This window comes from Notechis scutatus, chromosome 3 (assembly GCF_049901735.1).
Source record: "Notechis scutatus isolate UNSWTSFEM ecotype Mainland chromosome 3, rNotScu1.2, whole genome shotgun sequence".
In the NCBI taxonomy this organism is placed as follows: domain Eukaryota; kingdom Metazoa; phylum Chordata; class Lepidosauria; order Squamata; family Elapidae; genus Notechis; species Notechis scutatus.
Window position 1 is genome coordinate 82,456,350 of NC_142011.1, and position 288,358 is coordinate 82,744,707.

Consider the following 288,358-nt stretch of genomic DNA (forward strand, 5'->3'; position numbering starts at 1 on the left):
GCATCCATAACTATCTTGAAAGTGCTACATTGGGAGTTTATACTCCCTTCAATAACAATACAACTGTAATATACAGTATATACTTGTGTGCCTGGCATATGTTGCTATTTAGGGAAGAGTGCAGTTATTTTTACTTAGCAAAGTTCCTCATTGCTAATCTAGAGGTGACATTCTATGGCCTTATCTGGAAGACTATAATTATAGTTCACTCTTTTTTATTTCCCAGATTCTAAAGGTGAGTGCTGATGCTTACTTCACTAAAAACACCTTCCATAAAGGTAGCGTCACCAGAGTTTTCTAACATACTTAATGCAGAATATGCTTCCTTGAACAGAATTGAGCTTACTTAAGAGTTAGTGCATTTAGAATCAACATCTGCTTAAAAACTTGCAATGCATTATACCAGAATTGATACTAACCTTGAGGATGGCCCTCAGTAAAGTTGAGATTGGAAAGTAGAGTCCCAAAGGGCAACATAAAATGCCTTTAGTTAATGAATAATAAAATCATGGACTTCTTTGTCAGAAGAATTCAGCAAGACAAACTGTGCTAGTGGAAACCAGCCATGAAGATTAGGAAAATGAGCAGAATATAGTCCCATCTAACTGCTGTTAGAATTAGTAGCTAAATTAAACCTTCAGGTTTAGGAAAATATCTTTCTAAAGTGGAGACAAGTTAAAAGAGACATTGGGGCAAAGAATAATGGACCTCAAGATTCACTCAGGTGTTCTGAAGACACCCTTGTCACTAATGTTGACAGCTGGATGTTAGGTGAGATGGACATTTGTCTATAGAGACCTTATAAAATAGCGGTTCTTGTTTTGTTATGTTGGTTATTCTTGCCATGATCGCGAGACTTCAGGATTATGGCAAGAAAAGAGGCAGCCAATAACCAAGCACATATACAATAAATACATTTTGAGGAATATTCAAGTATATTTCCTACCACTAGCCTTTCCTTCAGAAATGCCAGGTTCCTTGAGAACTATTCTCTTCTTTTCCCCCCCTTGATCTACTTCCTGCCTAATATAGCCATCCACCCAAATGGAGTACTGGCCCCAAGGTCCTTATTTTTGCGTTGTCTTTTTATATCTCCAGTGTCTTGAGCTACTTTCTTTCCATTAAATGACCTCTGACCTCAACTTTGGTGTTGCTCTCAAGAAAAAAGGTTTGAGAAGCCCTAATCTTAATGAGCTGACAAACTGTTCAATTTTCTATTTTGCACAAAGCAGATTTAATTGTGTTATTGTAATAAAAACTCTAAGGCAAAATTAGAGGTATCACTGTTCCCAAGTGTCTTTTGTATCTCCTAAGTGACTGCTTAATAAAAGAGTCATTTTTGTGGATTCTTAAACTTAATTCGTAGTCCTTTAAATATTAACCTTCAATTGAATGCAATTGAAGGATTATAATTCACTAGATTATGAGGAAAGCACAAATTAAACATATATGGTTTATAAGTGTTCCCTAAGATCAAAAGTTTCTTAAGATTCCTTAAGTACAGGGGTGGAATTCTACCAGTTCGCACCTATTCAGTAGAACCGGTTGTTAACATTCTAAGCAGTTCGGAGAACCGATTGTTAGAAGAAATTACTGGCCTAATCCTGTAAGGAAGGCAGGAAGGAAACATTCTGGTGTTGCTTACAGAAACTGCCTCTCTGTTAACCCTTATTACATTCTTAGCAGGACTAGACTTCCTGTCTCAGGAACTTCTCTGGATTATTTTTCCCTCCTTTGCTGGTACTTTGCTTGTGTGGAGTGACCAGTCAAAGTTACAATGGCACTGAAAAAAGTGACTTATGACCGTTTTTCATACTTATGACTGTTGCAGCATCCCCACAGTCATGAAAGGCCAGGCGAGGAGATGCGTGCCTCGATGTGAGTGATATTGAGTTGGCCATGCCCAGCCAAAAACATGACCACCAAGCCACGCCTACCCAGTAACATGACCACCAAGCCACGCTCACCACCTAACCGGTTGTTAAAAAAAATTGAATCCCACCCCTGCTTAAGTAGTCTTTTTTTTTTAATTAATCTCATTGAGCTGTCCCTATCTGCTAAAACACTAAATTGAAAAGTCTTTATCTAAGAGCATCTAATGTTTGTTCTTGATTCTGGGGAGATGACAAAATGAAAGAGGATTTGGTGTGAAGAATCAAAATTTAAGCGTTTCTGAATAGAAACAGAACTGTTAAAAAAACTTTTTTCCTTGTCTTCTGGCTTTGATTCTCATGGAAAAATAGGATTCAGATATCTTGGATGTGAAAATTCAGAAATGCAAAACATATTTCTACTTACCATTGGCAGAAAGAAAAGCCAATTAGAAACCCAATTTTAAAAATGAATGTTTACACCTACAAACTACTACTTTTGCTCATTAAGGCATATATAAATTGTAGACTGGTGATTCTTACTATATCTGGAGAGTTTGAAATCAAGGAGTTATCAAAAAGTGTTTGTTCCTGAAGGGCATCTCTCAAAGTTTTATGAAGTCTTCCAAAGGAAAGAACCAAAAGAGAATTTTGCAGGCATAAAGAAACAATTGAGAGACCTATACTGATTAAAGGACAGCATTTTTTTTTTTAAAAAAAAATATTATTGATCTGTTGACATATTAGATTTGGTTGCTTAGTATGCATTAGCATATCATCCATCTTAATGTGATTTTATTCAAGGAGTTTGTATAAAAATTATTGAGTTCCACCACACTTTGTAAATAAACTTATCTGGCTAGTGCATATTTTTTGCTCTAGCTGCCTTGAATACATAAAGACAACAAATAGTTCTGCAGCCATTTCTTGTTGTTTTTCATAGTTCCAAATCTCCATTTCTAAAAACTGAAATACGAAGCCAAAAGAACCTCTCCCTTCTTGTGCATCTTCTTTGTACTTTTTAAGTTCCATTTTCAGTTCTTCTAAAAGTGGAGCCATTTTAAACAGTTTTAAACAACCGCCCCATTGATTTTAGTAATTCAAATGCAATAACCAAGAATCCAGATAGTCCCAAGCTGTTTCTTCTTATTTCTTTTTTCACTTTCTCTTCCTCGAGTTTTACTATTTTGTTGCAATGTTTCAGTTAAGATGTATCTTTTGGAAGTCTTGTTGAGATTTTGCTGTAAATTCTTTTTAATCCCAGGCCATCTCCTCCCTTCCAGATCCTGCCCTTTTATTCTTTTCCTCTCCTTTCCTGTTTTCAAAAGCTTTTAATTATCCAGAAATCTTTATTATCCCTTTGACTTTTTATTTTCAGCATTAAATGCCTATTAATGTCAAAGTGGATTTTTTTCCCCAATTTCTTGCTTAAGTCTCTTAGCTGCCAGTAAAGGAAGAGGAGAAAAAAAACCCAAATCCTTTCCCTTTTCTCTCTCCTTCGCAGCTTAGAAATCTTCTTAGGGAACAATGTTATTGTTTTTTTTTAATAGTTTCAATTCCAGGGTACCTTATTTGTTGCTTTTGCTGTTTGACCCGGTCAACCAAAACTTTATCTTCTTATCTTCCTCCTGCACATTCTTTTCCGGTTGAGTTCTTCTCTGTGGTGGCCATTTCTGACCACTGCTACAACCGCCTTTGGGAAAGGGAGTAACGGCCAGCTGGGGAGGAGAGATGCGGCTCTCCTCAACCCTGAAGGCAGTCTCCCCCTTCTTCACCACCTCTACGGGTTGGCTTAGCCCCAAAACCAGCCGGCTCGGGGCGCTCCAGCGGTGAGCACGGATCGAAACCACGCAAAGATGCGGTTTCGGTCTGTCGCTGACGAAGCTCAAACTGGAAGTTCTTAACTGGTTGTAATTATTATTTTGCTGCTAAAAATATCAAAATAAATCAGCAAAGGATTTTGTCTATATAGTTTGATATGCTCATTTCACCACCACCCCCAAATAAGGTCTCAATGGTAGTATGCTAATCTCTGCAGGCCCAGAGGAAGAGAGGCTAACCAATCAGCAAGCACAAGATTAAGTAAGATGCCCTATATCTCCGATAGTCCCATTCAAATGTTATAAATATGGGCTTATATTCCTTCTGCTTCTGCCTGTCAACCTGCATCTTTGGGCAATGATTTTAACCGGGGAAATGCTTTATTGGCCATTGCTTAATCCACCTCTGTCACCCAGGAGAAGGTTTTCAATTGCACAATAGGACTTCCTGATTCATAGACGGTTCCAAAGACTTAAGTCTTCTCAGTGTTGCCTTACCGTTTCCTCCATTTTTGTTTCTCCCCCCAGAAACGTGATTTAAGAAAGAATGTATGTAATTGGTCCACCGTATGTGTTGACTGGCGGCATTAGGAGCTCTCCTTCCCATTGGTTTAAAGTGGTTGAATGAGGGAAACTCACCTTTTCTCATTAACAGGACACTTTCCACACCATGAGTGACCACTCTTGTAGTCATTCCAATGAGAGAGAAAACAGAATAAGAGATTCAGTGATGGGATTGAAATTATTTTTCTACCGGTTCTGTGGGCGTGGCTTGGTGGGCATGGCAGGGGAAAGATACATTCCCACCCCACTCCAGGTAAAGAATACTGTAAAATCTCCATTCCCTCCCCACTCCAGGGGGAAGGTTACTGCAAAATCCCATTCCCTCCCCACCCCACTAACCTGCTTTCCAGCTCCGTTCTCCTGTTCAGGGCAACAAAAGAAGACCCAGCCAATCGGCTGGGACTTGGGAAGCAGAGAATAGATGGGGGTGGGGCCAGTCAGAGGTGATATTTACTGGTTCTCTGAACTACTCAAAATTTCTGCTACTGGTTCTCCAGAACTGGTCAGAACCTGCTGAATATCACCTCTGAAGAGATTACATTTTTGGATTTCTTGGTATTTTCCATCTTTTTTTTTTTTAAAAAAAATCTCAATTGACATTACTTACCCCTCATAATTGTCTGAGTCAGACGTTAGGTCCACTGCCTATTGCTGTCTTATGGATGAAAGTTCCCCAACTTTTACCTGTCATGATTATCTCTTTGTAGTACTTGTAGCTGCACTCAAAATATTATCGGAATGGTTGCTAGGAGGCAAATATTAAAAATTGATCCACAGTTACTATCAAGGAAGCTCATAACATATTAAAAAGACTAGTATGCCAAGAAATATTCCTTATAATATATTGCTACTTAATTGGATTTCTGTCACTTTGAAATACAACACACAGAGAGAGTTAAATATAGCTGTATACATTTCTAGTATATATTTTGTTTTTAAGCAGGTCTGTTGAGAATGCAGAGCAACAGAAATAGGATTTATAAAAAAGAATCTCTTAAAGGGGGAAAAAAATCAAGAAAACATATTTCAACATGTTTCAGATTCAAATAATCTTTCATCAGGGATATCTAAAAATGAATATACAAGCATTGTATGCTCTATAAATAATTTACATTGTTATCTTTGGCATAGAAACACTATATGGCATTGGAAATTACATTCTGTAAACTGAACCTTGTAAAGCAGGCACTGAGTTTTGACTGAAACCTAGATTTATATTTGATTCCTAGGTATTTAGTTTTAAATTTTCTGGCAATGTGAGTGGCTCAAATGTTACGTGCTGCTGATTTTTAAAAAGATATACACTCAGAACAGTATCTTTTTAACAACCAGTCATGAATAAATATTTGCCTAGTACCAGTAGTGAACAAAGTGGAATAAGCAAAACAGCAGATGCTGTCCCCCAAAGTTCAGCCAAATTTGAGTTTTCAAATTTTAGCTTATCAGAATTGTTGTTCTTGTTGTTCATCACTGAATTCTATAATTCAGTGATGCCTAGTTACAGAATGGGACAACTCACCATGGTCCCTCAGCAGGACCGGCTCACCTCCGCCAGCTTGGCACTGCAGAATTACTTCTGCTGACTCCCCACCATCAAATTGCTACAGGACAACTCCATACAGCCAACTCACCACAGATGGTATTCAGCAGGTTCTGACCACTTCTGGAGAACAGGTAGTAGAAATTTTGAGTAGTTCTGAGAACCAGCAAATACCACCTCTGACTGGTCCCGCCCCCATCCATTCTCTGCCTCCCGAGTCACAGCTGATTGGCTGGGTCTTCTTTTGTTGCCCTGCACAGAAGAACGGAGCTGGAGAGCAGGTTAGTAGGGTGAGGAGGGAATGGGAGTTTGCAGTAACCTTCTCCCAGGAGTGGGGTGGGAATGGAGATTTTACAGTATCCTTCCCCTGCCACACCCACCAAGCCACGCCCACAGAGCCAGTAGTAAAAAATTTGAATCCCACCACTGTAATTCACCACAGGGACCACTTGCTGTGGGCAGCTGGAGAAAGAGCCAGGTGGGTGGGCAAGCAAGCAGGTGGGCAGAGTGCAGAGTGGCAGAGATGATTGGGAGCTTCCCATTTTCATACCCCCACCATCACCACACCCGCTCCCACTTCACCGACGCCCAGGTCGAAGAGGCTGGGAACAGTGGCAGCATCAGTGGGTGGAGTGGGCAGCAGAGAGGCGATGGCAGCCGGGAGTGTGTTCTCTTGTTATGGTTGAAGCTGAAGTATGGTGGTAGCGGTGGCAGCAGAGTGTGAAAATGGGAAAACCTTGGCTGCTGCCACTACTCTATACTTTCCTCACCAGCTCACTTGCCCACTCACATGGCTCTTCCTCTGGCTGCCCACAACGAGTTGTCCCCGTGATGATTTGGCCATGTGTTCTACAGTAACTTGGTGGCAATGAGTTGGCAGAGGTGATGTGGCAATGGTAAGCTGGCAGTGGTGAGCTGACAACACCAAACTGGCCTTGTTCAGTTGTCCTAGACCCACCTAATTATTTGATATTAAACTCTTAAATTTAAATGGATCTATTTGTATGTAGATACAGTAGGTATATACACGATAGGGCAACACAGGAATGAAATCTCCTGGGAATTAATCTCAGGGCTATAATTCAGTGTTTCTCGACCTTGGCAGCTTTAAGATAGGTGAATCAACCTTTTGAATTCCCCAACCAGTATGCTTCCCCAACCCACCTTCTTTAAGCAATCTCTCCTTTGGGATGCGGAAGGGAGGAGTGGGTGAACAAGCAATCTCTGTAGACCATTTCTCTTGTGTCTGGTCTATTTCCCTCCCACCCCCCCATTGCAGAGTAGAAAGACTGGAGAGAAAGGGATTACAAGAAAGTAAGCAGATACACATTAGGGAATACAATGGGCTGCTTGCATACCATGCTTGTGGCTCCCAACTGCTGGCATCATCACATTCATTTGCTGTGTATTCTCCATATTATGCCTGTATACTCTTTTATAATCCCTTCCTCTTCAATCTCTGCAGTCTGTGAGGGGGTAAAAAAGAAAAAAAAACAGTCCAGGATAATATGTGACTGTGGGATAAAAGCAGATATTGTTTGTTAGTTTTTTTCAGCACTGCTGTAACTTTAAATGGTCGCTAAATCATACAATCACTAAGTGAGGTTTAGCTGAGTAATACCTGATTTCTAAATATTTTTCTTCTTGTTTTAGTAATGACTCACCTGATTCTTAATAATATATATATGTACGTACATACATACATACATACATATATAGTTTCTGTCTCCTTTCAAAAGTATTCTGAATCTTATTAGTCAATTCTATCAATGGATTACTGCAGAAGCATTAATTTGTTTGGAGAAGGCTCAAATATTGGGAAAGCTGGAAAAAAAGAGAATGATCATCAGCAAGGTGAGTGGACTCAATTACAGTGGCAATGAGTGCACCGTTGGAAGAACTTCAGACCAGGTCAGGGACAGATCATCATAAAGAAAAATCTTATGTAGCTACCAAGAGTCAACAACAATCTGCTGGTACATAATCAATCAATCAATGACAACTTACTGTACTGGTGCGATTCTATCAAATTCCAGAAAAGCTTTTTAAAAAGCAGACAAGAAAATATCCTTTCTTGATGGCTGCAGATGCAGAAAAGATGAAATGCTGCCTGGGCAGGTCTTGTCTTACTTGTGATATAAAAGGAAGCTTAGCAATAGTACAGTTTTATAAGGACAAAAACAAGAACTCACCCCCCCCTCTCCCCCACAAATTAGCATGCAATGTAAAACCTTTGATTTCATACCAAGCAAGAGGAAGTGAGTGACAAGAAGCACGTGGAGATGGATGTAGGCTGTGGATTGCTTGCTGAAAAATATCTGGTAGCAAACAGCTATCAAATAACTGACAATCATTCTAAAGGTGACTGCACAGAATAATCCTTGTTATAATACATTACCTCAAACAATAACAAACAGCTGCTTTTATGCCAGAAATGTATTGTCAGGTTGAATATGCAAAACACGGTCTCATTTTACTGGAGAAATAACATCCCACACTCCCCAAATCTTGTTTAAAGCTCTTCAGAATATTTTCTTCAGAGCCTGATGGACAAACACATTTGACTGACACCATGCCTAGATATTTGTGAGACAGAACGCTTGACAATATCTGTCTCCTACCATTTAAACTTGAAGTAGATATATCCACTGTGTATTTATTTCTGGCGTGTTGAAGAACAGTTTACTTGGCTTCTTCTTAAATCATTTATAAAATAACATCTCTTCTCCCACCAGATTTCGGTTGCAAACATTCAGATCAGCGGTTGCAAACATTCAGATCAGCAGTGGGATTCATTTATTTTTTTTTACTACCGGTTCTGTGGGCGTGGCTTGGTGGGTGTGGCAGGGGAAGGATACTGTAAAATCTCCAGTCAGAAGTGGTCTTTGCAGGTTCTCCAGACTACTCAAAATTTTCCACTACCAGTTCTCCAGAACTGGTCAGAACCTGCTGAATACCACCTCTGATTCAGATATGCACCAGATAACAATAAAGCAACAATAAAGCAACAATAAAGCAATGGTAGCTTCCCAAAGTTTCAGGTAGAATTTTTTCCCAGCCTTACTTAGGAATATCATTTAAAAAAAAATCTATGGGACCGTCTACATTCTAAGGAAATGTTCTACAAAGGTGCTACAATTAAGCTTAAAATATCACAGAGTCAGAGGTGGCATTCAGCAGGTTCTGACCAATTCTGGAGAACCGGTAGCAGAAATTTTGGGTAGTTCAGAGAATTGGCAAATTCCACCTCTGACTGGTGATTTTACGGTACCCTTCCCCTGCCACGCCCACCAAGCCATGCCCACAGAACCGATAGTAAAAAAAAAATTGAATCCCACCACTGCATGGAGACCTCTACCAATAAGAATGATCCCGTAGCAATTCTGGATTTATTGCTCAGAATTGTTTGGAATAATGGAAATCCTTAAAATAGTTTATCCCCCCCCCTCAAAATGAATATAGTTTCAGGCTGCAAACTGGTATAAATTTTTAAATTATGTATTTTCCTTCTTTTTGCTAGTTCAAACTTCTAAATTGAGTCAGGCTAAGGAACAAGGCCAACTTTTTGCTTATGAATGAATAACTTATTATAGATATGATACTCATGAAACAGATTCTCTCCCCCCCCCACCCCCTCTCTGCTCTAACAAATATTGTAGGATGAGAAACATGTAAGTCTACGATGGCAAAACAGAATAAAACAAAAAACAGAAGGAATCTGGCAGCACTTTTCCTGAGCAAGAATTGTGATAAAAGGCATACATTTTTGTGAGTTTTGCTGATGAACTGAGTTGCAACTCATGACAGCTTTAAAAATAAAATAAAATAAAATTTGTTAATTTAAAAAGGTGCCACCAGATTCTTCTTAATTTTCTGGTCCAACAGGCTTGTGACAATTCTATGGAAAACTCAGGTGTACCACTGAACAACCTAAAGAAAGGACAGTAACCGTTCAACCATAGCTGAAAACCCAAAATATTAAATCTGCTGCATTCACACTTATTTGACAAAGATGTGAATTTATGGCAAAAGAAGATCATAGGTATTTCAAGAATAACTGGGCAATTTCTTGTGGAAACTATTCCCTTCCCTTCCAACTTAGCACCTTGCTGATGGTTACAAATTTAATAGTTTTCCCCGGGGTTGCGGCAACTAACTGTTTAACATTTACCATCAGAAAGCCTGTCAGGCATGCAATCAATGCAAATAGAAGAATATTTCAACTGTTTACTTTTATGAAGGATCACTGATAAAACCTCTGATCCCATTAAGGATGCAAACTCTTCACATTCAGTCCATGACAAGTATGAAGAGCGAGCGAAACTGCAAATGTTCAGCTGCAGAAGGGATGAAACCGACTCAATGGTTGTAGGATTCTGCAAAAATTACCACTGTGAGGTGACCCAGTTTCTTTTAATGATTCTTATGATTAGTGTCAGAAGAAGACAGATCTTACGGGAAAGTAAACAAGCTAATGTCACCCATGTGCATAAGTTTCTCTTGCCATTACATGTATTTACTTCCAAATTGGTTTGTCGTTTTTATCAGAAACGGTATCACTTAACTTTCATCTGCAAAAATCAAAGAAAGGCAGAAAAAGATATCCCTGACTTTGGCAACTACTGTATCACCGGCAGTAAAAGCAGGAAGGATACTTCAGGGATATCTCTGGTATGATATTTCCCCGTTACTTCCCCGAGACAACATTGCAGTTTGATTTGAATCCCATCCAAGCTTTGAAATTAAAGAACACCTATTTGTTTTGAGCGCTACAATCAGTTTTCGAAATGGCTATTTGTTATTTACAGCCAGTGAAGGATGGCAAGAGGATAATGACCGATTATTTCATATATGATCTCGAGGAGCGTGCAAGCAGTAAAACCGCATCCTGAAGCCTTTAAAGCCCCTGAAAAAGTTCCCATTAAATTTCTATGCTTTATTAAATATGTGGGAATTAAATACATTTAATGTATTGATAAACATTTTAATCGAAATTTAATTTATCCTGATCCTATCTACTTTTTTCACTTGGTCAGATTTCTCTTTGGAATATGCCCCTCTGTCCTTCCAAAGTTGCCCAATCGTGGGTCATTTTGAAGGGGAGCGTGATCAGTTCTGATTTTACTACATGTTTGATTCACAGTGTGAAACTTGAGAAGAGTCTGAAAAGAAAACGCGTGTTTGGATAAATTAACTATGTAAGAGACTAGATGGGGTTTCGCCCCCCTTACCCGCCTTTGCCTTCAGTTTCCTATCCACTCTTTTTTTCTTCCCAATAACTTGTCTTGATCTTTTATTAATCTTTTATTAACTAATCCCCCCACTTCCTGTTGCACATAAAAAGGTAAAGGTTCCCCTCACACATACATGCTGGTCATTTCCAGCTCTAGCGGGCAGTGCTCATCTCTGTTACAAAGCCAAAGAGCCAGCGCTGTCCTAAGATGTCTCTATGGTTATGTGGCTGGCATGACTAAACACCAAAGGTGCATGGAACCTTCCCAGCAAAGTGGTCCCTATTTTTCTACTTGCATTTTTACATGCTTTCAAACTGCTAGGTTGGCAGAAGCTGGGACAAGTAATGGGAGCTCACTCCATTACGTAGTGCTAGGGATTTGAACCGCCGAACTGCTGACTTTTCTGATTGACAAGCTCAGCGTCTTAGCCACCGAGCCAATTACATATTTTTATGTTGGCATTGATGAACTCATAGAAGTTTTGGAATGGATCGATTCATTTTATTTTAAGCCGTACAATTATATATTTAATGCTGTTTTCTACCAGCAGATGCATAACGTAACAAGTGGTATACAAATGCTCTAATAATTTGGATATAACTAAAATGATTAAGTACGAAAATTTATTAGACCCACAAGGAAAACTGAAAACCCGACAAGAATTACAAGAGCGAGGATTTAAAATTGATCAGTGGGTGTACCTTCAAATTCATAGTAGATATAAACAAGATATTAAGGAATTTGGAATCTACAATAAATTACAGACTTTAGACAAAATTCTATTAGGACCGAGCAAAAAAAATATATCTAAATTTTACAAATATTTATTAGAAACTGAACTAGAACAAGAAATTGTCAAAGGAAATATGATTGCGTGGAGCAGAAACGTGGGACGGAGCATTACTCTAGCAGAATGGGAAAGGATCTGGAACAGGAACATTAAGATCACGAAATCAGCAGCTTATAAAGAAAACGCATATAAAATGTTTTATAGATGGCACCTGCCCCCTTCAAGATTGGCGAAGATGCACCCCAACACGAGCCCCAATTGTTGGAAATGCCAAAGCATAGAAGGTACCTTCTTCCATTTGTGGTGGTCATGCAAGGAAACCCAGAAGTACTGGCAAAAAATTAGGCGCTGGCTAGAGGAAATAACCAAGGAACAAATAGAGTACAAACCAGAGTCCTTCCTTCTAGGAATTTTCGATAAACAAATACCCCAAAAATCAAAGTATATTGTAATTCATATCTTAACCGCAGCCAGACTGGCATTCGCCCAGTGCTGGAAATTACCTTCCATTCCCACTGAACATATGGTTATTCAGAAAATTTTACAATGCGCCGAAATGGACAAACTAACCCAAGCACTAAAAAATAAAGAATCCTCATCCTATTACAACAATTGGAATCCTTTGTATAATTGGCTAAACCAAAGATAGATCACTTCTAGGAAAATTATGGCCGAGGGCCTCCGAAGCAGAGATAAAGAAAAGCACCGCCGATGATACTTTTGAAGAAGAAAGGATCTTACAGACAGTCACAAAATATGGTTTTATTTTAACTGTTTTCCCTACTCTACCCTTCCCCTCCCTTACTCTTCCCTTTCCCCTCTCTTAGGCTTTCCTCTCTCTCCCTCTTGGCCTATGCTAAGGCCTGTTTGTCTTTTTGTTGTACATAACTTGTAGTTGTGTTGTTCTTTTAAAGGTAAAACTAATAAAGTATTTTTCCAAAAAAAAAAAAAAGAAATCTCATTAAACATTAAATTTGTGCATTCTAAAATTATAATATTCAAATTTCTAATATCTATTTTATATCATGTAAATCTCATCATTCAGATGGTACTTGGTACTTCCCCTTGAAAATGTAAAAAGAAAAATTCTAAAAACATAGCAAAAACAATATATATATATATATATATATATATATATATATATATATATATATATATATATATATATATATATATATATATATATGTTTTCTTAAGTTTTTGGTACTTACATGTATGGTGTTCGGCTTGGTTCGGGTATTTTCCCACGTCATTGTAGTTCTTTTAAAGTTGTAGCAACGTTTCAGCAGAATCTCATCTGCCATCATCAGGCTTCTTAATCTATTAATATATATAAACATTAGTAAACAAAATAGTTTTTCAAATTCATTCTAGTACTGGTATGAGCCTTGTAAATCTTTCACATTTCTTTTCAATATTTATCAATCTCTGAGAACAATTGAAATGTTTGCCTCCCTTCTTCATTATTACGTTAATTGTTAATAAGCATACCATTGGATAGCCATACAGTTTTATCTTATAAATTGTTTACTATTAATAAGCAAAATAATTATTCAAATTCATTCTAGTAATTGGTATAAATTTCCTTATAAATCTTTTCAATATTTTATCAATCTTTAGAAACAATTACAATGTTTCCCTCCCTTCTTTATTATTGCATTAATTATAAATAAACATACCATTACATAACAATACAGTTTTATCTCATAGATTATTTACTTATTTTATTTCTAACTCATTACAGTATTCTACTGTCACAACACTATCTTTTGTACCTTTGCAGAATCCTCACTTTTAACTTAATTTAGCCATTGTCTCTGTGTTTTCTAGCTGAGCAAATACCTTTAATCCTAGTACGTTTCCCCTTTTTCTTTATTTCCTGTTTTTGTCCCTCATAAGTTCTTTCCCTTTCTATCTTCCCCCCTTTTTCTCATCCCTTTTTTTAATACCCTTCTCTCTCTAATTTTCCCTTCTGTAGTTTTCTTTTCTGCTTCTCCTTGCTGTTATACTTATTTTTCAAACTATTTCTCTTTATTGGCTGTTCCCTTTGATCTCAAACTTTTAACTCCTTTCCCCCTTTTCCCCATTTTTACCACACTTTGCATTATTTGATCATTGAAAATGGCTTCTTCTTTGTCCTGCCCTTATTCTTGCTCTTGAAGCTTTTCCTTTTGCTTTTCATAGTTCAAGATCTCCATTTCAAAAAATTCAAATATGGAGCCAAAGGATCTTCCTTCCCTTTCTGCAACTTCTTTCTGTTTTTTAAGACTCATCTTCAATTCCTCCAAGAGTGATGCCATTTTAAACACTTTTGAACAACCATCTGATTGACTTTAAGTAAAAACAGAAAAAAAAACCAACCAATGCCAAAAACTTTTTTTTTAAATCACCAAATGAACCCAGACTGTTCCTTCTTGTTTCTTTACTTTTCCTTTCTGTGGGTTACTGTATCTTTAAAAAAGATTTCAGTTACAATGTATCCTCGGGAGTCTTTTCAAAGTTTCACTGTTAATCCTCTTTATTTTTCCAAGTGGCACTCCTTTTTTTCATTATTCCAAGTTCCACCCTTTTGCCTCCACTCTTCTCCTTTTTAAGGGCTTTAAAGTTATATATATATATATATATATATATATATAATATATATATATATATATATATATATATATATATATGTATGTGTGTGTATATATATATATATATATATATATATATATATATATATTCTCCTTTTGACACACTTAGATTTCAGTTTAAAGTTGCCTATTAGTGTCAAAATAGATTAACACAATTTTTTTCCATACCATTTGTGATTGTCATTATAAAGGTAAAAAAAGGGTTTTAAACCTCCTTTTCTCTCTCCTTTGCCGCTTAAAAATCTTCTTTCAGAAGTATCCCTCTAAGTACTTTTAGATTCAGGGTACCTTGCTTAAATGTTCTCTGTTGTTTAGCCTGGTCTGTCCTGCTTTCCTCTTTGTCTTCCTCCTGCACAATCTTATCCAGTCAGGTTCTTCTTTGAGGTGGCCATTTCTGACCACCGGTGCAACTGCCTTTGGGAAAGGGAGTTTAGACCAGCCAAGGAGGAGAGATGCAGCTCCCCTCCACTCGGCTAGCAATCTCCCCCCTCTTCACCACCTCTACGGGGTGGCTTCAGCCCTGAATCCAAAAGATCGGGGTGCTCCAGCAGCGAGCACGGATCGAAACCGCGCATGATCACAGATTTCGGTCTGTCGCTGAAGAAACCCAAACCGGAAATCCATTTACTGGTGTTTTTATTGTCTCTGGATCCTCAAGAACCAATTGCCTGAGCACCTGATCACTGTCCTGACGCTTGTTCATGTTTTCACCCCTTCCCTAGCTCTCCACCTGAAGAATTTGTTGAGACACATTTTGTAGCACCTTTTCTCTGCTGTTTACACTCCATGGATATATAGTTTAAAAACCCAGATGAGCCCTATGTTAACAACCACAAACTATTTCAGTGTTCAAGTGTGGAATTGCTATCTGTTTCCTCGTGCGCGTGCAAGGACAACGGGCCTTCTGGTAGTTGTTTGTAACACGAGGCGAGGGACAAGGTCGAAATGTTGCCACTTCTTACCCAGAATTGTAGCAAACTTAAACTTTACAGCTTTGTATTCTCATATGGTATTTTGTGTGATGTAATGAGTTTGTAACAACACACTAACAAAAAATTGCGAACGTTAACAAAGATTGCTTCTAATAAAAGAGGGTGTCAGAGCTTGCCCTGGGCTCTCATCCCGATTTGGCTTCAAGACGACTGCCTCAGTGTCTTTTATTCATGAGAGACCACCATAACTGGTGACCCCGACGTGATCATCTGCGAGGTGGTACGCCTTTGGACCATCCATACTCATCGGCTGGCATAGCCTTGGTATACCTCATCCCTGATTCGATCGCAGGCGATCGCCGTGGATCCCTCGTGAGTATGGGTGGAGGATTCTCTCAGGACCAGAAATTGCACATTGAGGAACTAAGAGAATCAACCAAACGAAATTTTTTCCTTTTTAAAAGAGGGGCTCTCTTGAAAAACCCCTCAGTAAAGCCTCTTTAGACACTTCCGAAATGATGGTTGCAGCTATCACCAGAGGTAATAAACCATCTGGTAATTGTTACAATTGTGGGAAGCCTGGTCATTTTAAATCACAATGTCAAGTCCCGGCGGGGGGGCAGCAAAGCCCTCCGCCAGCAGAGATGCTCGACAGTAGAGGGGCCGGCAGCTAGCCCCTCTCCCAAGGCTGCCCATATACCATCCACTATGTATGAATTATCAATGGCAGAAGATGTGTTCATATCCTTTCCCATCTCTGTCAGCACACAGCTTCCTCCTTCTGCCTCCTTCTTCTCCGATAAAACTGCTCTTACAATCTCACCCTCATGCCCTTCTCAAAGGAATCTCTGTGGTTCCGATCTGCTCTATCCTTCCTCAAAACTCTCAGCCTCTCTCTCTTTTTTTTAACAAACTTTGTTAATTTTTAAAGACATGCAGAACATGGATACACAGAAACACAAAACATAAAAGCATAAAAATCTCTTTTCTGAAAGTTGCTTAGTCCCAGGTCAAAACTCTTGGTACAGACACAGATTCAGATTCGTGTTCATTTTGCATACCATTGGCATTTTGCATACCATTGGCATTTTGCATACCATTGGCATTTTGCATACCATTGGCATTTTGCATACCATTGGCATCTTATTGGCATTTTCAATTTTCTACATAGCTTCTTCTCTCTTTTGAATTTTCTCGGTTTTATTTTGTTTATCTCCTCTCAATTCAAATCATAGTTTGTTATTCTTTGTTCTATTTCCAGCTATCCATTTATCTTTCTTCTTTGAAGAAAAACTTCTCCTGTGCACTGAATGGAGTGTGATGCCTTTAACTCTTTCCCCTATATTTGTAATACTTAATATAGAACACATAATTTGCACTGGGATTCTATCTGGTGCATTCTGAAATTGTGCAGTATTGTTATTCATTAGTGTTGATGTTCATTTGTGTCTTGAACATTTGGTGCATTGCTTTTCAGTTAAACCACATCACATATTATAGATCATCATTTCATTGCAGTGTTCCCCTTCTCCTACTTCAGATCTCTCATTTCACAAAAAGTTTCGCTGGGATAACATAGTCTAATCATTGATGTTGACAATCATTTATGTCTTAAACATTTTACCCCTTTCGGTTAGATATCATGCCTTTGTGGGAACACTTATGCTTTCCGGGATTGTCCCCCCCCACATCCCATGTCTTAAATCATTGTTTCATTACAGTACTCCTTTTCTTGGCAAAGGTTTCACTAGATTATACTGAGTGTTTTGTCACATTTTGAATTGCATGTTGTTTCCAGTTTTCTATGGTTATTTCTGGATGCAGGTGTAGAAATGCGGTCTTGTGTGCCTTTCTGAAATCCCTTTTTCAGTAGAATTTGTCTATTATCTCTGGAGAACTTTTGCTTAAGGCCTCTCATCTCTTCCTTTCTCCCTTGCTTCTTCTTCTCCTTGTAAAATATTGGAAAAGAGTGCCTAGGACACCTTTCCCTTCTTGCTTTTCTTTTTTAAATTTTGATATACAAGTTTCAGTCCATCCACACGTGATGCCATTGTGTAGACATCCTCGTACAATTACAACAATATTTAGGGGCTATTAATTGGACCCGTCCCTATTTTGGCATTACTACACACATACTACTGTTTGAGGTGTTAAAGGGAGGAACCACTCCAGGAGATAAAATTACCATTACAGATCATCAATTAAAAATCACCCAGGACATATAGCACATTATGCAGAAAAGGTGGGTCAACCGATGTCACAACAATGCTCCTATTTCCTTAATCTTGCTCAATACGCCCCTCCTTACCTACTGCTGTATTAACCCAAAAGTCTCAGCACACTAGCAACCTCCTTATCTTAGAATGGATACATCTTCCTCAACACTCCTAAAAATCTCTTAGTCTGTTAAAACTGGTTGTTGAAAATGCAAATGAGGATTGCAAGAGGATTCTGCAGCCTCTATCTGCCCGAGGGGGCTTCCCTCTCGGACTATCTAAAGGCTTGCAGAATCGTGGGAACTGAGGACCATGATTGTTTGTTGCAAGTAGGTGGATGGGTCAAGCAGGGTTGAGGAAGGAAAGAGGAAATCAGATTTGCAGTCATGATAGGAGCAGGGGAGGTCATAAAAGGGCTCCCTCCCTTCCTTCATGGTCTGCGCAGAAATGTGAGTTGTTAGGATTGGAAACCTGAGGAAAAAGAGAAAGATGAGTTGGGAAACTGAGAAGGGGTGAAGATGCAAAGTATGTTTGAAAGTAAACAAGAAAGTAGCAAGGAAAAAGAAATGGGAGGGCAACCCCTGATGGGCTGGCCTTTCCAGAGAACACAGATTGATTTCATCAAGTACTAACTCCATACACATAAAATGCTTTCAACTACTGCCTATCCTTCACTTCAGTCTCTGTCTCTAAAAATCTTCTCTCTTTTTGTTACATTGCAACACCTTGTTGCACAGCACCAGCACCCGCTCTTTGTAGCACACATTTGCAGCCACCAACCCTTCCCAGGAATTCTCCAGGAAGGCAATGATATGGCTGATGCGGCAGCTGCAACCGCAGACAGCGCCATCTCTTGCATGATTCTTTCACAACAAACACCCTGGGACAGTCATAGTTATTTTCATCAAAACAAAAAGCCTTGGCCAGACAGTTTAAATTCAAATTTAAAATGTCACAGGGTTGCCAGGACTCCAGAATGCATTGAATGTTTGCTTGTTTACTCTTAACTTCCTCAATGAGTCCGGATCCCCCATGCACAGCAGCATCACGTCATTTCGCTTCTTCGCCTCATCTTGAACCCAGACCAACGGTATCAGCTTCCAGATCCTCAGTGGAAAGGTCCTGCTGAACTTATAACCTGGGGACGAGGGTACGCTGACAACAACAACACCATCTGGGTCCCTGGAGGACAAGTAAGGCCTTTTCTACCCAAACCAGCCTTGCCTACATCAGCATCATGAAGCTGCCCACTGCATTCATCATTTGCTTCCTGGGTTTCCACATCGCTCCTGCTGATACGACAACCACCCCATCCTCCTGTGATGCCTGCATCAAAACTACTCCCAGCGGAACAAAGACCCAGTCCACCCTGATCTATCATACTTTGAAACCTGAATGCAACTCCATGACAATCTCCCCTTGTCTGCATAACAACACTCAATATGCACGATGCTACACCAAACAAGGTATCCAATGCTACGAACCAAAGGCTGTGGGGCCCATCACCGCCTCACTGTATGTCTATGCCTACAAAGGAGGATCCAGCTCTGACCTTGCCTCAATGTTCTCAACCAGTCAAGCAAAAATGGGTACATTACCCATAATGTCACTCGGGGGTTACCAACACTTCTGTGTGTTTTGATGCTTGCTTTGCCATCAACAAAGGCCAAGGTCCAACGACGCTGCAGGAGTCACCTGCGGCTCACACAGCTGGCAAAGATCTTATCTACAGGAAAAGAAATATCTCTTCCAAAAGGTGTCCGGGACTAATGTGGGGGCCACCACTGTTTACAACTACTGATACACCCCACCTATTGACTCTGCTCAAGTAAGAGGCCCTCAAAATATTAATGTCACTGTTAAATCAAGCTCTACTTCATGTACCACTAACAAATGTAATCCTATTTGCTTGTACACTCACTTACCTGAAACAAGAGGGTACCATACCCCCACATATATATGCTCAATAGAATTATAAGGTTGCAAGCTGTATTAGAAATTATAACCAATGAAACTGCTCTTGCTTTGAAAACATTAGCTAAAGAAAGTGCATTGTCTAGAACATATATCATGCAAAATCGCTTACGTTAGATTATCTTCTTGCCAAAGAAGGAAGAGTGTGTGGAAAATTTAATCTTAATAATTGTTGTATTGAAATAGATGATAGTGGAAAAGTTATCCAACAAATTACTGATAGAATGATCAAGATTGCGCATGTACCTGTACAAACATGGAATGGTCTTGATTTTAGAGACATGTTTGGATCCTGGTTCCCAAAATTACCTGGTTTGCAAGCTATTGTAGCGCTTTATTGGTATGATTGCTGCGGGATGTATTATATTGCCTTGTGTATTACCTATCTTTGTACGCACTATTTCTAACAGTTTATCCCTCTTGGCTGAGAAAAAGCCACTGCACAGGTAATGGCTCTCTGGAATCAACAAATAACTAACACATATGAACCACTGCCATCCGAAGAAGAGATGGGAGAGCCAACCTGTGATGACCCAGACGAGGACAAGATGTTTGTGATGGTCGAAGAAGTCACGAACGCCATGGATAACATCAGCATACACAGCACTTCTGCCTCACGCGCCTAACAAAGGCTGCTGTTGGAACTAAAACACTCCCTGTCTTTAAAAAAAAAAAAAACAGAGGAGATGTGGGAATTGCTATCTGTTTCCTCGTGCGCTGCAAGGACAACGGGCCTTCTGGTAGTTGTTTGTAACACGAGGCGAGGACAAGGCTCAAATGTTGCCACTTCTTACCCAGAATTGTAGCAAACTTAAACTTTACAGCTTTGTATTCTCATATGGTATTTTGTGTGATGTAATGAGTTTGTAACAACACACTAACAAAAATTGCGAACGTTAACAAAGATTGCTTCTAATAAAAGAGGGTGTCAGAGCTTGCCCTGGGCTCTCATCCCGATTTGGCTTCAAGACGACTGCCTCAGTGTCTTCATTCATGAGAGACCACCATATTCAAGGGACGGCAAAAGGGACTGAAAGAAGACTCTAAAGGAAATGAAAAGCCCATTCATAATTAAAACCTTGAACACAAAGGAACTGTTCACCAGTGGTGTCAAATATCTCCATAGGCTAGACAGCATACATATTTTTAGAAGTAAATAGTGAAATAATCAAGGGTGGGGGGAGGAGAGGAGAATCCTTTCATTTCTTTAAAACACATCCAAATCTTTCACAGAGTTTCTTAGAAATTTCCATTTTCTGTTCCCTGCAGTGGATCTTACTCACTCGCTATGGACTAATAAACATTTAGAAAACTTAAACAACTTAAAGAGAGTCAAGCATTTTACAAATATGGGCATAGCGTCAAAATACTTTTCCCTGCATAAAGAATATTTCACAAAAAATATGTTGTCTCCCTGGCTACCCTCCTGCTTCCTAATTTCTTCCCTCCCCACTTTTTCTTTCAACATTTCAAGTTCCAGATGGAACATCAGCTGCCTCAAATCAAAAGAAGAAAAAGGAATTGCCTAAGACCAAAATGGTTTAATAAAAGTGAATATCATGCATCTCAAGTGGGTCTTCCATGACATGCCTTTAAACACATTATTATTTTATGAACTTATCTGCCTTCTCAAAGGCTTAAAGACTTTTAGTCGATTAGCTACCTAACTTTCATCCCATCAATCAGCTAACTGTCCAATTAAAATACATGATGCAAAGAAGGCAAAGTATCTGTAAAGTCTCATTAATTTATTGCGGCACAGACTTTTGCAAACCAGGGTCTAGATCTTCAGATGTTTCAGTATTTAGGTCTTCCTCAGAGAAAAATTCAGTCAGGTGAACCCCTAATCTGCCAGCCATCTAATGTAAGTACAGTGATTCCAAGTAATGTTTGTTGTTAGAGTTTATGCACATTTAGTAGAGATATTTGTTAAGTTTTCTTATGTATTTTTAAAAAAAGAAAAAAAAACTACATAAGAAAAACAGCAACAGAAACTGAAAAAGCTTTTTCTTTTTGTTTGATTTTTTTGATCATTGGCATAACCTTGAATATGCTAAATCTTCTACTAGTGCATTAACAAACTGATTTCAAAGGAGCAAAACTTTTTCCCTCAATTTCTTCCCTCAAGATGATGCTATAGGGCATTTCCCCCCCATCATTTTGCTAAACAACAAATTCTCACAACACTGTCTTATGTCCCTGAGATGTCAAACCACCTATTAGGGCTACTGTATATTACTATTATCCTTCTCATCTTTCTTATTACTTATTTCCTCATTTCTTATGACTATAACTTAGTTGTTTGTATATTACGATTTATGTTGATTGTTCTATGTTGATTGCTTATTTGGTATCCTATTGACTATCCCTGAGGGTTGTAGCTTATGATTTGTGATTATTGTATTTTATGATTATGATCATGACTTGTTGCTTGTACACTGAGAGCTTATACATCGGAGAAAAATTTCTTGTGCATCCAATCACACTTGGTCAATAAACTATGCCATCCCATCCCATCCCAACCCATCCCATCCCATCCCATCCCAACCCAACCCAACCCAACCCAAACCATCCCATCCCATCCCATCCCATTTCTTCCCTTCCCTTCCTTTCCCAACCCATTCTATTCTATTCTATTCTATTCTATTCTATTCTATTCTATTCTATTCTATTCTATTCTATTCTATTCTATTCTATTCTATTCTATTCTATTCTATTCTAAACATAGGAGCAAAAGGATTTAAGGCATCATAGAGCATTCCCATCAAACCTATTCCCAATAAACCTCCTTCAGCTAACGTTGCCTGGCTCAGACAAAGAGAAGGATCCGGTTCTGGAGCTGTCTGAGGGGGTGAAGAGCCAGGAAATTGGGAGCAATTCAGGAGAGCCAAGGCCTGGAATGTTGGCAATGGGGGAGCAGGGAGAAGTGGCACAGGAGGCGCCTGTGCGTCAGTGTCGTTGGACGAACAGCGACCCACAGTGATGGAGATGCAGCTGCAGCTGATCAGTGCAGATGAGGAGTTGCCACCCTCAGGCCCAATCCAAGGGCCTGTGAACACGCTGTGAAACTGTGGGAAATGCTGGGGGTTGGTTCCGCCAAATAAATAAAACAGTTAACCCCCTTCCTGTGTGTGTGTGTGTGTGTGTGTGTGCGCTCGTGGCCTGGAACAGGACGGGTAGGCCTCAGCTTGTGATCAAAACTGGGACCGGGTTTTCTGTGGCTAAGCAAGGTGATTGTTAAGGGAGTCATGTTGTTTGTATATGTTATAACCCTTTTTATTATGGTTATTAAGTGAACCACTGTAGTTGTTAAGTGAATATGGTTTCCCCCATTGCTTTTGCTTGTTGGAAGTCAGCTGGGAAGGTGGCAAAGAGCAATCACATGATGGTGTTACGCTGCAACCATGCCAGTTGCCAAGCACCCAAATTTTGACCATGTGTCTGTAAGGATGCTATGACAGTCGTATAAGTGCAAGGACCTACTAGGATTTGAGAGGGATCTTGGAGTCTTAGTGGACAACCAGCTAAATATGAGCCAGCAGTGTGCAGCAGCAGCCAAAAAAGCTAATGCAATCCTAAATTGCATTAACAGGGATATAATTGTGATCAAGTGAGGTACTAATACCACTCTATAAAGCCTTAGTAAGACCACACCTAGAGTATTGCATCCAGTTTTGTTCACCACACTATAAAAAAGATGTTGAGACTCTAGTAAAAGTGCAGAGAAGAGCAACCAGGATGATTAGGGGACTGGAGACTAAAACATTTGAAGAATGGTTGCAGGAACTGGGCTTGGCTAGTCTAGTGAAGAGAAGGACCAGGGGAGACATGATAGCAGTCTTCCTATATTTGAGGGGCTGCCACAGAGAGGAAGAGGTCAAGCTATTTTCTAAAGCGCCCGAAGGCAGACAAGGAATAATGGATGGAAACTGAACAAGGAGAGATTTAACCTGGAAACAAGGAGAAACTTTCTGACAGTGAGAACAATCAATCGCTTGCCCTCGGAAGTTGTGGGAGCGCCATCACTTGAGACTTTCAAGAAGAAATGGTGTAGGGTCTCCTGCTTAAACTAGATGACCTACAAGGTCCCTTCCAACTCTGATTATCTGTTAATGTGTTAATGGGATTTCTTCCTTCCCTTATCTCAAGTAACAATATGTTGTCGAACTGCAAATTCACTCGGACATCTCATGGTAGAAGAAATGCATTGATCGGGAATTAAGGTAAATGTTCCTATGAAAAAGTAAGAGAAACGGTATTTACTTCCCCAGGATCTTACAATTTCACAACCATTCGTTGCTCTCAGCAATCTCTATGTACAGTATTTTGGACTGGTTTTTTTTTTTAAAAAAAAAAATCACCATCAAAGTAGTTTCTGACTGTCAGGCTAAGATATAGTAAGCAATGGAATGACATGTTTGATTCTCCTTCGTATTCTCTTGAAATAGTAGGTGACCCACATCATTAAAAAGTAGGGATGAACTGCAAGTCACTGAGGTACCTCTCTAAAAATGTAATGGACTGTACGGAAAGCCTAACTTTGTCTGATATGAGGCTTGGGACTTTATCCAGGTAAGAATTCATGCAGCAATGAGCATATATAAGGCAGATGACCCAGAGGAGGGCCAAACTGTTTACCAGTAGATGTGGGTTGTTTTTTTTTTTTTTTTTTTTTTAAAAAAAGTCTTCTTTAACTGGTCATGGCAGTGGAAAATACCCTGCTGTTAAATACATCTGCAATCTACAGTTCTCCCAATCCACGTACAAAAATCCTGACCTTTAAAACAATGATGGAGAAACTCCCCCCACCCCCTTTCTCCAATATATGGCATTGAAGCTAAGTCTATTTCAGGCTGCAAGGCAATTGTAGCCCTTTTTGCTCCCAATTTCGCATCACTTTTAAGTCTTATTCTGGCCACTGTGAACCCTTCAGCACTTCTCCTTGTGCAATCATTCGAGTCAAGATCTATGATTTGTGATTTTCAGATGCTTGGCTGAAGGCTGCTCAGGCAGTTTGCAAACCTAAGGCAATCAACAGCAAGGATGAAGCCGAAAGACGTTCCATAAGTTGCACCTTCAATGAACTATTCCCATGCAAATGAGTGGGTGTTTTCTTATTACATTGAGGGAAAGGATTGGATGCACATTGACAAGATTCTGCACTAGTTTAAGTAAAGATGCCCCTTTATTTTTTCCTTTGTATCCCAATCCTAGAACAAAACTCCTTGAAGGAAATAGCACTGGTTTTAACAGAATGTAATTCTGGTAATTGTGCTTGGGATTTCTTCCCTGTGTCATCTCATAGAGTGCAAGTCTCGGGTTAGGACAGAGTTCCCCAGCATTTTGGGTTTTGCAGACTGGTGGGGGGAAACGGTTCTGTGGGCTTGGCAGGCGAGCGCATGCAAGCAGCACACTCACCTGCCACTCACACAATGGAGCGCCCGCGCACAACTCGCCCACTGCTTTCAGAAATAGGGTGCATGCATGCTCTCCCACCACTTCCACGACCCGGTTTTGAAAGCTCCAAGGCCCAGAAGTGGGTTGAGGCCCAGGGGGATTGGGGACCCCTGTGGTTAAGGACATGCCTCACTAGCAACTTGAGATCTTCTAGAATGATCAAACATTGCTATACCAATGACAAGAGATTGGTACGACGATGCTGTAAGTTATTGGTGGGGAAATGGCCTAGGGCTTTACCCTGTAGAAACGTAATTTATATTGCCGTTGACTTTAGTTAGAGTCACTTAGAGTCATACAGGCAATGCATATAGGAGCCTCTGTGGTGCAGTGGTTAGAAGTGCAGTACTGCAAGCTACTTCTGCAGCCAGCTACCTACAATTTGGCAGTTCAAATCCCACCAGGCTTCCATCCTTCTGAGGTGGGTAAAATGAGGATCCAGATTGTTGGGGGCAATATGCTTGCTGCTCTGTAAATCACTCAGAGAGGGCTGTATAAAGCACTATAAAGTGCTATATAAGTCTAAGTGCTATTGCTAATCCTCTACCTATGACCACAATTGGGACTAAAATTTCCACTGTAAGTTGTTGTGATTATAAAACAAGTTCGACCTGATTTTATGACAATTTTTATGAGGGGGTTGTTAAACAAATCACACATTCATTTAATAAATCCAGCTTCCCCAATAGGGGTTTTTTTTGCGGGGGGGCATAAATTGCCAAATTGGCAAAAAAAAGTTGCAATCACATGACCACAGGGTTGCAATGGTTGTAAGTGCGAGCACAAGTCATAAATCACTTTTTCCAAGGCCGTTGTGACTTTGAACCATTGTTAAATGAATGGCCATAAGTCAAGGACTACCTGTGCTTAGAACTGCTTTTTTAAAAAATCTAACTGCTGAAAAGAATCCAAACAATTTATTAGATATGCTAATACGCATTGAAGGGAAATCTCATGCAAATACAGACATAGCAATTCAGTGATTCACGGGCCCTGTGCAGATGCTTCTTCTGCTGAGCTGAATAAAAAAAAAGTTCTACTATTAGAGCAGGGGTGTTAAATTCAAGGCCCGGGAGCTGAATCTGGGCCACGGGGTGCTTAAATCTGGCCCGTGGACTGGCCTGGAAATAGCAAAGGACCGGTGCCTCTGCCAGCCAAAACAGGGCACTGGGGCACGTGCCCCCTGCACCTCATTTTGGCCTCTCAGCACTCTGCCAGCCAAACAGGGCACAGGGGGCCATGCGCCCCCTCCCTTGCCTCATTTTGGCCAGCAGAGTGCTGCAGAAGGCATCCGTCCCATCTCCCCCTCCAAGCTGGCCCACGGAGAACTACAATGTTGATCCGGCCCACAAAGAAATCCAGTTTGACACCCATGTATTAGAGGGTCTCCCTGATTGTTGGTGACCATTAAAAGATTCTGTGGCCAAAGCACGTTTGTCAAAGTGGGTTCCTCTCTCTCTCTCTCCCCCTCCTTCTTTCTTTTTCTTTCTCCCTCCCTTTCTCTCCCTGTCCCTCCCTCCCTCCCACCTCCTCTCTGTCTCTCCATCTTCATCTCCCTCTCCCTCCCTCCCTCTCGCTTTCTTTTCCCTCCCTCTCCCTCCCTCTCCCTCCCCCTTCTCTCTGTCTCTCTCCTCCTCCTCTCCCTCTCTCTCCCTCTTTCTTTCTCCCTCCCTCTCCCTCCCCTGCTCTCTCTCTCTCTCCCTCCCTCCCTCCCTCCCTCTCCCTCTCTCATTCCCTCTCCCTCTTTCTCCCCCCCTCTCTCTCCCCCCCCTTCTCTCTGTCTCTCTCTCCCTCCCTCTCTCCCACCCTTCACACACAGAGAGATATTTTTGGATATCAAAACTTACCATCTGTTGGCCTCTTAAATGAAAATAGTTCCAAAAGAAGAAATAAGTGGCTGAGATGCTTTCTGTATCTAGTTCCCTCATGTGTATTTGGTATAGAATAACATTACACAAAAACACACAGAGGCTGCATCTCGTAGCAGTAAGGATAGGACATGGGGAATGTAGTTGCCTTTATGCAGAAATGTCACGGTTTTACAAAAGGCAAAGCAGAATTCACATCCCCTCATTTCTTTACAGAGAAAGCGGCTTTGAACACTCTGCAAAACAGAAGAAGGAAGAAACAACATTCAGTTCCTTTCTTCTTTGTGTTTGTTTTTAAATTGCTTCTCACTGCATGCAATAACATTGGAATAAATTTAGGGTTTTTTTTGTCTCTCCCCCTCTCCATTTTACCCTCCACTCTTTCTGAAGCTCCCCAAAGCCATCCTTGGAAAGCCTCAGTCCTAAAGGTTAGCAGGAGTTGGGAAAGATGATCTAGTATCAAATTCCTTGTTCCGATCTTTTTGGTTTTAAACAATGAACTGAAATGTTATGGCTGGCTAGAATACTGTATTGAGGAACAAAAGGATTAATTATTCCCTAAGTGTAAATTCTTTCATTGCATCCCAGTGGAAATCTTTTACAGATGCATCAATTCATAGTGCATTAAACATAATTATTTGTGTATTTTCTGCCAAAATATTTATTAAAAATATAGAGACAAAATTAAATATTTTGGAAGCAATAGTCAATATTGGAATACTGACTTTATTTCTTAATAAACCTTGCTGCATAGCTCTTTTTTTTTTTTACTGTAGCATCATAAATATACAAAGCTAATCTTCAACTAACATGATCACCATAAGTAGGATTACTGTGATTTAGATTTCAGAGCAGCAGAAACACGAATGAGAGATATTTCTAATAATGTGTTAAGTTTGAGGGAGGGGGAAAGTACCAAATGAAGCTTCTCGATTTTATGGTACACTTCTAAGCGGATGTATCCTCGGAATGCCAATTCTAACCTTGACAAAATGGAAGTCTCACGATTAAGGGAATGTATAATAAATGTTCCTCTGTCATTACATGTCAAAATAGCATTGTTAAATCAAGTGTATCTTTCACAAATCCCGACTTAGGGAGATATGTGCTTTATGTTGCTGTAGAAAAATGTATGATTGACTAAAATACATTCTCCATTTCTCTGATTTAAATTGGATTTCCTGATCTCATATATATATATATATATATATATATATGTGTGTGTGTGTGTGTGTGTGTGTGTGTGTGTGTTATTCAGCTTTGTTCGGGTATTTTCCCACATCATTGTAGTTGTGCTTTTAAAGTTGTAGCAATGTTTCAGCAGAATCTCATCTGCCATCATCAGGCTTCTGTATTGTGTTCGTCTGTGAGTCAGACTTTTACAGTGGTTTCAGTTTTAAATTTAGGGCTAGCCTACTGCTGTGCCAGAATGTTTTTTTCTTCATCCTAATTGGTTGGGAGTCTTGGTCTGTGTTTATTGGTCTTGGAGTTTGCTGTGTTCTGCTTGATTGGTGTTTCTAATATTTTCTGTCTGTTTTGTGGCTTTTTTTGTGCCTTGATTGGCTGGCAACATTGTGTTCCTGTATTGGAGGCTTTTAGTCCAGCTTGGCTCCGAGTAAATGGATGGCTATCATTTATTAGGAAGCTAGGTTTCATCTGGGTGCCTGGTTGGGGTGTGTTTGAGCTGGAGGTATCAGGGGGGATCTGTTTGTGCCCAGGTGTTTGCCTGGCTTGTGGTGTGGAGATTTTTTTTGTTTGTGAGTGCAGGCTTCCAAATATTTGACAGTCTGGTGGAATCATCTCTTCTATTCATGCTTTCAGGTCTTTTTTCAATCTCTATGGCTTCTCTGATAATTCTGTGGCTGGGGTTTTCTATAGTGGCTAGGGTTTTGGTGCCATTGAAGTTGATGCTATGACCTGTGGCTTTCATGTGTTGGACTAGTGAGGAAGTGTGTTCCAGCTTTTTTACTGCATTTTTGTGTTCATCCAGGCGGGTACTTATTCTTCTATTGGTCTGTCCAATGTATGTGGCAGGGCAAGATGCACAGGGGACTTCATATATGCCTTGTATATGTATATATATATGATTATATATATATATATATATATATATATATATATATATATATATATATATATATATGTATATATATATGATTAAGATTAAAGATTAAGATTATATAATTATATATAGGATATATAATTATATAATCTTAATATTTACAATAAATATTGTGTGTGTGTGTGTATTCATTCTTAATATTTATTGGGATTTCATGTCCATTTAATTATTAATACCAGTTGTGTTACAGAATTTCTACAAGGTTGCTATGGTTGACCCTTTGCCGGTTGTTGTTTTTCCCACAAACTATTTTCCTTGCAAGCATGAAAGCCCACACTTCCCTTTTATTTTGTGTGACAGAGTGTTGAAAAGACTTGTGGTTTAGCTATCTGCTATAAGGACTCTGATGAGCTTCTTTTTCAAATGGACAGTTGTAGGCCTACCAGTTGTTCATACCCGTGCCAGAATTTTGTTGTGCTTAAGGAAGCGCTTAAGTGATGGAAAGGGGCAAAGAAAAGCCATGGGCTTCGCAGTTAGATTTAAAGATGGAGTTGAAGATGACAACTTAGGATCTCCTACCAAAATCTATTTTTAAGTTTCCTGGAAGTTTATGGTTGTCTTCTGAGGAGACTTCTGTGTTTTTATTTTTCTCAGGGTATTTGTTTCCCTCCTTCCTTTTCCTTCCATTTCTTTTAGTGCTGTATATTTAAAACCCTCCCTTTATTATCTATACATATAAAAGCGAAATACCACTCACACATCATCACAAAATCTCCAGAACTGTAAGGCCTACAAACTTGAAATTTGACATGTATGTTCCTCTTGGCTTCTAGGTGCTCACTAAGAAAGGATTTTTCGAAATCACCATCAGAGCATTAGTATTTCATATATTATTATTAAACATGATGCTAAGGAGTTCTACTCCCCCTCCTCACCTGAAAAGAAATCTGTTCCAAATGCAAAACTCAAGCAGAGGAGAGGAGTTTCAATTTCAGAACACCAAGCAGCTTTAGTACAGAACAGTTTAGCTAAGCCACGCCCAGACTCCTTGCTCGCACAGCAAATACTGTTTCACTTTCCAAACAGCCCTCAACTCTCTCACACACTGACAGGATGCTAGCCAGATGAATACCAATGGATGCTGGTAGACAAAGGCAGAATTTTTCCCCTTATTTTTCTCCCCCAAAACTAATCCTGACCACATAGTTTCACAGCAAAGCACAGGTATCGAGCTAGTTATTTTTATATGTATGACTCAAAGCGGCAAACATACCTAAAACTCCTTCCTCTTCCTTCCTCTTGTTCCCACAAGAACTACCCTGGGCAATGAATTGAACAGAGAGAGAGAGAGAGAGAGAAACCAAAGTCACTCAGCTTGCTTTTTGACCAAGGTTGAACTAGAATTCACCATCTACTGGTTTCTAGACCAGTACCTCAACCACTGCATCATACTGGCTCTTTTGTTTTTCTGTTTTCTGAATTCATTTTATGGTAGTCAAGCATGGTGGCATCACTACTTTGTAAACATTCTCCATGGTTCTTAATTGCTCCTGCATTGTGATGTAGAAAAGCCCCATGGAAGTTTCTTCATTACATTATCTCTTCATGGGAAGTCAACAAACATGAGTGAGATAGATTATGCAATAGAGGACAGGGCATTTTGTATCCATAGCCTTTGATCAGCAAGATCCAAGATCACATCCATAACCATTAGAGGAAACTTTTCTTCTGCTTAAAAAATATTCAAGTCAATTTCTTTTCTACCATGCTACATACAAAAGCTTGTATGGGTGGATAGGTAGGTGGGAATGCAGAAGAAATGCTCAGCATAGAGGATGTCTTTCTCTCTGTGGCTAAAATCTTCCTTTAAGATGCCCAGAGAAGTCCCTCAGAAAAGCAACTTCTTACTTAACATGAAAACAAATAAACTTCCAACAGCAAATACTGTTTCACTTTCCAAACAGCCCTCAAAAAGATTAATATTTTCTCCAGCAGTTGTTTGACTTTCATAGTTGCAGTAGAAGATCAAGCACTCCTTTAGTTCTTCTAAAAAATGTGTGATTTATCTACCTACATGTTGTTATGCATAGCTGTTCTTGCATTCCCTCTTGGCTGTTGTGGAGATATGTCCTTAATTTTCCAGAGTGTTAACCTGCTCCCACCTTTATGTAGAAATGCAAAACCTAGTCCTTGGGAACAGTAATTTGGATGCTTTGCTTCCCAGATGAGTTGAGTGGACATTGACATCATTCCCATTGAAGCTGTAAAGCATTTAAACTAGCAGAGATTTGGTATAATTGAAACTATCTTAAAAACAACAACACCTTACTGAGTAGGTCTACTCCCACCTTACCAGACACATATACTAACCTAATTTGCTCGAGATACTGACTGAATGTAGCCGAACATCATATATTTCAGTAGGAACTAGCAAATCCTACCCCATTTTTCTAATTAAAAAAACAACAACAATTTGTGTGCCTGTGTTCTCGTGCCTGTGTGAGTGAAACAAGGTGCAGTTTGTTTTGTGTTACTCGAGGGCCATCGCTGCTGCTTGCCTTCTTCGGATGGGGTCTATTTAATCTCCTGTAGTGTGAGAAATTATGTTCAAAGTCTCTGTGATCCTGTGTCCGCAGTAACTTATGCAAGTAGCGACAAGTACATGCCATAAGGTCTTGAGATTGTATCTGCAATGTGTTATTGCAAGCAGCTGATCAAGAGAATATGAAAGAGAAACATTATTTTCAGGTGTGAAAAACTATCACCTTTATCAAATCATTTATTTTGCATTTCTCCTTGGACAAGCCTTTTTTTTTAATGATAAAGTTCAGAATTTAAAATTTTAGTATTCAATGAGCACATATGTGTGGGGTCTGATATACCATTATTATTAGTGCAATTATATTTTGCATTAACCTTGGATTTTTAACATTTTTGGTTACATTGGCTATAAGCTTCCAAGAGTTATTTTGATAACAGCAGGGTAGGAGTGTGGTACATAAATAAATATTTAGATCATGCAAACCATGTTCCTTAGCAAGTGCATAGAAAATAGTGACGCTATAGGAGTCCTTTGTAAATTTGTAAATTTAATATGCTATATTTGATTCTTTTCTTTAAAAAATCTATTTTTTCATATAAACACTAGCATTGCCAGCTTTCAATTTGTTATGGGATTGTTATTATTATTCAAAATAGTTTAAAGTAATTCAATAGAATATTAGTGATCATGGATCATATGAATAATACTACAAGCAGAATTGTACCATCACTTTTGGCCTTGTAGTTATACTGGACACAATTGTATATAAGCATGGCAAGCTGTATTTTTTTCTAGCTTATATCTCAGTTTATTAAACATATTAATGGCAACTTGTAACTAAAATAATGTCAACGATTATGAAACAACACAAATAATTACCAAACATTTAAAAATGCTTAAAAATCAGTGAATTTATCAGAACAACAGCATAAAAAATAGAATAGAATGATATCAGAGAAAGTGTCTGGGCACATTGAATGTTCCATCAATATTTAGGACTATTTTAATATACCGTATATGGAGATGCCTCACAGAAATTATGCACATCCAATATTGTGGTTTTACAATCCAATTATATGGCTTTCTTTGGATCCTCATGAATGTACTCCCATTCTTTAAGATTTTCAGCCAAACGTCTTTAGGATTTTCTTTCTGGTTTTCATTCAGCATTTGTCACAACTCAGAATCAACTAATCCAATTTAATACAGAATCCATTCTCTCCCCCATTTTGAATTAGCCCTTTAAAATTCTTGGATCAGTTAAATAAAAAATAATCTGTTTTCTAATTATAACTCAAATATAGTAGCAACAGCACTTATACAGTATACTGCTTTACAATGCTTTACAGCCCTCTCTAAGCAATTTATAGAGTCAGCACATTGCCCCAACAATTTTGGATCCTCATTTTACCCACCTTGGAAGGAGAGAAGGCTGAGTCAACTTTGAGCCTGGTGAGATTCGATTTGCCAAATTGCAGGCAGCTGGCAGGCAGCAGAAGTAGCCTGCAGTATTGCACTCTAATTACTGCGCCAACGAGGCTCCTTAGCTCCTTAATAGTAGTTAACATTTTTAGAATACTTTTTAATGTTTTCTATTTTTTGCTTATAGTATAGCACTACATGGGACATTTACACCTTAATAGGGACCCTGATTGTTGGGGGTAATATGGTGACTCTGTAAACTACTTAGAGAGGGCTGTAAAGCACTGTGAAGTGGTATATAAGTCTTAAGTGTTATTGCTATTGCTAATGGGTTTCATACAGTATATTTCTCAGAAAGAATATTCACTGTTCTATTAATCTAGACGTCAACAGGAAATAAGGTGACAATGGGCCAAATTACACAAGAATTGTGTATCACTGTGAAATCTAAGTCAAGAAACATGAAACATACTGTTAAAATGATATCATTTCCCCCACAATACTTTTTAATGATTTTTTAAAAAGCAGATTTTGGTTTCTATACACCAAAGAATAAAGTTGATATGGCTCTATCTGAAGGAAATGGCTTCAGAGTCTACCATGATTGATGGAAGAAGGAGCCTGTTCCGAACTAAACAAACGCGTTAGCTAAAATTCTAATAGTTTTCCTTCCACGACAGGCTTGTAAACCTGCACTTCTGATTGGCCTGCTGAAAGCGGATCGTGATTGGTCGTCTCTGGCTGATCTAATTGGCTGACAGCGGGTCGCCGCTGATTGGACGCTTCCAGCGCGGCAAACTCAAACCATTGGGTGTTGTGACAGCAGCCAGCTCTATAAAAGGAGCTGCTGCTGCCCAAGTATGGCGCTCTGTTCTGAAGTCACTAATAAAGAGTTGGAGTCACTATTCGATGCCTCGTCTCCGTTCCTTGCGCCCACGCTCCAGATCTAACACTGGCGATGAGGATGGGATGCAGAGACGATAGAGCTGACTGAACACTCACCGAACGCTACAGAGCACGTGGCTGAGAGCGCACCAAAAAAGCGGCAGAATGACCAGCAGCGCCATACCACCCGCTCCATTTGATCCGGCTAACGAAGACTGGGACTCGTATATGGACAGGTTTCAGATGTTCCTGGAGACCAACAATCTGAAGGATGCTACGCCTGGCAAGAAACGAGCTGTATTCCTGACCCATTGCGGGCCCGCCGTTTTTAAGATGGCAAAGGCACTTGCAAAACCAGCCAAAGTCAAGACAATGGACTGGGACAACCTCGCCCCAATCCTCTGGGCCCATTATGCCCCAGCGGTGCCAACACTCATCAGGAGACACAAGTTTTACCAGAGGGACCAACAGGAAAGCGAAAGTGTTGGAGACTTCATCGCGGACCTCAGAAACCTGGGGGGACTCTGTGGCTTCGCAAATCTCGAAGAAGCCAAGAGAGATCGAATCGTCCTGGGTCTAAAAGACCCCACAACCCAGAGCAAGATTATGGTGAAAGGAGACATCGGCCTCGCAGATGTCATCGCCGATGCTACTGCAGCAGAAGCAACCAGGAAGTCAGCAGCTCGAACGCGCCGAGAGAACGCACCACACCGCCAACTCGCCAGTGACACTACGCCCTTTTCCGAGAAGCACACAACGACCACCCACCATGAAGACCTCGAATCCTCATCAGAAAGTGAGGAAGAGGAGGTCAACAGACTCAGGTCAGAACGCGATCAGCGAGACCAGCGGAATCGTAAGCCCTCGTATCAATGTGCTGGATGCGGGGGAAATCACCCGCGATCAGACTGCAAATTCCTAGACGCCCTCTGCCATTCCTGTGGAAAGAGGGACCACATTGCAAAGGCCTGCAGAAGCAAGCAAGGGTCCAGCCCAAACCGAAGAGAAAATAATTTCCGGCAGACGTCAGGCACCCCACCAGTGAATCGGGACCACCCAAGCAACCCATGGCACCACTACTACAGAAACCGAGCACCAGTCACTTCTACTAGATGAGAAGAGGCGCACCAAACCATCACCATCGGCCACGCTTCATCCCTTGATGCAAGGAAAATCCGAGTGAAGGTAACCATTGAGAAGCGACCATGCATTATGGAAGTCGACTCCGGATCGTCCCTATCAATGGTCTCCTGGAAAACCCTCAGACAGCTGATCCCTGACATCCGTCGCCAGGACCTCAGCGCTCAGAAAATTATATTAAAAGACTACCAAGGAAACAGAATTCCAGTTGCCGGTTCCAGCCACGTCCAAGTCTCCTTCAAAGACCACACCGCAACCCTACCTCTCACCGTTGTCAATAGAGATCGGCCCAGCTTGTTAGGCTTGCAGTGGTTCGCGCCACTAGGAATTGAACTAGCGGGCATCAACCAGACCGAAAGCGATGACTGGGAAGCTGCCCTCGTCCAGGAATTCCAGGACGTGTTTACCGAGAAGCTAGGCAAGTACAAGGGATCCCCCATATCGTTTAATCTCAGCCCCGATATTGCGCCCATTCGCCTTAAGCCTCGTCGAGTGCCCTTTGCACTCAAACCAAAGATTGATGAACAATTGGACAAATTAATAGCCCAGGGCGTGTTGGAACCGATTGACCACGCCCGATGGGAGACCCCAATTGTAACCCCCATAAAACCTGACGGATCTTTGAGAATTTGTGGGGATTACTGGGCCACCCTAAATCACGCGCTTCAGCAGAGCACTTACCCTGTGCCTGTGGTCCAACACCTTCTTCACTCCCTTGGGGGCGGAAAAATATTCGCAAAATTGGACCTAGCCCAGGCGTACCAGCAGTTGCCCGTAGACGCAGAGACTGCAGAAGCCCAAACTATAGTCACGCACAGAGGTGCATTCAAGTGTAATAGACTCCAGTTTGGAGTGAGCGTAGCACCTGGCATCTTCCAAAGTCTGATGGAAAGATTGCTACAAGGCATAAAAGGGGTCGTACCCTACTTTGATGATGTATTGATAGTCGCCCCCACTAGAAGTCTACTAGAAAAACGACTAAGAATGGTCCTCCAAAAATTTAAAGACGCTGGCCTGAAGGTCAAGAAGGACAAGTGTCAACTATGTACTGAGAGGGTTGAATTCCTTGGGTACCTTCTTGACAAACAGGGAATTCACCCTACTGAGAAAAAATTGGCTGCGATAAAAAACGCCCCGAGACCTAGAAACAAAACAGATCTCCAAGCCTTCCTGGGACTCATTAACTTTTATAACATCTTCCTACCCCAGAAGGCGACTGTTGCTGAACCCCTGCATAGGCTCCTCGACAAGAAGGCTTCTTGGGTCTGGGGACATTGAGAAGAGCGAGCTTTTCAGCAAGTAAAAGACCTTTTAACATCAGATGCTGTGTTAATACAATATAACGAGACTTTACCCTTAGCTGTCACCTGTGACGCCTCACCGTTTGGAGTAGGAGCCATCCTGAGCCACGTCCTGCCAAACGGAACTGAGGCACCTATTGCATTTTTTTCAAGAACTTTATCTAAAACTGAGAGAAACTATAGCCAACTTGATAAGGAGGCTCTCGCTATTGTGTCTGCGATCAAACGATTCCATGAGTATGTATATGGAAGATCCTTTTCTATAATCACCGATCACAAACCATTACTTGGCATCTTAGCGGGGGATAAACCAACTCCCCACATCTTATCGCCAAGAATGACAGAGTTTCTAGCCGCATAAGATTACCAACTACTACAACGCCCGGGGAAAGCCATTCCCCATGCTGACGCTTTGAGCCGTTCTCCACTACCAGAAGTCCTAGACGACCCAGCTCCAACCCTAGCTACACTACAAATCGAGACACTTCCTTCACCACCGTTGACCGCACAAGACATCACCTCTGAAACAAGAAAGGACCCTTGTTTAGCACGAGTCCTCAGCTGGGTGGAAAGAGGTTGGCCTGACAACGAACCCAACGACACCCTTAAGCCCTTCAAACACAGGCAGACTGAACTTTTCTCCCAAAAGGGATGTGTTTTGTGGGGAGACAGAGTTATCATCCTGGGAAGACTACAGCATAAGGTCCTAAAACTATTGCATGATGGACACCCGGGCATCGTGCGAATGAAGGCACTGGCAAGGAGCTACGCTTGGTGGCCAGGTATAGATAAGCAAATAGAAACCTGGGTGGCCACCTGCAACAAGTGCCAGGAAACACGCTCAGCTCCACCAAAAGCACCACCAACTGAATGGGAAGCCCCCCGGGGTCCCTGGTCCCGTATCCACATCGATTTTGCGGGACCCACCAAGGGGCATACATTTCTCATAACAGTGGATGCCTATTCCAACTGGCTAGAGGTCCACAAAATGAAGAGCACCACCACAGAGGCAGTCGTTAAAAAACTAAACAGACTATTCGCTACACACGGCTTGCCAGATGTCTTGGTTTCAGACAATGGCCCCCAATTCACTGCGTTGGCATTTGAACAGTACCTAGCAGACCGGGGAATACGCCATGCTTTAACATCGCCGGCTCACCCTGCGGCCAACAGCAGGGCTGAATGAATGGTCCAATTCATAAAGAAAACCTTACACAAGATGGAGCAAGGGAACATCCACAACAAGGTGACCAGGATGCTTCTCCTCCAACATATTACTCCAAACAGCACTACAAACAAAACCCCAGCCGAACTCCTGATGGGCAGGAAACTTCGCTCACATCTTGACCGCCTACACCCTGCCTACACGCCGGAAAAGCCCCTGGGTTCCAGCAGCAAGTATCGCACGTTCAAGGTAGGCAACCCGGTTTTTGCAAAAAACTTTTCCAGTGACCCATTGTGGGTCCCCGCTACCATAACTCAACTTACGGGCCCCCGCTCCTACCGTTTACAAACTGCTGATGGGAAACCGTGGAAGCGCCACATCGACCAACTACGCTCCAGGCTGGCACCTATCCCCTTCACAAGCTCTGAACTTCAAACCTGGGGGGGAAGGGAAATCGAGGGGGGCGGAAAAGAGCTAGTATCCGACCTAGTACTCGAAACCCAGCAATCAGCACAACCAACCCTAGGATATTCACCTTCTGAAGAAGAGCCGGGGCAGATGGTCGTCTCTCCACGAAGCAGCACTGCGGCATCGGCAAACCCAGAGAATCCGGATGACAGCCTTGACGGAAGTGGAGATGACAACCCCAAGTCACCCACCGGAGAGGTCAGATCATCATTGCCGCTGAGCTCAGCGAACAGCCCACCGGAACCAGAGTCCGGGCAAAGACTGGTAGAGCAACGCAGATCAGGTAGACAGGTGAAACGACCTGCCTACCTGCGAGAATACATCACCCCACCCCTGAGACGGAACCTAGGGGGGAGGGGTGTTCCGAACTAAACAAACATGTTAGCTAAAATTCTAATAGTTTTCCTTCCACGACAGGCTTGTAAACCTGCACTTCTGATTGGCCTGCTGAAAGCGGTTCGTTATTGGTCGTCTCTGGCTGATCTGATTGGCTGACAGCGGGTTGCCGCTGATTGGACGCTTCCAGCGCGGCAAACTCAAACCATTGGGTGTTGTGACAGCAGCCAGCTCTATAAAAGGAGCTGCTGCTGTCCAAGTATTTGCGCTCTGTTCTGAAGTCACTAATAAAGAGTTGGAGTCACTATTCGATGCCTCGTCTCCGTTCCTTGCACCCACGCTCCGGATCTAACAGAGCCGAGTCCATCTGTCTCCTTCACAAGTGGGGCTGGGACAGTCACATCTCTTATCCTAAAAGCACAGGAAGCTTTGGGCAAAAAGCTGCCCAAAGAAGGCAAAAGTAAATAAAAAGTGAAGCAAAGAAATTCTTCACTTATGCAATTGGTGTCAATGTAAAATGTTGCTAAAATATGTGCTGTGCTCTGGAGGAAAATTATTTGGAAGTGTATTATTGTGAAGAAGAGGTACAGTTGTAAATACCTGCACGATTAATTTGAAATCTTGATTTTGCTCATTCACAATGAGTGGTCCTATAATTCTCCTAACAATTACAAGTCTAGAGTTCCTCTTCCTCTTTTAAAGACAGTAGCTGCTCAGCGCAACTGATCAGTTGCATTTTGAAAAGATACCTCCACTACAGCGCTTCACAGACAAAAGTGGCTCCAGAATGGCAAATGCAGCTCATGGCAAGGAGATTGGGGTGAAATTTCCCACATTCTGCTTGGTGCAAACGAACCTTTTCTCATTACCTATTTGGAGTATGTAGTATTGCATTTGTTGGATGTTTGTTGGATGTTTGTGATGATCAAGAAGTGAAACACTCCTGGTTGAAGCTGAGTGGAATCCACTGGCTCAAATGCTTCAGTAGAGCAGAGACACACATTCTTAAGTCTTTTCTAAATGCCTTGTAGTCAAAAGATAATGAATTATTGAAGCAAACTTTGAATACCTCTGCATGAGAATTCTATACCGATTTGAAGGAACTTGACCTCTAGATCCCGACTGTATAAGAGTTCAGCTGATTTATTTCTGGCTCAGGCAGGGTGTGCTTGAAACTGTACGAGTTAAAAACTGTGTTTGCATTTGTGGGGTTTTTTTTCCTGGCCCTGGGACATTATTCCCCATAGAGGGCATTCTTGCCTCTTCTCTTTCTACACTTGAACTCTGAAAGGGGTTTCTTGAATCCCTTTCACTGCTCCAGGCAAAGCAAATAAGTTGCCTCTTCTTGCAATGGGATTGTGATTTTCATTCCTTCCTGCACTGTGGATTTCTCCCCCCACCCCCAAATGGCTTGTAAGAATTTGGGAACTGAAAATGGTGGAAGATGGAAGTATTCCATCTTCCACCATTTATTCCCTAGAGATTTGTATGCATCATAAGAGTAAGTAAGAGGTGAGATCTCCAGCCCCCAGTCTAACTATACAATCCATTGAAAACGACAACAGCAACAACAACTCATGCAAACCAGGTGTAGGTTCTGCACTCCTGAAAGCAACGAGGAAGATGCAATAAAAACAGTAGTGAGATTCAAATTTTTTTACTACTGGTTCTGTGGGCATGGCTTGGTGGGTATGGTGTTGCTTGGTGGGCATGGCAGGGGAAGGATACTGTAAAATCCCATTCCCTCCCCACCCCACTAACCTGCTTTCCAGCTTTGTTCTCCTGTGCAGGGCAACCAAAGAAGCTGATCAGCTGGGACTCGGGAGGCAGAGAATAGATGGTGGCAGGGCCAGTCAGAGGTGGTATTTGCTGGTTCTTCAAACTACTCAAAATTTCCGCTATCGGTTCTCCAGAACTGGTCAGAACCTGCTGAATACCCCCTCTGAAGAAAAGGGTGTTCTCATTTGTCTCATCAGAGCTATGTGATCAAAGCTTTAGTTGCAGCACCTAAAATACTGCTTGGTGAGTGCAGGGACCTGTAGTTTTAAGGGTTACTCCAAACATTTTATAAGACATTTCCTAGACTTTTGGAAGTGTAGCAGAAACAATTATTCCTTGACAATCGAGGTATCTTCTTTGACCTAATTTGTTGAACAATCAATCTGCTACCTCGGTGTGCAGTGACCACATGGGAAATGAATACACATTACTATGTTGAAGGAAGTGTGATGGGATCATTATATTGCGTGCTCAGTCTGCAATTCAGAGTGCACCAAACTGAGTAGACAAATGTACTCCCCCTTTCATATCTGCACCATTACCTGAACAACTGACAGAATTATGAAAGCATTGTTTCCTCTGACAGCCAGCAGTGATTTGTGATCGCTCTGCAATGCCAGCTATTACAATTCACCTTGACTGCAAACCACAGTCCAATTTCCTAGGAATAAATAGCCATATTCAATGGCATGTCTTCTGCGCAGCATTGCACAGCGAGCTTTCTAACTTTCAACGGACAATAATTTGAGTGGATATCGCTTTCCTAGTTCATTAAGAAAATTAGAGAAAAAAGTGAATCTAGTTTTCCTCCTTGGTTTTTTGCTTGTTGGAAGCCAGCTGGGAAGGTTAGAAATGATGATTGTATGAGCCTGGTGGGACAGTGCAACTGCCATAAATACATGTCAGTTGTCAAGTGCCCAACTTTTGATCACATGACCATAGGGATGCTGCAACAATTGTAAGTTCATTTTTTTACCGTGTCGTAACTGTGAAAAGTCACTAAATGAATGGTTCTTAGTCAAGGACTACCTGTAAACGTAGACAAAGCAAAACAAAGCCCTGGTCTTGAGAAGTTAAAAAAAACATTGACCTAATCAGATTATAATTTATATAGTATAGTATATAATATAATTTTAGCAAAGTCATCCATGGATTATCTTCATGATCAATTCTTAATGAATGACTGAAATCAATTTATAAGGAATTATATGTCACAAAGAGCTGCTAAGAGATTGATTTTCGAATCCTAAGTCATCATCCTAGAGTGTTTCAAGAGACCCAGCTTTGCTTAATATAAGATTTTTATAAAGTAACACTGAGGAAATTGCTCATTTCTAAATGGATGTGCGCTGTTCTTCAAATCCCATTAATGATCCTTAATGTGGAAAGTTAGATAGTTATGAAGAAATGATGGAGCTTGATTCATGTGAAACTTTTGACCAATCATTTTACTGCTTATTTTTGAGGAAACACTGCATTGGTGTCTATGAGTTTGGGGTGATGCATCTATTGGAAAGAATAAAGAAAATATGAAGTGAAGATTATAAAGGATATAGGAATACATAGAACTTTACTATGAACACAATCCCTGTGGCAACATTTTGGGGAGCAGAGATAAACCTGTGTTTCCACCTGTCCTGCAGATAGCTTGCAAATGTGAAAAATGTGTCCCTTACTTTACAATTTAATTCTAGGATCCAGTGAATTAAGGCTTCCAGTACATACGATGACTTAACAGAAATTATTTTAAATCGCCTCCCCCCAATATATATATATATATTGATAGTTCTAAGTTGTCAATGAACCTTCTGTTCTTGTTAGCCGGTAATTGATGAGTGAAAAGGAAGAAGTCAGAATGATTTAGTCAGACATAACAGCCAAGAAAGTGAAAGGGATTGAAATATGGCAATGGTGCCTTACCATTTACTGCCAACAAGAGGAAGCTACAAGAAAGGAATCTCAAAGAGTTTCTGCAGTGCTCACGAAATGCATAAAGTCTCACAATGTCCAATTTATTATTTTTACCCTGTTCTGTGACATGGAAAAGTTCATTGGGGAACCACCTGCCTCATTTCTGTATACAGCTTGGCTGCAACGAAAATAATTGAGCTGGCTAGAATTTACAGCACAGGTTGGATTCTTTTTTTTCCTTTTTTTCCTTTTCTTTTGATATAACACGAGACTATTCAATCTTTCTCACTCCTTTTTTAAAAATGTATTTAATTTTCTTGCTCGGATCTTAGCAATTTATAATTTAATCTGCATTAATTTTTGTCATCTAATCCAGTGGAACGGTATCCTGAAAAGTAAGAAATACAGTTCAAGTTCATTCTTCCTTGTTTTTTTTTTTCATCCAAGTTATTCCTTTATTTCCTCCAAAGTAAAGTGTTTTTTTCAACTCAGCCTGTCTTGTGGCACTTTCCTTTCCTTAATTATTTATTCATATATTATTTAAATTAGTGGCACTTGATTAGATAAGAAAAAGTTGCCGTGTTGAGTGGTCCTCTCTTAAAAGCCATTCCTCGTTGGGTATACGGAACACTATTTGGATTTGAAAAAAAATTAATTTACACATTGATGTTCTGACCTAGGCTTCCTTAGAAAGTATAAAACACAATATTAGTCCCGGAAAAGCCTCTTTTATTTCCACGGCTGTGAATTACGTTCATTCACAGCCTTCAAGGCTTCACAAACAGTCTTTCAGGGGAATGTTTATAGACACCCACCTTATCATACTTGGAATGCTGCCAAATTGCCAAACACAGGGCAAGGCCAAACTTGACACAGAATCAAACATAATTTTTCAAAGCTTGAATCTGACCAAATGAACTAATTGCTTCCTGCAAAAGCTCATGATCCGTTCGCTCCTCTTTTATGTCCTATGGGAGGGACCAATCAACTCTGAGGTGTGGCCTTACTCCTGAGTTGACCCTGCTTTCTCAATTGTTCTTGTCTTCTGGTAGCCCTGCACATGCGCAGGCTGGGAACTGGTTCCAGAAATTCCCCCGCCTCACTGCTGTCTGAGTCTGAAGGCAGCTGATGACTCCCAGCCTGCCTTGGCCCCACCCCTACCTCCAATGCAGAGCCCTCCTCAGCCTCCAAAAGTGGCCCAGGTTCCTCCCCAATCTTCTCGCTACTGTACAACTCTGCTGCCAGCTCCGTCAGCCACTGGCGGGCCACAAAAGTTACTGATTCATCGACTTATGAACATTGACTTCAGTTCAACTAAGCCTGGTTATCCCTGGATTTTTTCAGGGTTTCAGTTTTTCTCTAGATTTTAGATCCTGACCATTGACAATGATGTCTCTGTTGGTCAGTGTGGCCTTCAGTGGTAATTTTCTGCATGCTTATTTTTGCACAATCCGCATATCAGAAAGGTTGACCTCCTAGATATACTCCTTCTCAGATATCACATGGCGGACAATATTTAACCCCATCCCCAAATCATCCTTCAGGGTAACTAAATGATTAAAGCCTCACATTCTTACTGACACACTTGTTTAATGTATATAGAATCATTCTTATAACTGGAGTTTGATTTGAACAGTGATAGCTAACCTTTTTGGGCTCTTGTGCCAAAAATTGTGCGCGCACTTGCACGCTTGTGCTCGTGTGCCAGCACACTGAAGGCAATGTGTGCCCCCCATGCCCCCTACACATGCATGTGCAATCCCCGCCCCCCCATGCCCCCTGCCACCTCCTTACCTGCACTGTGCCTCAGAGCTGATTTTCGGCTGGTTTGAGCCCTTTTTCAGCCTCCCAGAGGCTTCAGGAAGGCCTCTGCAGGCTTCTGCAGGCTTTTCAGGACGAAAACTAGGTCCGTTTCATCACTTCCGGTATTTCTGGAAAAGCAGGAAGTGATGAAATGGGCCTAATTTTCATCCTGAAAAGCCTGCAGAAGCCTGCAGAAGTCTTTCTGAAGCCTCTGGGAGGCCGAAAAAGTCCTCAAACCAGCCGAAAATCAGCTGTGAGGTGCACACATGCGCAGTGAGGTAAGTTTGCTACAGTTCGTGTGCCAACACAAATGGCTCTGCATGCCACCTGTGGCATGCATGTCATAGGTTCGCCATCATGGGTCTAGAAGTATGATTTTCTGGTTCTTCTCACATATGGCATAATCTAGAAAGAACTGGAACATGTTTTTTTTACCTGATAATGAGAACTTACTCTCATCTTTACTACTTATTTTTAAAAATATTTTCTTGAACTCCAAAATGCAGTAGCCTATACTCTGACCTAAAAGCATACCTTACTTTTGGAAAGGGACTTTATTTCACTGACAATTCCTTCCACTACCCCAGCTTATTTGATTGGTATTTGCCAAAATGACAGAACAGACATGTTGCAGCCCAGATGCTGGTTAAATATTTCAATATTCACTGATGGGCAAAGTAGCATGAAGAAATTTAATATATCTTCAAATGTAAGAGCATGAAGGGCTTTGTAAAAGGTAAATGCATTCTTAATTAACTTAAGTCGATGCACACAGTAGTGGTTCTTTTTAAAGGAAACACATCTTGTCTATAATGAGCCTATAATAAGCTATAAACTAATAGGTGAAGGTAGATTTTCTTTCCTTTCCTTGCTGGGACATCATTATATTTTTCTTAATCTAGTACAGTCCTTTCTTTGTATACCCAAAATAGGTATTGTCAGACCTAGGATCTTATGGGTTTCATTCATTTAATGCTATTAACCTGGTTCATAATTTAATGCCTTTTTGGGGTTCACTCACACAATTCCAAGATTGATGTTGGACTTGTGAGGTGAACCAGATAGGAATCAAAACCAGATAAATCTACTTTACTGTAAAAGTACATTAGCAGAATATTGCAAGTCTGAAAGCATAATTATCTCCCCCCACATCACTGTTACAGCCTGAGAAACTAGGGAGGGTTTCTTCTGAGCCTCTTGCACCACCCACTTTCCAACTGAGGGCTATGCTGTTTCTCCTCTGACTGTTCCCAGGCAGCATATCTTTGCTCAGATTCCCAAGGTCTTTCTCACATGCTATTACACACATCCAAATACAACTACCTATATGTTTATATTTATTTATTTATTTATTTTATTTGTCAAGCAGGTATTAGATAACAGGTATAAGTATAAGCATGGTTATGAATACATGAAATGGATACGAATAAAAAAGAAACAATAGGACAGGGACGGTAGGCACGTTGGTGCACTTATGCACGTCCTCTAAAGACCTCTTAGGAAAGGGGTGAGGTCAATAGTAGACAGTCTAAGGTTAAAGTTTGTGGGGTTTGGGGAAGAAACCACAGAGTCAGGTAGAATATTCCAGACATTGACCACTCTGTTGCTAAAGTCGTATTTCCTGCAATCAAGTTTGGTGCGGTTTACCTTGAGTTTGTCTCTGTTGTGTGCTCTTGTATTATTGTGGTTGAAGCTGAAGTATTCATTAGCAGGTAGGACAGTGCAGTAGATAATTTTATGCACTATACTTAGATTGGACCGAAGGCGGCGTAGTTCTAGGTCGTCTAGATCTAAAATTTCAAGTCTGGTGGCATAAGGTATTCTGCTACGAGTAGAGGAGTGGAGAACTCTTCTCGTGAAATATTTCTGAACTTTCTCGACTGTATTAATATCTGTTATGTAATGTGGATTCCAGACTGATAAGCTGTATTCAAGTATTGGTCTAGCAAATGTTTTGTATGCTCTAGTTAGTAATGTGATATTACCGGAGAAAAAGCTACGCGGGATTAGGTTAACAATTCTTAATGCCTTTTTGGCTATGTAGTTACAGTGGTAACTATATGTAGCCGTAAATGTCAAGATGAAGAGAGAATTGTTTCCAGCAAATATAGTTTTTGTGTTACGTGTATGCATCTTTTGTAGAGATTTTTAGAAAGTTGTAATAGGGATAGCATCTCATTTGAGTCATGTAACTTCATGGACATACCCCCCCCCCACCATAGCTTTCTTAGAAAAGATATAGAATTGGTTTGCTAAACTTTTTTCTCTGGAATTTTAAGAATTGCATAGTCCTGCCTACTTTCCTGGTATTGTCAGGAGGTCTGGTCTCCCATCTAAGTCCTAACCAAACCTACTTCAGTATAATCTGGAAGCTCAAAGTCAGCCAGGCTTTGCTGCCATCTGCTGAGATCCGCAACAAGTAGCCTTTAGAAACACTAGAGAGCAGCAATCTAGCCTTTCTTGGGTAACATATGGTGGAACAGCATCTCAAACGGGAAGGAATAGAGGAGGCTCAGAATAACAGAAAGAGAAAAGTATCGCTGACGTGCACCTGAGAAAAGAAGAAATGACAAGTACAGTTTTGGTGCTGAAGGAAAAAAAATCTGAAATAGATACACTGACGTGCAGTGATATTTTTTGATACTGCTTTATAAATTAATCCTTAGACTTGTATTTCTGTACCACAGCTGTGGCATCCATCTTTATGCCTCCCCCCCCCCACTTTGTTTGACAAATAACAGTATAGTTAAGTTAGTAGACGTATTTCCTAAACTCTTCTGTATGGGTGCTATTAAGTTGTCAGTGGGAGTATTACATTCCTTAAGTCACAGAATTGAGTTCTTTACATTATCTTGGTTCCCTGGAATCATTCAACCAATTTCGCATTTGCAAAACAGGATGCAACTTGACATATGTGGATATTTTAGGCAACATAACTCCACCTAACTGATTCCAAATTATTTATTAGGTAAAGTCTAGACTAGTAAAGATTGAACGAAAATGATTTCCTTATCTGTGGTTTGTAACAGCAACTTAATAGGGAATGAGAAGGAATTAACATGGACTATGTTCCACTATATAGGCCGGAAAGCTGTTGTCCTCCAGTTACTTTTGATTTCGTGTTTCCTGATTATTGGCCAGCTATGGCTACCAACACTCTCCCTAGGAGTTGTGGTAAAGCAGAGAAGCAACATGCTTTTCTCACTGTTATTTTCTCACTGGTACCCAATAAGTTTTCAAGCTCCTCTCTTACCATCCGAAACTCGCTGTCATCACTCATCAGCCTCTCTTAATGGATGGAATGCAGTGATGAAGAGTTGAGACAATAATTACAAAAGCAACCCAAAATTCTAAATACAGAGCAGGTAGGGGACCCAAGCCTAGTTGAAAATTACAGGCCAATCTCCTTATGCTGCGTCACCTGTAAAGTCATGGAATCAATTATTAACCAATCCATCATCCTCCACTTAGAGACAAATAACCTACTCTCCAATAAACAATTTGGTTTCAAAAAAACTATCCTGTAATCTGCAACTCTTACACTGCAAAAACATATGGACGACACAACTCGACCAGGGCAAAGCAATAGACGCAATCTACATAGACTTCTGTAAAGTCTTTGATTCAGTGGTACACGACAAACTACTCCTAAAAATAAAATCCTATGGTATCTCTGGACAACTGAATAACTGGATAGAAGCATTCCTGTCAAACAGACAACAAATGGTCAAAATTGGGAGCGTCCTATCAAATCCAGTACCTGTCAATAGTGGTGTTCCCCAAGGCAGTGTCCTAGGACCAACTCTCTTCATACTCTACATAAACGACCTCTGTCATCATATTAAGAGCAATTGTGTTCTCTTCGCTAATGATGTAAAGCTGTTCAATACCACAGACAATACTGCTACCCTACAAAAAGATCTTGACTATGTATCAGAATGGTCAAACAAATGGCAACTTCAAATCTCAACAAATAAATGCTCTGTCTTACATATTGGCAAAAAAATCAGAAAATAAAATACAAGCTGAATAGTCAAGATCTTGTTGATGACCCATGCTCTGTAAAGGACCTTGGAATACTCACCTCTAATGATCTAAGTGCTAGAGCCCACTGCAACTACATAGCCAAAAAGGCATTAAGAGTTGTTAACCTAATCCTACGTAGCTTTTTCTCTGGTAATATCACACTACTAACCAGAGCATACAAAACATTTGCTAGACCAATACTTGAATACAGTTCATCAGTCTGGAACCCACATTATGTATCTGATATTAGCACAATTGAGAAAGTCCAGAAATATTTCACAAGAAGAGTTCTCCACTCCTCTACTCGTTGTAGAATACCTTATGCCACCAGACTTGAAATTCTAGAACTAGAAAACCTTGAATTACGCCGCCTTCGGTCTGACTTAAGCATGGTATATAAAATCATACATTGCAATGTCCTACCTGTCAATGAATACTTCAGCTTCAACCATAACAACACAAGAGCACACAATAGATACAAACTCAAAGTAAACCGCACCAAACTTGATTGCAGGAAATACGACTTCAGCAATAGAGTGGTCAATGTCTGGAATACTCTACCCGACTCTGTAGTTTCTTCCCCAAACCCCAAAAACTTTAACCTTAGACTGTCTACTATTGACCTCACCCCTTTCCTAAGAGGCCTGTAGGGGCGTGCATAAGCGCACCAACGTGCCTACCGTCCCTGTCCTATTGTTTCTCTTATTCTTTTATTTTTCTTATATGTACCCATTTCATGTATTCACAACTATGTATACATTTATACTTATTATCTTGTAAACAATTGGCAAATCAAATAAATAAAAATAAAAATAAATAAATAAGGGGCGTGCATAAGTGCACCATCGTGCCTCCCATCCCTGTCCTATTGCCCCCATTTATTTGTACCTATTTCCTGTATTCTTACTCATGTTTATACTTATACCTATTATCCTGTAAGCGATTGACAAATCAAATCAAATCAAATAAATAAATAAAAAAGCATGGTAAGAATGTAGGATATATTGATTCCACTTACCAATTGAATCTTGCTGAGATCTACTTTAGTCATTGAAGTTTGATATAATTCTATTCAAAGCAGAATGTAGAGGTATCACTTTGCTAGATGCATCTACTTTTGCTATCATGTATTTGGGGGCATTCCAAATTCTTTGTACAAGTTAAATACAGACCTGGCCAAATTCTCTTTAGCTCTTCTATGGTACATCTTGAACTGAGACTTTTCTTTTTCCAGTTTAAGAGGAGTCTTCTGACTTTTTCCTCATTTCTCCTTTGGGTGCTTTAGGAAACAACTCTCACTATATTTACCAAGGCATGAAATTATATATGAATTTAAAATGAAAAACAGAGCTTCCAAAAGTTATTATTCAACCTTGAGAGAATAAATCACATCTGATTGGCAATATTGTGAATACTTTTTTTTTTTTTTTTACAAAGCATCAAGAACAAAATCTTTCCATTAATCTGGTCATATTTTCTAAACTTACTTCATTTGTGAACTTTCAAAACTGTTTCTTGACAACATAAACATATAAACTGTTTGTACTGTAGGTTTTTTTTTTACTAGAACATGTATGTATGTATGTATGTATGTATGTATGTATGTATGTATGTATGTATGTATGTATGTATGTATTCCTTGGCTATACAGTAATATTTCAACTTACTTTCCTCTGGTAGTTGCTTTGAAATAAAAACATTTCAGAAGACATAAAAATTTAGGGTTTGATCTTAACTCTATAAGTTTTTGGAGCAGTCTCTCCAACTGTGATGCTTGCCTGGAATGCTATAACTGAAAGCAAATATTCAGGCTATTAATGTCATGATTTAAATGCAGTGATAATTATGTAAGACAGGGGTGTCAAACTTGCATCATCATGGTGTTGTCACGTGATATATTGTGACTCCCCCCCTCTGCTAAACTGGGCATGGGCGTCACTAGCACATGATGTATCCGACCTGTGGGCTGTGAGTTTGACACACCTGATGTAAGATATGCATGCCACAACCCCAATACCCATATTTCCTGGCCTTGACAGATTGAATGCCTGATTCTGAGGAGAAGTTCTACTCTCCTTCAGTTGTATAGACCTCTCCATACGAACAGAAACTCTGTACCAAGATGTTAGGAGTGGGACATAATGCACCATAGTTGTCCAAGCATCTTGTCACATTTGTAAGAAAGTTGAACATGATTTCGTTCACTTAATGGTTGGAATCAGAACAGAGCTACTCATGTATGAAAGATAGTTCTCACTTTGCACTGTAGAGTAGAAGGTTATAGCTGACTGCTAATTCTGCAAATCTTTTAATATTCTTCATAAATTTGTGATCCACGCAGTAATCTTGTGCTTTCATTCCAAGGTCAATAGAAGAGTTGTTGCAGGATTCCTAACAAATCATCAAGCAGGATAGGATGGAAGTAGAAATTGATAGTTCAGTGTTAAAAAAAAAAAAGTGGGGATGTACAAATGTCGACAATCACTGGAGAATGTACGGATGTGGATGAATAAATTTCCACTATTGATACTGCAAAATTTCTCTTGAGCTGGCTGGGAAATCATCCTACTGTAATTCTCAAGAGATATTAAACACTTCCAAGTCCTCTCTTGAAGTTTCCTCTGACTAAGTATAAAATATAAGCTGGACAAGGTCCTGGAATCAGGGATACAATAGCTGATTTCTGAAATAGAAGAAATAAATGCAGATAAAAGAGAGAAGAAGCATTTCTCCACCTTTATTTGATTGATTTCGAATGGTGGCTTTTAAGAATATAAGGCCAAATAAGCTGTGGAAAAGAATTGGTCACTGCCCAGATAGAGAAGATATACAGAAGAGAAAAATAACTCAAAGCTAAGTTGTTTCTTTGATATTAGAGACCACAGAAAGCATAAATAATTAGAAATGAGAGCGTTTCTAACAGCTTCTTTTAAAGTGTTGAAAAACATTATATGGAAGTTACAACATAATGAGTTGAAAAAGAGATTTCCTCATTAGATGATTACCAAAGTTGTCTATTTGGACTATAATTTTTAAGCACTTTTTAAAAATTTATATATCTTCTTAAATCACATATTTCCTCCTTATATATTCAGGCATACAGTGCGATCTGTACTTTTAATTTCTGTTATAAGGAGAGAAAATTTATATGCAATAAACCATACAGAATCATTATCCTCTAATTATTTGGAAGCAACATAAAATTGCTTCTTTAAAGGTTTTACAACTAGTGGCATCGTATTAATAACTATACCAACAACCTTAAAATAAGATTTTGATTGTTATTTAAATTTGCCACCAGAAATCTTGAATTGTTGTTTTGAGCAAATCTGTAAGGGTGCGTTAGCAATAGAAATTAACATTGCGGTAAAATTCGGTCTGTTGATTTGACTTCATGCTGGACTCTGTACAGACTGTATCATTTCCACTTCACTTCACTGCTGGTGGAAAAAGCTTTTTTCATGGTTTATTTAGCAGAAAGTCATTTTGACTAGCAAGATGAAAAATACTTTACAGCTGTTTGCAAGTATTGCCTCTGTTCTGTTGGTGGATTCAGTGTTGCAACAACAGGCATGCAAAAACTGAATGGAAATTGAGTGGAGAGGATACCTGAATAATCTTCAGAGACCTTGTCATGACAAGAGAAAGCAATATCATGCTATTTTAAAATCTGTGGTGTGTTCTCCAAATGTACAAATGAATGCTTTCATTTAATCTCGTCTACCATATCTTTATGAGGAGATTTTCTTAAAAGTGGGAAAGCTGTAGGCTAGACAAGATGGGGTGGGGGGAGATAATGCACAGGAGCAACATAGAGGCTGGATTAGGGAGAGGAGGAACAGCTGACAGGAGTGGAAGTGTGACTCCAGAGGTTGTGGAGGAGGCTGGGGAAGGGCAGAGGCCGGCTGGGCAGACAGAGGAGGACCCAGGCCCATCCCCTCTCCATCCCAGGGCACGCAGGGAGGAGAGGATAAAGGAGAGATGTGGTCTACGCAGGAGGAGAGGACTTTGATCTTCTTCATGGGCTGCAGCTGTGACAACTGAATAAGAGGACGGACATGCATACAGGCGAACGCTGGAAACAAAGCATGGAAATATCTCTAGTTTATGGTTCCCCTCTGAGTTTGGCATCCTTCCCAGTGTGTTTTCTATTATCTGTGGACGTCCTCCAGCCCTTATCTTGCCTGGTTTGTGTTGTTTCCCCTCCGCTTCTTGTAACTGCTAGTGTGGGAGTTTTTTTGTTTTCTGTCAAGGATATTTGGAGCTTGGAAGCAAAATGAAGGAATAAAAGGGGCTTCACCAGATTTTTTGTGTGTGTGTGTTTTGTGTTTATTTTGTTATCCCCACCCTGGGTCATCACATATTGTATGGCATTTGAAACAGACAGGGGAGTCCTGTGGATGGTGTTTGGTGTTTCTGTATTTCTTGTAAATTTGTTCTTTCTAGCTGGCCAATAAAGTTTCAGCTACCGCTAGGGATGGAAGACAAATTAATGTAGCTCTCTTTTTAATACTAGCCAGACTACTTTGCCTTTCCCAAAAGGATATACCTAGCAGAGCTTGATAATCTTTCAGTTTTGTGCTTTTCACAAATTTTGTGATGCAGTTCCCCAGTCAAAGAACACATATTTGATACGAAGTGTATACACAAAAAACGGATTGCTCCCCAGAAAGCGCCTGCCAAAGTGTGTATGCTATGGTTTATTGAATTTCTTTTTTTCTTTTTTAAAAAGAAGCGTAAATATAATTTCCGTAGGAATATAAAAAACTATTATTAACATACTGCTGAGGAAGTCGGACGAAATAGACTTGTGCTCCCCCCCCCAAAAAAAAGAGCGAAAAAGAAACCATTATAGAAAGCAAAACTGAAAAATGCAGGCAGTCCTTGACTTACAATGGTTCATTTAGTGACCATTTGAAGTTACAATGGTACCAAAAAAAGTGACATGAGCATTTTTCATATTTACTGCCAACTAAAAAGATATTCCTTTGACCTTTTTAGCTGCCAGAAGAAGTGGGGAAAACAAGGCATTCTTGAAATGCCTAGATAATCACCCCGGCAGCCCAAAGTTGTCCGAGTGTAAGAAGGTTATTGGAGAGCATGATGGATGACTCTTGGAGATGGATTTGTCCCATTGGAGAAGTCACATTCAGGAGGTGGGGGGAAGACCAGGGTCAGGGGGGAAATGTGTGATGTGATTTAGTATCGGCTGCACCCAGCCACACGCCAACACGGCAACCTCTAATAAATCATTTTTCTTTTCTCTGAGTTGTGGCTAGAGACTTTTGATTTGAATGGGGGTGGATTTGTTGGAGCTCTGACACTTACAACCATTGCAACATCCCCATGGTCATGTGATTTACATTCAGATGCTTGGTAACTGGTTCATATTTATAATGGTCACAGTGTCCCAGAGTCACATGATCCCTTTTTGCGGCCTTCTGACAAGCAAAGTCAATGGGGAAGCCAGATTCACTTAACAACCATGTGCCTAATTTAAGAACTGCACTGATTCGCTTAACAGATGTGGTGAGAAAAGTCGTAAAGTGGGGCAAAACTCACTTAACAAATTTCTCACTTAGCAATATAAACTTTGGGCTCAGCTGTGGTCATAAGTTGAGGACTACCTGTATATCAACCTTTCCTTGGTCTTCGTTACCAAGTTTCCCAACATGAGAATGTCTGTGGACATGCGGCAGATGCCTCCTTCATTTGCTTATGTTTTCTAGCTATTCTCTAACAACGCTTATCAGGCTCAGATAGTCCTCAACTTGCAACCACAATTGGTTCCAGAATTTCCATGGTGAAGCAAGGCAGTTGTTAAGTGAGTTGCATCCAATTTTGTAACCATTTTTTTTTGCCACGGTTGTTAAGCAAATCACTGCCATTGTTAAGTGAATCACACAGTTGTTAAGCAAATCTAGTTTCCTCACTGGCTTTTCTTGCTGGGAGGTGATTGGAAGGTCACAAATGGAGAGCGCATCAGCTTGGAATACATCAACCATCATAAATATATGCCGGTTACAGGGGTGGGATTCAAATTTTGTAAAAACCAGTTCTGTGGGCGTGGCTAGGTTGGCGTGGCTAGGTGGGTGTGGCTATGTGACTGGGTGGCCCCTTTTTTGCCTCCTGGGCCTCAGGGAAGCTTTGGGGAGGGGCTTTTTGCTCCTAGAAGGGGCCCAAGAAGGCAAAAAACGGAGCCTGGGGGGGTTCCACAGCACCCCCACTCCATTTTTGGGCCTTCTGGGCCTCAGGAAAGCCTCCTGGGGGGCATTTTTACTCCCAGGAAACTTCCCTGGGGCCCAGGAAGGCAAAAAACAGAGCACTCTTCCTGCCCCCTGCCCCCCGCTCCTTTTTACCTCCTAGGCCTCAGGGAAGCCTCCTGGACGAAGTAGTAAGACAGCGAGGGGGATCCCGGCACAACTGATCATCAGAACAGCTGGTCGTTTGGGAGGGAAAATAAATAAGAAATATCTTAAGGAGTGACTGGGCGGGGGAGAATGCATTCAGCAATGTCGAGCATACATGATAAGGACTGACTGGGCGGGGGAGGGGAGCAGCGGGTGGAGAGGGGCGGGGCCATCCAGGGCCCCGATTTGTTTCTTCTCTGCAGAATCATAACAACCGGTCCAAACTGCTAGAATCCCACCCCTGGCTGGTTGCCATGTGACCATGGGGATGCCGAACAGCCAGAATTTGAAGGACCAGTCATAAGTCACTTTTTTCAGTACTGATGTAATTTTGAATGGTCACTAAATGAATGGTTGAAAATGAATGTTGAGGATGACTTGTATGGATAAAGATTCTGGGTAGTGTTCTTTTAAAATGGTATAAAAATAGTTATTTATTAAACTTACAGTCCCATTAATCACCTAGCTTGGTTGTGTGCACGTATGGGTTGTTCTTTCCCTTGTAGTAAAACTAACCATAAACCCTCTAATTTTAACAGTTGTATGGAAAAGGGACATTTCGCCTTTTCACTACAGAGTTGTGATCACACAAAAAAAATAATATCGTTCCCATTGTGGTGAGAGAGTGGCATGAAAAGATACACCACTGCCAACGAACACTTTGTTGTCATCTGTTAATACAAACAGTGAAAGATGTATACATGGCCACCCCTAAAAAGTTCTTGGATTTTTAAATTTTATCCTTTCCCTTTTTTCTCATAATATTTAACAACAAGCTTGATGAATACAATGATCTTATTCTTTTTATTAAGTTGCTATTCGTAGGTATCTGACAAAGATGTCAGCAAACTGATGAACTGTGTCATGGCATCGCAACCCACCCTTTGATAGTTGCCCGACAGTGTAAAGCAGGGGTGTCAAACTCATGTCGTCATGGCGACATCACATGACATATTGGGACTTTTTCTCCCTTTGCTAAATCGGGCGTGGGAGTGGCCAGCATGTGACGTCCATCTTCCAGTTATATGGGTGGTGGATTAGATCATGCCCAGATGCCATGTATTTTTACTTTTTTTATAATATGTACTTTGTCTTTTTAGTTTAATTGTAAGTGCCTAGAAACCTGAAAAAGTGGCTATGTAAATTGAGTAAACAAACAAATAAATAGTAAGTAAAGTTGATTCTCAAAGTGAGTAAAACCATGTGAGTCTTTCCCACCTCAAAAGAGTCAAGAGTCACCTCAAACTGTCTTTGGTTTTCCTTTCCTTTCCTTTCCTTTCCTTTCCTTTCCTTTCCCCTTCCCCTTCCTTTTTATGATTAGAAATAGTTTTGATCATAAAAGGAACTTTTGGGTTACAACCACCTGAAAACCATAGTTTTCTCTCCATTATTTTGATGATTTGAAGCTCAACAAAGTGAAAATATACCCATGGTGATAGGACTGAACTGGAAAGACTACTTTTTTGAGAGGGTAAAATGAATAAATAGCAAAATCAGGGACAACATTATTGATCCTATTTTCAGAGACCGGGATGAGCACACCACAATGGGACTTTTGGAATACATATCAGAATGTTTCTGGACTGAGTCAAGCATAAGCTAGAAACAGTGATTTCCAAGTCCTCCCACAGAAAAAGGCCTTCACTTTACAGCATACTGTTAAAATCGTTATTTCAGCTCAGCTTGCTGGACAAGTTGATGCAAGTTGGCCTAAGAAAACATAATTTACTTTCACCAGTGGCAGCATTTTCAACACTTACATGAAATAGCTGATAATCTGACACAAGAGACTTAAAGGATCATTGGATGGTATTTTGTTTAGCTAACAAGACAAATGGTTTTAAAATGATATTGGAATCATGCTTAATATGTATTGATAGGGCCCCACCTTAATCTATTATACACCATCTATTCTGTAACAATTTGTTTCCTCTTTTATATGCTGCCTATAATCACTATGATATGAAACAAAGGGCTATTTAGAAATAATGTATATTCTGGTTCCATTGATGAAGGTGAGACTATATCTCCTAAATTTGGGGACTGATTAATGAAGAAGTTCAGTTTGGAGCTCAGTACATAATTCTTAAAAAGCTGAAATTTTAATAATCTTTGAAAAATAGTTATTTATCTAGTGGAGTAGTGTCACTATGGTAAGTAACTGTAGTCAAATTTTCTGATATTAAGGTTAAAAGAGTTTCACATTATTTAGACAAATTGGGATATCAAATTCCTTATCCCGTTCAGTTTTTAAAATGTGCATGTCAAGTTGCTTTATTGCTAACAGACAAAGACTAATTGTGAGCTTTTTGATTTTACAGAATTTTGTAAAATCACATTTAATAAATTTATGTCTCAGAAAATAAAAGGCTTCAAACTTTCTATTTTAAAATAAGATTCCTAGTTTGACTAAACATGTGAGTAGAATTTAAAACCTTAAAAGTTTATGTCTTCAGAGGAATCCACAATTGGTCTTCCTAATTTTTAGTAGCTGCAAGAATTTTTTAAAATCTTTTTTTCTTTAAATGATTTGTCAAGATCTAAGCTTTTCACTCTTTTTCCAATACATTTGGCACAAACAGGTTAAACTAATGTCAGATATTTGTGATAAAATATTATGTAGCTTAAATGTACTTTGTTGTTATTTATTTAGAAATTGCTAACAGAAATTGTGTCTCTAGTCTACTACGGCCAAATAGTTTTACATTTATTCTTCCTCTTGCTCACATGTATTTTTTTCAAAAAAAAATTCTTATGTGATATAAATGTGATGTGACCACAATCTAGATCATGTCCTTTCCATTCAATAATTAAATAACTACCACATCTGCATTCATGATATCTCAGAATTAATGTTATGAAGTCCCTCATTCAACAAAGATTGAATATATTGAAATAGTGCTGAAGAGAATAGAGGAATAATCTAATCTGTTATAACTACTGACTCCTAGGAAGAATTATTATGCAAGCAGTTTTGCTGTTGCCAGAAATAGTCCACTCAATGAGGTCCTATATATTATAAATAAAGGAACTCTACAGATGCTGAATTTGTCAAATATTTAAAATTTAAAATTTTGAGGGGATGAACTGTTGTTTAAAATTGTTCAAAGTATAACAATTGCTAAGCATCAATAAAAGTTTAACTGTAATTGTAGTTGATTACTACTTTTTATGTGTATTCAGTATCTAAAATCTCATTAAAGTCTTCTCTGACAACAACATTGTATTTCATTACTACTAAGTAATGAAAATGTTAATGAAACATAGCAGAGTAGTCCAAATTTGGCTATATTTTAATTATAATAATAACATCATATATCTTAAGATCCAAACTATTATTCTTTTGATATCAGTTTTGAGGTATTGAATCTGGCAGGTGAAATGGTTATGAATCAAAATAACAATGTCTTTTCATCTGATCAAAATGTTAGTCAGATTTTCCAGTCCAATCCAATCTTACAGTATAACATTTTTGTTCTTCAAAGTTAAATGATTTACTGTAAGAAAACAACTTCAACTTTTCAAGGTAACACATAAATAATTATACATTGTTTGGTAGGTTCTCTTAGCCCTTTTGTGTTAAGACTAAACTGTCTTAAGACATTTGCCTGGCCCTTATTATTCAAACTATGTAGATCTATTTCATAATTATTATTAGGATACATATATTTAAAAAAATCCTCACTCCAAATGAAAAGAAAAAATAAAAGAGAAAATAAAGAGAAAGACCAAAAGAGATATTGAAAACAAAATTGATAATAAAATAATAAAAGAAAAAAGCAGATGACATTGGATCTGTTTGTGGGTGGGAGTATCTTCTCATTATAAGATCAGAAAATTGCCAACTTAAACCACTTAAAAAGCAGAAAGACAGAGAGCATGAGATAATATTAGAATAAAAGACAGAATGCAGCTATATCTGAGAGACTAATTATGAGTTGGCAACATGCTCACATAAGCAATAAACAAACTCAAAGAAACAGAAATAGAAAAAAAAGTTGAAAGTGGTTTTTAAAACTCCATTTGCAATTTAATAACACATTAAATAGATTTAGACTTAGTTATTAGTTTTCGTCTTTGATTTATCGTTCAGCTGGAACTGAGCATTTGGGTTACGTTCCTGCAAAATATTTGTATTTACATTACAATACAGTTACATGGTTAGACTTTGTTTTTTTATATAAAATTTATTGGTCGCCCATCTAAGGTAACTCTAGGTGGCTTACAGTTACTTCTAAGTTAAAACATAAAAAGTTAAAATCAAACATTAAAACCAAAGACACCTGAGGGAGGGTGGGAGGAGTGGACTGGGGGGAGTTGGGATCTGTTATTATTCAATCAACCACCTCCATTGCTCTGTTGCCCTACTGGGGCCCCAAGCAAACTGGCAAAGCCACTTCTTTACGCCTTTACAAAAAGATAGGAGGGTTGGGACCAACCTCACATCGGGGAGGGGGGGCGAGATGTTCCAGAGGGCAGGAGCAACTGCAGAGAAGGCCTTCCTCCTGGACTTTGCCAGCTGGAATAATTGGGCAGACGGGACCCGCAACATGCCTCCTCTGCCAACACAAGTGGTACGGGCCAATCCCAGTGGGGTGAGACAGTCCTTCAAATAACCTGGACCCATGCCATGAAGGGCTTTAAAGGTGATCACCAACCGCTTGAATTGTACCTGGAAGCAGTCTGGAAACCAATGCAGCTCACGTAGTGGTGTTACTGGAGCCACATTCTTAGGGGGCCCAAAACTACATAACGCTGCTGTACTCTGCACTAGCTGTAGGTTCCGAATGCTCTTCCAGGGTAGCCCCCTGCAGAGCACATTACAGTAATCCAGTCATGAGATGACTAGGGTCTGAGTGCAGGGAATCCTGGTCCAGGAAAGGCCGCAATTGGCGCACAACATGAAGTTATATATCAATGTCGCATTTGTTGCAGAATGCTTGGGCCAAACCTAGGATAAATATTTTAATGTGCTAGAAAAAAAAGCTCTTGGAAGAAGGCAATGACAAGCTACTTCTGAAAATGCTGCTGAGAGAATTGTGTAGACATATCAATATCGATATCATATCCAAGCAGTTACCAGGAGTCAATACAGATTCAAAGAAGCACATCAACAGTGAAGCTAAGGTTGTATTCTTAAATTTATATCATATTTTGCATTAGGGTAAACTAATTAATTTTAATTGTAAGTTCATACATGATTAAGTAGGAGGTGAATATTTGGGTTAGTGTCAGGACACCATGGTGCAGATAGGATTAGTTTGTTTCTTTTTCTTTCTTTCTTTCTTTCTTTCTTTCTTTCTTTCTTTCTTTCTTTCTTTCTTTCTTTCTTTCTTTCTTTCTCTCTCTCTCTCTCTCTCTCTCTTTCTTTCTTTCTTTCTTTCTTTCTTTCTTTCTTTCTTTCTGAATATTTTTTCTGAATATTCTTTCTGAATATTCTTTATTAGCCAAGTGTGAATTGAACACACAAGGAATTTGTCTCCGGTGCATAAGCTCTCAGTGTGTACATACAAACAACAAAGTGATAAACTTCTTTCCAATTCTTTATTGCTTTTTATCAGCCTTGTGAATAAGTACTGAATGAAAGTTAATTGGACAGTGAGAAGCAACACTAGATTAGACCCTTTTCTATCACATACTGGATAATGTGTCAGTATTCTCAAATCTTTCTCATCTCTTTTGCCCTAAACAATTTCAATATTTAAGCTTTGAACTTCAATATCTTTGTCTCTTAGCTGGCAGCGCTGGTAATTATCTGTTTCTCTAGAAGAAGATTCCATACAGATCCATCAATGTAGCCAGGAGCTGGTTCATGTTTGCCAGAGATTCCTCACCAAAACCGGTTACAAGTTTTGGAGATTACTCAGGGAACATATCCTCAGTGGGGTATACTTCCCTTCCTCTCCATATCCTGTGAAGAAAATGTAAGAAGTAGCAGCTGAATAAGCCATGATATAGCATAGCATGATGGATGGAGTAAGCCTTGACAAAGTCCCATATAATGGTGATCCAGGCCAGTACTTATATGATTTTACTTGGAAAATTTGGAGTTAAGAATGCGTATCAATTTACTAATGGGTTTGTCAAACTTTTGATGTGAACATTGTAGCAATTAATGCAAGGTTCAAGTTAAGAGTTGGCCACAAGTGCAGTGGCCCATCTAAACACTTCCCAACCACTGGTGTCTCTGGGCTATAAGTTAATATGAATATGCAGCACAGAACATTTTGTAACGTGGACTTGATTGGAGATTAGAGACTTTATTGTAATGTAATCAGGCTTGTAGAAGAATTCTTTCCTAAGGGCTCTGAACAATTTGGGGGTCACTTTTGCAATTCAAGAGTTTTTAAGATAGCTGTCCTTATTCTTCTCCCCATTTTAAAAATTAGTGAATATACTTCTAAGCCATGCACCACCAACGACATGCAATTCCAAAAAGTGCAGATTAGCAAATGGAAAAAATTGGGCTTGAACCTTTAAAGATGAAGTTGTGTCAGCTTTTTTTTAATCAATTCATCTAGATATTGATATATCTAAAGCTTTGAAAGTTTGTTTTTCTAAAAATTGGCTGTCTCTACTGCAGCTCTAGGGCATTTGGAAAATTACCCTGGGCCCATCAGAATAGTATCCAAATCAATAGCAACCTTTAAAAGCAGATTGTGCTAGAAATACTGTGGCAGTTTTTAACGTGTATCCCACATGGTTCTTTGCAATAAAATAAAGTAACACATTATAATAAAATTAATGTGACCTTGAGAAGAACAGGAAGAGATAATGGGATGGGTGGAGAGAAAGGAAAACATTCAAGAGAGGTGGCAGAGCAATTTAAGCTACCTTAAATCTACTTTTTAAAAGAATTCTGTCCTCTGGAAGATAAACATTGATATAACAGCTCTGGATATTACAGCTTCATCTGTATTAAGTGAAAAGATTCAGTTTGAATCAGCAAGGTTGACTGATGTACAGATGCAAGATTTTATGCAAAACTTGGTTTATATCCAGAGGTAGCGATACTTTTTGCTGAGAGCCAGTGATATGAAAGAAGTCTCATTCCTCTAGTGTACTCACTCAATTCAATGTATTATTTTCTCCATTCAAATAGGCTTCTTCAAAAACTGCCAAATATATTTGTAAGGTGTAACAATATACCTTTGGCTATGCTGATTAGAGATGATGAGACTGGTAGTCCATCAAGAGTTTATGGATGCTGATATTCACCATGGGAAATTATCTGAGCAAGCTCTTTAACATTAGCTCTTCAGCCTGAATCTGCAAAAACCTGGATAAAAGAATAAACAACGAAAATCTCCATGTCCAGGATAATGTAAACAATGCTTTCGTTCCACATGTACCTGCCTGAGCAAGCATTTCCTCAGAGAGCATCAACCTCCTTATCTATTAGATGATCTCAAAGTTGTTCAGAGCTTTTAATTTTCACAAAAACTCAAAAAGATAAATTAAGTTAAAAGCTAATAACTTGCCCATGAGCATCCAATAATATTATGTCTCATTGGGTGTTTGAAGTCAAGTCTCATTGAATCTGGCTGAATGACATAATAATTATCAAGGCAAATAGAATGCATATGTCTAGCTTTTCTTCCCTGCAATTCTGGATGTAAAGCAGCTTTCCCAGTTGGATACCCTTCATAATCATGTTTGCTAGGAGTGATGAGAACTGTATTAGATAGGGTACTGAATTGGGGAAAGCAATGATAAACTTTTACATTAAGTATTTCCATGCTCCCGTTATCTTAACAGTTAATTTTTTTAAATCTATTTTTAAATTGCCTTTCAGGGCAATTGATCTCTGAAGATAGGGTATAAAATAATTCCATCACTAAATATAGCTTAGAAAACTGAAGCCTATATTTGTCTCCTTGAAAGGAGCAGAAAAACTTCATTAAGACACAGTTATTAAATAAAAAGAAGACTGAAGTAACAAGTTCTGAAGAACACTCTTCTAAATGTCACCCAGGGTAGAGCTGATCACGATGAAAATATTACAGATATAGTTTAGTTTAGTTTAGTTTAGTTTAGTTTACTTTATTGTCACTGCACCTCGTACAATGAAATAAAATACCATCTTCAGTGCACATCATGACCATGACCTTGAAAATAAACACAAACACACATCATTCACCCTTCACACATTGAACCGGAAACCCCTGACACCACACCGACACTGCACTAAAATAAATATAGAGACTACCACCTAGCAATGTTCCATTTCTAATATGTTTCAGTCTGAATTACTGTTAAAGAAGGCGAGGCAACGTTTTTTGCTGGGTTAGGCCAAAATTTAGGCTTCGGGTTTTTTCAGTGTCTGAGTGCTACGCGGGTATAGAAACGACACAGTGACATCAACTGAGGGGACCAAAATGTTAGCTTAGTTTTTCATTGAAGAGGTCTTGAAAAAAATATGTTTGTGAATTCCTGGAGAGACAATCCTGATTACAGTCTTTATGCACCCAGAACAATGAAAAAGTGTGCTGCTGGACATTTTATTGCTGTACTTCAGCAGTACAATTGAGAGAGACTAGGGGCTGCTAAAATGGGGGTGTACCTATGCATTGCTCACTCTCCTCTTCATGTGGTCCTTCAGAGAACAAGGTTCCAATCTACTTAAATTTTTATATCTAAAACAAGCACTTGAAAAGTGGACTAGAAAAAAACCCTAACCAGTATAACTGGTACAGAAGCACGTATTCACATGAAGCATATAATGGCCATATTTTGTATCAAGGAAAGTTTTCAAGCTGTTTTGAAAGTCAGTCCCCTGTAGATAATTTACAGCAAAGTATTCTGGATGTGTCAGTCACATAAGTTATTTCAGTGATAAAAATACACAAATCAACAAAACAAGCAAATAAACCGTTGTATTTAATCCCATGGAAAGAATTCTACATAGGTCTGAAAACTCATCACATCACAACAAAAGCAAAGAAAAGGCTATAAACAATAAAACTGCCATGCTTAGAAAGACATGAAAAGTATACTTTGGCTGCCCAGTATCTGCCATTCATTCATTCAATCAATTAATTTATTTCTTTCAGCCAAAACACTGCCACTAAAAAGCCTTACCCATATGCTTTATCTTGGTCCTATCGATTTGTTTTGAGTGAAAATATCAATAATTTTGTATAGATACCCCTTAAAGGTATTTAATTATTGATTGAAAAACAGTTGCTCTAACTGAGCAGTCTGGTTTCTAGTGTTTTTAATAATAAGAAACAGAATCTTTTGCACAGATAGGAATTGAATGATGGAACCCTCATGTTGATTACATACGATTAAGTCAATTGTGAATTGAAACAGCTTCTCATGGCTTACATGTATGATTTAAAAAACTCAGGATAGAAAATTTTTACTTAGTTGTTACGTTTGTTATGGAAAGCTAATGAGAAAAAAGGTCGCTCTTTAGTGTAATAATGTCACTATATACAGCACTGTTAGTATTATTGATAATGACTACATGGAGCAGAACAAGTTTAATGACTCTGATAGTCAACCAATTAATAAATCTTAGATAAAGAAAGAACCGAGTTACACGATTGCACCTTTACACATTAATGGTGAGCATCTCTTTCATTCAGACCATTCATTTGGCTGGCAACATACCCTCCCAAACAATGATGAAACCGTGGGCAATAAATGTTTATTGAACTTGATATGTATATTTTTATAAATGTTAAATAGTATTGGCAGATGGGAGAGGTCCATGTGTGAATAGAATAATTTCTCTAGTTTCCATATGTGGCTGGAGTTTGAAGGACTCAATTGGATAAATAAATTACTTGATTTTAATGTTAAGTTTCTTCTTGCATATCACCTGTATTTTCAATTGCTGCAAAATGCCTTGAATGTTGGGAAAGGTGGGATATAAATGCATACATACTGCATGTACATATGTACAATTGTGTACTAAATCCAATACTTGTATCCATTACATTTGGTGATTTTAATACAGTTAGGAACTAATTTATATTCTTGATGAAATAGTAGAACTAATGCAATAAACACAATAGAAATTCAAGAAAGTAACTATTTCTTACTATTTATCTGTTTCCTTCTTCCAGATGTCTGATGGTGAAAACACCTTTCCCTCATGTCAAAGTGTTGTCTTAAATTATACATACTGTTCATGCTCGACATGTAACATATAACAAGAAGTTTATTTAATGTCGTGCAATTTTAGGATGTACAAACTCTGTGCTTGGATATATTTTAAGAAGTGACAGATAGTTTTGATCCAACTCAAACCTGGCTTTGTTAACAGAGGTGCAGCGCTTTTATTATTAGGAACAGAGGAAAATGTGTGCCTGTACATAGCTGTCACCAGTACATTAAAAAATTCATGTGGATCTAAACAATGCCAAGCGAGAAAACATGACTTTGAGACATGGTATAAGACATAGTAAAGCAAATACTTTATGTTCTATCGATGGGATTATGTTGGAGACAACTATGTTCTAACATATAGAACTATGTTCTAACATATAGAACATATAAAACATATAGACTTGCAACAATCACGTGTTAAAGAAAAATGGGCTTGCAACAACTGCTTATAATTTTAATGGCCCAAATGATTCTGATTACAATATCACTAACCTATTTATTTTATATGTCATAATTGCAATGGTCTGCAATCTAAAATAATAAAGTCCAACTAATGCCATATCATAGCTTACCTAAATCTCAATGGTATAGGTAAGCATAACTTTATGCTGAACTGTGAATAAAATTTTGAAAGTTATAGAGGACATATTCATTTGAATGTTGATTGTATTCTCAGAATCTCTATTGCGGAGCTGAGAGCAGAGCTTAGTCCATTTATCTTTCCCAAAACATTATGTGGTTGTTGCTTTTGGGCAGAGGTGGTATTCAGCAGGTTATGACCAGTTCCAGAGAACCGGTAGTAGAAATTTTGAGTAGTTCGAAGACCCGGCAAATCCCACCCCATGAGTGGCCCCACCCCATCTATTCTTTGCCTCTCGAGTCCCAGCTGATTGCCTGGGTCTTCTTTTGTTGCCCTGCACAGGAGAACGGAGCTGGAAAGCAGGTTAGTGGGGTGGGGAGGGAATGGGGTTTTACAGTAACCTTCCCCCAGGAATAAGGAGGGAATGGAGATTTTTCAGTATCCTACCCCTGACACACCCACCAAGCCACACCCACAGAACCAATAGTAAAAAAAATTGAATCCCACCATTGCTTTTGGGATTAGTATGATTCCATCTCTAAAAGGACCCTATATGTATAAAACACTGTGGATAGGTTTCTATATCAGGCTATGCCAAAAATAAACCAACAAGCCACATTATAGCTTTGCATACTATGTGAACCCAAACTTCCTAATAGACCCAGTGAAACTTTATCCACGAGCACAACTATTTCCATTTGCAGATTGCAAGTAAGAGGGACTTGTTGTGGACTGGAAGACACTTGTATCTATAACACCTTTTCACTCTAGAAAATCCCCCATGTTGAAACTTTTCATTGGCAAAAAAGGACAAATGTGTTTTGCAAAGCAGTTGTAGGGTCAACCTCCCAATCTAGACCGAAAGCAGAGAAACCATATATAAAACAATCCTTACCAGTCATCTTTTAAAGTTTCAGTCTGAATCAGCCCTTTCCCTACTGGAATCAATTAAACTATTTTTTTTCCCATGGACAAACTGTTGGTCATGCTTTGCCTGGAAGGTGTGCGTGCGTGTGCGTGTGTGTGTGTGTGTGTGTGTGTGTGTGTGTGTGTGTGAAATAATTGGAGTAAATCAGTGCTCTTTGTTATTGTTATCAGTGCATTGTTATCCATGCAGATTTCCTGCCATATGAATGTAATAATCTGAATCTAGATAGCAGGAGGCACGCTATCTCTCTCCCCTCCCACCTCTGTATATTCCCAATTAGTATTAGATTTCCATACTGGAAATTTGTGAATTTAAAAACCTTACCCATAAGGATTTAGGTGCTCACTAGAATGGTGTTGAATATAATAGAATACTATGAAGCAAACCTAGGAAAACAATTGGCAATGGTCTTCCTCGATGCACAAAAGGCATTTGACAATGCTAATTGGCAGTTCATAATACAACAATTAAAAAGTATGCAATTTGGCAATAAATTTATTAAATTGATTTCGACCATTTATACGACAGAGACGGCCAGTGTAATAATGAACGGTGAGAGAACGGAAACATTCAAGATCAACAAGGGAGTAAGGCAGGGATCCCCACTGTCACCCCTTCTCTTTATTCTTACCTTAGAAAACTTATTGGAAAACGTTAGGAAAAATGTAGAAATCAAAGGGGCTTTAATTAAAAAGGAGCATTATAAGGTACAGGCATTTGCCGATGATATAGTATTTTTTTGGGAAGATCCAGAGGATATGGGAGTAAAATTAATAAAGGAAATAGAGGAATTTGGCAAGCTCACAGGCCTTAAGATTAATAAAAACAAAACAAAATTATTGACTAAAAATTTAAAAGATAAGCAAAAAAAAAAAGGAATTAGAAGGAAAATTGGGAATGCAAAGTGTGAAAAAGGTAAAATATGTAGGCATTTGGTTAACAGCAAGATGCTCTTCAATCAAAAAAGATAACTATGACAAATTAATAATACAAATCAAAAAAGAGTTGGAAATGTGGGGAAAATTACAGCTATCACTACTGGAGAAAATTGCAGCAATTTAAATGTCAACCCTACCAAAAATGCTATATCTTTTTCAAACTGTACCAATAAGATTGGATAAAACCTTTTTTAGAGAATTAGATCGAATAATAAGTAAATTTGTTTGGGATGGGAAAAAAGCTAGGATAAAAATGAAATTGTTACAGGACAAAAGAGAAAGGGGTGGCTTGGACTCCCTGACTGGGAAATGTATTATCAGGCTGCGGCTATGGTATGGATTAAAGATTGGATCAACCTGGAAAATAGAAGAGTATTGTCGATAGAGGATCACGACTTGCAGAGAGGGTGGCATAGTTTCCTATGGGATGGAAAATGTAAACAGCATGCATATTTTCAGAGACACATGATTAGAGATTCATTAATTCAGATATGGAACAAAATTAAAAAGAATCATTATACTAAAATACCGAACTGGCTGTCAACTATGGAAGCACAAATCTACCCAAATGCAATGGATCTGGGAAAAAAGAGGAATTACAAAGACCTATTAGACACACAAGGAAGATTAAAAACGAGACAAGAATTACAGCAACAACATATAAAGATAGATTGGTAGCCATACATACAAATTCAGGTGAGATATCAGAAGGACAAAGAACAATTTGGTTTCTGCATGGAAAAGCATCAATTACTGTATTTATCGGCGTATAACACGCACTGGCGTATAACACGCATCTTCATTTTAAGGGGGAAATTTCAGGAAAAAAATTTAAAAAATTCTGCCTGCCTGCCTTAGTTTCTGGTTGTTTGGGAGCAGCTTCGGCTGAGAATAATAACTATTCGCCTCTTTTACTCAGCCGAAGCTGTTCCGATTCAACCATTAACGAAGGCAGGCAGGCAGGCAGAACGGAGCACTGCGGGCGGGCGGGCGGGCGGACGGGGTGGGGGTGGGGAGAGGCGACAGGAAAAGCCCCCCGCTTCTTTGAAGCAGTTTCTTCCTGTGCTGGTGGAGGAGCGAGAGAGCAACTGAGAGAGCTGACCCAGAGAGAAGGACAGGCTTCGTTGCTTCCTCCCCCCCTTCTTTCATTTGTGTCCTTGATCCCGATCCCAGCAGCATTCACCGAAGGCTTCTTAACATTATATCGGCGTATAACACGCATACATCATTTGCCCCCTATTTTCAGGGGGAAAAAGTGCGTGTTATACGCCGATAAATACGGTAGATAAAATTCTACAAGAAATGGAAAAGAAAATGATTTCAAGAATATATAAATTTCTACTAGATTTTAAAATGGAAGAGGAGGTGGTCAAAGAGACGATGGTGGTAGGGGCGAAAAATGTTGGCCACAATATAGACCTAGAAAACTGGGAGAGAATGTGGGGATCAAATTACAAACTAATTACATCTACAGCATACAAGGAAAATCAATAGAAAATGTTCTACAGATGGAACCTTCCTTCCACTAGATTAGCAAAAATGTTTAACTCAGACCCAAATTGTTGGAAATGTGGAAAAGAAAAAGGCACTTATTTTCATACCTGGTGGAGATGCCAGGAAGTGAAAAAATATTGGAATACAATTAGACAATGGATAGAAGAAATCATGAATCAGAAAACTGAATTTAATCAGGAAACTTTTTAATGAGGTATAATAACACAAAAATGCAATAAATAAATGCAATAAAACAGATACATATATTATGTTACATATATTAACAGCTGCAAGGATTTCGTACACACAACTCTGGAAGGAAAAAAGGGTTCCACCGGAAGGCATGGTTATAAAAAAAATAATAGATTGTATAGAGATGGACAAGCTAACGATGAAAATAAAAGACATAGAAGATTCAATTTATTATAGGGCCTGGGATGCCTGGTATGAGTGGTTTAGAAATAAAAATAAAATAAAATGGCAATTAGGAAAAGAATGAGGGAATATGTAAATATGTAAATATACCATGGAGAAGATTGAGATGTAAGGATAAGGGGGATGTAAGGGGGCGTGCATAAGCGCACCAACGTGCCTACCGTCCCTGTCCTATTGTTTCTCTTATTCTTCTTTTATTTTTCTTATATGTACCCATTTCATGTATTCACAACTATGTATACACTTATACTTATTATCTTGTAAACAATTGACAAATCAAATAAATAAAATAAAAATAAATAAATAAATAAAAGATATTGATTTATAGTAAGAGTAAGACGTAATGGTAAAGGAATAAGTAAATACATATACTGAAAAATGTGAGGAGATGCAAAAGATGTCTTGATGTTGATAACAAAGTATAAATTTTTATTTTATGTTTTTAAAATTTGGAAACTTAATAAAATTTATTTAGGTGCTCACACTGTTAAAAGTTTCTCCCCTATCTCCAGGACTTCTTATATTTGCCTTCTCCAAATAGTCACACAATGGCTCCTTTAAGATGGAAAAAAACATCCTTCACTCTAGCAGGTAGGTACTGGAAATATTCTCAAGCACCTGGGGATCATGGCAGTGATGATAAGAGGAGCAACTGCTGATGGAAGGATGCATTGAGAACATATTATTGAAGCCCTTCGCCTCCAAGTTGGTCCTTGTGTCATTTACAGATCCCACCATTATATACTGTAAGAAGAACCAGCAGACAAATTTTGAAGGCTGGTCTGAAAAGGCCTGACCTCCTAAAGAGAATAAAAGCCTGTCTCAGTTTCAATAAACAAGATCTGGTCTCAGACAGCAGCTGATAGCTATAATTTGAATAAGCTACAAAACTGAATATAAACACATATTTAAACATAAGCAACACATAGGCCAGAAACAACATGCTTATTGTGACTATAATATGATTTGCCACAATAGCAGGAAGATTATCTAGTTACATATTGTGCAATTTGCATCCCAAATTAACATTATTGTTTCTCCCAGCTCTGCTGTGTTCATAATATAATGATTATTTGTGAAACATTAAATTGGACACTTGACTTCATTGATCTTTTTTTAATGGATACTAAAATAGGGAGTAATTATTTGTCCAGACTAATTCATTGATTAAGTTCGCCATATGACAGCTACAATTAGCAAATATTGTCTCACACTCAAGCACCTGCATTAGTTTATGCCCATTATCTTGGCCATTTCAGTTAGTCGTTGTGGTAACTGAAAATGGCTGGGATGTGTTTTTGGTGACAATTCCAAAACAACAAAGCATCTTTCCTCAATTTAAAGACTGATTTATATACCATGATATAATGTTTATAAGCATGTGTGTGAAATGAAAAGACTAAGAAAGTTGCAGAAGTAAAGGGCAGTTAAGTTAGATCCATAAATTATATGTAAAACCACAGAATAATAGGATTCTTATAGTTCATCATCTGCTATTCCATTAGTCAAAATTTTCAGACCATCTAGCCCAGGGCTGTCAAACTCCTGGCTCGTGGGCCAGATGTATCATGTGCTGGCCACATCCACACCTGGTTTAGCGAAAGGGAAAAAAGTCCCAATATGTCACATAATGCTACCGTGATGACATGAGTGTGGCACCCCTGATCTAGCCCAACATTTCAGAAAATCCAGAGCTAACCTATCCCCAAGAGATGGCTCTTTAACTTCTGTTTTATCATAAGGACTGGCTTGACTATGAGAAAGAAGTCGTCATCTTAGTAGTAGCTTCTCCAAGACTTAAAGTAATAGCAAAGGCATCTAACTGTGAATAATTTTCTCCTAATGTTAGAATTTACATCTTTCTTTAACTTAAAAGAATATAGCGTGGTACCATGCAAGGTGAAATTTAAACACAAATAACTGAATACTCAAACAGAAACATCATAAAGAACTCACTCACCTTGCATAAATAACCCCCTCCAAATAAATGCAGTAAAATCTGTATAAATTGGATTGGCTCTTATTTGGCTTTTCTGGCTAAAACACATAAAATATAAAAGCTATTGGGAAATATATTCACTCTCACACACATAAACATTCCCTCTTGCAAATGCACATACAACATTCTGTTTTCACTGTAAAAACATTCGTTTTGCTTCTTCCATGAAAAGGATGTGTGTATTGCCAGAATAGTTCTCTTCCACAAAATGGATACCGGTATATGGAAGCAATGTAGAAGCAACGTAGAAGAAGTCAATTTAGCTATAAGTATTAAATATAAAGAGAAAGAGATGAGCTTGTTTTGTCTCTAATTGCCATTTGTTGAAACGAGAGAAGTTCATTCATAGTGAAAAGGAGCCTTTTTAACTGGTAGGGGAAGAAGCAGGACAAGTAGCTATTCAATGAAGATCATTCCAAAAGTACGGATGGGACTTTGTTGAACATCCATTTCACGTTTTAACTTTTTATGTACATTTTTGGATTAGAATATTGTCATTCTAAGACTCAGCCATCTGCAGAACAATGTGTGATCTCATCGTTCCCACTCCTGCATCAATTTTTCTATTAAAAATAGATTACATTTTAAGTAACTAGTGATTTGTTTAGTTAAGAACGAGCGAGGATGACAAATTAATGTCTGTAGTATTTCTGCTTTGCAGAAACTGATTGAACCAGTCAGAGCAAAACAAAACAAAAAGAAATCAATGCACCCATTTTTCATGTTTAGACAAATCCACTCTAAAGCTCCCGATCTTAAAGGATATAGCAGAAAATATTGGTTAATTTTGACAAAGCAGACTTTCATCACAACAGCTGTAAAGTAACAGAAATATTCTGGTTTCTTACATGTGAAGGACACTTTTTTCCCCAGGAAATTTTACATAATTGTATCTTTTCTATTTTTTTCTACCCACCTCTGTCAATCATGAACAAGCCTAACTAACTGGATAGCTGACAAATCCACTGCACGTTGCTATAATTTTGTTTAATCCAAATTTGTGATTATTACTGGGAACAATCCAATGATCACTCCTAAACAATATCACCCATACAAGCACAATACATGTGCTTGAAACCCAGAAGTTCAGTGGTTGAGTTTGCACATTGAAGTAAATTTTATGTGAAGGGGAGTTGTTGAACAAACACATATCAGCTGGGATCCCTACTTAAGGTTTATAAATCACAGGATCAAGTTCATGCAATATGCTAAATGAAACCAAAACAACTTCAGGGCCAGTTTGATAAGTGAAACCAGTCACTGGGATTTATTCCCAATTCAGTCTGTGTTCTGTGGCAGTCAGTAGGACTTTGGTGAGTTATCCTGAAGTTTTATTTGTTTTGTTATGAAATACTGGATTATGCGGATTATGGTTTTAGCATACATGGACTTTTACTACGCAATACTGTAAGCTAGATCCACAGCTGCAGAAGGAAGATTGATTTTGCATCTAGGTCAGTCTGCTAACTTTATGGCACTGCAACACAACATAATCCAAATAAAGATAGGCTGAATTCAATACATAAAATGATTCAAATATTTCATTTAAAATGCAAATGAAAAACAGCAAGGACACGTCCATTTGATTCCAAGGCAGGGAATCTTGAGCTATATCCAGATGTTGATGAAGTACAATTCCTAACATATCAATAGTTTATTTATTGTTAACCAAATATGTACACTGCCCAACTCTGATCAAGTATCAAACATCAGCTACACTGAGGAGTTAGAAAATGGAAAGCCTGATGCCACCTTCCAAAGGTATCCATGCATTAAAAGAGTCGTTGTCAACAAGAGAAACACATCCTTTTACATGGTCTTGTTTTCTGTGTGAGACAGGAATCTGATATGCAGGATCCCAGGCTACGTGGAAACTATTGTGCATTTATAGTTGTATCTATAAAGGCTTGCCTCCTACGTTCAACATCCACATTCAACAATGATGTCATTTCTGTGAGACTGGAAAGGCACTTGCCTTCCCAGCATAGATGCCAAGAACAAATTGAATGATATTATGATCCCAATTGTACTTTTAGGGACTTATGCCTTTTTTGTCTGATGCAAATATATAAGTCAAAGTATACCTATTTTGTCACTTTCCCCTTCCCCCTTTGCCTGCTCCACACCCTTGATGCCTATGATCGGGAATTAAATGCTGACTAAATAGCATTTTCATTCACAAACACAATTTCGAACAGGCATGGGCATATTGGAAGTTGCAAGATTACGTGTGGTAGAGTATGATAGTTAATCCTATGTAACTAACTGTGTTTTAAGCAGATCAGAAAAAAATCTGCTTGTTGATATCTCCCTTAAGAAACTTTCATCCTCCAACTTTATCTGTTGTTTTGTATTCTTTTAATTCAAAACCAATCACTAAATAAACACATGGGAAGCTAGCATGCTGGAAAGCACGCCATCTACAGTATTCTGCTTCATCTAGTATCATCTGGGTTTACACAAATGTCTCTGGGCGTATAGGCATTCTTGGAACTGAAATTGGTTTAAACAATACTAAGTTACCATGACCCATTATTTTGCTGGGAAAGGAATCTTCTTGCTGACCCCATCCTCCCCAAAATAAGCCTGATTTGTAGAAACACTTATGAGGGTTCTGACAGCCACACCAGTTTGGGTTGTTTAATTACTCATAAAAGCCACCACAGCAACCATTTTGTAACAGCATCCACAAAGGCGTTCACAATTCCCAATATGCCTACCATTCAAAAAGGTTATTTTCCCCTATTCATTTCTGAGCAGGCAATCTCACTGAGAATGTTGGGCTTTATATCTGTCTAGTTTCTGGATATTAAGCATTCCTTACCTATATCAGGCTGTTAAGGTCCCGTGTTTAACCATTAACTTTTAGGGGAAAGCATAACCCCTTATTTCTATTGTGCAAGGGGAAAAAAACACCCCAGAAAGATAGACGTTGGCTTATAATTGATATATAAATAACTAGTTTAAAAAATGGTGCTCAGTGACACATGCAAAAAGATCTTGATGAGTCAATTAGACATGCACAGGTTAACAAGCTGTAAAACAAGGCTTTCCCTCCATTAAATGAAATGGTCAATAGCCTTAAAAAGTGCAATGATTTCTTATCAGGGCTTGAATGAACCGTAAAACTACAGCACCTCTTGAAGTATTGACATTTCCACAAGTTTGAGCACGGCAATGTTTTCTCTCCTGATACAAGCTGATGGGCCTTTGTCTTGAAGATCCCACCCCACCACTCAGCATCTTCATTGTGCAGAATGCAAAATAATACTTTGGCCTCAAACATCTGGATTTCTTTCATGTAGGCTTTGCAGTTATCTTGAAAATAATGACCACATACAGGATTTTAAGAACTATGCAGTGCAATTATGTGTGGTAATGTTCTAGAGCATGATCTAAAGTACCTAAGGTGTTGCTGCCTTGCAAAAGCAAGCCAAGCCAAGCCATGGTAGTTTGTGCTGGCTTGAATTCTGTAGTGAAAGAAAGATGTGGTAGAAACATATTAAAAATTAAAAAATTTGTGTATTATTCACAAAATGATAACCAGACTTTATTCATATTGTTAGGCGTTCCCCATTGAGATGGTTCAACATAATGCAATGGATTATTCCTTCAAAATTTATCACATGTGTACGATTATAGGTGCAAGGGAGAAATCAAATCCTTCCACCATTCAGTCTTCCTCTGCCCATATAATATTCCTGCCTTTTATCTGGACCACAAGTGAGCAATTTCAATGGGCTCAACATAAAGATTAAATTGTGCCAGGAGGCACCAGCCTATCCAGGTGTACATTCCTTCCAGGATGCCAGATATCTTGCTATCTAAATAACAAAAGATCCTTTCCCCAAATAAACTGCCGTTTCTATCTGAAACCCTAATTAAAGGGAAACTCATGACACCATAGGGTGCCTGATTCCAGAGCATTCCCTGTAGGAAACCTGATTCGATGCGTTTTCTTGGAATTCCAACAGGATTGGCACACTTTTGAGGAGCAAAGGCAAGTTTTCCCTATATATTGGGCTTATGGAGGAGGGTTCAAAGGGGCCACCTGCAACAGGTAATTCTGTATGTTGTATTCTCAGAAAGGAACATAACCTTTGATTTAAGCAACTGCCTGTGTTCTTTATTCCTGACTTGAAAACAAACTAGGTAAGATTTCTTTCTAACAATTGAAGGAATGGATTATCAGGAAACAATTACTGAGCTATATTTCATGCATTTCAGATTATGTGGTTAATCAGTTTAAGTAAGGTAGTTGAATGCAAAACATCTGCTTTTTGAAAATAGGCATGTTGGCTTACATCAAAATAAATGGAGGGCTCAAGCTTATATGGAAAATAAAATCCATGGCACAAGTGTTAATTATCTTGTAGTGCTACTGCTATTATGTAGTGTTGGCTTATTGATTAATGACTCGGTGCTGTGTTTGCTCACAGGAATATTAATACCTTGTCCACGAAAGGAGTCATTAAAATGAATAAGGCAGTCCTTGATACTCAACTCAATGTGAGTTATGGTTAAGGTTATCTGAGCAGTTGTGTCAGGTATAGGATCAGAATGATAAATTACTAAAACCTAATAATTAAGGAAAAGGTAATTTAAGATAATGCTTATTTGAGTCAAAGTCAATATATCTCCCTCATCCCATGTTATATTTTGCAGAATATTCACAGGTGCAAGGGTTATGGAGGCCAAATGTAGAGTATAATATGTTGTTACATCTGTAAACAGTTTTATAGCTAATTATCTAAAGCAAACATTGTGTAGGTAAAAAGCATAATATAACTGTCATGCTTTTTTGTTTTTAAAAAAACCCTTACTGTATTTTGTATAAATGAACCCTGTACTTTATTATATTTATCCATGAAAAATCTACCTCTACAGTATAGGCAATCTACGTTCAGGTGGCAAATGTAAGCAGGTCTTCAGCCCATTGAGTAAAAGGGGCCATACATTTATAGTTTCCATGTTGCAGTATCAATCTTTTAGCTATAAAAAGGGCATGGAGAATCCATTTACATTCTCCAGTTCTCAAATTCCAAGTACAAGGTATGTAATTCAAGAGAATATTATCTTCTGAAAATTTTGTCTTGAGTCTTGAGTTCTGACATAATATCTGTGAACAAAATTTAGGTTGAGGAAAGGTGCTTGCTAAGCTCCAACAGCAGAATGCTTTTAAATACTTTTTAAAAAATATTTGCAGATTTTAGTAAAAAAAAATCAAAATTAATCATATTATTCTTAATAAGACTTTCCCATCACATTAATTGTAGCCCTTACTGTATAATTAAAAACTTGTATTTCAACTAGAGAATGGTCTAGAGATTTGTGAAGAAAATACTGTATGTGGTTGAGAATTTACATGTGATACTTGCCAAGGATCTCCATTATAAAAATGCTATCTTTTTACTGTGTTAGTTCTATAGTTCTCTGTACTATAAATTTTAATTATTTTTAATAAAACAAAATTTTCACTACGTACTTGCATATCAATTTTTCAGAATGTTTACTTGCTGTCCATTTTTGGTAATATATTCATGTTGTTAACTACTTTTCTAAACTTTTTCTAATACTAGAATATATTGTATCTGGAAACTTTTATATTGTTTTAGATGCCATTGCGAGTCTGCTTTCATTGTACATAATTGGATTTATTATTGAGTTGACAATATCAGATTACATATAATATAATATAAATTATAATTATATTATTAATTATAATATTACATGAAATATAGGATTAAATATAATACATACCTATTATTTAACATAATTAAACTGGAAAAAAGCTTTTTTCTAATTATAGTAATTGACAAATATATCCTAAATACTTAAGGAAACTACTTGTCCTTGTATCATTTTTAACATGAACTCTTGGAAATCTCATTTATTCTACTCAATATGTATGTTATCATGTGTCATGTTTATTCGCTGTAGGCTTTTGATATTGCTGAACATAATCTTTTTTCCAATTTTTAATATAAAACAAGAAAGGGAGAGGTAGAGACAGACAAGGAAGGAAGATGTTAACTCTTTCTCATTATTTGCTTCTTGTAATCTTCTAAAAGAGTTCAGGTTTGTTCATATATAATGCTCCTTTAGCATATTGGTTATAAAATACAACAACTGAGAATACTTGACCCATGAGGGAATCACTTTCATCTTTTTCCTCTTGATCTTATGATAAGATTTTGCTTCATAGTTTTCATCAACCAAACATCTGCACTAAAATATCAGTTGCTGGGTAATTTTTTCCCCCTTCAGAATCTGGATGATGTGTAAAAATGTCTGTACGATGATCAGAGGCATCTTCAGGAGAGATGCACTTTTAAGACTTTCCACATGAAGAAAGGTGTTGATATCATAGTATGAAGTAGCTTTCTTCTTCTTTTAATAAGAAATAGTCTTGCTGCTATTTGAAGGAGCAGATCAGTTATAAGCAGCAACCTACTGGTGTCTTGGATACCAGAATTTTCCATGTATGATATAGTACCATATCATGATGCAATGTAATTTTTTTCAAAAAAAAATATTAAACAATTTTTCTTATATACAACATCATTTCCATTCATTACAATGCTTTTGTGATGGTATGCATACTTTTACATAAATCTTAACTATCTATACACTTCTCTATGTTGTTTAATCTATCTTTATCCACTATATCTTTTACTTATTATCTTATTATCTTCTTCTCTATTCAACTTTATATCTATTATTTATATCTATCATTTAGTACATTTCACGTCAAATAATAATCCGTTTCCTCTCTTTCCTTTATCTCCATGGTCAACTTATCCATCTCGGCACACTCTAGTATTTTTCCTATCACATTTTCCTCTGGTGGCATACTATTATTTTTCCCCTTTGTGCATGTTATTCTTGCTGCCATTAATAAATGTAGCATTAAATACTCTATTTTCTTATCATATTTTCCCATTATACCTAATAGAAAAGGCTCCGGTCTTAATTCAATTTGCTGTTTAATTATTTCTTCTATTCATGTTTTTGTCCTTATCCAATATTTTCTCACTACAGAGCATGTCCAATCTAATTTCTAATGACATCTTTAGCAGAAAAAAGAAATTGTGTGGAAGCAATATATTACAATGAGCTATTATTCTTAGACAGAGTTTAGGTCTCTGTTACACCAGGATCGGGCAAGACAAAAGCTATGGATTATATGCGGCCCTGGGAAACCTTAATATTTCACCATTGTAATTCTTTGGTGTAATTTTTCATGGATATCTTCTTTACAGAATGAAAAGGAAAAGAGGCAGTGTCACACTTCCCCTATAAAATGTCAGAATTTCAACTCTTCATTCTCTGGTGGCATTGCCATCTCATCATCATGTCATGGTGAGCTGTGGTAGTGAGGTGTTTAGAATGCAGTATTGCAGTATTGCAACTCTGCTCACAGTCAGGAGTTTGATCCTGACCGGCTCAAGGTTCATTCAGCCTTCCATCCTTATGAGGTCAGTAAAACAAGGACCCAGTTTGTTAGAGGCAATACACTGACTCACAGCTTAGAGAGGGATGTAAAGCACTATCAAGTGGTATATAAGTCTAAGTGTTATTGCTATGTCAACCATAGCACCAGCAACTGTCTCTCTATTTGATTCTCTCTCAATTTAAAATAGATATTTAGAGAGAAAAGCAATTTCAGCATCTGAGATTTGGCAGGCTACATGCACCCAATATATGCCATCTGCCTCATTAAATGTTGTATCCAGATCTTCGTCCCTGATAACCATCAGAGTCAATTCATATTTTAATCTATCTGTTATCATTATTAGTGTAATGTTTCCATTGAGCATGCACATTTTTTTCTTACTCTCTGAGCAACTTGGTTTAATTTCCTTTTATCGCTCTTGGCATTAAAAAAAACCCCATCAAATAAATACTTTTCCCCCCACTAATAAAGTCATATTCAAATACATAAGTTGGAACACGAGTTAAATGTTCTTGATATATGGAAGGTATTTTTGCGTATGTTTTGCGAAAGAAAACGTGAACACATCTGTGGTCTAAAATAAGCATTGAAAGATACTAAGAGCCCCTGAACCCCTTAGATATGCTATCCTGCTTGTAGTCATTTGCAGCTATTAGTTTACCCTATGTTCTTTTCTTAGACTGCATGACCCTAGCCAGTTTGGAAGCCTAGGGGGTAATGACATTGTGCCAATCAACAACAAATCAAATTTGACTGTGTGATAGTCTAACAAAGTCAGCCCTGGAGGAGAACCTGAAGCCTTGCTTTCACTCACACTGATAAGGATGGAGCTATGTTGCATGTTGGGAAAAATGGAGGGTCACTCTCCACCCCCTCCCCCAGTTCATCAAGCCGAACAGCTGATAAATGGTGATTCTTATTTAGTGGGGAAAACATGTTTGTATGTTATCATCCAGCTTTCATTCATAATAGCACCCTCCTGATTTTATCTCAGACCTAATTATTTTTAATGGGAAGCAATTGAATAACAATCTCTCTAGCTATAATCCCTTGCATCTTCATTATGGTAATCTGACAGCAGGAAAGACAATCAATGCATTCTATTGACTTCGACTAAAAATTTTAAAATTCCTCCCGTATTATTTATCTTTCATGCTTGCACAGACTTATTTTTTTTAAGGTTAATGGATTACATCTGAGCCCTGAGGAAAAATACGTTCTATGCCTGCCTGTCATTTACTAGAGTGGTTACTTATCTGTCAATATTTCTTCCTCTTTCCAAGTCCCAGGCCTACTTGATCTTGTTCATTTGGCACGACTTGAGGAATAACAAGTTTTTTTCCCATCATGCAATGTTCTGGGATACATCAGGACAGAGAAATCTCAAAGCCCAGGTCAATTATAACAGGAGATGTGTAGCACCTCTGCCCCCATAATGCCTTCTGGGGACTCACTTGGAAAAATGATATAAAACTATTTACGGAAGTGCCTCCCTGTTATTTAAAGCTGCTTAGAACTGAGACATAAAGAAAGAAAGAAAGAAAGAAAGAAAGAAAGAAAGAAAGAAAGAAAGAAAGAAAGAAAGAAAGAAAGAAAGAAAGAAAGAGGGAGGGAGGGAGGGAGAAAGAGGGAGGGAGGGAGGAAGGAAGGAAGGAAGACATCATATGCTCCGTATTTTCAAATTCACTTTACAATATGCAAAGGCAGTTTGCTAATTCTCTCTGTGTGAGAATGAAGCTGGCAGAGCCTTCATGGTGCAATAATTACTTTTTAATTAGAATTCATTGAATACAGATGGATTCTTGCTGAACTTCCTCCAGCTGATGTTTTAATATTCCCATGTCAGGTATTACGAGCCTGTAACTGGCAGTGGGTTACATCGCATAACTCTGTAGTGCTAGTGACTTACATAAAGTAACCAACTTTATCATTTTTCCTAGATGAAAGATGATCTTGTTCCTTGTTCTCTTTTTGTAGAATATGTCACTAGCTTGTTGATATAATGCTTGTTTATTCTTGTTCCTGCAGGAAATATCATAGTTCATGTATCAAATTACTGTAACTGCCTGGAACATCTTTATTTAAAATAAAGTACTGCTGTATTTTCTCTTGGTGACATTGACCATATTTGCAGGGATTTCTAATGTTTTTCACAAATAAATCACTGGAGTGCCTTTTCTTTTAATCTGCCTATCTAAAATGAATGATAATATCTGATCTCATTAAAGCAATCAAATCTAAAATGGACTTGATATTTGTTGCACTTTGGCAGAAATAAGGAAGATTTCAGGGTTCTTGTTTTTTTGTTTTGTTTTTTTGCTCCGGGGCCTCTAAACATAAGCTGACATGAGATATATTTTTGAAGTCCAAGTAAATAATTCTCTTTATATAAGAAATAAATACACCCCGCTGAATAGAGAATCAGATCTAAAATTAGAATAGAAATCCTCCAAGAAATATTACCTATAGAAAATGATTTATTCTAATGCAATAATGGTATAGATTTACAAAGCTTGAGTGATGCAGTGTTCCTCGTTACGGTTGTAAAATATTTGTTGCCACCCTGGGACTTTCTAGATCATTATTTTAAAAAAGGAAAAACTCATTTTGACAGATGAACTGGGGCCATTCCGAACAAATCACTGATACTTCATATAACAAGGCCTCCAAAGAGGGGAGCACAGACTTATTACTATGGCAACCCAGATCAAAACACTATTTTAGTGGAGAGTTTCCAGTTTTACAATGCAATGATGCTTGTTTATAGTACCACTGAAACCAGATTCAGCAAAGGTTCAAGAAATGAGCTGACAAGAAAAAAATCATTATATATAAACTGGGGATGCCTGAATGACATATTCTGGAAATATTCTGTTATTTGATCAAATGATGAAATTTTGACACATTGAGAAATGAATTAAAGGTAGGATGATATTGGCCAGTAGGCCCACTGTACATGCTGGTTTGCATTATATTTTTGCTTCATTATATTTCTGTTTGATGCCAACCATAACTAGCATAGCAACAAATCTACATGTATAAATTGTCTGTTCTGACAGTACTTAACTTGTCAAAAGTTTAGGCTGTAGATGAATTTCCTTTTAGTTTAGGATTTTCTATCCAGTGCACCCTACAGTGTGGTTGATAATGAAATGATCACCAACTATCTACCCACAAGATTGAACCATAGCAAGTGTTCCATTAATACACATCTACAACTGAACAACAAAAGCTTAATATTCCTAAGTAACTGAACTTGTAATCAAGGGAAAATTATGTAGATGAAATGTATACAAAGCTGTTTTATTCATACTTGCCTACAGTTAATCATTCGATTGTTCTATGATCGTTCAGACCTCTCCTCGATAGTAGTTTTGATTGTTACATTTAAGTATTTTGCTAAAGTGACAATGGTCATATTTAGATTCCCACAGACACAAAGTTAGGTAGAAGAAATGAAATTAACAAAACAGTAGTTATCTTAAATTGGCATGAATTTAAGTGAGGGAGTATCAACCCTTTCCCCCTTTCCCTTAAAAAAAAGTTCTAATTTCTAAATATTTTATATTGAAAACTGACATCAATCTATGACATTTAAAAGTTAAGCATTCTCGGGTCCATTTCTTTGCAGTTTTAAATGTTAAATTATCAACAATAAATATTTTTATCATTTTCTTTGTTCATTAAATAATAGGCATTTGTGAACATTAAGTTCCTGGACAAGAGTTGGGGTAGAAATCAATCAAACAACTTGTTGTCACATTAAAATTATCATTTGAGAGATCTTAGCATTCTCAAAATCAATTTAAATTCATATTTACTTATTTTATATTTATCTCACCTTTATTACTTTTTAAGCAATTCAAGATGGGAAACATATATAGTACTCCTTCTTCCTCCTGTTTTTCCCCCCACAACAACCTGTGGGCTGGGTTAGGTTAAGAGAGAGTGACTGACCCAAAGTCACCCAGCTCACTTTCATGCCTAAGTAGAATTAGAGCTCACGGTCTCCTGATTTCTGGCCTAATGCTTTAACCATTAGATTAAACTGGCTCTATAGAATATCCGCAGAGCTATCCATTCCTGTCTTTTGCAGCACCATAGAGACAATCTATAGGAGTCTTGTAGTGTCCTAGAGACAATCAAATGTATTATTGCCCAGTCTTTCATCATTCCCCAGAACTTCCTCAGAATCCAAACTTGACATGACTGTGAGACACCAGAATAACAACAATTTCTTCTTGTTGTTCTTTCTCCCATCCTCCTTTTCCTCTTTTGCAATGCAAAAAGTACTTGGGAAGCGGATCAGAAGGTAGTTTGCCTTAGCTGCCCTCCACATCCTCCATGTCCTAAAGATATTTAGACTTTCCTACATCTGTATGTATGTTCACACAATTGAACAAAGTAGTTTTTCTCTATGACAAATTCTTGTTGCATTTCCACAACCCTCTCAAACTTTGGTACTATGTTATTTAAACTACTATGTCTTTTTTCAGTGAGAAAATAAATGGGCTCTTGGTTTTGGTATCTCAGAAATTCCAGCTAGATCAGGTATGTTAGAATACAAGTATAGGTCTTGATAAGTGATATTGCAACGTTTGTTCTTTGTACTTATATTTGTATATGGCTGATTAACCATTCCACAACCTTTTAGTTCATTAAGGGTGCAATCATATCTATTCATTTGAGACTAAGTCCAATGGGTTCAATTAACAGCTATGCATAAATTTGCACAATAAACTAAAGAATACATCTTAGCCTTTTCTGTGCATCATGATCAGCCCAACACACACATAAAATTTACCTAACACTTAAAACAAAGGTAAAAAATAAAATTAGCAGGAGAGTAATGCAGAATTCAATGTTACAATATAAAATTGGTATGGTAGAAACCTGGCTTTATCAACTGTTACTTTTTATAGTCAAACAGCCTTACAATTTTTAAACATTAAAAAGTAATTGCAGTGTTCTACTTTAAGAATACTGACAATATTTGAAGAATAGATGTATTGTACCTACGTCATTTAAAATAAAAAAAGGAAAAGGAAATTATGTGGATTAATCAAACTGTACAATCAAAGTGTCTCTTGAAGGATAGTATAAACATAGCAAGTCAGCTTGGAACTCTTTACAGTTTAAAATTCCTTTGATATCTATTTTGGTGAGTTATCAGGAATTTACCATGAACATGATTAAATATTTGTACTATGTATCCTTAAAATTATATTAATCAAAATCTTTCTAGACCAATTTGGAGATGTTATAAACAGCTTCATATATATTATGATCACTGGTATTTACTCTCTTACAAAGAATGGTGCTAATCTAGAGGAAACAAATCCACTTTTGTTGTTTTATATCAGATCTATTATAACAGAATACTGCACATATAAAATACTATTTTCTTTGGATAAATGCTATTTGAAATATGCAAATAAAAATTATGTTTATTATTTATAATAAAATTGAACATAAGAATAAAATGTAATCAATTAGTTAAGGATGGTTTACTCATATTTACTCTCGATTTTAAGTTTATATTGTCAGGATTCCGACGGATGCCTAGTTTCAAAAGAAATCAAATTATTTATTAGGAGCAACATGTTGGCACTTTTCCCAAGTGCAGTCAACTCTGCCCTATGTAATTTACTGCCCACCTATGACCCTGTTTTCCCCCTCCTCCCAGGGTGTGTCATACATCACATTCTCCAATGGAGCACTTTCGCAGGCTGTAGAAAACACGCTTCTCTGGCTGGCTCTGGTAACTTGGGACACAATCTGGAGAAAGATACATGTGGAATGTGCTTTTGGTCATAGCAACTGAACTGCTCCATGAGATCTCCCCCCTCCTTTTTATGGCAACTCAAGAGCAGACCAGGAATGCTTTATGAGTTGACATATTTTAAGGAAACAATTCACAATAAATTACCGTAAAACTTTGGTTTAATGGATCCCTATTTAGTGAAATTTGGAGGCAATGCACCTTTTGTCCAGTGACCATCTGGACAAATAAGAGACAAATTATTTGTAATATACATCAGTAGTCCAGATGAAAGAGTTAAATGTTATGTTAATTTTACCTTTTTTTGATGACAGCTGTGGTGATTGTTATTTATATAATGACATAATTTCCAACATTATTTCTAATAATATCATTATATCAATAGAGTAACATGATGTAAATGATGCATGATTCATATTTAATGTACAATGGGAACTAACCAATATTCTTCCTTTCCAATTTGTTCATTAAACTGATGTTTTATTGTACTTGCATTTTTACAAATGGATGCTTGGAGAGAAATATTGAATATGCATGTTTATAATGGCTAATGTGTTGACTAGCCTTTCATCAAAATTTGTATGCATTCTCCTAGTCTAGTGTATTTGACTTGTAATCTAGATATGCAAATAGGTAACTGAAACAAACAATGCTAAAAAAAATCTAATTTATCATGTTTGAGGTTCAATCATACTGGGAATGGCACAGATCTAAAATGTGCCACTCTGCCATGAATTCACCCTCAGTTACAATTTTGACAGATCTTCCCGACAGCTGTAATATCACCAACAAGCCAGGATCTGGGGCTGAACAGCAATTATTAAAATCAATATAACATCAGCTACTATTTAAAATTGCCTTAAATCTTGTAGTAGAACCAATTTCCCCATTTGTCTTACATTTTGTCTCACTTTTAAAATAACGTAAACCTGAATTTAAACATGAATAGAAAAGACACACAATAAACACTCCATTCCATAATGGAGGGCACTGTTTTAACAAAAAATAATAAGGCTATCACTTATAAAGAACTTCACTGGCTTTTTTTTTTATGAATTTGACACTTCTGCTCTGCACTGACACAAAAGGAAAGAGAAGATGAGAAGTCTGGAGTAGGACTAAAATGCTGAAAGCAAGATAGAATTATACAAAGACACCAACTTACTCTTTGCCCCTGAGAAAGGGGACACAGAAGGGTGACCTTGAATGAGATGTGTAATCTTAGTTAATCCTGTTGCAAATATGTGCACAGGAGGGGAAAAACAACAGCATGTCACTTAAAAAATCCTGATCACATAGATTCGCCTACATATGTATGTACATGCATATTTATATGTAATGTGGCAGTAGTTCTATTAAAAATAAATATCACAGCAAAGACTCTTTACAGATACAACTTAATTCTATGTTGCCTTTCCTGAATTTCATACATCGATGTCTTATGTCACTTCTTAATGGCAACAGTGGAGACTCACTGGAGAGTTTGTATGTGCTGGTCAGATCACCCTGCCTCTATCTCCTCTCTGTTGCCCATATGCCCTTTCTCAGCTTTGAATTGTTTATAATAGGGACCGTCGATTTAAACATACATCAAACTGAAGGGACAGGGTTTAAAATATGGAAGATTATTTTCTTCTCCCATAAAAGCTATGAAAGGAGAGGGAGGGAGGGAAGGAAGGAGGAAGGGAGGGAGAAAGGCAGGGAAGGAGAGAGGGGAAGGAGGGAGAGAGAGAGAGAGAGAAAGAGGGAGGTAAGTTAATCAAAAACAATTAGGAAACTGCCTTCACTCTTTTAGCAGCCTCTTGTAGAAAGAATGTTTTGCATACCTAGAGGTGCGTTTCCTCCCCATCTCTTTGAATTACCCAAGTGGTCATCAGAATGGCGCTTGGATGAAAACGTGATGCTGAAGGAGCACTTGGCTGCTTGAGTTGCTCAGAGCACTGCCACTATAATTCAATAAGAAGAGAATAAATGTTAAAGTGGGCATTCTGGGACAGTGGCATCAAGGTCTTTCTTAGCAACTGCTGCCCTCTTCCTTCTTCCCTCTAGGCAACAGACAGTCTCTATGACATCTGTGTTACTAGATACACCAAGTTATTCAGCCAACTGTTGGCCTAGACAAGCCAACTTAAAAATATAGTGCAAATAGCAAGGGATGCACAGAATGTGGAAATGGCAACAAACAAGGTGGCTGAGGACTTTTATCTGCTTACATAGTTTGGTTCTTAACAAATAAAGCAGCTAGGAGCTTCTTGGTACAATGATCCTATTAGAGCACAAAAATTATATTAAAGCCAAATTTTGAACTTTTAAAACACTGAGCTAGGGATTTGTTATATATGTGTGTGTGTCTTTGTCCGGGCATGCACAGAATTAAATTCCAATTCAAGGTGTCCCAAAACTGACTTTATCAGTGTACCCCAGTATATATTAACAACTAAAAATTATTTCACGTGATGTTATTATAACAACATACTTCAGTGCTGAATATTTTACATACCATTCAAATATTTACAACTTGGCACGATGGCTATTCCAAATGCACCATATTTTGTTTAATGTAATAATGTATGGAGGATTTATTCCTGTGGTTTTTACTTCAGTGTTAAAAAAGAAAGAAAAAGAAAGAAAAAGTGTTAAAAAAGAAAAGAAAAGAATCTGGCGGGGGAGAAGTTGTATGGGAAAGTATGTTGTGAGCCTGGTGTTTTTCAAACAAAACTTCACAGATTAGTACTATGTTAAATTATATTGATCTTTTTTGAAGATGGCAGATTGGATCAATTCTAATCACATATATATGGGAAGCAAGCCCCATTCATTCCAATGGGTCATTTCCAGTTGAGAATAGGATTTCAGTTTGATTTATTTGTACTGGGTTCCCATTGGGGGAAAAAAATCATGGGGCTTAAATTGTCATGACTAATGTTTGTTGATTTTCTACAGGACCTAAGTTCAACTAAGTTTGACTACAATTCATTTTGTGCTCCCTAGGTTATGTTTGTTACCTTTACCAAAAAGAAGGTTTTAGCAGTAAACTTGAAAAAATGTGCAGAATAGAATTCCTTAGTGGCTACCCTTTACCTGGGAAGCATAACAGCTGGAAGTCAGCAGAAGGAAGAATGACAGGGCATTAACCTGAAAGTGCTATTCATTGCATTTAATATTAATACATACACAGAACATTCTGCTGTTGCTACTTTGTAAAATAAATTAGATTGGGATACAGGAGAGAACCACCATTAAATTACTCCCAATTAGCCCCTGTGGTGTGCCTCCAACATTGGGAGAAAGATTGTCCCTAGTACAATGACAAAAAAGACCAACAGAAGAAATTCCCTTGGCTAATTTTCTAGCCAGCAGCCACTGCAATGTTTCTACTAGGAAAGAGAGAAGAAGAAAGAATGTGATATAATAAATAATGACTTGCTCTGCTGGTACGAAGAAATTATGACTATGCTTGGGGGATCTACGTATAGGTATATACCCATCCACACTATGAAGTAAGGGGGTAGAAGTCAATCCAGATTCCTCTGATCCAGATTGCTCTTGAATCTTTAGTAGATTCAAGCCTATTTGAATTAAGATGAATCAAAGGGCTTTAGTTGTTCTAGCAGAAATCAGTATAAAGAGAAAAATTTTGACACAAAAGTATGCCATACAAATAGCCCACAATGTACAGTATATTCAAAGAAGCTTGAAAATAGCTCAGCATACTTATATTTGCATAAGCTTTCAAAATATGAAACTAACTACAGGCGAGATATAAGTTCAGTGTAGTCAATCATAGGAAACAACACAAAATCTTAATTTTTGTAGGCTTCTGAGCAGGTGAGAAATAACAACGTTGGATCAGTCTGCATTTACCAGGTGAAATTACTGAGCAAAGCTAAATATCATAAGCTACATATCAAATAAGTGATAAATAGGAAGCACTTTTACTATCCATATGCTGCAATAGGATTTCAATCAAAATGCACCTATTGTCAAACATTTCCCATCCAGGTTTGGGTTGAAAGAAAGAAAACTAATACAGATTTCCCAGACCCACCAAACTGATGGATGATACATATTGCAATTAGGCAATTTGGAAGGATATATCCAAACGTGTCAAACAGGAGAAGGACAAAGTCAAGCTTCCCAGTAAGATTTTTTTTTAGGTTAACATAAACAGAACTTGTCCAGGATTCCCTGTAAAGAGAAGACTGAAAGAATATATTGCTCAAGAATTCTTCTGAACTGCTCCCACATAGACACATACTCAAGATGGAACATATTTAAGTAAAGGCCAGTCAAATTACAGCAGTGTTGGTACAGATGAACAAGTAAGGAGCTGGCAGATATTTATTTGGAAAGTGCCCCTATGAACCTAGAAACCAGTTGCAAACCTAGGAACCAGACTTATATTGATTTGAAAATCAATGTCCCAAGTATACTGTTTAACAACAATGGAAGCCCTATGGAGTGACGCTTGTTAGTGTTTCGTTTTTAATCCAGTTTTATTAAAAGTGATTAACATTTTTAAAGTGATCTCCAACAGAAAACTGACCTACAAGCAATCCCATCCCAAAACAACTTTATTCAAAAGTTAAAAAAGATGATACCAAACTCTGGCTTTGTAGGTAAATGAGGAAGCTGTGTTAAGAACTCATGATAAAAACCATTTGTCTTATATATTTTTATATGTATATAAAGCAATTGTAATGATCTATTCCACAGCCAGACTGCCTTTTATTTTGTCTATTCCATTAAATTTCCTTTTTTTAAAAAAAAAGAATAACTCTGATTTGATTTACAGATTTATTGTTTCTTAATTTCTTTCACTGGTTGATTATGTGTCATCAAGTCATTGCTGACTCTTTGTGACCACATGGATAGATTTTCTCCATGACATTCTGTCCCTAAACATGGTCCTTCAGATCCTCCGAAGTGCACTTATCACTACTGTCACTAGGTCCATCCACCTCACTGGTCTCCCTCTTCTTTAATTAATTAATTAATTAATTTAAAACATGTATATACCCTCTCATCTTATATTAAACTATGGATGACTCCCAATCAACAATTTGAACAACAGTTCTACATTGCCTTTTGTAAATTTATTATAAAATCTACTGTTTGTCCTGCTTCTTATATATTTTGTGAAATAATACTATCAAAATAATAGTAGAAATCTGCCCTGTATTTTTGCCTGTGTTTTCCCAACCTGATATGCTTCAAATAGTATTGGACTATTATTCTCTTTAATAGCTATGCTGGCTGGGACGATGGGAGTTGTGGGGAAAGGTCTTGTGTTAAATAAAGATAGTTTCAGTTATAAGCTACATTCATACTTTTCCATTAACTACCATCTACTGTAGTTCTAATATATGTTGTGCTGGAGAAAGAAATAACACGAGATTCAATCATTTATATCTCTGTTGTACATGAATATTATTACTGTCAATGCTCCTCTTGTTTATCAGGTTCAAGGCATCCATTTTGTTCACTGCAGCAGTAGCACAAACACAATTACAAATTGGTTTCAATATTAATTGGATGAGCACTACTAAATTGCTTCCAGCAATGCTGGAAGTAATGGCAATAGTACCTCATGCCCAATATGGACACATTGTTCCAACTGATGCTATCTTGTCATTCAATTATTGGGGATGTATCACTTCCATGTCTGATTTGTAGCAGGCTGAAGTAGAGAATGGGGCATGTAGCACATTGCCATGTTTATCATAATTTTTAGGTGGTTCAATTGAGCTGCAGGGGCACATCTGCTTGCCCAGAGAAAGCAGATGTTTCATCATGATGCAAAGATCTGCCAACAAAGAAATAACAAGTGGAGAAAGAATGGAAAATTCCTCTCTGTTAAAAAAAAAAAAAAAGCCAATAGTGTTAGACAAAGTTGATTTTAATATACTGAATTGAAACATTTTGTTTCAGTCAATATAATAGCAGCTCAACTGACCGCACATTTATCATAGTTAGTTAATCTTTTTTTTGTATGGTTATCTTTGTGTCTAGATGAGTATTGGAACTGGAGTTCTTCCTCAGACAGATATTTCTTCATTCAAATTTAGTGCCTTTTATTCTGATCCTATGTGGCGATTCCCCCTTCCGCCCCCTGATTTTATTTCCCCTTGATTCACATAATTTTTATTTTTCTTATAATTGTTTTCAAATCCTTGCCAATCTCAGGATGAGTGTGGGAATGACAGCATCAACACCAATCCATTGATTCTTTTGGGAAAGAACTGAGAACTCTTTGCCTTGAAGACAAGGCTGACCACAAGTTGTGATAAAAAGAAAAAAGTCAAACTGATGGCTGTGATGATGCAACGGAACTTTTGCTGATTTTTCTGATATGTACCACACACTTGTTGCACATAAAAACCAGGTTTGATTGCAGTATCATGGCCATCATCTTGACTTCTTTTACCACACCCCTGTGTCTTATTGGGAACATCCTGATTACTAAGGTAAAAGATTTGTCATTTTTAGATGGGTGAGACTCAGAATGGTTTAGGCCAGTGGTTCTCAGTGGACCCCTGGGGGCCACGATGTCATCATAGGGGGTTGTGAAGGCTTGAAGAAATGGTATGATTTAAATCTTGAGTTACGTCTTGGTGGTCCATGGCCACAAAAGGTATTTAAAGGGGAGCCAAGGTGAAGAAAAGGTTGAGAACAATAGGTATTCAGAGAGGCATGTGTGGAAAGGTCTTCTGAAGTCAAGTTCTACTCTTGTGGACTTCATGGACACATACTTTTGTTCTCAACAGTGTGTAAGTGGTTTGTCTTCTTCCAGGATTTTTCTTGACTAATTTACAGCTCTGGCATCCTCTGGTAGTGTCTCAGTGTAGTAGGCAGATACAACTCTTTTTAGCTCTAAGCCTAGATAAAATCAGCCATCTCCTTGGAGCTCACTTCTCTTTACTCATATCTCTGACCTGGCTATGGCTGCTTTTGGCATAGGATATTACTAAGTGTGACAATGTAGGATCTTCTACTTCAGGGAGATTCAGAAAGATCCTCTTCCTGAAGAATAAAAATGAGACGAACCCTGCCAACTCACTTCAGAAGAAGATGACATTCAGAGGTACCGTTGATCCCAGTGATAAGCAGCAAACAGAAATGCATGGCTACTAAATATGCTTCAATGGTCATCTATGGAGATTCTCAGTCATCCAGGTCATGGTTGTCCCAAAAGTGCTTTTTCAAGAGGCAGCTGGACTTTCTTGTTTTTCTTTGAAGATGTTTTGCTTTTCAGAGGAGGAAGAAAATTCTGCCTTAAGAAAGTTCAAAGCATTTGTAAATATCCATCTCATCCTGGACACCCTTTTTCTGAACTATTACCATCTGGCAGATGGTACAGAACAATAAAAACAAGGACAAATAGGTTGAAAGACAGCTTCTATTCCAGAGCAGTAACTATATTGAATTCTACTGTATAGTGTAATACTAATGCAATATCAGGGGTTTTCAATTCAATTGTATGGAATGTGAAGGATGTGTGTTTTTGTTGTATTTTTTATAGTTTTCTTCTGTATTATATATGATGTACACTGAAGATGGCATTTAATTTCATTGTACGAAGTGCAATGACAATAAAGTAAAGTAAATTGAAGAAGAAGAAGAAAGAAGAAGAAGAAGAAGAAGAAGAAGAAGAAGAAGAAGAAGAAGAAAGAAGAAGAAGAAGAAGAAGAAGAAGAAGAAGAGAAGAAGAAGAAGAAGAAGAAGAAGAAGAAAGAAGAAGAAGAAGAAGAAGAAGAAGCTTGGATGAGAAGTGAAATGGCTTCAAAGAAAAAAGAAGAAAGTCTTGAATGGTTGATGAAGGCATTTGCTTTGGTAGTTCCTTTTGGCAGTTTTCCCTTTCAGATGCATTCCTCATTTCTCATGCCCTTATGTTTGCTTTCCATTTGCAAACATAAGTTCATCTAAGCCTCAGACACATATTAGTGGGCCTTGATAATCACATGCAGAGCATGTGCAATGTAGGTCATAAAATCAGAAGGAAAACATGACCAGAGTATTTATTTTTATTAAGAGAGACTCTCACTGCATATTTAAAATGCGGTGCATGGCCAATCATCATTTTTGCATCACAAAAGTTAATAACATAAGAATGATGTGGGGGGGAAGAGCCAGAGCAATTTAGCTATACCTGTACAGTAGTCAGCTGTCCAATATTATCTGTTTTAATCTCTTTGTTAGAAGATTGCATATCATCATTACTTTTTATCCAGTGAAATGAACAGTGGTTTTAAAATGAATATGAAAAGGCTGATTTGAAGGATTATAAAACAACTTCCTCAAAGTTGTTCTATGTTTATGAGTAATAGTGAAGAAGAGTTGTTATATTGTTACAGTAATACAATAATAATTGAATAGAATAGAATTCTTTATTGGCCAAGTGTTATTGGACACACGAGGAATTTGTTTTGGTGCATATGCTCTCAGTGTACATAAAAGAAAAATACATTCGTCAAGAGTCAAGAATAGTAATTGTTCTGCATCAAATAGCCGTATCTAATGGCAGTCTCTTTATTACCTAATGTACAAAGTTAGATATGCTTAAGCTGCTTGGACTGAGATAAAAAATTGGCCCCAAATTCATAAAATTGACAATGTAATTTGAAGATAAAGAAATTGTTAAGGAAATGGTTATGTTTTAAGCAGTTTAGATTTGTTCATTTAATTTCATGTGAACAAAATCCCATTGAATTATGTTGATCTGATCAATTGTATTCAATAAATATTGAAAATATGAATTTTCAATATTTGATTCCTCATTTCTCTTCACCTGAAGAAATGACAATATGTGGGATTAAATATTAGTTCTGTTTTCAAGCACATCAATACTTTAAAATCTATTTTGTTTTGCAAAAAAAAGTTGTTTTGAAATTAACACTGCCATTTTAAAACAACCTTAATGTTAATATAGTTATAGATTTTCCCGGCTTTCCATAGATCATATTCTACAATTAAAATTCTAACTACACTTAGAATTGCTCTGTGTGATGTTTTTCCTAAGTAAATGGGGCTTTAGATTGTGATTCTATGTACTCTTACATGCAAGTAATTTATTCTAATGTTTATTAAACTTGCTTTCCAACAAACCTTCTATTATATAAAGCCATGTCTCTATATGTCTCTAAGCCAAGATTAAGTTTGGTTAACATCCCTCTAAGCCATAGTTAACATGATTTATTGAATGAGCTGCAACTGAAACTGTTTGCACAACAAGCTAATCTATGACTCATGGAATACAAATAATAGTCGGTAGTTTTGCACAGCACATCCAAGCTAACAAATTGCATCTGTACAACAAATAGCCTGTGTATTGTTTTCTCATCTTCTCCAAGTAGTTGTGAAAATAAAAAAATTAAATGAGTAAAGAGACCCAAGCACAGAATTAAGCTATCTATGTTATAGGTGGACCTTATTAAATCAAGGTAGATAATTGAAACATTGCTCTTGTGTTAGTGCCATCTGTTGGAAGAAAAGTAGAATATAAATTCCAGATTCCCCACAAATCACTGATTCTGATTCCTATGGAGGTATTTGCAGGGATCAGAATTAGGTATTTATTCACTCTCTACTCTGAGAGAATCTGAAATCCATGATGAGGTGAAATCTCATTTCTTGCCTTATATATTGGTTTTTGTGCACAAGTAACTATCAAGATAGGAGACTTCCTGGATTCTTCCAAGGTCCTTTCTTTGGGACAGGCTGAGTCAAAGATTCTCAGAAGACTCTGGGATTTACCCCTACAAAAGAAAGCCACTTTATAGAAGTTTTGCCAAATATTCACCACCAGTTAATAAAAGGAAGAAGCGCTTTCATCCATATCATATAAATGGTGCTCTGATATGGGGCATACAAAGTGATGATTATGCCAATATCACCAGATATCACTACAGTACAATCAAAAACAAACACACAATCATACTCTTTATTGTAAAAGAAAAATGATAGCAGAAGAATTGCAATCCCAAGAAATACAGTATGGAGGAGGAAACTGTTGAAATGGATTTCATTAATGGCATCTGCCCCAAACTTTGATGATGTTAAAATGAGGATACTCGTGAAGTGACATTATTATACAAATAATGCAGTTGCATTCTTGGGTCCAAATGCCTGACATACATTCTTCAAGTCATAGTATTTCTATGGTGATTTCATGTATGTCTTATCACTGGACCTCTTTCTTCCCTCATTGAAGCCCATGGTTTCTACTCTTCTCCTTTTCTTTACCACAAAATAGGACGGAAATTTACGCACAACAGTGCTCACTCCAATTGACACTTACAATTCTTGCTAACATATCCTTAGTAGCAGATGAGTGCTCTAGCACCACACATATTTTTTATTAGCCCAAGGATTTGGAGGAGCTGTAGACCATCCGGAAGGGACATTGTTGTTTATCTTGATGTTAGATTGAGGCTCAGCAGTGTCTTATTTTGTTCTTTGTCATTTTCAGCTCAATTTTAATGGTAAGATAATTTGATTTTCTGGGAAAAATATAACTAATAAATATAAAGAGGGAACCTTAAAAATCTTGACCATGCATGCTTAGGGCCCTTGGAAATAACATAGCTTGCATACTTTACCCCATGTCACTTGGGTTTTTCATAGGATTACAATTTAAGCTCAGGGTGAGCTCTAGATATTATCACTGGATTTCTCCTGCTAAGAAGGAAAGGTCTTGGGGGATTTTCAGCCTCAGAAGTCAAAAGATATTTTGCTCCTAGATGCTCAAGAAGCAAGACGGCTAGAGGTGTTTTTGTCCAGCTTAAAATGGTGCAATACATATTGACTTGTCAAGAGAGTTAAGAAGATGACAGATCGCAAAATGTATGCCATGTCTGTATGTATACATGCTGGGAATACTGGGAGTTTACTTCCACCTCATCTGGAGGGCCCCAGGTGGGGAAGGATACTATAGCCCATGATATCTCTTGCAAACATGAGACTAAATGACCATACAAAAGTATCTCCAAGCTAACCTGTCTAATTTTTTTCCTTAACGTGAGCTTCTGTGAATTATTCTATTTGGCTATTATTGGTTTTCCTTTTGATTACTTGCTTTATCTCACAGTGGTTGTCTGGCAAACTGTGATTTGAGGCAAGTTAATCAGTCAATCAATTTGATTATGTATATACTGTTCCCTTACTGTACTGTAGCTTCCGTACTACAAACATTTCCAGATTGTCATTGCTTCCATTCCCCAATCCCACACAGAAAGTTTGAAGGTGATCTCCAACTATCTATGTAAACTGCTTTAAACAAGGAGAGAAAATTCACTGCCCACTTTAAGTTCCTGCAAGTTTTGCAATAATAAAAATCTCACTCCCATCCAGTTGTAATGGGTAGTGGGTATAGTGGGTAAAGGTGCTGGTCTAAAAGCTAAGTGAGTTCTAGTCCTATTTTAGGCAGGAAAGCTGGCTGGGTGACTTTGGGCCAGTCACTCTCTATCAGTCCAATTCATTTCACTCAGCTTGCTGCTGTGGGGAACATAAGAAAGAGTATTGGTGTGTTTACTGCCTTGAGTTGTACTGTATATGAAAAAAGGCAGGAAAAAAAATCTGAAACAAAATCCAGTAAGAGAGCCAGCGTGGCGTAGTATTTAGGCGCCAATAAACAGGGAGTTCTAGTTTCATGTCAGACATGAAGCTAGCTTAGTGATCTTGGGCCTGTCACTCTGGATCAGCCCTAGGAAGCAGCCAATGGCAAACCACTTCCGAAAAACTTGAAAGAAAAAGATGGTGGGGAGTGTAAAATGGACTACAAACACACAAACATACACACTCCAAACAAAATGGAAATGAGATAAATTGCTGGCACCAGCCGTGTCCATTTGTTGAGCAATATGCAACAATAGTCAAACAAACAAACAAGCACGCAAATGAAATCCCAAAGGTTCTTATAAGGAGGATATAGGAAGCACCACATGATCTTCCTATTTAAAATGGCTGAAGTCCAGGAATCAGGATAAAGCAGAAATTTCAGCAGATAGGAAAATGGACCACCACCTGCAGATTGCAAAACTTTTTACTATTTTCAAAACAAATAAACTATTTTTACTGTTGTTTCTTATACATCGCAGTTGACCCAGGAATACATCAGTTCAGCTCTTGAACAGAGCCAAAACAACACCATAGTATCGAAGAGATTCAGAGGTGCTGTTTCTGAACCCTCAGGCAGATGTACCCGAGGCCAAATCCTAAAGTCTTTCAACTTAGCTATAAATTATAATACATTTTTCTCATTAAAAACGGTGAACACAGAATATTGTTAGAGTTGGAGATAGTGCTTCATAATGTTTTCATTTAAAAAATAATTGATCCTATGCAATCTATCTTTGCTTTGCTTCTTAATACTGGGGGTTTAGAAAAAAAGGCCAGGAGAAATGTTTGGTAATGTGGCAAGAATACCTCAGATTTGCTCAGAGACCCACTGATTATATAATTGTTGTACATGGGATTGTATCTATTTGTCTTTTTTAAAAGAAGAACAACTTAGGACATGGTTAAGTATGCAACCCAAAGAGATAGCAGACAGTTCATTTTCTGCATGAGATTCTGTTGTAGATTCACATCAGTTCAGTTATGAATACACCACTGTATGCCATATGTTATATGGCATCTTTAATGTCTTTATGAATATCACTTGAACTGAGTCTCTGCTATCAGCAAATTGACATATTGCATGTGTGGGACGCGTCTCTGCTATGGTGTAGAACAAGGGTGTCAAACTCTATTTCAGTGAGGGCTGCATCAGGATTGTGTTTGACCTTGAGGGGCAGGGGTGGGTGTGGCCAGAGTAGACATGGTCAGGGTGGGCATGGCCAGCTCAACATCACTCATGTTGGGGCACCTGTGGTGGTCAAGTGCTAAGGTGGGACTTCCCTCAGACCCTCCCTCACTCTCATTATAATCTCCTTCCTTCCTTCCTTCCTTCCTCCCTCCCTCCCTCCCTCCCTCTTTCTTTCTTTCTTTCTTTCTTTCTTTCTTTCTTTCTTTCTTTCTTTCTTTCTTTCTTTCTTTCTTTCTTTTTCTTTCTTCCTTTCTTCCTTTCTTCCTTTCTTCCTTTCTTCCTTCTTCCTTTCCTTCCCCTCTTCATTCTCCTTTCTTCTTCTTTCCCCTCTTTCCTTATTTTTCCTTCCTTGCTTTCTTCCCATCTTTCCTTATTTGTCTTTGTCTTTGCCTCCTTTCCTGTCCCTTCTTGCATGCTCAAATGCAAAAGGGGAAATAGTTATCCTTTTATTTTGTTTTTAGCTTGTTTTGGTAGCCTTCTGCTGGGTGCGCCCCCGAGCTCCATTTTAATTGACAGAGCACCATGGGCCGGTCCTTTTCCAGGGCGGCCCTGAACCTCAGATCCAAGCACACCGCACCCGGGATGGATCTGGCCCACGGACCTTGAGTTTGAAACCCCTGTTTTAGAAGGTCCTGAATGGATCCTAATCATTAGCACCAGCTTCTGTTTTCTGATGAAGGAAAGTTGTTTAAACAACATGACAATACAGACATTAGTACTTCTCGATATTAAAAGTTGATCACTTTTTTTTTTTTTTTTTACTGGGGATGGGCATTTCAGCTGCAACCCCATTCCCTGAGAATAATTACAGCTATTTAATTGTATTCATAATTTAGGATACACCTGGAAAATATGTTGTAAAATATCAAGGGGTTTTCTTTTTAATACTGCCATGCCATTTGCAAACTGTCACATTTATAATGCATCTTTAATCTTCTATGGTCTGCTAGAATTTTATATTAAAAGTCTGCTCTGTGCTTTAAATATTAAAGAATCTGCAATACTTCAAAAGGTGATAATGCCTGATGGTCTGGTACTGCTGAAATCTCAACAGCTAAATATATGGAGAAATGTTCAGTGGCCCTAGCTTAATTAAACATGCATGTGTATTTTCCAATGCAATATTTTTCTGCTTGTTAGGTTTTTGACAGACTTCCAAACAGGTCCAGGTGGAACAAAGCATGTAAACAAGCTTGTGAATGCAAGCTTAAAACGCTCAAATTAACACCTCCCTACAATTAATATGCAAATTGTGGGGCGGTGCTATTAATAAAGCCATTTAATGCAATTTATCATTTGGTGACATATCTTCTCCATGGCTTGTTTTCATCCCCCACCCCCCCATTACATTCTGCCCACTTTAATTACAGGGGAAGAACAGGACACTGGAGATTTGCCATCTTATGGGAGGCTTTGAACTGTTTACAAATCTGCGTGAAAGGCAGTACATATTGCAAGACTATGATTATAGTTTCAATAAGTCATTAACTTTAGAGGGATGAAATGGTTGCTTTGTTCCAGGCAAACGTGGGAAGTGCAACTTGAAAAGGAAGTGTGCCTGAAGACCATGATCAGAAATAGGGTGAATTCATAGGCATTGGATCTGGACGAGACATTGTTTATTTGTTTTGCTTTCGTTTGAAGTACAGGTGAAACTCGAAAAATTAGAATATCGTGCAAAAGTTCATTTATTTCAGTAATGCAACTTAAAAGGTGAAACTAATATATGAGATAGACTCATTACATGCAAAGCAAGATAGTTCAAGCCGTGATTTGTCATAATTGTGATGATGATGGCTTACAGCTCATGAAAACCCCAAATCCAGAAAATTAGAATATTACATGCAATCAATAAAACAAGGGTTGTACATAGAACAATATCGGACCTCTGAAAAGTATAAGCATGCATATGTACTCAGTACTTGTTTTGGGCCCCTTTTGCAGCAATTACTGCCTCAATGCGGTATTGCATGGAAGCTATCAGCCTGTGGCACTGCTGAGGTGTTATGGAAGACCAGGATGCTTCAATAGCGGCTTTCAGCTCTTCTGCATTTTTTTGGTCTCATGTCTCTCATCTTTCTTTTGGCAATGCCCCATAGATTCTCAATGGGGTTCAGATCAGGTGAGTTTGCTGGCCAATCAAGCACAGTAATCATACGGGCATTGAACCAGGTTTTGGTGCTTTTGGCAGTGTGGGCAGGTGCCAAGTCCTGCTGGAAAATGAAGTCAGCATCCCCATAAAGCTCATCTGCGGAAGGAAGCATGAAGTGCTCCAAAATATCCTGGTAGACAGCTGCATTGACCCTGGACTTAATGAAGCACAATGGACCAACACCAGCAGATGACATGGCTCTCCAAATCAACACAGACTGTGGAAACTTCACACTGGACTTCAAGCATCTTGCAGTGTGTGCCTCTCCATTCTTCCTCCAGACTCTGGGTCCTTGGTTTCCAATTGAGATGCAAAAGTTGCTCTCCTCAGAAAAGAGGACTTTGGACCACTGAGCAACAGACCGGGTCTGTTTTTCTTTAGCCCAGGTAACACACTTCTGACGCTGTTGGTTGTTCAGGAGTGGCTTGACAAGAGGAATATGACATTTGAAGCCCATGTCAAGGATTCGTCTGTGTGTGGTGGCTCTTGATGCACTGACTCCAGCCTCAGTCCACTCCTTGTGAACGTCCCCAACACTTTTGAATGGCCTTTTCCTGACAATCCTCTCCAGGCTGTGGTCATCCCTGCTGCTTGTGCACCTTTTTCTTCCACACTTTTCCCTTCCACATAACTTTCTATTAATGTGCTTTGATACAGCACTTTGGGAACATCCAACTTCTTTTGCAATTACTTTTTGAGGCTTTCCCTCCTTATGGAGGGTGTCAATGATGGTTTTCTGCACAACTGTCAGGTCAGCAGTCTTTCCCATGATTGTGATTCCTACTGAACCAGACTGAGAGACCATTTAAAGGCCCAGGAACCCTTTGCAGGTGTTATGGCTTAATTAGCTGATTAGAGTGGGACATTTTGAGCCTAGAATATTGAACCTTTTCACAATATTCTAATTTTCTGAGATTGTGGATTTGGGGTTTTCTTGAGCTGTAAGCCATAATCATCTCAATTATGACAAATCACAGCTTGAACTATCTTGCTTTGCATGTAATGAGTCTATCTCATATATTAGGTTCACCTTTTAAGTTACGTTACTGAAATAAATGAACTTTTGCACAATATTCTAATTTTTTGAGTTTCACCTATACATGGCTTGATATGCATAGGAAAACCATTTTACTTGGGATATCTGGCCATAAATGTTGCAGTATGGCAGCCAATACATGGTTCTCTTCTCTCATTACCAAAACCAATCTGCTTTTAAAACCATGCTGAAAATCCCCCACCCCTTTGCTCACCTTTCCATATGACAAAAAGACTCATCAATTAAAGTAGGTCAAGAATCCAGATTAGGGTTAGGGATATCAATCTCAGGAAACCCAAGGGTTCTTTTGAATCAATCTTCATCTTATTTATCCACATTCAGGTTCCTTCACCCATCATAAGGATATCCAGGATGAAGGTTTGATATTTCTCTCTCTCTTTTTTATATATATATATATATATATATATATATATATATATATATATATATATATATATATATATATATATATATATATGTTGTTCTATGTCTTGTTCTATGTCTTGTTCTTGTTCTTGTTCTATGTCTATCTAGAGTTGCAATAGAACTTGCTTCTGAATAAGGATGTTTATAATTAGATTAAATAAAGAGAAGTTTTGTGACATATCCCACAATTCGTGAAGTTAATAATTATATTAACCTAGCAAACTAAAGGTATTTCTATCTACAGAGCAAGAATAGGAATTCCACATCTTGCATCAGGCCCTTAGCTCCTTTCTTACAAATCCTGCCATCATGAATGATTAGGTAAGACTTATTGCATTTCTGGAGGGATGTGTTTAAAAAATAAAACATACATATCTGCACATGTATTGTGTACGGAGCAAAAATTATTAATTTCTTTTTTATTTCCTCTTTTTTATATTTGACATATTTTCCTTCCTTAACATGTCAGCTTTCTCTTCTGGGAGAGCTAATGCACTAATAATACTATGAATTTCTCTGGTGGGAATAGCATTTATATCTCTGCTGAATTCAGCCTTTCTCAAGCTGTGGCCACCGTGTCTGATTAAAATGTTATCTTAACCTCAGGACTGGGCTACAAGGGAATAAGTCAATTCACCTTGGAAAGGTTTATTAGGCCAACTGAAACCCTCCTAAATGGAAGTTGGTAGAAGCTGCCTCTGTAGTCAGTAATGGATTTTTTTTTAAAGATGACAGGAAATACTATAGGAAACTAAAGCAAATGAAGACCCAAATTCCCAAAGGCACATTCTGAAGGAAATCAGAGCAACTGAAAAAGTAAATTTGTTGAGCCCTGGGATATCTCTCAGGTTTTTCTATTTTCTGTAGCTGGACATTGATGGCAAGTGGAATCCCTAAGCACCTCAGCTGTGGGCACATTTTAACATTGTAAGTCAGGGAAAGATGAACTGTATCACCTGAAGTAATGTTGGACGGTTGGAAATTGCTCCCTTTGCATGCCTGCATTGCCTTGACTCAAAATGTTATGACTTATTACAACTTTTTGCATACACACGCTCGTACACTCGCACACAAACACAAAACACAGAGTGCCATTTATGCATGTTAACTTTTCCAGCTGCAATAAGCACATCCCTCCCCCTTCACTCTCCCTCTTCCCTTCCCGTGTCTAATGCAGTTGAAGACAGAAGAGAAGATGCAGTCAGTTTCTATGAAATCAAAGCTCACCTCTGCATCTTTTACTTTTTGGCATCTTTTAAGGCTATGTAGTCAGACTAAATAATGGGACATAAATCATAAATTAGCTCAGTGTGGCATATTTGCCATTGCTGTTGCACTCCTTCGAAATAATGTCTCCAAATTCTAGTGAGTTAAAAAAATTAAAACAAAAAGAATCAGGAATTTTATGTGTGTTACAACAGAGGAGAATCAGTTAGTATATTCCCCCGCCTCAAAATGATAGATTGAGCAACACTGCAGTTAACCAGTTCACTGCCTGATTGCAGTGAAAATAGCAATCTTATCATTAAAATGGATAAAAGCTCATTCAAATAGGGTACCACCACCCTGTGTGTGTGTGTGTGTATGTGTGTGTGTGTGTGTGTGTATTTGGTAGAGTACATAAAGATATTGGGGTGTTCTAGTGGGATCAGAACCCTTCTGATGATGGCAGATGAGATTCTGCCGAAACGTTGCTACAACTTTAAAAGCACAACTACAATGACGTGGGAAAATACCCGAACAAAGCTGAATGCCATACATGTAAGTACCCGCGAAAACAAAGCTGAATGCCATATATATATATATATATATATATATATATATATATATATATATATACATACACACACACACACACACACACACACACACACACATATATATTTGTTTTCTGAGGTTCTCGCGGGTATTTGTATGTGGATCTTTGGTTATTCGGGTTTTCTCCCACGTAAGATTGGAAGTATCTAGGCAACGTTTCGATGTGAGAAGCACAGAGCTGAAGACAGAAGCCTGAAGATGATGAATGAGACTTCATCGAAACGTTGCCTAGATACTTCCAATCTTACGCGAATAACCGAATCTTAATGCGAAAATAACTGGTTACGCGAATAACCAATCTTAATGCGAAAACCTGAATAACCAAAGATCCATATATATATATATATATATATATATATATATATATATATATATATATATGCGGTATATATATATATATGGATCTTTGGTTCGGGATTTTCCCGCAGATTCAGTATCTTTTTAAGGTCCACCGCATCTGGCGTTTCAGCAGAAGTGTGTCATCTGCCATCATCTATACAAGCCTGATGATGGCAGATGGCTGGCTGGCTGTGCTGCACAACCAGCCCAGCACACCATCCCCACCACTTGTATAAGAGAGATGGCAGCCTCACACACTGCTTGCACGCACTAAGCGAAAAGCACCACGAAGATGGCGAGTGGACCCAAACGTGCCTAGATACTTTGAATCTTACGGAGAGAACCCGAATAACCAAAGATCCACATACAATATACCCATATAGAAATATATATATATATATATATATATATATATATATATATATATTAGATTGAGTTCTTACATTGGGTTATTCCTTAGTATAAGAGTAATTAATGTGAAGTTTTTGGTAGAGTACATAAAGATATTGGAGTGTTCCAGTGGGATCAGAACCCTTCTCAGCCTTCCTTCCTTCTCAGGTCAGTAAAATGAGGACCCAGATTGTTGGGGGCAATATGCTGACTCTGTAAACCACTTAGAGAGGGCTGTAAAGCACCGTAAAGCAGTATATAAGTCTAAGTACTATTCTATTCTCTTGGAGATTCATAGGATTCTTTTTCCTATGAGCTATTTTGACCCATGAGGTGAAGGACAAGAGACCGATGAGAGAAAGGGTCTTCATGGGCTACTCAATGTACACATGTGCCTGTTTTTCACCTGTCCTATTGTGAAATGTGCCTATTTCACTTGTCCTACAAGTTTCTGGATTTAAGGGAACTTCCCCATCCCTTTCTCTCAATCTTTCTCTTCAAGATTTTACTTCAGATAGATACAATGAACATCAGTTAGCATTATGTAATAATTATGCTAGGTTCCGATGCCACATTCAGTATCTACATCTACTTAATGTAACAGTCAACTCCAACACTGCGAAGAACAACTCCATGGCTACTGTGCCATCTACTGTGTAAAGAATACTTTTGTGTTCCATGCCCTTTGGTGTATGCAAACTTGATTTCATAGTTATGGATTTTTGAGAATTGCATTCTACATGCTATATATAAAAGAAAGTTCAAGTGATTCAGAAGGAAACAATTATCCTATAAATTCTGGCTAGGCTGGATCTATCTACACTTCTCAATTAGCATCTATACATGCAAGGGTTAAGATCAGTGGTGGGGTTCTAATTTTTTTACTACCAGTTCTGTGGGCGTAGCTTGGTGGGCGTGGCAGGGGAAGGATACTGTAAAATCTCCAGTCAGAGGTGGTATTTGCCGGTTCTCTGTACTACTCAAAATTTCTGCTACTGGTTCTCCAGAACTGGTCAGAACCTGCTGAATACCACCTCTGGTTAAGATGTGTTCCACTGCTCTGAAGTTAATAGATTCATGATTAATAAATCTCTGCTTGGATACCCTTCACCAAAGCTGTATAGCATAATGTCCTAAAGCCCTGACAAATCTAAGTTCCCAAATAAATCCTCATTATACTAGTATCATCTTCTAGTATAAATTATTGGACCTTTGTGCAAATGTATTGTCAAAACATACCATCCATATGTTAGATCTGTCTCTTTTTTGGAAAATTGAACATGGTGAAGGAAATAAGCAAAAATAAGAAAATATCACCTTCTATAATTAGGTCTAGCCCAGCCTTGCTCATCCTGGTGTCTTCTAGCCATATTGAACAACAATGAACAACTATATCTGAAAGATATGGACTGTGTTGTGCTGGAAAAAAATTGATACAAGGATCTGCTTTAAAATCTGCAAATAAGGGACTGATAAAGTATTACTGATAATCCAATAATTTTCAATAACCCCCAAGTGGATCCTACTTTTCATTAAAAGCAAAAATGTTTTTTTATAAAGTCAAGCAATATGTATTTTTTATTCTTTCAATGTTTTCTTTTCTTTGGGAATTTTTTTAATGGATTACAATGTTTATTCTTTTCTAAAAGTACAAGTGAGGACTAGTGGTGTTTCAGCTGACACACTTTTATTGGAGGGGAGTTAGGATTGTGTTCAAGGGCCATTCACAGAAATAAAAATTAAAAAAAACCAAAAATGTTAGCTGTGACCAAGCCATTCAAGTTTTCTGTCTCTTTGCATGAGTGAATACACATGTGAAAAAGAGTATGAGGCTTTGTTCGTGGTCATGGTTGCCATCTTGACCTTTTTGCCCCTTCCACCATTGGATGCTCTTGATTGACTCAATCATCTTTCATTGCTTGGCTTATTTTTAGAAGCTTAATCTTGTGAGAATAGAGAAAGAAGCAAAAATTTGGTATGCAGAAATGGTATGCAACAATAATCTAGAATGCTGACAAACTGTTAATATGGATTGAATCTGTTAATATTTATTCCATGTTGGAATAGATAAAATGAATTGATGCTTTTGTATCAATTTCTGAGGGGAATAATTCATTTTTGTTATATGAGGAAATGAAATTAAAATATTTGCCCAAATATACACAGTAGCAACATCTTCAGCTCCAACTATTTTTATTATACAATCATTAAAAAAAACAACTGTAAATACCTCAAATGTCTAAATCCTCCTGATTTTAGTTTTTTGCTCTATTGCACTGAAGCTTTCTTATGATAATATTTCCTTGAGGAATTGAAAATGTTAAGTTTCCAGCTATTTTTAACAAAATTGCCTTACTCTACATGGGTCACACTTTTCTGGTGCTTCCTGATACATCATATTTAAAATAAGCAATTCTTTTTTCACATTTAAAAACCAATGGTATATATTTCTGTCCAATATGATGGACCCATTTTGGAGTTCAACTCTATTGGTATTAAAGTCAACATACCACTGGGACAAAACTTTGGATCAGAAATCCAAAGCACCATTCAATACAGTTCCTAAAAGCATCAGAGTTCTCTTGCTATTATTATATTAAATCCTTCATTCCATTAGACCAGGGCTGTCAAAGTCCTGGCCCACGGGCTGACTGTGTCATGCGCTGGCCACGCCCTTGCCCGGTTTAGCGAAGGTACATCACGTGATGCTGCTGTAATGTGAGTTTGACATCCCTGCATTAGATTTTGGGTGCCAGCATCTAAATTGCCTAATTGTACCATTGTCAAAAATCTATGAAAATATATTGATAAAGTGAGGTATTTTATATCACTTTTCAGCCATTTAAAAAAGGCAGACCAGTAATATATGACTGGGTTCAGTTCTAAATTGTGTTTTCTCAAAGTAAGCTGAATAACTGAAGATGCTTGAATGCTATTTTTGAAAAGATAAAAACATTTCTGCCCCTACCCTAATCATTCTTACTTGAAATGTTTAGTATGAGGGAGAGAACTTCCCAATGTTGAATTCAAGGGCTTGCTGAAAAATCTTCTTTTAAAATAGTTTGTGTGTGTTTGTATGTAAGTTTGTGTATGTGTGGTTTTTTGAAAAGCTTATGAAAATTCAGAGAAGGATGCAATAAGAAGTCAGGAAGAGAGGAATCTACATGTTACATCTGATCCAACTCATACTGTCTATTGAGCCTGCAAGACTTAATAGTTTTTACAGTTTACTTTCTATCCAAAGTAATATTACCAATTTGTTTCTAAGTTACCATAGGTGGTGCACCAACTATACAGCAACCTCACCAAACTGAAATGTTTAACTGCTACTCATGGATATATGTTTCCTTGCTTTGTGGTGGAGTATATTGAAGTGAACCACACAGCATGAAAAGAAGGAAAGAACCTTTCACAGATTATCTGGGAGTTGAATTATGTCAACTGGACTTCTTTTCTTTTTGGTCTGAAACATTTTGCTGCTTATCCAAGTAGCTTCTTCAGTGTGAGCAAGTTGCTTAGAGGAACCCCAAATATGTCTTCCAGGGAAGTTTCATTTCTCACCAAATCTGAATAGGCTTGTTAGGGGACTAGGCAGAGAGTCATAGCTCCTAAATCTTTTCTTCTAAGTGTGTCCTGCCTGGTGAAACCGTGAAATGGTCTTGCTCTTCCTGGACACTGATGCAAAAGCAGCATAAAAAACAGGGGACAGGTTGTGTCTGAGGAATCCATCCACCTCTATTGGATTCCACTCCAGCGTAAATGGATTCTTTCACTTCTCTCTCAACTATCTATCTTCACTGTCCAAAATGTGAAAATTATGGTTCTCAAAAGAGTGTCGTTTTTCCTTTAAATGAAGGCATACTGCTAATACAGGTCCTGGGTGTTGTTCCTCTTGTTGTAAAGGCTGCTTGGTTTCTCCAGCGTAGAGCTCTGAACTCTGCTCACTGCACTGGACTGCACACACTACTTTACTCCTCCTATGTTTTGATATACAGTAGAACGTCTGGTCACGACCATAATTTGTCCCATAACTTTGGCAATTTCTTCATCTTCTAATGTTTCATCTTCAGAAATTTCTGGGTCAAGGGTCGTGCTTGATCATCACCTGAGTATGTGTTCATGACCAGATTCAAACATTTTGTAAATTTTTTGGTCGGAATCCAATTTGATCATGGTCAGAAACGTTCACGACTAGAGGTTCTACTGTATGATCTTTAGGGTGGACAGACCCACCTAAAAAGAAAAGTTTTAGGAGCAGCTACTCTTAACATTCCCTGCACACTCACCTAAGTGAGCCTATTCGGATTAGGTGAGAAATGAAGCCACCGTGGAGGACATATATGGGGTCCCCCTAACCAAGGTGTTCAGACTGAAGAAGCTACTTGATACCAAAACAAAAAGAAGTTCCGTTGCCAGGACTCAACTTCCAGACAACTCAACCTGAATGACTGAGAACCTTCGTCAATATTCCTTCGCAGGATGTTTTCCACTGGAATGACAGAATGATTTTTCATTGGAAAACAGTCTTTGAAAGATAATCCAAAATTGAGGGCAGCTGCTACGAAGCTGGAGAGTTTGCTTTTACTGAGTTTCTCTTGCTTCATTCTCTGCCTCGGAAAGCTAGTCATTTAAAAGTTTGCAAGTAACCTAAAAGGTATGTTAATACTAGCTGGCTGCGAGCACAGAATCAACACTTGGTTACTGCTTGGAGAGCTGACCACTTTACTTGGTTATATTGACAGCTCTACTGTGAAATTTACTGGCATTAAAGGTCAAAAAGTCCCACTTTCTCTCTCGTTGCATCTATCCAAGAGAGAATAAATCCTGCAGCAGAACCACTACTCTGACAATAATTTATGAATTATGCACTGACTGTGTTTGAATTGAGAATGGCTTTCATATCCTTTCCATTAGCTCAGATTAAGTTTTCATATAGATGCTGTGAAGCATGCTAGCAATATCCTCGGCTCATTTTTATGAAAATTTTTATCAAGCCCCCTTCCTCCCCTTTCTTCCCCCCCCTCCACCACCCCCATGCTACACTCCAATTGGGATGTCTCAGAATCTAAAGCCGAGCTTTGGACATGAACTTCTCTCAACCTGCTTGGCTGCTGCTCTAAAGGTTTCAATATTTTATGGGCCCTAGCTAACTCAGCCGTGAGATTCAAGCTGCAGAGATTTAGCTCTAATGTAAAATCATGAAGGGATGAAAACTGGGATGTCATAAGTAATACATCTACAAGAGCAGGAGGCAGTAATCATTTTTAAAAGGGGTTTGGAAAGAAAACAGCCTTCTCTCTTCTCTCTTTGTGTCCCAAAATGAAAAGCCTCTGAGCTATTGCACTAATACATTGCTGTGATTTCTTGCCTGCTTTTCTTCAATTGCTGCTTAATTGGCATGTTTGTGTATGCCTGTGGATGTGTGCGTGTTGCAGTGCTCGGTCTTTTCCCCTCGCCTGGTTCTTGGAGAGGATGCCATCAACCAGAAAGCCTCTAATGTCGACTTTCTAAAGAAATGGGCATCACGTTGCCTGATGTTTATAGGGCCCCTCCATTTCTTAGCATCTCCTCTCTTTGTCTCAAAATGGATTTAAAACATTTGGAAAATCTGCCTATTCAGCCAGAGTGTTCCAAAGCATTCTTTCCCAGGCACAGTTGGTCAGCTGCGATCTGCTGATGGACTCTTCTTAGAGCTAGTTCCCTAGAGCCGGGTGGAGTGTAGCAAAGCAGAAAAGCCTTATAATGGGCTTGATAACAATATATTCTTTGTGCAAAAGAATCCAGGGGGAAGTGCTGGAAGGTGCATTGGTCAGTTTTAAAAAAAACAACAACAACTAAACAAACAAAAACCAGCTCCTGGTTTTAGTGCCCCCCCCCCCGTGCTTTATTTATTTATTTGTCTTGCACAAAGTGATGATGGACTTCGCTGGAAACATGCTTTGCCTATGAGTGTCCTCATAAAACGGTTAACAAGCATGGAGTGCACAAATGCACAGGGTCCTCCCTTTAAGTTTTTAAAGGGCTTTAGTTATCGTGCCCTTTCGTAGCATGGTCTCCTACAGAGGGCGGGAAGCCAAAAGACTTCAAGTGCATTCCTGATTAAAAAAAAGCCGAAAGGCAGAGATCTAAGTGCATCTTGCTTCTAAAGCACACAATGGCTTGATTGCAATATGGGATGTAAAGCCAATAATAAATATTAACCACGTAAAGATCATTAATTATTCTAATGTATACCTTTCATTATTTGCCTATCGTGCCCAAGAAAAAAAAATGTGCTTAAAAAAAAAGAGCAAATTAAATTCAAGAGAGTGGGCCAGGGTGAAGTGGAGGAAATGCAACAAAAAATATCCCAGGGAATAAAATTAGAGATGAACAAAACATTTTAATATGGTAACCTAGGGCCTATATGAAAGAAGTTCATCTATTTGTATTATTTTTAATCTTGTTGGCAGGACACAAGTATCTATTGATATGCCGCCACACTTGTCTCAGTCTTGCTTTCTATATAGGAAAAATAGATATCATTTGTCCACATTAAACACATTTGGTCTTCTAACATAACCAAGGGTACATGTTTTCATCCAGACCCATTCCTCATTATAACTGAAGCCGAATAAGACCCTCCTTTGGTTGGCAAGTTTTTATCACTGAAATAATTTGGAGTAGCTTGGAGAAGTGCTATAATTGCAGCGCCCTGAATTCCTAATCAGCAAAACCAGGAATAAGGATGCTAAAATTTGATTTGGTAAAGAGATATCATACTCAAAACAGAAGGGAACACTGGTGATATTTTCTAGCTATGACACATTATTCCATCCCTTCTTATTTCAACTTATCAATTTCCTTCTGAAATTGGCTGCTGAGGAATCTAGACAGAAAGAGAGAGGATTGGTTTAATCTTACTTATTCATTCCACTAGCCAGTGTTGTCCCCTAATGGAGCCTCCAGTGGAACATCAAAGCCCTATTAAAAGGCTTAGAAATGATTTTGCTCTTCACATGAAGTTAGTCTAATTTAATTATATAATAATATAATTCCCAGTATATTTTCTAGCAATAAATTGCTTGATTTAAATAAAATGTGTCTTACCTTAAAACTTGGTAAAATTGCAAGATTCATTTGAACATTTAAGAATTTGAAATAATCCAGAGGAAAAAAATGATAGAATGATGAATCAATGACTTTACTGCAGATAGTATTAATACTATCTTCTTCTAGTGGATGTACTGTCAAAGACTCAATCTGATGGCCTACATTATCTGATGGATAATGTAGTATAGAAATTAGGAATGGAATACTTTCCTGTGTCCTAATAGAAAAAAATATATCTAAAACTTATTTAAAACTTATTGTCAGTAAATGAAGCGGAAAATTCCATAAATTCCCTTCTAAAGACACGAGGAGGAGGAGGAGGAGGAGGAGGAGGAGGAGGAGGAGGAGGAGGAGGAGGAGGAGGAGGAGGAAGAAGAAGAAGAAGAAGAAGAAGAAGAAGAAGAAGAAGAAGAAGAAGAAGAAGAAGAGGAGGAGGAGGAGGAGGAGGAGGAGGAGGAGGAGGAGGAGGCACAGGAAATACAAAGGGCCTTTACAATTCAAACAGACAAGCACCAGATACATAACAAACTTAACAATTGTCAATAAGAAAAACAAAAAGTCAGGATAATATATATGGCAATATCTGGAGACAGCACAATACAAGAGAAAGGATTGATAGTACCAATCAACAATCAAGCAATAAACAATACAGTCAAGGAACTATCAACTGAGATAAACAAACAGTAAACAATAGCTTTATCAAAAAACTAACAAGAAGAAAACAACGCTCCCACCAGTACTGACAAGATAAGCTACTGTATATATAGAGAGAGCAAACCCCACTTTCTTCTAGCACTGAAGATATTATCTGTTTGGGTAATGAAGCATCTGCAAGAAAACAGCCAAGCTTGGAGAGCACCAAGAACTCCATAGAAAAGAAAGAACTAGAGAATGTCACAAAATATGAAGACCTGCAAATAGAAGTAGAACAACTGTGGCAAAAGAAAGAAAAAAATAGTACTAAATAGTATTATGCCCTGGATAAATTCCCAACATATCTGGAGCACCACAGTCAATTGCAAAAGGCAGTTTTACTTGGAACAACTTACATCCTGCAATGGTACCTTTAACACAACCAAACAACATCTATCCATTCCAGGTCCTTGTGAAGGACTGGATTTGTGGGTAAAAATGTCAAATTTAGTCTAAAAATCTGGCTGCTTGTGAAACAAACCATAATAATAACTGCCAAAGACTTTGAAACCCAGATCTGCTGCCTGCTTCATTGTAGGAGCAGCCGCAGTATCCTTGCCATTATTGCCTTAAATTTTTTTTGGAATTTTGGAAGAATATTGGAATCCTAGTAGTTTAGAATACTTTAAGCTAGGATGTATGAATCCACTCCTGTTCAGTGAATCAAAACAACTAAAAACAGAACTGACAAAAGTATTCGTATTCAAGATTTGATGAAGGCCGTGACAGTTACATTAAATGATTATTCTTGATTTTCTGCTGGGTTTAAGACCTCAACTAGGTTCATAATGTTCATACAGTTATACCCATGTAGCCAGCACATGTTTATTTAAATAATAAGAATTACCCCATTTAAATAATAAAGCATTGATATTTGTTTTAATTGTTTTTTTCAACAAAAAAAATAATCTCACTTACATGAGTTTTGTGGCAGGGCTATCCTTTCTCAATTCTTAACTAGCATCTTTACAATAATGGAATAGTCAATACAATATGAATTATAAATCAAAATAAGATATTATGATAATTTCTAGTCTAATTTCTAATTTTATGATATTTTCTGATCTATGAGATCCACCCTTATTTAGCAAATCAAACGAAAACTTAAAATGTTACTTTAAGAGAAATTCAATTCCAATTTAATTGAGTTCTATATCACAATCCACAAAGAGAAATACAATACAGTCCAATACTTATGGACAGCCCTAGTTGCCAGTGGCTGTCCTACATATTCCTTTTACTCTGTTTCTGGCAGATTGTATTCCCATGCTGTTCAGTCTTTTAAGAGCCAATAAGGATCTCTTGCCAATCACTCTACCCATCAATTTGCTTTTCCTTTCTATCTTATCCCCCCAAACTTGATTCTTTGAATAAATGCTCTATGCCCACTTAGCATAATTGATGTCATTATTCAGTTTGTAGCAAATTCTAGATACACAATAAAAGATGACTCCAGTAATATCTTGATGACAGCCTTGGTAGTGATCAATTGCAAATGATCTGATTAGCAGTCAGCTGCTGATTCCAGTTTAATTAATCCTGATGGGCCACTGATGTGCTGCAACTGTTTGTCCTAATAGTGAATTTTAATATTACTGCAGCAAGCCATTTAGACAGCTGCCAAAGAAAATAATCATTTTGCTTCAGCACCAGTGAAGACAACAGAGGAAGTATGGCTGCGTTTGATAGAAAATTCACATGGCTATGTCACGTGCATTTGATTTTTGCATTTAGAATAAAAAATACCAACAAGTAAGCAATGACATGCAAGAAGCATAAGCATTATAATTAAGTTTGTTATTTCACATCTGTAAGGAAAAACCAGACATGGAACAAGGTGTATTAATGGCAAAATATATGTACAGTAGCAGACCACTGCATAATTTAGGTCAGTTTTTGCAATATTTAATTAGATTAATATATCTGTTTGCAAATAATAACAGATGTGACAAGCTAATATGTCCATGTACTGTCAAATTAACCTTTGCCCATCAGCTGCTTGGATCTGTGAGAAAAGTGCCATGTTTTGTCTCTAGTCAAGTGTGCCCAATGAAACCTGTAGGATAATTATAAACAAAATATTAATAGAGGGGCTGCTGAATAGGATTCATAATCCAAAGGGAACTATTTTTCAGCCACATTATTAGCCTATTGTGTGGTAGGAGGAGGCAACAAGATTATTTTTAAAAAATGTAATTATAGTTTTCCCTGGGAAAAGATAGCATTTGTTAGGGGCAATGGACTGATAATAATCTGGCAGATTAACATCCATTTGCCATTCATGAAAGAAGCCCCACCAAGGGAAGCTTTACTTATCTGGCTAGGATAGCTGAAAGAAAGTATTGTTTTAAAACTCACGTTTCAGAAATTATTGTGATATTCTGATGGGCACAATCTCTAGAAATTATTCAAATGCTTAAGTATTTGTTATATACTTATGCTATGAAACCCTAGAAAGTGGACTATAATTTTATTATAGCTTTATAAATATTTTTAAATTTTAATTTTGGAGCCAGTTTGGTCTACTGGTTAAGAAACCATGGTAGAAACCAGGAGACCATGAGCCCTAGTCCTGCCTTAGGCATGAAAGCCAGCTGGGTGATTTTGGGCCAGTCACACACTCTCTCTCAGTCTAATTCACTTCACGGGGTTTTGTTGTCGGAAAAATAGGAGAAGGATAGATTATTAAGATATATTTACTGCCACAGGAAACAAACAAACCAATAGTTCTGCAATTGCCACTGTACTCCAGGATGGCAAACTCTTGGTGATGTTAAACCTCCGTATGCAGTTGACATGAAATAGCCTCTGACATGTTACCTGCAACATGTTTACATTATTAGTCTGATTTGAACTCCTGCTTGATATTGAGCATTCTGGGTCATAGTAAAATAAAGAAATGTGGAGCCAGAAGTAGAACTGAGGATGACTCTGAACATATTTTTAGTGTCAAAACTGTGTCCCTAATCCTTTCACAGAAAAATCCACTCCTGCTTTCCCTCCTTCCCTGTACTTGATTTCAGCAGTCTACTTGGGATTACACTAAAAGTCTCTTTACTGTTGTAACTGTTAAATTATTTGGAGTTTTAAAAAAAAGAACAACCTCCATTTGATCCAGTGCAAGTCACTCAGATATTCACCAAAAAATCTTGAATCTACCCTCTGCTTTCCACCCCTGTTCTACAGAGAATCAAAGCACACGCTACATTAAATATGTAACATGTGGCAGACTTGCTCTTCTGATTTTAATTAGAGAAAGGGCACCTCCACACTAGGACTTTGCACATGTTAAAAATTGTCTCCCAATCTGCCTGATCAGATCTCTTTGTGAGAGCTGAGTCAGCTTCTTTCTGGCCCTAACTGCCTCATTTTTGAAGCTGAAACTACATTTGATTTTTCTTTTGCAACGTTGGAGACATTGCCCGGTCTCTAGACTCCTGGGCCCAAGTGAGCTGTTCCATTTCAAGGTAATCTTTTGAAAGTTAAAATACAAGAAAAGCAAGCAACTGGGTGCTTTGAGGGTTAGTTGATCCAGCCAAAGAGAAGGAGGGAAGGAAAAGGGGGGCTCCCCTTTTCACCTCTGTTCATCTGGCCATAGGAGGAGCTTCAAGGATTTGCAGACATCATAAATGTAGACTTACTTAAGATAATCAATGCCAACCTGAGGAAAGGGAAGATGCTTCCTTGTAATAATTAGATCAAAAAGCAATATAAGATTGGAAGATGTGAATAGAATCACCAAGAGCTGGACATGACTGAATGGATAACATCATCATCATCAATAACAACAATTAGACAATTTCTAAGGAAGCTCATGTGGTTGGAACTTATGTGACTGGGAAGGCACAATTATCTTGATCTAACAAATTGGTTTAAAAACAAAGCTGAAATGGTCTTCATCAGTTCCCTTCAGCAAAGAGAGTGAGATCCTGTTGATTCTTGTTAAGCTCCGACTGCCTCAAGATATCTGAGAACAGAAGGGACTGCTTTGTTGGAGTTCTCTTCTGATTTGTCAAATAGGTTTAGTTGATATTGCTTGGGGATATTTCTCCTTGAAAAAGGAGCCATTGTATGTTGTCTCCTGAGGGCCCAATCTTTCTCCAATCCTTCATGAAGTCCTTCATGAAAAATATAATTGAAGGATTTGAAGTTATCAATATCCAGGTAGTCCCCAAATTCTTGTCTCTGTCATATCTTCATCTAGTAATGTAACTCTTCTGAATACTATCCAGCTTATTTGAGAGACCATAAATTGAACACTATCCAGGTAGGATGGAGATGTTTATTGTTAGAGGACAAAATTACAAAGAGGCAGAAGGTTTCTATTTTCTGAATGGAGTTACAACAGAGTGGTCAATGTCTGGAATACTCTACCTGACTCTGTGGTTTCTTCCCCAAACCCCCAAAACTTTAACCTTAGACTGTCTACTATTGACCTCACCCACTTCCTAAGAGGCCTGTAGGGGACGTGCATAAGTGCACCAACGTGCCTACTGTCCCTGTCCTATTGTTTTTTTATTTTTCTTATAAGTATCTATCTCATGTATTCAAAACTATATTTATTCTTATACCTGGATCTTGTAAGCGATTGACAAATCAAATAAATACTAAAATACTGAAGGAGTAGTTCCTATGTCAACTTTAATTTTATGGTAACTTTAGTTACCTTATGGCAGGGGTGTTAAACTGAAGGCCCGGGGGCCATATTGGGCCTGCGAGGTGCTTAGAGGACCCAAGGGCCTGCCCTGGAAACAATGAAGAACTGGCCCGCAGTGCCTCTGCCAGCAAAAACAGGGCTCAGGAAGGCCACGTGAGGCCCATCTGGGCTCCGTTTTTGGCCACAATGGCCTCCTATAGGCCTCTGCCCACAAAAATGGGCTCGGGCCAGCCACACACGGCTTCCTTGAGCTCTGGTTTTGTTGACAGAGGCTTGCAAGAGTCCTTCATGGCTAAAAATGGAGCCTTGATGAGTGACATCGAGATGGCCATGGCCACCCCTGGCCATGCCCATCCCAGCCCTCCCAAAGTTAAACACAACCCTGATGCGGCCCTCAATGACATTGAGTTTGACGCCCTTGCTTTATGGTAATTGGTAACATTAGGCTGGACTATTGTAACATGCTCAACATAGAGTCACCTTTGTGTCTAATTCCGAAATTTTAATTTTTATAGAACTCAGCAGGCAGATTGGTCTTTGGAAGAACCCAAAGAGTTCTTCCAAGGAGTATCACATCTTGCTAAAAGCAATTCAGACGGCCAATTCAGATCCCAGTGATCGGAAAAAGCACAACTTTCTAGATGATACTCTCTAATCAATGAGATCATTTGAGGAGGTTCACACTTTTTTCAGGATTGGATCCTTTCTGTATCCACTTCCAGTTCTTTAAAATGCCTCCCTGTAAGGAGGTCTGCCCACTTTACTGGCTTTCACAAAGACCTTATAGTTCACAACTTTAAACACAATACATATTACTTAAATGTCTTTCAAGGATACCCAATAAAGTTGACTGAATCTACTCAATAATTTCCAGATAAAGTCCCTATGATCTTTCTCTGCAACAGTTTTCTCCCCTGGATCAATTTTATATTGGTAGAGTTTAAATACTTAACTTATAATCTAGTAATACCCTTTTTATAATCCAATTTCTCATTGCAATGATTTGTTATGTACAAAGGGAGACTTTAGTGTGCAATATACCTAAAGCTTTTTATAGATCCTTCACACTCCCCATTATTCCATTGTGTCCAGTGTATGTTATGTCTTCCTTCCATTCATGTTTTAACTTCAGAGGGAAAAAAACCATTCATGTCCCAAAATCCAAAACAAAAGCACTCATGTCTATGTCAAAAGCATTATGGGAAACTTAAATCCTGTACAATTTTTTCAAAGCATGGGTCTACATTGTATTTGCCAATTGAATTTTTGTGGATGAGAAAAGTACCTACCGACTTCTTATAATTCATCTCTGTGTTACTGAGTTTTAAAAGATAAAAGCAATTTCTTGGGCTTTCAGTCAATAGTTATGCTAAAATTTATTTATTTTTTAATGACAAAGGGTCAATTTACCATACAGTATCAAACACCTAACTCCGGGAGACAGTGGAGGACAGAGAAGTCTGGCGTGCTATGGTGCATGGAGTTGCAAAGAGTCAGACACAAGCAACTAAGCGACTGAACAACAACAAATCAAACACCCACAGCTTAAAAATTCACATAAAACTTCTGAAAAATATAATTAAAGGATTTGAAGCTATCAATATCCAGGTAGTCTCCAACAGATAGGATTAAGTACAGTTTTAAAAGTTCACTTAGAAAAATGAAGTCTAAAACCAAATTTCTTTGAAGGACCCAACAGTTGTTTAACCTACCCTCATGAACAAAGTTATCCAAATTGGCAACTAAGAATGAATCTATGGAGATTCTCAGTCATTCAGGTCATGGTTGTCCCAAATGTGCTTTTTCAAGAAGCAATTGGACTTTCTGGTTTTTCTTTGAAGATGTTTCGCTTCTTATCCAAGAAGCTTCTTCAGCATTGGCTGGATGGTGGGGAATGGAAGAGAATAATAAACGAAGCAGTGTTGTAATTCCATACATTGCAGAAATATCAGAAAAGCTCAGAAGGATCTTTTGCCAACGTAACATATGTGCACACTTCAAACCCAAGAATACACTAAAACAGAAACTTGTTCACTCCAAGGATAAACACCCAGACACAAACTGAGCAACATGGTATATGCAGTATAATGCAGTGAGCCATGTGGAGATCTGGGGAAACAAAACAACCACTTCATAAACGCATGACACTTTTGAACTTAGGAGAACAAACCCATCAGGACAAGATTCAACAGTCTATCTGCATTTAAAAGACAAAGGGCACTGTTTTGAAGGCAGCAAAGTCCACATTTTGGACAGAAAGAACTGCTGGTCTGATAGAGGGGTCAAAGCATCCATCTATGTCAAAATTGAGCGGCTCTCTCTCAACAAAGGGGGAGGGATATGACACAATCTATCTCTGGCCCACAACACAGTCCTTTCAACAGTTCCAAGAAGGCTCTACACCCATTTGCGCTGCTGAGGTGACCCTGATGACACAGATAAACCTCCAGGTGGCCTCAATGACTCTCTAAAAGAATGCAAATGACCAGCTGTCTGCAAGGAATATAAATCCTTCCATTCCCCACCATCCAGCCAGAGTTGAAGAAGCTTCTTGGATGAGAAGTGAAATGCCTTCAAAGAAAAATCAGAAAGCCCAGTTGTCTCTTGAAAAAGTATCTTTGGAGTAAGAATGAATCTATTCCAGGGAATCTTGGACATGTTTCCTCAAAAGCAAATTCCACCGTGCTCAGAGTGGCTTATTTTGAGAGTGTGTAGAGATTAGTTACTTGATTTATACCAATTTAGATTATTGATTCATTCCATCTCAAAGTGGTGGCTTTCAGATAAACTATATTTAATTCCTATGACTGTCAGGAATCTGTTGAAATTTCGTGTATTGAAAGGCATCATGTTTGAATTCATAGTCTGATTTACTGCAGTCAGAGGCAAAACTTCCAGAAGATAGTTTTTCATGTCCAATTTACTCCCACCTTGCCTATTGATCATTTTCTATGGAAACACAATCAAAGCAAATGCAAGAAGGCTGGTAATTTTACAACTCTTTATTTTGGGTCATTTTTAAAAATGATGCAGAGTATTCCCTTTCAAAGGGTCTGAGGAAAATAAGCAGATGAAAGGAGTTCTTGTTCTTGAACAAATAGCAGATAGCATCATTCACGTGAAGAGGAGTTATTTCTGCCTTTTGGTATCTTGAAATGATACAAATGGACATTAATTTGCTGCAAGTAGCCTGATACTAGCTAAGTTAAAATGTAGAGAGAAAGGTTTGTTTCAGCCTGTCATATCATTTGAAATTTTCCTCTATTAAAAAAAAAGCCCCAAACAAATTTTAAGTGGGGCCAAATTATGATGTCATGTGTGGGTTTCTTGTTGTAATGCGATGCAAAATTGATGAAACTACCAAGCAAAATTGTTTTGTTTGATCTGGAATAACATTGTCTAAAGCTATAGCTTCTGTAAACTTTGTACAAATGACTTAGCTGGGTACTGATATTGTGACAATGTGACCACGAATAATATTAGAACTATTTAGAAAAGGCACCAAACAACAGCAAAGAACATGGCAATTGATTCTGAAATAATCTTTTTCCAGTGAAGCTCTCTGAAAAATTACCTTTTTCTGCCGAATCTCCTTCCAAAATTACTTTCTCCAACTACAGCTTTTTCAAAGTGCCTTGATGTTAAGCAATATAGTTTTAAGTTGAAAATGTCACGGGGCCGTGAAAAGGAATTGATAGGAAATTTCAGGGCTCCTCGTTGATCTTTGAAGTGGCTTGTGGATTTTTGTTCTTTAACACAGATCTTCAGCAATCTGCTACCACTTTGATTTCTTTATTGCCAAAACCAGCATGTCTCTCAACTTAATGGCTTCACAGACAAGAACGTGAAGGTGATTTTAGTTATTGCTGTGGCAGAGAAGCTGCCACTGCTATAAAATCAGTAAACACGCTTCTTGAAAAAAAATGTTTCCCCGTTTACTGGCAGGGAGGTTTTCATGTAAAAAAAAAAAAAGGATAGAAAATGAACTTTAGTTTTGAGTCAATTTTATTGCAAAGCAGTACAGAGGACATGAATTTCCTGAGCAACACTAAGATTCCAGCAATGGTCAAGTGAAAAGGATGCTTTATTACAAAATTACAATAGACAATGATAATTTCTTGGTCTCCAAAACAGAAACAGTCCATTCAAATCTTTCTTGCTTTCGGAACAAGATTAAACATAAGCTGTTAAGGCATCTTTTGTGTTCAAGCATAATAATTTGTTCACACTGTCAGTTAATTCAATGACCACAAGATGGTCACGATCCAAAGGCCTACTTGAAGACAAATTTCTCTTGAGTTGGCAGCTCCTGTTGAAATAGTAGATAGAGTTCAGTAGAATGGCATCTCGTTTGTGGTAAATGCAGTGGTTGTTGGTATAATTCAAGATGCTGCTGATCGCAATAGCAATAGTACTTAGACTTATATACTGCTTCACAGTGCTTTACAGCCCTCTCTAAGCACTTTACAGAGTCGGCATATTGCCCTCAACAATCTGGGTCTCATTTTACTGACCTGGGAAGGATGGAAGGCTGAGTCAACTTTGACCCTGGTGAGATTCAAACTGCCCAATTGCAGGCAGCTGGCAGTCAGCAGAAGTAGCCTGCAATACTGCACTCTAACCACCGCACCACCATGGTAATCTATAAAACCCTATGGGTTTGGGGCATCACTACTCTTAGGACTGTCTGTTCCAATAGAATTGGTCTCCTCTCCATGATCTACTAGGAAAGCTGGGAGTCCACAGAATGGCTTCTCAGTAGCAGCCTTTTACTAAAGAACAACTTGTGCAAAGATTGAGTTAACCCCTATGTTTCTATCATATTGAAAGAGAGTAAAAGTAATTCTTCAACAAGGGCTTTTAAACAATGGGATTCTTTTTTTTAAAAAAAACAAATTTTATTTTCAAGACAAACAATACATAAATACACATAGACACAAAACATAAAAGCATAAAAAATCTCTTTTCTGAAAGTTGCTTAGTCCCGGGTTAAAACTCTTGGTACAGACACAAATTCAAATTCATATTCATTTTACATACCATTTCGTATCTTATTAACATTTTCAATTTTCTATATGACTTCTCCTCTCCTTTAAATTTTCTCAATTTTATTTTATTTTATTTATCTCCTCTCAATTCGTATCATAATATTTATTATTCTTTGTCTGTTCTATTCCAGCCAACCATTTATTTTTCTTCTTTAAAAAAAGAAGAAAAACTTCTCCTGTACACTATATGGAGTATGATGCCTTTATCTCTTTCCCCTATATTTATAATACTTAATATAAAACACATGACATACATTGGGATTCTGTCTGGTACATTCTAAAATTATACTATGTTATCAAAAATAATACAAATCTATTCATTAGTATTGATATTCATTCATATCTTAAACGTTTAACTCATTGCTTTTCAATTAAATCACATACTTTTATGGGAGCCCTATTTTCCATAATTATCCCCCCCACATCACATATTATAGCTCAATATTTCATTAAAATGTTCCTCCTTCTTCTACTTCAAATCTCTCATTTCACAAAAAAATTCGCTAATATACTATCATTTATATCTTAAACATTTTATCCATTTCAATTAAATATCATGCCTTTGTGGGAACACTTATGCTTTCCAAAAATTATTACCCCCCACATCACAATCTTGAATCATATTTCATTACAGTACTCCCTTTTTCTTAACAAAATTTCACTAGTTTATGTTAAATATTTTATCACATTTTAAGTTACATATTATTTCTAATTTTCTATGATTACTTCTAAATACAGGTATAAAAATGCAGTCTTATGTACCTTTCTAGAATCCCTTTAACAACAAGGTTTATCCATTATCTCTAAAAAACTTTTGCTTCTTAACATCTTGCTCCCCACCATTAGGGCTTCTCATCCCTTCCTTTCTCTCTTGCTTCTTCTTCTCCTTGTCCTCTTTAACCCTTTGTCTCTCCACCTCCCTTTTATTCTGCTTTCCCCCTTTCTGTTGTTTCTTAACATAATGTCCCCTTTTCACCTTATTCTTCTCTTTTTGGGCTGTTTTTCCAGATCTTAAAGACCTCTTTTCCTTTTTCTCTTGCTTTTTCCCTTCTCCAATCAAAGTCATTTGTTCATCAAAGATGGCTTCTTCTTCTTCTTTGTCCCCATCATCCTGTTGTTCATTCTGCTTCACATAAGTATAAACCGCCATTTCTAAGTATTGAAAAATAGTGCCAAGACCATCTTTCCCTCCTTGTTTTTCTCTTTCCTATTTTTGATATATAAGTTTCAATCCATCCACAGATGATGCCATTGTGTAGAGAAAAAGTTTTTCCAAACAACCACCCAGATGTTTTAATCAGAAGTAATTCTCAAAGGTTCCAAAATCACCAAACAATCCAAACAGACTATTTCTTTTAGATACCTTCTTCTTCTTCACTTTCTCTTTCTGGGGTTAAAGTAATCACAAATCCTTTTCAAATATATTTTTGGAAGTTTTTAAATGTTTAACAACTCTTTGCAATTCTAGGCAATCTTCTCCTTATTTTCAAATTTTGCTCCAATTTTCCCCCCTCTCCCTTCCCACTCACAGCCAAAAAGGTTTTATTTTCTCCGCTGTCACTTTAGGAAGGAGAGTAGAACAAAAAAAAAACTTTCCCCTTTAGAGTATTCGCAGCTTGTAACTCTCACAAGGAACAATATATACTTAGCAGCCTTCAAGGTTCCAGGTCACTTTCTCCCGTCTTGTCCCGGTTAGAAGCAACTTTCACTGTTCTTCCAGCTTTCTCCCTCCTGCACCTGCTTGTCCGGCTGCAGCTTTCTTCGTGGCGGCCATTGCTGACCACCGTTCCTCTGCCTCGGGAAAAGGGGGTTTAGCCGGCTGGGGAGGGGGTTTGCGGCACCCCCAAGCCGCTTGCCGGATCCCCCCTGTCTTCAGCTGCCTCTACGGGGCAGCTATATCCCCCAGATCCAAATGGATCGGGGGAACCTTGGCGGCGAACGCAGCAGGGATCACGCGGTCGTGAATCCCTGCCACCACCGAAAGCTTGCAAACTGGAAGTGCTAAACAATGGGATTCTTAATAAGCCACACCAATGTTTTGGGCTTCAATATTGATTTTATTCTGGATTTTGTTTCAGTATTTAATACTGTATACCTAAGAAGCATATTTAAAAAATGGATAGGGACCTGTAGCCCAGAACTCTGTTCTAAACCAAGCTGATCTTTTCCACGGGGGGGGAGTCAGCTGAGAATATGCAGAACACTCTAACAGACTAAAGGAATGGTGGCCATACCCAATACAGCTGCAATTTTGTAAGAGTGTCTATACTATTCTTCTCTTTAGATGAAGAACAGTATAACAGTAATGGCTTTCAACTGTTGATATCATGATAATGCTCTTAACATCCCAGGAGCCAAGCTCATTGTTGCAATTAATATTTTGGGGGAGGGGGCTTCCGCATAATTGATATCCCCTTTCCTTTTCTTTGTGAATGTCAGTCATCAGTGAGCCCAGAATGCCTATTAATCCTATAGTGGGTTGAAGTATAAAATTGGGTAATAGTAATCTACTTGGAGAATCAAAGGTCTGACAGGCTGCAATTAACAGCACTTCATATATATTTGTATTCACATTATTGTACTTACTTGCACAACATTCTTTGTTGTGCATTTTTGATGATGTTTTTGATGTTAGGTGTCCATTTTAGGTCTTGTGATATGATAGAACCTATAAATTTGAAGGTCTCTACTGTTTATACTGTGCTGTCTAGTATTGTAAGAGGTGGTAGTATGGGAGGGTTTTTTCTAAAGTCTACCACCATTTCTACGGTTTTGAGTGTGTTCAGTTCCAGATTGTTCTGGTCACACCACGAGGCAAGTTGAACAACTTCTTGTCTGTATGTGGATTCATTGTTGTCTCAAATGAAACCAAACACTGTTGTATCATCTGTTTTCAAACCAGCTTATTTCCATGACAATAGCTCATCTGGAAGACAGAATGAAGGCTGGGCAGGGATTCATTCAAATGGCACCTGCTGGCAACTCCATAAACCAAACAACTCTTTTCCTGGACCAAGGGACAGCTACAAGGGACAGCTGTGCAATCCCAGAGAAAGATGCAGCTGCTTTCCAAAACCACAAACTCATGCTACTGAACTACTTTTCTCATCTGAAATTAAAAACTTCTTGCAGAGACCTTATGTCTTTGACTTCCTGTTGATTTACTGGAAATTAGAATGAAACTCTTTTCCCCCCTCCTTTTTCAATGCTGTGGGCTGAGGGCCATCTTGGAACATACATTTGTCTCTCTGTGTGTATCAGGGGTAGTATTCTACCAGTTTGGCCTGGTTCAGCCGAACTGGTATTACCAAGGATCATCTGTGAGTGAACCAGTTCACTCCAACGATCAGCTGCTGGGCCCGCCTGCCTGCCCTGGCTCTATTCTGACCTTTATTTCCTGGTTTTCAAGCTCAGCTGCTTCATGCGGCACAGCGGATTGCCACGCGTCAGCTGTTTAACACATAGGGAGAGTGCAGGATTGCAGGAGAAGATCAGTAGCAAACCCTCTGCACGTGCAAACCAGTTGTTACACTGGTTGAATCACACCCCTGAGGCCACGGGCACCAAGCCACACCCACAGAATCAGTGGTAAAAAAAATTGAATCCCACCACTGGTGTTTATGTTTAGTGAAAGAGAGAGCATTTGTTACTCTGGAATGTGTGGCAGCTAAGAAGTGTCATCGTGTTTGAGCCCTATTTTTTTTTAAAAAACTTTCCCCAGAGATCCCCATTGATCTCTGAAACAGTAGTGATAGCCTCCTGCGTTCCCTACCCCTCTTGACAGTTCAGGGCTGGCAGAAATGAAGAACATTGAAAGTTGTCTTCAAAGTGGCTTATGAGAGTTTGGCAGGGTGGCTAGCAACTAAGTGACACTTATGCTGTGAGAAAATGTCCAACATCTCATCCTCTTTTCTTCTCTTCTTTTTCTCCCCCTTCCCAGGGAGACATTTAGCTCTATTTATAACTGTTAATTATCAACATACTTGCCATGTTACTATTTAAAGTGCAGAGTAAGTTGATGGCACTAGAAAAACATAAACTCCTCTCACCGGGAAAAAAGAAGAAGACAGAGCACAATATTATTAATACCAGCTTGAAGAAAAAAACAAGGGCACGTCCTTTGTTTTTTGCAGTGTTCTTGGCAGCCATGAGGCTTCCACTACAACAGGAATGGAAAACACTGAATAAATATTGGATTTGACAATTATCTGGCACATGGATGATACATCCAACACCCTTCCTTAGAATAATATAGATGATAAGGGCCATCCTCAGTGCAGAAACATAATTAAACTGTTCCAGATAGATGGCAATTTGGCCACTCCACTTAAAGGAAGCCCACTACTTCTCTTGGTACTTGACAATCAAACTGTTGTTACTGACAAGGATTTTGTTTCCACCATTCAATTTAAATTGTTTTCCTGCAGCTTAAATGCATTATGAAAGAAGTTCTTGGCGTTGTTCTATGTTATATTATTTCAAATAGAATAGAATAGAATTCTTTATTGGCCAAGTGTGATTGGACACACAAGGAATTTGTCTTGGTGCAAATGCTCTCAGGGTACATAAAAGAAAAGATACATTCATCAAGAATCATAAGATACAACACTTAATAATAGTCATAGGGTACAATAAGCAATCAAATCATGCTAGGAAACATTCAATATAAATCGTAAGGATACAAACGACAGTTACAGTCATACAGTCACAAGTGAGAGGGGATGATGATAAGGAGTGATGCGAAGATTAATAGTAATAGTAATGTAGACTTAGTAAATAGTTGGACAGTGTTCAGGGAATTATTTGTTTAGCAGAGTGATGGCTTTTGGGGGGGAAACTGTTATTGTGTCTAGTTGTTCTGGTGTGCAGTGCTCTGTAGTGTCATTTTGAGGAAAGGAGTTGAAACAGTTTATATCTGGGATGTGAGGGGCCTGTAAATATTTTCACAGCCCTCTTTTTGACTCGTACAGTATACAAGTCGTCGATGGAAGGCAGGTTGGTAGTAATTGTTTTTTTCTGCAGTCCTAACTACTCTCTGAGTAATGTGTGTGACGAATATGTAACGAATGCTATTACATCCCACTTCTGGCTTCATTCAACTCTCTACATAACTTCTAATCCTTTTGATCAGCTCTGTTACTTTTATGCTGAACTTTGTCAAATGCTTTGCTGTTGAGGGATATTTTATCTACGGTATAAAGGTTGCCCAATATTTATTTATTTATTTATTTATTTATTCATTCATTCATTTATTTTGCTGCCCATCTCACTCTGCAAAAAACTCTGGATGGCTTACAATTAAAATAATAAATATTTTTAAAAATAACATCATTAGGTACAAAGATAAGAAATCAAAGACAGGAACAGTATGGTGGTGACACCTTTTTTTGGTCCACCAACGATTTCCAAAATATACTATCTGCACCAATCATCAGAGTCATTTTTAACACCCTTCCACAGGGCCAAAAGACACAGGGACAGACCTCCACCTTACGTGGCAGGATATTTCAAGGAGTGGGGGTCATGGCAGAAAAGACTCTCTTCTAAACCCTGCCAGATGAAATTCTTTGATGGATGAGGCCTGCAGCATGCCCCTTCTGCCAGATCGATGTTAAAAACTGAGATAAAAGTAATCTGACAAGATTTGTTCTTGACAAATCCATATTGACTTTTGGTAATTATTGCAATGTTTTTGAGGTGCTAACAGATCCATTCTGTTACAAACTGCTGTAGAATCTTTCCATGCATCAATGTCAACCACTGCATTGTTTCCTCCATTCTGAACTTATGAACATTTGCCCTCCTCCATTCATCAGGCACTTCATCAGTTCTCAGAATTTCTCAGGCATGTCTACTATTGACCTCACCCCTTTCCTAAGAGGTCTGTAGGGGCGTGCATAAGCGCACCAATGTGCCTACCGTCCCTGTCCTATTGTTTCTCTTATTCTTTTATTTTTCTTATATGTACCCATTTCATGTATTCACAACTATGTATACATTTATACTTATTATCTTGTAAACAATTGGCAAATCAAATAAATAAATAAATAAAATAAATAAGGCTTTCCCACTAGCTCGTTTGTTCAATAGTCAGAATACTGATCCTGGAAATTTAAATTCATTGAAAGCAAGGAAGTATTTCTTGATCATATTTCAATCAATGTCAAGTTTCAGTCATATCCCTTTGCCATTTCCTGGTAGAATATGTGGTGTGTGTGTGTGTGTGTGTGTGTGTGTGTGTGTGTGTGTGTGTGTGTGTGTGTAAAATGGAAGATTAGTAACCTTGCCTTTGTTTGTATATAACCTCATCTAATTCACTGAACAATCAGTATCCTGATTTTACCTTTTTTTTAACTAAACATATTATCAGAATAAGATCTTTGTTAAGTTTCTTAACATCTTTTGCTAACCTTTGCTGTACAGTTTACTTTGCTCTACAGTTCTGACTGACTGTGTTTTTTCCTTTAGGAACAATCTGTCTTTCCATTTCCTATATGAGTTTTTCGGTTTCTAGATTTTTGCTAACTTTTTTGCCTAGCCACTGGTGTGTTTTCTGTCTTGAACTCTTTTTTCCATTAGCTTTCCTGTCATGAGATCTTATTAAAGTTTGTGCTGAGTTTATGAAAACCAGGGCTTTTATTATTATTTTTACAACCTGACTACACTCAGGTTTAATTTCCCTTGAATCAAGAATTCCAGCATTATAATGATCCCTTATTACAGATTTCAAACCAGAACAAATAGAACACACAACCAGTGATAATTGAGGTCTGGAGGATTATTGAACACAATTAGGGGTGTGCCCAACAGCAAGACCCCATTCTGTTACTCCCCAAAAGATAAAGTATCAATGTTTAAATCAAACTTTATAGTGTTTGTTGACTCAGGTTGTCTGCACAGTTTACCGCTGGCTTTGTGCAGATTTCACTTTCCTAATTTGTGTGGACAGTCCACTCAAAGCATCAATCCCAAACCTGTTCTTGGAGTATCATTAATGTGGAGGAAAGGATGAGGGCTTCTCAGCAGTAATTAATAAGGAGAGCCCATGTAATCTGGCATGTGAAGATTTCCTCTTAACACTCAACTTCATTTCATGCTGAAGTAAATCCTATTGAACTAAGTCTATGGCATCTCCCTCATTATTACCTAGTTAATGTGATAACATAGCCATCAATAGACTTATGGCTATAATTACTTCAGATATATCACTTTAAAAAGAAGGAATGCGGATATGATTAAAAGTGGCCTTTTCTGAGAAATATTTTTAAAAAGAGAGAAAGAGAGAGAGAATGGTCTTTGCCTCAGTTTTAATTTACCACAGAAAGAACATGTGTATGCCAAATCATGAAATAACTATTTTAAAATGTTGGATAGGAGGCTAACAATATTCATTCACATATGCATGAACACTGAGAAGCTAAGTTACAAAACAGAAACTTTCAATAATATATTCCAAAAGGCCTTTTAAAAATTGATAATAAGTGATTCATCCTAATATGGGCTGGGGTTTGTTTTTGTTTTGTTTCTGCATTTTGGGAATGTTTAGTAAAATGAAGTGCTTCCCATCAAGGCGAATTAAGGTCTAACACTAGTCTATAAGTGAAACATGTGGAAGAAAAGGAAATATATAGAAAATGGAGATCAATTAGAAAAAGCTAAGAAGAAGAAATAAGTTCTTGGGATGAGCCAGACAGATGTCAAAAAAAATAATAATCAGTAACTTCAAAGGACAGTTAGAACAAGGAAGAATGAAACGAATTTAGGAATGGAAATGGTGGCCTTCAATTCATGGAGAACAGAGGGACAGAAGAGAAAGTGAAATGATTGCCAATGATCCAAGAAAATGGCAGAAACTATCTTTTTAAGGTTTATTTTAAAGAAAACAACAACAAATACTGGTGGCTAATCAGAGCTGGTACTACATCAGATAGAACCAGGGATATTACAAATATCCATAAGGAATGAAAAGTCAAAAAGAAAGAGAGATGGATTTTCTAGGGCATCTGTGGGTTCTTATTCCTGTTTATTTTGCATAACACAGTTGTTTGGTGAGGGGTTTGGGAGTTTTTATTAGCTGCAAGGTTATTTCTTGCCAAAACCAACCCCCTGGGTTTGCTGACTGAGTTATGGTGCTTGTATAATCATCTTGTGCCTCCTTGACTCAGTTAATTATGACTCCAGAAAGAGAGCCATAAATAGTTGACATCAGAGGTTGGTATTCAGCAGGTTCTGACCAGTTCTGGAGAACCGGTAGCGGAAATTTTGAGTAATTCAGAGAACCGGCAAATACCACCCCTGACTGGAGATTTTACAGTATCCTTCCCCTGCCACGCCCACCAAGCCACGCCCACAGAACTGGTAGAAAAAAAAGTTTTTTGAATCCTACCACTGGCTGACATGATGTATTTATACATTTAAAAAAAGTCTTGGTGTTTCTTGACTACTGGACTTTCTTATGGCCATGGTTTCCACTAGCTATGCACTTGTGAAAAGCGGTTCCTAATTAAAGCTTAATCATATTTTGATAATATAGAAATGATGCACATTCCTGGTTGTGTGCCTTGTATACACAACTACATGAGTGTAGTTGCCATTTGACAACGGAGATGTTAGCGGAAATTTAGGAGTAGTCTGAATTAACAAGACCTTTGATTCCAGCTCAGGGTCGTGCAATTCATAGTATTAAGACAGAAGGGATCTGAATGAGCAACTACTTGAAAGAGACAAATAGAAAAATAGAACATAGTCTTGAAGTTATAACCCTGACAGTAATAGAAATAAAATTACCTGATACAAGAGAAGATGAGACAAAAGAAGAATGGTACAGAGAAGAAAAATAATTGGAATTCATTCATTTTCAAGACTGGAGTCATCCAAAGTAGCAGACTAAACATTGAAACATAGTAGCTAAGAAAGAAGTGATACCAAGAAAAGAATTATAAAAATAATTTTTTGTCCCAATGTTTTTAATAACTTTCAGCATGATTAGATCTGGGTAGACTCCATAAGAAAAAAAAAAACCTTGGACAAGAGATAGTGCTTAAAGGAAGAACAACAATAGCAACAGCAACAGTCACAAACTATTAATATGTCTAGAATATGTGCTCAGAATATATACAAGTAGACCCTCCTTAGTTTCTTGGGCTGTAAAGGCAAGGGGAAGAGATAAACTTTCAGAGTTGCAAGATTCCATCAATCTTACCTTATAATAAAGGTAAAGCTAATAGTTCTGGATATGCTTCTTGTTTCAATCTTGCAAATCTGAATCAATCTTTCAAGTCACAAGAAAAAAAGCATTTTAAAAATAGATGTAAAATGAGATAGCTACTCTTTGACAGTTTACAATTAATAATACTGTTAAATATTTTTAATAATTATATTTTACCAAAATAAATTAATAAAATTGTAATGGAAAGTTAAATATTATACAACCAGAAATCTGAAGTTTTAGAAAATATGGGGTAGGCTTCTTATCAGGGGTGGGATTCTACCGGTTCAAACTGGTTCTATAGAACCGGTTGTTACACTTCTGCACAGTTTGGAGAACTGGCAAATCGTGCTCCTGGCTGGCCAGCCCCTTCCTTCCCCGCCCAATCAGTCCTTATCGTGCATGCACAACATTGCACACATGTCCAACATTGCTGACTGCATTCTCCCCCCAGTCACTCCTTAAGGTATTTCTTTCTTTTTTTCCCCCTCCCGATGATCAGCTGTGCTGGGATCCCCCTCGCTGTCTTACTGCTTCACCCAGGAGGCCTCCCTGAGGCCCAGGAGGAAAAAAAGGGGTGCCCGGGGGGTGCTGTGCCCCCCGTGATCCATTTTTTTGCCTTCCTGGTCCCCAGGGAAGCACCCCATGGAGGCTTCCCTGAGGCCCAGGAGGCAAAAAAAATTGGGAGGGGGGTGTGCTGCAAAAAAAAGAAGAAGAAGAAGCCACACCCACCCAGTCACCTGGGAAGAAATTAAAGGCTAAACATGATAAGGTGTAGTTAAATTGTTCCCCAGATTTTGAAGTTGTTCATTTACAAAGAGCTTTGAATACATCAACCTTGGCTAAGTGCAAGAAAAGGGACTGCGCAATCCTTAAAACATGTGTCTGTGCCAGACTCTAAAACCTGGTTCAGTAAAATTTGTCAACAGTACTGGTTCTTTGATGGAAAATTTGGGCAATATGATTCTGCTTACCCAATGTTCTATTTGTTGCTTAAAAATTGGGTTAGAGTATAGTAATTAGCATAAAGAAATGGCCAATTTTCTTACATTGCAGACAAAATTGTAATATTTGTATTATATATTTTTCATTTTATTTCATGCTTTTTATTTTTTTATTCATTTTTAGTCCGTACCATTTAATTTTATATGTGTATGTGTGTTTAAATTTTATTATAAGTTTTGTAGCTTTAAAAAAAATAAAATTTAATCAAAGGCAAGTTCTCTAATGTAACTAAGGGGAAAAAAAAGCTACTGGGGCTTCTAGAATATTTCAGATTACTTCTATATTTTTCTTTTGTGAGAAATATGCTACAAAGTGTTGTTTTTAGTTTGGAATGAGTTATACATATTGTTTGAAATATTTCTGAAAAAATGCTTTTCAGGTATATATATTATCATATTCTTACTTGAATGCTTTGAATGATCACAAATGATTTCTGCACCTAAGCTGTCTTTGCTGTTGCCTTTTAAACTGCCTAGAATGCATTTTGTAAAATGAATGAATGAATGAATAAATAAATAAATAAATAAAAATAAAATAAGCTTTCAAAAAAAACAAACTGAAACTCCACTTTGCATATTATCCTCATCAATCTACAAAATGGGGCCGCATTGGCTCACATGGTAAGACGCTGGGCTTGTGCACAGCTGAGGTCAACAGCTCGGCAGTTCGATTCCCGTGAGCAAATAAACCAATCAGGAACAAGAAAGGAGCCTGCTGGCATTCAGGTGTCTCACCATTCCTTTTACAGAGGCAGCCAGCCTCCTCGGTGATCCCTGGTTCACACACGCCATATGCTAAATAAATAAATATAAAGTGGGATCAGTGCCTTACCTGAGTTTCCAGCCTTAAATGCAGCTCCCAGAATGCTTCCCCAATTCGACTACAAATTGTATGTCTTTCAATGCACCAGGAGAGAAAGGTTGACTGCATAAGGTATATTAATTTAAGAGTAAATTAATAAAGTATATTAATTTAAGCGTAAATTAATTTCATTGAAATGCGGCTTAGTTCTAGCCCTATCTTTTTGCTACACTGGCCCCTTCTTTTTTGGGAGGGGGAGGTACGCCCATTGAAGCTCACATGGGCCTCAGATCATGTTTCTTATCCCTTTCATGGCTAAATCAAAGATAAGAGTAGATTCAGCAGCGTCATTGAAATAAGCAGGGAAGAGAGTAACAACTACATAATCACAACTTTGTTCCCAATGTCAAACATCTTCTGGTCTCTCTTCTTCATTTCTCTATCCATTTCTCTAAAATAATAAAAGGACACTGAAACAAAATCTGTTATGTTAGACAAATCACTTTCTCAGCAGCACAACTATAACAATCTTTATTCTTGCAAGTGTAATTATATGCTGTACACACAATTTAGATAGGATGAAAAGGCAGGCCAGGGTGGTAAAACTATTTGTCCGTTCATTCTCAGAATTTACTCTATTTTATTACTGGCTATCACGGTCTCTTGATAGTTTTCAGTAAAATATCAACTTAAAAAGAGAGAGATTAAAAACTGATGATGAATTGATGGACCGCTGATGAAGTCACCCTAGTTTGGGTAATGCAACATCGTCAAGAAAATAGCCGGGCTCACAGAGTGCCAAAGATTCTTCATATTAAAACTGTTTTTTAAAGAACAAGTAAAATAATCAAGTAAAAGCATGTTTGTTTTAAAAAGGCTATCTGGAAGGCTGTTAAAAAGCAAACAAAGGAATTAAACTCTCTTCCTTAACTGAAATGCATTTTGATAAATTTGGCAGAGGTACAAAAAGGATTCATGTCTAATTCTCTGTGAGTTGGGCCTGTGGCATAAACTCCCTCAGTTGCTGGCTTGGATAAAAAGAGGTGTTGTACAAAGGACCCTGCAGCTCAGCCATATAAGATTTTTTAAAACAATAACCAGCAATTTAAAGCTAATAATAAGAAGTCCATATGTATACCAATTACAGTACTAAGCCAGAACTATTTAGAACTCTTCAGCACATCTTGGTTATCCAGAAAACTTTGTTGGACAAACCTGCAGTAAGAATTCTTGTGCAAAGTTTTGCCCAATAATGCAGTGACTGGAAGATCAAAGCACCCAACAAACTACTTTTAGTCTTGTAGTCCAATTTTATCACTTATTTAAATGGAGATGCTAGGATTTAAGATGATTTAAATGTAAATAATTTGATTTAAGCAGATTGTCAATGTAACGGATAGGTGGTGCAGTTAGAAACGTCGCCACTAGATGTCCTTGGAGTAAGCTAAAAAAAACTTGGTTGCATTAATTTGCACTTGAGCTTTAGACAAGAAATGTTTTCCAGTTGCACTTATTCAGGTTCATATTTATGAAGCTATTGGTGTGAAATATTAGGGCACATTCCATATTAGCATAGATAAAGGCACATAGTAAGCAAACATATCTGTATATTAAGATTAAATAGCTATTACTCTGTGTGCCTCAAAATGAAATATTCTGATATATTGGTGTATTCATGAATTTTATATCATCAGCAATTGGGGAGGAATAATTATTGCTTATTCTTCATTGTAGCAACTTCAGGGGCAAACCTGGATACACTCTCATTTCATAGCATCAGTTTAACCCCAATGAATCTTTTCTCATATTCATTCTTAATTTTGGCCTTTCAGGCTTCATATTCCTCACCTCTAAACCAAAAACTGATATTTGAAACAAATACACGACTAAATACATCTTAAGATCTTGAATAGTTGCGTATTTGGGGTGACCAACTCACCCAACCTTGGCTTTTTCTTCGCTGTTCAGTTAATAAACACCATATCTATTTTTTCTATCATACTGAGAAATCAAGCTCAGAAGTCTGCACCAGATATTATTGGGATCATCGAATGAATTTTGTTTAAAGGGTATACATTCAAACTGAGTTTGATTTTAATAAATTTTTCAAACATATAAGTAGAAAAGCATTTTCCCGTTTGGCTGGACCAACTTTTGCAATGTGTGTGTTCAGTATGCATTGGCTGATACATTCAGTATGGACAGAAAAAAGGGAGAAGCTACACTGCCTTTCCTAAGGACTATCTGATGTGTGAATTCATATCTAAAGATAAGGAGAGGCTCTGGCTAGATTTTTCATGGGCATTTACTTTCTGTCCTTGTGATCACATTTTAAGCTCAAAGTAAATGACACATACTCTAATCCACCTCTTTGAAAGCATTTTCCCTCTATACGCCATTTTTCCCCCACTGATACTTCCGTGAGATGCTAAGTCATTTCTTCTTCAATCTTGCAGTGTTATTCTTAGATGGACGTCTGAAGCTTAACAAATTATTGGTGTGCCTATGTAGGTATCCAACTATTTCATTGAGAAGCAAATATTCAGATGTCAGAAAAGGAAGGAAAGAAAAAGAAAAAGACCATATCTGGTGTTTATTTTATTTTTATAAAATGAAGCATTATTTTATAATATAAAATGTTTATATTATAAAATAATGCTTTATTTTATAAAAAATAAAATAAGTCCTGTTGGATGTTAAGTGCTTTGTGGAAGGCAGCACCCATCAATAATATTTAGGATTATTCATATTTATTGACTATTTTCTACAACAGTGATGATCCTAAGATTCTGAGAATTATCTCACAGAATTCCTTTGCAGAAAAAAAAAGAAAGAAATATGTGCAATTAGCAGACACATATAACAGCATGAAGGGCTTTGGGAGCAAATGGAAAAATTGCAAGATGAATATATTTTGCAGCACAAAGTAGGAGGGAAATATATACACTTGAGGAATCTTTTATGTTCCTTGTTAAAACTGTATGATTTAGTCACTCCTGAAGCTCTGGTATCAAAAAGTTTGAAGCTATTTCAAAAATTGCCAAAATAAATTTGGATAACATACAAGAAATTTGGAATGGATAACTGGAATATACTATATAAGGTCACCTTATTGGGGAGATGGGTGGCATAAAACATTAATAAATACAAATATATTGCAAAATGAATTCTTAGGTTTTCAGAAATTTTAAATATGTTTTAAATTTTAAATTCTCATATCTAAAAATTAGGCTAATTCAATACAAAACCCTTTCCCACTTTTTAGATAGAAGTTTCAAAAAGATTGATTACTGTTCTTATATAGAATATGCAACAAAGGTGAAGATGCAGATGATTGATCAAGTCTGTAAGTAATTTGCTTTTTGTTAGATATAATTACTCTGGTGAATGCGAAGGTTTAAAAATGTCTGTGTTATTAAATTAGAACTTTGTAAATCCCGTGATTGGACTGCAGGAAATAATGTGATAATGTATTCTTGGATGGATGTGTGTGAACCAGATTCCAAGGTCTGACTAGCAAATTTATCAATGCTCAATCTTTGAACCGGTTGGTTATCAATGAAAAAGAAAGATCAGAGACTATGTTTCTGTTTGACCAAGGCTCAATTTGTTATTAAAAAATTGAATTGTGGTCATTTAAAAGATGTTGCCATTATGTATGTATTGAAACAAATACATATACATCTTTATGCTTCTTTTTGGGTTGGCTCATTTACTATTTTCAGTAACTAATCATTACAATATTTCACTAATATTTCAATATTAGAGGAAGGTTCACCGGATATCCTTTTATAATTAGGAAGTTCTTTCCTGAAGTTGAAGTGAAGTGAAAATAAACAGAAAAGTGTAGGCCCTTAGTTTTTTTTATTGTTTTATTGAAGTTGTTTTTCATTTTTTTCCTAACATCCTGGGCTACTTTGATAGAAACAGTAATAAAAATAATAAGCACTATGATTTTCCTTGTCCTCCCTCTCCTCCTTTGCATAATCATCATGAAATGTTGATGGCTTCAGTTAGTTCTTAGTGTAGATCTCTTAAAATTGCTATAACACTTTCAGGAAAATAGCTCTCTAACATTTGTTATTGCAATAACAAATCTCATTTGACTTTTATTTACATATGCTGTGATGCTGAACATTGCAGTAATTCTGCATTTTTAAAACAAAAACAATGAAATATTTTGTCTCCTGGGTGTTTGTTTGCTTGTTTGTTTGTTTGTCTTTTTTAAAAAATGTGGAAGCTTGGGACTTCTGAATTCATTTTTCAACAGTGATGTCCCTGAACAGAAACAAAAACTTATATTTTAAAAAAAGACTTCTTCTCCTGAACTGTCTCAAAGTGATTTTCAAAAAGTCAGAGGAAGAAGAAAAAACTAGAAGAAAAGACTCGACATCTGTTGATGCAAAAGCATTCAGTGCTACAAGCATTCTTGGTAGCATTAAATAGTGGTTTATGCTTGCTGAAATTCAAGAGTGAAATGAAGCCCTACCCGTAGCATATGGGGGTAAGGTGCAATATTTATTTATTAATTTGCTGCTCATCTCACCACAAGTGACTCTTATTGCCATTACTGAAACTTGGTAGGGTGGAACCCATGATTGGAACATAAGTTTATACATTATTAAAAAAAAACAAAAAACATCCCAGACCCAACGAAAGAGGAGCGGAAGTTGCATTGTATGTAAGAACATAACTTTGATATTATAAATAAACTTAGCATGAGAAAACGGTTTACAAAACACTAGTAAGAAACATATGGGAGTGAACTAGTTTTATTTCCTTTTCTGAGTTCCATTGTATTTAAAACTGGAGCCAGCAGCTCCAATACTGTAAATCAGCATGAAGTTAGGATTAATTAATTAATTATCAATCCCATGATTGGACTATAGGGAAAAAATGTGATAATGTATTCTTGGAAGGATGTGTGTGAACCAGATTCTGACTAGCAAATTTGTCAACTCTCAATCTTTGAAACGGTTGGTTATCAATGAAAAGGAAAGATCAGAGAGTATGGTTCTATTTGACCAAGGCTCAATTTGTTATTAAAAAATTGAATTGTGGTCATTTAAAAAATGTCACCATTATATATGTATTGAAACAAATACATATACGTCTTTATGCTTCTTTTTTGTTGGCTCGTTTACTATTAATTAATCAGAATAAAGCTGGAAGAGACCTTGGAAGTCTTTCCTTGATTAGTTTCTATCCATTGTTTCTTGTGTTGTCTTCTGCTCCTTAGCAAAATAAGTTGACACCCCCCGCTTTCTTTGTGGCAGCCCCTCAAATACTGGAATACAGCTATTTCATTTCAAGTATACAAACATGTATATAGGCACCCACCCACATGTAATATCAGCCTTTTAGTAATTTCAGCATTTCTGAGTATATTCTTATGCATAGAGAAAATTGTAGAAGACAGAGTCTTGCGGGAAACATTGGATTTCCTGAGACAGTTTCTGCAAGGCTCAGGGAATAAGCAGAGAAGCCAACCTTCCCTGCCACAGTTGTTAAGTGAATCACTATCGTTGTTAAATTAGTGACACCAGTGGTGGGATTCAATTTTTTTTTACTACCGGTTCTGTGGGCGTGGCTTGGTGGGTGTGGCAGGGGAAGGATACTGCAAAATCTCCAGTCAGAGGTGGTATTTGCCAGTTCTCAGAACTACTCAAAATTTCTGCTACCGGTTCTCCAGAACTGGTCAGAACCTGCTGAATACCACCTCTGAGTGACACATTTGTGAAGTGAATCTGGCTCATTGGAAGGTCACAAAAGGTGATCACATGACCCTTGGAACTCTGCAACTGTCCTAAACATGATTCGGTTGCAGAGCAAATTTTGACCATGTGACCATGTGGGTGCTACCAGAGTTACAAGTGTGAAAAATGATCCTAAGTCACTTTTTCCAGGGCCGTTGTAACTTTGGACAGTTACTAAACAAACTTGTAAATTGAGGATTACCTGTACAGAAAAGAAACCAAACGAAACTTCACCAGTCAGTAGTTCAAGTCAAACCCAGGTGGGTGATAGAAAGGAGAAAAAAATAACATTGGTCAAAGATATCCAAAATAAATAAGTTTCCAGACACCCAACACACAGTTTAAATAAAAACAAAGTGAATCTTAACACACTTCTAAATACAGCTAAATAACTTCCAACCTTGTCTGAGGTAACTCCCTCATCCAGGACTCTTGCCAGCTCTCTCACCTGCCCACAGGTTTTCTGTCAAAACCTAGTAGAACAGCCTTCTTTCTTTTTATTGGTCTTCAGGGTTCAGGTGACTTCAAGCTGACTTAAGGACCAGCTGCTTCACATCACCATTAATCATTTCTTAATAGGCTGTTGCAGCATATACTAAGTGTGCAGGGGTGGGATTCAAATTTTTTAACAACCGGTTCTGTGGGCCTGGCTTAGTTGGTGGATGTGGCTTGGTGGTCATGTGACTGGGTGGACATGGCTTGGTGGTCATATTATTGACTGGGTGTGGCCAACTCAATATCACTCATCGAGGCATGCATCTCCTCGCCTGGCCTCTCATGACTGTGGGGATGCTGCAACAGTCATAAGTGTGAAAAATGGCCATAAGTCACTTTTTTCAGTGCCATTGTAACTTTGAATGGTCACTCCACACAAGCAAAGTACGAGCAAAGGAGGGGGAAAAACTCCAAAGATGTTCCTGGGTCAGGAAGTCTAGTCCTGCCAAGAATGTAATAAGGGTTAACGGAGAGGCAGTTTTTGTAAGCAACACCAGAATGTTTCCTTCCTGCCTTCCTTACAGGATTAGGCCAGTAATTTCTTCTAACAACCGGTTTCTCCGAACTGCTTAGAATGTTAACAACTGGTTCTAGCAAATAGGTGCGAACCTGTAGAATCCCACCCCTGTATAGGGCCCTACATTGAGAGTGTTGTTTTTTTGTGTGTGTACCTTAACCAGATCCCATCTTGTTTAAATTTGTAATGTCTTTTTGGTAATATATTGCCTGCCCAGTATCAATTGGAGTCAAAATAATAACAACAGAATAACAGAGATGTTCTAGTCTACTCAAGCATAAAACCTTAAGTTGGTGATTGAGGAAAAGGGATTAAAAGGAAGGTAGGGGTGGGGAATGATTCTTCTTACAATTACCCAATGTTTTTCCTTTGTTCAATGTTATGCAATAATAAACCTAATTAGATACTTAAAAATGGGGTGTTTAAGCATAGGGATCGGTATTGAGAGAGGGAACCAAATGATGAAAAATACTGTATATCCTAATTCAAACTCTACCTCTTTTATCACAAAACCATGTGGAAGGATGGTACCAGTACTGAAACACCATGATGCATCTTTTATTTGGATGAAAACTTGGTTAGTTGTGTATGTTTCTGGTTGGCAGATAGAAGAGTTAGAAGAACCAAATATCAGCTAACAGCAAACAGCCTAATCAAGGAAGTATGAAGGACACTCCCACCAGCATTGATGGAGCAAGCCACTAGTATAGGGGTGTTAAACTCACATCATCACGGCAGCGTCATGTGACATATTGGGACTTTTCCCCCCCCTTCGCTAAAGTGGGCATGGCCAGTATGTGACACATCTGGCCCATGAGCCAGGAATTTGACAGCCCTGTACTAGTATATAAAATGAAAACAAACCCCACTCCCTTCTGGTACTGATGATGTGACCTAGTTTGGTAATGAAATGTCTGCAAGAAAGCAGCCAAGCTCAGACAGTACCAAGGACGTCACCGTTCAACCCTGAACTCCAAATACTGTCTTCTATTGGAACCACACATCAACTTGTTACCAGAATGACCTCTTATTATAAGTTTTTCTCTTTCTGCTGAGCTTGTATTGGGGTTGCATTGTTTAAGGAAAGGGCATTACAAACCTAAGATTAATCAGATTTAACAGGCAGACAATAGAAAAATGATTTACAATGAGGATATTTTCTTAATAGGTATGAGCTACTTTGACCTCTGAAAAGAAGAAGGGGTAAACACAGAGTGTTCCTTATAAGAAAATTATCTATTGTATAATAACTGAAGAGTTACGGGGGGAATAATGGGAACTACTTCTAAGTCCCCACAAATAGAATCCTTGAATCTTCAAGCATAAGTGAGTACATTCAAGCTGTTTGAGACAGCAGGCTTCATATGTGATTCATTGTCCTGAGAGGAAAAGAGCAGAAATCATCCTGTTCAATTAACTATTACTTTAGATGAGGTCAAGGATTAAGGGTATCTTCAGTGTCATTTGCCATTTTAGTTTACTGAGTTAAGGAACCCTTTAATATCTCTGCAATAGCTACTGGCAGTGTCATGCATCAAGGAGGGCAGGGACTGACGAACTGCATGTTTTTCCCCACGGATTCTAAAGCTAATGGATAAGTATCTTGAGAAAAATACTTAGCCAAAAGAATAAGGACTTTTATGCAATTTCCTACCAACATTTAATAAACCAGTGCAGCAGAAGAAAAAGACAGGGTAGTATCTGAAGAATTATGGTCACATGTTTGCTCCCAAATATAGCTTTACTGACATATTGATAATTTTAATTAAAGTTGAATCTTGCATGCACATATGCACATGTACGTAATAGATACAAACAAAATATCCCGAAGGGGAGTTTTCTGCCTTCTGCACAGAGGTGGATTTGAAGCTGTACAGATGCAGATAGATAACTCCACAAGACGTCCATAACAAATTATATTTATTGATTCATCAGGTATCCTCATAACTCACATTTGTGATGAAGTTCTTCTTTAATGACCAATCCTTTGTATATCTGCCTTGTGGTAAAAGATGGTTATCTCCTAACCCATCTCGTAGCGATAGAAAGAAGCTGCCATGAGTTAGAGAGTTCAGGCAAAAGTGAGGAAAACCTCCCCCAACCCACCAAGGGTCAATTCAGTGACCAATCAGGATTACAGATGTGGTCACGTGACATGGACTACATTTCCCAGGATACCTTTAACTACATTTACCAAGATGCATTCCCTTAAGGGGACAGCTCACAATTACTACCTAACTATCCAATTCCCATACACTGACTGGGACAGCACAGGGAGCTAAATAGGGCTAAAATTGGATACATTCCAAAAGTATCTCTGTTAACAGAATAAAAGCAAAGATGAATGGCTTAAAGATATGACTTTGTGGCAGAATGGAATGAGGGGATCACATTATAATCTCAAGATCTGAAGAAATCTACTCACATGTAACTATTTAAACATCTTTACATTATGCAGTACATAATAAGGCAAGGCAGATTTTTGAGAATGTACTTCATGTTCATGAAGGCGCAACAAAGCACTCCCTCAAGGTGGTTTTGCAAAACAATTCTGCACCTCTCTTCTCACTGCAAAGTGAAGTGGCCATGTTGCTTGACTTTACCACTTCCGGCTACAGATAGTCTTCAAGTTACGGATGCAATTGGGACCAGAATTTCCCTTGCTAAGCAAGATGATTGTTAAATGAGTCAAGGATGTTACAACCTTTTCTACTGTGATTGTTAAGCAAATTGTTTATTTATAGCAATAGCAATAGCACTTAGACTTATATACTGCTTCACAGTGCTTTACAGCCCTCTCTAAGTGGTTTACAGAGTCAGCATATAGCTGCCAACAATCTGGGTCCTCATTTTCCCCACCTCAGAAGGATGGACGGCTGAGTCAACCTTGAGCTTGGTGAGATTTGCACTGCAAAATTGCAGTCAGCCGGCAGTCAGTAGAAGTAGCCTGAAGTACTGCACTCTAACCACTGCGCCACCAAGGGCATCATATGGGAATTAAGCAAATTCTGTTTCCATACCATAAACTTTGCTTGTTGGAAGCCAGCCGGGAAGGACACAAACGGTGATCACGTGATCCCAAAGATTCTGAATCTGTTGTAAATAAATACTGTTTGCCAAGGGGCTGAATTTTGATCCTGCGGTTATGGGGATGCTGTGGTGGCAGTAAGTGTGAGAGATTTAGACGTAAGTCGCTCTTTTCAGTGTCATTGTAACAGTCGCTAAATGAATGGTTCTAAGTTGAGGGCTACATGTACTTCATTGATTCTTGGCAGCTCTAGAATGATTAGAAATAGTTTCTACGCATTGGCAGCTCACTTGGAGAAACGTTTCCCGCAATTACACATGCCACTCAAGACTGCAAGGTGACGTAGACGAGTGTCTTGTCGAGATAAACCATCTTGCTTTTTTACCAGGATGAGGAGCATTGCTTTGCTGTCGTAGCACCAAGTATCTTCTCAAAGCAAATCAAAATTGTCAAGGCCGTGTACACAATTGTCTCTGAAAACAGGCTCTGTTTAAATTGCACAGTCTTTAAAGGATTCTTTAAGTCTTTAAGCTGGCAATAAATATTTCACCGGGAAGCAGATTTTGTGTTCGTGTTTGATTGTCAAATGACAACATGTATTCAGTGAGAAGAAATATAAATTCACAGGAATCATTTCCCACCATTCCTAGTATTTTTCTGCAAGTGCAAGCTTCACAACCGAGTGTTGATTGGTCGTTGATTATGACAAGAATTGACCAAGTGATTTATCACCTGAGCCTGAGGTTATGAGCTGAGAGACTGACTGTACCCAAAGGCACCGCAACTTTCATGCCTAGAAGTGGGACTAGAACTCACAGTCTTCTGGTTTCTGCTTTCTCAGTAGGATGAATATAATACCTAGTATTATCATGTATTTTTCAACCTCTAAAATGCAACCACAAGCCACATTTTCCCCTCAGATTCCTTCTTCATCATAACTGATCCTTTCCCCTGTATTCAGGAGTGCTATTTCCTTCTTCCTCATGTTCCCTTTCTCCCCCACTATTTCTAGTTTTTTGTATTCTCAAAAGCCATTTTAAGCCATAGCACATGCTGTTCTATTGCTCATCATTTTGTAATACTTCAAATTGAAGTTTTCCCAATTGGATTATTATTGGTATCTACAGTATGTCCCACACAGACATACTTGGATATTTTACAGGCTGAGTAGGTAACGTGGACTTGAATATGTTACCAACATCTCTCTTTGATGCCTGTCAAGCTCTCTGTTCCACCAGGTTTTTCAAAAGAATACTAATAATAATAAATAATAATAAAAATAAATATAATAATAATAAAAATTATTATTAAAAATAATAATAATAAAAACGAAATAGTAAGCTAGCTTACTGTCAGTCATTCTGTGAAAAGACAGACTTCTCATGGCAAATGTTTTGTGAGAATGCACACCGCATGCTCCAAAATTTTTAGATATGCCATGACTCTTTTCAGAACATATGTATTACTTTTTTGCCAGCTGTTATTCAAGGTGTACATCACTAATGTTTATTGCAAGTATCAAACCTGTTTTGAACCAAAAATGAAGATGTGTCGGATATTGCATACTTCTACTGGTGGATCAATACCAAAGTGATAAAGACTTTGACCAAGCAACAGAACTCTGCAGTTTGATTTATCTCTTTGCTGATCTGATTTCCAAGGTACAAGAGTAACTCTACAGGAAGATCATAGAAAAGATGCCTATTTCCATTTCTTGTGATCTCTTTTCATGCACTCCAGTGGAAGGGAGGATTTCTTATTCCAAAACTACTAAGAGTTTGCTGATGCCTTGAGACAGAAGCTTCTGACTTGAAGGCCAATAGATCAGCCAAGGCATTTCAGGAAGGAAGAAGGGCCAAATGAAAATTCCTTTGAGCTATGGGTACCTTGTTATGGTTTTATCATAACTGAAATTTTAAACTCAATAAATGTTCAAACAGATTTCTGCTGCTGAACTTTTCCTCTACGTGGGTTTTTAAGAAAAATGTGGGTGTGGGTATGTAGCCATATCAATTATTTTCTAAGATGTTCTCCTTTCAGAATGATACTGATGTCTCCCACGTTCTCTTTCCTTGTTCTCCCTTTTGTCTTCCTTTTATAAGTTTTCTCAATAAGGTTGCATACTTTCTCATATTTTTCAAACCCCTAGCATCATTCTATTCTTCATTTTATAGCACCCAGACCCACTTACAATTTTGGCCCCTTAATGGACCTCGGAGTTCTTCCTGCCTTAGCCAGGGCAAAAACAGACTTGGCAACGGTGCAGAGGTCAAAGAGGTGTAAATGTTGCTTCTCAAACAATTAAGAAATGGTTATGTCAACAGCCATCTGTGAGCGTCTTCATGGAGCTACCTGGATCATAGGAAGTCTATGGAAGGAAAATCTCTATCCCTAATGATCATAGCGATGCAGTGTTTCTAAACTGATATCAGTTGAGACACTGGAATGCTTGAAATCTATCCTCAGTAATTTTGCTGAAGAAAACTCTGAGCTTCATGCTTAGAAAGAAATCACTTTGAGTTTGGGCAAAAGTGCCTGGCTGGAGGTCCCAGCAATCTTATTTCTATAATGACCCATTACCGATGGTTTAAAAGAACATGATTTAGCTACAATTTTGAGAAGTCAAAGGTTTTTCATGAACTCTTTCCCCATTCTTGCCTAAGAGAATTACTTCTTTAGTCTTTCATATTTATTGATCGTCTCCCTCATGGTTCAAGCAGGCAACTGAAAAGCATGGGGGATGCCTAATTTTTATACGTAATGGTTTACACAAACAATGGGGAGATAAATCTTCTCCCCTTAACTTTTAGCTTCGAGAAGTGAGCCAAACAAGAAAGGAAAAAAACCAAGGGGATTGAAGTGGAAGGAAGTTCAAACTCCTTTTCAATATCTGTTTGTTTCCTTGGATTTGAATGTGGGAGATGGTTGTATAAATAGCAATGGGTACACACCACCACATCCAGATTTTTCTCTAAGGTTCTGCTTTCATTATTACTTTTAATAGTAGTTAGTAATAATAGTAGTGTGGTGCTAAATTTGTTGCTTCTGCCTTTTTCATTCCTATCCTTTTCCTAAAGGAGTTGCCCAGACATATTGTTATATGGTTACCTTTGAGGTCCAAATATAACACTTTAATCTCAGTTTCATAGACTTTAGGACACTTAATTTTTCTCTACAGCTATTTGTTGCTGATGTGACTAAATTTGTGAAATGAAATATCACATTTTCAGGGGCCCACTTTGACTCCTAAAATGCTAGGACACTTGCAAGGATGCCAACTGAACAACTTTGTTAATGAAAATCAGGCTTCTTCACAGCATTGATGTGAGTTACCTTTGACCTAAAAGTGTTGTGTGATCTGACTGATCATACATACGGATGAATGAGATTTTGAGAATGGCAAAAAGGTATCACCTTGCCTTCATTCAGACATATGCCCATCGAAGGCTTATTATAACCCACTTTCCCGACTGAGCATTCATTTGAGAATTACATAGAACTATTGGCACTGAACATATCTATTGTACAAACTACAGTGTTTGAACTTGGTACTTGCAGATTTATGCATGTCATAAGCAAAAGATAAAGGACACTTCTTGAATTTAAACCAAATGACTGGCCTTTCAGAGAAAGATATTTGCTCATTTTCTTTGTTTATGATCTCATTATTTTTCAATAATTAAGCTGGATTACTATTCTTTCAAAACACATGCTCTAAGTATTTCACTCCTCTCCTCTTCCTTTCTGATTCCTTTCCTTTGGTTGTACTCTGAAGTTAATGTGCTGTACTTAAAGATCAGTTTATGAAGTAAAATATTTGCACGTAATTTAAGTGAAATATTAAGACATATGCTTCTGGAAAGTGAGTGAAAAATAAAATATGAATAGCAAGGGCATTTTCCAGCATTCCCAGGAGATACGAATGCAGTATTTTAAAAGCTAGAGAGAATTTTATTGGATATTCAAAAAACAAGGGCATTGCTTCATTTTTCATCTCATGCCAATTGGTTTTTAAGAAGGAGAAGTGATAGTTTAGAAACAGTATGCTAATGGATAAAGAGAATTCCATTATGAAAACTATAAATAAATAAATAAATTAGAGAACAAAATAAAAACCAAAATTTTATAGCAAACAAAATCTTCATTGTTAACTTACTGTCAATGCACCATAGCCAGAAATTATTTTTAGCAAAGCAGCTCACTAGTTTCAGAATGACTACTTCATAACAAGCTATTTGTGAACATAACATTATCCTGTACAAAATGTACACCTGCACAAGAAACCTAATATACTATGCATACATATATATAGATGATTCAGAGCCAAGACCTCTGTAAGCATTTTATGCATAGAATTGCTTGCCAAAACATTTTGCTGCAACCATCTCTCCTTCTTAAATCTTTTCACAACACTGGAATTAACCATTTAATTCCAATGTCTTTGTAAATAAGGTGAGCTATGAGCAATTAAAACAATAATATAGTTTTTGTCTTTTTATTTCTGCCTTTTATTTTTCTTCTGTTTATTCCCTTTGCTAAAGTTTTTGCTGTAAAATCTTGGTTGGTATTTGCCAAACTAGTTTGCCTCCCCTCCACAGCATCATGTACACAGAAATGCTTTTTTGGGATGGTGTGAGGGAGTCCCTTAAAGTCAACTTTGACTTTTGGCAACTGGACCAGTCCCTGCAGTTTTCTTGGCAAACTTTTTTTTTGAAATGTTTACTTTCTAAGGCTAAGAGTGAGTGACTGGCCCCAAACTCATCCAGTTGGTTTTGTGATAGGGCAGGACTAGAATTCAGCACCTCCCAGTTGCTGATACTTTAACCACTACACCAAAGTGACTCTTATTGTCATGCCCAGTTGGAATCTGATTCCAAAGGAGAGGTGGAACAGCTGACAGGGAATGGGAATGTGGCTCTGGTGGCTGTGGAGGAAACTGGGGAAGGGCACAGGCTGGCTGGGCATTCAGAGGAAGACCCAGGCCCACCCCTCTTCATCCTAAGGCACGCAGGGAGGAATGGATAAGGGAGCAATGTGATTTATGGGGGAGGAAAGGGCCCTGATCCCTTCATGGGCTGCAGCTGGGAAAACTGTTTAAAAAGGCAAACTGCACATGGCAAAGTTGCTGGAAGCAAAGCGTGCATTATCTTTGTCGAGGCTTATCTGGGTTTTGGCGTCCTCCCAACTGTAGGTGCTGCGTTATCTTTTGGAAGTCTGCAATTTATCATCCTGGCCTGTCATGTTAATAACTTCAGCGTGGTTTGTGTTGTTTTTATTTCTAATTATCTTTACTTTGGGTTCAGACTGCATTTCTTCCCTTCGTAGACTGTTTTTAGAAGAGTTTGATCTCCAGCCGAGGATAACTGGACATTGGGGCCAAGTTGGAGGCATTAAAGGGAATTTATCTACTTTGGTGGCTTTGTTATTTTTGTGCCATGCCCTGGGTCATCACACTTACATAGGGATACTTTGCAATAGAAACGGATCTGATTTATCTAATTGCTAAATTTAATTGATAGCTTATGTTAAGATAACGCTTTCTGAACCCCCTACAGCTTTTAATACAAGCACTTTTCATATCTTCCATTTAGAGATTGAAGTTATAGAACTCCTGTAGTTTTATTTGTACTAGGATGACTGATATCAAAGGGCAATTCCAAAGGGATGAAGCTCAGCCCTTTGGGGTTTATATTGTAGGTTTCTGCAAAATTCCATCTCCTTGCCTTGTACTCTTTTCCATAAAATTGCTAAAAAAGATATCTTCTGGGAATTTTAGATGACTTGTCTTAATACACTGAAAATACTTAATTTGTTATTTAATGAGGTGTTGAAGGTACTGATCCTGTGATAGGTGTTGGAAATGATGCATGTCACCAAACCCACAAAAATGAACTTTGGAGTTTCTTTCCCTTCTGAAGCACTTATTCTTATGACATTCTTATCTAGCATAGCCTTTATATACTACTAAAACTCTCACGGCCATACCTTTAATGGGGGAAACAGTGCATCATAGGGCAATAATTTTTAAACCAAGGTACCTAAAATGGGCTAACTTACAGAATGTGTGTCCAAAATTTGGAACCCATGACTCTCAAAGGAATGAAATATTGGAACGTGGTGGCTGTTTCAGTGCTACTGGTTGCTGCTGGGCTGCTGCAGTCACAAAACCTATATTTTCAATGTTCTGTGACAGCTTCCCAACCAGTCTCACAATCCTTCACTTCTGCCTGCTGAAAAGGGAAGGGGAGGCAGGAAAATTTCTGATGGTCCCTGATCCTTCCCACAAGGAAACTAAATGGGGAAGCTAGCAGGAAGTCGAAAGTCCTTCCTGCTCCCATTGCTTTTTTTCCTACCCATTTTTTTTGCCATTCCATTTCTCTATTTAGGAAAGAAATATCACTGAAACAATGAGCCAATGGGGCAGAGGTTGTCTAATTCTTATCTGATTTCAACCCAGAGGTTGTGAGTTAATCAATAAAGCCAGCTTGTTTAATAACATGATTAAACATCATCTACCCATGCATAGTGGAAATTGATGCATGTTCCCACAGTTTAGTATGCCATTCTTCTAAACAAGAAATGATATATAATTTCCAATAAGAAGCATGGAGACTCCTGGCAGCTGTTATCATATGCAAAATCAATTTTGCATTCTTTATATGACTGTAACATTTAATGATATCAGGAAAAAGCTGGCAGGGAAAAAAGCCATTAAGTAAGATTTGCTTCATTCTATAGTTATTCCATAATTCTAGGGTTATACGACATTACATATGAATAAAAGTAAATTCAACTTCATTGTGTTCCCAGCTATTTATCTATTTTGGCAACCAGCACTGAAGTAACATACCAATGGGAAAATTGCACTTTTCTCTAAGTGTAATATTTGCAGTAAATGTAATATTTGTTTCCTAACAATATTCCTGTTATTGCATATCAATTATTTTGTTTAAAATCGACATCCATTCAATCATGCAATCTTTGACTAGTTTGGCTTTTGAATGAAATCATCAGTCTATTATCATTTACATTTAAAATAGGAGGGAAGACCATAGACACATGTAGAAAAAGTAGAATGTCACTTGCGGGTTTTTTCATCCCGCATCTAATGGGCTGCTCATGGGGTAGGCCTTGCAACACCGAGAAGGAAAAATGACATGAGCCAGGTTCCTTGGAATGAATGAGCAAGCGAGCAAGCCCAGAACAGTTTGGGGCCTGCTCTTTTATTAACAAGAAGTAATAAGAATAGTTACATTGTTTGCTAATCAGGGCCAATAATCTCCTTCCACATACTGGCCCATACGGAGGACCAATCATCTCCTTCCACATACTGGCATAACCTGGTGCATCATGGGTTTTTTTGATCACCCTATACTGAGCACGTGCTGAGTTGCTGGATTTCCTTGTTCCTGGTTCATGACCTACCTTCTGTGTCATGTGGCAGTTAGGCAGTCACTAATAAGGAAGCAGAATGGTTCCAGCATCTCCTCTGTTTTTATTTGTTTTTAGGAGCTATCCTGCTCATTGTCACTGAACAGTGGCGGAACCTTATCATGGAGCTCCAAACATGCCAGAGGGAAGGATGCTTTCTCAGGGGAAGGAGGTTTCTTACCATAGCTCTGGTCCGGGGGTGTATCAGACGCGTCCTCAGTTTTGGACTGATAAGCCAATAGTGACAGTTGTTCGTCCTTATCACCAGAGCGCATGTTTACAAGCATATTGATATCAGTATCTATAGCAGCTAAGCGTTTTTTGACAAATTTTAGTAGGCGAGTGCCTACACAGGGTCCAATGGTACAAAGTAATATGAGTAATATTATAGGTCCAATTAGGGCAGAGAGAAGCGTAGTAAGCCAAGGAGACCATGAGAATAGTCCCTGGTACCAAGCATATTGCGAGGACCTTTCAAGCTCTCTTTCTTTTAACCTTTTATCAAGCTCTTTCATAGAGTCTAGAACAATTCCAGAGCTATCCGCATAAAAACAACATTCTTCTTTAAGTGCTGCACATAATCCCCCTTGTTTTAAATATAGGAGATCTAAGCCTCGTCTATTTTGTATTACTACCTCGGATAAGGATGTGAGAGAGTTCTGCAAGGCTACAATTGAGGTTTCTATGCGCCTGAGGTCTTCATCAATGGTGGCACTGAGTTGATGAAGTTGATTCTGGTTAACTGCTAGTGCTGCAATGCCGGTAGAGGCACCCATAGCACCAAGACCCAAGAGGACTGATAATGTTAGAGCAGTGACAATCTCTCTTTTCGCTTTTAAATGATATTGATGAGGCTCTAAGATAGAAATGAAATCATCAGAGGTATACACATCTATTTTTGGAAGCAATTGTACTTGAATGCAAAATGAATTACTTTTAACTAGCTCATCTCCATGAACACAGGCCGTGAGACCGGTAGAACAGGCCCAAAGGGAATTGTTACCAGGAATAAAATATTGACCTTTAAGGCGCAGAGTGATGTTAGCACCACTCACCGTGGAAAAGACCTGAGTGTAGCCTGCAGCGATCGGATTTCTGGATTGTGGGAGATATAAATCACAGAGATATTTACCAGTAGTAGCATTGGCACAATATTGAGAATAGTTTTGAGGAATGTTACCAAGACAACATCCCTGACCAATGACTGACGTAATAGTGAGAGAGCTATTTCTCCATCTCCATCGGCATGAGGAATCATTAGTAACGTTGACAATGGGCTCAATTGAGCCAATCGCTTCATAAAATGGAGGGATAGAGGAGACACACAGCCAACATTGGGAAGAAGGGGTAGAGTTAGTAGAATTCAAAGCTTGGTAGGAGGAGGAGAGCAATCCTAGCAAAGGGTGCTGTTGATTGGTTAGTGGCTGAAGAAAAGAAGACTGAATCTGATCAGCATTTGGTCCTAAGGGAGGGGAGGGCAGGAGAGAAACATAACGCTGGATATAAAAAACATTGCCATAATGATAACCGGGCCATGAAGCATGCATACGACCCCCCCATTTAACCCCAGTGTCCCATTTTTTACTACTTTTCCCTGCATTTGTAAAGGTGATTGTGACGGGGTTGCACCGATTCCATGGTCGGGCAGCATACTTGTGGCATGATGGATAATGGCCGGTAGTACGGCGGATTATGATCAAGTCATTTTTGTAGGGGGGTGACCATGACATTTGTCCAGTAGAGACACAAGACCAACCCTTGCAAAAACAGTCCGCCACCCCTCCGCACATATAGATGTGAGCAGGAATGGAGTCATGTCCAGGGCATACATAAAAGGGAGTATCCTGGACCCATTGAAGATTTGGAGTAAGAGATCCAGTCTCTTCCCTGTATACCATTTGTCCCAGGATCATTTCAGCCAGGTCGAAGTGGAGGGAAGGAAAATAAGAGTCCAATCGAGTGTAGTTAGAAGTGGAGTTTAGAATCTGCCCATAAGTATCTTTAATAGTCCAGGTGATGTTGAAGGAGCGATGAGCAAGTTGAGTGTCCTTCGAGCGACGATGTCGAGCAGGTGCGGGTATTGACGGAAACTGAGGAACCATAGAGGCATGCAGGAAACAGCCACGGGCATACAGCGACGGTGTAGGAGCAGTTGTGCAGCGGTGTAATGTCAGCGGTGGGCAGGAGGAAAGTTGGAAGCGAAACTGGTTGTTGCAGATGTGGCAGATCAAGGAGAGTCGATGAGACAGCCACTGACGGAAGTTGGCAGGTGGATCCCACAGGATGGAGTCATCACAATGGCCGTGCAACGAGATGGAGATGGCAGGCATTTGTTGAGGTAGGGTGGACCAAAGAGAAAAGAAGGGGGAAATGGGAGGATAGTGGAAGGAGTAAGGGGTGTAGAGTTGAGCGGATATGGAAAATTGGATTTGAGTGCCGTTAGGCAAGGTGGAAAAGGCAAGGCAGGAATAGGATCCTATTGTAGATGGGTGAGAAAGGATGTGAAGGTCAAGAAAACAATATTGGAAATTAGAATAGCGCTGTTCCCGTGTGTAGGGAGAAGGAAAGACGGGCTTTTGTTTAAAAAGGCAAGCGATGGGGCAGCCGTGAGGGGGACGTGGCAGTTTATAATGAAAAATTATCTCAGCTTTGAATGGGGCAAACATGACCGCGGGAGAGACAGAAAGTGAAGTGAGCACAGGGTGAAAGAAGAAAAGGAATAATATGAAGGGTAAAATGCTATGAGGAGCCATTTGGATGGCTTGTGTTAGACGACCCCCCTTTTCTCCTAGTGGAGACACACGAAGCAGGAGGAGGTGGGTCGGCCTTTAGAGGCTCCTTGAAAGAAGGTGTGATGTTGTGGGCTGTTGGCCCTGTGTGTGTAAGGGGATAGTCCTCATAATTTGGAGGTGGCAAGGCATCCCCAGGACAATTTTGAGATGAGAATTTATGATGGACCATTAAACATTCCATAACATGTCTCCAGGCTGTTAAAATGCCAATTGGAGCTCGGGGACTGTATGGAGATATTCGCCAATTTTAGTCCAAGTGCTAATTTTAAGAGAACCCTTTTCGGGGTAGGTGGGACAATGGAGCCAAATATATTGGAGCGGATCAATTATCTGCCGTTTTTTAACAAGGGATGTGGGCTTCCCTGAGGCTTTTAATAATTTGGAAGAGGATTCGGTTAATTCTCTCAATTCCTTCAGATGCTCCGTCTGTTGTTGAGAGAATTTTCCGCCCATACTTACGGAGTCGTGGTCGTGTTTCAGGCCAGACGAATGCGCAGCTCCCTTCGAGCGAGTAAGGATGAGCGGTCCGAGACGCACCCTGGAGTGGATCACGTCGGGGTCACCAGAATGCGGGTTTTTTCATCCCGCATCTAATGGGCCGCTCATGGGGTAGGCCTTGCAACGCCGAGAAGGAAAAATGACATGAGCCAGGTTCCTTGGAATGAATGAGCAAGTGAGCAAGCCCAGAACAGTTTGGGGCCTGCTCTTTTATTAACAAGAAGTAATAAGAACAGTTACATTGTTTGCTAATCAGGGCCAATAATCTCCTTCCACATACTGGCCCATACGGAGGACCAATCATCTCCTTCCACATACTGGCATAACCTGGTGCATCATGGGTTTTTTTGATCACCCTATACTGAGCACGTGCTGAGTTGCTGGATTTCCTTGTTCCTGGTTCATAACCTACCTTCTGTGTCATGTGGCAGTTAGGCAGTCACTAATAAGGAAGCAGAATGGTTCCAGCAGTCACTTGAGCTAACTTAAATTCTTTTTTTTTTTTAAACCCTCAAAGCTAGCAGATACATGTTCAATCTATGCATCAGTTCTGATCTGGCCAATTTCATTCCAGAGTGAATGAAGCAGAAGTAGTCATTTATTGAACAATCAATAAAGTCCTCAAAAAGGATTTTAATAAACATTGTGGGTGACCTCTAGACATTTTATAATGTCAGATGCACTGCTACAGAAATGTAGATTTAATTCCCACCCCCAAGGTACAGGTGTTTCAAAGCCTTATATAGTTAGACTCCCAGTCCATAAATGAATGCCCTGTATCATATTCTAGTGCTTACTTGCTTTTATTGGTAAACGGGGCCCTTCACCAATAGATTTATTCTTTCATAGAAAGTGCTTTAAAAATAAAGAGTAAGTTTTCTTAGTGGTGGCTCCTTATTTACAGAAACTCTATCCCCAATTTTAGAAATCAAAAATTCCTATTTGAAATAGTATTAGCCCAAATACATTATGCTTTACCAAATTAGAGTATTGTAGATTTATAAAATAAGATTAGTGAAAGAATAGGATAATAAGTAAAATAAGGCAAATAAAAAATATATAATCAAATCAAACATTTCCCGTGAGGTTTCTGATAGATCTTGCCAGCTATTAAACAGAATTCAGTGACATTGTAAGAGAATTCATCACTCTGCTCAGATAGGTAATTAAGGGAAAAAAGAGTCAGCATAAATTGAAAGTTGAGATAATAAAGGCGCAATAGGTTTGTGTGCACCAGAGATGGTATTCAGCAGATTCTGACCAGTTCTGGAGAACCGGTAGCAGAAATTTTGAGTAGTTCGGAGAACTGGCAAGTACCGCCTCTGACTGGAGATTTTACAGTATCCTTCCCTTGCCACGCCCACCAAGCCATGCCCACAGAACTGGTAGTAAAAAATTTTGAATCCCACCACTGGTGTGCACATTGTGGTAAGACTGACAATAGAAAAATATGCAAGGTCTTGTTTCAATAGCTCCTGATATACAATGACAAAAGATTCTTAGTATGGAAATATTTGGAACCTCTCTTCCAAACTGCAGTTCACAGAGTGTTAAAGTTCTTCACAATTCTGTTATAACAATTTGACTGAGCTGTTCAGCAGGCTTATATCTGATGACTTGATTGCCTAAGTTTAGATCAGCAGGGATTAGGCTGTTCTCAATTTGTTTTTGCCATATCAGACACCCGTTGTTTGACGTTCTTCTTAACTGAGTTGTACCACATTGTGATCAAAGCATGAGGAGAGAATAACAATGATAGAAGCCTCTTCTCCAGTTCCATTGTTCATTTTGTAATGAAGGGGAATCATGTAACCCATGTGGGATCAAGCCTACAGAAAAGAATATAAATTTTAGACAACATTCAAAGATATTGATTGGCTTCAACTTTAGGGAGAGTGGCACTGGGCACCCACTGAGATTCTTGAAGCATATTTTTTTTAGGAACTAAATGCCCAATCTTTGAGAAGTTAGTATATATGCCAAGTTGCAACCAAAAAGGAACTCCGCTCAAACTTTTGCTGAGAAGATTTTTTTATTGCAGCAGGAGTAACTGGGCCCTGTGGATAAAAAAAAGACCCCAAAAATCTGGATGACCAATAGTGAATTGGATGTATCTTGTAACAAATACTTTCCGTTGGCACATTTCCTCCTTGACACCAATAATATTACTTCAAGGTGGTTGAAATGGGTTACTTATTTTAAGCTGGGCTTATTTATTGTCTAATTTTGCAGCCTTAATCTTTTTTCATTATCTTAGTTTTATCATAGTTGATTTGAAAAAAAAATGTTTGTCACATTAAGAAACAAATATGTGTGATGTCCTTTTCAGACCTACTTAAGTTGGAGAGAGAATTACCACACTGTTGGTATATATGAATGTCATAAGATGTTTACTTCATGTTTTGGTCGATGGTATTGTCTAGGTGAGCAATCAATGTGTTAGTGTACAAATTATGACACTGGGATCTAGTCCTGCCTAACATCTTCAAAACAATTTTTTTAATGATTGGGATTGAAATAATATTTTAGTGTATATAAAATATATTCAAATTTTTTAAAAAGCGGTTGTTTTCTTCCTTTGTGTTGTCTCTTTCAATTGGACATGCTTTCCTATCCCAGTTATAGGGATTTGATTTGGATTAGGTTACCTGTCCTTGTTCTAAAAGAAAATAAAAAGAAGTGAATGCATCTTTAAAGGAATGTAGCGTATTTGAATCTTGGGCTGCTATTGCAAGGGGAAAAAATATTCTGAAGTGAGCGATTTTCAGTAATGAAGAGATAATAGCCAATCTAGCTGAGTTTTGCTGTATAATGTAACCTACTGGAGGTTTTTCAAAGGCATCCTTTTTAGGAAATTGAGATTCTTTATCGATTTTTATCTTTTCTTCTTTTCTTCTCCATTGTTCTATGAGGTGGGGGGAGGGAACTAAAAAGTAAAAGAATGAATAGTTTCTGTTAGAATGATGTACCAATCCTATCATCTTTTGATATTCTCTTGATTTCTAATTATGTTTCTGGTATCTTTAACAAAAGAAATACCCCCAAAATTAGATGTGTAACCTATATTATTCTTTAATGTGATGTTCTACTTTTCTGTTTGTAGTTCTTTAAGTTTTTGTCTTCCTTCATTAAACATTGAATAAATCACTGCCAGTTTATGACAGATTTTAACCATAACACAAACAGCAGGAGGTGTAAACTCCGCTCAGTTTGGATAGGCATATAATATCCATGTCGACATCATCTTCCCCTCCAGGCATATTGGCAAAACGACCAATGGAAGCTAAGCTTTTTCCGACAAAGCTTCAAAAATAAAGTTTTCTTCTTTCATCTTACTACAAATCAATTGGAGCCCTTACAGCAAAATCCTATAAAATAACTTCAAACACCACTTCTTAGTCTAAAAATTTGTATTATGGCTAAATCTCTTTGAACTTTTTATGACTGAAGTTTGGAGAAAAATGATTTAAGTGCTATCTGCTAGACATCAGAGTGTCAAAATTTCACTCCGTTTTTCTTGACACTTAAACTGCTACCTACTGTATGTTTTGGGAGGGGTTACTTGCTTTTAACCATATAACTCAGTTCATTTGATAAAAGTGACTTAACTTCAGCTTAGGCTACTGAATTAATCTCCTTTTAAAAGGTTCAGTAGCTATAACTGATTAGTGTAGTTAAAAAAACCCTCATCTCACACAATTCAGGTAGTTCAGAAAAACCCTGATATATTAATTTTGAGGAAATAAAGAAAGCAGGTAAAGGTGAAACAGAACATGAGAAAAAGATGGTTCTAGACTCTTACAGAAAATAAAATCTGTTATAGAAAATATGTCATCTGAAATAGGTCCTCAAGGAGGTTGAGGCACTCCTTGGGATATTTTCTTATAATAAAGGACTCTGGGGAAAAAAGCAGACATGCTGGCAGTAAATTCCGGTCACAAAGGTTTCATACTGCTGCTTTTGAAACAAGCAGATAAAATGCATGCAATTTGCATATCTTTCAACTTCCTAAAGAATGTCTGAAGAATGGGCTAAAATTAATCAGTTTTGCTGACATTTTAGTAGCATTGCGTTATCTGATATGAGCAATACTTCTCACACTTAGGGTCTTTTGAATTGAATTAGTCACCTTCACTAACCACAGAACATCCTTTGATAGGGTTATAAGGCATTCCAGATTATTATTTTGTTGGGTTTTATCTCAATGAAATTGAAGAATCTGTTCTTTTAGAGATGATAATGAGAATAAAGACACCTTCCCAGCCAAAACTGTCCTTAGATAATTACTGTATTTTTTTTCCAAACAAACCTTAAAAAACGAGTAACTGTCTGAAAAGCTTTGGTATTAAATATTGTTAAGATATGAATAAAGATATAACTTTTATTGTCATTTTTTGTGAGCACACTGGCTCACATTAAAAATGAAATTCTGTTGCCTGCTCTCAAGAGAAGTATATATCTACCCAAAGACATACATAACACACATACACACATGCTACATGCATACATAAATATATAAGTTTTATTTATTAAGTAGAATTTCTATATTTAGTGACGTTAACTCTTCCTTAGAAGATGCAATGTGTTCTATTGTATAGAAGTGTTTCCTAACCTTGGCAAGTTCCAGGTATGAGGACTTCAATTCCCAGAATTCTCATCAAAGAAGCCTGCTGGTTGGGGAATCTGCAAATTGGAGTTGACATACCTGGAAAGTTCCAAAATTGGAAAACCCATTGTGGAGATTTGGCTCTGGGACCATTGGTTTCTGACGATTTCTACCTCTTACTCATATTTAACTTCTTGAAAATCACCAGGATTCTGTCAGCTACGCAGCATCCAATCATAAGGCAGAACAGGAACTACAAATGAAATTAAGAGTTCATTCCAAATTAGTTAAAAGTGCAAAATGCAAAGATCTGTCTGTCGTGGCTCTGAAAACAAAGAATGAGGAACTCCAAACTGACATTCCACCCTAAGATCTTGAGACCCTCAAAAACCTCATATTTTATCAGATCCCCTAATGAAACACTCCTTTGTCCTCGGACCCTAAGTATGAAACCAGTTCCCAAACAATCCCAGCATAATTATATCAGGAAAATCCTGGCTGTATTATTTCTATGGCAAAGAATGAAGGAGGAATGTGCAACCAAGACTCCATGAGTTGTTAATGTCTTTTTGCAGTAAAACTTTGAATTCCCCATACCTCCATGAAGTCATTAAAAAAAAGAACCCTGTTCTGTGAAACATTTTGAATTCACCCATTTTCCCTTTCTGACGCTCTAAAAACCATCCCGCTCTTCCTAGAAAATGTGCAGATGGAGACAGTAAAGAATGGAAGTTCAGCAAGGGAGGACAGGTTATCCACATAAACATTCTTTCCGCTGTGCTTGGAAAACTCCTCTCTGGCAGAATTTCAAAGGACATGCTTGCTATTTGGCTTCATCAACTTCTTCTCTCTTGAGATAGAGCAGGGGGTCCTCAAACTTGGCAACTTTAACACTTGTTGGACTTCAACTTCCAAAATTCCTCAGCCAGCTTAGCTGGCTGAGGAATTCTGGAAGTTGAAGTCCACAAGTCTTAAGGTTGCCAAGTTTGGAGACCTCTGAGATAGAGCAACATCATGTTTAAAATATAATTGCAATGTTCTCTTTCTAACCTTAGGAAAATTTACAAAGTGATCAACAGCATGGAGAACAAATGGACTGGGCCCTGCGCATCAGTGCACAAAAGAGAGCTTCCGACTCTTTGCATGTGACGGGCACATGATTCGAAAGACTACTGTTGTGTCAGTCCTGAACATCATCTTCTTGGTGTAATATCCATCTGGCATACCGATTACATAAAATAAAACACAAGCTTGAGATGCTAAAACTCATCTGACAACACAAATTAGACTTCACACCACCAGTCACAGATATCAACATTTTAACTAATGTCAAAGTCTGACTGTTGCTAATGAGCTGCGACACTGAGAAATATTCCTGTTATAAGTCACACAGTCACAATGAAAGGTAGAATGGATGCTGAAACACCTGTTCAGAAATTTCATTTTCAGTTGCAGCACAGGAGTTTTATTGTTCACTTTGTGCAGGCCAATATTTCTAGTAGGAGTTTCCAACTCCTGAGCTCCAATAGAAAAATTGGGAGTATTATAGAAGACAAAATATATCTCATGAGGAGTGCTATTACTAGGGAAGAATCTCAAAAAGTGCCTGGAATGTGGGCAATCCCATAATATCCCTGTGATGAAATATACTTGTCCCAAACACTGCATCTCACAGAAATGCCAAGCGATGAAAGAAGATAAACACAAATACATCCTTGTGAACCAATACATTTTGTCCAAGAAACATCTCATTTTCCACTGTGGTATATCCGGATTTACTTTATTTAAGCCAATGTGTGGCTTAAATACATTGACTTAAATAAAATAAAGCTAATGTTATTGATACATCTGCCTTCATAGTGAAGCAGCATTCATTATTGCTTTCTTTACTGCTAATTGTGGCAATGGTCATGGTAAAATCTCGCCAGGCAACAAACTCCTGGCACACAGACTGAAGGATGAAAACTTGTGAAGAAGAATGGGCACTTTGGACAAAATGAAAGATAGATTTTCAACAGATCAGATAACACAGCTGGTGAAGTTTTGAATGCCTCTATAGTAAATTCCTATAGCGATTTATCTAGGAGTGGGATTCAAATTTCTGAACAACCGGTGCTGTGGGCGTGACCTAATTTGTGGGTGTGGCTTGGTGGTCATGTGACTCAGTGGGTGTGGATTGCTGACTGGGCATGGCTTGGTGGTCACATGACTAGGTGGGCATGGCTTGTATGTAAATATTGAAAATATTTATGTAAATATTGAATTTTTTATAAAAAAAAAGAACAACTTTTACCCAAAATCAGGCAAAGCAGGCAGGCAGATTGATTTGCTCACAGAATCACAGATTCACTCAGAGATCTACCATTCTGCAATCTGCTACCTGAGTCTGCACTGAAAAATAGAAGCTTAAGTCCTAAAGAAGGTTCAACTCTGCTTTTAGATTAGCTAGAAAGCAAGAAATCCAACAATTTCCTGCTTTCTAATTTCCTGCTTTCTAGTTAATCTAAATTTCCCAGCACAGCTGATAGTCAGAACAGCTGATGGTCAGGAAAAAAAAGGAAAAACAGCAATTTACCAAAAATTAGGCTAACGCAGGCAAGTTGGATGGCACACATGCCAGGTAAGGAGTGAGCAGGGTGGGTAGGGGAGGGGCCAGCCAATTATGTGATTTGCCAGTTCTCCGAACTGAGCAGAATTATTACAACCGGTTCTATAGAACTGGTCCAACCAGGTAGAATCCCACCCCTGGATTTATCCAATATCCTGGCACAGCTTGGTAAATCAGAATATGGGATCAATCAAAGAAGGTAAAATCTTTTTCTGTTTCAAGACTGGCGTTGCATGATTGTTGAATTTTGGACTGTTGATTCATGTTCACATTAAACCATTGATCTTCCTCGGTGGCCATTTATTATCTCTCAATATACCTTATTCTTCCATTGAGTATGAAATAGGTAGAAACCTCTTCCACACAACCTTAGGCTGCTAGAGAAAAATAGGATGCAAAAGTTTTAGTAAATAAATAAAATTTCAATCGATGCCTAACATCAATCTAAATATTGTGTCACTGCTAAAATAATTGCTAGCAAATTTCAGGAATGATTAGATACAGGCAGATTTCAAGTTATGACCACAGTTGATACCAAAACTTCTGTTGCCAAGCAAAGTATTTATTAAGTGAGTGGTGTCCAATTTTACAACTTTTTTTTGGCCATGATTGTCAAGCAAATCACTGCAATTGTTAAGTGACTTGTGCACTTTAAGCAAGTTTGGCTTTCCCTTCTGACTTTGCTGCTGGAAGCTGACTGGGGAAGGTTGCAAATGGTGATTTACGTGATTACAGCATACTGCAAATACATGCTGGTTGCCAAGGACTGGGACTTTTTTCAGTGCTGTTGTAACTGGATGGTCTCTAAACAAATGGATGTAAGTCAAGGACTACTTGTGCATTAGGGGTAAATGGCAAAAATTAGCCACATTGTGGAAGACTTTGGTTTCTCAAGCTGATGCTAAAGAGCTTGACTCATTCATCATAACAGAAGCTTCCCTTCCGTGTATAATCTTGCCATTTATTTGTTTATTTTAACTTGTCTTGCACAGGCTCATAAAGATGCAACTAATGCTTTGGGGACTATGTAGCTGTCTTTGGAGGGGTGCTTCTACCATTCATTATGAGAAGATATGTACACAGTTTTATGCTGAATTGTTCTCACCATTTCCTACGTTGAATGCAGTTCCTTATGCTAAGGAAGTAAATGCTGCACTGATCACACCTATGTAACACTCCTAAGCAGATTTTCTCCTAGCTCATTACAATCTATTTAAAATTGGTAAAACCTATTATCTGATGTGCTCAGAAACAGGTCTCCGTGAAGCTTTTATGCCAATATGTATAAAAAAAGCCTTGGAAGTGTGTTTGATTATACAAAAGTCTGATCCAACAAGCACAAAACATTCTTCACAGTATTCACTGCCATAATCATATCTGGATTATCCTAGATCAGTGAGATGTAATCCTAATTACCAAGCAGGAGAAGGAAGAACTCATATTTTATATAGAAAGAAAGAACTCAGGAGGAAAAAAAGCAAGAACAGAAGCAAGAATTTTTTTGTCAGATATATTGTTGTTAGGTTTAAAAGGGAAAGGAAGAAAAAGAAAGGAAAGATTGCAAAACATCCATAAGAGGTTTCCAGTCACTAGTAAATCTAGTTGTTGATCTTTCTCTAATCAAACAAGATAATTTCACCATATCTGCTCATTCTGTACCTTCGCTGACCATTCCTCCATTGTAGGTATTTCAGAAACTTTCCATGTTTGTGTATAAACTAGTTTCGTAGCAATAATTGTATATAAAAATAATCTTTCATGGATCTTTTAAAATTAACTATCCATCATAATTGACTATCCATTGAAATGTCTTGTCTACCATTTTACATTTTCAGTCTATGACGTTAACAGCAAACTTAAAAAAAATATTCTTTGAGGTATCCAAGGTACTTGAGGAAAGAAAAATATTTTGTTGGATTAGTCTTATTTTAAGGTCATAAGAATCTTCACTAAGATCTCAAATGTTCTGGGTTTGTTTTGGGTTAATTATAACACTTTATTCTAAAGTTTGTGCAGAAAATTCATCTAATGCAATAACGATTCATAAAAAGTCATTAATTCAGGTAAGATATTGTTCAAGCTAAAGTCTCAGGCCAGCTTATAGAGAACAAACTCAAGGCATCCCCAGGATTGAGGAACTGCAGGGTAATAACAAAAAGATCTAGCCTCAGCATCAGTGCAATGGTAAGAGCAGATTAACACAACTCTTGTATGACTCTCCTTATTCCTGGCATTCTGGAGTCTGCTTTAGGTCAATTCAAACAAAGAAGATGACAAAGAAAAGGTTCAAACCAGAACCTTTTCAGAGACAGCAGCCACATTGTGAAAATTTCTGCTCAAACTAGTCTGAAGTCTTAAGACTTCCTATTTCAAAAGTATTTGAATGTCATAACTGAACATTGCTTTGACCAGTGCATGATTTAATTGACTTAGGTTTAAACTGTTTTCACAAGTAGTTTTGTTATAATTAGTGCTGCTATTAGACCAGGCTCCATGATCTGGTCCATTCTCATTTCCCAACTTTTATTCATGTGCCCTTTGCACAATCTACTCTGCCACACTCAGATCTCCAGAGGTCTCCAGTATGGAAAAAAAAATCTTACCCTTTCTCTCTTGTAAGGCTGAAGCTGACTCTCGGAATGTATCTGTGTGTCTCCATCACTTATTCATATGCCGTTCTTTATGTGGCCCATTTTCTGAGAGGCCTTTGGAAAAATGATATTCTACTCCAAGCCAAATCATGTATTGTGTGCATACATACATACATGCTCTCTCTCTCTCTCTCTCTCTCTCTCTCTCTCTCTCTCTCACACACACACACACACACACACACTCACACACCAAACACATATATGACATGCTCAGAGGTGCAGCAATATCAGGAAGGAGTAAGAAAATCTGAAGAAGTACTGTGGTCTGAAAAGGAACTAGAGAACATGTGGAAAATAAAGGCCAAAGTGATAGGAGCACTACCATCAGTCCTAAACTAAGAGCTCCAACAGATCTCAGGAATGGCCCCAGAGTTCTCTATCTACCACTGTTCAATGCTAGGAACACCTAGGATACTACATGCCCAAACCCCTCAAACTTCCAGGCCTCTGGTAGAGGACCAAAGATTGAAGAAGACACAGACTACCCATAGGTAAGATGGGGTGGGTAGCTAGCTAGCTAGCTAACTAGCTAGACAGTCAGTCAGTCAGTCAGACAGACAGACAGACAGACAGACAGACATAATTCCCCCCCCCCATGGTTTTCCTGCCTCTATTCCCTAACTTCATTCTTCTTTCTTTACATTTTTGTATCATCAGTTTCTTAATGTTGGACAGGGGTAGGGCACTTCCAATCTGCTGTGGATAGCTTTCCTCAATTATAATGCCTTGGGGTATACAAGTAAGTCCAGGGGTATGGCAAGTTGCTCCAGAACCACAAGTTTTTATTCAAAGCAATAGGTGATTATTAAAGGATTGAAGGATAGAGCTATGTGATGTCTTGGATTTGAAGGGAAAAGGTGATTTAGATAAGGAATGGCATTTTTGTGTCTTTTCTCCTTTTTATGTTATGAGCAATGTTAAGATTATTTTAGGATTTAAAATAGTCTTTTCATATGGTTTTGCTCCAAAATACTGAAAACTGTGGAACCTCTGAATTAATTAACTTGTGGTATTCATTACCGAAGTCATAATAATGGGCAACAATCAACGGAAAATTCTTGGAAGGTAGGTTTACCAAGAGCTATTGGCTCCTGAAATCCAATGACTCTTGATAAACTTTCCTCCAAGAATGAAAAACAAAACACTGGACTAACATAAGCTTTGGACCGATCCAACAATACTTTTCTTGTGAAACGGTATGATTTTTAGCAAGCGTGTTTGGTGGGAGCTTTATTGAATTAAAAAATAAGTTGAGGGAACACATAGGGTCTTGGAGTCTGGGTTTTCTGCTTATTTTAAGCAGAAAGTTTTTGGTAACAGACTTCTTCAAATTCTCCTGTTTCTCGGTTTATCATATGTAAATAGCAATAGCACTTAGACTTATATACTGCTTCACAATGCTTTTTTCACAGCCCTCTCTAAGCAGTTTAAAGAATCAGCATATTGCCCCCAACAATCTAGGCCCTCATTTTACCCACCTTGGAAGGATGGAAGGCTGAGTCAAACTTGTATTAGAGAATTCCATAATTCAGTGAAAGGTCTAAAAAGATTTTCTACCCAACTAACCAAAAAAAGATATTACACCTGCCATTGAACTTAGCTTAAACACTGACATATGATTTTCATTGGATATGGATGTTAGCTCTTTGCAGCTTAAAGCCTTTCTTTTCATGCTGAGTTTGCCCTTGCATTTGGCATGTACCTTCCTCTGAGGGAAATGTAGATCATTTTGTATACTGGAAGACTCAATCCATTCAGCAAACAGGAATACTTGGATATATTTTATCTAACAGGCGGCTTTGAATGTCTAGTTGCAACTTTCAGTCTTGTGCTGAAAATCTTGAAAGAGTTATAAATGCTATGTATACAATGGTAAGGTTCAGAGATACAAGGCAAATTCCAATAGCTATTTTACACAAAAAGAAATGCAGCAAGTTTTCTCCCACATTTCTTTAATCATTGTCTTCAGTTAGGGAGAAAGTAACATTATCATAACGAATTGTTAACTGCTGGATCAGTGTCAAACATGGTGGAAGTTAAGATATTCCTTAATAATCAATGTTAAAATTGATTGGAATCCATCTTTTGCTTTCACATAGCAGAATGACATGATGCATTTCACTGGAGAAGAAACATTTCAGTTGCATTCTTTATTTAGAACTTTCTCCTTTCCTAGTTTTAAAATAAATGGTTTATTCATGGGCATCTGCCTGGGAGAATGGTGGCGTAAAGAGCAAGAGACATCACATACTTTTCCACATCATTACACAAAAGATTTGGGAATTTGCATCATTTGTATAATGATGCCATGATGTACATGATGTTATCATGGCTTATATTGGATGCCTCCGCACTATACCTAATTGTGACTCAAACATTGTTTTCATAGTTATACATGTACAGTAGGTGACAATTCAGTTTAGAGGCAATATAAATACCCTTTAAATGAACAGTCTAGAGACAGTATGCCATTGGAGAAGAATGGAATGCTAAATCAGAATCATCAGTGTTAAATTAAAGAGTTGATTGATATAAAGATTGTTCAGTTTAACAGGGAGGAGAGCTACATTTAGATCTCCATTGTGCTAAGGAATTTGTTAGATAATTTTTATCAGTTCAACCTATCCCAACTTATTATTACAAAGATAAATAGCAAGAGAAATGATTTTGCATGTTACAGGAAGCTTCCTTTTTTAGATTAATGTAAGCAGTGTTTAACTAGGCATTGAGATTCAGAAACAACAGAATAAAAAAGAAATAAACCACAACTTCAGAACCAAATACAAAACAAAAGCAATTTTTGTTAAATATCTCACAGTTTACATGCTATATGCTTACATTTTTAAGTTTAAGGGGAAATATGAAATGTTAAACATGCTTATTGAATGTTTTGTTCAACAAGACATTAGTATAGATGGAGTGAATCCACTACAAAGTACTTATTATATCTAAAAAATAGAGACCAATCTAGGTAAAGCAATTTTCTAAAGAAAGAAGTTTTCAAGATTCTTTGCCGGGATTCAACTAATACTTCAGTCACTGCTATTTCCCAGACTTTTTAAAAAGCTGATCCAGAGACAGCTTTTAAAATACAATACAATACAGTACAATACAATATTCTTTATTAGTCAAGTAGTATTAGACACACAAGGAATTTGTCTCCGGTGCATATGCTCTAAGTGTACATACAAACAACAAAATAATATAATCATAAGATACCAATAGCAGAAGGTTATAGGATTTTAGTTGATTGTTTATGTATTAGTTATTATTTTTATCATTTATTTATTTTTTAATTTCATTCTTTAGTTAATTTTAGTTTCTTAGTATGTCTATAATTTATTTGTTAAATTTATATGCTGCTTATCTCATCTAGAAGCAACTCTATATATCTCTATAATTATATATCAAAGCAATATATATTACGGTATATTATGATATGTATGAAGGGCTGTGGCTCCTACACTCTGGAACACCATGCTTGCTTCCACCCTTCTGAAAAGATTTGAGGACCTGGCTCTGCTAATTGGCTTGGAATTCTGAGGGAGACATCCCATTCTGGAGATGGTTAATGGACTGAGATAAGATCTCACCTCTAATATGTGTGGATCTTAGAATTAGATAGAATAGAATTCTTTATTGGCCAAGTGTGATTGGACACACAAGGAATTTGTCTTGGTGCAAATGCTTTCAGTGTACCTAAAAGAAAAGATACATTTGTTAAGAGTCATCAGGTACAACACTTAATAAAAGTCATAGGGTGCAATAAGCAATCAAATTATACTAGGAAACAGTCAATATAAATCATAAGGATACAAGCGACAAAGTGATAGTATTAGACACACAAGGAATTTGTCTCCGGTGCATATGCTCTAAGTGTACATACAAACAACAAACAACAAAATAATATAATCATGAGATACCAATAGCAGAAGGTTATAGGATTTTAGTTGATTGTTTATGTATTAGTGGGAGGGGATGGGTGATAAGGAGTGATGAGAAGACAGTAATCTTGTTTCCTTCCTTGCCACCTCTGTTAATTTTAAGTACATTTTAACGTCAATATTTATTATTCTGATTTTTTTTAAAAGTTTCATTTTGTTGCTTTTACTGGGCTGTAAGTCACCTAAAGTTTATTTATTTTATTTTTATTTATTTATTTGATTTGCCAATTGTTTACAAGATAATAAGTATAAATGTATACATAGTTGTGAATACATGAAATGGGTACATATAAGAAAAATAAAAGAATAAGAGAAACAATAGGACAGGGACGGTAGGCACATTGGTGCGCTTATGCACGCCCCCTACAGGCCTCTTAGGAAAGGGGTGAGGTCAATAGTAGACAGTCTAAGGTTAAAGTTTTTGGGGTTTGGGGAAGAAACTACAGAGTCGGGTAGAGTATTCCAGACATTGACCACAAAGTTTGCCTAGTCGGTTAACCACCTCCAGAATGGATGTCCCCATCAGAACCCCAGGCAAATTGGCAGAACCAAGTCTTCAAATCTTTTCAGAAGGCCAAAAGGATGGGGACAAGCATGGTATTCCAGAGGGCAGGGGCCATAGCAGAAAAGACTTTTCTCCTGGTCCCTCATATGTACTATAATATACCATAATATATATTGCTTTGATATAGAAATGGACGACGTGTCAGGAAGGTTTTGTGTGTTGTAAACCTTTTGTGTATTGTCTTTTATTATCTTAATAAGTATGATATCATTATGCTCATTTGTTTAGTTGCAGTAAAGCCCCACAGGTAAAGTGGACCACCTGTATACTGTATACTAGTTGCTTCCAGACTGTGAGACTATAAATAATCTAAAGGACAAGGGCCCTAAATAATGGTCCAGCCAATATGGTCATATTAGTGATCAGAATGAGTACCCAAAGCATCTATGGCAGGGGTGGGCAAACTACGGCCTTTAGTCACCTAAAGTTTATTTATTTTATTTTTATTTATTTATTTGATTTGCCAATTGTTTACAAGATAATAAGTATAAATGTATACATAGTTGTGAATACATGAAATGGGTACATATAAGAAAAATAAAAGAATAAGAGAAACAATAGGACAGGGACGGTAGGCACATTGGTGCGCTTATGCACGCCCCTACAGGCCTCTTAGGAAAGGGGTGAGGTCAATAGTAGACAGTCTAAGGTTAAAGTTTTTGGGGTTTGGGGAAGAAACTACAGAGTCGGGTAGAGTATTCCAGACATTGACCACAAAGTTTGCCTAGTCGGTTAACCACCTCCAGAATGGATGTCCCCATCAGAACCCCAGGCAAATTGGCAGAACCAAGTCTTCAAATCTTTTCAGAAGGCCAAAAGGATGGGGACAAGCATGGTATTCCAGAGGGCAGGGGCCATAGCAGAAAAGACTTTTCTCCTGGTCCCTCATATGTACTATAATATACCATAATATATATTGCTTTGATATAGAAATGGACGACGTGTCAGGAAGGTTTTGTGTATTGTAAACCTTTTGTGTATTGTCTTTTATTATCTTAATAAGTATGATATCATTATTCTCATTTATTTAGTTGCAGTAAAGCCCCACAGGTAAGGTGGACCACCTGTATACTGTATACTAGTTGCTTCCAGACTGTGAGACTATAAATAATCTAAAGGACAAGGGCCCTAAATAATGGTCCAGCCAATATGGTCATATTAGTGATCAGAATGAGTACCCAAAGCATCTATGGTCTTAACTGGGAAAGGCTGATCAAAGCACCTGTTACGGGTTAGCTCCCTGCTGTCAAATAGTGATGGACAGAAGTTACATTAGAATGAACGGGTTGATCTTTTAATAATTTTCAGTTGGTCTATAACAAATACATTTTCTTTCCTGTATAAAGTTATATAAAAAGACTGGGGGGAAAAAGCAATCAAGAGTGGACGGTTTATGTAAAGATATATATTATTAGCTCGCAAAGAATTCAACAGTTTCTTATTTCCTAACATATGTCCACCTACCCATATCACTACTTAGTATTCTGATATGTAACTTTCTTGAATTCTGGCTCAAACCAAGGGAAAGATTTTTCAAGCCTCAGAATCTCCCCATTTCTGTCATGGTTGTTGAATTATTGGATCATTTGCTCTGTAAACTGAAATTAAATGTATTCCTTCAAACCTCAGGATTGTCATTTACAATCCTATCCAATTTCTAGTTCACTTTGAAGGGACAAAGAGTGGTGAGTTTTGACTACCACTATCTTATTTTTTTTCAGGCATTAATGAACAATTAGTTGGCACTAGCCCTCTTTCCATCAGTAATCCCATAGCTGCATCACTAATCTCTACCACTAGCAGCTAATGATGAAGGTCTCTTAAGCTTTACTTCTTATCTCGGCTAGTTCTTAATACTTGCATAAGTACGCTGTCTGAAAGGGGGGCCCCCAACCGCTCTGCAACTTCAGTACAAAAGACTGGTGAATTTTTTGAAGGGTTTGCTGTTCAATAACACTTCTATGCTTGTGTTTGCTTTCCTACTACAACAAACACAAGTGATCAGTAAAGACTACAAAGGTCAGTGGGGCCTCTTCGTTTCCATACGTGTTCTAATACTCATAAGAATGTATTCATGCTGTTTTCTGATGCGGCCCAAACACAATAACTATACAATGCAGGCACGGGGATAGGAGATAGAAGAAGATGCAAAATAAGACAGTATTTTGTATCATGACCCAAGGTTTTCCTGTATTTACCAAAGGACAAAAAGGATTATGTCTTTTTGACCATTGTAGTATGGTCAAAAAATTCAGATCAAGCCGTTTACTTGACAAGGTCCTCCTCCTTTTTGCTATTAGAACCGTTTGTACATCTTCTGTCGATTTTCTCAACTTGCCTCTGAAATTTGCCCTAAGCAAAATTTGCAGCAAATGTAGCAAAACAACTGAGGGATATTGGGTAAGCCAAGAGTTGTAGGTATCATGACTTATCATTGCTTAGGCTATTGATGAATTTAGCCCGAAAAGGATTTCCAAAGGAACTAAAAAGATATATCATAAACATTTCAATCGGATTCTCCACATCCTTTGGACTTTCTCCAATCATTTTTCAAATAATACTGTTAATAACAATATTGTTGTGATTTCAAAAAAAAAAAAAATCAGGCAGGAATCTTCTGCCCATTTCGAAGGAGGAGAAGCATCATTTGATTGCGTCCAGTCATAGTTGTGCTTACAAAAGCCCCAATGAAATCAGTAGGTATATTAGGCGGCAGTCATTTATATTATATTTATATTGCTTTTAATGGTAAGCAACACGATATCATGCTGGCATCTATCTATGCCAATCTAATTTTTAAAATGACATTTTATTAAGTTTTTTTGTTTCAAAAAAATAAGAATCTGGCAAGTTGAAAAGCAAAACCATAATCTCTAGCACAAGATCTCCAAGGATACGTGTAGACTCCATATAGACACCTTAAGCATTTTCAGGAGGCAAAAATAGATGTCTCCAGAGTACAGATCAATGAATGCAAGTAGAAATGGGGGGGAAAGTCTGCCTAGCTACTGGTTAGGCATGTTGATATTATGCAAAGTAGGTTTGGGAGAAGTGCAAAACCCCAGTCTGGAAGGGTCTTAAATGCACTTTGGAAATCTGACAGTAGAGTGAAATATAGCATTATAAACTTCCCTTGTTTTTTTTTTTTAAAAAAAACCTTTATTCTAGCTAGGTCAAGTTGGACAGATGCCTCTAATTATTATCTTAAATATGCAATAATATGAACCTATTTTACATTACTAGACATCAGGGGAATGTAAAATTTCTAGTGACACATTTGCCTTTTCGAGTTAGATTTATTTATTTTTTGTACAAAGGCCAATTCCAACCCGGGCACGTGTAGCAGCATGCTGCCTATCCAGAGGATAATTTTAAAATAGACAAAACTATGAATGTAGGAAGTTTAAGAAAGGCAAGATTTAGCCACAAAAGGCCTACTTTAAATTATGTGTGGCACAGTGAAAAGGGGAAGTCTTGCCAAGAGAGATGCCAATTGCACCAAGGAAATAGGCATAACTAGTCAGAATTAAGAAAACATAAAACAAAATTCCAGATGCAAAATTTCTAACTTCATAGATATCTAATCTGCTAAATAGCCTTTTCATTTTTTCTCTTTAAATCATATATTCATTATCCAAATTGCCTGTTCCTAAAGTGATAATATAGTGTGTTGTAACATGCCCTGACAGGACACAAATTGACTCTTTGTGACGAGACTCTACCCAGGCAATGTAAAGGAAATATCTCACTCTATTATCTGTTGTCTGTATGAACCAACAGATTACATGGTTCACTGGGTAGCTGAATAACTTTTAGACAGTTTGCTCATATCTATTTACACATTTTCCAGGGAAAAAAATACATTAGCACCAGAGAAAATGTCTCCTTTTTCTCTTCCCCCGCATCTGTGTGAGAGAGAGAGTGTTGAGAGAGAGTGGTAGAAAGGCAGACATTCTAAACAAAAGCATACGCAAGGAGAAAACAAAACAAAACTCAGAATAATTTGCTACCTTTGTAGGAATAATGATGGAAGGGTTAAATGCAAAGAAAGTAGAGTATTCTGTGTGTTTAAAAGTTGTATAGAATGAAGGAATATTGCTAGATGAAAAGTACAAATAGGCACCAAGCAGGTATTTTTTATAGTTTTGGTAAATTCCCCTGATTAAAAAATGCATAGCAATAAAATACTGTCTTCTATACCATTGAGATTTAAAACTTTCCCCTTGAGCTGTGGTGGATCACTGGGGGATATATGGCCTCATACTGAGACTAGATTTTCTAAATTTGGGAGATGTAGCTTCCAAACCATAACTTTGAATTTGCTGACACACTTATTCAGTAAGTAAAATTCTTTACAATTATTATAATTGTATAGTATAATTGTATAATTAGTATAATTGTATAATTGCCACCATTATAAAGAATACCAATACAGTATTTGTGGTAGAGTAAATATATTGGCTTTCAGGCCAAAGATGAAACACCTGCAATCAAAATAATTTGAGGAAAAATTAAGTCCTGGAAAACTCTGTCCTGGGACAGCCTTATTATTAAGGGTGAGGCGGTGAGGCTAGAAGAGATGCATCACAAAACATCACAGAAAATATGAACTCTAGGTGGGAGAATCTGAAAAAATATCATGGAAGTTTAGAATGACACACCAAACAGGAAGCAGAACTTCTGTCAATCTACTTTGTTTTACTATGAACACTGATCACCAAACTACAAAGTACTGTAGTAGTGCAAAGTACCACTAAATATACTTATCTCAAGAAAACTGAGCTCATAGCTTCTTTCACACAAACACTACTTTTAAATTTTCTCCAATTCACATTTTCTTTTCAGCAATTAGAGATGGAGAGAGACTATTTTAGCAGCTGCACTTTTGTTGATTTGTCACAAATCGCACCTGAGCTAACAGTAGCTCTCCAGCTATCCTCTACCCATCCCTAAAGCGGATGTTCTGGGAGGCAATTCCAGTCTTTAGAGCTATTTAATGGCTCTCACATCACTTGGGCATATTAAAAACCAACTGAAGTTCTACAGATATAATTGAACATTGGAGCAGTGAATTTCCATGGGTCAATACAGCTTTGAGTCCTGCCTTCTTTAACTTTAGTATTCTCCAGATGAGTAGCCTTCAACTCTTGGAATTTTCAGGACTTTCCATGTTGGCTGCAGAAATCTGAGAGTTCATCCATGTAAGATTGTAGAATGTTGAGTTAGGTCTTTGTGTCCAGGCTATGATAAATCATTCCATTTCCTTTTGCCCCAACCCAGGTCTTTTCTGCATTGTGCTTCCCACCACTCTCTCATAGGAGTGGTTCTCTCATGGTATGCAGGGAGACTTAGGGAAAGTTGCTCTCTGCTTCCTCCTCTGTGAAGAACAAGACTCCTTAAGGTTAGGTTTACTTCCTCAGAAAGCTTTATATTAGGGAATGTTTCCTCTGCTCTAAACCCTTAACCCCTGAGGTAATCTGACCTGCCAAATAAGACGGGGGAATTCCATGCTTCCAGGACAAGAAAGAAGACTGTTCTTTTCCTCAGATGCGGTAACATTAACCATTTTAGTTGTTGTTGTTGAGATATAATTGGTGCTTGCATATTTGCATATCTGCACAAGCATGACAAATGGGGCTTCTTTTTGATTGTACAAAGCATTCAGTTGTGCTTTGTCTTAAAGCATGACATTAGAATTGGAGATGTGCATTCTTGGGCTAGGCCAGCACTGGTTATGTGTGAAGATCTTCTACAGTGTTAAAAAAAATGACCCCTTATATACACACTTTATATTTGGGGCAATAATAGTCCTATTTTGCTTTACTTTTGCTCTTAACTCCCAGGAGCTGTCTTTTGCCTTTAATAATATCTTTATTTGATTAGCTATGTAGTGTTGTGATAACATTACATTCACTATGTGATCCTTAATTGGCAAGAATTGCATCTAATATAAATCTAAAGTAGAGAAGGAAGCCATATCCCAAAAGGAAAGTGGATGGAATCAAAATAGCAAATGAGGGGCACTGAAATGCAGATATCTATCATCGTTTACTGTATAATACTTTTGACTGTATGCTACAATGAAGAAGAATGAAATATTCTCTACTGTCTGAATAAGTTTCATTCTCAAGCCAACTCTGAGAAGAGGCTGGAGTAATACTGCTAAGTCAACTCTTGATCTGCTGTGTCAGCAGCTCAGTATAGTGAATATATTACATTGATAATAAATGATGCAGAGACTATTATTTATTATGGTGCATCAAATAGAGACTAACCAGGAAGAGTCCCCAATGTAAATCTTGAATGTAATAGATCGGGATTGACCGCAATAATATTTGGTTGAGTGGTGCCCTATTTTGCCTGTTTGGGCAACACATCTGGTTAATGGAAAGAAGTTATTCTGACAGCCTGTGGTATATCCGATTGAAAATTCAGCTACATAACCTTCCATGAACTGTTTATCTTATATATTTATTTGAATAGCATTCTCAGTGGCAGTTCTCTTATTCCTTCATTTTGTTTTTATCTTCTTCTTTAAAATATGCCTTAACAGCTGAACGTATGAAACTATCACACTTTGCATGTTTTTGATGTTCACATAAACTGAAGGGTAGACTCAGTGTCCTCAGTTGCTCAGTTTTCTTTCCAGTCTTTTGACTTCAGACAAAAGTAGTTGTGGCGTGCGGGTTGGACACAAACACACAAATAGAACACAAATACATGCTTATGTCTTTCTTATACGATCCATACAAATAAGCAGAAAAAAGTCGCAATGCCATGTTGGCGGCAAAGCACAGGCAGCTAACAGCAGCAAATCAGAGTAGTTCAAGGGCAAGAAAGCTTTTAGAAATAGAACTGTGTGTGTATATGATTCATTGGGAAGAAATTATCCAATTAATTTTGCGTCTTTTTCTATTCATGAATCATTCAGAAACAGCTGCTGATGTCAGCAAGTGCAGTACATTATTTGGAGAAAATTTGCCAAGGCGTTGTTTGGATATGAAATTCCTATTGTGCAGTTCATTTGTCAACTGTTCATTTTCAGGGTTGCTCTAAACCTTTTCAGGCATAAGAACAGGAGAGCTTATTTTCAGGGAAGTTATAACAATGCCCTTCTCTTCTCAACCTCCAAACTTCCAAGTGGGAGGACAGAAACAACAATTGCACTTGAACACAAATGCAAAACCAGCAATCCAGGATACTAATAAAGCAGAGATCCAGATTACATCAAGAATTGCACTTGCATTTAACACAAATATGATATACAGTACCTGTCCTTCAGGGTCCCAAATGAATGAAAGTATAAAAAATGTCAGGCCCGGGGTGAATTCTTTTTCAATTTTGACAGTGAACACTCAAAAGATGTCTTATGCAACTGATTGTTGAACTAATTCTATAAAAATACTATATGTATCTCTGGTTCCAATATAACCAAACAGACAATCAAGTTTAGTTTAAGTTTAGTTTAGTTTAGTTTAGTTTAGTTTAGTTTAGTTTAGTTTAGTTTAGTTTAGTTTAATTAATTATTTATTTGTCAAGCGATTATAAGATAACAGGTATAAGTATAAACATAGTTATGAATACATGAAATGGATACATATAAGAAAAATAAAAAGAAACAATAGGACAGGGACGGTTGGTGCGCTTATGCATGCCCCTTACAGACCTCTTAGGAAAGGGGTGAGGTCAATAGTAGACAGTCTAAGGTTAAAGTTTTGGGGGGTTGGGGAAGAAACCAGAGTCAGGTAGAGTGTTCCAGACATTGACCACTCTGTTGCTGAAGTCGTATTTTCTGCAATCAAGTTTGGTGCAGTTTACCTTGAGTTTGTAACTATTGTGTGCTCTTATGTATTGTTATGGTTGAAGCTGAAGTATTCATTGACAGGTAGGACATTGCAATGTATGATTTTATACACTATACTTAAATCGGACCAAAGGCGGCGTAGGTTTTCTAGGTCTAGAATTTCAAGTCTGGTGGCATAAGGTATTCTGCAACGAGTAGAGGAGAACTCTTCTTGTGAAATATTTCTGGACTTTCTCAACTGTAGTAATATCAGATACGTAATGCGGGTTCCAGACTGATGAGCTATATTCAAGTATTGGTCTAGCGAATGTTTTGTATGCTCTAGTTAGTAGTGTGATATTACCAGAGAAAAAGCTACGTAGGATTAGGTTAACAACTCTTAATGCCTTTTTTGCTATGTAGTTACAGTGGGCTCTAGCACTTAGATCATTAGAGATGAGTATTCCAAGGTCCTTGACAGAGTTTGGATCATCAACAAGGTCTTGACTATTCAGCTTGTATTTTATTTTCTGATTTTTGTTGCCAATATGTAACACAGAGCATTTATTTGTTGAGATTTGAAGTTGCCATTTGTTTGACCATTCTGATACATAGTCGAGGTCTTTTTGAAGGGTAGTAGTATTGTCTGTGGTGTTAAATAGCGTTACATCATCAGCGAAGAGAACACAGTTGCTCTTAATATGATCACAGAGGTCATTTATGTAGAGTATGATGAAAAGTGATGAAAAATAAGATGGCTTGCATCTCTGCATTAACCTTCTATTCACATTTGCTTCCAGTGGTTATCATCGTAAAACAAATAGAGCTGAGGGTAAAAAGTATTCACTAAAGAGTTTTGAACTTACCCTTATCTATTAATTATAGGGTACAAAAACTTGGTCAATAGGAAAATGTAGTAGAAATATCAGTCATTACTTTAATTTTTCATCTGCTGGATAGAGTACTCTTTGTTTGGCCCTCTTTATTCTCTTCCAAAACAATTATTTCCATCAAAATCACAAAGCATTTTCGCTGCTTTTTTGAATCTTAATTGTTTGTTGCTCTCTTTAATTTTATTGTTTTCCTTCCCTTTCCCTTTTGTATTCCCTTTCTTTCTTTTATATATGCACTAGACAAATCTTTCTCTCATTCTCATTATCCATTTTTCAGCCATAGCCTTTTTCACCTCATAATTCCACCAATCATCCTTTTTAATAATTCCATTAGTATGACTAATGAACTATGACCGCCATGCAAACTGGAGTCTGCAACAAAATTCATTTCGTGCTGTTCCAAATTTCCACATCCTTATACCTTACATTCATTTGCCATGTATTTTGTTGGAAATTTTTATCAATTTACCAATTTTGATATTTCTTAAAAACATTCTAGTTTTACTCTTGCATCCTTCCCTTTCTGCTTTTCTATGCCATTTTTCCCCCTATGTGGCCCCTAAAGTTGCTATCAAAAAGTGATGTGCTCACATTCAAAATGCCTCACCTTTGTATCTTCATGAATTTATTGTTTTAAATAACTAATCAAATCAATCATTTTTAGATTTATATTTGATGCCTGTATATATAAATGGACATTATTTAATCACATACATGTCTTCTTCCAATGCATCCATTTATGTCATCTAATAGAATATTGTCTCTCTATTCATTCATAATGCTACATAATTTTCACCAAAACTCTTATCTGATAAGTTCTTCCATTATTAGTATTTATTGTAGTATGACATACTGGTCATTGGGTGCTGTCCTCCACAGTTATTTTTGGGGGTGTCTGTGTCCAAGGAGAACATGCCCATGTAAAATCTGAATATCACTGTGATTTGAGCATTTCATATAGTATGTGGGTTCTGTCAGGTGCAGGGAATCATGAACCAGGATAGAGTTGAAAAACATGAGTTATTTGAATTTACGATTCACAAGAATCTGATCTACTAATGGTCATGTAAGTGAAATAAATATAAAAATCCAGAGTGCCTAAATTTGATTAAGCACCTTGATTAAGAAGCTGGATGTTGGTCAAGAGGCCTACAGTTCACTCAGATTTCAAAGTTCAGTTGTTGTTATTACCCAGATTATTATCTCAATACATTTCTTTTAATGGAAATGAGACCATTTATTTCTCTCAAGGAGGAATTTAAAAGTCTGGTAAATGTAATACCTATTAAATATAATAAGCAATGAAAGGAAGTGGTGAACACACCTGTTAACTCCATCCAGTCATCTTTTTCACAATGGCAGTTTTTTAAAAAATTGAAATTCAGCTCCCAAACTTCCAAAATCTGACCAGGTATGACCAATTCAGTGCCTACAAATTTAATTGTCAAGATTGTGAAGACAAATACAACTGCTTTTGACATCACATTGTTATACAAACATATCCTCACAAACTACTGAGGAATCCATTTGATTTTTCTACTACTACATGTCATGAATCAAATAACCCTGGATTGTTAAGATCTGATGGTTGACACCAAAAGAACATAATGGAGAGGGAGGATACTTACTATTTGCTTCCATCATTCCTTCAAAGTAAACTGAATGATCAATACTTAGTAGTATGAAATCAGATTTTCCAGCCCTGGCATACTCATAATTTCACACTTTGCTTCAGTGCCCTCAGATTGAATATACACAAAGGGGATAAATGTTCTTTGTTCAAAGGAATGACTAGACTGCCCACAATTGTATCAGTTGATTGGTCATCTCATGCTTAAGAAAATGACCAGGGCTTCAAGAACCACAAACTCTATATCAAAATTCCCTCAGGACTCTCTAGATCCATTAGTTTCCAGCAATGGGTCTTTTTAATAGGTCCCAATACCTACACAGAATTATACTCATTTCATGTTTAGATTCCAGGAGGAAGCAATCTGATCATGACAAGGTTTAGGCAAAAATTCTGAAATCCTCAACATGGTAGAGAATCTGGTCAGGAAACAACTAATGTAGTCTAAAACATCCGGGGGTATCAGACTGTCTACCGTTCTTGGCTCCTTGTGGTTAATACTTACTTCATTTTATTCTAGCCTGATGCCTTAACCACTAGATCATCTTGTATCTTCTAGTTGAATATTTTGTAGCTTCAGTTACTTGGCTCCTTGCTCTTAATACATTAAAATATTGATTTGTCTGGGGAAAAAAAGAATTATGAGTCCTAGCAAACACAACTAAAGCTATATATCCTAGGAGGGGAAAGTATACACAAACTCGTTTCTTCCCACATGGAATCTATCATATTTATAGATATATTTCCTTTCCTTACTTTGTTTGACATGAATCTTTACTCCCTAATATCTTTAGCAAGCTTTAACTGTTCATTATTTCTGACCCTTTAAATGCACCTTATTATGAATTACTTCTGAAAGGAGAAAATGTTTTTATTTAGTCAAGTTATAATGAGCTCTTCGGCAGCCCTTCTTCTATTTCTCAGCAGGTCCAGCTATTTGTACCTCAGTTAATACTCTCTCAGATATAATCAAATATTGCCATAAATCTTCCACAATAAGGTATAATTAAATGTAACAATTCTGTTCAATGGCTTTAAAACAATTATGTAAATTCCACGGCATGGAGGCAGCAAGATGGTTAGTGCTGAATAAGAAGGTTGTTTACCTGTTCATCATCCATTAGTCACATAAATTACAGACCATTTGCATTTGTCTCTGAAAGACATCATTGGCCATAAAACAGTCACCGAATGCTGACATAACCCAAGATGATGGCTGAAACACAATAGGGGAAATGCATTTATTCTTGTATCTGATATCTGACAACAATTTAGATGCAGCATGGATCTGATTCAATTTTTTGTGTCAGCTGGCTGCAGAGCAGAGGGTAAGGTGTCTACAATGTTTACAAGTGGGCAAATGCTTCAGATCACTGACGAGGCAAATTAATTTGAGGTAGTGCTGAACCTGTCCAGTTGCATTAGGCTGGGGCATCTTTTTTGTAACTAATACAGATGACACATGATTCCTGTGTCTCTCTGAATGGCCCAGTGACAATCTCCTCTTGCTTACATATCTCTTAAGAATCTAAGCTCAAGTTGCGGAGACTGATATTCAATATGCAAAACACAGGAAAGCAGCTGTATTTTGGTGGAACCACACTTTTGTTCCCGGTAATTAATTATTTTGTATTAATTATATTTGTCTCTTGAACTAAATTTTAAGAAAAACTGTTCTGACCCATACCCTTTCCCAACAAATCAAACACAATCCAAAAGGAACAGAAACCTTGTAATGCTTTTACAAAATAATTAGCTGTGATAAGCACAAGCCTTGCCAAACTGTGCAAGACTTGCCAAAAGATAACAGACAAGAAATAATTTGCAAAATAAGAATCTTCAAATACAAACTCAGGATACTGGAATGTCCATGAGGCTGGAGTTTCAAAATGTCTTTGCCTTCTGCAAAGTACATTTGTTTCACAACTGGCTTTTATCTTCCTTGAAGGAGGGGCCATTACCTTGCAGCCTTACTCCCGAGTTGCCTGTGCTATTGTAACTGTTCTTTCCTATGAGCAATCCTGCATGCACACGCACTTGGCATAGGCTCCTTGGGAACCTCCTCATCACTGCTGCCAGCCCCCACAATCTCTGAAGGCAGCAGTCCACTCCCTAATGGTCCTGGCCCTTCACCTGAGTTCTTGCTCTCCTCAGCCATCCACACCTGCTGCCAACTAACCACAACAAAAACGATATTTTTGAGATCAAGGATCTGATTATAATATAATTTTTATTTTAGATCATTCGTAGGCAAAAACCATACCTTGGTGTTTGTATTTACCATTGGAAAGGCATGTATTAGCCAACCATCAATATTTCTATAGCCATGGACCTTTTTATTCCCTTTAACTTTAGTACAGTACAATACAGTATGTGACAGCTATTGTAGACAAATACTACAATATCTCTGCTATTGGGTCATCCCTGCCTATTGAAAATTGGGCTAACATTATATTTTGTTCTTGTTTTCAGTTGTGTTCAAAATACAAAAATATTGGGGATTTTGTTCCCAATTTTGAAAAAGTCAACAAGCTATGTATGTACAGTATTGTTAAGCATGTTTTCCATTTCCAATTATTTTCAAAGATGACAAGTTTCCTTTGATATTGTAACAAGATGTCTGTCTTTTAATGAAATATTCTATAAATTGTTTGATTTTCCCTGCATTTTTTGCTTTATAATCCTTAAGGAAAAAGAAATGTTGGCTAGAGTTCCCCGGATGTATGTAGCTGTAGTTGTACATTCAGAGACATTTATCTTAAACCCAAACTATTTAGTTTCCATTAATAGATGCATGATGATGATTATTTATACACATATGCTATTTCCATATCACTTAATTAAAAATATCCACCTTGGCTCACATGATAAACCAAAAACCTAGTTAATATGATAACAAGAAAACAGAGCAAATAAAACATGAAGTCTTCCTTTCCTTTCCTATTTTTCTTTTCTCTTCTTTTTCATTTTAAGTTATTTTCATGTCTATCCAAACCTTATTTTGCCTTTTATCAGACAGCCCAAAATTATTCATGGTATGTGTGTATCAGATCCATAGAATCTGCCCTGAAGCAATCCCATCTTACACTCCCTTGCTGGAATCCAAATGGCAATTTATATATACAATAGCGACAATCTTCAGTTGTACAACAGAAAAGCTTCTGAGATGTCCATACAATTTCCTGATTTGGATTTATTGTTATAATTTGAGCAACTCTGGAGACAAGCTGCACAACTTTTAGAAACCTTTAAGGTTTCCTTGCAGTAGCAAAGTTTTAATTTGATTATTGATACTTAGCTATAAACTAGGGCGATTGGGATCAAAGTACTTACCAAATTGCAACACAAGGAACTCAACTGAGAGAGTCGTGTTAAACTATATGTTAAACCATATGTAAATATTCATTCACCAAACTGAAATAAGAAACAAAGTGTGAATATTCAGTTTTTCCAAAAGGGCTGAGCAGTTACTTTTAGGCTGGGTGAAGATGTTAATGAACTGGCTATTTAGGAACAATAAATATAGAGTGGATACTAGCAGGGATTCTTAGTGTGTAGTTTCTATTGATTTTCCATCCCTTTGAATTGTTGGACAGAGCAGCATCTAGAGCTTTTACCCTTTTAACCTAGGGCCAATTTCATTCTCCTTTTCATCTCTATGTGAGCAAGTTTTTCTCCATAAAGCCATCCTGAGGCTCATAATTGTCCAGTTTTGTGATGCGATTTTTTTCCAAATCTTAGAAATGTTTTTGATACCAGCTCATCTTATAAAGGCAGGGAGAGGAGAAATTGCTTGAAGTTGTACTCATCTTAATTAATTAAGTAGGTTTTCTGCCAATTTAGCAAGTTTATCAGCAATTTGCAATTTAAAAAACCCTTAAAAACAAAACTTAAAATAACAACTCAAGCAAGTGAAAGCAAGGAAACCAAGTTAAATGCATCTTAAGGGCCTTTTTTAAAAGGTTATAAAGATGTTATACTCATCACCTCTGCAGGGAATGCATTGCAAAGAGGTGGGAAGGCAACAGAAAAGGGAAGATTTTGAGTTGGGGCCAGATGAGCTATAGAGAAATCTCTGTAAGCATGAGTGCTTATATGGGAACCCCCAAAATAGCCTAGATCACATAGGGTTTTAAAGGCGATGACCAGAATTTTGAATTGTGCCCGGAAATGATTTGGTCATCAGCGTAGTGCTTTAACCATAGAGGCATAGCACTGTCTCTTTGTGATCTTCCAGAAACAAATTGCCTACTGAATTTGTACAAAATAAAGTTTCTTTAGAAATAGAAATAATTCCATGTGGAGTGTTTTGTAGTAATCAACCCCAAAAATTACTTCATGCACCAGAGGTGGTATTCACCAGGTTCTGACCAGTTCTGGAGAACTGGTAGCAGAAATTTTGAGTAGTCTGGAGAACCGGCAAATACTATCTCTGGCTGGAGATTTTACAGTCCCCTTCCCGTGCCAGGCTCACCAAGCCACGCCCACAGACCCGGAAGAAAAAAAATTGAATCCCACCACTGTCATGCACCCTCTAGAGTGTTTTTTCTTCCAAAAATGAATAAAGTTAATGATAGGCACCTTCCTCAGTCTGAAAAATAGAGGTTTGCATCCAGAATTACAGCCCCCTTACAATGAGCACCTCACGGTTAGTGGATTATTTCAATGTATTATCCCACCCAGTCCATTACGGACTACAGGTAATTATTTTATTATTGTTTTACAAACACACATATATGTATACATATATAATTTCTGTGCTTGGAAGCTCCAGGATTCTTCCTTCCCCCTAAAAAATTATTTTAATTTTGGCTAAATGTATCTAAATTTCTTGATTAGATTCATATGTGATGAGACATTTTTTTTTCAGCTAAATATGTTATAATCGGGTAAGTGTGCAACACACATGAAGCCATGAACTATAGTTTACCAACCCTACCAGATATGTTCATATAAATTGACAATTACAACTAAACAAACCATCTTTTGGCACTAGTGTGATACATGAATCCAGTCAATCTTTCTCTCTCAGTCTGCATGTATTTCAGACTAAACTTTGTGAAAGTTTCAAGATTCACAAAAAGCCTGATTTTAAAAAAAAAGGTCATGCTCATGCTTCTCTTAGAAGAATGGATAGGGATGAGAGGACCTGATAAATCTGGATTAAGGAAAAAATAGGAAGGATAAGTTTCTGTCAATGAACTAACACTTCATTTTCACTCCATTGTTGGCAGTCTGAAAAGTAGCATACTAGCAACTGGGATGATCAGATGAAGGCGGGAAAACACAACGGTTAGGCTTCAAACAGGAGAAAATCTATTCTTACAATGCCGTTGCTTAAATCCAGATATTAGAGACCAGGGGGGTAAAGCAATGAGAAAAAAAAGCAGCTCCTTCTTGGATAGCTTACTGGGAATACTGCAAAAGATTATGCTAATCAGGGCTTCATTGTCCGCTGTAAAATGTTTTCATACCAGTTCTTTTATCTATGGAAGATGGGATGCGCAACCTCTCAACTCTGTGACAGTGAGCACTTTCCTTGTGGTTTCTAAGTAATTAACACCAGCCCCAGACCTTTTCATATTTGCTACTCAAGCTTATGGCCTTTTAAAGATACCCACAGGGGAGCATCCCACACCCTTTGCAAGTGGCCTAAATCACAGTCCCAGCTTATCCCTTGATATAGAGAACATCTGCCAATTGCCAAAAGGCATCAAAAAGGTTTGCTAAACCATACCCTTGAAAAGACTTTAACCAAGTGGCATCACATAGGTTTTGGATATTGCCTAGACATTTGGGAGGTAAGAATGCATCATCAGAAGCAACCAAGAGGGTCTGTAACTTCCAAACTGTTCTTCTGCTTTTAAATGCAGATATGTTCCTTTCCAATTTGTTCAAATTGCACAGGGCACCTGCAATCAGATTAAAGAAGTGTCATCTCGGTGCTCAACCTCTTCAATCGGCTCAGGATCTAATTTGCATTAGCATGTGTAAGACTACAGCAATTTCTCATTTGTAATTCTGCGAAAGAAAGAAAGAAAGAAAGAAAGAAAGAAAGAAAGAAAGAAAGAAAGAAAGAAAGAAAGAAAGAAAGAAAGAAAGAAAGAAAGAAAGAATAAAGGAAGGAAGGAAAGAAAAAGAAAGAAAGAAATTCACATACCAAAAGCCATTGACAACTAAAAATGACAAATTCAGGCCAGTCAGGTATTATTAACATTAAAGCCTTTATTTTATTAAGAGAGTATTTATTAAGAGGATTTAAATAGTCAATCCAGTTTGCTGAATTGCTGATGTTTTCTAATCATATTAAGATATGAAACATTTTATTGCTTCAGCACACACACACATATATGTATACATGTATACGTATATTTGTATGTGTGTGTGTGTGTGTGTGTGTATGTATGTATGTATGTATATATGTATATATGTATATGTATATGTGTGTGTATATATATATATATATATATATATATATATATATATATATATATATATATATATATATATATATATATTTGTTTTCTTAAGTTTTCGCTGGGTACTTACATGTATGGTGTTCGGCTTGGTTCGGGTATTTTCCCACGTCATTGTAGTTCTTTAAAGTTGTAGCAACGTTTCAGCAGAATCTCATCTGCCATCATCAGGCTTCTGTATTGTATCCGTCTGTGGGTCAGACTTTTACAGTGGTTTCAGATTTAAATTTGGGGCAGCCTATTGCTGTGCCAGAATGGTTTTTCTTCATCCTGATTGGTTGGGAGTCTTGGTCTGTGTTTATTGGTCTCGGAGTTTGCTGTGTTCTGCTTGATGGGTGTCTCTGATATCTTCTGTCTGTTTTTTGGCTCTTTTTGTATCTTGATTGGCTGGCAGCATTGTGTTACTTTAATGGAGGCCTTTAGTGCAGCTTGGCTTCGGGTAAATGGACGGCTATCATTAGTTAGGAAGCTGGGTTTCATCTGGGTGCCTGGTTGGGGTGTGTTTGAGCTGGAGGTATCAGGGGGATCTGTTTGTGCCCAGGTGTTTGCCTGGCTTGTGGTGTGGAGATTTTTTGTTTGTGAGTGCAGGCTTCCAAATGATTGACAGCCTGGTGGAATCATCTCTTCTGTTCATGCTTTCTGGTCTTTTTTCCAATTTTACACGGGAGAAAACCCAAATAACCAAAGATCCACATACAAATACCCGCAGAACCTCAGAACACACACACACACACACACACACACACACACACACACACACACACACACACACATATATATATATATATATATATATATATATATATGGCAATATATATATGGCATTTGCTTTTGTATTTTCACATCATTGTAGTGCTTTAAAGTTGTAGCAATAGCTGAGCAGAATCTCATCTGCCATCATCAGAAGCCTGATGATGGCAGATGAGATTCTGCCCAAACGTTGCTACAACTTTAAAAGCACAACTACAATGACGTGGGAAAATACCCGAACAAAGCTGAATGCCATACATGTAAGTACCTGCGAAAACTTAAGAAAACAAATTATATATTGGCATTTACTTAAGAATATATATATATATACCGTGTTTCTCCAACAATACGGCCTCCACCAATAGGAAGCCCCACCATGTTTTATTGGCATAAAATCAAATTAAGCCCCTCCCCAAATTAAGCCCCATATTAAACATGCGAAATGGGGGGAAGCGAGGGGGCTTGCCGTTAGGAAGTACTTTGTTGCATGCCCGGATATGGTGCTACCTGCGTTGGTGGGGCACTTCATATCGGGAGACCTCCACCGCTGCTTCTTCCTTCTCCCTTGCTGCCCCTTCTCCCTTGCTGCTGCGGCGTTAGAGCAGCCACGTGCCAGTCAGGGCTCTCCTCGCAACCGGAGCCCTGAGGAGACACAGCCAGGCGCTCCCGTCTTCCCTTTGCTGAAGGTAAAGCGAATTATTTTACAAAGCCTCCCCTGCCCGAGAGGGCCCAACCCACGTGGAGAGGCTAATTTCCCGGGCCTCTTCCATTCCTCCCGACCTCCCTACACTGCGCGCCTCTGGACGCCACGGTCCTTCAGCCAGCGAGCTCTTCCACCTCAAGAAAGGCCAGGCGGGCTGCTGCAGAGCAGCAGCAGTGGGTCTGAGCCGCCGCAGTGGAAACAGCCACCACCCTTAGCCCGACGCGGGGAGAACCAGCGAGGTTAGCGCCCGCCAGCCCGTCCTTCCTGCCTTTGAGGCACCTGCACCGAAGCGCTCCGCGCTGCTCGGTTTCCCTACCGGTGGGCCCTCCTTGCAGTGGAGGGCTGCGGGAATGCGCTCGCCCGAGAGGATCTCTCCCTCTCTCTTCCCGCAGGTCAACGTCTGCGCTGCAGAGGAGAGGGCTGCAGCCGGTTCCTCCTGCTTGCTGAGAGGTGAGGAAGCCGCAGCGGCTCGCCCGGTGAGATTTGAGAACGAGGGCAGCACACACACACCCGCGGCTTTCCCAGCTCTGCCCAGCATTTACGGCTCTGGCGCGGCCCTGGCGGGCAGCGAGCGCCTCCCGCCGGACCCTCCGCTCATCCTGCCAGGGCCGCGCCAGAGCCGTAAATGCTGGGCAGAGCTGGGAAAGCGAGCCGCGTGTGTGTGTGTGTGCCTCTTCCTGCCCCTCGTTCTCATCTCACCCCGGCGAGCCGCGCTTCCTCACCTCTCAGCAAGCAGGAGGAACCGGCTGCAGCCTCTCCTCTGCAGCGCAGACGTTGACCTTGCGGGAAGAGAGAGGGAGAGATCCTCTCGGGCGAGCGCATTCCCCCGCAGCCCTCCGCACGAAAGGAGAGCCCGCCGGTAGGGGAAACCGAGCCGCGGAGGCGCTGCAGGTGCCTCCAAAGGCAGGAAGGACGGGCTGGCGGGCGCTAACCTCGCCGCTCTCCCGCGTCGGGCTAAGGGTGGTGGCTGTTTCCGCTGCGAGCGGCTCAGACCCGCTGCTGCTGCTGCCCTGCAGCAGCCCGCCTGGCCTTTCTTTGAGGTGGAAGAGCTCGCTGGGCTGAAGGGACCGGCGCGCCAGAGGCGCGCAGTGTAGGGAGGTCGGGAGGAACGGAAGAGGCCCCGGGAAATTAGCCTCTCCACGTGGCTGGGCTGCCCTCTCGGGCAGGGGAGGCTTTGTAAAATAATTCGCTTTACCTTCGAAAGCAAAGGGAAGACGGGAGCGCCTGAAACTAAGTGTCTCCTCAGGGCCCGGTTGCAGGGAGGAGCCCTGACTGGCCGTCACGTGGCTGCGCCAAACGCCGCGGCTTTGCTCTAATGCCGCGGCAGCAAGGGAGAAGGGAAAGCAACGGTGGCCCGAACCCGAAGGTCTCCCGAATATCCAAGCTGTCGCCGCCCGCCCACCCACCCAAGGATGCAAGGGGGAATTAGTCACCCCGAAAAGACGTCCCAGCCGTTTTTCGGGGTCAAAAAAATAAGGCCCGGCCTTATTATGTGAGAAACACGGTATATATTAAGAAAACTTAAGAATATATATATATATATATATATATATATATATATATATATATATATATATATATATATATATATATATATATTCTATAAGTTTTTTTGGGTATTACATGTATGGTGTTCAGCTTTGTTCAGGTATTTCCATCGCCATTATAGTTATGTTTTAAAGTTGTAGATCGCTGCAGAATCTCATCTGCCATCATTAGGCTTCTGTATACAGATGAACACAATACAAAAGCCTGATGATGGCAGATGAGATTCTGCCAAAATGTTGCTACAACTTTAAAAGCACAACTATAATGACATGGGAAAATACCCGAACAAAGCTGAATACCATACATGTAAGTACCCGCGAAAACTTAAAAATATAACTAGCATAACTACCTGGGCAAGTTTTTGTTTTTCTCTGGTCATCAAGAGCATGCTGCTGCAGGAAGTTCTCATTTAGCAACTGCTTCATACAGTGACCATTCACAATTACGATAGTTATGAAAAAGTATTTATGTTTCTATTTATGAACTTCGTAGGTCTGCAAAACAAAGAAAAGCTGAAGTAAGAGCATAAGTACAGTCACTGTTTCATAGTTTCACTAATTGCTTTGCTCAATGAACTAGTTGCTAATCCCAATACTGGTCACTAAATGAGGACTATTTGTATTCCTACTATTAAACTGATCTCCATGTCTTGGGAGAATTAAGTGACTTCACACTCTAAAATTTGAGTTTTTTATGACAGAAAGAAAGAATCAGAAGAAAAACCTGTTAGATTTCTTTTCTTCCTACTTTCCCATGCTGAGCTGTATATCCTGAACATACTTAATATAAACATAAAATAATATGTTTAACTATATTTATTTTTTAATTCATTATAAAAATGGGAAATGATTTATGAGAAATGAAATGAAATCTATTATATGGTAAAATCCAAAGAAAATATAATTTATTTGATAATATCTAGTAAACATTCCCAGTTTCTTAACTTATTTATTTTATTTTTATATGTACTGCATTTTAAAAAATTATTTCCTTTTTTTCAAAGGAGGCAATCAGATCAGGTCAATCAGATAATCAGAGTTGGAAGGGACCTTATAGGTCATCTAGTCCAACCCCGCCCAAGCGGAGACCGACCCCATTTCTGACAAATGTCAGTCCAATCTCTTCTTGAAGGTCTCAAGTGATGATACTCCCACAACTTCCGAGGGCAAAGCTGTTCCATTGGTTGATTGTTCTCACTGTCAGAAAGTTTCTCCTCGTTTCCAGGTTAAATCTATCCTTGTTCAGTTTCCATCCATTATTCCTTTATAATTTTTAAAAATCCAACCTAGGCCAATATATTTTTTAAATTTTATTTATTTATTATTTGTATTCTGCTTTTATCAGTTTTACAAACAACTTAAAGCAGCAAACTTATCCAACATACCTTCCACCTCCTATTTTCCACACAACAACCCTTTGAGATTGCATGAGCTGAGAGAAAGTGACTGGCCCAAAGTCATCCAAGCTGGCTTTCACAGCTAAAGCAGGACTAGAATTCACAACCTTCTGGTTTCTAGACTGGTGTCTTAATCACCAGACCAAACTGGCTCTTTATTCACCTTTTATATTCAATATGAATGTACATTTAAGCGTGTGCAGGAAATAAATTACACACATGCAGGTTAAATAAATTTAAAAAGTGTTATAAGAATGAAACAATATTTATATCCACTTTTAGTACACCTTTACAGTTTCTGTCGTTTGGGCTTCCTCATTTCTTTTCCTATTTTAAATTATTTTTAAAATTCTAGTGCTGGTCTTAATGTTGTTTATTTTTTCCTCCTCAGGGATTTTATTTTACTGATGTCAACTTTTATCCTACTTCTGTTCTTCTTAGGAAAGCCTTCTTGTTTTAATACCCTTTATTCAGCAAACCTAAAAGCCAGCAGAGTTACTAAGAACCTTTACAATACCTGGTGGAACATTTAAACAAATCATTAATCACAACAAACTAATGTAAGTCATACAATTAACATACTTAACGTACAGTATGTAGCTATTTGTTAACTATAAGCTGATAAATGAATTTATCCAACTTTCTTCTTTCCCATACTCATAGATCTTGTTCACAGAATAAACCAGGGAAATACCTGAAGTACTTAAGTCTGTGTAGTGGCCACAGGGAATGCTACTGTATTGTGATGACAGGGAAAGTATCTGGTCATTCATTGTTGCACATTATTTTAGCCAGATATTTCCAATGTTACCTATTCTGCCTGTACTCACTAAAGCTGTACTATCCCTGAATCCAGTGTGGTTTTGTAGGAAATCTTGTATTTCATATTTTATTATATGTATTTCTTATCTTTCTGCCATAATTAGTGCACAAACTAACTAACATATTTAAAGCATTATTATTAAAGCTAACAACATGGTTTTATACCATAATAAAAATTTCTCTATGAAAGACACAAAGCATGTACCAAATTGAAATTTTCTAGTTTTAGATAACAAAAGCCAATAGCGATAAAATAAAAACATTATGTCCATTGGAAGGGGGAAACCACAAAACTAAAACTAACCTGGCCTTCTTAGGCAAGGGTTTCCAGACTCTGGAAATGATAATCAAAACGACCTTTCTTTTATTTCCTTTAAATCTGCTACTGAAAGTGAGAGGATAGAGAACAGGAGCCCATCTGGGCATCTTAAACCACAGGCCTCATACAATATATTAATCATCCTTTGTTATTAAATTGGTAATTCTATAATTAGCTGCATTCAGGAAAAGTTATATTTTGGAACTTTCATTCTGAATAAGTTCAGGAAGACTCTTTAATTGCTAAGACCTGTATAAATATAGAACAAGACAGCCTTTGATGAAAATTGAAATAAGATTCAAGATATATACAGACAGTCTGAAAAGCTATCAGCATTACTACCAGCAATGCCAATAGTGACAAACAAGTGTAGCCTTCTTTATCTTCAATTGGAAAAATCTGCAAACAGATAGCTGCCTTTGTCCCATTTTTAGGTCCAGTCCCTTTAATCTATAATAAAAGTAATTATTCATTTTCTTATTTTGGCATGGAAGGTAGATTTAAAATCAAGTATTACCTCTGCAAATATATGTAATTCCTATGAAATCTATCGATTCTGCAAGACAATTTTAAGGAATTGCACCGCACAAAAATTATGCGGAAGGAACCCAACATAGCTTTGAAACATCACTTACTGGCTGCCCAGAGTTTTGCTTGCTATAAGCTGTTAAGGCCGCATGAAACCAGTCATACACTGTTGGATCTTTACAAATATCATGAAATCTTTTTCGGATATCCAAAAAATCCTGAACTGCTTGAATCTTTTGTCTTCCAGCACTGGGGACTGACCCATAATCTCTTTCCCAGCCAGCCAACCAATTTCGAAGCCAACCTCGTTGCTGACTCCAACAGCTGCTTAAATTCACCAGAGGGGATACCAGCAATCCTGCTTCTAAAAGAAACACCGCAAGGCTTACATTTGCAATGCCTTGAGGAGTCACTGAAAGGAAGGTCAAAGGTGAAGAAAAAGATAAAGTGCTGTACAAGAAGATTGGTAAAGTGGAGTCTTCTTAATGAAAAACTCATGTCTGTTTCTTCCCGATGCAAACATAACTTCATTTCGGAGAGCTTCAGGTTCCCTCTCTCCTTATTCACCCCCTTCTTCTTCTTCTTCATCTTCTTCTCTATTTTTTTTTTTTTAGGTCAAGCCACTGTGCATCTAAAAGCCTTATTCAGTTGTTCTTGTCACGAGTACTTTGTCTGACGCTGCCTGCATTACTCTTGTAAACAGCGCCAGCATCAAAGTGAAAGCACACAGACTCACATCAGTGGATTAAGACCTTCTGCATGATAAAGTAGCTACCTAGGGTGGGATAAACCTAATATGTGAAAGAATGTTATTGAGGAGGAAGAAAGTGCCAAAACTCTGTCATTCTCTCCAGTAATGTCCTAATCTAATGCCTGACACCAAGGCCTTAGGCCAGTGTTAGTGTTAATCAATGAAATACCCATCTGTGTTCCCTGTCCTTATCGCTATTTAAAACTAGCCTAAACTCAATTATTTTCCCTTAGAGACCAAGATGGGATATTAAGTGGAATGAAAGGGATTGCATCCCACAAAGAAATCCCAGTGTTCAAACGCCAAAGTGTCAAGACTGCTGACTAAATTTTAGTTAAACAGAGATTAAACAGCAATTGTTTTGGACATGAAATGTCCTCTAGCCCATCCCTAAATTAAATCTAATTCACAATCTTACAATTTAAGAAACATGACTAATAATAATAATAATAATAATAATAATAATAATAATAATACTCTGATAATATATCTAATTTCTCATGTAATTTTTAGTTGCCTGTTATTTGGCTGACCCTCTCTGCAAATAAGAATTGCATAATAAGCTTTAGGCAGGCATGTTCAACTAATGTAGTATGGAAGCTTAGCCTCTCATTGTTGTCCAAAGCAACAATGAACAACATAGACATTTCCAGATACATAATGGGTATCCAAATATAAAATAACTTATCTCATGAGTGAACAACACATCTCATCACTCAACAGCAATGTCATCCCAGAATGAATTGTGTTCGTTGCAAACAGAGCAAATATATCATTGCACAGCTTCTTGTTACTCTGATTTCATTTTCTTTCCCATGATGTATCTAAAATATTAACTCATTCTCTATATTGGTAGTGAGTTTTTTACGTAAAAAATTGTTCTTTTAAAATGTTAAAAAGCAAGACTATCCTATGAAATTGGAGGGTGATATTTTGCCTCATGTAATGATACAAAGAGATAAAAGCAATTCTCTGAGCAATGAGTCAATTTGAGAACGGGCTCATTCATTCATTATAGAACACCTATAAGGTGTTCTTCCCACTTGTAATTCAGGACATCAACTGGACATTTAGAGTGCATTTAAAAAAAAGAATTAGTATGTTGTAGGCCAATTCATACCTGTACTGCCTTCTGCATTATAGAAATATTATACATGTCTCTGATATGCAAAGGGGCAAATGACTAGTAAAAATAGCACACTTCCAGATACAGTCACATATATTTTATTTCTTAATTTATGTTCAATCTTATATAGTTCAGGACATCTTGCAGAAAACAATTTTAAAAATTAAGGTTCAAGACCATTACCCTCCTAATGCCACTTTGGCTTCTGTTCCGCCATATATATCTATATAATATAATATATAATATATGTAGTTGTTGCTAAGTTGTGTCTGACTCTTTGTGACCCCATGGACCATAGCACATCATCCCCCCCTCCACTGTCTCCCTGAGTGCCCAAACTCATGCCCACTGTGTTGATGACAATCAATCAATCAAAATAGAGCTTGTGATGACCCAGGTGGGATACAAAATAAACACAGTCACAAAAAACAGGTGAAACGCTTTTATTCCTTCACTTTGCTTCCAAGCTCCAAATATCCTTGAATGGAGACAAAAAACTCCCACACGAGCAGTTACAAAAAGGAGGAAATGCCATTTAAGAGTTGTTTTTATAAAGAGTAAAAAACAACACAAACCAGGCAAGATAAGGGCTTGATGACGTCCACAGATATCAAAACACACACTGGGAAGGACGCCAAACTCAGAGAGGAACAATAAAATAGAGATATTTCCACGCTTTGTTTCCAGCACTCACCCGTACGCATGTCCATCCTCTTATCCAGTTGTCACAGCTGCAGCCCATGAAGAGGATCAAGGCCCTCTCCTCCCCAGTAGACCACATCTCTCTCTTATCCTCTCCTCCCTGCATGCCCTAGGATGGAGAGGGGATGGGCCTGGATCCTCCTCTGACTGCCTAGCCAGCCTCTGCCCTTCCCCAGCCTCCTCCACCTCTGTGGAGCCACACTTCCATTCCCTGTCGGCTGTTCCTCCTCTCCCTCAGAGTCAGTCTCCACCAGGGGCAGGACAGAGCTGGAAGGGGCCTTGGAGGTTTTCTAGTCCAACACCCTGCTCAAGCAGGATACCCTATACCTCAGAATCATCTCATTGCTGTCCCCTTTCCCAGCATCAGGTCTTTTCCAATGAGCCCTCTCTTCTCATTTGGTGGCCAAAGTATTTGAACTTCAGCATTAGTATCTATCCTTCCAAAGGATAGTTAGGATTGATTTCCTTTAGGATTGACTGATTTGATCTCCTTTCAGTCCAAAGGATTCTCAAGAATTTTGTCCAACACCACAATTTGAAAGCATTAATTCTTCGGCGCTCAGCCTTCTGCATTGTCCAACTCTCACAGCTATATATTCCAACTGGGAAAACCGTAACTTTGACTATACGAATCCTTTGGCAGCATGGTGATGTCTCTGCTTTTTAATATGTTACCTTGTTTTGTCATAGCTTTCCTAATACTGAAATAGTCTTAGTGAATCCATCTAATTCAATATTTCTGATGAGGGGGATTGGCGGTGGTGTCCCATGTTGTTTTGGGTCCGGTGGTGGTTTTCGTGGCTGGGAGTCATTTGTTGGTGAGGGCTAGTTTCCAGATGTCTGGTAGGAGGGAGGTATCGACCCGTTTATTCATGTTATGGGGGTGTTTCTCTATTTCGATGGCTTCCCTGATTATTCTCTTGCTGGAGTGTTCAGTGTTGGATATTAATTTGGTTCCTTCAAAATTAATTTCATGTCCTGTGGCTTTAAGGTCCTGGAAAAGGGAGGAAGTATTTTCTTCTTTTCTGACTGCATTCTTGTGTTCTGCGATGTGTGCATTTATTCTCCTGTTGATGGAAAGGAGCACCTATTGGATCACCCCTCTCACCCGTCATAGCTAACCTATACATGGAACACTTTGAAACCAACACTCTAGACAAATCCGAACACAAACCCAAACTCTGGCTCAGATATGTAGATGACACTTTCATAATTTGGCCACATGGGAAAGAAAAACTGGACAACTTCCTCACACATCTCAACAATCTACACCCCAAAATACAATTCACCATGGAAACAGAAACCAACAACCAACTTCCCTTCCTGGATGTCCTAATTTACAACACTGTTACCAACCTAATCCGAAGAGGGATACCCCCAAAAAACCAAGACACAGAACAAGACAATGGTATCGCACTCCTCCCCTACATCAAAGGCGCCACAGACAAAATCAGCAACATTCTCCACAAACACAATATCAGGATAGCCTTCGGCACTGACCAAAAAATAGCCAACATCCTAAGAAACCCCAAAGACAAGATCCAGCTAGAAAACCAAGGAGTTTATGAAATACCATGTAACAATTGTCTAGCCACATACATTGGACAAACCAACAGGAGAATAAATGCACGCATCGCAGAATACCACAGCAATAAAACTCATAAGGTCACCACACAACCCATTACCCAAGCTGTTACAACACAGGAGGCTAATGGAAAAGAGATCAAAACACAAACGACCCAGGAGATTAAAGCACAAGATCCAGGATATCTCCACAACAAAACTCACAAGGCCATCACACAGCCCATTATACCAACATCAACTCCATCAACCAATCAAGAGGCAGCAGCACAGCCAACCAGCCCAGCACACCAGCCCCCCCCACCAGTATTTATAGAGAGATGGCAGCTCCGATCACACACTGCTTGCACTGGCACGAGGCCGAAAGCACCAGCCTGAGGATGGCGAGTGGGACCTCGGCGAAACGTCGCTAAGATACTCTTAATCTTACACGGGAAAAGACCCGAACACACCTAGACCTACATATATATATATATATATATATATATATATATATATATATATATATATATATATATGTGTGTGTGTGTGTGTGTGTGTGTGTGTGTGTGTGTGTGTGTGTGTGTTTTCTTAAGTTTTCACGGGTACTTACATGTACGGCATTCAGCTTTGTTCGGGTATTTTCCCACGTCATTGTAGTTGTGCTTTTAAAGTTGTAGCGACGTTTCGGCAGAATCTCATCTGCCATCATCAGGCTTCTGTATTATATATCACTACCCGCTTCAAACCCCTCTGACCCATACATGAAGCGAACTGACGCCCACCATGAAGATGTGGCACAACCACGAACGCAAAGCCAAAAAACAGGATCACAGCTCACCAGCTCAAATCCCCCAGCAACTAAGACTAACGTGAGCACAACCAAGCCCGCACCTGAACAGGACACACCCCCAGCCAATCAGAACACAGCCAACCCCCCAACCAATCAGAACACAGCCAAACCCCCAACCAATGAGAACACACCCCCACCCAATCAGAACACAGCCAAGCCCCCACCCAATCAAGTCACACCCCACTAGCAGTTAAAAGGAAGAAGCAGCTGCAAGCTCACATTACTCCGAGAAGCACAAAGCCGAAGACACAAGCCTGAAGATGATGAATGAGACTTCATCGAACGTCGCCTAGATACTTCCAATTTTACGCAGGAGAAAACCCAAATAACCAAAGATTCACATACAAATACCGTGAAAACCTCATATATATATATATATATATATATATATATATATATATATATATATATATATATATATATATATATATATATATATATATATATATTTGTTTTCTGAGGTTCTCGCGGTATTTGTATGTGGATCTTTGGTTATTCGGTTTTCTCCCGCGTAAGATTCAAAGTATCTAGGCAACGTTCGCGCAGGTCCCACTCGCCATCTTCAGGCTGGTGCTTGCTTAGTGCCAGTCAAGCAGTGTGTGACCGGAGCTGCCATCTCTCTATATATACAAGTGGTGGGGATGGTGTGCTGGGCTGGTTGGCTGTGCTGCAGCCTCTTGATTGGTTGATGGAGTTGATGTTGGTATAATGGGCTGTGTAATGGCCTTTGTTGTAGAGATATCCTGGATCTTGTGCTGTCATCTCCTGGGTCGTTAGCCTCTTGTGTTTTAACGGCTTGGGTAATGGGTTGTGTGATGGGCTTGTGAGTTCTTTGTTGTGGTATCCTGGGTCTTGCGTTGTAATCTCCTGGGTCGTTTGTGTTTTGATCTCTTTTCGATTAGCCTCCTGTGTAGTAACAGCTTGGGTAATGGGTTGTGTGATGACCTTGTGAGATTTATTGCTGTGGTATCCTTGGTCTTGTGCTGTGATATCCTGGGTCATTTGCTGTGTTGTGACTTCTTGAGTTCTTGAGGTGTAATTTCTTGAGTTTTCTGATGTGATGTCCTGAGCGGGTGGCTGTGATGTAGCATTTTGGGTTTTTAATATGGCTTTGAGTTTGGGGTCTGGGTCTGTGTTCGTTTGGCTTCGAGTTCGTGGTCGTGCCACATCTTCATGGTGGGGTCAGTTCGCTTCATGTATGGTTCAGAGGAGTTTGAAGTGGGTAGTGATGCAGCTGCAGTGCGGCTTCTGGTCTGTGGTCGTGTCTCATCTTCTGTGTGGGTGTGAGTCTGATTTTACGTGGAAGTGTGGTGGTGGCATCTTGTGTGGCCCTCATGGGTGTGGGTCTGGTGTCATTTATCATGTTGGGTACTCTGCCTGTTCATGAGGGCGGGTTTCCAAATGGCTGGTAAGCGGGAGGTGTCATCTCTTTTATTCATGCTGTGTGGGCGTTTTTTCATCTCTATGGCTTCTCTGATTATTCTGCTGCTGTGGTGTTCAGTTTTGGCGATAGTTCTGGTATTTTTAAAGTCAATCTCATGTCCTGTGGCTTTGAGGTGTTGGACCAGGAAGAGGTTGGTTCTTCTTTTTGATTGAGTTCTTATGTTCTTCAACGCGTGCACTTATTCTTCTGTTAGTTTGTCCAATGTATGTGGTGAGGCAGGCAGTGCAGGGGATTTCATATACTCCTTGGTTTTCTAACTCGATTTTGTCTTTAGGGTTTCTTAGGATGGTGGATATTTTTCTGTTTGTGCAGAATGCTGTTTTAATGTTGTGTTTTTGGAGGAACTTGCTGATTTTGTCTGTAGTGCCTTTATATATGGGAGGAGGGCTTTGCCGTTCTCTTGTTCTCTGTCTTGGATTTTGGTTGGGGTTTCTTTTTGGATTAGGTGGGTGATCTTCTTTCTTTGAAATCCATTGGCTGTTAGTACGTTGGTGAGAGTGTTTAGTTCGGTTTTTAGGTGTTGTTCATCAGCTAAGCATTTAGTTCTGGAGATGAGTGTCTCAGCTACGGAATTGATCTGTGCTGGGTGGTGGTGTGAGAGTGCGTGTAGATAGCGGTTTGTATGTGTTTTCTTTTGGTAGATGGTGTGTCCTAGGGAGCCATTGGGTTTTTGTATACCAAGACATCTAGGAAGGGAAGTTGATTGTTAGCTTCTGTTTCCATGGTGAATTGTATTTTGGGGTGTAGGCTGTTGAGGTGTGTGAGGAAGTTGTTCAGTTTTTCTTTCCCGTGTGGCCAGATTATGAAGGTGTCATCTACGTATCTGAGCCAGAGTTTGGGTTTGTGATCATATTTTCTAGAGCTTGTGTTTCAAAGTGTTCCATGTAGAGGTTTGCGATGACAGGTGAGAGGGGTGATCCCATGGGTGCTCCTTCTATTTGTTTGTATTTTTGTCCATTGTAGGTGAAGTATGTATTGGATAGACAGTGGTTGGTCAGATCTAGGATGTGCTTGGGGGTTGTATTTGTTTTGGATGGCTGTCAAGGCTTCTTTTATTGGCACTTGGGTGAAGAGGGATATGACATCGAAGCTAACTAGTAGGTCGCTGGGTTGTAAGTTTTGTTTCTTTATGATCTCGATGAACTGGAATGAGTTTCTTACATGTGAGTTGATGGATTCTGCATAGGGCTGTAGTTGTTTGGCGAGAAATTTGGCTAGGTTTTGTAGAGGTGAGCCTATGGAGCTGACTATTGGTCTAAGTGGAGTTCCTTCTTTGTGTATCTTGGGAGACCATAAAGCTTAGGGCATCTGGATGATTTCTCTCTGGGTATGATTCTTTGCTGGATTTCTTCACTGATGGGGGAGGCTTTTATTTTGGATCTGGTGGTTTTTCTAGGTAGGTGGTGGGGTCTGTCTTTAGGGGTTTGTATGTGGGGTCTAGGAGTAGGTTGGTTAACTTGGTTTGGTAGTCAGATGTGTTCATAACCACTGTTGCGTTGCCCTTGTCTGCTGGTAGGATTATTATGCTGGTGTCTTCTTTCAGGTTACGTAGTGCAGTTTGTTCTTCTTTGGATAAGTTGCTTTTGGGTGGTTTGCTAGTGCAGAGGATGTTGGTGATTTCGAGTCTGATTCTATTAGCCTCATCAGGGTTGGTTTTGGTCAGGCTGGTTTCAACTCCGCATATGATGGTTTCTGTGGGGATGTGTTTGGGAGCAACAGCAAAGTTGAATCCTTTTGAAAGGACCTTGGTTTCGGCTTGGTGAGGATCTTGTCTGAGATGTTGTGCACTGTTTGTTTCATGTGTGGCTGTGAGGGGGAGTTGGTTTCTGGCATTGTTGTAGTTTTCTGAGTTTGTTGGTGTGTGTGTCTGTCTTGAGGGTGGTCTGTGTTTCGGCTCTCCAGACAGCGAGTTGTTTGGATTTGTCCCAAAGTAAGGGGTGAATCTTGTTGCTGAGTCTGAGGTGAAGTGTAAGAAGATCTTTGTTGATTTGGTCTAGGAGAAATCTTTTGTGTGAAGTTCATTTCTAATTAGGGCCAATTCTGTTCTTCTGTTCTATATATATGAGGTTTTCACGGGTATTTGTATGTGAATCTATATATATGTGTGGTGTGTGTGTGTTGTATATATATATATACATATATATATATATATATACATACACACACACACACACACACACACACACACATACATAAACACACATATATATACACACACACACACATAATGTTTTATTTATAATTTTTGCTTTTTCTATTCGTAATCTATTGACTTATTTACAGTTTTTTAATTTAATATGTGGTCTCTTGGCAACATACAACTATGTAATAATAATACAAATACAGAAAAACGCACACATACAAACACACACTAAAACTACAATTGAGCATATGGCCCAAGAGGCTATATGTTCAGACCAAAAGGAAGGTGATGGAATAGAGTTGTTTTAACTATCTTCCAAAATGCTAGGAGGGAAATTCAATAAGATGCACAAATAATTTTGGGGAATTTGTATCTCCTATTGCATCCTGAACATGGAAAGAATTAAAAGAAAGTAAGAACTTCCATCCACTTTGTAAACTTGCTATAACTCTAGCTCTTCCCATTTTGGAAGAGCTTTGCTGTTGGTCTTGTCAAATTAATGTCATACACACACACAAAAATCATCTTTGAGCTAAAGAAATGATAATCCTTGCAACTATATTTGCAGATCTTTGGGAGGGGGGGGAAACAGTTAATCAATAATGAGCTTTAGGACACACTATGCATTGCCAGTATACAAACTTGGAAATGTTTTTAAGCAGAATCTAGTTCCAATCATAACCTGAGCTGTATGAAGATTTATAGAAGTTAATCTTAGAAGTATGTTGGTTGCAAACCATGATAAGCTTTAAAAGTCAACATCAGCAACACTGAATGAATTATTGAATCTCTCAATGGAAACTGGTGCAATGGCCATAAATTGGGTTGAATATATTCTTTATCTTTAGTGTGACTGGGGAAGGGTCTTGGTATTTAACCCTAGTTGACTATAAAGATGAAGCATGGAGCAGAAGCACATTGTCAAATAAAACTTCTTGCCATGTATTTCACATCAGAGTTTTAAGTTATTGTATATTTTTTGCTCTGCACTTCAGTATTATCAACTTTATAGGACCATGATGGCGAACCTATGGCACACGTGCCGGAAGTGGCACGCAGAGCCATTACTACCGGTACGTGAGCCCTCACCCAGAAAAGGTCTACTGCGCATGCATGCATGCCGCCCACCTGCTAGCTGATTGTCGGGTAACTGGCGCGCATGGTAGCGCATGGGAGACGCATGTGCAGAAGCGTGCAGCATGATTGTGCGGGTTGCATGCGCATGCGCAAAAGCGTGCAGTGCAGTCGCACGGGTCACACACACATGCGCAGGGGGCATGGGGGTGCGCACATTGCCTTCTGGATGATGGCACACAAGCGCAAGCACACAAGCATGCACACAATTATTGGCATGGGAGCCCAAAAAGGTTAGCAACCACTGTAATAGGAGGAAGAAGGCACAGTTTGGGAGTGGAGTCAAGAAAGGAATCAATCTCTAGCCATTATATTCCCACAAACAATCTAAATCCAACACCTCTTGAATTCCGTGAACTCTTAGCTAGCATTTAGTGCTGACTGTTAGTGGACTACATTTATATGCATAGCCACGGGCAATAAATCAGCTTAACTGGACCGTAATGTGTGGTTCTGATTCTTTGCATCTGACAGCTTCCATCAATGGATTTGACTGCCATGATCTGATCTACCAAAGTATATCTAGATTTCTTTTAATATTTCAGCATAGTTTATTATCACAAATAAGACAGAATCCACAGGCCAGGTGCTCAGTGACAGTAATTCAATCACATTTGTTATTAATTTGCAGTATTAGAGATTTATTTGTTATCATGAGTAGAGAACTGTTTTGAGGTCAAGTGGTTCAGGAGCCAACTATAAAGTGCCAATGAAAAAAAACTATTTTCCTTACTTGACTGAAGTGGAGAAATGAAGAGGTCTCCTTCAATTAAGATAATTAACCTACATATTATCTTACTGACCTCAAATTAAAATCATAAATAGAAACGTGCACTCATAAATGATAACATCATGCTTTTAAAAAAAAAAAGCTTTACTGGAAAGTTTAACAAGCAGTGATTTTTGGCATCTAGCCATTTCCTAAAGCAAGAGTTGAAGACAGTTGTTGCCACTTTATAATAAGCAAGCAATATAAACATCAGAAGAAAATGTTCTCAAGCCAATTATTGCTCAGAGGAAAAGGTATGTTTTGCATCCAGTCCTGGGAATCTCTAATTAGGAGTAGATCATGGAATAGGAGATAAAAAAATAATAATGCTGGGCAACCTTTTTCAAATTGCATTTTTAAGTCTCCAACAGAAGGCAGCAGGAGGCATGACAGTGATGATAGGAATCAGTAGAAAAGGAAGTGACTAACATTTTCAGTTTGTGTGGAGGAAGTTGGAAGATTAAATAACATACTTAGTTTGATTTCTATTTACTCCCCCCCAAATATATTTTGTCACTAAGTTTAATGAACTCAGAGTGGTTCCTATCACCAGATACATCATGAATTAATATAAATCAGGCCCAGGGACTGATTGTGAAGGATTAGGCTGCATTAGAATCCTTGGGTTTAGAGAAAAAGAATAGATTAAAATTAGGATTTGATTTGAGTACAAATTACTAAGGGTGGAGCTGGAAGGCTTGCCTGACTAAATAAATTATAACCCGCTGTGCTCTTTGCTCTCCCCATCGATAGGATGACTCAGATGCCAATCAAACAGCAGTTGCCAATCAAGCAGCAACATTGGGCAAGGCAAGATGGATATCTGGGAATTCTTCAGCCATAGGCCTTATGAAGAAGTGCAGAGGTGATATTCAGCAGATTCTGACCAGTTCTGGAGAACCGGTAGCGGAAATTTTGAGTAGTTTGGAGAACCGGCAAATACCACCTCTGACTGGCCCTGCCCCCATCTAGTCTCTGCCTCCTGAGTCCCAGCTGATTGGCTGGGCCTTCTTTTGTTGCCCTGCACAGGAGAACGGAGCTGGAAAGCAGGTTAGTGGGGTGAGGAGGGAATGGGAGTTTGCAGTTGTAACCTTCTCCCAGGAGTGGGGTGGGAATGGAGATTTTAGAGTATCCTTCCCTTGCCATGCCCACCAAGCCACACCCACAGAAACTGTAGTAAAATTTTTTGAATCCCACCACTGAAGAAGTGGCTGAAAAAACAAAACCAAAGTCCAGAAGTTGTAATAAAGAAGCAAACTAAAGGATAGATAGCCTTGATGAGAAGAGACAACAAGAAAGGAGGCAATAACTGAGAAAACTGAGGAAAGCGGTGTTTGTTTCCTTCCCTCAGCGGTGGTATGAGGTAAAATCTTTTTCAAGCCATTTTCCTCAGAGGCAGCAAAGATTGGGAAGAGGAGAAGAATCAAGAAGTCCAGCCAGGAACCAACAAAGCAGAAAAGGCAAATAAAAATTAAAGACTTGGATAGAACAGAAATAGAAAACAAACTAAAAAAAGATAAAAGATTGAACTCTGTGTAACAAGGACTGTGGCTCTATGGAGAATGACTAAGATAAAGAGGTCAGCTTCAAGCAAATAATAGAGATATTGAATAGAAAGGTATGAAATATAGTGAAATTGGATTTTAAAGAATATAATGTAGATAAAGCGCTTATAGAAAATAGGTTGTCAGAATAGAAAATAGCTTAATTGTTAAGATTAATTTCTGTACTAGTTGAAGGCATTTATAATTTACAATTTTATCCATTTTTATGGATTTTCTACTTTCATATACATTGGAGTTGGGCAGCTAATAAATTCAAGTATATAAATAAATGAATTCCTTTTTTATTAGTAAGCTTTCATTTTGTAAAATAAAAAAATTTCCTCAGCCAAGTTTGCAGTGCTTTGTTTTGAGCCTGGGTCAACCTGGCTATTGGTGGTTCAAAAAAAATAAAAAAATAAAGCTTGTGACAGAGAAATATATTGAAGACAAAAAAAGAAAAAAGAAAGGAAAATAAAGCTTCCAAATAATTCTTAATTCTTATATTACAGGTAGTCCTTGCTTACTGACAATTTGTTCAGCGACTGTTCAGTTACGATGGCAACTGAAAAAGGAAACTGATGATGATCCTCAGTTTCAACTGTCCCAGCACCCTGATAGTCACATGATTGTAATCTATGCCCTCCGTAACTGGCCCACATTTAACATCGGTTGCAGCATCCTGCGGTCATGTGATCACTATTTGTAACCTTGCCTGCCATGTTCCAATAAAGAAAATCAATGGGGAAGCCAGCAGAGAAGATTGCAGGTCACTCTGCCTTGCTGGGTTTGCACTGCGCCTCAGGGGCAACTTGTGCATCTTCCCCCTCTTCCTAACCCACAGCCTTGCCATGTACCATGCCACATCTGTTGCCCTGCCTGGGATTTGCTTAACCTGCGATCCTTGGTTAGCAACGGTATTGGGGAATGCCAGGATTCCAACCTCAATAACCATCATTATCCAAGGAATACCCTTATAGAAGAAAATTGAGGTGGGGGCAGGTTGGTGCCTATCCGTTGGGTACCTGGAGGATTTTTCATATAAGAAATTACTCTTTATGCTATAAAATCTAATAAGTAAAAATTAAGGAGTCCAGATTAATGTCAGGTCTTTATTTTGGGGAGGGAGGGAGGCAGGAGAGAGAGAGAGAGAGAGAGAGAGAGAGAGAGAGAGAGAGAGAGAGAGAGAGAGAGAGAGAGAGAGAGAGAGAGAGAGAGAGAGAGAAATTAAATGAAATTTAACAATAATAGTGGCATGTGGGAGCAGTTCTTGACTGATCTACTTGCTTTTTTTTAGCAATAAATCCCTGATGGACTTCATCCACAGTCATGCCAAAACATAGTCACTTTATATGTTATGGTGAGATTGTAATCTGAAACATAGCATGGTATATTCTGGCAAACTTTACAAATATTGGAAAAATAAAAACATTTTGAATATCTTTAGAAACTGAATATTCATTGGGGGCTTAATTGTTCCTATATCTCCCCTCCAAAATATCAAAAAGGATTGTCCCTCAATGTATCCTTGTCTGTTTTGGAACCTCTAATTGTAAATCATAGATTGTCTGCATATTTAAGATTATTAACAAAAGTGAAATTTAATCCCCTACTTAAATTAATCTATCATTCAATAGTCAGCATTTTCTATTTATATCAAAGCTAACTTGCTTATATCCCCTTAACCCCAAGAAAAGGGAGGCTAATTTTATCATCAGTAATTATTTCCATATAGATTGGAATCCATAGTTAGAAGGCTAGGTCTGCTTTGGCAAACATCAGAGTCACCAGCAACTTACTTGCAGCTGGTTGTTTTTTTTTTTTTTTTGGTAATGCCTCTGAACGCCTTGTGTTCTGAAGGTCAGTAGCTATCTTGGCCAGGCACAATTCATTGGCAATGGGAGGAAGAATGTGGAAGGTGGTTTGAGTTAGCAGGGAAAGATGCTGGTGGCGGCAGAGTGCAGGGGAGCCGAAAGGGTATGGATGGGGGGGAGAGGGAAATCGGTGGGTGGGCCAGTTGAAGCAGAAGTAAATGCAAAAGGGTGGCAGAGCCTTGTCTGCTAAAAGGAGCTTACTGGGCCCATCCAGGGAGAAGGCAGTGGGATGGAGTCAACAATTTGCTCAGGGTAGGAGAAGGATGAGCATCTTGCCTAATGACCACAACTGGGACTGCCGGAACTGCTGTTACTAAGATGTGTGGTCATATGATGTGTGCTCACCTGATGAACAACTGCTTCACTTAACTATGGAATTCCCAATCCCAATTAGTGTAATTAAGCAAGGACTACCTGTATCAACGATTAACACTCAGTGTAAACCGCTTCAAACTCGATTGCAGAAAGTATGACTTCAGCAACAGAATGGTCAATTCCTGGAATGCACTACCAGACTCTGTTGTTACATCCTCTAATCCCCACTCCTTTAACCTCAAACTATCCACTATTGACCTCACCCCATTCCTAAGAGGTCTGTAAGGGGCGTGCATAAGTGCACCATCGTGCCTACCGTCCCTGTCCTATTGTCCCCATTTATTCATACCTATTTCCTGTATTCTTACTCATGTTTATACTTATATCTACTATCTTGTAAGCGATTGACAAATAAAACAAATAAATAAATAAAAATAAATGCTGCATTGGTCACATTATATAACATTCCAGCTCTGGTCATCACAATTCAAGGAAAGATTTCAGAGAAATGCAATGAAAATAATAAAGACATGAAAGCTAAATCCTATTAAAAGCAGTTAAAGGAGCTAGATGAGTATAGCAAAAACAAGATAACACTAAGGGAGATACCTTTACATTAAATGTTGCATTCTAGTGGGACCTAGATATTGCATTTTTTAGATATCCCAGTGGCGGGATTCTTTTTTTTTTTTTACTACTGGTTCTGTGGGCGTGGCTTGGTGGGCATGTTGTGGCTTGATGGGTGTGGCTTGGTGGGTGTGGCAGGGGAAGAATACTGTAAAGTCTTCATTCCCTCCCCACTCCTGGGGGAAGGTTATCACCAGTTCTCTGAACTACTCAAAATTTCCGCTACCAGTACTCCAGAACTAGTCAGAACCTGCTGAATACCATTTCTGTAGCAGTCCCTCCCCTTTGGAACACTTTTCCCCCTAAATCCAGCAGGCCTCTACTGATCCGTGGGTGGGACATTTAGAGAGAGAGATCCAAACACAAAATGGGAAGGTATTTTCTTATTATGAGGACTATTGTGCAGTGGAAGAACCTGCTTTTAGGAGTCATGAAAATTCCATTGTTGCAAGTTTTAAGCAAGGGTTAGACAGTTATTTGTTCCGGATTGTTTGACCATGCTGCCCTGGGAAGGAGCACGGCTAGAAAACCTCCAAGAATTGTTCCAATTCTAGAATTCTAAATATTACCAGGTTATAAAAAAATGAAAACCAGCTTTCTAGTACTTGTGCCTTCTAGATGTGTTGGGATTACAGCACCCAGGAAACAGCCTGCGTGACCCATTGGTACTGTATTGCAGGAAGACACCATACTGAGACAGGCTGTTGCAACATTTTTGTGGGTGTTAATCATCTCCTATTTTTATGAGTTATATTACTGAGTAGGCGCATATAAGAATTGACCTGTAATAATGATTTATTCAGAGCTTCTTCTTTTTTGCTTTGAATGGAACTGCTTAAAAAGCATGCATTTCTGTTTATTATTTTTTGTTGTGTATTCAGTCTTTCAGATATATGGCAAACCAACCAGCAATTCCTTATTACGTTTTCAGTGTCATTTATAATATTGCCAAACTGGACCAGCTGCTTACAAATGAGTCAGAGGCAGGAAGAGTTTTTTGTTTTTTGAAAAATGAACCTATCCCTTTAATAGCTGGGATTTCTTTTCTTTTCCTTTCTTTTCTTACCATCTAAACATTTAAAAGGCAGCAGTGGTCATAAGACAAGAATGCAGTTAACATGTCTATTATGGTTATTATTACCATTCTCTTATCATTATTGTGTAGATGTCAGATACAATACATACTTTGTGTATATGGCAGAAATAGAAAAAAATAGAAAAAAAAACAAGGCTCTGGTCTCAAATATCTTTTTTTTAAAAAAAAAAAACAAGTTTTATTTTCAAGACAAACAATACATAGATACACATAAAACAAAACATAAAAACATAAAAAATCTTCCGGTTTGCAACCTTTCGGCGGCGGCAGGGATTCGCGACCGCGCGATCCCTGCTGCGTTCACCGTCAAGGTTCCCCCGATCCATTTGGATCTGGGGGATATAGCTGCCCCGTAGAGGCAGCTGAAGACAGGGGGGATCCGGCAAGGGGTTTGGGGGTGTCGCTCTGGTCTCAAATATCTTATAGTACAAAATTGTCTATGGGGTAAATAAATGGGAGAAGGAAGTGAAAAGGATTCATGAAGGCAAATACCGAGTAAGAACTCCCACTCTAAGAAAATAAAAAGGATTCTAAAAGTATTTCACATTAATACATTTTGTCTTTATTCATCATATTTGGTTCAACTGTTTCAGTATCATTCATAGTTGTTCTTTCATTTCAATTGCAGTATTTTCCTAAAACAAACATTTTCCTAGTTGCTTCTTCAAACGTTAACGGAAGTGAAGGTCACTCTTTACTACTGCTGCAACAGTATCTTCCTAAAGGTATTTTGTTAAAGGTCAGCGTAGCCTCCACTAACCAAACTGATTCTCATTTCACAACACATGCATTCTTTTTCCCCTAAATGTATAGATTTAATGCACGACCTGATTAATAAAAGAGTCAACTTAGGCAGGCACTGAATTACATTTAAGGAGGATTGGAAGAGTCCTCTGCTAGCCACATTCTTTCAGGGTTCATCCTATTTTGTAAGATATGTCTTCTTTGTCATGTGATTATATCACAATTCCAGTCTATTATTTTGTTATCGAATACAAATAACTTACACAGAAAGCTAAATACATACTTCAAATTATTGTTAACTAGAAATGACATATAATAAGGTTTCATGTGGATTAATGTAGAAAGTATATAACAATACAAATATAATTTTTTTATAAAAATGTTATACAAGTATAACAATGCAGGTTGATGTCTATGGAGATTCTCAGTCATCCAGGTCATGTTTGTCTCCAATATGCTTTTTTTCAAGAGATGCAGACAACACAGACTCATCCCCAACAGCCTGCACCTGTGTTCAATAGTGAAGGGGCACAGGGCAGAAACATTCTGTAGAAAGCACAGCTCCAACTTCCTAATGACTCAGATGACCCTGAGGACACAGATAAACCTTCAAATGGCCTCAACGACACTCTAAAAGAATGCAAATAACCAGCTGTCTCCGTGGTGGGAGTCAAATAATGTAACAACCAGTTGTCTGCCCTAATGACTAGCTGGGTAGGCATGGCTGGGTGGTCATGTGACTGGGTGGTCATGGCCAACTCAACATCACATCTAGGGGTGCTTCACCTTGCCTGGCCTTGCGTGACCGTGGGGATGCTGAAAAGGTCGTAAGTGTGAAAAATGGACATGTCATTTTTTTCAGTGCCATTGTAACTTTGAATGGTCACTAAATGAAGTCAAGGATTACCTGTTCAAGAATGCAAAAAGCTTCTCTTCTTGCAGAAAGCTGCCCTAAATAACAATCATTAGATTAGAAATGGGGGAATACACACTGAAGATCAATGATAGCCACAGCCATCATTGAAAGCTAAACCATTCTGTCTGAATACTTTCCTTTTCATCAGTAATACCTGCAACCTGGAGTTACAAATCAGGCAGGGTACCAGAGCACCTTGAGAAATTAAAATAGTTAAAATGCAATGATAATTATCAGCAGTCAACTCTTGCTCATAAAGTGAAACCCTTTAGCAGAGAGGTCATTTAAGCTCTCCAGAAAGTGGGTGGGCATATTTGGGCTACAAAATGCCAAGCTAAAGAGACAAATTAACAAAGTATATAAGGTACCCAGGTTCAAGCTTCCCAAGCTTGTCAGGATTACAATAAAATTAGTACATGCCACAGATATCTAAATAAACTTCAAGCCTGGTGCCATGTTACTAAACCTTATTATCATGAGAGAAAACTAAAACAAATTAAAGGATCCACACCCCTACCTCCTATTTTTTAAAATCTTACTATCGGTGAGAAATCATGTGCCTTGGCCACTCTGAAGCAATGAAAGAGACTCTTGTCCCAAAGGTGCTTTTTCAAGAGGCAACTGGACTTTCTGCAAACCAAGAAAGTCCAGTTGCCTCTTGTAGAAAGTTAGCAAACTTCCCCCCAGAAGAATGAAATATTTTCAGAAATATTAAAATGGCAGAAAATTATATTTCCCTAAATGAGAAATATAGAAACATGCTCTTAAAAGGCAGGAAACAGACTCACTCTTTCTTAATAGCCCCAAAGAAACTGAGGAGGTCACCTTTTAAAAATGCAGATTTGCTAATCCATTCAAGACATGATTAAAACTCCAAGGAAGCCAGCATATAGGATTAATTACATGTGTTAAACAAGATTAAAAACCTCAACTCATTGCCAGCCTTTGCAAAACTAATTAAAATCAAATAACAAAATATACAAAACAAGCCTCTAAATTACAAAATGCTGTAGAACAAACTGTAGAAAAGTCCATGTACTCATCAAACCAATTGGTCAGCTGCCCAGGACCTCAAACCCATGTGGTCCTGTTCACCAATAAACCATCTTTCCAATCAGTGTCCATGTTTCCAGTGTCTTTCTCCCTGCTTGGAACTGAACCAGTTGGATATTTCTTCCAACACTCTTGAAAAAAGCACCTTTGGGACAACCATGACCTGGACGACTGAAGAATCCCCATAGACAAGAGACTCCTGTGCTCAGTGAACTGATAAAGCACCCTTTCACACCCAGAAGAAGCAATCCTTAGATTCATTTGCACCACTTAAAGGTACCAGCTGATCTCACTCACAAGATATCCTAAGGAAATCATCCAGATTTAAGGAAAGTTCACATGCCCTCAGAAAGGCAGTTAAAAAAAAAATCAGACAGAGTGCCAAGCTTGCATCCTGCCTCTCAGAAGTACACCCCAAGCAGTGTAAAGTAAAAAATCTTTTTTAAAAGCCCCTAATAAAGTACCAGCAAAACAAAAAACAACCCTCCAGAGAAGTGGCTCTGGCTAGTCTGCTCGTACTGCCAAGAACTATTAGCTACTGTTACAATGTAATAAGGGGAGAGACCATTTCTGAAAATACTTAAGCAGGGCAATAAAGGTAAGGATTAGGCGAGAAACAACACATGCACACCAGAATGTTTCCTTCCTGCCTTCCTGACAGGATTAGCCCTGTAAAGTGGGAAAAACAAAAGGCTGTTGGAAGGAGATTTCTTCCAACAATCAGTTCCCCGAACTGCTCAGAAAGTTCACAATGGTTCTCCAGAACCAGTGCAACCTGTCTGAATCCCACCACTTAGCTGTCTGCTCAGATCCTTTCATTCCCCACCATCTAGTCAGAGCTGAAGAAGCTTCTTGGATGAGAAGCGAGACATCTTCAAAGAAAAACAAAGTCCAATTGCCTCTTGAAAAAAGCACCTTTGGACAATGTAGGTTGGTAATGGTGATGTCATTCATATACATGTAGTCCTTGACTTATAGCTACAGTCTACTCTGAGTCCTGTATTTATAGTTTACAGCACATACTTTCAGAATGACCCCTAGCTTTAACTGCAACTATAACAAGTTGGATGTTACTTTGTGCAGTCAGTTGCTCAATTCACTAGTTCCTATGAGATGAGAAGAAGTTCATATTTCATAATAGATGAGAACAAGCTTTAGATGAGAACAATGAAAAATGCATTACCTCAAAAAAGGCAAATGTGTGAATCTTCATTTGCAAACTGCTAGTAATCATTGATTGCCTGTGATTGATAAATTTCCCTTCACATTTCCTCTCCGCACATTAGACTAATAAATTTGAACTAGAACGTGGTTTAAATAAGCATGACATTGTCTAAGTAGAACTGGATCTAATCACAACCTCGAAGGGAGGCTACTTAAAACCCTAATAGAAACCTTGGGATTTTCAGATGAGTATCATCTTCTTCTGCCTAAATTTATAATTATCAGTCTTTGATGTGCGCAAGAGAATTTAATAGTCTGGTAAAAGCATCCTATTTGAAGGAGATGCCATTGACATCAGTGTAGTTGCTTTCAAGAATCTGTGTTTAGAACCACAGCCTCAAGCTTTAACTTATTCTGCAATTAAAACACTAAAACAGAAATCAATTATGAGTAATAAATACTATAATAACAGAAAGGAAAGGGAAACTTGAAGGAAACTGTTTTAACAATCAAATATCAGAAAGAAAAAGTGAAGCAAACACTGGAGGGAAAAAGTAATTGGAAAGGCAAATTGGAATGGCTGGGGAATACAGTGACTGTGTAGGAGAATTCCAGAATATGAAAATGTATTTAAAAATGCTGAAACTAAAAAATACAGGGAAATGTGGTTGATTGTGGTTAAACATTGTTAATTACTATATATATATATTTGCATTCTTCAAGGAGGTATGTTAAGAATGATAGTCACCTAACAGTTGGGTTGGCAATGTATAAACCAGGATAGTCATTTAGTACTGTTGTATCTTTAAGAGAATGCTGTAATTGTGATTGGCTGAGGTTCCTCCAATGGCCATAAGATGGAGCCAGAAACCTGGTTTGTTCTCTTCTTGCATTTCCCTATTGCCTTTTGCCTGATCGTCATTCTGCTTGGACTGTTGTGAGTCTTGCAAACTGTTAGCAAACTCCGTTTACTGAACTTTGTTTATGATACTGGACTTCGTTTTTGGATTATCTCTGGACTAATTGTATTGAATACTACCTGCTTTAACCGTGTATGATTTGGACTGTTTGTTGGACTTTGTTTACCCATTTACAGGAAGTAAAACCTACATTTTACTATTCAGTGTATCTGTATGCTGGTTGTGTGTTATTCCTCACCACTCTCACTACATTTCCCTGAGTGCACTCATTCTCCTAACGGGGAATATCTCAACACTGGTTATGGGCCCAGACCATCCCAGGCTCAGATAACTGAGAGTTAGTGTGAATACACAGTACCATACACAGACAGCTGTTTATTGTTTAATCGTGGGTTACTGTCCTGGTAAAGTCTATCACTGATAACCTGGTTGGATGGAACAAACTATGTTTCCTGGTCTATGAAGTGCAGTCTACTTCTGCATAGGGAAGGGTTATGGGCTGCAGTTCAGGATCTACCAGATATAAATGCTTGGGATCCAGATGATAAGGATGATGCCAAAAAGTTAGCTGACTTTAAACAGAACAACGAATGAGCTCTTTGTATAATTGGACTAACACTGAGTGACCAGCAGCCAGTCCATATTTGTAGAGAAGAGTCTGCTGCTAGGTGTTGGGAGAATTTGAAGAGGATTTATGTTCGTGACAGTGTAGGTGCACACATACATGTTTCACGTAAACTGTTTAGAGCGCGTCTTCTGAAAGGTGGAGATATGTTAGCTCAATTGAATTTCATGAAAAGAACTTTTCAAGAACTACATGAGAAGTAACTGATTTTTTCAGAGCTGCATCAGTTGAGAAAAGTTGAGATGTAGAAAGGTACCTTTTCCAAATATTAAATGGAGAAAGGAACTAGGGAGGATGAAAATAGAGATAGATACATTTGGAGATAGCAAAAAAATGAAACAGATTCTCAGTTGCTATATAGCTTAACTACAAGCACACAATAAACACAAAGGACCTCACTTGGTTATAGATATTTGGCAATGAGAAACAGTTTGGTCTAATAGTTAAGCCACCAGGCTAGAAACCAGGAAGCTATGAGTTCTAGTCCTGCCTTAGACATGAAAGATAGCTTTGGGCCAGTCACTCTCTTTCAGCTTACTACATCAAGTTTGGGTGACAAATTGGTTATTCAATTCCTGTTGCAACCAATGGATCAACACTAGGTTGATCCAAAAAATTGGACCTTGAACCTGCAGGAAAATGTTAGGAAGAAAGACAAGAAGCAAAACCAATTTTCAATTTCCAAATCTGAATTTAAAAATGCACTTTTATCTGTTGACTGCTATTTATATATAGTGAGCAAATGGTGGGTCAATGTGATTGATAGATTTCCACATTGGTGACATTTCTTAATGCAACGTATTATTTGTATTAAATATAGATAGAAAAGTTTATAATTACTTGTAGACCTGTTAAATAAGAGGGACTGGAGAATGTAACAGATATTTTAGATATATTTTTCAGCATTCAACAAAGATGGACATTTTATGGTTTATGTTTGTGTTAATAATATATTTATCAATTGTTATTTTTGTACACATTTTTTTTTACATTTTTATTGTCACCGTTTGATGCTTATTTGGTTTTTTAACTTCCTTTTTTCTCTATTTTGTATTTCAACTTTAGAGACAAATTAAAAAATGTACTAAAATGAACTTTTAAATAAAAATAAGATTAATTAGAAGTTAATGTATCATATTTATTTATCATATTAATATAGCTGGTAATCTCATGAAACATGACACCAGATAGTATACAATCTAACTACCAAAAATAAAATCATTCAATAATATTAAATATTCAGCTTATATGAGGGAACATCAACCTTTTGGCAGTCAAAATTTACATTTTCTCCATTAAATTTTTAGCAAGGCCTGGAGGCAATAAGTTGATGATGTCATAATGTCACACAAGTGAGCAAGATAATTATTTTTCCCTTTGTATAATGTGATGAGGGAGTTCTACTTGTTTTCACTATGAGTAAGTCTGTTTAGAATTGAGTTCATCAGTTTTTTAATCCTAATTAGTAGGAAATCACAGTGAAATTTTGGAAAATCAGTCAATTTTTACCAAAGCAGTCCTGTAGTACTGTACATAATGGAAAAATGGAGCTGGGATTCCTCATTGAGACCCTAACTACAGTGAAAAAAATAATAAAATACAAACTGAAATGCAAGTTTTGAGAAACGATTCAGGAAAGAATTGTCTGGGGGAGATCAAAAACCATGTATGGCTCATTTGTGGCCCATGGGATCTGGGCAATTTACCCATCACAAACTATGGGTAAAATTCTAACTTCATTACAGAAGATATACTACTTTTTCCCCCCAACATTTTATTGGGTTTTTTCTGTTTATTAGATATACTGCTTTGATTAGAGTATTCCTCATTTGATCATGGTTCTCTGAAAACCTAATCAGGGAGGTAGAGAGATCTATTGGGACCAAGTATTTTATGCCAAGGGAATGACAGAGAGAAATAATACATAAACAATGAGAAGGTTTCAACTTCCCTGTACAACAAGGGAAAAAATGCCTTTAGTTTATGGAATTTTTGGTGAAGTCGACTATTTACAGCAATTTATAATATTTTCTTCCCACAGCAGGTAGCAGCATCTATAGAACCTTGGCTGATCTAAAAAAAAAGTCAAAAGGAGGGTAGAACTTGGATTGTATTTAAATAAAAGACTACCAATAGATTCAGTGACTATAGGCAAGACTGGAAATTAAAAAAAAAAAACATATCTAAAGAAAGCTGTGGCATGCTACTTCCATATTTCTATCAGAAAAAATCTACATGTAATCAACAAGAATTAAACTTGACTTTGGAGAGCCTTGCTTTGCAATCTTTTCTACTTACTTCATACATGTTATATGTGAACAGGTGTAATGGGCTGTGAGACTTACCCACAAAGACAGGAGCAAGAGAGGCACCTGGGATAATAGGCTCATAACAGAATCTGAATCCAAAGCAGGAATAGGGGGTCAAAAAAGCATCTCAAAATTGACCATCACTGGTTCTCTGAAATGTAATGGGGGTGGGGAGTGCTTTCAAACTTGCAAGATTCTGTTACTCTAACCTTACAATAAAGTTCATTTTAGTATTCTTGGTTTTGGTTTCCTGGCCTGGACTACTTTGAATCGGTGAAATAGGATTTTCTTGATATATATTTAAAATTATTTTGTATTTAGTAATTAGAAATATAGAATAGTAGTTTTCATGGACATAATAGTGATATAGGAAATGGAAAATTTCCATGTTAGATTTGAAGCCCACGGTACTTGATAATTTAAATAGCAATAGCATTTAAACTTACATACCGCTTCATAGTGCTTTACAGCCCTCTCTAAGTAGTTTACAAAGTCAGCATATCGCCCCCAACAATCTGGGTCTTCATTTTACTGATCTCAGAAGGATGGAAGGCTAAAACTTTGAGCCAGTCGGGATCAAACTCCTGACAGTGAACAGAATTAGCCTGCAATACTGTATTCTAACCACTATACTACCATGGCTCTGTATTTTATATGCCATTAGTTAAAATTAAGTTTATATGTTTATTTTCATATGTAAAAGTAAAAAAAGGAAAATAATTTCCTTTTTAAATAAGTTTTGTTAACAGATCGATGAAGATTCTCTGTCATCCAGATGATATAAAGTTATCTGGAAGTTGGGTTATTGCAACTGGGGTTCTTGTTGGTTTGAAACGTTTTTGCTGTTAATCCAAGTAGCTTCTTGAGTCTGAGCACGTTGGTTAGGGGGATCCTATATATGTCCTCCAGGGAGGTTTCATTTCTCATCTAATCTGGATAGGCTCATTAGGTGAGAAGGCAGAGAGTTATTGGGATATAAATGTTCCAACCCTTAAATCCTTTACCCTAGGTAGCTCATTACTCCTTGGACTACATACATTACATTAGTCTTCTTATGTTTTGGTGTCTGATCTTTAGGTGGACAAGCATCTGTCTTAGTGTATTGTTGGGTTTGAAAAATACAGGTGTTTTTCAAATATTAATTTTAGCTTCTTCGATACACCGGCCATGTAAGGAATGACTAAGTTATTCCATTGACTCTAAATCTCAGCTCTGTCTGCCATTCTTTTGTTGGATTGAGATACTGATTTAATAATGGCCTAATTTGTACACCCTCAGTTCCCAAGTGCCTGTTTTCCATCTTCTGTCTTGTGATGTAGTGCTCCAATGACTCCTAGTTTGTGTTGAAGTGAATGGTGGAAGTCAAACAGCAGGTATTTGGTCTATGTGGGTGGGTTTTCTGTAGATCTCTATTTCTAGGTTGTCACAGGTCCTAATCACAACTGTATAGTCTAGGAACACCAGCCTGTTGTCCTTGGTGTCTTCCCCAGTGAACTTGATGTTTGAATCCATGGTGTTTATATGATCCGTGAAGGCTATATAAACTTATTGGATCTTAATTTTAATCCAGATGTCATCCACATACTTCAAAAATAGTGAAGGCATGCAGATCAGGGATGGGTTGGTGTCATCACCTGGAAGGAGCTGAGTGCTTTTCCCCCCACTTCTTCGATGTATAGGTGGGCAACAATGGGTGACACAGGGGAACCCCTTGGCCACCCCTTTTACAGCCATATTTCTGTCTGTAAAAGTCACCTCTGTAGGTGAAGTAAGTGGTTTCAGACACAGGTCCAGTAGACAACAGATCTGGTTTGGGCTGAGGTTGCTTCTAATATTAATATAGTTACTTTAAGATAGTCTTAGCTGTGGATACACCAACAGAGTGTGAGGGCAATTGTTTGGAGTTATTGAAGAGTGTGTTCTTATGATCTTATGAAGAGCACTGTGACACTTATTTTCCAGGAAACATATTGCTAGAGTTTAGCAATTTCAAGAGCATGATCTCAAAGAACTGTGCGAATACAAAAAGCAAAGTTGAGATGAACATGATCTGGTTGCTAATGGAGGAGAATAATTATCAACTATAATAATGAATGATCATCACTATTATTAACCAGTGATTAACTTGGGATATAGTAAATGAAGGCAGAAACATTGGATAATAAAACCAAGCAGAATTTGGAGCAGTACAGGTGAAACCCGAAAAATTAGAATATCGTGCAAAAGTTCATTTATTTCAGTAATGCAACTTAAAAGGTGAACCTAATATATGAGATAGACTCATTACATGCAAAGCAAGATAGTTCAAGCTGTGATGTGTCATAATTGAGATGATTATGGCTTACAGCTCATGAAAACCCCAAATCCACAATCTCAGAAAATTAGAATATTGTGAAAAGGTTCAATATTCTAGGCTCAAAGTGTCCCACTCTAATCAGCTAATTAAGCCATAACACCTGCAAAGGGTTCCTGAGCCTTGAAATGGTTTCTCAGTCTGGTTCAGTAAGAATCACAATCATGGGAAAGACTGCTGACCTGACAGTTGTACAGAAAACCATCACTGACACCCTCCATAAGGAGGGAAAGCCTCAAAAGGTAATTGCAAAAGAAGTTGGATGTTCCCAAAGTGCTGTATCAAAGCACATTAATAGAAAGTTATGTGGAAGGGAAAAGTGTGGAAGAAAAAGGTGCACAAGCAGCAGGAATGACAGCAGCCTGGAGAGGATTGTCAGGAAAAGGATATTCAAAAGTGTTGTGGACAAGGAGTGGACTGAGGCTGGAGTCAGTGCATCAAGAGCCACCACACACAGAGGAATCCTGGACATGGGCTTCAAATGTCGAATTCCTCTTGTCAAGCCGCTCCTGAACAACAAACAACATCAGAAGCGTCTTACCTGGGCTAAAGAAAAACAGATCCGGTCTGTTGCTCAGTGGTCCAAAGTCCTCTTTTCTGAGAAGAGCAACTTTTGCATCTCATTTGGAAACCAAGGACCCAGAGTCTGGAAGAAGAATGGAGAGGCACACACTGCAAGATGCTTGAAGTCCACTGTGAAGTTTCCACAGTCTGTGTTGATTTGGGGAGCCATGTCATCTGCTGGTGTTGGTCCACTGTGCTTCATTAAGTCCAGGGTCAACACAGCTGTCTACCAGGAGATTTTGGAGCACTTCATGCTTCCTTCCACAGACGAGCTTTATGGGGATGCTGACTTCATTTTCCAGCAGGACTTGGCACCTGCCCACACTGCCAAAAGCCCCAAAACCTGGTTCAATGACCATGGGATTACTGTGCTTGATTGGCCAGCAAACTTGCGTGACCTGAACCCCATGGAGAATTTATGGAGCATTGCCAAGAGAAAGATGAGAGACATGAGACCGAACAATGCAGAAGAGCTGAAGGCCGCTATGGAAGCATCCTGGTCTTCCATAACACCTCAACAGTGCCACAGGCTGATAGCTTCCATGCCATGCCGCATTGAGGCAGTAATTGCTGCAAAAGGGGCCCAAACCAAGTACTGAGTACATATGCATGCTTATACTTTTCAGAGGTCCGATATTGTTCTATGTACAATCCTTGTTTTATTGATTGCATGTAATATTCTGATTTTCTGAGATTGTGGATTTGGGGTTTTCATGAGCTGTAAGCCATAATCATTACAATTATGACAAATCACAGCTTGAACTATCTTGCTTTGCATGTAATGAGTCTATCTCATATATTAGTTTCACCTTTTAAGTTGCATTACTGAAATAAATGAACTTTTGCAGGATATTCTACTTTTTGAGTTTCACCTGTATGTTTGAAGGGCCAGCTGCTTTGACTTCAGAAGCAAAAATCACTTGGGTATCCTTCTTGTATCATACTAATATGTTGCACGAAAAATAGCTCATGTACAGTAGTATTTCAAAGGGAAATGTAACAAGCTGAGATTGCTTGCACTCTCCCCAATGCTTTCGAAACAGAAGCAATCCAACAATGGCTGGGTGGTTCTCAGCCAGCAACAAAGGTGGTTTTGAAGTGTTGAGATAAGAGTGTATCTGCAGGATGCCACTGACTCAGCTCAATGAATCCCCAGAAACCTAAATCTGCCTTTGATTTCCATGCACTGTTAACAGGGAAATGCAATCATAATTGAAAACTGCGGCATTTTATTACTCAGACCAATTACTGTGCCTGGGAATCTTTTTTCTGTGCAACAGCAAACTGTACAATTGGTATCTACTAAGCTCAATGATAATCAAAGTATTAAAATATCATTTTTAAAAAATAGGGAAGGCATGCAAATCATGGCTTTTGGAATTTTTTTCCAACTCCTTTTGTAGTAGGAGTAGGAGCATGTGTAGTTTCTTTAATGCAAAAGATCAGTGGTTCTTCCCCCCTTTCTCTCTTTCTCTCCTCCCTCTCTCTCTCTCCCTCCCTCCCTCCCTCCCTCCCTCTCTCTCCCTCCCTCCCTCTCTTCTCTCCCTCCCTCCCTCCTCTCTCTCTCCCTCCCTCTCTTCTCTCCTCCCTCCCTCCCTCTCTCTCTCCCTCTCTCTCTCTCCCTCCTCCCTCCTCCCTCTCTCTCCCTCCCTCTCTCTCTCTCCCTCCCTCCCTCTCTCTCTCCCTCCCTCCCTCCCTCTCTCTCAGGGATTAAATATTTTTGCTGACAATTTCCAACTGTCCATAAAAATCACACAAAAACTTGGCTGTCTGAGCCGAAGATCTTCCTTTAATGGTAAGAATCAGCAAGTGGAGCTTTTAAGCTTTTCTGCTTTATTAGAGCGTAATCATGCTCTAATAAATAACAGATAAAACAGCATAAAATGAAATCTTCCAATTAACATGTATTTTTGTCTATTTCAGCAGAGAAAATGTCTGGCATATTAGAAAACATGTACAAAATATCTTATTCAAAAAAGCATGTGGATATTCCTTCGGATTTTTAAAAACATACAAAATGATGAGAAAGGGGACGAAATGAATTTTAGATTCTAAAACTGGGAAACTGAGCCAAAGCAAAATGAGCAACCATCTTTAATTCTGAAGTTAGGATTGCTTGTGTTAGGAAAGGTGAGTCTCCAGGCAAAGCAATGACATTCTGATAAGACTGTCCTTTATAAGAAGAAGTGTCTGGTGTCACTTCCAGCTCCCATAGATTCTTTCAAATTGGACATAGATGTATTTTTTATCCTTCATGTGTTATACAAAAGTACTCTGAAGGCAGCAACAGCTGCTCAGGAGTCTTATTCTGAGGAAGGGAAAGTGCTCAAGAGTGCATTATTTCATTTACAGGGACAGTAAGCACACCAGCAGCTGTGAGCCAACTGTGCCATCGGGATAGTCACTTTCAAGCTTCCACATCATAAAACCTTCAGAAAATGTGAAAAACCACACTCGGACTCCTTTCTCTGTCAAAATCACAGACAGTAAGTGAGATTTAAGAATGCAGTTGCAATCAAATGAGTCCAAGAGGTTGTCCTAAGGCTATACACGCTCACTGTACAAACACAAATGCACAAGAAGTACGCACACTGCCATCTCATTTATATGACTGGTGGCAGAAGGGAAGGGGGAGTTCCAAAAACACAGCTCCATTTGCATAAGATGACATTACTTCTGCCAGGAGTTTTGTGTTCAAGACATAAGGAAGTGAAAGTACATCCAAATAGAAGCATGTTCTTGGGTATTCTTCTCTTCCCAAAGTGCTTTCACAGTTTCCTGGGGCAATGCTGGCCAGGTTAAATTTCTTTCAGTTGTGAAAGAGAGAGGGTTGAAAACTTAGGGTGTTTTGAAATATTGATTTACAAATATACAAGCATAACATAAATGGAGGCAAATGGAGAATGTTTCTATAATGCAGCAAATCTTTTTTCATTACAAATGTCCAAAGGAATTCTGTCTCCTAAGTGTATTCCAGTTTTCAACTCTCCCCAGCCTTTTGCTTCCTCTCTAACTTTCTCTTCTGAACTAAAAAAATAAAATCTATTCTCCATAGGCGTTAGTTCTTGTATCAATGAGATAGCAGGGAGTCCCATTATTTTCGAGTCTTTCACAGGGATTACCTACCAGCCAATCATTGTGAGAATTTAACAAAAGGCATCTTAACAATATCTGAATATTAGTATCAATAAACTAATGAAGCAGTCTTGAAGTGATTGAACTGAAGTATCAGCCTAGCTGTCCAAAAGATGCTTTCATGGTGGGGTATCTTTCAAAGGCTTGGTATCTCAGTTTTGCTAACTAAAATCAAATGAAGCCCTAGATGAAGATAGTGACCATTCCTACTTTCTAATACAGGACTCAAAGGTGTTCTTGATGAAACTGACTGATGGGAATAGTCAGGCTAGACAAAGGAGTCCTCGACTTAACGACCACAATTGAGCCCAAAAATTTCTGTTGTTAAGTGAGACATTTGTTAAGTGAGTTTTGCCCTATTTTATGATCTCTCTTGCCACGGCTGTTAAGTGAATCACTGCAGTCGGTAAGTTAGTAATCTGGTTGCTAAGTGAATCTGCCTTCCCCATTAACTTTGCTTGTGAGAAAGTCACAAAAGGGGATCAACATGATCCCGGAATATTGCAGCTGTCATAAATAGTCACTTGCCAAGCATCTGAATTTTGATCATGGGGATGCTGCAAAGGTCATAGCTGAAAAACAATTGTAAGTCACATTTTTCAGTGCCATTGTGATGACCCGGGGCATGGCACAAAGGCAACGCAGTCAGATAAGCAATAAGAGTCCCTTTATTATCTCCAACTTTGCCCCGCAGTGTCCAGGTTACCTTCTGGCTGGAGAAAAACTCTCCCAGGAACAGCCTTTGACTGCAGAAAATTAAGTCCAAAACATGAGCAACACAAACTGTAACTTAAAATCCAAAGAAGCCAAACTGAAGTAATTAGTTTGGCAGAGCAGGAGCAAGAATTTCAGACTTGAAAGCATGGCAAAACTCACATGGTTGGGAAGATGCCAGGAACACAGATAAGCCATGACAACACAGGTTAAAGTCACGTTTGCTCCCAGCAGCCAGCCACATGCAGCCTGCCTTTCTTATCAACTGTCTTCCCAGCTGTGGCTAATGAAGGGAATCAGGGCTCTTTCCTCCCCCATAAACCACGCAACCCACCTTGCTCTCTTCTCCGTTGCTCCCTGCATGCCCTAGGATGAAGAGCGGGTGAGCCAGAGTGTTCCTCTGAACTCCCTCTCTCTTGTTCTATCCTTTCCCTGCTCTGCCCAGCCAGACTTTGCCCTTCCCCAGCCTCCTCCACAGCCAACGGAGCCACACTCCCATTCCCTGTCAGCTGTCCAGCTTCCTCCTCGGATTCAGACTCTGACAGGAGCATGACAGCCACTGTAACTTTGAATGGTCACTAAACGAACTGTTGTTAAGTCGAGGACTAACTATAATTCACGTAGGATATCAAACTATGGAATTCATTCTTATAACATAGGACAATGGTGATCACTTTAGGGGTTACTAGACAAATCCATAACAGAAAAAGCCATTAATCTCAAATGACTACTTGTCATCCAGGTCCAGATTTTTAATTGTGAAACTTCCATAAAAGATACTGGAAGCTACATTTTTCACTGGCATGTCTACGGTATTGTTTCTCCTGTTACAAAGAGGGCATATGTTTCTACTATAAAAATTAAGCTTGCTGTAGTTAGATTATTTTCTTCCACCAAGTCTGTTCCTTTTCCTATGTAGTCAATAGGGAGAGATGAAAACCCCCCAAGCCCCATTTCTCTAAGCCTCATTAGGACTTCATCTCAGCATGTTCAATCATCATAGAGCTGGAAGGGACCTTGGAGTCCAACCTGCTGCTCAAGGAGGATATCCTATACCAATTCAGATAGTGGTTGTTCAATCTTTTCTTAAAAACCTCCAGTGATGAAGCACCTACAATTTTTGCAGGCAACCTGTTCCACTGGTTAATTGTCCTTTCTGTTGCCGGTAGGAAGTTTCTGCTTAATTCCAGATTGCTTCTCTCCTTGATTGGTTTCCATCCATTGTTTCTTGTCTTGTCTTTTGGTGCTTTGGACAATAAGTTGAGTTGACCCTCCTCTTCTTCGTGGCAGCCCCTCAAATACTGGAATACTGCTATCATATCATCCTTAGTCCATCTTCTCTCTAGACTGACCATACCCAATTGCTGCAACCATTCTTCATATGTTTTTGTCTCCAGGGCCTTAATCATCTTAGTTATTCTTTGCACTTTTTCTAAAGTTCCAAAACTTTTTTGTAATGTGGTGACCAACACTAGATGCAGTATTCCAGATGTGGTCTTACTAAGGATTTATAAAGTGGTACTATACTTCATGTGATTTTGATTCTATGCTTCTGTTTATATAACCAAGAATTGTATTAGCTTTTTTGGTTACTGCTACATACTGCTGACTCATGTTTAAGTGATCGTCCAGTAGGACTCCAAAATTCCTCTCACATAGTTACTGTTTTTGAGCCAGGTTTTGCCTAATCTGTATTTGTACCTTTGGTTTTTCCTGCCTAGGTGTAAAATCTTGCTTTTCTTTGTGCATCCATCCACAAAGAAAAGCTGGTTTCTTCTTGGATTTCTTGTTTTTCTTTTTCAGTGGTATTGTTTTGGACTGGGCTTTTATGATAGTATTTTTCAGTGTTTCCCATGCTTCTTGAGCTGTTTTCTCCTTTAGGATTTTAATCCATAGAGGTCATAAGGGATATTTAAATCTATGGTATTTTACACAACATGAGATGAGTTTCAGGTAATCCTTGACTCATGACCATCCAAAGTTATATCAAAAGGTACTTATGATGCAGTACTGATGGCCACCTGCTAGCCTTAGAGTTCCTACTTTATCCCCCCATGATCCAACTACATATGCTATGAATAAAATGGAGGCATGAACAGGAAAAGGCATTTGCAGGAATATGCACAATATGCTATTGTGAGAAACAAGATGCTGGGATATTTAGACAAGCATATAAGTAGTTGGGCAAGCTGGAAGTTAGGTTGATTAAAAGTTAAACTAAATTAGATAATGGGAATCTGCATAAAATTACCAATATAGAAACACTGTAAATAAATATGCAGTTTATATTCCCATTGCAGAAAGGACTATTTTGAAGTGGTCCTATTTTTTTCATGAAATTGCAACTAACATTTCCACTGTTAACTTACAGTATTATGTCATTTAAAAACTGGATTAGTTTATAAATGTGGGGGAACCCTGAATGAATTGTATTCCCAACTTATACCTGTGGAGCTGTCATTAGTGTGAGTGAAAATTGTGATTCTGTCACTTGGATTGGATTTGTGTCACACACACACACCTCGCTTTATATTCTCCATATATTCATAGGACTGTTCATTAACTGAAATTGAAAAAAGGTCATTCAGAAGCAAACTACATCATATCAGCCAAATGTTTGTGCCAATCAAAAGATATACAACCAGGGGAATTCTCTAAGTTGACATTGTCCCAGATTTTTGGAAAGTTCTGATTGGGTCTGATCCATGGATGCTGTTTGTTGCTTCCCTTTCTGATGCAGCATGTGATGGATAATGCTGCAAGTTCATTTCTTTTTTTTTTAAATATACTTTATTAAACATTACATTATATACATTAAAAACATAAAAAAAGAAAAAATACAGCAATTTGTAGTGATTCACTTATGACAATAATTCGTGCATTATTTACAAATATTAAATTATGCGTAATTACATTCTTATTTTATCTATTAGTTATGGTTAATAACTATCGATCTTTGATCTATGTCCGTTCTATCGAGTTATACCATTGTTCCCACACCTTATAAAATATCGATGTATCTTTATCTTTTAAACTCAACTTTAATGTGTCCATTTCTGCGCAGTTCATAACTTTTTGTATAACAAGTTTCTCTGAGGGTATGCATGGCTGTTTCCAACATTGGGCAAAGGCATTAGTTAATATGTGTAATAGTAAATATTTTGTACTCTTTACATATTTTTTTTGAAGATCCCCAATAGGAAGAGTTCCGGTTCTAGATCTAATTGTTCGTTAAGTAATTTCCTGTAGCCAATCTTTGATTTTAAGCCAATATTTTCGGCCCTCTAAGCAGGACCACCACATATGGTAGTATGTTCCCTCCTTTTTTTTTACATTTCCAACATACTGCAAGTTCATTTTCTATATGCTATATATTAACTAACCATGCACTCAAAGTTATGAAATGTTCACCATTTTGCAGTTCATCATTTACTTTCTGTTCATCATTTAATTGTTTTATTTCTTTTGGTTGTGCTATTTTTTTTCTTATATTTTGTTTCCTATATTTGGTGAGATGTCTTCATGTGTGGTCCACCTGATGTGGCCTGGAGGTTTTCAAGAAAAGATTGCATAGCCACTTGTCTGGAATGGTATAGGGCACGGGTGTCAAACTCAAGGCCCGGGAGCCAAATCTGGACATCCTGGAAACAGTGAAGAATCGGCCCGCAGTGCCCTGCCAGCGAAAACGGAGCTCGCGAGGGCCACACGCGGCCCTCCTGAGCTCCGTTTTTGCTGGCAGAGGGTTGCAGGAGGCCATCCCAGCTGAAAACAGAGCTCGGGGGCCCATTTTCACTGGCAGAGCACTTGGGCCACCACAGGTGCCCCCAACATGAGTGGCATCATACTGGCCACCCCCATCCTGGCCTCCCGAGGTTGAACACAACCCTGATGCAGTCCTCAATGAAATCGAGTTTGATACCCCTGGTATAGGGTCTCCTATTGAGCAGGGGGTTGGACTAGAAAACCTCCAAGTTCTCTTCCAATCGTGTTATTTTGTTCGGGTATATCACCCAGAGTTATGTTGTTTGAGTTGGGCAGCCATCTACAGTAAATGTTATAAATAAATACACAGTTCAGAAGTGGGAAGACAGTGTAAATGAATAGGGTGGATTCTTAAAATCAAAAGAAGAAGAAGAAGGTGAATAAAGTTTTCTACCAGATGCTAACCTCCTATTTTCACTTTCAGTTTGAAAACTAAAGGGCATTTTCAAACTGGATTTCACTTTCAGCCTGATCATTTTAAAGCCCTTGCTTGAAATGAATATTCTGAATTTCTGAGCCACTCTTGAGCTTAATAATAGAGTCGCTGAGCAAGAGCAGGAATGTAAGATAAAAGCAGAAATTAAAAGCTTTTCCTTGCTTCGGTGAACTGCATTTACTGACATTCTGCAGAGTTTTTCCAAGGGGACATATCCATGAGAACTAAGACATCCTCTAGGATTCTGATGCCAGGAAAAACAATTAGTTTCTGTAATGCTGGGGCAGTGCTGTTTTGCATGGCACGAGGCTGAATGTTATGCTGACTGGTTGAAACTGGAAACTGATTTAACATATTATATCATCCTCTTTTTTTTGGTTTGTTTGCTATTGCAGTTCACATGCATTTTTTTTTTTTGCTTTTGACTTTGAGGTGTGAGGGGAGAAGGCTCTAATCACATGGCCTTCTGCAGATGCTCCATTTGCATTTCTATTAATCTTGAGCCTCCTGGAGACACTTGAGCATAGGCACAGCATGCCTTGTGTTTCAACTTGTGAGAATCTATACCACTGCTTAATAAGTTAATACATATGTATAGCCTCTTTCAGACAGCCCACTAGGAGGCAGAAGCAGAGGGAAATGTTGTTTGTGCAGAGGCAATGGAAAGAAGCAGGTTATAAAGGGCCCGGTGCATTGTTGTTAAGCCATGCTCATTCAGGTATGTTGCCTATATTTCATAAAGAACAGATCCTCTGCCCTTCCATGGTCTGAATTCTTTGAATTCATGGCTTCCCTGTCACTCCAGCAACTCTAATTGGAGAAACTGCATCAATATGGTTTTTATTTCATCTATCAGTCTGTTAGAACTGTAAATAGCTTCGATTCAACATTTTGGTTTAAAGTCAATTGAATTGAATCTAAAAAAGTGAACCACTTTTTGAAACAAATTGAGAAATATACTTGAGTTATGGAATGGTAGTGTCCAAATTCCGTTTCTTCATCCATGTTTAGAAAAACAGTTCCCATCCAAACACATTCAGTTCAATAAATCGGGTAGTATAAATGATCCAAATCAAAATACAATTCAAATTGATGAAAATTATCTTTAGATCTGTGGTATTGTCTCTTCTGCTTATGTCATACAATAATCTACCAAACTTGCAGAAATCTACAAATAAAAAGTTAATCTGAAATGTATCTTTTAAAACAACAATTATACGATAAGGGCAGAAAAATGCTTTGTCTGTGAGACTATAATTAAGATAGTCAATTGAAATAGAAAACTATTTACTTTAAGCCAATAACCTAGCACTGACAGAGCTACTGTAGGCCAGTGGTGGCAAACCTATGGCACACGTGCCACAGATGGCATGCAGATCCCTCTTTGTTGGCACGTGCGCTGTTGCCCCAGTTCAGCTCTACCACATGTGCGTGCATGCCTCTCGCCAGCCAGCTGGCCTTTGGGTCTCTGCTGCACACGTGTGGGGCACCTGCATGCACGGGGCACATGTGTGGGGGCAGGGCACGTGCATGTGGGTGCCTTGCATTTTGGGTATGCACGCACATGCTCAGTGACCAAAATGTTCGCCATCCCTGAGCTAGGTCAATCCATTTTCAGGCCAAATTGGTCTGGATCATCCCCATTAAATCTTTAATTTTATGCAATTTAGTAAAAAAAAAAAAGTTTTGCTGAGGATTTGCTCCTATATCAGCACAGTTAAGATGATGATGATAGACGGCAATGATAATGATGATTAAAACTACTTATATTTATTTGAAACCTGAAGAGCTATGCGGGAGGGGAAGCGTGGGGAAAACATCTTGCTCCCAAATAGCAATGAATTCTAATATTTCAGGATATTCTGTGTCCTTCCCACCCATCCCTTTGGTTTATTCTATAACATATATTGCTCCACTGGGATGTCAGTCAAATGGCTATTATAAAACTGTCAGAAAATAGTGTGGAATATGTTGTGGGGTTTGGGGAAGAATGGAACACTCTTAGCACGTTACAGAGTCAGTTTCTAGTGGGACTTTCCTCTGATGCAAGAATCAGAATCTGCCTGTCATGGACATATCCTGCATTTGGAAACACACTACTGTAAGACAATTGCCCTGAAAACTGTATAATTTATTCTGAGCTCTTGTCTCTTAATAAAACCAATTCATCTAACTGCTTCCGAAACTAACACGGAACATGGAGTTCAGAAGAAAGAACAAAGCAAATAAACAATCAGTACAGTGAAGCAGACTGCAAATGCACGCGTAACTTTTACCATTTCATTAGTTGCTGGGAGAAATTCTTATCACCTAGATTAGAGTTTGCAAATTTTTTAGACTATAGTAAGAAATCATGTGACCTTGGCATAATTCTATGAATCAATATAGTTGAGAGTATCCTAGTTAGAAAGACTGTACTTTGTGAAGCCACAAATAGTACCTTTTTCTAGTTCTATTTAATTTGCCTCTTATCATACACAGCATTGGCAATGTACAGAACTTTATCTATGACTGATAAAGTGATTCTTGATGAGAAAATATTTCTTCCTCTATAAGATTATGCTTTATTAGCATATTTATCTGTAATACTTTATAATTCTATTCATTAGTTCTCCATATCTGTTCAACTGCTTAAATTTTATTTTGATTACTGTTTTTTCTTAATAACAAAGAAAAAACCTGCACATTTTCAATATCTTTGAATGTAAAGATGCTTATGGTTATTTCTCTTTTCCACTTCGTATTAATAGTGCAGACCAATTTTATTAATTTACACTAAATTAATTTAACACCAAAGAAATAGGCCATAAATGCATAATGTATATCATTTAACAGTTTAGAGCAGCCAGATAATTGCATCCTCTTTAGAAGTGCCTGTTTCACTCTTTTCAAATGCAACAGAAGAGTAAATGGTATATGCTCCTTATAATAGAAGAATGAATTTCCTATGCATCTTGCTAGTAAATGACAAAGAAGTGAACAAGTTTAATAATCTTCAATTTAGTTACTTTTCTTGGCATATAATGATACATACATTGTGAGATCTATGTCCAGAGTACATGAAGAAGCACCCACAAGTACTGAAAATTTAATTAAAAGTCAGAAAGCCACTGCAATGAAGACTCAGTAGAAAGCCATTTATTTTTAAAATCTAATATATTCTTCATGACTAAAGGCTACGGCACACGCTGACTTACACATTTAGTTGTAACTGATTTAAGGTACTTGGTGGGGTGTTTTGCTCGCAGGGTGGTGCTCAATTTGCAATGGAGAAAATTGGCAGAAATTTAATTTAGTGATTTTTTTTTAACCCTGCAAAAAGGAGAGAAAGGAAGATAGAAGGAAAGAGAAGAAAAGAGAGAAAAATCCTCATTAAAACCTTACAATAAGCTTTGTGCTTTTTTCATCATTAACTTGCCTAACCGCAGGTAAAAAGATACAATTATGGATTTATATAAATCCTATTGTCAATTTACAGCTCTAAGTCTGGTGGGTTATCTCATTTTAAATAGGTTATTTTTTTTCCCTTAACCTTTCTTGGTTTTAATGAGGATTCAGTTTGTCAGTGTTCCAGAATCTGTTTGCAAGAAAGTTTGTCACAAATTGCCTGGGTTTGGTAGGACTAAGGACGGAAAAACGTCTTATGTTAAATTAATGCTCAAGTGATAAGGATAAGTTGGAATTTAACAATGGAATTTAGCATTCTCATATCGGATGTTCTATTTAGAAAGCTCTGTGTTCTGTGTGCCTAACCTCACAATTTATTGTAATTGTGATTTTCATGATCCTATGTGCATTTGCAATGCTGGCTTCAGCCGAGGCCTTCAGTCTTGGTTCTATGAGTATATTTTTGATTTGAGAAAACAAAAAGCCCTTTGCTTCAATCCTACAACATGGATCTGTCAGAATTACTATAAATGTAACAAGCAATAGCTACCACTTGTCAAACGCTGTATTATAGATTTTCAGTTGACAGAGTGTGTGAATAAACCACGTAGAGGACGGGATACATAATAGACTATACTGTAGTATCAACTGAAATAGTTCTGGGGCTTGAGAGAAGAAAACAAGCAGAAAATAGTAATGTAAGAATATTACTGACATGTTTTATTATATCGTGTCAAAACTGATAAGGTATTTTTAATCAGGTATTATGACATTTCCAGATGTAGCTGAAGAACTATTTTTTTGGGGGGGGGAGTAGAAGAAGAGGAGGCGGCGAAGGAATTTTGTTTAGTGTATGAATGCAACGGTGCAGGTTAATATGAATGTGTGATCATGGGACTCACTGTTCTGTACCCAAATATGTATGCAGAGATTAAGTAGTTTTTTAGGCAATTGTCCTGCTTGTACAACTTTACACTGTGACACGGACACTTCAGACAAACAAACACGTTATTTTTTTTCCCCAATCTGAATCAATTCTCACAAAGTTTCGTCAACCACATGCGTGATCCTACAAACGGTCATACATTCCTTTACTGCTAAACTCAGGTGAATGCAGATGAAGAAAAAAGAGAAAGAATGGATGCGAACATGTGTGTGCGTAGACAGCTAATGATCTGAGGGTGAGGGAGGAGATTTGTGAGTGGGTTTAGTGGCAAAAGGGAATGGGTAGACTGAAAGTTCATTTAGCAGGTATGTTTTGACTAATGATTTGTGAGAAAATTGATTAGTGGATGATCTCCTATTCTAATGAGATTTGGAGGCAAGGCTAATCTCAAGGATCCTTATATTCTGTTATTCTTAAATCATAAGGATTTCTGTGAACACAGCTCTCAGTGTAAGTATATTTAGAAGCAATGCTTCCTAAGAAAGTTGTAGTGGATGGCAGTATATGAGTTCTGTTGCCCCATATTGAAATACCGATAAATGATTAGGCCAGATGTGTTTATTCAGATGTGACCAGTGAATTATTCCCCATGTTACATCAGACAAAGAAGAACAGACAATGCTAGTTATCACTGTAGAAATAAATGGATGCAGAAATTAGGGAGGGACAAGAAATCCTATGGCACAGTAATATCATGTGGGAAAGATTCTGATAGGAAATTGTCTGGTGCGTTAATCCTGAAAATGTTTCATTATAGGGCTCTTCATTATAGGGCTGATATAAACGTTATATCACACACTTTCATGCAACTGTAATTTGAGGCAATGTATTAATTTCAGATATGATGTGGAAAAATTAATTGTCTTGTCTTCTGTGAAATGATATTTTTGAGGGGCAAATTATCAGGCACAAAAGACACACATAAAGGTCCAATTAAATGATTTATTGCGAAAACTCCTTTGCACAGAAAACTTTTCAACTAACAATTAATACCTGCTTGGAGTTAGATAAGGGTAAACAGAATTCAAGGGGGGGTGGGGTTGAGTTCAGTCTGTTTGTGACAGATTGTGGGAATTTTAGGCTGATCCCTCTTTTAACTCTGCCCACAGGTTCTGCTGGTGCTTCTGCTACCAAAATAGGTGGTTTGATATTTTGGGTTCAAGCTTCTGGCTAGTATTCTGTTTAAGGGGCAGATTATATTTCTGTTTTCATTAACTTATCTGTCATGCCTTCCATTTAGCACTGATTCCAACAAATGTTTAGTCAGCCAATAGTGCCAAATAATTTTAGGATACCTGGTCTAAGACTTATTTTATATAAAAAATATCTTCTTGACACATGGAAGTAAAAAGGGAAAAGATAAAAATTAATCTTTTAAACAGTTCGGCTTTTGGGAGGAACTTTTCCCCATATTTAGTTTATAAAATAATAATTATTCTTAACTTTGCTACTGTATAAAAATAAGAGGAATAATTTCCAATTCTGTTGTACCATGTTCCCATGGACCATATGTTCTTCAGAAGATTGTTTTACGATTACTGTATCTAAAACAGATTTTGTGGATAACCATAGATTTAGATTTCTTTCTTTTCAATACAATTCGCTACTCTATTGCAATTTTATTTAAAAAAAGATCCTTTGCATATTAGTGCAGCAGGATCACTTTCACTACCCAGCTATTTTAAAATGTTCCCTGCTTTCTCTAAAATCTTATGTGTGAATGAACTCATAAAGTCATCTGCTGGATGATGAGTTAATTACATGCCAAAATTAACCTTTGTTAGGCACAGAAACAGGACCGCTTTTTTAATCTTTGCTGCCAAGGTCTGTGTTAAAGATTCTTAATTAACTTGGTTGAAAATCAATAATTTTTATGACTTCATATATGAACCAAGAAGTGATGTGTATCATTAAAAGTGTATAATTATAACCTTAAGATGAAACTGCAAGGGAATTTCTACTGAGAGTTTAAGGAAAATCTTCAATAGCAAGGGGCCAAAGTGGAGACCTCAAAACAGACATAGTAGACAGCTCATTAGCCTTGATACTCAAGGAGAGGCCAAACTAGAAAAGCTTAATTAAAAATAAAGGTTTTAGTATAAGTCTTGCAAAATTCTTCATTGTTATATCACTGTCAGCCTGTAGGAATATTGTTTTCTTTACACTCAGATTACAAAAGTTATAACATACAGTTTCAAATTATCAATATAGCTGAAATAGACCTAGACTATGGTATCTCCAGGCAGAGTTCCTCTTATTCAGTGAAGTGTTCCTCGCTTTCTTCAACCCCACATACACATACAACCCAAATCTGTTCTGAAGGACACACATGCATTCACACACAGACAAAAAAAATCAGGTTCCAGGTTTTTCTTCATTTTTAGTGGGCCAACATTAAGTGGCATATGGTAAACTTGAAAGTAAAATTAAGATGCCAGATGTTTAAGATTAGCCATAAATTAGGCATATATTAGATGCAGGAAGCCTTGGCTTTACTTCCTGGCATCTCCACATACAGTTGGAAAATTTGTTAGAAACAGAAAAGAAAAATTGCCAATCAATTATACAAAATAGACCAATATGAGACCAAAGAGATTAATGGTTTGAATCAACATAAGATATAAAAGATAGCATGTGTCAATTTACTTCCAAAATATTCAGAATCTGGGTATTCTGAACATCAAATATAACAGTCTCAGTCTTTTACTGAGATCACAATCCTATGGTGTATCCAATATGAAGTAAAACAATTCCCACGATATTTCACCCTTACCCATGCTAAAGGTCTAATACAATCAAAGACCAAAAATTCTGGTTTGCATTACTGGTTGTTTTATTATTAACTGAGTCATTAAAAAACAGATTTGGGTAAGAAACGTGAAAAGGGTAAAAGTTGTCACATGATAAGATCCTTTCTTCCTTCATGTTATATTTTTATTTATTTATTTTTTGTACAAGTGCTCAACTATTTAAAAAAAAACCAGCCTCGGTAACTTTCCAAAAGTTGCACAATTATAGCTTGCTTCTCTCTGAGTGGTAAATCAGCGCATTAACTATCCTGAGCAACTTTGAGAGAACTAGAGACAGTCAAAGGGCACGAAAAGCTTCCAGATTCAAGTACCGAAACTCTATGACTGCATCTCATCAAAGCAAGCATCTCTCGAATATGCTCACATGTGAAAACTATATTGTCTTTTTCTCTTCGGCAACTGTGTCACATCAGCTTCCACTGATGTAACCCCAGAGCATCTGCTGACACATTTGCCAAAGACAACAGGAGGGAAGAATTTGAAAGGGTTAGCCCTGTAGCTGTACCTACATCATTATACAGATACAAAGAGAGGACAAATGCAGGATAGGTTTGTAAAGAAACTGAAGTGAAAAGGAGATAGATTGTGTACGACCTCAAATCACATGTCATTACTTTCCAAGGTAACATTTACTGAATGCTTCCTTCAGGCGGTTCTTGTTTTTTGTATTATTGAAAAAAGTTGAAGTTTGAATTGAATATTGCATTTTCAACAGCCATATCTTCAACTGTAGGCAAGACAATCACATCACGATATCCCACAATGACCAGTGAAGTGGTTTTACATATGAAATGCGAAAGGAAGGACATTCCTGACCCCTAATTTTTGTCCTCATGAGCTTAGGGTGGAGGTATAACAGACAGCACCATATAAAATCACAGTGGCTATACTATCCTAAGAATAGCTAGAGGCATGCACAGGATCCAATTTTTTTCTCCTTTGACCCCCCTGGACTCTCCTATGAGGTTGCCTCTAAGACAGGGGTGTCAAACTCACGTCTGGCATCATATGGCGTATTGGGACTTTCCCCCCTTCGCTAAACTGGGCATGGGCGTGGCACATGACATATCCAGCCCACGGGTCAGGAGTCCTCTAAGACTAGCACTTCAGGATCTGGGCAAGTCTCTTCTTGGTGCAGATTCTGACAGAATCAAACCAGATGGGATCCTCATAAGCTATCAGCTGCAAACAGCCAGAGCCACTCATGGATAAACCCAAGTAAATATTTTATTATTGATCACCAATACTATAAGAATCTCATCAGATTGTCTGTGTTCCCTTGGGGAGCAGCAGATATAGACCTAAGGTTCTGATCTTAGATATTTATTTCCCTGAATGGATTCTAAGCTGGAATGCCTCTTTATTTTCTGTAGTTGGGGTCTTTTCTCTTCAGCCAATACTTCTATCACATGAGCAGTTGATAGAGACAGATTATTTTCTGCCATTGTTCCCCTGCAATTGATCTTTGGGGCCGTGCTTCCCCAACCCAGGAATTGGACCCCCAATGACTGCACACCTGCTATGCTAGTTACAGGACCTCATGTTCCTGCAGTTCATGGAAGGTTAATTTATATATTTATTTATTCATCAAATTTACATATATCTCATGGAAAATGACTCTGGGTGGTGCACAATGATACAATAATAAAACAATGTATATACATAAAACTATTGTTGCCAAATCCTTTATGTAATTATTAGTTTAAAAGCATTTAAAACTATAAAAGCAGAATTAAAACAGGAAAAGAGAATAATAGACAGGCAAATATGAACATTATCAGAACAACTTCATGAATTCACTTGTCCACTGGGATCCTCAGGCCTGTTGGCATAACCAGATCTTGAGAGACTTTCAAAAGTTCAGGAGTAATGAGGTTGACCTCATCTCTGCGGGGAGAAGATTCTTCAGTGTGGGTACCACAGCAGAAGAGACCCACCACCTAGGACTCACCAAATGTAGCTCCCTAGACAACAAAACCCATAAAAAATATATTCTGTTGGATCTGGTGGGATGGGCAAATGAAATCGGGAAGAGGTAGTCCTGTGGATCCTCCCTATGTACATTTTTTGTAACAATGAGTAACTCTCGGATGCTAGACACTTTGAGCCCTCAAAGTCCTGGAACCTCCAAGATCACGCCCCTGGAATTCAATGGTACCATTTTTAGCTGATCTTCTGCAAAGTACCAAACATGAGGAGGAAAAACAACCAACGATTCCAGATCTGTCTCTTCTGATGACTCTGTTAAAAGCCATAGCCCCAAAGATAACCAAAAAAAAAAAAAAGCTTGTTGATGTCTGCATTATTACTGCATAATGCCCAACAGCATTTTTAGAACAGAATTTTTATTACAATCACAGATCAGAATTATACAGAGAAGCATCTTTTTTTTAAAAAAAGCATTTCATCTTGCAAGCTAGTTCAATAGCTGCCAATGGGTACAGAATGCCTATAAAATTATTCTTCTATCTATTGTATATGTACACTTCTTTTAGTTTCTTCTTTTTTGCTTCATCAACATTAACAATGGGGGAGTAGCAAGAAAGAGAGGAAAATACTCTAGCAGTCACCTTTTATTCTTTTCTTTTTTTATTAAAACCACAAGTGTTATTGTTTAAAATAGATGGCACATAGAAGTTTTTAATTGTCCTAGAAGACTGAATTTTTTAAAAAATCAAGTTTATCCAGCCTGTTGTCCCCCAATTATGTTGTAAAGTCACTCCCAGAATTCCCAGTCAATATGGTCTGCCTGGGAATTTTAGTTCTAAAAATGAAATTAGAACTATATTACTAAAGGGGTCCCCAACCTTTGTGGTTTAGTAGCCCTGCTGGGGGGAGAGGGGAACTGGGCCATATGAGTGACAGGCTGGCATGCACACATGCAGCTCAACTTGCATGAGTGGGAGGCTAGCGCACACACACACAATTCTCCCCCCAACCCAGCCAGCCACTCACACTAGTTGAGCTGTACTCATGTGCTCTTGCTAGCCACTTGTGTGGCCCAATTCTGAATAGGCCATGGCCTGGTAGTAGGGCATGGCCCAGAGGTTGGATTGCACCCCATTATCTATTCAGAATTGGGCCACATGAATGGCTGTCAGGAGCACATGAGTGCAGCTCAACTAGAGGTTGGGGACCCCTTGTTTACTCTATGGAAGCTAATGACCCTGAGCAAAAAAAGACAACAGAGATACTACTATTGGGTGGTGCATAGTGAGTCAGTCTGTCTGTCTGTCTGTCTATTCTCTCTCTCTCCATCCATCCATCCATCCATCCATCCATCCATCCATCCATCCATCTATCTATCTAATTGTGTTTCACATGTTGGTACAAGTTTCTAAATCTCTTAAAATGTTTCCAAAGCCACTCTTGAGCATTATGATCCTAATAATACTTTGGGTCATCAGATCCATAATTTTTGCAAAATTTTTCATTTTTCTCTGTCTTTTTTGTAAACTGAATTCACAATTTTGCTACAACCACTGATTAATCGGTCAACCATCTTGTTTTTCTCTTTGCATAATCTATATCAGGGGTGTCAAACTGGTGGCCCACGGGCCAGATACATCATGCACAGGCCATGCCCACCCCAGTTCTGTGAAGGGTAAAAACATCATGAAACATCACGTAACAGCAATGTGATGCCACAAGTTTGATACCTGTGGTATCTATCTATCTATCTATCTATCTATCTATCTATCTATCTATCTATCTATCTATCTATCTATCTATCTATCATCTATCTATCTACCTATCTATCTACCTACCTACCTAAAAGGAAGAAAAAGATTGCCTATAGAATGGATTTCCCAGAAACTGAGGAGCAGAGAGCCCAGAAATGCAAGTACTAATAGAACCAAGTGGTATATAACAGATCTTAGAGAAGTTAAGAATTAAGTAAGGCAAAAGTGGTGAGCATAGAAATGCCAAGGGCAAGAAACACAGATTTGTGATAGTGCCGGATTTGAAAAAGCAGGCAATCCTATAGTTGAAAGAGACAGGCAATCAATCAATCAATCTGAACCTTCCAAATTCAAACATGGGGATTGTCAATAATGCAGAGAAAGTCAACTTTTTGAAATTCTACAAACTTGTTTGTCAGCCAAACAGATGGACCAAATATATCATTCTATATATGAATGTCCTCTGCTTTAAAGTTTGTGATATACAGTACATGAAATCAGTTATTCTGATTTCATGGGATAAAGGATCTGAAATCTTACTTACTAGCTAGTATAAAGTTCATATAACATTCCACAATTTTCTAAATAACCAGCGTTAAGTATGATTATGCTTTATTTTGCTAAAGTGAGGACAACAAGCAAATGAAATTTGGGGATAATTATTTTTATTCTTTGTATATTTATTTATTTTAATTTTTTTGTAAGCTGCCTAGTCATTGATAGTGAGTGGATAGCCATATAGATATTCTAAATAAATAAATTGACTCACATCACAATAGAAGTGCAATGAAGATCCTCTCCATCCACAAAAATAGCTGTTTGCTTCAGATGAAGTTGTCAGGGCTCCATCATGCACCCCCATTCAAATCACAAGTCTCTAGCTGCATCTCTCAGAGTAAAAAAGATTGATTTATTAGGAGCTGACATGTCGGTGTTTCCTGGTTGCAGCCGACTCTGACACATCATTCATTTCATCCTTGACCCTGGTCTTCCCCCCACTCCCTGGATGCATATTCTCCAATGAGACACATCCATAGCCAGGAGTCATCAAATATGCTCTCCAGTAATAATCTTGCACGCCAACAGCTTCAGCTGCCAAGGTGATTATCTGAGGCATTTAAGGAATACACTGCTTTCCCCTACTCCCTTTCTGCTGGCAACTAAAAAGACCAAAGGAGTATTTTTTAGTTGACAGAAGTGATGGTAAAATATCAAGAAATGATAAAAAGTTACTATTGTCTACCAATCACATCTTGCTATCTCCGTGTGACTAATTTCTGCAACTCACTTGAGATCTCCTTGGATCACATTAAATCAGACTTGGCTAAGCACCAAAGGATTTCAGGTTCTAGGTGACTTTGAAGTAACTAGTTAGAACCATTAGAATGAATATGGCAATTAATGCTAAGCACGCGAGGATACATGCAGAATAACATAGTGAACCTGGGCTCCTATATCAGCTGATGATAATAGGCAGTCCTCGACTTACGATCATTCAAATAGCAACTGTTTGAAGTTATGACTGAACTGAAAAAAGTGACTTACGACCAATCCTCACGTACATGATCGTTGCAGCACCCTCGTGATTACGTGATCAAAAATTGGTTGCCAGGCAATTGGCATACATTTACAGTGGCTGCAACATCCAGCAGCCACATGATTAACATTTATAAGGGCCAATCAAGGGGGAATTGATATTTATAAGGGCCCAAGGGGGATCCCAACCAGCAGAGTCAATTGGGGAGACTGGATTTGCTTAATGTCTCTGGTGATTTGCTTTAATGACCAAAGCAAAAAGGTTATAAAATTGAGATAAACTCACATTGTTTAGTAATGGAAATCTAGTCCCAATTCTGGTCATAAATAAAGGACTACCTATATGAACTTTGTTTATTATTTTGCTAACATTTCTGGAAAACTTTGAGAAAGTTGAGAAGGGTGAAAAGAAGAAAGTAAGGTAGATGTGAGACTCATTGAAATGGCCAATGGGTCTAAACCAAATAATTGCAAAATAATACACATGTTCAACTTTAGAGAAGATTCGTTGCTCTACCCTGAAACAGATGGTGCTTGGGGGAAAAGAAGAAATGGAATGGTGGTAGTATTGAATATATATGTTCTTTAGGTTACAGCAGAAACCCCTTGCTTTGATGTCAAAAGAGAAGCATCAGCCTCTCCAGTTGGAGATATTCATAAAAAGATCTCATCTCCTGTCAGGCCACTGACCCTTCCATCATTCAGTGGATGGGGATGGTGTTATTCCCCTAAATGATCCTTAAATCAGGGCAGAGCTGGCTAAGAAAAGAAGTCAAGGAGGGATTCACCCACCCATTTCAGCTACAGTAGATCCCTTTTTATTTTTATCCACATGTCCATTTGACAAGCATTTCACCTACTGTTCTTCATTGTGGAGTGGGACAACTCGCCATGGCCAACTTGCCGTGGGACAATTCAATAATTCAATTTAATTTTTTAAAATAATTACAAAATATTTTAATTTTTGCCATTCACGTTTCATTCTGACCCTCCTATTGCATCCTTTCTTTAATGATTCTATTCCACCATTTCCTTGATACTAGTGTAATTCTTCTCCTGTGGCAAGTTGGCCATGGCAAGTTGTCCTTCATTGTGTCAATTCCTATACATAACATAAAATACCAGTGTTAACATGTTAGTAATGCAGGATCTTGAATTATCTGTAGGCTTTAATTGTCCTCCACCTCTGTTCTGAACCTAAAAAGCAAAGCTATACATAGATAGAGATAAGGTCATTGATGTGACATTTAGATTCTGGTATTAGTCATATTAAAATGACCTAAATGTTCTTCTCTTTTTTTAAATCACTCAACATAAAATAATCAGTTATTACCAAAACTTTAAAAGGCCTTGGAAATACTACAGGTTTTGTGAGTTTTGATTTTATGGTTCCCTGGGCTTTTCCTTCACTGGAAGGTTGCTTGAGGGAAAACAAGTCAAGACATCACAAAACCAAACTTCTACATTTCAAAGACATAGTTAATATTCTATTACATATATCATGGTTTTCTCAGCAATAAGCCATGCTACCATCTTCTTTCAAAGAAGAATCCTTTATACATGAGGAAAGGTGGCAGCCAAGTAGTATAAGATCCAACATCATCATTATTTAACGATGATGTGGTTGCTATAAATATGCAAAGGCTTTTCTAACATTCAGTACATATTGGACATTTGACATTATATTGGAAATGCACAGCAGATTTGGAATTGGCACCAGATTAGGTGATGCCCATTAAAAACACAAATCTACAAATTAAAGCATACAAAAACACAAGTGGGGCTATTAGAGATCCTTTTAAATGGATAAACCAGCAGTAAATGGAGAAGTGCTCCAGTAAAAACGTTTAATTTTATTAATTGGTGAAAGATCATGCAAGGCCAATTTTATCCAGTGTTAAAGACGTCTTCAAGTTTCAGAGGTAGACCAAGCTCTAGCTAGAATTGCTTTGACAGATTTTTGAGGAAATGTCCAGTATCTCTTAAAAACCATTTGGATTCATTAGGGACCTGAACCAGACCAAACTGATAAAACAGACATAAAGTGATCCAACCATAGCAAAGGACAAATTCATGTTTATCCATATGCAGTTCATATCTGTTCTGTTCTACTTGATCAGATCAAGTAGATCTGGCAGATCCATTGTTGCCACAGTGGCCATGAAATCACAATCAAGAGGAACTTCATGTAAACATTAATTAGAATGATGGAGACAACAAAGCTTGCGACAAGCCATGGTGGGCTTGAAAATACCTTCCAGCAACCGCCAATTAGATCTCTCCACTAAGGAACAAGTAGAACCATTATAAATATGTGTCTCAGCCTACGGTTGCCATACTAAAACCTGATAAGAGATCCAGTAAGACAAGAATGGTTGTGTTCTCTCTATTCAAATCCTACCACAAATAATCTCTGAGAGAACCAGTGAGAACTGGCCTAGGCAGCCAAGGCTCAAGATAATTTGTATCCTCCAGAGCAGCAGACATTAGATTATTATAGATTTAATTTAGTTAGAGATGTAATAAGAGAAATGTTTCTTTAAAATACATGTTTTTTACAATGTCCTATAATTACTATTATACTATCACTTAATTACTACGTTTAAGGAGAAAAGTGGTGGGCCAAATAAATATGACCGGTGACAAAAGCTAACATTTTAGGAGAATAATATTCTTTTGCATATTTAGAATGTGAAATTTAATTGCATATTTAGAATGTGAAATTTAAAAACTGAACAACATAAATAGCTTCTATATTCACTTTCTTTGACTAAAAAATTGATACATTGAGCAGATAAACCTATGGCCTTGTTTATTCAATGGACTGAAGACTTCTTACACTTGCCACCTATGAGCAGATTGCCTATCAATGTAGACTTTGTATGGATAAATATAATCAAATATGAATTTCATTTACACGAAATACAGTAGGTTAAAACAATGCACAATAATGATATCAATGTATTTTATTAGAAATATTATGCAAATAAATATACAGGTATGAGTACTTATGTGTATATATGTATGTATACATGTATATATACACACATACATACTTATATAATATTTGCATATATATATTCAGGTTTTGGCATGTTCGGGTCTTTTCCCATGTAAGATTGAGAGTATCTTGGTGACATTTCGATGAGGTCCCACTCGCCATCTTCAGGCTGGTGCTTTCGGCTTCGTGCTTGTGTGAGTAAAGTGTGATCGGAGCTGGTCCGGTGTTGGTTTTCGTGGCTGGGACTCATTTGTTGATAAGGTCCCAGCCACAAAAACCAACACCGGACCCAAAACAACACACGACACCAACACCAATCTCCTTCATCAGACTCAAACCCAAACCATAGACAAAAGGCAACCACCATCCAGAAACCAGACCATGGCTGCATCACCAGTTGCCACACAGCCCGACCCCCAAACTAAGCAAACTGACACACACCATGAACATATAGCCAGACCTCAAATTCGGAGCCAAACCAAAACCCGGAACATTACATCACAGCCATCCGCTCAGGATATCACATCATGGAACTCAGGAGGTTACACCATAAAGCCTCAGGATGTTGCAACACAGCCAACGACCCAGGAGATTACATCACACAGCCCATTACCCAGGTTGTTACAACACAGGAGGCTGATAGACACACAGCCAATACCTCAACCATACGTGTTCTTACGAAAAAGCCAGCCAATCTGCAAACATCAACCAATCAAGAAATGACAACACAGCCAACCTGTCCACCAGTATTAATAGGGAGACAGCAGCTCAGATCACGCTTTGCTTGCACAAGCACAAAGCCGAAAGCACCAACCTGAAGATGGCGAGTGGGACCTCGTCGAAACGTCGCCAAGATATTCTCAATCTTACACGGGAAAAGACCCAAACACGTCAAGACCTGCATGTATGTATGTATGTATGTATGTATGTATGTATGTATGTATGTATGTATACAAATATGCTTCGCTATGAAACTATGTGGTCGGGCTTAGTTTTTTGGGAGAAAAATAAGGGGGAAAATTGTGCCTCTGCCTACCAGCATCCATCGGTATTCATCTGGCTAGCATCCTGTCAGTGTGTGAGAGAGTTGAAGGATGTTTGGAAATTGAAAAAGTATTTGCTGTGTGAGCAAGAAGGAGACAGCAAGGAGCCTGGGTGTGGCTTAGCTCAACTGTTCTGTACTAAAGCTGCTTGGTGCTGTGAAACTAAAACTGAAACTGAAACTCCTTAGCATTTCTTTTCAGGTGGGGAGGGGGAGTAGAACTCCTTAGCATCAGAGCGTGTTTATAATAATATAGGAAATACTAATGCTCTGATGGTCATTTCGAAAAATCCTTTCTTAGTGAGCACCTAGAAGCCAAAAGGAACATATTTGCCAAATTTCAAGTTTGTAGGCTTTACGGTTCTGGAGATTTTTGTGATGATGCATGAGTGGTATCTCACATACATATATTTGGTATTTCACATATATGTATATAATTGTTTACTGCTGTAATAACAAAATATACTTTTAAAATACAACAGAAAAAATATATCTTTTAAGGCAGTGGACCCCAAATGTTTTGGCAGCAGGAACCAGTTCTGTGGAGAGTGCTTTTTCCCACAGATTGGCAAGGTGTAGATCCTGTGTGTCCACTAAATTAAATGAATGGATGGGGCTTCACTCGCTTGTGTGGCCTGGTTCCTATCAGGCTGTGGATCAATGCAAGTCTGGGCCCAGGGATTGGGCACGTCTGTTTTAAGGTGTTTTTTTTAATCAATGTATGTATCTTTTTGTTTTGCTCCTTTTTTGTTTTCTGTTATTATTTTTAAAAAGTTACCAAAGTAAATTGAGGGTGAATCTTGATCACTGCTAATAATAATGACAAGAAGCCCATAAATGCTGAAAAGCAACCATTTATGGACTCCTTTTCGTGTGTAAAGTATGAGTTCTCCTACTTTGTGATACGTTTTCTTTGAACAAAGTACTAGTCCACTGATGTAAATGGAAAGAAAACCAGGCAGTTCCTTTCTCAAACATAGCAACTTAAACTGTGTGGACTTCAATTCTCAAAATTCTCCAGTCAGCATACTGAATATGTATGCCAGGAATGGGGAATCCATAGTCCTCCAAATATGACTGAACCCCATTAGCCCCAGGCAACATAGTACCTTGCTACCAACTTCTGAAGTTGCAGGTTAGGATGCGTGAATTAGTCTAAACAGGGTGTATGTTAGCCGAACATATGCCGAAGTATAAGCCTATAAATGTTTTCTATGGATTATTTTTCCTGATATGAAAAATTCAACAGTTATTACATGTGATTTTCTCTAAAATTCAAATTTTATACATAGCTTTCTCTAATATATACTTATTCCTAACTGGTCTGGCCTTCTGGATATTTAAAACCATGAGTCCTACCAAACAGCCAATTATAAAATTGTTAGTTTGATATATTTTATTAGTTATTTATTGGTGCTTCTGGTTGTTTGATTTTAAATGCTTGGTTTTGCTCATGCATTGTCACATTTCGAGGATCTGATGATGTAGTGATATAAATTTGATAAGTAAGTAAATAAATGAATGGCATTTCTTGATATGCACATATTTTTAATTCAGTACTCCATAAGTAATTTGCTTCTTGTGTACCGTTTTCCCAACATGTTTTCCAAATTTCACTTTAGTGGCTCACCCTCGTTGAAAAACATTCCCAGAAGGATTTGCATTCTATTTTTATTTATTTTTTTATCCCTATTTGCAGGACAGCAGCATCTGGAATCTACAGGTCTCCCAAGTCTGCTTTATAATCAAACCATTGTGTTGCAATAATAGGGAAAAAGTTTCCTTCAAGTCACTTGTGTTCCTTTTAGACAGTTCTCAAGCGAAATATCTTCACCAAGCAATTTAAAAAAGAAGAAAATTTTGTATTTTATAACTATTTGACTAGCAGCTTCATTTTAGAACAAAAAGGGCTGATTAATAGATATAAGGCTGATGCTCCACTTGGCTTCCAGGCTTCACTACAAATTAATATGATCTTTCATAGCCAACAATTAATTTTAACAACCATTTAAAAATCAGTAGTAGAAAGCATTCATGTTTTATTCTTTGTCAAGGAAAGTTGTATATTCATATAGAACAATTAACTGTGCTAATTGATTTGTTTTTACTCTAACACCTCACCAGCAATTACTGCATTCCAATTTAATGTTCTATTAGCAGAATTAACAGCAAACAGAAACCAAAACTAAAACCAGCTTTTGAAAATGCAGCTGAGGTGTTCATTTTTATTAACAAGGGGTAATTGTGTCTGTTTAGTGATTTGCTCTGAGATTTTTCTTAAAGAATATTTTTTTAATACTGTACCATTTAAAAGGAGACTGTGAAAAACCTAGGGAAGGATTTGAATTAAACAGTCTTTCACCCTTTTAATATCTCACAAGAGATTTTTCTGCACTGATTCATTTAATTTAGTGGACACAGCAGTGTGGCCCATTGATTGTGGACAAAACTTCTGAAGGGCCTGGTGTGCACCCCTGTTAAAACGTGGGAAGAGAGTAAAGTTGGCTGTGAATTAATTTGATTCTGTACATAATTCTTTTTTCAATGGGATTCTGTGTCCCATTGCAGAGGCATGAAAAAAGGAGACCCCGAGTTTGATTGCTTAATATTCATCTACATTTTCCTCTCTATGGGCACAATATGCTTGGCTTAATTAACTTTTCTCAAAGGTGAAGCAGTGCGCACCATCTGCTGTGAGACAATCACATTTGTATGCCTCTCAGAATAATCCCTTTACTTCTGAAACCGCTATCATACAGGAGCCAAATCTGAAAAACTTTCAAATGGCATTGCTTGCCATTGAAACCAATGCTGTTTCAGTCCCAGTGGTAGCATGCTGGCATGATTTGGTCAAAGAGAAATGGGCTCCATTTTTTATTTGCTTGATTTGGTTACTTGTTTTAAAGGAGTTTGGAGAAACAGATCCTATTTTGTAACCCTCTTCCCAGTGATTATGTTGAGCACAATTCTTCAACCTCACCAGTTTAAGCATTCAACCTGCTTCCTTTAAAAACCCAGTTCAAAAGAACAAGGGCTTAACAGGCACAATCTACCAATCACCTATCTCTTCTGCATTGCTGTTGTGGGATATTCTTTTTTAATCAATCAATAAATAAACTGAGCTGGAGAAGGAGATTTTTTTTAAAAAAAACAAAAACAACAAAGTCAGACACTTCTGCCTGTAAAGAATAATTGAGTCACTTAAAATTCCAATGTGAAATATTGAGACAAAGTATAGCCATTTAATTTTTTAATCAAGTTTCAAGGACCACACAGTGCTATCAAGGGCCTACTGAACTTGCTCTAAAGCTGGGTCATTATTTGATCTTTGTGGCTAGTAATCTGATTATCTCATTGTGGAGGTAAACTTCAGACCCAATCTTGTTAGCAGCTGGCTAGGCTGGATTACCCCAGCTACTGAGGTGGAAAATGAACTGAGCAGTCCGTCTTTGGCCTTGCTCCCTTTGAGCCTAAGGTTGGCTACTTCAGGGTGTCTACTTTTGTATCTGAATCAGCACTTTATACTTCAATCTCTCTTTTGCAGTGCAAACATATTCTCAGGGTAATGTCATGACAGGGTTTATAATGCCCTTGAAAATCCAGCATTTTGAAACAGGTAGGAGAATGGCCTTGCTAAAACCGGACAGGGGCAGAGTTATTTAATTAAAGCCATCTGATCAAGGATGTGGGGGTCCTCTTTTAATTTTAGACTCACACTGGCTTGAGTTGCTAAAATATGCAAATGCTCACTGGAGTTGTGTGGTCTGTCCTTAAGACACTCACAGTTTTGCTTGTGGCAGCATTACGGCTTTGACTGCTTTTACAGTGAATGCACAGCACCGTCAAAGCACAGAAAGTCTTGAGAAATCGCCTGAAAGAGTTCAAAGGATCCAAAAGACAAAAAGGACTAAGCTGGGATTTTTATGTACACTGAAAAGAAGAATAAAATATAAGTTCTCTAATGCAGGCTGTTATGGCAGTGTTACCCATATCAAAGCCCGATGGGGCTACTGAGGAGTGTTGAAAGTTTTCTGGCCCGCCATATGCAAAAGAGAAATAGGAACAATTTAGGCTGGCGGTGATTTTGCTACATGAGCCATTGAATGCTCTTTTTGGACACACTATTGAGGGAACAAGGAATTCAAAGAGTTTGAACTCGAACAAGTTTTCTGCCTCAATAGGCCATAATCAGTCCCAAAGAACTGAGTACTACTGAGTGTAGTGCTCTGCTCTCTAAGATAACCAAGGTCTCTGTGTTGTTTTGTTTTGTTTTGCCTGCTATTATAATACACATCAAAGAAAAAGCTCTTATGTTGGCCCTTATCAATCTTGCTTACCCTAAATCTCTTTAGGACAGATTTTTTGTTTTGAAAAAGTGAAGGGAACAAATTACAATTATGTGCCCTTCTCAACTATCACTGTAGCACATTGATTAGAGTTGATTGATATAAATGAATAAATATATAAATAAATAAATATATAGGTACTAAGCAGGCTACTGTTAAAGAAACCAGAGAATCCAGCTGCAGGTTTACCCATGTATACAACAATACAAATCCAGAATCTGAACTTCTGAAAAAACATTGCAATTTTTTGACCTACAAATCACAGGGCATTTTTTTTCCCTTGGGAAACAGCTCCCTCTCGTCCCCAAAGCAATATTCTGATACAAAGTAAGATGCAGAATTCTTTTAATAAAAAAATAAGAGATAATTAAAATAACACCAGCGGTTAAATATATCAAATGCTTTCAGCTTTTACAGTTCATACAAAATAATTATTCAGCCCTCAGTTTGTGTGTTTGCAGTATCTACAGAAATTATGTAACCAAGCACAGCAACAATGAATTTTAGCAAGTATGATGCAACTTTATTAATCTTAGAAAAGTAGTAACCCATGGCAGCATGACATGTAAGGTTTTATTACAAACTCTTTCAATGGTACAAAACACCAGTGCTTGAATTTGGTACAAAATTGGTACAATGAAATTGAATTTGGTACAAAATTTGGTACAATGGTACAAAACACCAGTGCTTGAAGCAGATTGAATTTTTCTTTCAGAGTTAAGGAAGACAGGACATTATTACTTTTATAAAACTATAATATTGATAATTATAAATTCCTCTACTTGATCTGCCTGACATGTTTCTTATGTAAATTTAATGATCTCCATGGGCTTTATGTAACTGCATCATTTACAAAATTTGGAATTTCTAAAAAAAACAAATAACGGTGATTTATCTCCTTCTCTGAACTTTTCCAATTTCTGAATTTCTTCTTAAGTATGTTGCCCAGAATTAGAATTAGTTCTTAAAGTGGTGTCTAATGATTATTTCCTGTAATTTGGCTACTCTTTATCTTGATTTAACCTAAAATTGAATTTGCATTGTTTGCAGCCATATCACATTGCTTTTCATATTCAGTTCATAATCAGCTGCTGGTTCAATATATTTTTGCAATGTGCTGCATTCCGCATTCCACGTACGTTTGGTTTCACTTTGCTAAGTAAAAAAAGATGTATTTTTTCTATTAAATTTAAAAAAAAAAAAATTCTAAACTCGTAAGTTATTTTTTATTGTTTCTCTCTTCTAGAGCTCAATTTTCTGGCACCTGCAAATTGGATATGCATTCTTTCAATGTTCATCCAAGTCATTAATAAAATTGCTGAATAATAGGAGGCAGAGGATTGAACTTTGTAGGACCCCATTTTATATGTAACCCCAGTTTAATGAAAATTATTTACAAGTATAATTGAAGTATGCTTTCTTAGCCAGTTATATATTCATTTAATTCTCATCCATTTCAGCCCATACTTATTGTAGCAATTTTACTAATTAGAATGTCATGAGATACTTTGTCAAATGTATCACTGGACTCATTGAATGTTGAATCTACTACATTCCCCCAGTCTATTAAAGAAATTATTTATTTAAAAAAATGAAATAAACTTTATAAAGTAATATTCTATATCCAGAAGATATAGAATGCTTACTTCTTCCTTCTCCAACAAATTGCCTTCACAAAGCTTTTGGATCATCCTTGAAACAGTCAGGATACATGAGAAAAAATGAAATTTGCTTGAATATCCCAGAACTTTGTCTCAAGAATTGAACATTTTATACTATTTGTCTTCCAATAAATGCCATAACTGTTTGGGAAAAAATACAGTTTGCTGTTGAGAAGCATCATCCATATTTTCTAGAATTGGTGAGGGATAATAAATATCAAAAACAACATAGCTCTTATTTGTTCTACTACATTGTAATCCAGGTGTTCTCTGCAATATCAAGTTCATTCATTTGGATTTATGAATAGGTATGGCAACTTTGACATGCACAATTTACAATATTTATATTCCTTTTGAGCAGGTTGCATTTTTTATTTTTATTTCCTATATTCTAAGCATGAGAGAGCTCACTGTGTTCAGTACAATAATCATGCTTTAACCATGTGAAAAAGGATAATATTTAAAATAAAAGGGGGATGGTTTCTTCACTCTTGCATATACTGGTCAAAATGTTATTATCATATTGTTATATGCTTCCAAAACAGCTATAATTATACCCATATTAAAAGCTCTATTGGGGTCCATATACCTATCCCACCAGGTCCAGTAAGACTTCCATCTGACAAGATCCAGCCTTTTTTTACTATGGAACCTGCCCTCTGAAACATTAGTCCCCCTAAAGGTAAAATTAACCCTGATCCCACTCGCCTTCCAGAAATCTCTTAAAACCAGAGATGGCCGCTGCCAATTCACATTGGTTCAGGAGAACTGGTAGTTAAGATTCTGTTCAGTTTGGTGAACTGGAAAATCCCACCACTGGCTGACTCCTCCCCAACTCATTTTTGGCCTGTTTTGGGGGGGCATTCTTGGCTTCTTTTCAGGCTGTTTTTTGACTTGTTTTCTCCCTGTTTTCAGGCTGTTTTTCGACCCATTTTCAGGCCATTTTGGGGCCAAAAGCAGCCTGAAAAACACCCTGAAAATGACCCCAAAACAGCCTGAAAACAGCCAAAAACAGGCCGAAAAACAGGCAGGGGTGGGGCCAGCCAGTGGTGGGATTAGCCCCAACTGTCTGAATCCTACTTCTGCCTTTGAGGCGAGTGGCCGGGTGGCAGGGCTGGGTGTGATGAATGATGTCACCCACCCAGTCACATGACCAACCGGCCACACCTACCCAACCAGAGAACTGGTTGTTAAGTTATTCCAACCCCACCACTGCTTAAAACATTATTTTCAAGAAGGCTTAGGGATCCCATAAAAACAGAGAGCCTGTGAGATGGTTATATAGTGTGTAGGATGTGGGTCCATTCTCCTGTGGTCTTATTTATATTAATGTTTAATTGTTTTTAATAATTGTTTTAGACTTACTTTTAAACTTTTTTTTTTGTACACTGCCCGGAATTACGTTTGTGTGATGTGCAACTGTTTAACTTTGAAACATAAATAAAGTTCAACATTTCAAGGTAGATTTCAGAAAGAAAAAGGGTGAAAGTGTTTTGAGATGCTTATCGACTTCCAAGAAAGGTATGGTGAAAACAGTTCTGCTGATGATTTGTAGCAAAGATCAAGGAACTGGTGAGTAGATCAGTTTCTTGGAATCTCTCCGGATAAGGAGAGGGTGGGAAACCACCCGCAAATGAAAGCAAATATATGTGACCTAGAGAAATGTTGCAGGATCCAATCTGAGTTGGTCACTGAGACCAGAGGTTTATTCTTCCAAGCTTTTCAAGGGCTCATACTAAAACCCATCACTAGGGAACTTCTTTCTCTCCATAATAGGTGTTCTACACATTGTATTTATATGGTGCCTGGTTGTGTGTGGCTTTTAGATCTTAATTAGAGTGTTGGTGACTAGCTATTAAATCATTACACTGATATATGCTCCAATGGCTGTTCCTCATGAGGAGACTGTATGACAATGGTTTTCTACAGGTTTGAGTACCGGGAGAGAATGTGATCAAGCATCTTGTTTGCAACCATAGCAGAGACCTTTAAAAAGGACACTATGTTCTATGACTGTTTCCTAGTATGATTTGATTTCTTATTGTACCCTATGACCAGGAGTGGGATGCTACCAGTTCGGCCCGGTTCTATAGAACCGGTAGCTGCAAAGAGCAGCTGACACCGAACCGGTTCGGTGTTTGGCCCACCCGTCTGCCCAGGCTCTAGGCCAGGGGTGTCCAACCTTGGCAACTTTAAGACTTGTGGACTTCAACTCCCAGAATTCCTCAGCCAGCTTTGCTGGCTGAGGAATTCTGGGAGTTGAAGTCCACAAGTCTTAAAGTTGCCAAGGTTGGACACCCCTGCTCTAGGTTGTCCTTTATTCCCTGCTTTTCCCTCCTCAGCTGCTTTTCACAGCACAGCTGAGGTTGAAAAAGCAGGAAACAAGAGGATTTTCAAACGCTCCGCACTCTCGCGCAGCGCTTATCAGCTATCCAGGCGGCACAGCTGATGATTTCTTGCAAACGCTGCACACACACGTGTTATGATTGTCCACAGTTTGGAGAACCGGCAAATCGCTTCACTGGCTGGCCCCTCCCCTCCCCGCCCACTCACTCTTTACCTGGCATGCGAGCTATCCAACTTGCCTGATTTGGTAAGTTGCTATTTTTCCTTTTTTTCCCCCGACCATCAGCTGTTCTGTTCTGCCAGGAGATTTAGATTAGCTAGAAGGCAGGAAATCCTTGGATTTCTTGCTTTCTAGCTAATCTAAAAGCAGAGCTGAATCTTCCTTAGGACTGAAGCTTCTACTTTTCAGTGCAGACTCAGGTAGCCAACTGCAGATAGATAGATGTCTAAGTGAATCTGTGATTCTGTGAGCAACTCAATCTGCCTGCCTGTTTTTCCTGCTTTTGGGTAAAAGTTGCTCTTTTTTATGAAAAATATATATCAATATTTACATACATGGTGTGTTGTGAGTTAATTTTGTGAGTTTGCTTGCAAGCAGATTTTATGTGACAGACTCAGGTAGCTGATTGCAGAAAGATAGATCTCTAAGTGAATCTGTAATTCTGTGAGCAACTCAATCTGCCTGCCTGCTTTGCCTGCTTTTGGCTAAAAGTTGCTCTTTTTTATTAAAAAAAATAAATCAATATTTACATAAATATTTATAATATTTACATACAAGCCATGGCCACCCAGTCACATGACCACCAAGCCACACCCACAAATTAGGCCACACCCATAGAACTGATTGTTAAGAAATTTGAATCCTATCCCTGCCTATAATTATTATTAAATGTTGTACTTTATGATTCTTGACTCTTAACGAATGTATCTTTTCTTTTATGTACACTGAAAACATTTGCACCCAGACAAATTCCTTGTGTGTCCAATCACACTTGGTCAATAAAGAATTCTATTCTATTCTATTCTATTCTATTCTATTCTATTTTTACAAAACTCAATATCTAATCACTTTTGGAAATTGCCTATTACTATTTTAAAGTTTTTAGTGATTTTTAGAATGACAGGTTTGAAAAGTTTTTTTCTGGTAAGTATATCTTCAACTCTGAACAAAAGAAAAAATAATTGCAAAAATTAAGTTAAAAATGTAAAGAATTTGAAATAAATAGCAAACAGCTAAAGTTTTCATCTAAGAAAGTTATAAACTGACTAATGTTCCGTTAAATTTTGAATATCTACTTTTATTATAAGATAAATATTATAAAACTTCTAAGACTTAGTTTGGTTACCTCGGCAATTGCAATCATAAAATATAAATGATTATTTTAAAAACTGGACACTAGAGGGGACTAAAGCTTTTAAGCAGAAGGAAAAAAAATACAAAATCTGGTGATTATTAATACTAGGAATGATACAAAATATGATAAAATATAATACATCTTTCAAGAATGGAGCCAGAAGTTAATAACTACAAAATCAGCACTGTCAGTAATGGTGTCTGTTTCTATGTGTAGACTATGTCTAAAAAATGTTAATGAAGGAATGACAGATTTGGAATAAATTTTATCCAAAAAGACAGAGAAAGTAGCAAAGGTAGAACAACAAATGACAGGCCAAGAGAAAATTTGGAAAAGAATTCTTTACTGGATATACAAAAGAAACTCCTCTAAGTTTTAAAAATTTAAAGGGAATTACAAATGATAAACCAATAAAATGACCTGGAAATGTTTTCTTATTGGATTTATAAGAGGCTTTTTGAAGTTTTGAAGAAATCTGTATGATGGGATAAAGAAGAATTGAAGAGAAATCAAATTCTATGACAATATTTCATTGCATTACAAATTAAGACTCTTAGCAATAAAAGGAAAGTCTATAGAGTTGGTTTATTTGATCAAGGTTAAAATAATACTTTTTTGCAATGTTCTGGCAATAGTCCAAAATAGTCCATTGTGGACTATTTGCTGATACAGGTTTGAAAAGTTGATAGTTAATGAATTTGTTTATAGATAAAATATGGGGTGTGGGATGAAGATATGTGTATGCGTGTTTCTGTGTGGGTGGGTATATGTTAGAGGGGTGAAGTGTTATTAAATTTATTTATACTTGTTATGATGAAGGTTAGAACTCACTTCTTTATATATTTTCTATATTTTCATTTTCTTCCTTTTTTTTCCTTTTGTCTTTCTTTGGACTATTTATTCCCCCCCTCCCCCATTTTCTTCTTTGCTTTAATACATCTTGTATTTGTTTGTACTTAACATTCTTAATAAAAATTACATTAAAAATAGAACCATTTCATTTCCATTGCTCGTCTCATTCTGCCTTCTTTCATACTCGTTTCTTCTCAGTATTGTCCTATTTCAAATTGAGAGTTTAATAAAGACATATTTCATTTTTTCACAACAACTTTCTTTTCAGAAGTTATCTATTCTTAAAGCCATATATTGAAAGCAATCAACTGATCTCCCTAAGAAAAAGATGAGACAGTTTTTCCAAAACCATTACATCACATGCCCTGGCTTGGATAGAAAGATCTACTAGTTGTAGACATACTACCCTCTATACACTAGTGCTGGATTAACCACAGTAGATATGTTCAAATGTTAGGCTCCAAAAATTAATCATCTGAATTGCACAGCATGTTAAGGCAATGTTTCAGCTGCCTTAAACATGCTGAACCACAACTACCTACCCCCATTTAAGTGTGAATCAGAATTTTGCACATCCTAGTTGAAAGGGTTGAAAGGCTCACCCTGTCAATTTCCACTCCATTTTATGTTACTTTATGTAAATTAAAATTGCCTTTGAGTCAAATATTTATTTTTATTTATTTTTATTTATTTATTTGATTTGCCAATTGTTTACAAGATAATAAGTATAAATGTATACATAGTTGTGAATACATGAAATGGTTACATATAAGAAAAATAAAAGAATAAGAGAAACAATAGGACAGGGACGGTAGGCACGTTGGTGCGCTTATGCACGCCCCCTACAGACCTCTTAGGAAAGGGGTGAGGTCAATAGTAGACAGTCTAAGGTTAAAGTTTTTGGGGTTTGGGGAAGAAACTACAGAGTCGGGTAGAGTATTCCAGACATTGACCACTCTATTGCTGAAGTCGTATTTCCTGCAATCAAGTTTGGTGCGATTTACTTTGAGTTTGTATCTATTGTGTGCTCTTGTGTTGTTATGGTTGAAGCTGAAGTATTCATTGACAGGTAGGACGTTGCAATGTATGATTTTGTATACCATGCTTAAGTCAGACCGAAGACGGCGTAATTCAAGGTTTTCTAGTTCTAGAATTTCAAGTCTGGTGGCATAAGGTATTCTACAGCGAGTAGAGGAGTGGAGAACTCTTCTTGTGAAATATTTCTGGACTTTCTCAATTGTGCTAATATCAGATACGTAGTGTGGGTTCCAGACTGATGAACTGTATTTGAGTATTGGTCTAGCAAATGTTTTGTATGCTCTGGTTAGTAGTGTGATATTACCAGAGAAAAAGCTACGTAGGATTAGGTTAACAACTCTTAATGCCTTTTTGGCTATGTAGTTGCAGTGTGCTCTAGCACTTAGATCATTAGAGGTGAGTATTCCAAGGTCCTTTACAGAGCTTGGGTCATCAACAAGATCTTGACTATTCAGCTTGTATTTTATTTTCTGATTTTTTTTTGCCAATATGTAAGACAGAGCATTTATTTGTTGAGATTTGAAGTTGCCATTTGTTTGACCATTCGGATACATAGTCAAGATCTTTTTGTAGGGTAGCAGTATTGTCTGTGGTATTGAACAGCTTTACATCATCAGCGAAGAAGAACGCAATTGCTCTTAATATGATCACAGAGGTCGTTTATGTAGAGTATGAAGAGAGTTGGTCCTAGAACACTGCCTTGGGGACACCACTATTGACAGGTACTGGATTTGATAGGACGCTCCCGATTTTGACCATTTGTTGTCTGTTTGACAGGAATGCTTCTATCCAGTTATTCAGTTGTCCAGAGATACCATAGGATTTTATTTTTAGGAGTAGTTTGTCGTGTACCACTGAATCAAAGGCTTTACAGAAGTCTATGTAGATTGCGTCTATTGTTTTGCCCTGGTCGAGTTGTGTTGTCCATATGTTTTTGCAGTGTAAGAGTTGCAGATTACAGGATAGTTTTTTTCTGAAACCAAATTGTTTATTGGAGAGTAGGTTATTTGTCTCTAAGTGAAGGATGATGGATTGGTTAATAATTGATTCCATGACTTTACAGGTGACGCAGCATAAGGAGATTGGCCTGTAATTTTCAACTAGGCTTGGGTCTCCCTTTTTGAAGATGGGGATGACTGTGGCTTGTGACCATAGGTTAGAGGCAAGGAGCTGGTTCTGAAAGATTTTTCAAAGATTATGCTTAGAGGTTTGGCTATGGCAGTGGATAGCTTTCTTAAGAAGTAGGCACATATTCCATCCGGTCCAATAGATAGAGATGGTTTTAGGTTGCGTATTGCTTTTTCAACATTGTCTTCTGTGAAATCGATATGTATTAGATCATTGTTGTTATCTGTGGTACGGCTAGGAAATATTGGGCATGATCCATTGCTGTTTACAAATACTGAGCCGAAGAATGTGTTAAAGATGTTGGCTTTAATGGTGTCGTCGTTGCAGTCTTTACCATCAGGTCCTATCAAGGGAGGGATGGACCTTGAGTCTTTTAGTTTGTTGTTTACAAAATTGTAAAAAGCGCGGTGGAATTGGTGCTTAGAAGGTTTTCCTCTTGTTTAATGTGATAATTGGTGCATTCGGTCTTTATCTGGTGGCATAGATTTTTGTATCGGTTTTGAAATTGTGGCGTGACCAGATTTGTTTTTCCGCCAGAGTGATCTCTTTTTGGATTGAAGTTTCCTTATTGATATGGGTAATCTGCTTTTTTGTTTTGTTTTGGGAGTTGTTGTTGGTACATATAGTTTGATGACTCTTTTGACTTCAAGTAAAAATATGTTATAATGGTCTTCAACGGTATTGCATCCAGTGAATAGAGATTGCCAATCAAGGGATGAGAGATCGTTGTCTATAAGATCATAGTTGCCTTTTTGAAGTTACAATAGGGGATTACATCATTGTGGTGATTTTTGTGTGGATGTATGTTGAGACAAAAGTCGATCATATTGTGGTCACTACTGGAAAAGGGTTCTTTAGATTGTATTCCGTAGATTAGGTTCAAACTGTTGCAGAAGATGAGATCGAGGCAGTTGTTTAGTCTAGTGTTGTTGGTTACTAGTTGTTCCAGTCCCAGATTTGTAATAGCATTGTAGAAGGTTGTGTGTATGATTTCAGTTGTACAATCATTTAGGGTCCAGTTAATATGAGGTAGATTGAAATCACCAAGAAGGATAAAAGGGTATGGGCAGGATGCAGCCCATGTTAGTAATGTATTTAGCTTGTTTACATGTTCGATGTCATAATCAGGTGCTCTGTAACATAGTAAGAATCGAATTGTGATATTTGAGGATAGTTCACAGATGATGGTTTCAGGAAGGGCAAACTCCTGGGTAACTTGGATATTTTTTAGATGTAAGGATTTTTTATAGAATATAGCAACTCCACCTCCTCGACGATTTTCACGATCTGATCTGTAAACATGATAGTCTCTTACTGTGGTAATGGAGTCGGGGAGAGATGCATTGAGCCATGTTTCACAGACAAATATAATGTCGAAGTTAGCCATATTTAGGAGGAAGAGAAATTCAGGTATTTTATTCATGAGGCTTCTTGCATTGAGTAGTTTGCATTTAAGGCCGGCAGTAGTTGGAATTGAGGTAGTTGGGGGCGTGCGTGCCTAGTCTTGGGTGATGGTGGATGGGTTATATATATATAAATATATATCATATATATATATTATATATATATAAATATATATCATGATCACCTTATGGATGTGCCCATGTAATTGTCTTTGCCATCTATGGCAGTGGTTTATCATTCCCTTCAATGGGGATGTTTTAACTTCCCACTTTAGCTTGTAGCCATGGAGATTCCTGATGCCTCCCATCCAAGTTCTCTGCTCTTGCTCAGGTCTACTTTTGCTCAGCTTTCTGAAATTAGCCAAGGTTGAACACTACTATATATAGAAGTATCTGAAATCTAAAACAAATTAAAAATGAGGTGGTAAAACCATTCCCAAATGCTTTTTAATCCTAAGCTTGGTCCACTTTGTGCAGTGAAATTGCTTCTCAAATGCCACATGAAGTGCGGGAATCATACCTGGTATCCCTGGATTTATCTTTGCATTATTGTTTACAGATGGTAGATTACTTTTGGATTAAATCCCCCTTTGGGTCTCCTTTATTAGAAAAACTGTACCATCTAATCTTGCAAATGGATGTTTCTTTTCTTGCTTGCAATAGCATGGATCATCTGCAACATCGCCTGAATAAGTGTACCATTTGTCACAGGATAAAAAACTGTCATCATTAACTTGATTAATCAAATGGTGCTGTTAAAGATGGATTGGTAAACATAAAGTAGGCAGTCCACTGCCAGGTAACAAATAAATATGAACAAGTCAACTTATACCGGATAACAACCTTCACATTTTTTTTTTGTTTGGAAAGCTATCAATTACCAGTAGTTATTCCACTGCCCCAGATACACTTTTTCTAGCAACAAAAGAATGGCTTGCTCAGAAGTCATGCTGCTTGTTCACTTTAGATATTTGTCTGGAGATACTTTGTTAAGAACTTTCACTTTTCTTGTATAATGTGAAACTTTGACTTTGATGGTCTGAAGGACATAATGATAGAACTGAAAACATGTAATAGAATTATTCTATGTTCAAGATATCACTAAATTTCTGAACTGTGATTATAATTCTGATAGCAGGAGTCAAAATAAGCAAGGCCAAGGAAGAGTTTCATTTTTTTAATTAACACAGATGGAGACAGGGGTGGGATTCAACCGGTTCGGGGGAACCTCTTCGTCCGAAGATCAGCTATCTCTGAATCAGTTCGCTGCGATGAGCATGTGGGCCCACCTGCCTGCCCCTGCTCTTTCCTGTCCTTTACTTCCTTTGCTGTGGAAGGTAAGTATTGTAGCTGTTTGAACTGTGGACTGTGCGATCGCCAAACCAGTCGTTATACTGGTGGAATCCCACCCCTAGATAGAGATGAATGTGGCTTGTATTTAGAAGCCACCTTTGGGGAAGGCAGGGAAGGGGGGGTGAAGAAGTAGCTCAGGTTCTGTTGTTTAGGACAAAAAAAAAAACAGGACAAAACACAGGAGAAATTGAAAAGGTATTTTCGAGAACTGGTGACCAGATACGACTGGGGTCTTGAAGAAGTAGGCGAGGGTGACATATAAAACAAAGCTATGGGGAGTTATTAAAGGACAGGGAATAGATTTGGTCAGAAGTGATCAAACTCTTGATGGTCAGGGCATAATTTTGAACATTGAGGGGAAGCCAGACTTCATCAAGGGAAAGGGGATGCAAAGACAAGCAGGATTTTCTCCTGCATCCTTTTTTTCTGGATTTTTTATTTTTTTTAGGTTTGTTAAGCTTTCTCTAAGGTTGACATTAAAGTTGCCATGTGATTTCTGTTTAAAAGAGTAAGAAACCATCCTCCCCAATTTCCAGCAATTGTGCTTGAAGTCAATGCTGGTGGCAAAAGGAGCTTGGGACTTCATATAGTCTAGAGCAGGGGTTCCCAACCTGGGGTGCGAGACGATATTCCAGGGGGTGCGAGAAAAGTCCAGGTAAATAATAGGATATCGGCTATATGTTGGCATTTTTATTTATTATGCAATGAATTAACTTTGTTTTCATTTTAGAGTTAAGTATCGTTATTTAGTGGCCGTCACATACATAGCTGAAAAGATTCAATCCTACCATATATTTAACGTGTTCAGTAGTTCCTAAAGTCTAAATTTCAGGGGGTGCGAGGTTCGAGTGAAATTCTTTAGGGGTGCGGGGCGAAAAAAAGGTTGGGAACCACTGGTCTAGAGCCACCAGCTGCACGTTCTTGTTCACTATCCATTCTGCGGCCCTGAGCCCCATTTACTATGTTCTCTGAATAAACCCAAAGATAATGAAACATTTTAGTGTTAGCAACTGCATAATATCAAGTGGATGTGCCAATTTCTTTAAAGCATTTCCTAGATTTCCTTACAGCAGCTACCATAGATGATGAACATTATAGTCCAACAGATCTAGAAGACACCAAATTGTGAAAGGTTAGAAAATTATATCTATGGGCCACATGTGACACTTAGACACCTCTTTGCTTCACTATTGAAAGCAGGCAGCAAATAATCCAGATCTTAGTTTAGAAGTGATTGATGAAAATAAATGGCTGATAAATATCCAGGTTCTAGTTCACCCTCAGCTATGGAAGATCTGCAAGACATTCTTTCAGCATGAACTACTTCATGAGGAACTTGTTGTGTGGGAGAATAGAAAAGAGCATTATAAACTATGAGAACCAATTTGTTGCGGAAAGGTTGTTTTGGGGAAGATTGTGACTTCTAGTTCTGCTTAGACATGGAGCCAGCTGGGTTACTGTGGGTGTACACTCACAGCCTGTGTACCACTTTTGAATGGGGGAACTAAGAGTACTAGTGAAAAATTCCTGGGTCAGACACCCCTGTATCCATAGCCACTCAGTCTTGATAGGATTGAGTTAGAATCACTTCCTCCCCATTCAGGCCTGCATAGCTTCCAAGCACTGGGCTAGAATTCCAATGGCCTCACTTTGCAAGCCTAAGGTCAAAATACATAGTTCGGTGTCATCACATACTGAATCCAAAACCAGGAGATGGCCTCATTTAGAGGATTCACAATAAATGTTAAACAGGAGAGAAAATAATGTTGACAGAATTCCCAGCTCTCCCAATCTATCCAGAAGGATATAGTGGCCAATGGTATTAAACCTCTCTGAGAGATCAAAGTTCATAAGGATGCATGCACAACTTACATCCTAGCTATGAAAAGTTGTCTCAGTACTGAATCCCTGCCAGAAACCTAACTGAAACAGATCTGACTAAGAAAAAGAAAAAGTGTGAAATTAGGACTATAATTGTCTAAAATTGTTGGTCCAAGGGCAGCTTCTTGAGGAAGGAGTGTACCACTGCCTCCTTCAAAGCCAAAGGCACTGCTCCCTCTTTCAATTAAGCCAACATCATAATATAGAACCAACTGCAGATCACCTCCCACAATCAGGTAACCAAACTAACAGTCCAGCAAGCCTTGTCCATTTATTTGGGTGTTCCCAACTCAAACTCATCCCAAATCATTCCACAGACTGAGCCCCAAGTATCTCAGCCAGACCTGCCCATTGAAAGTCCAACTTAGAGTAGATCTGAGCAATTTTTTTCTGGCATATCTCCAAAAGCTAATTGTTCTGTAGTAACAAGTATCCAAATGAGAAAACATTATTGCAGTCCAGATGTTGCCCATCACCAATTAAGTCAATATAAGTGAATTGTCCATTTTGTGAAAAGCTGGGGAGTGGGTTGGTCTGTTATAGTAGGTTATAAAACTTATTTCATTGAATGACTACAACAATCCTGCATTATTAGAAAGAAATTAATTTTATAATTGTACATCCCCCTCAATCCCTTAATTAAAATATTAATTAAAATATACACACATACACCACCCAAAGTCTGAGCTTTTAAGGAATCTCACACCAACCAGCACAGAGAAAGCATAATTTATGTTTGCTGAAAGGTTACCATCAGATTACTACAGTTCAGCAGGGACCTTGACTTGACTGGTAACTTATACTACGGCATACTCAACTTGGTGGCTAATTCAGCCCCGATGTTATGAATTATCAGGAGAACCACCATGCTATAAATCTAAATACTGTGACATTTCCAAATTGTCTGCTACCCTGGCAAGAACGTACTAGATTGGATAGTTACATGGTGACTCTTGAAAATGACCTTATAGAAGCATTTATTTCACAACACTTTACCCTCATTTTGATTAATTAGATTTAGAAATGTTCCTCATTGGGGAATGGCAAAAGATGCCAATCAGCTGAGATCGCACATTGAATCCATATAATTTGCCATCTGTCCAAGGTCTGAATGTGTAACAGGCTCTCGAAAGACACACAGGTAAATTATCTTGCTAAATAAACTTTTTCCTTTAAAACTAAATGTTTGCTTATTTTTTAAAAAAAGTCTCTAGTGGAACAAAAAGACACAGGATGAATGTAACCTCCATTCAATGAGACAGAAGCACTAATGTATAATCATTCTAACACACACAATTCTCTCCATAGAGGCATATTTATCAGCACAAGAATCCTCTAGTTTGTGCCAATGTATAAATTGTTGCTCTTCTTGTGGTTTTAGCTAATTGCAGAAAAGCTAATGAATTTCATTAAGTATGAACTCTGTCACCTGAAAATACTCGGAAAAATTGCCTTTTTAGTCCTGATTATAGCCTGCAGAGAAAATACAAATTTTGAATAATATCAAAGCAGAAATTCAAGGATCTAGTTCACTATTTAATTATGGTTTGTTGCAGTCAGCTATTATTGTTGATGATGATGATGATGATGATGATGATGATGATGATGATGATGATGATGATGATGTTTAGATATCTGGAGCAGGAGAGGTTGATTTTATCTTGGCTTAATAAACTGGAACATTGGTGAATCTTGGAGACTTTTTTTCACACATGCTACAAGTTTTCCATTTTTATGTTTCGCTATACAGAGAAATTATGATTAATGCTTTAGAATAAGCCAGTGTAGTCTGTCAATTTCAGACAAGCTTTAATTGTTTGACTTGTTTCAATATGGTTAACCATAGTTTCTCTGTTCATGATAAAAGGTGGAAAATGTGAATTATAATGGAAAATATCCAAATTTGTTTCTTTACTCACAGTAAGGGAAGAATAAAGAGGTATATGCACAATCCACACTCTGATTCAACTCTTCAGTTCTTGCCATATTAAGGCAAAAGCCAATATGTGAACATTGTACAATATAGAACAAAAATTCAAGAGTAGTAAAATGATTTTTGTCATATCTTAAATGAGCAACAGAAAAACTGTCAGCACTTGTAAAAATTCTTACAAGAAAATATTTTATTTAGTTTTTGTTGTTTGAACTGATTGGTGAAATTCATCATTTCAAAACTACAAGTGACCAAAACATGGTCTTGGTAAAATGAATATATATCCTAATTAATCAGTCAGCCATTTAATCTACTGAATGGTGGATCCAATTAATTATTTGCATATAAAATTTTTGTATAGGTCATAATAGTTATAAAACAATTGCCCTTTAAACGTGCAGAAAAGTATTCTTGGCCTACAATAAAGACATTCTTCCTTTAGTTACACGCGGGAGGAATATCTCTCTCTATGGTAGATGCAACTTTGCTCTTGAAGTCTTCTGAAAAGTTTCCACTAATAAGTGTGGATCTACTAAACAAAGAGGACTGATAGTCTATAGCAGGGGTGCCAAACTCAAGGCCTGTGGGCTGGATTCAGCCTGCAGGGCTGATCTGGAAACAGCGAAGGACTGGCCCGCAGTGCCAATGCAGTGCCAATTTTCACTGGCAGAGGGTTGCAGGAAGCTGTCGCAGCTGAAAACAGAGCTTGGAAGCCCATTTTTGCTTGTAGAGTGTTCGGACCACCACAGGTACCCCCGACATGAGTGATATCTGTTAGGGATATACACCCTAGCAGAATCTGCACGGCAGTCAGGCAGGCAGGCAAATATGTGAGATAAACGTTGTTGTAGTTTACACTCAGTAAAACAGATACAATGTGCTAGTTAAATAGTTTATTCCAGTAAGATTTATAGCATAGTCAAAACAGTCCATATATCATACACTAGTTCAGTCCGTCCGGGGATTAATCAGTTGCAAAGTCCAGTGTCGAAAAAGAGGTCAGTAAACTTACAAAATCAGTCCAGCAATATATCTCTTCGCAGTAGAGATATGAAGAAGTAAAACTTCTTTTCTTCCTTCAGCAACAGCAGAGAACACGCAGTTAACAATCCATCATCGTCAGCAAGCAATCCAGTAAGCCAGCAATCAATCAAGTTCTCTTGCTCCCTCTTATGGCGATTTACAGCCGCGCCCAAAATTACATGCTTTGCAGTTAAAGTGACACACACTTAAACTCACTATCATAGTCTATATATATTATTTTACCCAAACTACATTAGGTAACCTATGTTATTCCTAACAATATCGAGCTGGCCATGCCCACCCTGGTCATGCCCACCCTACCTCCTTGAGGTCAAACACAACCCTGACGCAGCCCTCAATGCTAGTCAATTTCCTATGTTCATAATTTCCATTTCAGAAAATCCAGAGCAGAGTTAGACATTGGCAGCCAAGACTGCAGTTTGGACCATGATGTTTAGAATTCATAGGCAGAACGGCCTGTGATTTGAATCTCATCAAAAGTGGAGGGAATGTTACAGAAAAGTGTGGCTATTGAAAGGTTACATACCTCCTATACCACTTAACCTATAGCTAGCACTACAGGTAGTCTTTGAGTGACAACCTTTCATTTACTGATCATTCAAAGGTACAAATAGCCCTGTAAAAATGACGTACAACCTGTCCTCGCACTTATAATCATTGTAGCATCCCCGAACATTTGCCAAGACCCCTGATACCCAGACTGCAGTCCCTGGCACCCAAGTTGATTTATTTTCGCTTTATATGTGCTAGCACCAAAATTCTGGAATTCCTTCCCCCATATGAACTACCTCTTTCACCAACACCTGCCATTGTATGGAAAAAGCTTCCCCAATAAGTGGGAGAGAGGTTTGCTGCTTCTCTGAATCCAGGAACCCAGAAGCAATCTTTTTTGGGAGGGGGAGAAAGCCCAGCAATTTGACTTCCCATATTAAGAATTTGTGTCACCAAATGTTAATGGCAAATTCCATTTTAAAAATGAGCTTTGGAGATGGAATAAATCTGAAGGCCGTTTCTATGAGTTAAGATATCAATAGAAAGGAAGTGGTGGTTGCGTGCACGTTAAATATAGATGTGCAAAGGCATATTAGGTAAAAAGAGGGAAAGTTACTTTGCAATAAGCATGCTGTTAGCATCTTAACACAGCAATCAAGTTTATTTACTGCAATAGAAATCCCACTCATTTTACCAAGGCCAGATTACGAACAGCAGTAAACCACATTTGCTGTGTTGGGGATGGGAGGCAGGATAATATAAGCAGTGAAGTGAAATTAGGGAAATAAAAAGCCTTTGTTGAGGGAAAGGACAATGTTAAACCTCTCCACATTCCTCTTTGTCTCTGAGGAACGATTCTCCATCACCTTGACAGCAATGTTTTATTTCTGTGCTGTAAAGTTTATTTACTTGAATTATTAATGTTGCTTTTGTTTCTTGCAACATCCCTTTTTCTCCTCTTTCCGTTCACCTGCCATAGTTATTTCTGATTCGCATTTCAGGATGATGCAAACATCTCAGGGAAACTCTTCAGTGTCATCCTTATTTTTCTGTGTTATCAGATTACTCTGCCTTTATGCTAAAACTACGCTATTTTACTCCCACCCTCTCTGCCAATGAAGACTGTCGATCACACCAGTTCTTCAAGTGAATGGATACATGATAGAATGAAAACTACAGCTCATGTATCAACAGATAGTATAACTTGTACAAGCAGGAAGCAAATGCAAAACTCACTTTTCACTGCCTATCCTCCTCCTTCCCACAGAAGCTTTTTCCGTAGTTGTCATATGGCCCTAAACTATTGGCTTCTCAGGATCAAAATTAGAATAAATGGTTTTTAAAAGCAGAAATAGGTAAAAGAGCTCTTCCAGCTGCTGACTTAAAGTATTTTCCACCCATTCTTGAATTGGTAGGAAATTGTATTAGCATAAAATATGCTGCGCTGCCCACACTGCCGATCGAAGTCATTTCCAATTTTGTCGTCATTATGTGTCTACAACCTACAATAAGCAAAGCAATTGGTTGATTACTCCTGTTTTGCTGCTCTCCCTCTTCATCCCATCACTGCTGAGTAGAAAAGGATCTGTCACAGTCCTTTAAGCTTACCATAGACCACCATTGGTTAATTCTAGATTCCTTCCTATGTCTAGTCTTCTATATCACTTTGTCTCAAGTTGAATAAAGTTTTTTTGGGGGGAAAGGACACTTTTTAGGATTTCACTCTCCTTCTTTATATATGCCAGAAATGCTGACTTCCCAATTCCTTTGTTTTTGCTATTCTAGAGACACCACAAAGGAGTGGGTTCTACCAGTCCAGTGTTGTACTCCAGCATTGTGCTAAACAGTTTAACCCAGAGTTAAAGTCCAATACTTTTGACCAAACAGACCAACATGACTCTATAAATTTAAATAAAGTGCAATTCCGGAAAAAAAGTAACAGCATTTAACTTCACTAGCCATTGATTGCTTGATTGCCTTCACCACTCTGTAACGTTTTCCTGTCATCTTCTGCTATTCGGGTAGATATGTCAGACATGAAGAATAAAGAACACACATTAAGTTCTAATTAAGCTGATTTGTTGCTCATGCCTATACACAAGAATCTAGTCAACTGATGGTGAGCACTAAATTGGCGTAGAAAAGAGTTAACAGGATTCAAAGGAGGTTGGACTTACAAACTTGTGGAGAACATAACAACTCCAGGCTGATTCCTTCCTTGACTCCACCTGGCTGTGCCTGTCCAACAAAAAGAGACCAGGTAGAAAACTGTTTGTTGGCAGAGCAGTAGTAGTACATCTTCTATGGTTTTATTCTCATAACACATTAAGCCAAAAATCTCTCATTAATTAGTACCATGGGCATTCTATTCATCGTATTGTTTAGTTCTTTCACCTTCTTATATTTACCATGTCATCTAAGTTCACAGAAGCTGTCGTTTTGAATTTACAAAAAGAAAGTGGAATATTCACCCTACGAGAAGCCTCAGCTTTGAATTCCAATTTCTCATGAACTGGACTTTTTAGGAGGCAAATTGTTTCAGATTGTGGAAATAGCTATCATTCATATTTTCACATTCAAGGTGAGCCCAGGGACTCATAAAATGAGTTTTGCCTCCCGAGTCATATGGACAAAGGTGAAAAGGTAAATGTGCCCTTTGGTCAAGATCTGTTCTGACCAAGGTTTCCCGAGACCATAATTAAGCACACGCTTAGTTAAAACAACTCTTGTTTTATTTCAATGCTGGGAATTATGTTCATTCCCAGCCGGTAATGAGTGCCAAACAGTCCCTTTGAGATAAGCAGCCAAATGAATTATAAAAAACCAACCAAAGTACAAAGTCCACACAGAGCTTCAAGGATTTATCCGAACAGAACAAAAGACTTTGCTGCCTGCAAAGGTTTGTATTCCTTTGCCTGTCCTTTACACCTTATGGGAGGGGCAATCACCTCCAAGCCTTACTCCCGAGTCGCCTCTTTTGTCTTAGCTGCTCTTACCTTCTAGCAGCTCTGCGCACATGTGCACTAGGAACAGGCTCCCCTTGTTCCTCGGCCTCGCTGCTGCCAGACTCTGGAGGCTCCGGAGTCAGCACACAACTCCCAGGTGGTCCTGGCCCCATCTCTGCATCAGACGCAGGACCCTTGTCTGAGTCCTCTCCAGATTTCCGGACTGGTTCCCATTCTTCCCCACTGTCCAATTCTGCTGCTGTCTGCACAGGCTGTTGGCGAACCACAACAAGATCAATACTATGTAAATTTCTTGTGCTGATGTGGTTTTGTTAGTGCCTTGTTCTGGAGTGCTTTTCAACTTCCCAGTCTACCCAACTGCCCTGCTATTTTCCCTTGATCTCCCATCTAAACCCTAACCACATTCATCCTACCAATATTCCAAGCTCAGAGAAGGTCAGCCAAATGCTACCGCTCGCTTCAGCTGTGTTTGACCAATGGCTTGGCTGATGATAACACAGCTTGCTAGATCCCTAACTGCAACAGGGATCTGAGTTTTAAAAGATAACTCTCTAGCAAGATGGTGGTTTCATTATTTAGGAGTTATTAAACTTTAATCAGCTCACTAGTTTCAGGCAGCAAAACCATATTTTAGAAGATCTCCACTCATTTAAGACTGATCTGTCTGGCCTATTTACACAATTGCTTGTCTTATATGCCCAAACCTTTAAAAAATATAAATTTTAGGGAAAAGGAAGGCAGATTTTGCAACATGTGCAAGCTGGTATCCTGCTTCTTTTCAGGTGACTTAAACTGAATTGGCTACTATCAGAGGTGGTGTTCAGCAGGTTTGATCGATTCTGGAGAACCGGTAGTGGAAATTTTGAGTAGTTTGGAGAACCGGCAAATACCACCTCTGACTGGCCCCGCCCCCATCTATTCTCTGCCTCCCAAGTCCCAGCTGATTGGCTGGGTCTTCTTTTGTTGCCCTGCACAGGAGAACGGAGCTGGAAAGCAGGTTAGTGGGGTGCGGAGGGAATTGGGATTTTGCAGTATCCTTCCCCTGGAGTGGGCAGGGAATGGAGATTTTGCAGTATTCTTCCCCCAGGAGTGGGGAGGGAATTGGGATTTTGCAGTATCCTTCCCCTTCCATACCCACCAAGCCACACCCACCAAGTATCATCATGCCCACCAAGGCACATCCACAGAACCGGTAGTAAAAAAAATTGAATCCTACCACTGGCTACTAAGTATTTAGGGAACCCTGTATACTATGCAGCCTTGCAACCAAAGATTATATAAGATCTATGGAAATTCCTCCAATGAAGTTCTCTCAGGATACAATTCTATGCAGACTTATATCAATACTTACTGTTTGTGTACTTGTATGTTGGATTGTAATCAGCGAAACCAATAAACCAGTGAAGTTTACTTGACACATGCCCTCATTAATCTATTTATCTAGTTCTAGCAATTATCTTCAAATAATGTGTATATTTCCAAAAAATGCCCATCAATCCATATATACATACCAGAATAATTCTTAGAAAATTCAAATGAGACAAAGTCACAGTCCAGTTCATTGTTTGGAAACATATTCTTCTAGCCTAAATAATCAAAGGGTGAAGGGTAAATAATATCTTGGGAACTAGAGGGACCACTTTTGTGGCAACAACTTTCTGTGACAGAATTCTGTGCAAATTCTGTAGATGCCCTAAAATGGTTGACAATCTCTGTTCAAAATCAATGTTTGATCAATTGATATTTTTAGGAATCATGTCCTTTAGTTTATAAAGCATTTGAAAAAAGACCTCCGAAATATGTTTCTGGTAGAAGCCAATGGAAAAAAATAAATAATCTGTATTCCTTTGTATGTTATGTGAGATTTTAAAACTCTTGTATGTGTGTATACAACACAGATTTATCTCTGTGCCTGTTTGTCTACATATCTAGCTAGCTAGCTAGCTAGCTAGCTATCCTTCTCAAAAGCAATATTGGGAAACCATACCCACAAACAAAATGCTATTTCAAACAAGCAGATTCATTGGAAAAGTAAAATAAAAACACACCTAGTTTTTCTCTTCTCCCATGCCTTTGATTTTTCAGAAGGATGACATGAAAGTGATACATATTTTAAGCTCTGTGACTCCACAATCTTTAGAATAAAGAGAGATTTTTTAAAAATTTAATTAAAAAAAAAACCTCTTTGAACTCAAAAAAGCTCCATTCCAGTGTCCTTCTTTTTGCACAACCACCCGATAAAGGAAATTAAGCTCAATGAAGAGACCAGCTGGCTTTTGCCATTGAACGTCTCCTGACCAAACATCACAGCATCATTTCCAGGCACTCTCGATGCACCGTGTGCTCTGTCACCAGGTCCTCCTGGACCTGCTCTCTTGTCTCGTAGAGATTTCTTTTCTAGTCAAAAGTCCTGAGAAAGTAACCATTCTAAGCCTTTCACTGGAGTGTCTCTTTGTACTCTCGGAAAGCCTATAGCCTAGCAGGCTACATCAAGTTGATTAAAGTGGTACTAGAGACAGTTACGAAGGTTCTTATTGTGCCCTTAGATTAAAGACAAGACAGCATTCCCGCTTTTAAGAAGGGCATCCCTCCTCCCTTCTCTCATACAAAACTTCAACTTTCAAAAGGGGTCAGTAAAAGACAACAGCTCTTATGAAACAAAGAGGGTGGGGGGAGAGGCTTTTATGGCAAATGATTTCTAATTTCTCCTTTCTTCCCAAAAGGCAGCAGTTATGGTGCCAGAAACATAACAAGCCATCAGCAGGCCTTGATGGATAGCTTCTAAGGAAGACTTTGTAGAAAGAGCTCCTGACAAATACAGTCATTTTCCCTTAGAAAGAAAGAAAAATGATGCTCCAAAGAGAAATGCTTATTCTATCCGCCTTGAAATGATTTTTTTATGGGGGGAGGGCATGACCCTAGGAGAAAGGGCCATAATTCTAGCTGTGTAAATATAATGACTTGGAAACTTATTTTTGTTTCCTCTGTGGTGGATGATTAGCAAGGAATGAGTTTGCTGGAATGGGAAGGGTTGATTACATGATGTAAGCTTTATGAGATCTGTCAAACCAATACTAAAAAACTATGTATGTACCTCTTTGAATAATTGCAATATGTAGACTTTTTCATTCACAAAAATGAGTGGTCTTCAATCAGGCAAGATACCGTCACTTGTTCCTTTGCCCTGAAGTCACTTCTCAATCAAGAATACCACTTTAGCCATATATATAGAATGTTGCAATCAACATTAATGAGTTGATGCCCTCCTCAATATTAATGAGTTAAATTATTGACAGTTCCCATGAGTTCAAACGTTTCTTGATGAAGGGCATGGGTGGTATATAAGGGAATTTATTTGCCGTTTTTTATTTTACCCAGACAGCACTTTGGAAGGCAGATTACTTCGGGAACAACCAACTCGTTCTTTTCATTAATGTGTTTCATCGCTGAATGGAGACTTACAGCTTGGTATTATACAGTTGCAGCCCAAGACTCCATGGAATCTCCCACCATATTCTGACTCTTTACTGTGATATAACTCATACAAAGCTATATGACAAACCAAATATTTGGCTACATGGCTAAAATATTGCCACATGTTTTGCAAACAATGTGAAACACACACACACACACACACAAACCCTCCAGAGAAACAATATTCCTTTAACAAATTACTGGCCATTTCCAACTAATGTCATGCAGAAAAAAAAACCTGTTCCATCTTTTTAAAATGAATTTGAAGAAAGTAAATTCGCTATCAAAAAGTCATTCAACGGAGAAAAGAATTTTGGTGGAATTTGGTAGGACGACAAGCAGAGTGTGGAAGTGGAGTCAAAAGAGGAATCAACTAAAATCGATACATTCCCACAAGCAGTCTAAGTCCAACCCCTTCTTGAATTCTGAATTAACTTTTACTAGCACCAATTTAATGCTGACAGTAGACCAGATTCTTGTGGGTAGGCATGAGCAATAAATCCGCTTAACTAGAACTTAATGTATGGTACCGATTCTTTGCAACTGAGAATGTGGTACATTTGCATTTTGTTACAAAGTGTGTGGATGGTCTGCTTTCCCCTATAAAATCCACCTCCTCAATAGTCTCCATCTTTCCTGGTTTCCATGTTTCGAAAACAAATATTATGGGGGATTCCTCTTCACAGAGTTAACCAATGAGTGTGGACAATAGCACTAGCACTTAGACTTCTATATCGCTTCACAGTACTCTATAGCCCCCTCTAAGCAGTTTACAGAGTCAGCATATTGCCCCCAACAATCTGGGTTCTCGTTTTACCGACCTTGGAAGGATGGAAGTCTGAGTCAACTTGAGCTGGTGAGACTCAAACTGCTGAACTGCTGGCAGTCAGCAGAAGTAACCTGCAGTACTGCATTCTAACCACTGCGCCACCACAATGATGGAAAGATGTCCACAACCCATACATGAGGTAATGTAATGGCTCAAGAGATAGAATTAAAGTGAAAGAAACAAAATCCAGATGTTAACACATGTGGAATCCAGGATGCTCCCTAAATTAGGCAAGTACTGGTTTGCTTTCTGGCTTTTCAGCCTCAAAGTACTTGAGCGGGTTAAAAGAGTCACAGTAGCCCAGGAGGTTTCCAGGATGGAGGCTGCAATACAAACAGCAATAGCTTCTCAGCTATCTACCCCTGCATGGCTGGGTGGCCCAGAAGCAAAAAAGTAGTTGAAGACTAAAAAGTCAACTAAGGCCATGACTGCAACTGAAGCCTCACAGGAAATGTCAGCACTAGAAGAAGGTTGCAAGGAAAAAGGGAGCAGCGGTTACTGCAGCAGCAGCATAACCAGTGCTGAGTCTTCCAATTGCAGAGGCTGTAGGAAATCCCTAATGGAGGAAGAAGAAGGTGCCATCCAGGATGACAGCAGCCATAAGAGCCACAGAGACTATGTGGGCAGCCTTGGCTTTGCAAAAATTTGCCACTTAATCTACACTGGGATGAAGATCCTCAGGAGGTTCTGCGCGACCAAGTGCTGACAGACAACACATTAGATCTGAGTGCACTTCATCTCTGTTCAGATACAGTTTGTTGTGAACTAAAGAAATGTAATTAATAAAGATTCATTTGCATAGCAGGATCGTAATCCTGCACTTCCTATTGGCCCATAGAATGGCAAGTTAGGATTGGTTAATTCCGAGCAATCTGACTGGCTGTTGGCGGGCGAGTCCCGTGGACGAGGTTCAAACCCTATAACAACAACCATTGGTCATCCGGATAGCAGTTCACTCTATAAAAGGGCAGCCGCTATCCGGGGTTTTTGTCTCTGTTATCATGCTGTAAATAAAGAGCTGAAGTTCATGTGAAGCAGTCTCGTCTCCGTTTCTAAGCCCATGCCTCATACCTAACACAGTTCGTAACAATTAGTTCTTGCTAACCTAATGAAAGCATGTGGTGGACTTTTGCACAGACTAATTTGGGAATAAGCCCTTGTAAAACTTACTTTAGAGTAGTTAGTAAACAACCTTTAGTTCAGTTTGCACTATATTGAAATTAAGAAGACTTTGCCAGGTCAGAGGTCACAGGCACCTGGTTTGTTCTCATTCTATTAAATCATGTTTTGTGATGCTTTTTAAAATGCCAGGACCATCCTGTGGGCAAAATCTTGCTCGGGCTCTGTGCAGTGGAGTACATTTGAGAATGTTGAAACAAAACTGACCCACCCACCCTCTGCTTCTTACCAGGGGTGGGATTCAAAATTTTTAACAACTGGTTCTGTGGGCGTGGCTAAGTTGGTGGGTGTGGCTTGGTGGTCATGTTATTGGCTGGATGTGGCCAACTCAATATCACTCACATTGAGGCACGCATCTCCTTGCCTGGCCTCTCATGAATGTGGGGATGCTACAACAATCGTAAGTGTGAAAAATGGTCATAAGCCACTTTTTTCAATGCCATTGTAACTTTGGTCACTCCACACAAGCAAAGTACTGGCACAGGAGGGGGAAAAAACTCCAGAGACGTTCCTGAGAAAGGAAGTTTAGTCCTGCTAAAAATGTAATAAGGGTTAACGGAGAGGCAATTTCTGTAAGCAACATCAGAATGTTTCCTTCCTGCCTTCCTTACAGGATTAGGCCAATAATTTCTTCTAACAACCAGTTCTCCGAACTGCTTAGAATGTTAACAACCGGTTCTAGCGAATAGGTGCGAACTGGTAGAATCCCACCCCGCTTCTTACCCATCACATCTCTCAGTCTAAAATCTGGGCAAAGGATCAGGCATGTAGGAAACACACCTGTATACTTGGCAGTTCAAACTTCCTGTACATTACTTTCTTCTTTTTCCTTACTGATGTATGTACATTTTAATATCTGTAGTTCCTAGATGTTATTGCACTATGGAAAGATAATCACATAATTTCACCAGATAATACTGGTAGTAGCACATACCATCAGGATTTGTCTATTCAAAATGATGTGCATACACACACACACACACACACACACACACCAAAAACCTGCTTCATTCAGGGACAAATAATAGGGAGAATTTTATATTCTATTTATCTCCTAGAATAACCCAGTTATTTCATAAACATTTACATTTTATTAACCTATAGGATGCCCAGTCTAATCTAGGATTCTTCCAAAATAGCAGTTACTCTATAAATCTCTTTTTCTCTCTCCATCTCTCTCACTCATACACATATTTTATAGGCCTTTCATCTCAGAGCTACTATAATCAGTGTTTTCTTTTTTTTTAAATATGAATTTGTTTGTTTTAGATTTAAGTACATTGTACAATTAACTAATTTTTTTACAGTACATCAGAACTTGCAAGATGTTAAATGTAGTAATAGATAATTTTTCTGGGTAGTACTGTTTAATAACTCTTTTTCAAATAATAAATGTCTGACCATTGATTACTATCTGAATTAGGGGTGCACAAATTAATGCTACATTGTGCACTTTGTATATTACAAACTATTAGAAAATCAACTTTGACTAATCGAGGGATTTTTTGTGTTTCTTATGTTTGGAATGCTATTAAAACAAATGCAGCTGTATAGCCCTCAATGGCCAATGGCATAATATGTATTCAAAGACAAATTGACATCTGTAAATCATGCAACCTGGAATTATGCCATTAAGAGTCCAACTCAGAGACTCTAATATATGATTATTATGATGTCGGGGGAGAGTAAGAGTAAGAGAAGAAGCGAAAGCAAAGAGCCTGCAATTTCTACCAGTGAAATGGCTGCCATTAACTTTTGCAACTTGAGTAGGTGCCTGCAAAGGGCCAGGTGGTGTTTATGCAGATGACTGAGCATGTTACAATGTGTTTTTCCTTTTGGATAAAACATTAGTGTATCAGATGTGACAAATCAGATGTTCATCTTCCACACCCCTGCATTATTTTACATTGAGAATTAGATAATGTGCTGGCTTAGCTTTTCACTAAGGCCTTCCCTCCTCCTCTCTTATTTCTTGAGGTTAAGTTTATATATAAAGTTCTCCTGACACTCTGCATAATCATGGCTGCACAAATCAAGCACAAGCTGGCAAGATACCTGAGTGAACCTAACACCTACCAGGATCATGTCTTTTGTACTCGATGGCATTTAGCATTTTAACAGCCCAAACACAAGCACAATGAGACAATGAGCAAAGACAATTAGAAACGGGCTATTTCTCCCACCCGTGCCAAGATACAGACACAAACACATACACAGGGATGCACCCACAAGATATCAGGCATTGACAGGGTTTGTTCTTTCAGCATAAGATGGCATTATCAACACCCACGGGCATCAGATTTGCTTTGCAAAAATTCCAGCAAGGATAGCAATGATATCCTAGTTTCTTCCTGAGCCAACTGCATGTGATTCCTAAGGGCATGGGAATGCTGGTACAAGTCCTTACCCTGAGCTTCCCAAAATGTCCTCTAGTTGAGTGAAATCCCCTTTCCACTCACCCAAATCCACCATAATAAGAGTTGCAATTGAATGCATTCATCTGCTAGCCATTGTCAACCTTGTGAGGTAGACCAGACAGGAAGCACAGCCAAATGAGCTAATTCTTATTTTATTGTAAGGTTACATTAACATTAACTATTGAGATCTGAAAGAGAAACATCTCTTCTCCCCCACCCCCTTTACAGCTGAAGAAACTAGTGAGGGTCCCATCAGAGCCAGTTACCACATCCACATTCATGTTGCTGGGTAAGTTGTCTATTATCTGACCCTTGGTTGTGTCTCTGTTCTGTCTCCCAAGGTCGTTCTCACATATCATTTCAGCCATTTATTTGGAAACAAGAATTACAGGTAGGTCTCAATTAGGGTAGTCAATGAATCCCATAGAATGGTGCCATTATTTGGATTCACATTATTCTATGTTATAATTCGATTAAAATCGTAATTTCAACCAGCTTAATGGAAATAGACAATGATTTTTTTTAAATTTGTGTATGTATATTATTGAAATATTGCAATATAGTATAAAATATACATTAAATGTATGGTTAACAAAGCCACATTATATTCATGATAAACAACTGTAAGAAAAATAATGCTGATATGTTTGTGACATGCTTTTAATTTAAAAAAATGTCCAATTGTACTAATCTACAGCAGTGCCTCATTTTGTCAGCAAAACACATACAAAGGTTTCAGTAAAGTAATTCATGTAGTCTTCGTTCTTTCCATCCTTCCAATGTGTGTGCTTGTTTATTGTGGTGTTTATCAATACATTCAACAATAAAGAGGCAAGGAAAGACATTTATCTGTGAGAGTGGAAAACTGGATTCCACAGAATTCAGAATTAATTTTTGTCATTTTCATAGTTGGATTGGCACCTGGGAGAAATAACATCCATAGCGGACGAATAGATTTCTAACTGGACCAATTTTTAACCTAATTGAACAGAAACTTTGGACATGATTTATGTTATGTATATGTTTCTGCTGCCTGTCACTCAAACCTTCTTCAGTTGTGTTTGTATGTATGATCAGCTTATTAAGCTGTCCTGAAAGCCACAGAATATACAGTGAGACATAACTACATCTGGGACATTAAGTGGAATAGAGAGCTCCTATAAGTACTGGAGAACTGTTGAATCTGGTAAACATTACCCTTAATGCAAGAAGATAGCTCCATCTTCAAATACGGCTATGCTGATGGTTTGAGAAATCCAAAACAAATGTAGATAATCAGCCCATGAAAATGGGTTTCCTCTTATCTTCTTCTCTCTTCCCTTTGTAACTCAATAATCCATGCACATTAAATAAAAGTGTAGGCTAATTACATGAATCTCAAACTCATGTCAGTCTTTTTCTTCTAAATTGGAATGGAGAAAATCTTTAGCCTTCTGTATCAGTAAGGGCTAATGTATTTTTATGAATAAGTAGCCTGCTTCATTTTGCCAGGCCAAGAATAAATTCTCACATAGTCCAAAAAGATACTTATTCGCTAGCAAAAATGAAGCTATGGAGAAAGATTATCATGTCTATTTAATCACTGTTGGGGGGATCGATATAGCAGCAGGTCTAAACATTTAATTAAGCAGTAGAAGTGTAAAACAGGACAGGAACATTAAGGAGATTATTAGGATAAACTTTGTGCCAGAAAAGCATTGTAATAATGGAACCAACAAACTAGAGATTTTCCTTCTAATAAAGACTGAACATCCATTTATTGGGAGTGGTGTAGTTCCTCATTTTGTGCATCAAGCAAGATGATGTGTTCTAACTGTGCCATTTCTTATTTTTTTAAAGCCATAATTCTGTAGAAATTCAAGTCAATATGTCACATATAAGTCTAAACCTAGACTAGTGTCCAAACTTCTGGACCTTGGCCTTTCTTATTCAATCTGCCTTTGGATTATGGATTTCCTGTCTGGCCGCTCACAGAGGGTCAGATTAGGAAATCATACCTCTTCAGCCCTTATTACTGGTACACCACAGGGTTGCGTGTTGAGTCCCTTACTCTATACTCTTTATGTGCATGACTGCATTCCCACTTCGGTTCAATGTGTGAAGGGTGAAGGATGTGTGTTTGTGTTTATTTTCATGGTCATGATGTGCACTGAACATGGTATTTGATTTCGTTGTACGAGGTGCAATGACAATAAAGTAAACTAAACTAAACTGAAATCCCAAAACAGTACATGAGATTTCAGGTTACATGCTGAGGTTGGATTATTATTATATTCTTCTTTCCCAAATCATTCAAGAACAAGGTGTCATAGGTGAACATATGTCAATATGAATATGTGTATGTTTTTGTGTGTAATATGTACACTTTCAGCTGAAGTCACGATGGTAAGATCAATTTACCCTTTTTCTAGACATGGTTTCATGCTTAGATATAATCCCCCTGCTGACTTACACCTTAAAGAATACAGAATAACAGAGTTGGAAGGAACCTAGTCCAACCCCCTGCTTAGGCAGGAAAAATTATACCATTTCAGACAAATAGTTGTCCAATCTCTTCTTAAAAACTTCCAGTGTTGGAGCATTCACAACTTCTTAGGAAAGGAACTTCTAGAGGCAAGTTGTTCCACTGATTAATTGTTCTGTCAGGAAATTTCCCTTTAGTTCTAGGTTGGTTCTCTCCTTTATTAGTTTCCACCCATTGTTTTTTGCCCTGCCCTCTGGTGCTTTGGAGTTTGGAGAACAGCTTGACTCCCTCTTCTTTGTGGCAGCCCCTTAGATATTGGAATGCTGCTATCATGTCACCCCGAGTCCTTCTTTTCACTAGACGAGACATACTCAATTCCAGCAACCCTTCTGTTATTGCTTTAGCCTCCAGTGCTCCAATCTTTTAAACATCCATCATTGTGCTGATATAACAAAAAAGAGCAGAGATTTTTTTAATCACTTCAACAGTGTCTGGATAATATAGAAAATACTGTAAGTCACAATAGGGAAATAGAATCACAGTAGATGTGATGACCCAGGGTGGGATACAAGACAAACACAATCACAGAAAACAGGTGAAGCCCCTTTTATTCCTTCACTTTGCTTCCAAGCTCCAAATATCCTTGATGGAAGACACAAAACTTCCACACAAACTGTTACAAGAAGGAGGAAAAAAGCAACCCAAACCAGGCAAGATAAGGGCTGGAGGACGTCCACAGATAACAGAACACACACTGGGAAGGATGCCAAACTCAGAGAGGAACCATAAACTAGAGATATTTCCACGCTTTGTTTCCAGCATTCGCCCTCTTATTCAGTTGTCACAGCTGCAGCCCATGAAGAGAATCAAAGCCCTCTCCTCCCAAGTAGACCACGTCTCTCCCTTATCCTCTCCTCCCTGTGTGCCCTAGGATGGAGAAGGGATGGGCCTGGGTTCTCCTCTGACTGCTCAGCCGGCCTCTGCCCTTCCCCAGCCTCCTCCACAACCTCCGGAGCCACACTTTCACTCCCTGTCAGCTGTTCCTCTTCTCCCTCAGAGTCAGTCTCCAGCCGGAGCATGACAATAGAAGAGGATTTTGCAGCTGTCAATTATAAGCCTAGTCATGCTTACATAAGAGTAAACTCCATTGGATTGGTGAAGTATTTGAACCAAGATTCACAGTAGTTCTAGATTGTCTTACCTAAACCAACTTTAGATATATTTGAAGAGTTAATTTTTAGATGCACTTAGCATATTTAAACCATATAAAAGTAGACCAAAACTTAGTTGGAGCCAAATTTATCTCTTTGAAGGAAGGAAGAAAAAATACTTGTGCTGTTGAAAAACAGAAAGAAAATGAAATTTCTAGTCTGAAAAACTTAACCATAACCCTTGCTATAACAATGTATACACAAGAGATGAATTGTTCATCTTCGTATGAAACATAATTAAATATTTTCATGAAGTGCTGTATTCCCTGTAACTGAATTATTGCCACTAAATTGATTTGTGTCAACTTGTACTATCATCACAACTACATTGCTGAATATATTGGCAATCTGAGCATTATTATTTTTAGGTTAAGAGTATGCATTGTGTGTGTAAGTTTCCAAGAGGCACTTTGCCTTAAGGAGAGCAATTCATTTTCAAAGTGGTCTCTGTGTGCCCAGTCGATGCCTGGATACTAGAAAACAGTACACAATTAGATTTTTTTTAAATTAAGAATCTAAAATGGTCACAGCACTAAATTAGAACAAGGGATAATGGAACCAGGAAGTATTAGAGTTGTCTTTGAAGAAGAGGGAAAAGGGGAGAAAATGGTAAGTGTCACTGTACAATGAGTTTCGTCTAGAATCACCTATGGACACTGTAAAATCAACATGTCTGTAAATTGAGGTATCAAGATGGCTGCTCTGTAGCAATACTTTCAAAGAGTTGAACTGTGTACCTGCTAGCCTGGTGGTGCTACTAACTATTGGTGAAATGTTTCAAGGTCTTTACTTTCACTTCTTATAGCCCTTAAATCAGTAGGTCTATAGCAGTGGTGGCTAACCTTTTTGGGCTCCTGTGCCAAAAATTGTACACGCGCTTGCACGCTCGCACTCGTGAGAAGGCAATGCACGCCCCCCCACGTCCCCTATGCATGTGCGTGCAAAAACCGGAAGTGACGAAACAGGGCTAGATTTCGGCCTATAAAGCTTGTAGAAGACTGCAGAAGCCTTCCTCAAGCCTTGGGGAGGCCAAAAAAGGCCTCAAACCAGACGAAAATCAGTTATGAGGCGCGCACATGCGCAGTGAGGTAAGTTTGCCTGCAGCTTGCGTGCCATAGGTTCGCCATCCCGGGTCTATCGTCTACTGTAAATACAAATAGACAACTTTCAACCAAGCTTAAACTGTACTTAGACAGAAGGCCTTCCACTGACTGTCGTCCCAATGCAGGCCTGCTCTCTGAGAACCATTCAAATGGTTTTGAAAAAGACATATGACCATTGTAGATGCTTTCTCTGCCTCTCTCTTCTCAATACATGGTGCCAGTTGAATGCTTTTCTTTTGTGCAAAGGAAGAATGTTAGAGAAAAGCAGCATGTGATCCTCCCTGAAAGTACGCCAGAGTCTTTCTTAGGACCCACTCCCCCTCCTCCAATGAAGGAGAAAAGCTAGCTTTGCATTGTCTCGATTGCTTCTCAAAGCTGCCCAGAATCATTTTGGATCATCGGAGGGCTAACATGTTACATAAATGAATTGCTTCTGCTGGTGAGGAAAGACATGGCTACCTAATACACACACACACACACCCAAATACACATCTAGAGTAAGGCATAATAGTGCTCTTAACCTTACTTCCAATCCAGTGAATGGCTTGAACTAATTGTAAGATTTCCGCATTGCATTCAACAAAGGCCATCATTCTGCACTTACACCAGTCCCATTATTGGAGCCTCTGTGGCACAGTGGTTAGAGTGCAGTACTACAAGCTATTTCTGCCACAGCCAGCTGCCTATAATTTGTCAGTTCAAATCCCACCAGGCTCAAGGTTGACTCAGCCTTCCATCCTTCTGAGTGGGTAAAAAGAGGACCCAGATTGTTGGAGGCAATATGCTGACTCTGTAAACCACTTTAGAGAGGGCTGTAAAGCACTAAAAAGCAGTAGATAAGTCTAATTGCTATTGCTATTATACGTATGGACATATGCACATTCTGGATAAATATGAATATGCATTCTTATCAAATAGTTTCGTATCTAACAATCTAACAATGATATAATAGTTTGCACTGTAAACAACACCCACTTGTCAGGACATTTTTATGAAATACCCATACAAGTATTTGTGTGCAAGATGGTAAGAAAATGTTTCTTCCCCCACCCCCACCCCCAGTTATTGTATTTTCCTAGATCCAAATACAAAATGTGTAATGTTACAGAGGTCTGAGAAGGTGGGTGGGGGAGTAATGAAACAGCCATCCCATTATCTCCTTTCGACTTCAGAAAAAGAAACTTAGCCAGGGTATCAGCCGTTCAATATGAGATAGCCAATTTGGCATAGCCTGGCAGGTCTCAGCATGTCTAACTATGATTTCTGCTAACTGGTCACAGCCTCCTATTTTCACACCTTTTTTGCACTAAATGATTAGAACTGATCACTGTCCCTAGGACGTCATTGTTTAAAATACTAATAAGCCAGGCGCCAAGAGAAGGAAATATCAAAATACCTTTCTGCTTTTCCCCCCTTTCTCTCACTGTTTGTGTTATATGGCAAGTGCCTGCAAATGCATCCCATTAGCTTTACTTCAAACGATATAATCAGAGACGCAGCCTGCGTTTTTAACTGCTGAGGGAGCAGATCCGCCAACTGCCCAAGCTTTCCACCTGAATCATTGCAAGCACCCACTCACAATAATTCCCTGCAAGGAACCCCTCTTCTGCCTCTCTGATTCTTGCCCTACATAAAGTGGCAGAGGCTGCTCATCCAAACGGGTAAAAAGCTGTTTGCCAAGGAGGACGGCAAGGAGCAAGCCAGACCCCAAAGCTTTGCTAATAAATAGTTCTCAGAAATATCAGCTCTCAATTTACTACTTGTACACAATGGGCCAGTCGAAACTTGTAGGATGATCCAATTTGCCACAGCTCTTGTTTTCAGTCTTTGTGAAGCCACGTGGTGAGCACCGCAGGAGCGGTGTGTTTCTCTCCCCTGAGTCAACCAGTGGGTTTTTTGTTTCCTGCTGGTCAAAAAAAAAAAAATATCAGGTGGCTTGGAGAGCCTAATTATCAACATAAAATTAAATTCAGGACAAGAACATGACCAGGAGTCACCCTTGCAACCTCTTTCCTTCATGTGGGTGGTTGTTAGTCCCAGGTTATTTTGTTACCAAAATGTATTTGAGGAGCTGTGCATTAGGGAGGATGAAAAGCTTATAAACCCGATGATCCAAATGGATAATTGATTTTGACACCTTGCAAATTTCCTCTTCTGCTTTATTGGCAGAGTGAGGAGCACTGTTCTAATTACCAAAGACTATCTCAAAAATTAGCAAATGATCAGGGAGTTTCTAATTAGGAATTGTTAAGCCAAGCTTAGCTCAACATTGTTCTATAATTCACAGACCTTGGGGAGTCTTATTTCCCAACATACATTTTTTTAAAAAAGATTCCTAGCTTTGGTGCCAATATGATAAAGAAGGAGGGAGCTTAAAAAAAAAAAAAACCTGAGCATCTGATCTAAATGAGGAAAGTGGGATTAAATAAACACTGGATTATTCAAACGTAAAAAGACAGGGCTGTAAAAGAAGTATGGGCAGAAATAGTTTATTGGAACGCAAGAATTTTTAGAAATACAACATACTGTTTTTGTTTTAACTGAAGAATCATTCAGTAAATGTTTTCTTTATGTTTTATGTTGACTCTAGAATATTGAACAAGGTTCAATTAGCTGGAATAATATCAAATAAACCCTGAATTAAGACCAGAATTTCAGGGTTCAATTAATCTACTGAAACAAAGCTTTAAAAAAGCTACTTTATGACTACACAATGTGTGAACCCACCAAGGGATATCTTCTCCAAAATTTAGTAGACAATCATTGCTGGTTATTAATTGAATCTTTTTACTGGTGCCCTGGTGGTGCAGTGGTTAGAATGCAATATTACAATACTGCATTCTAACTACTGCCTACAGTCAGTGTCTACAGTCAATGTCTAACCACTGCCTACAGTAACTCTGCCTACAGTCAAGAGTTTGATCCTGGCCACGCTCAAGGTTGACTCAGCCTTCTATCCTTACAAAGTCGGTAAATTAGGACCCAGATGGTTGGGAGCAATATGCTGACTTTGTAAATTGCTCAGAGAGTGCTCTGGAGCACTGTGGAGCAATGTATAAGTCTAAATGCTTATTGCTACTATTTATCGACTTCTTATGTCTTCCAGAAAACTTAGAATACTACATGATAGACTTTAAGTCTTGAAGACACCAATGATTGCATCTTAATGAGGACTCCAAGCATAATGAGGACTTTCAGCATCAGGAATACAGATCCACATACGATAAACCCAGGTGAGATTTCCAACTGCTGTTAAACGTTTAGGCCAGCTTAGCTTCAGCTGTAAGGCAATTTGACATGTAGATAGTCCTTGACTTACAACCATTTATTTAGTGACTGTTCAAAGTTGAAAGAAATGACTTCTGACTGATTCTCACACTTATGACTGCCATAACATCCCATGGTCACATGATCAAAATTTGAGTGCTTGGCAACCAGTATATACTGTATTTACAATGGTTGCAGCCTTCTGGAGCACGTGATTGCCATTTGCAGCCTTCCAGCCAGCTTTCAACAAGCAAAGTCAGAAATGTGACATTATTTATTTCTCACCTTTATTATTGTTATTTTTGAATAAATAACAATAGGCAGCAAACGTATCTACTCCTCCTTCTTCCTATTTTCCCCACAACAACAACCCTGTGAGGTAAGTTGGGCTGACAAAGTGTGACTGGCCCAAAATCACCCAGCTGGCTTTGATTCCTCCTAAGGTGAGAGTAGAACTCATAGGTTAATGGTTTCTAGGCCAGCACCTTAACCGCTACACCAAACTGGCCCTGAATACTTTTTACATAATGGGGAAAATGTTGAGGACAGGAGGAATAGCTGCAACTAAAATAATGATCAGATATTAAAAAATCTGAATTTGGGGCAAAAATGTAGTTTGAGCAAGTGTCTCACACAGGATCCTTCCAAGTTTTTGTGAACATAAAGGAAGGAAGGAAGGAAGGAAGGAAGGAAGGAAGGAAGGAAGGAAGGAAGGAAGGAAGGAAGGAAGGAAGGAAGGAAGGAAGGAAGGAAGGAAGGAAGGAAGGAAGGAAGGAAGGAAGGAAGGAAGGAAGGGGGAAAACATATTCTGACTTCCAAAATTTTGTTAAATTTTGTTTTGTAACATTATAATAAAAGTAGTATTAGCATTCATAACTTTGCCTTCCTAATCTGCTCTATTTTGAAGGATTGACACTTTGCATCCTAAAATGTATCCAATGTAGGATTTTCTTTCACAGAGAGATTTTAAAGTTACCTAGATAGGCAGAACAGTATGGAAGGACCCAATAAAGATAAGGAGTACTTGAGGAACTATCCTAACCAGAGGTGGTATTCAGCAGGTTCTGACCAGTTCTGGAGAACCGGTAGTGGAAATTTTGAGTAGTTCGGAGAACTGGCAAATACCACCTCTGACTGGAGATTTTACAGTATCCTTCCTCTGCCACGCCCACCAAGCTCCTCCCACAGAACTGGTAGTAAAAAAAATTGAACCCCTCCACTGATCCTAACTGACCTTGAAAAACTCAAAAAAAGGCAAGGCCATGATTTTGTAGGTTAGACAGAAGCATACTAGCATATACAGGAACATAGGACACGTGATATGAAGAAAGCTACCATAGTAAAGATCTCATTACAATTACCAGCAAGATGTATTACAAATTTTAATTTGTTAGGATTTAAATGAATGGGCAACCTGTAGACCACCTGTAGCTTCAGCCCCATTTTGTGATTTTCAAAGCCCTCCAAGATCATGCCACCAAAGTATTAATAATTTGGAACAAAATCTTATATTTATGAAAAAGAGAAGCACATTAAGTGTCTTTTCAGCCTAATGCTACTTTTTAAAAAAATCAAAAAAACTCCAAAACTCAAAAAATGAAACAGCTCAGCAATTTCATCGGTGCCACTTTCTTAAATAGCATGTCATATCCCCTATCACCTTTGCATGTAGCTCTATGGTTATCCATCCATGAGTTAGAAGATGAGGTGCTTTTTATCTGCTAGGACCGAGAAAGTCCTTAACCTACGAATTCTTGTAACTTGTAATTCCTCTCTTGAGACAGGTACATTGCAAGAGCTACAGGGAAGGGAAATAAAAGGAGGCTAGACTGCAATGGCAGAGGCCTCGATTACATTGAAAAGAAAATCAGTCTTAGCAAATTCAATTCAAAATAAATTGCAGAACAATGGCAGTAATTACATAATTGTAAACTCTGCTTTTAAAGGGGGGAAAATTATAAATGAGCACACTTTATTTCACTTAGTGTAATTCTTCTGCTCCTCCTATTGAGTGGGGTCCCGGACATGTGTCCCCCAAATTCTTCCTTAAAGGGCCTTTGCCATTAAATACTAAACTTAAGAAGTACCCATTCCTGTCTCAACCCATCCCATTGGCCAAAAGGAAAAAAGATAAACCGAGTTGAAAAGATCCTAGCTTGGTATTAAAGTATTTTGATGCTATTGTTGATTCTAGGCATAACAACTAGAGCAGTCTCCATATGCTATTTAAGGTTGTGTGGTGAGATTTATAACATAAATTATTAAATGACTTAATGGACAATGCATTAGAAAGAAAACAGGCAAATTACAGAATTACTTAACTGCTGTAAAACAAAAAAAGAGGAGCAACACGCAGGACATAAAACACTCCATTTTGATACAGAACGCCCAAAGCCAAAGCAATTAAGTCTGCAAAATCTTGCTAGCTGACATGACGCGTATGTAGATTTGTCATTCATTGGCAAGACTTGGTAACCGTCTCAGATTATGTGCACAAGAAAACAATCCATGTGATAGGAAATGCTTTTGCTGGAAGGTCTCAGAAGATAGGAGGCTATGTATCATTTAAGCTCACCGTCACTTCGCAGATACTGTTTGTTGATGACAAGAGTCTTTGCGAAGGCAGGAATCTGAAGGCTGCTACATTTGGACACTGTTTACTGTCATTTTGTTTTCTCGTGATCATGAATTAACTATTCCTCTATTGTAAGTAAGCACACTGAATCCTGGACACTCTGTCCAGGCAGCTTTATGAATCCTGGAGGCCGTAAGCAATTTCTCCCCGCTACAAGAGTATATTTATTTATTTTTATTCCACTTTCATTATTTTTATAAATAATTCAAGGTGATGAGCACACATAATCCTCCTTTCTCCTCGCATTCCTCAGGACAACAATCCTGTGAGGTGGGCTGGGCTTAGACTGACCTAAAGTCACCCAACTAGTTTTCATGCTGAAGGCAGGACTAGAACCATCCCCCTTTATTAAGCCCTGAGCCATGGTTTAGTTTGGATCACCTTTTGTCAATTTATTTACTGAAAAACGTCAGCACAACAAGAGCCAAACATTATTAACAGCATGGAATTCAATAACTCACGTTTTTAGTTTCGAATGTACAAATGAATTTAACTAAATTTACAGCACAGGCATGAATTTACCTCATTTACAACACAACCTTACGCACATTTATTCAGAAGCAATGAGACTTCATTTCTTATTGGTAAAGGATTGTAATATTACTCCTCTCATCAATAAGTCTAGCATTTATGACACATTTGGGATTAAGATAATGCAAACCAGGTAAAGCCTGTTAAGTAATACTAATATCCAAAATTAAAATTTAAGTATAGACCTATAAGTCTACACCACTACAATACACATCTTTCAAAAACAGTTAATCACCTAGTTGATCGTTTAATAATCCAGATGAGAGGCTATATACTATCTGAGTTATAAAACTGTTTTGGTTTTGAAATGGAAAGAGCAATAAATTAAGGTCTATGCTTTTGAAAACCTTCTCCCATAGAATAACTATGCTTCCAAGTTCTGCTATAACACCTGCCACACTGGCTATAATATTTCACACTCTGGAAACTGCATTAATCAACCATAAATGCTGCATATGGGGCTACCTTAGAAATGTATGAAGCAATCAAAATTACCTCAAATGACAGCTTCCAGGTCAAGTTTTATTGGGGTTGGTCACTGGGTCCATATCTCGCCAGCACTGAAATAGATGTATGAACCCAGTTCATATTTCTATATCCTTTAACATTCTAGGATTTGAAGGCTTCCTTACTTGTAGAAATAAATAATCATATTAACTGAAAGGAAGGAGATGCATCCATGAGTTTTGTTCTTTTGCAAAAAAAATTAAACTCCAACTTTTTGTTTAGTCGATTTTTTAAATCGTTATGTTGCCCTGACTTTCCCTCAGTCAGCTGTTCAATATTTGTTATTGGTACAATCTACTGGAGACTACTCACTGCAAGAAGTAAGACATATGGAAAAAATGGTCATCTGTCATGTATTGACTTTTTCAGTTTTATTTGGCGGGGGGGGGGGACAGGGAGGACAAAAGAAAATTTCCTTGTGGATTTCAAAAGTATTTGTCCTGGAGATCAGGTGTCTCTCATTCTTGCCATGGAGGTGCTTTTGAAATTGGACATTTCAATGAACCACACCAAACCATGTGAGGCATGATAAAGCATGATACCACAAGGAGTTAGTTAGCTGACGCAACCTACAGAAATGTAAGCACATGACTGGGTGCAAGGTCAGAGCCTCTTCATTCCTTTAACAGGTTTATGAATTTGGTTGTGTTTCTTTTCTGAGTGAAGTCTCGCATGATATCTTCTCCCATAAGCATAAATAAGATATAAGGGGGTCATTTGTCAGATCTTTTGTGTGATATTTGAATGTCATCCCTGAGTAGAAAGAGATTTCTTGAATGCCTTTTAAGATTTACTCCTGTAGTAGTTCTCCAATTAACTGGATTTTAGAATACAGACTGGATTTATATTTATGCAGGAAAAAAGTATTCTCGTTATATTTTTATTCTCATGTCACATTTATTACTTCTCTCCATTATAATTTATTTTAGTAGTTTGGTCTTATTCTTTATTTATGTCTCTCCCCCAATGAAAAATAATATATAAGATCAGTTTACAGTTTTTGCCAGTTTACAGTTTTTGTGTGTTTTAATTCTCCAAACTTCTTGAAGTAAAAGATAGCAAATTATTCCCCCCAAAAAATTGCCATGTGATTTTGGCAACCTGAAAAATGATTGTTTCATGTCCCTTCCTTTTGCTATCCTCATTTTCAGGTTCAAGCCACAGATGAATCTTTTTTTGCTGGCTGAAAAGTGTTATTTCAATCATTATGATTGCAAAGCTGAACTGGTATAGTATTTTGTTCTAAAACCTTAACTCTTTTTGCCATCCTGGCATTTTCTAAACAGCAGAGCTCCTGCTGTCTCTGGATTTTGTCCCCTGCTCCTTAGTTGATCAAAAGTGGGGGGCAAAAGAGGGTTACCATGCTTTAAGTTTTTGGCTTTGAATCCACAGAATGACAGAAAGGGATAGATGCTATTGATAAACTGTCTTGGCTGAGAGAAACCCTTTCTATAACTTGCTGTTTGTCTCAACTGTTTTGTCCATGTGTTGCATGTTGTTGGGATTTTCTTGTATTCAGCCATTTGTAAGTTGCCTGAGAGTTGCAATATGGACGTAGCAATGAATAATGTTTCAAACAAATGAAGGGGCAAACAGATTTTCATCTGCCTAGCCTGGAAGAACAGGAATGCAAGGTGCTCCTCAATCTTAACATGACAACCAACTATCATGTGAAAGGTTATGAGGTGGAGGAAAAAGAAAATCTTCTAGATCTAACCATCTACTTTCTGTCAAATTGTTGGAGAGATGCAAGGAGAGCAGAGGGACCCCCCATCCTAATTAAAAACAAAAGGCCTTCTCTTTTGAAAACCCTGCCACTACCTTTGCTCTTAGGAAAATGAATAGAAAAAATACATTATTTCTCCTCTGACTGATTTGTCACTGGATGTGGGAATAGAGAATAGTGCAGATATGGAAAGACTCTGCAAAGTAGCTTTCTTAATACCAAAACAAAACAGAGGAAAAAAGTATATGCAGGTTTTGGCTTGCTTAGAATAACCAAAAATGCTAAATGGGGTTTGGAAGAGAGAGAAGGAAAGTCCAAATGTTGATTGGTTAGAAATGTGTTAACACTTCCATACAACAAAATCCAATTATCTTCCTTGACTTTCTATGGAATTGCATCAACTTCCACTTGTACAATTACATTGCTTTTCCTGGCTCCTATTTTCCCTTTTGGCTGATAGTCACAGACACTAATTGAATCCTGGCTTCACCTAGTTCTTTTGATAGGCCAGATTTCTTAAGAGATTTAGAGAGATTTTGGCAAAACCTTCTCTCCTAACAGTTATATGAGAAAGTCTTCTAACCCATGGTTTTAAGATTCTAGCCCAGATTACTGTCAAGAGAGCTTGTTTGTCCCCAAAACAAAATGCTTCCCATTCACTCTCCTGGTTTTGACAATGACTTCCAGACCTTTCCCTAAAGGATCTGCTTTTTTCCCCCCGACTTGGCACTTTTCTATCGTTCAAGACTTCATGGAAGCTTTTCTCCCTGTGATCTATTAACTCCCTCAGTTGCTACCCACTTTTGTACAACTTTTTCAATTTTGCTGTCATCTGATTGGTAGTAGAACTTCATTGTTTTAATGGGTGCAGCAGCCATTTCCCCGGACCCTAAGCTCATTAAAGGAACAATGCCAAGGCAATCCTTCCCTTGGATCATTTTCCATTTGCTAAAATGGGGGTGATAGTAAAATCTGAACTCCATTGCAACTACCTCCTGCAATCGTTCTTCCAAATCTTTCCTTGTCTTCATTATTGTTTGAGATAAAACACAAGAGCTTGGATGAAATACTGTATATATTTAAGTCAAGTCAAATCAAAGTCACCACCCAATGATTTCATTGTAATTTTCTTGGCAACAGTATGGAAGTCATTTGACATTGCCTTCTTCCAAGAGATTCCTTTATTTCATGATGTAGCTGATACTATCATATTTCTTGATATTTTTCCATTCAGTTATTAAATAGGTACTATTCTTAGCTTTTTGAACTTAGACAAGATTCACTAGGTATTCCCATTTAATAGAATGAAAGGTATTTTACCAAAATGGACAAGCTTCCATTACATCTAAAGATTTTGGAATAACACGTACATGCGTACACAGAAACTTATTTTTCATTTCTGAAGGATCCCAAAATTATTTATTATAAGCAAAAGTATATATTCAATCACTGGTATAGCTACCTCCCATGCTTTCCAATTATTATTTTTATTTTTATTTTTTATTTTGTCAAATGATTATAAGATAACAGTTATAAGTATAAACATAGTTATGAATACATGAAATGGATACATATAAGAAAAATAAAAAGAAACAATAGGACAGGGATGGTAGGCATGTTGGTGCGCTTATGCACACCCCCTACAGACCTCTTAGGAAAGGGATGAGGTCAATAGTAGACAGTCTAAAGTTTTGGGGGGTTGGGGAAGAAACCACAGAGTCAGGTAGAGTGTTCCAGACATTGACCACTCTATTGCTGAAGTCGTATTTCCTGCAATCAAGTTTGGTGCGGTTTACCTTGAGTTTGTATCTATTGTGTGCTCTTGTATTGTTATGGTTGAAGCTGAAGTATTCATTGACAGGTAGGACATTGCAATATATAATTTTATGTATTATACTTAGATCGGACCGAAGGCGGCGTAGTTCTAGGTTTTCTAGGTCTAGAATTTCAAGTCTGGTGGCATAAGGTATTCTGCAGCGAGTAGAGTAGTGGAGAACTCTTGTGAAATATTTCTGGACTTTCTCAACTGTATTAATTACTGTCAGTGTTATATCCTGATCTCCATTTTTTACCCCTTTTCTATTTCTCCCTTTCGCAATCTACCACACTGACTTCTTTCCTCCCATAGTCTACATCCCATCTCCACACGTCCCTTTATGTCTCTCAGTTAACATCCAGGAAGAAGGGGTTTCCTCACCCTGCCCAATCCCTTCAGAGTGACATCCTTCCCACTCTATTCCTGGTACTCTCCTAAGAAAGAAAATGGCTTTTTTTGATCCTTTCCTGCATCCTTATGCTAAAGTTCTCCATCTAATATCTTATTTCATTGTCCATCATTACGTTCTATCAAAATCTATCCTCTTTCTCAATCATACATCCTTTCTCTGTAATTCCTGGATTTGTCTTCAGGTCTCCTCACCAGGTCACTGTCCACAAGTCCTAGTTTGATGGCCTGTCCAGCCCACTGGGCTGTGGACCAAGCTTTCATTCTTCCTGTTCAATTTGTCTTCTATCACCCCCACTTTTGTTGGCCACTGTCTAAAAATGGCATGTAATTTTCACTCAGAGAGATATCCTCAGGATATGGTCTAAAAAGTCAAGAAAGTAGTCATGACAATGTGATCAAAACTTCAGAGGTTTTGAATCTGCATTTAAAAAAAACTACATAGTGCTTCAATTGTGTCATGATGGCCATGGTTGATCATACCTTGCAGACACCCTTACTTTTCATTCTTTTGTTCTTTCTCCTTTCCTATCAACAGCTTAGTGGTAAAATTCTTCTAATAAAAACACTGTTCTGCTTTTGCTTTCCATCTCAGCTTCCAGTTTAACATATACAATAGGAACTAAGTTAACCTTACACCTAGATTTTTCTTTAGCCTCACAGTATCTTTGTACTCTACATAGGACTTCCCAAAAGTGGTAATCCAGAGAATTACAGTATGAGACAACTTTACTGGAAAAAATATTACATCCAAAAATATATTGGGTAAAACCAAAGGAATGAAAATTACAATCCAAATGCTAATATTGTGAGATACAATTAGCTATGCCTTCAAGCAGATAGACAGCCTTTCCAAGTGTAATAGAAGC

At 38.2% G+C, this 288,358-nt stretch overlaps 1 protein-coding gene across 1 annotated transcript; it reads right to left on the reverse strand.

The window, feature by feature from the left end:
- Positions 1-148,651: 148,651 nt before the first annotated feature.
- LOC113416346 (MLV-related proviral Env polyprotein-like) lies at positions 148,652-150,907 on the reverse strand. The gene has a single exon (XM_026674168.2). It carries the CDS (start codon positions 150,905-150,907, stop codon positions 148,652-148,654), a length of 2,256 nt encoding a protein of 751 aa, XP_026529953.2.
- Between the last annotated feature and the right edge of the window lie 137,451 nt (positions 150,908-288,358).

What these genes read in the sequence shown, in the direction of transcription:
- LOC113416346 (XM_026674168.2), bottom strand. Translation starts at nt 150,907, where the DNA reads ATGCCTGCCATCTCCATCTCGTTGCACGGCCATTGTGATGACTCCATC.